This window comes from Schistocerca cancellata, chromosome 10 (assembly GCF_023864275.1).
Source record: "Schistocerca cancellata isolate TAMUIC-IGC-003103 chromosome 10, iqSchCanc2.1, whole genome shotgun sequence".
NCBI classification, from domain to species: domain Eukaryota; kingdom Metazoa; phylum Arthropoda; class Insecta; order Orthoptera; family Acrididae; genus Schistocerca; species Schistocerca cancellata.
Genome location: NC_064635.1, coordinates 35725350 through 35971929, shown reverse-complemented (window position 1 = coordinate 35971929; position 246580 = coordinate 35725350). Strand labels below are relative to the sequence as shown.

Below are 246580 nucleotides of genomic sequence, written 5' to 3'. Positions count from 1 at the left end.
TTTCAGGTGTCTCCGTTGATGTATATCAACGCCCGTCGGCAGCTTAATTATCATTTCATTCTAGAGAGCTGCACAGTCACATGTCCGAAAAAACAGATACCATCTTCATATGTATAACTACATTCCTCCCCCCCCCCTCTCCCCTCGTGCTTCAATCTGAGTCTTGTGTGACAGGAAGTGACAGCGCCTGCTGCCACTCTCTCTAACACACTATTTAATGGGATTTTCGCTCCCTCATCTAGCTCTTTCGACATAAATGTTTGGCGTTTGACATAATCTCTCGTGTCTTACTACGAAACACTTTTCCTCCATCTATGGTACACGAAAACTGCAATGCAATGCTGTGTACAACAGAGACAGCAAAGAGAAGTTAAGAACACTCAAAGTACGCAGGTTGGCATGCAACAGACATCTGACTGAGATAGCCACCACTTCAGAACTAAGAAATTCACGCACCCAGCATTCAAGGCGAGGATGCGTTTCTGCACAGGGGCCACATTATGTTGCATGAAAGGTAGGGCCACTGTTGTTCTCAGTATATACACACAAGATGTCTCAAACCTTTTGTTCAATCTACTGAAAATGGGCTCTCGGCAAATATCTACTGAAAATGGGCTCTCGGCAAATGATAGTACACGGAGAGGCACATAATTTTCTTGCATGGACAATGCTCCCAACACTCGTGTAAAATGAGATATTAAAGTGAGTATGATTTTTTAAAAAGGGAATGTTCAACGCCATTCGAAAGCGCCTGGTAAAATGAGAGACCTGATGTAATACTTGTTAATGTTAGTATTAAAATGTTTCACAAGAATATCCGAGAAACGTGCTAAAATAGAAAGACATGACAGCCAGAATTACTATTGGTGTTTAAAAAACGTTAACTGGAGCTTTCGTGATAGGCTCCATCGTTATATACAGCAAGAGGATAGGTCTTCGCTATCAAAGTAAAACGCTTTTCCTCACAATGCTCAGTGATGCTCCTTTGTGTGACAGATACAGTGTCAGTTACAACTTTCGTAAATGGCTCTTTATGCTAAATTCTAGGTTATCAGTAGGCGATTACAAAAACTATTCCAAAACTGTTCTCATTTTTAAGTGAATTGGTTCTGTAGAATCAAGTAAACAGTCGGAAGGCTCAGTACAATGACAGAGACTGGCCTGCAAACCCTGTGAGTGTGACATGCCATTGCCATTATAACTTATTAGCAATTACAGCGAAACATAGTTTCCCATCATGCCCATAGAGAGAGCAAGCTGCAGTTTATATATATTAACTTACTGGTAGAGAAGAGTATGGACTGAATTTCTTCATAGTATTCTCCAGAGTAGTTACAGAAAACACCATAACACTTGTGTAATATGCTGTTATTATCAGGTCAAGCAGACACTAAATGCCTACCAACAATAACATTGTGGACACAGGTCACATATGAAAAATGTTCATACATTTACATATTTACTTATATAAGATGCTCTCTCATGAATGATGTAACTCAAACAAATGAACATGAATTGCACTGACAACTGGGAATATAATGTGTGTAGTAGGTGCATATACCTGGCCAATTATGATCAAAGTGGCCTTTTACGTACCAGATAACACTGTGATAAGGGAACTGTTGATAAATATGGCCACAGGCACATAGAGACCATAGTTACACACTTCTGTGCATTATGACAACTGCGCCTAAATAAATAAAGGCTGATGTAAAGCAAATGTAGTTACATATATCTGAAATGGAGAAAAACTAAAAATAAAACTAGATAAGAATTTAAAGGAGTACTGTTGCATTTGCATTTGGAATGCTTTACATTTTTATCAAACTTCTCTTTTTAATTTTAACAGTTTCATTATATGTTAATGTTATTTCTTTTTAATAATTTTCCACATGTTAAGAAATTTTTGTTATGAGAACAGGTGTAACAAATACTCTCCTAATTTATCTATATTATGAATAACAATTTACTGTTTTATTTAAGAACTGTTGTGCACATAGAGAAAATAGTTGTTACATGATATCTTTATTTTCTAGGTATGAATATTTCATATCAGTGTTGATTTTATTGTTATTGTCACTGTTTGTTGATTTTTTATTGATTCAAGTAATATATATGCTAGCTCTGTTGTCCTGTTTTGCTATTTCATAGAAGTGTGCAGATTATGCTCAGCAGTTATTAATAATATGTGGACATAACTTACTAGTTTTGTTAACCTATACGCAACCAATGTAATATTTAGGATTTGCCCCTCCACAGGGCATAAACGATTTAGATGAGAGACATTTTAATGAAATAATAGAGTGAAAAATGATGCACTAATCCAGTATATTTCAAATTTGTTGACTTTTTATTACCATTATCAGTGAACGACTTTTAGATTACTATCACTCACAATATTGTAGACCTTAATATTTTGTCTAAGCTTGGGCTTAATGCAATGCTATCATCCCAGGATATACCATATTACAAGCACTGAAAGCAGTAAATTTCTTGTTTTGTGTCAATCTTTAATCTGTTGATTTTATCTAGGTTTTAGACTTGTGCTATTGTATGTTATTCTAATCTAATAATTGCTGTGTTTGATTGCTATATTTACAATTGTGCAGTTTGCCCATGTTTAGTCATTGCACAAAAAAGAGGGTACCTGAGCAGATATTGCTGTTTTTGTGTGATTGCGTTAAGTTTTGCTGCCATTTTGTATTTCTCTTTTTGCATTATTTTGTTACAATAAAATCAATTTAAAAATGTTACATACTTTAATTTCTTTAAAGCAACATTTCTGTTGTTAATGATGTTGTGTTAATTATAAATGCATGTAAGTCACAAACTTTTGATCCAAAGATTCTAATAAAAATCTGTGTATTTTTATACTATCATATTTTAAAAGATATTAAATTTGACAAATAACCTACAAAATATAAACAGTGTGTTTCAAACATTGGCATTTGTCATATGTCTGATTTCTTAAATAAATAATTTTTTATCTATGAATTTTTGTAATTCTTTCACTCCTATATTACTAGCTATTATGAAAATATCATTCCTCTGAGAAAATATGAATGTGTATATATACCTACAGTACTTTATCTTAACTGTGTCGTATCTCCAAAGTGATAACACAATATAAACAAAACAAACTACATCCACATCTAATAGAAACACACATCATATATGGTTAGCAGATACAGTACATATTATGAACTTAAACAAAGCATAAATAGCCATGACACAAAACAAACATGAACTAAGTAATTGTTTACTTTTTTGACATTCTGCATATATATATATATATATATATATATATATATATATATATATATATACACACTCCTGGAAATGGAAAAACGAACACATTGACACCCGTGTGTCAGACCCACCATACTTGCTCCGGACACTGCGAGAGGGCTGTACAAGCAATGATCACACGCACGGCACAGCGGACACACCAGGAACCGCGGTGTTGGCCGTCGAATGGCGCTAGCTGCGCAGCATTTGTGCACCGCCGCCGTCAGTGTCAGCCAGTTTGCCGTGGCATACGGAGCTCCATCGCAGTCTTTAACACTGGTAGCATGCTGCGACAGCGTGGACGTGAACCGTATGTGCAGTTGACGGACTTTGAGCGAGGGCGTATAGTGGGCATGCGGGAGGCCGGGTGGACATACCGCCGAATTGCTCAACACGTGGGGCGTGAGGTCTCCACAGTACATCGATGTTGTCGCCAGTGGTCGGCGGAAGGTGCACGTGCCCGTCGACCTGGGACCGGACCGCAGCGACGCACGGATGCACGCCAAGACCGTAGGATGCTATGCAGTGCCGTAGGGGACCGCACCGCCACTTCCCAGCAAATTAGGGACACTGTTGCTCCTGGGGTACCGTCTCCATGAAGCTGGGCTACGGTCCCGCACACCGTTAGGCCGTCTTCCGCTCACGCCCCAACATCGTGCAGCCCGCCTCCAGTGGTGTCGCGACAGGCGTGAATGGAGGGACGAATGGAGACGTGTCGTCTTCAGCGATGAGAGTCGCTTCTGCCTTGGTGCCAATGATGGTCGTATGCGTGTTTGGCGCCGTGCAGGTGAGCGCCACAATCAGGACTGCATACGACCGAGACACACAGGGCCAACACCCGGCATCATGGTGTGGGGAGCGATCTCCTACACTGGCCGTACACCACTGGTGATCGTCGAGGGGACACTGAATAGTGCACGGTACATCCAAACCGTCATCGAACCCACTGTTCTACCATTCCTAGACCGGCAAGGGAACTTGCTGTTCCAACAGGACAATGCACGTCCGCATGTATCCCGTGCCACCCAACGTGCTCTAGAAGGTGTAAGTCAACTACCCTGGCCAGCAAGATCTCCGGATCTGTCCCCCATTGAGCATGTTTGGGACTGGATGAAGCGTCGTCTCACGCGGTCTGCACGTCCAGCACGAACGCTGGTCCAACTGAGGCGCCAGGTGGAAATGGCATGGCAAGCCGTTCCACAGGACTACATCCAGCATCTCTACGATCGTCTCCATGGGAGAATAGCAGCCTGCATTGCTGCGAAAGGTGGATATACACTGTACTAGTGCCGACATTGTGCATGCTCTGTTGCCTGTGTCTATGTGCCTGTGGTTCTGTCAGTGTGATCATGTGATGTATCTGACCCCAGGAATGTGTCAATAAAGTTTCCCCTTCCTGGGACAATGAATTCACGGTGTTCTTATTTCAATTTCCAGGAGTGTAGCTATTTTCATTAATTCAAATGTACTTCACAGGAATAGCCAGCAAGTAACAATCGCAGCATGATACATCGTATCGGGACATCTAGGTTCTAAGTAAATCTGTCCTCAACACAAATGTTGGTTTGAACATCAGGCAGATTAGACATTTGATTGCCACTCCAATTCAAGTATTATGTCTGTGGCACTCTCTCGTCTATTTCGCGATAGTACAAAACGAGCTGCCCTTCTTTGTACTTTTTTGATGTCATCCGTCACTTCCACCTGACGCAGATCACACACCGCACAGCAGTACTCCATAACAGGGTGGACAAGCCTGGTGTAGGCAGTCTCTTTAGTAGACCTGTTGCACCTTCTGAGTATTCTGCCAATGAATCGCAGTCTTTGGTTTGCTCTACCCACAATATTATGTATGTGATCGTTCCAATTTACGTTATTTGTAATTGCAATCCCTAAGTATTTAGTTGAACTTACAGCCTTCAGATTTATGTGAATAATGATGAGATTCTCAAGGACATAAAAATAAAAATCTATAATGCATGGTATAGTATAATAACTGCTACCAGCCGCAATACAAGACAATTTTATTTTACACACAACGAGTTACACGCCTGTGACCTTCCTCAGATTGTTTACATTCAATTACATGTTTCCATACTGTTCGTATAAAAACCAAATAATGTGATGATGGCTAAATAGACATAAGTGAAACTGGAAGTGGCTAACTGACATGTGTTGAAAAATATTCAACACAAAAAGATTGTTCCAGTTGTTTCCATTGGGTCTATTTAGTCGTCATCACATTATTTGTTTTTCATTTAAACAGTGATCTCAAATATAGAGTACGGAAATATGTAACTAAATGTAAACCACCTGGAGATGGGCAAAAGGTGAAAACCAACCTTGTGTTAATTAAATTCATGTTCCATTGTGACTGACACCTGTTATTATTCTACACCCTATAACAGAACACTCACAATGTTTGGCTGCATTCATTATGGATAAAATTCACCCTTCCATATATCTTACGTCGAATGATCCTCTTGGGTTTGGGCTTTGTATTAAGTCAAAAAAATCTTTGATATATTTTTACTTCGAAGGTAAAAACAATCTTGTGACGTTGGATAGAACTGCAGCTTACCAAGTTGATATCGGCGGAATATAAACACACAGATTCATACATAGGAAGCACAGACTCGTACCTCTGAAGTGCATATGGTAAACTGTAGGTGAGGCAGATGGCTCACCAGTGCCACATCGCGCAGTTTACGTCGAGGGATGGAGACCACTGCCACAAATCTCAGACAGTTACACCACAGTCTAACATAACAGTCACGACACTCACTGCTGTAAAAGTTGTTACAGTTTGATAGCTGGAACGACACTAGCGCTCCAAGCGGCAAGAAAGAATAACCTTAGATGCGTCGTAAGCACAATGTTTGTTTTGCATTGCTTTTCTAAGTGGTTTACGAAATATTTGAATTATTTTCTTGCCTCCAAGACTTTTTGTAGTATCAGAAGACATACATGTTTCTAAAAATGATTCCAAAATAAGCACATGTAGGGATAAAAATCATGAAACCAGTGGCAAGTTACAATACATTCGTGGAAAAGCACTTGTGACATTGGACAGAACTGCAGCTTACCAAGTTGATATCGACGGAATATAAACACAGATTCGCACATAAGAAGCATAGACTTGTACCTCTACATTCAAAAGGGATCAAGGCCGCATTTGTCGTTCCGTAGGCGTACTGTGTTTCAGTCATTGTCGCATCTTGCCACAAGTACAACCTTCATCTATATACTATTCTAAGTGGGACAAGCAACTGCCAAATAAGGGGAGAAACATACTGTGAGTGTAAATCCGAAGTGGTAAGTTCTTATGGGACCAAACTGCTGAGGTCATCGGTGAATCTCAAGTCCTCAAACCAATAACACTGTCAGAAGTGCTGTCACATGTTAAATTTCATCCAATGACATATGCACTAGTTTATCAGTATTGGGGAAATGCTCTACCTTCTGCTTTAGGAGGTGGAACATATTGCCACTTATTCCACATTTTATTTGTATACCTTTCACATACCTCTATCATTTATGCACTGATGGAAACATAAAACATTTTGTCAAAACATGTACGCCTGAGTGCTGTAACATAATAAATTTAGAGCAAACAGCTTATTTTTGTCTTTCCATCTTGCAGATGCCATGCTAATCTGGCTTATTCAACAAGTCAAGAGCATCTTTTATTTAAATATCGGATTCCTATAGCATTCAAAATTTATTTATTCTTCTTCACTTGATCCTTCTGATACAGTTTCCTTTGCTGTCTGTACTTACAATGATACAGTTTTGCATGAAGTCTAGCGATCTGCACATTCTGATATTCCACATGCTTTTCCTAGACACGAATAATTGCACTTAATTTTACCACTCCATCGTCAAAGCAGGTCTGTGTTGGCGATTCAAATGAATCTGGCCCTGATATATGGGGAGTTGAACTGGCTGCTTCAGTGCCATAGGAGTGTTTTACAGCTTTAGACGGATTGGGGAACCTTTGTGGCATTTTTCCCTTCAGCGTCAGTTGAGGTGGCTTATCTGGAATATCAAACAATGTGGTTAACTGCATTCCACAGGAGTTTATTAGTATCTGCATTCATTAACTGGTTTTGTTCGGCTTGTAGCGGACGAAACTTAACATTATTATAGAGGTAAACAGGGTCTTTTTTCATAAGACGTTGTCGTCTGCTATTCTATATCCATTTCCTGCTCCTAGAACGAAACATTAATCATCAGTATACCTGCAGTTTGCAAGCGAATCCTGGCGATACAAATTAGAAATATGATGTTATATACCTCTCAGGGTCCTTAGGAAACCTAAAAAAAGACAGATGTGGTATCCTCTTCTTGTTGTCGCAGCAATTTATTGCGCTACGCTACGTTCCCATTTGTAAAAACCATTGCACAAACCAAAATAAACAACTGCTATTCGCTTTCGCTTTCACGATCGCTTCGTACTCAGCAGTTTAATATACTGGTCGCTTGGCGTGATGCTGGCGCGGAAGTTACCAAAAGCGAGGCGAAGTGTCGCAACTGTTCTGTTCATGGAGGTAAAAGTAAGAGGAGGAGTTATGACGTCAAAAACTTGAAGCCGACCGAAGTGAAGATCCGCCATGTTAGGTACCCCAAAGCATTCGCTTGTGGTAGTTTGATTCCGTGTAGTCATGATGTTTTTGATGAAAAATGCTGGCTTTTGTCTCTTACTGGTGTACTAATCATTCTGATTGCAGTCTAAAATTGAAACAAATCACATTTCATTCGTAAGTGACCTTATTTAAGCGCTATTTTCTTATATATACACTCCTGGAAATTGAAATAAGAACACCGTGAATTCATTGTCCCAGGAAGGGGAAACTTTATTGACACATTCCTGGGGTCAGATACATCACATGATCACACTGACAGAACCACAGGCACATAGACACAGGCAACAGACCATGCACAATGTCGGCACTAATACAGTGTATATCCACCTTTCGCAGCAATGCAGGCTGCTATTCTCCCATGGAGACGATCGTAGAGATGCTGGATGTAGTCCTGTGGAACGGCTTGCCATGCCATTTCCACCTGGCGCCTCAGTTGGACCAGCGTTCGTGCTGGACGTGCAGACCGCGTGAGACGACGCTTCATCCAGTCCCAAACATGCTCAATGGGGGACAGATCCGGAGATCTTGCTGGCCAGGGTAGTTGACTTACACCTTCTAGAGCACGTTGGGTGGCACGGGATACATGCGGACGTGCATTGTCCTGTTGGAACAGCAAGATCCCTTGCCGGTCTAGGAATGGTAGAACGATGGGTTCGATGACGGTTTGGATGTACCGTGCACTATTCAGTGTCCCCTCGACGATCACCAGTGGTGTACGGCCAGTGTAGGAGATCGCTCCCCACACCATGATGCCGGGTGTTGGCCCTGTGTGCCTCGGTCGTATGCAGTCCTGATTGTGGCGCTCACCTGCACGGCGCCAAACACGCATACGACCATCATTGGCACCAAGGCAGAAGCGACTCTCATCGCTGAAGACGACACGTCTCCATTCGTCCCTCCATTCACGCCTGTCGCGACACCACTGGAGGCGGGCTGCACGATGTTGGGGCGTGAGCGGAAGACGGCCTAACGGTGTGCGGGACCGTAGCCCAGCTTCATGGAGACGGTTGCGAATGGTCCTCGCCGATACCTCAGGAGCAACAGTGTCCCTAATTTGCTGTGAAGTGGCGGTGCGGTCCCCTACGGCACTGCGTAGGATCCTACGGTCTTGGCGTGCATCCGTGCGTCGCTGCGGTCCGGTCCCAGGTCGACGGGCACGTGCACCTTCCGCCGACCACTGGCGACAACATCGATGTACTGTGGAGACCTCACGCCCCACGTGTTGAGCAATTCGGCGGTACGTCCACCCGGCCTCCCGCATGCCCACTATACGTCCTCGCTCAAAGTCCGTCAACTGCACATACGGTTCACGTCCACGCTGTCGCGGCATGCTACCAGTGTTAAAGACTGCGTATGCCACGGCAAACTGGCTGACACTGACGGCGGCGGTGCACAAATGCTGCGCAGCTAGCGCCATTCGACGGCCAACACCGCGGTTCCTGGTGTGTCCGCTGTGCCGTGCGTGTGATCATTGCTTGTACAGCCCTCTCGCAGTGTCCGGAGCAAGTATGGTGGGTCTGACACACCGGTGTCAATGTGTTCTTTTTTCCATTTCCAGGAGTGTACTTGAAATTCTGATGCACTGTAAAGTTTTACAGTATGGTTTTATTTCTGTGATTTGACTTTAGATTTCCTATCAATCCAAAGCGAAGAGCTCTCTGGAGGTGAGCAATACACTTGGTTTTCATTGTTTGGTTATTCCCAAGTACCTAAAAAGTCCTGGCAAGAAATATCTAGGAAATGGGGACTAATGTTTTAAAATGCGTTAATGCAATAGGAAAGTAATGTAACTATATGTAGTTAATTAAATCTTCAGTAACCTGTTACAGTGGTTGAACTATGAGTACTTAAAGGGTTACATACTTGTTAAAGCAAAGTTCCCTATTTATGTCCACGCTATTTAGATCATTACAGTAATCCCTGTGTTGTCGTGTTACCCTGTAAATTACTGTTATTTGCCACTCTGACTGCCACTTGGTAGGTACAATTTAAAAACAAAGCAGACGGGTAAACTACAATGGGCCTGACAATCTTAAATTCCGTTCTTTTCCTTCATAATTTAACGAATCTTTCACTTTGTTGGCATGACAGCTGGCTTGTTTATATCGTCCTACCATACATCTTTGGGATGCCAAAGGAAATAAAGCAAGTTTCTTGCAAACTTGAACATTTAAAATTTGCAATTGACTTGAAAATGCAAAGAATACAAATCAGTGCCTCTGAAATATCAATCATTGCTTTTGGAGTTCTGGCTTTATCAATTATCGACACAAAAACAGTGAATGTGAATCGAAATGGTTTACGAAAGCACGCTTTTCATACCACATACTTCTCTTCCCGGTTATTCGAAGTGTATAAAAAATAAGGTATTACAGTACTGAGGTCAGAAGCGTCATATTTTCGTGTCGTATTACTGTATCGAATACGCATTTAAGAGCAGAAAAACGTTTGAAGTTGCGTTCCTTACGCTGTGTTGTTCACTAAAACAGTGTAACATTTACTACATAAAATAAATATCGCGTGCACAAGACAGAAATAACGAACAAGAAGGAATTGTAAATACTCTTCTGCTAACGTTTTGGGGGATCCAAGATGGCGGCAAGCCCCGCCCACTGGCTTCAAAATAGAGATGGGCAAACTGAAACACGTAAATGTTTCGAAACAAATGAAACACTACAATGTAGTGTTTCGATACGGTGTTTCGAAACAGTGAAACAGTTTGTGTTTTGTAATCTAATAAACCTACACATTTTATCATCTTGAATGTCTACTGTATAAGTATGTCCATATAAACACAAATGAGGTGCGAGAGCGCTAATCATAACGCAGAAAGTATGAAACTATCACTTAGGCGTCTTGGCAGTTTCGTATTTCCTGCAGCAAATGCGCTGCATTTGTGTCATGTGACTTTCATACTTTTCAATTGGCTGAGGAAAGCCTTAGTTGAAGACAGAAGAACCACCACGAACGGAACTGGAGGTGGGAGCAAACTGCAGAAACAACAGATTCCCACATTCCATTAGTATGGCTAATATACCCATCCTGCTAATTTCCATGCACACTAAGGGAATCATCGTGGATAATAGACACAGTGACTATAGACTCACAAATAACGCCAAATAATTCGAATAAATAACAAAATATAACAGAAAAAAATTTTGTGTTTCAAGGTGTTTCGAACCGTTACTATAAATTTACGATGCTTCCCGTTCACCATTACACTATCAGTGATATGTCAAACAGATTGCTTGCAATTATACCTACATCAAATTTATGTACGTGTCTAATAACTGTCACTCTACGCCTTTTTTTATTTAAAATGTTGTAGTCTTACTTGCGTTTCTTAATATGATTACTGTACATGAACAGAGAAGCGTATGTTATAAAAAAAGTGTAATTTAATTGAATGATTTTCACATATTTATTATTTTGAATGCGAATAGTATGCGTTGTTTTATTGTTTGGTTAGTGTTTATAAAGCAGATGTTACGCCATTTCGGAATAGGGCAGTCAGCTAGAAACGAAGCTTTATTTTCGGATATCTTAAGCTTCATGCTATTGCTTATCAAAAGATTTCGACACTCTTGAAAGTGTTTCATGAAGTGGTATGTTGTGTTTCACTACCTGTGCCGTTCCCGAATCTCGTCCGACACAGAGCGGAATGAAACATCACTGTTTCGATACAATTAGTCCGTTCCAGGCGCAGGTGGACTGAAACAGTCTTATTTTGAAACAACGATACAGTTTCTGTGTCTGGCTCGAGATCCGAGACAGGGGCGGAATGAAACACCACTGTTTCGAGACAGTGAACCATAGCCGTTCCGAAACACTGAAACAGTTCCAGGTATCGATACACTGTAGTTCAAATGGCTCTGAGCACTATGGGACTCAACATCTTAGGTCATAAGTCCCCTAGAACTTAGAACTACTTAAACCTAACTAACCTAAGGACATCACACACATCCATGCCCGAGGCAGGATTCGAACCTGCGACCGTAGCAGTCCCGCGGTTCCGGACTGCAGCGCCAGAACCGCTAGACCACCTCGGCCGGCCTCGATACACTGTATCGAAACATAGAAACAGTGGCCAAGTCTACTTCAAAACAACAGCGTTAAGTCTGTAGCGCCATCTCCCCTTATTCTACCCCCATGGTTATGTTAGACTGTGGTTACATTGCACGTGTCAGCTGATTGTTAGATGCTCCAGTAGATCATGGTCTTGTGTGCCCGCCCACTTGCAACACCCCAGAAGGAGTCGAGACCAGCACTGTCCACATCATACAGTGAGGAACACAAACGGACGTCTCTCTCCTTTCGCACGATACAGACTGTGTGCCCTGCCGCAATCGATGCTCTCTAGATGGCTGATCAGGGCATACTGGTGCAGCTCTATCATGTCAGATTCCGAGACCAGTGATACTGTAACTCACAAGGGGCTTATAACTAAATGCGTGCTTATCGAATGTCGTCTCAGTTGTACTAATGGATTCGTGACTTCCTGTCAGAGAGTTCACAATTTGTAATAACTGACGGAAAGTCATCGAGTAAAACAGAAGTGCTTCTTGGCGTTCCCCAAGGTAGTGTTATAGGCCTGCTACTGTTCCTTATCTATTTAAATGCTTTAAGAGACAATTTGAGCAGCTGGCTTAGGTTGTTTGCAAATGATTGTGTCGTTTAACGTCTAGTCAACTTATCACTAGAACAAAACAAATTGCAAGACGGTCTAGAAAAGATATCTGTATAGTGCAAAAATTGGCAATTGACCCTAAATGATGAAAGTGTGAGGTCATCCACATGAGTGCTAAAAGGACTCTGTTAAATTTCAATTACCCAATAAACAGAAGTCAACAAGTCATTTGTGGGTCGGAAAAGTCATCATGGAAAAACGTGCGCTCTGGAGTTCCCCAAGGCTCCGTCCTTGGTCCATTACTCTTCTCACTGTACATTAATGATATTTCTTCAGTGATTCACTCCTGCAACTACCATCTATATGCCGACGACATCCAACTGTACATAAGTGCAAGCCCCAAGAACATTGCTGACGCAGTAGCGAGTATGAACGCAGATCTTTGCTCTGTTTCTCGATGGGCACAGAACCTAGGTCTGAAACTAAACCCCAAGAAATCCCAGGTCATACTTATATCTCATCCAAAGTTAATCAGTCGGTACTTTCGCGAAACAGTCCCTCAAATACTCCTCAATGGTACCCAACTACCATACCAAAAAACAGTAAAAGACCTTGGAATAATCTTGGATGAACACCTAAACTGGGAAGAACAAACAGTCACAGCTTGCCGGAAATCGCTCTCCTCCCTACATGCAATTCAAAAATTTAGAAAAATATTTCCAACCCATGTTAAACAAAAATTAGTCCAAACACTAGTCTTGCCTAATCTTTACTACTGTGATGTAGTTCAACACGGCACAAATAGTGAAAATTCGAGATGCCTCGAGCTAGTGATGAATGCTTGCGTTAGATACGTATGCAATATACGGTTGTATGATCATATCAGTCCTTCATACTCCCAGCTAGGTTGGATACGCCCACATAAGGCACGCGATCTCCACACGATGTGCTTACTTCAACGATTTCTTAGCCACTGGTGCCCCCAATACTTATCTTCTCACATTAAACACCTATCATCATTCCACAACCGCAATACCAGATCGGATACATCTAGCATCTTGGCTGTACCTTTACATAACACAAAATCTTTCTCTGTGTCATTCTCCATCTCAGCCATACGACTATGGAACGCGCTCCCTTGTGATCTGCGTCTTATCCAGAACCACTTAACATTCAAGAGGGAACTCAAGACTTACATATTAGGGACGGTATAGCCACCATTGTCGTGCCCCTCTCATCTTTTTCTTTCTCCTCTCCATCATAGCTTCGAATTTTACCATTCTATTTCTCCTCCTCTAACTTATCTACCTTTTCTATATCTCTTTCACCCCATTCTATCGTCTTATGTCTCTGCTTGATGAGACTAACTCACAAGCTGCAAGAATATAACGAGAAAATTCCCAACTAGAAATAGGACTGACATTAATAAAAGAAAAAAATATGTTCACTTTCCTATACATAGTCATTACTATTATTATTATTCTTGATTATTATAATTACTTTTTGATTGTTATAATTATCATTGTAGTACTTTTATAATCTCTAATTTTTTCTGTAACATTAATACTGTATAACATGTTATATGTCCTTAATGTTCTGTAGAAACTGAAATTTGTTGAATCTGAGTATGCCTGGTTAGGTGTAAGAGAGGGCCTGAAGGCCCTAATCTTGCCAGGTAAAATAAATGCATAAATAAATAAATAAATAAATAAATAAATCAGTGGTAACGCCGATGATCTTCAGGTCACCGAAATTAAGCGCTGCCGGCTCAGTTAGCACTTGGATGGGTGACCGTTCGGATCTGCCGAGCGCTGTTGGAAAACAGGCTGCACTCAATACTTTTGAGGCAAATTGAGGAGCCACATTATTGCGAAATAGCCTCTCCGGTCACGCAACTGACAACGGCCAGGAGAAAGGGTGTACTGATCACATGGTGCTCAGTATCTGCTTACAGTGACATTTGTCGGCTTACGATTGCACTTCAATCGTGTTGTGGCTTGGCAAGACTTCCAATCCACTATGAAGGAAGCCGAAAGGCACGCGTTTAAGCTCACGCAGGCTGGCGTTGAGGTCTGGAACAGGACACGGAAATTAGAATTTAGAAAAACGTACGTAGCTGCTGGAATACTTAACTTTAATCCATAATAGATTAACATCGCTCTTGACGGTACATGTTTTACAGCATCAATAGTAAGTGGTAATGGCGCCTTGCTAGGTCGTAGCAAATGACGTAGCTGAAGGCTATACTAACTATCGTCTCGACAAATGAGAGCGTAATTTGTCAGTGAACCATCGCTAGCAAAGTCGGCTGTACAACTGGGGCGAGTGCTAGGAAGACTCTCTAGACCTGCCGTGTGGCGGCGCTCGGTCTGCAATCACTGATAGTGGCGACACGCGGGTCCGACGTATACTAACGGACCGCGGCCGATTTAAAGGCTACCACCTAGCAAGTGTGGTGTCTGGGGGTGACACCACAAATCGGTCGGTGCCACTGGAGCTCCCGAGGTCTGTTCGGATGGAGTAAAGTTCATGAAAAATATTATGTGGTCGGTAGAAATAAAAATCGATTATTTTCTTTCTGCAGGTATATTCCTCTTCTCCATCACCTAACCGAGTTAAACAAGTACTGACAGTTGCAAGTGGTTTCGTACTTGAGTAGTTCCTCCCCCCACCACCCTCTCCCCACTACCCCAAAAAAATAATCAAATTTATGATACTAAATTTTCGTTTACTGGTTTCCGAATAGAATGTTTGGAACTGCTGCCTCTATAAACTAACAGTCCATCTGATGTTTTTCATGTTAGCCGTTTCTGGGAATTGAGTCGACTGGTAAACACTTTCTGTGCGTTTAACTGGGCAGTAAGGTATTGCGGTAGCAATGAAAGAACAGAAACCTTCTTGCTGATGAACAGGTTGAAAAAGAGGAGTGAATAAGCTTGAGAACTGAATGCATGTCTGTACGTATTGTCTATCAGAGACCTTCCTATGACACCAGGATAGGTATTTTCACTAAATATGACCTGAGTGTGTGAACAATGTGTCATTAAGTTATAACAAATGCATCCTCTTTACACTTCCTGAGCAAAGCTGCACTGTTCTTATACATAGCAAAGTGGTCTCCTCCACAATGTCAGCACTGTTGGTTGGGTGGTTGGTTTGGGGAAGACCAGACAGCGTGGTCATCGGTCTCATCGGATTAGGGAAGGGTGGGGAAGGAAGTCGGCCGTGCCCTTTCAGAGGAACCATCCCGGCATTTGCCTGGAGTGATTTAGGGAAATCACGGAAAACCTAAATCAGGATGGCCGGATGCGGGACTGAACCGTCGTCCTCCCGAATGCGAGTCCATCAGCACTGTAAATTAGTGGCTATGCAGTTAACTGGCAGGTGTCCTCCTCCACATTTACTACAGCACTCTAGTCTACGACATTGGCTGTTGCTGTACCAGTGTAGTGCGTGCAGAACAACGTGGCCAGTAGATGCGTAGGCGGTATAGCAGGCATGGTGAGAGTGGTAGTGGTGGGGGCTACGGGCGGTCGCTGTAGGGGAAATGCCGAGCGCTGGAGGGGAAGGCCTATTCTTATCTGAAGCCTACACTTTTTTTTTTTTTTTTTTGTAAATACGCTACTGGCCATTAAAATTGCTACACCAAAAAGAAATGCAGATGACACACGGGTATTCATTGGACAAATACATTATACTAGAACTGACACGTGATTACATTTTCGCGCAATTTGGGTGCATAGTTCCTGAGAAATCAGTACCCAGAACAACCACCTCTGGCCGTAATAACGGCCTTGATACGCCTGGGCATTGAGACAAACAGAGCTTTGATGGCGTGTACAGGTACAGCTGCCCATGCAGCTTCAATATGATACCACAGTTCATCAAGGGTAGTGACTGGAGTATCGTGACGAGCGAGTTGCTCGGCCACCATTGACCACACGTTTTCAATTGGTGAGAGATCTGGAGAATGTGCAGGGTTTCGCAGGAATCGAATGAAGGGTAGAGCCACGGATCATAACACATCTGTTCAAAGTACCGTCAATGCGAACAAGAGGTGACCGAGACGTGTAACCAATGGCACCCCATACCATCACGCCAGGTGATACACCAGTATTGCGATGACTAATACACGCTTCCAATGTGCGTTCACCGCGATGTCGCCAAAAACGGATGCGACCATTATGTTGCTGTAAACAGAACCTTGATTCATCCGACAAAATAACGTTTTACCATTCGTGCACCTAGGTTCGTCGTTGAGTACACCAACGCAGGCACTCCTGCCTGTGAAGCAGCGTCAAGAGTAACCGCAGCCATGGTCTCCGAGCTGATATTCCATGCTGCTGCAAACGTCGTCGAACTGTTCGTGCAGATGGTTGTTGTCTTGCAAACGTCCCCATCTGTTGACTCAGGGATCGAGACGTGGCTGCACGATCCGTTACAGCCATGCGGATAAGATGGCTGTCATCTCGACTGCTAGTGATAAGAGGCCCTTGGGATCCAGCTCGGCGTTCCGTATTACCCTCCTGAACCCACCGATCCCATATTCTGCTAACAGTCATTGGATCTCGACCAACGCGAGTGGCATTGTCGCTATACGATAAACCACAACAGCGATAGGTTACAATCCGACCTTCATCAGAGTCGGAAACGTGATGGTACGCATTTCTCCTCCTTACGCGAAGCATCACAACAACGTTTCACCAGGCAACGCCGGTCGACTGCTGTTTGTGTATGAGAAATCGGTTGGAAACTTTCCTCATGCCAGCACGTTGTAGGTGTCGCCACCGGCGCCAACCTTGTGTGAATGCTCTGAAAAGCTAATCATTTGCATATCACAGCATCTTCTTCCTGTCGGTTAAATTTCGCGTCTGTTGCACGTCATCTTCGTGGTGCAGCAATTTTAATGGCCAGTAGTGTGTTAACTGAAGCCTATCATACCCACCCTTGCATAGTCACCATTCAGAAAGATTTACTGTGGCCTCCGCTATGACGAGGATTTGAAAAGAATTCTGCTGAAAATTGCAACAATAGCAGCAATTTATTTTCGCCAGGCTCAACAACTATTTGTAAATTTCAGAGAAGCACCATGAGTGGCGAGTTTCGAATAAAACTTACATTTCTCATATTGCTGTGCTAAAATTTACATTTTTTCCCAAAATACAGCAGAGTTTACACAATGTTACGTCACTAATATGCTGTGCACAGACAATTGCGAGAGAATTCTTAAACAGTGGTTTATTAAGTGAGAAACTGAGGGAAAGTAAGGTAAATAGCTCTTGAAAAAGCTCATCCTCATTACAAACGAAACGTGTAATATCTTCAGTTATGTTGTTCCGAATCACCCAACATTTCTTGTTTCACCAGCAACTGCTGGCCCTTAAAAATTTCATCGAAAAAGCCTGTAGTTAGGAGAACGCCACCATAGATAATGAAGTCTTGCATAATAACCATATGCAAAAATACTCTCCTCTTTGTGTGCTATCATTTACAAAAATCGATTTCAATAGCTGACACTCTTTATGAAATATGAAGAATGTTATGGATAGTTCATTCTGGCTTAATCACAAATAAGTGAGCTGCATCAGATCAATTATCTCAAGATCAGTGAGAGATAGAGACCTCAATTCAAGTCTAAGGGAAACTTCAACATGTTCGCTAAATTTCACATATTACGTAATATGCGCCAAACGCAAAATCACAGTGAAATCTATTTTTATTGCAAACTATTTTCATATCTCATCTCAAAATTATCACCATCAACAAAATGATAGGCACGTCATCATGAAGCTTACACGTTGTGTTGTATTGTATTGTATTGTATTGTATGTTAACCGGGGGCCGAGAAACTACGGAGAGGTTCCAACCCCGCCGCAGCCGCAGTGGTCCACTTCACCCCTCCGCCGCCCCACACAGAACCACTCTTTCGGGGTTATTGTGTGGTTCAGTCCCCGGTGGATCCCCCCAGGGAACGTCTCACACCAGACGAGTGTAGCCCCTATGTTTGCGTGGTAGAGCAATGGTGGTGTACGCGTACGTGGAGAACTTGTTTGCGCAGAAATGGCCGACATAGTGTAGCTGAGGCGGAATAAGGGGAACCAGCCCGCATTCACCGAGGCAGATGGAAAACCACCTAAAAACCATCCACAGACCGGCCGGCTCACCGGACCTCGACACAAGTCCACCGGGCAAATTCGTGCCGGGGCCAGGCGCTCCTTCCCATCCGGAAATCCGTGCGTTAGACCGCAACGCTAACTAGACGGGCAAGGTTACATATAACGCTGTACGTAATGGAAAAACGAACGTTTTTTACTCATCATCAACATGCGTGGGAAGCATATGAGAGTCGAAAGTTAGACAATCTACTGGGTGCTTAAAAGTTGTTGGTTTGGTTTCCCTTCACCGATTACTTTCTTGGAAAATCTATTCACGCTAATGACTTTAACACCTAATTCGATTTCGGAAACTATTTCCCGGTATAATTGGTTGCAGGATACCACCCGTCTACTTCGATCATGTACTTGCGCTGCACCGCGATGTGTTGTATGACGTCATCGAGCCGTGGTGTGAGTGTTTTGGAATGGAAGTGAAATTGGTAGCTGACGTGGTGTATGAAAAGGTGGCGTGTTCTAGCAGTTTAACTGTGTAGTGGCAATGTGTTTGTGAAGTATGTTATTGTGTCATTTAGCATACTGCAGTCGTCATGATGTGGAGTGTACGAAATTACGTCGTGGCACACTGGAATAAATATATCGTCCAGAATGTTCTCACATAAAACAGAATATGTCCTAAAATTTAAACTGTACTCTTAAGTGCCTGCATAACGACTGAGTAAATGGATGAATGTTTTTAATTGAATCACAGGAGAAGGTTGGTGGCTCAGTGTTTATTAGTTTATCTACATCTACATCTACATGACTACTCTGCAATTCACATTTAAGTGCTTGGCAGAGGGTTCGTCGAACCACAATCATACTATCTCTCTACCATTCCACTCCCGAACAGCGCGCGGGAAAAACGAACACCTAAACCTTTCTGTCCGAGCTCTGATTTCTCTTATTTTATTTTGATGATCATTCCTACCTATGTAGGTTGGGCTCAACAAAATATTTTCGCATTCGGAAGAGAAAGTTGGTGACTGAAATTTCGTAAATAGATCTCGCCGCGACGAAAAACGTCTTTGCTGTAGTGACTTCCATCCCAATTCGCGTATCATATCTGCCACACTCTCTCTCCTACTACGTGATAACACAAAACGAGCTGCCCTTTTTTGCACCCTTTCGATGTCCTCCGTCAATTCCACCTGGTAAGGATCCCACACCGCGCAGCAATATTCTAACAGAGGACGAACGAGTGTAGTGTAAACCGTCTCTTTCGTGGACTTGTTGCATCTTCTAAGTGTCCTGCCAATGAAACGCAACCTTTGGCTCGCCTTCCCCACAATATTATCTACGTATGTGGTCTTTCCAACTGAAGTTGTTCGTAATTTTAACACCCAGGTACTTAGTTGAATTGACAGCCTTGAGAATTGTACTATTTATCGAGTAATCGAATTCCAACGGATTTCTTTTGGAACTCATGTGGATCACCTCACACTTTTCGTTATTTAGCGTCAACTGCCACCTGCCACACCATACAGCAATCTTTTCTAAATCGCTTCGCAACTGATACTGGATTAGATTAGATTAGATCAGATTTACTTTCATTCCAATTGATCCGTAGTGAGGAGGTCCTCCAGGATGTAGAACATGTCAGAAAAACAACAATACATGACAAATATTTACAACTAAAACAAATAAGCTAACGTACCATTCCACAGGTCCCAAGTGGAATGATCGTCATTTTTTAATGAACACTAAGAGTCATTTTACAAATACTAATGCACTGAATTTAAAATCCTTGTGAAGATTATTCTTATTTCTAGTATTGATTCCATGAATTGAGCTGTTGGTTTGAAAAAGTGATATATTTTTAATGACGAATTTCATTAAGGAATAAATATATTGGGAAGCAGTAGTTAGTATTCCTAGTTCCCTAAACAGGCTTCTGCAGGATGTTCTTGAGTTCACACCACATATAATTCTTACTGCGCGTTTTTGTGCCCGGTAAACTTTAGCTTGGCTTGATGAATTACCCCAAAAAATAATCCCATATGACATTATAGAATGAAACTAAGCATAGTATGCCAGCTTTTTCATTTTTATATCCCCTATGTCTGACAAAATTGGCATTGCAAACAGAGATTTGTTAAGACGCTTCAGCAGTTCTGTGGTGTGCTCCTCCCGGTTGAATTTATTATCAAGCTGTAATCCCAAGAATTTAACACTGTCCACTTCTTCTATCTTCTTGTCATCGTATGTTAGACATATACTCTTGGGACACCCCTTACAAGTTCTGAACTGCATGTAGTTTGTTTTTTCAAAGTTTAGTGACAAAGAATTGGCTAGGAACCAGTGATTAATGTCCACAAATATTTTATTGGCTGATCTTTCTAAGACTACACTTGATTTGCTATTTATTGCAATGTTTGTATCATCGGCAAACAAAACAAACTTGGCATCTGGTAATGTTACTGATGAAAGGTCATTGATATACACAAGAAAAAGTAAGGGCCCCAAAATGGAACCTTGTGGGACCCCACATGTAATTAGTTCCCAGTTGGATGATGCCTGATAGCTGGATACATGTCTCTTTCCTAATAACACCCTTTGTTTCCTGCCAGAGATATAAGATTTGAACCATTTTGCAGCATTTCCTGTTACACTATAATATTCTAGTTTACTTAAAAGGATATTGTGATTTACACAGTCAAATGCCTTTGACAGATCACAAAATATACCAGTTGCCTGCAATTTTTTGTCTTCGGATGACCTTACTAGACGGTAAATTACAGCATCATCTGCGAACAACCTAAGAGAACTGGTCACCCAGGTCATTTATATAGATCAGGAACAGCAGAGGTCCCAGGACGCTTCCCTGGTGAACACATCACTTCAGTTTTACTCGATGATTTGCCGTCTATTACTACGAACTGCGACCTTCCTGACAGGAAATCACGAATCCAGTCGCACAACTGAGACGATACCACATAGGCCCGCAGCTTGATTAGAAGTCGCTTGTGAGGAACGGTGTCAAAAGCTTTCCGGAAATCTAGAAATACGGAATCAACTTGAGATCCCCTGTCGATAGCGGCCTTACTTCGTGCGAATAAAGAGCTAGCTGCGTTGCACAAGAACGATGTTTTCTGAAACCATGCTGATTACGTATCAATAGATCGTTCCCTTTGAGGTGATTCATAATGTTTGAATACAGTATATGCTCCAAAACCCTACTGCAAACCGACGTCAATGATATAGGTCTGTAGTTCGATGGATTACTCCTACTACCCTTCTTAAACACTGGTGCGACCTGCGCAATTTTCCAATCTGTAGGTACAGATCTATCGGTGAGCGAGCGGTTGTATATGAGTGCTAAGTAGGGAGCTATTGTATCAGCGTAATCTGAAAGGAACCTAATCGGTACACAATCTGGACCTGAAGACTTGCCCGTATCAAGCGATTTGAGTTGCTTCGCAACCCCTAAGGTATCTACTTCTAAGAAACTCATGCTAGCAGCTGTACGTGTTTCAAATTCTGGAATATTCCATTCATCTTCCCTGGTGAAGGAATTTCGGAAAACTGCGTTCAATAACTCCGCTTTAGCGGCACAGTCGTCTGTAACAGTACCATCGGCACTGCGCAGCGAAGGTATTGACTGCGTCTTGCCGCTTGTGTACTTTACATATGACCAGAATTTCTTTGGATTTTCTACCAAATTTCGAGACAATGTTTCGTTGTGGAACCTATTAAAGGCATCTCGCATTGAAGTCCGTGCCAAATTTCGCGCGTCTGTAAATTTTAGCCAATCTTCGGAATTTCGCGTTCTTCTGAACATCGCATGCTTTTTCCGTTGCCTCTGGAACAGAGTTCGGACCTGTTTTGTGTACCACGGGGGATCAGTTCCATCTCTTACCAATTTATGAGGTATGAATCTCTCAATTGCTGTTGCTACTATATCTTTGAATTTGAGCCACATCTCGTCTACATTTGCATAGTCAGTTAAGAAGGAATGGAGATTGTCTCTTAGGAAGGCTACTAGTGACACTTTATCCATCCGCTTTTTTAAATAAAATTATTATGCGTTTGTTTCTGGTGGATTTGGAAGAAACGGTATTGAGCCTAGCTACAACGACCTTGTGATCACTAATCCCTGTATCAGTCATGATGCTCTCTATCAGCTCTGGATTGTTTGTGGCTAAGAGGTCAAGTGTGTTTTCGTAACCATTTACAATTCGCGTGGGTTCGTGGACTAACTGCTCGAAATAATTTTCGGAGAAAGCATTTAGGACAATGTCGGAAGATGTTTTCTGTCTACCACCGGTTTTGAACAAGTATTTTTGCCAACATATCGAGGGAAGGTTGAATTCCCCAACTATAACCGTATGAGCGGGGTATTTATTTGTTACGAGACTCAAATTTTCTCTGAACTGTTCCGCAACTATATCATCGGAGTCTGGGGGTCGGTAGAAGGAGCCAATTATTAACTTAGTTCGGCTGTTAAGTATAACCTCCACCCATACCAATTCGCACGGAGTATCTACTTCGACTTCACTACAAGATAAACCACTACTGACAGACACAAACACTCCACCGCCAATTCTACCTAATCTATGTTTCCTGAACACCGTCTGAGACTTCGTAAAAATTTCTGCAGAACTTATTTCAGGCTTTAGCCAGCTTTCTGTACCTATAACGACTTCAGCTTCTGTGCTTTCTATTAGCGCTTGAAGCTCAGGGACTTTCCCAGCACAACTACAACAAATTACAACTACAATTCCGACTGTTCCTTGATCCAAGCACGTCCTGTATTTGCCATGCACCCTTTGAGATTGCAGCCCACCCCGTACTTTTTCGAGGCCTTCTAACCTGAAAAACCGCCCAGTCCACGCCACACAGCCTCCGCTACCCGTGTAGCCGCCAGCTGAGTGTATTCTGAATAAGCTCTGATCCACCTACCGTCTCCTATGATTTAATTCAAAAGCATTGATGACTTACGACGTGCACAGAAAACTATTTTCTCATGGATTCCATCAAGAGTTCTATTCGATTCACGATTCGTCATGTTCACCTTCCATCATTCAGTGCGCATGCTGTTACCAACTGCGGCACGAAACAGAAAAGCCACTGAACTGTATGTGCACTTTTCTGCTAAGGTTGAGCTATATAGGTGTACTCGAGAATAGGATACCAGCTTTTGTAGTTGTGGGAAGGGGTTATTGGTAACCTGGTCTAGGGTTGAGGTGTATACACTGATGAACTAAAACATTATGACGACCTGCTTAATAGCGTGTTTGTCTGCCTTTGCAACGAGATACAATACTGATTCTGCGTATCAGGGATCGGACAGTTTGTTGGTACGTTTATGGAGCTATGTGAGGTCCATTGTCTACTCCAATGTCATGTAAGTCATGTGAAAAAAGGGCTGCTGATCTGCATGCGCAGTGATGGCGCCTCGAAGCGACCCATATGGGAGCCATAGGATTTACATCATGCTAATTCGATCGCCGAGTTTACTGTAAAGCTCCTCAAATCACTGTAACATGGTACTGGCTCTGAGACCCTAGTCTCGAAAGCTTCTATTCTCTTCTTGTCTAAACTATTTATCGTCCCCGTTTCACGTCCATACATGGCTACACTCCATACAAGTACTTTCAGAAACGACTTCCTGACACTTAAATCTATACTCGATGTTAACAAATTTCTCTTCTTCAGAAACGCTTTCCTTGCCATTACCAGTCTACATTTTATATCCTCTCTACTTCGACCATCATCAGTCATTTTGCTCCCCAAATACCAAAAGTCGTTTACTACTTTAAGCGTCTCATTTCCTAATCCAATTCCCTCAGCATCACCCGGTTTAATTCGGCTACATTCCATTATCCTCCCTTCAAGACACTGTCCATTCCGTTCAGCTGCTCTTCCAGGTCCTTTGCTGTCTCTGACAAAATTGCAGTGTCATCGTCGAACCTCAAAGTTTTTATTTCTTCTCCGTGGATTTTAATTCCTACTCCGAATTTTTCTCTTGTTTCGTTTACTGATTGCTCAATATACAGATTGAATAACATCGGGGATAGGCTACAACCCTGTCTCACTCCCTTCCCAACCACTGTTTCCCTTTCATGTCCCTCGGCTCTTGTAACTGCCATCTGCTTTCTGTACAAATTGTAAATAGCCTTTCGCTCCCTGTATTTTACCCCTGCTACCTTCACAATTTGAAAGAGAGTATTCCAGTCAACATTGTAAAAAGCTTTCTCTAAGTCTGAAAATGCTAGAAACGGAGGTTTGCTTTTCCTTAATCTATTTTCTAAGATAAGTCGCAGGGTCAGTATTGCCTCACACGTTCCAACATTTCTACGAAATCCAAACTGATCTTCCCCGAGGTCGGCTTCTAGCAGTTTTTCCATTCGTCTGTAAAGAATTCGTGTTTTTTGTGGACGTGGCTTATTAAGCTGATAGTTCGTGATCTTATGCCGTGTTTTATATTATTTTGTCGGGTATTATTTTTTGGAAGTTCCGAGAGTTTTGTTTTTTGCAGTATGTCACGTCTTGAGCGGTGTTGTGATTAGTGTTGAATTTTTACGTTGTAGCCACCCAAAACCCTTTTCTCGCGATTGTCCCACTAATTTCATTGCGTTTAGTCAGTGTATTGGTTTGCGTCGTATTTGTATTTTTGCAGGTGTTATGATTGATGTTTAAGTCGCCATGTTGGATACGCTCGAAATAGAAGTTTTCGGCATGGTGGTGGTGGTGATATTGACCAAAGCAGACGGGTGGTATCCCTGTCTCCGGTAACTCCGTCTTTTCTGTACACCAGATTCTAAATTTACTCCTCGAGTACCAACCTGCTTACGCAACATGTTAATAGGTATGAATGACACTAAATTACGCTTTACAAATGATTAAACTGCACTAATTGGTTGGCTGTGAGTACATTCATTACAGCACTTCTCTGACCCTGCTTCTACCGACGGAGGTGATACATTATTTCATTTTGCCTTTAGTAGCAGGATGAATCAAGCGTATTCCGCAATGTTGCAGTGCCTGTTTTACTACGAATTACGATGTAGTGTCCCTTTGAACATGTATGCACGTCCGAAGGAACGGGTACGGCTGCAACTACAGCAGTCAGCAAGTATACTGGGTGATCAAAAAGTCAGTATAAATTTGAAAACTTAATAAACCACGGAATAATGTAGACAGAGAGGTACAAAAAAGTGTAATGTGCTGCGAATACACAGAAAGATAGATCCTTTATCATTTAGCTACAAAATAGCAGGTCAGCAACTGGAAGCAGTTAATACCATAAATTATCTGGGAGTACGCATTAGGAGTGATTTAAAATGGAATGATCATATAATGTTGATCGTCGGTAAAGCAGATGCCAGACTGAGATTCATTGGAAGAATCCTAAGGAAATGCAATCCGAAAACAAACGAAGTAGGTTACAGTACGCTTGTTCGCCCACTGCTTGAATACTGCTCAGCAGTGTGGGATCCGTACCAGATAGGGTTGATAGAAGAGATAGAGAAGATCCAACGGAGAGCAGCGCGCTTCGTTACAGGATCATTTAGTAATCGCGAAAGCGTTACGGAGGTGATAGATAAACTCCAGTGGAAGACTCTGCAGATGGCTCTGAGCACTATGGGACGTAACATCTATGGTCATCAGTCCCCTAGAACTTAGAACTACTTAAACCTAACTAGCCTAAGGACAGCACACAACACCCAGCCATCACGAGGCAGAGAAAATCCCTGACCCCGCCGGGAATCGAACCCGGGAACCCGGGCGTGGGAAGCGAGAACGCTACCGCACGACCACGAGATGCGGGCAAGACTCTGCAGGAGAGACGCTCAGTAGCTCGGTACGGGCTTTTGTCAAAGTTTCGAGAACATACCTTCACCGAAGAGTCAAGCAGTATATTGCTCCCTCCTACGTATATCTCGCGAAGAGACCATGAGGATAAAATCAGAGAGATTAGAGCCCACACAGAGGCATACCGACAATCCTTCTTTCCACGAACAATACGTGACTGGAATAGAAGGGAGAACCGATAGAGGTACTGAAGGTACCCTCCGCCACACACCGTCAGGTGGCTTGCGGAGTATGGATGTAAATGTAGATGTAGACACACATGCTTGGAATGACATGGAGTTTTACTAGAACAAAAAAAAAAAAAAAAAAAAAAAAAACGAAGTTCACAAAATGTCCTACAGATGGCACTGGACAGCAAAACGTCAGTGACTGCGCATGACAATCGTGTACAAAAGGAGCTGTAATGAGAGAAAGAATCAGATGCGCCAGGAGTCGCAGCATGTTGATGTTACCCGAAAAGGCGCTTTTAAGTGGAGCTGTATTACCAGAATGGGGAATGTGCTAGTTCAGCGTTACAATCCTATCGTCATAGGAAGGGGATTCTAACGGGTAAAGGTCCGTTGACAAATGCAGCTGTGGCGAGAAGGATTTCGAAGTTCGAAGCCACAGGTTGTTGAGACGATAGACCCCGTAGTGGCCGACCGAGCACAAGGCGTAATGCTGCTGAGACAGTGCAGAAAGAAATGGCGACTGTAGCGGGTTCGTCTATGCACGGGGAAGTCAGCGTTCGTGCAGTCTCACGTCGCACCGGCATTCCATACACTACGGTTTGGTTGACACTTAGGCGTACCCTCCGATGCTATCCGTACAGAATCCATCGGCATCATGAACTGTTACCTGGCGATTTAGTGAAGCGGAGGGCATTTGCGGTGTGGGCGTTTCAAAAGATGGCGGAAGATGACGATTGGTTGAGTAACGTGATGTGGACCGACGAAGCCCATTTCAGGCTCCGAGGGTCTGTCAACGCCCACAACTGCAGAATTTGGGCTACCGAAAGTCCTAGAACTGTCGTGTAAACTCCACTGCAGGACGAGAAAGTCACGGTGTGGGTTAGATTTACCACATCTACCGTTATCGGGCCTTTTTTCTTCGAGGAAATGCGTGATTCTGGTTTTGTAACTGCTACCGTGACGGGTGAGAGGTACGCCGATATGTTACAAAATCGCATCATCCGCAGCTTGGCAGATAAACACCTGCCGGAACGTACGATGTTTATGCAGGATGGCGCTCCACCCCATATTGCTAGACGCGTGAATGATCTCTTGTGCGCGTCGTTTCGTGCTGATCGTGTGCTCAGCCGCCACTTTCGTCATGCTTGGCCTCCCAGGTCCCCAGACCTCAGTCCGTGCTATTATTGGCTTTGAGGTTACCTGAAGTCGCAAGTGTATCGTGATCGACCGACATCTCTAGGGATGCTGAAAGACAACATCCGACGCCAATGCCTCACCATAACTCCGGACATGCTTTACAGTGCTGTTCACAACATTATTCCTCGACTACAGCCGTTGTTGAGGAATCATGGTGGATATATTGAGCATTTCCTGTAAAGAACAACATCTTTGCTTTGTCTTACTTTGTTATGCTAATTATTGCTATTCTGATCAGATGAAGCGCCATCTGTCGGACATTTTTTTAACTTTTGTATTTTTTTGGTTCTAATAAAACCCCGTGCCATTCCAAGCATGTGTGTCAATTTGTACCTCTCTATCTACATTATTCCGCGATTTATTCAGTTTTCAAATTTATACTGACTTTTTGATCGTCCGGTACATTAAGTGTGTCTCAGTTGCGAATATGGATAACCATAAGCTGTATAATCGAATGACGAGGTAGGGCAAGCGACTTTCACGTAAAATGCCTCCCCTGCACGGGGATGTACGGTTACAGGTCGAAACACCCCACATACTCAGATCTCAAATGGCTAGAGGCAGTCAAGTCAACCTCTGAAAAAAAAATGCAATGCCTCTCAAAGTACAGAATAAGCTACGTACTTACGACACTATCTTCTTCGTGGATTCTGGATCTGGCCTTGAAAGGTGCTCGGATAACTTAGTGGTAAGGCGACCGTCCACGATAAGCAGGAAATCCGGGTTCGAGACCAGGTCCGGCACATTTCATCTGTCGTCATTCCACTATACAGCTGATGGTTGTCCGTATTCTCAACTGCGAATACATCTAATGTACAAGCGTATTTAATTACCAAAGTACGTTGAAGACTGAGTAGTACGAGCGATGAAGGCTACTACTGAGGTTAAGAAACTGCGTCTGTTCTCTCCAAGAATGGCCGTGAGACTATTCAACGCAAATGTATCACCGACTGCATCACATGGCATACAGCTTATGTCGAGACACCCCACATACTCAGATCTCAAATGTCAAGAGGCAGTCAAGTCAACCTCTGAAAAAAATGCAATGCCTCTCAAAGTACATGCAAAATAGAATAAGCTACGTACTTACGACACTAGCTTCTTTATTTGGGACCGAACGGCAGCTTGTAGCCTGACATCAACCCCTCAGTGCACCCACTACTGGAAACAGGCAGCAAGGAGAAAGATACAAAAATCACGGACTGCGGACTCTTCAACACCCCCAGCGATCACAAACAACTAATGGAAGCTGCGCCACCTGTACACGATGGTGGTAGCCCAGGGCTGTACCCAAAGACCTTGTAAAAAATAACTAGACCCACTGATGGCGCTGCAGTCGCGGGATAATTTGAACCTTCGGCTGGACGCCATTATAGTGGTTGTAGTCTGACGTGTTGTGTTGTATTGTTGTTTATGAAGACCCAGATTCAACGCTGTATATTTGTTGGGGCGTACATACAGTATTTGTTACTCGTAATTCTACTGTCTGTACGTTCCAATCAAAAGAAGTACAATGGTGAAGTGTTGTGCAGCGATTAATTGTACAAATAAATTCGAGAAAATATTACATTTCACAGATATGTGAATATTTTAAGTTGTTTTGTATGTCAGTGCACTTGCTTAATAAATGTTTTTGTAACACGGTATTAGCATATTGTCTGTGCATCTATTTGCAGGTTTCCTTTCTCAAAACCGCAGCTGTTACAAAAATGGTTTACACGCTGTCAGGAGGCAAGATTTCCGACCGACAGAATACTATTTTATACGTTCTGATCATTTTGAAGAAAGTTGGCTGATCGGTAGTGTTTTCATGGTCTAGATTAGGTTGAAACTTGATAATTTTGTCGTGAGTGGCCAAAGCACTATGCCATATAAAACGCACTTCTCGTCATAAAATCTAAAGCAAGGTAGAGTTAGAAAATATCTATTAATATAGTGGGCAAATCTTCGAGTATTTTTATGCATTTTGCGTACATCTATCGTAAATGAACTACGAAAAATGCTAGGGGTCCAGTACATAACTTTTAGCTACGGCAGATTCCATGTAGTACGTAAGATAAATTCATAAACAGTGACTAGTTACTGTTTGTTCATAAATTAAAAAGTATATTGTAGTAAAGTATTTAAATGAGGCATTATGTTTGTGACCTAACTCAAGGGAAGGCATTTTATAAACAAAAGCGATGTATAACATTCGAACTCCGCGCGTCAGTTTACCACTCTAATGGCCGCCGCCCAGCTATTCAATTTGTCCGCGCTTCACAGTCGACTACTCGTGCGGTTGTGGGGGCATGGCTGTACCACAGAATATGCTCAACCGATGCCATCACAACCCCACCGACAGTTCCCAGTGCACCTTATGCATACTCATATTGCAATACGCATCACAACACCGAGTTCGACGCAGAGTATAACAAAATAACTGAAAGCAGAGTTCTCACGGAAAGATTTAAGTGTTCGTTTTTTCCGTGCACTGTTCGAGAGCGGAACGGTGAAGACGTCGTTTGAACGACGTTTCATGAATCCTCTGCCAGGCGCATAATTCTGAACTGCAGCATATTCGTCTGCATATAGATGAACTTTGTCACTATCTCACTACGCAAATGATGATAATTTTATCCATGTGTCTTCAACAATGATTCTACAACCCGAATCCGTACATCCATTATGCATATTCTTGTGCAGGGAGAGAAGAGGTCGGCGCGTCTGTCTAGTAAACAGGGGACCTGAGTTACGGCGACTTGCCGCTCCCTCTTCCTAGCGTCGCGGGTTTCCTGGTATTCTCGATGATATTAAAATAATTTTAAAAAATACAACAAGAAAAGGAAAATAATAAATAAATAAATAAATCTCTCTATATAAAAGGCAATGTCCTTGAAATTTGGATGAGGTGTGGATTTTATTCTGTAAGTGTCGTTTAAGAAGGGACTTTTCGAAATTCCAACCCTAAGGGGGTGAAATAGGGGATTAAAGGGTTTTTTGAAAAATGTCGCTATCAAAGCAATTTTGGAGCTAAACTTTCGAAAATTGGTATTTGGTGTCACGGTCAGAAATTACAAAATTCGTGTTTCAGCATTCTTGGAAATTCAACCACTAAGGGGGTAAAATAGTGGATGAAACTTTTTTGAAAATAAATAATTGCTAAAGAACTACTAAAGAATTTGTAAGGCTATACCTCTGACAACTGGTATTTGATTTCTTGGTTGAAATATTAAATTACTTGAATGAGATTTTTACTCTGCAGCGGAGTGCGCGCTGATCTGAAACTTCTTGGCAGATTGAAACTGTGTCCAGACCGAAACTCGAACTCGGGACCTTTGCCTTTCGCGGGCAAGTGCTGTATCATCTGAGCTACCCAAGCACGACTCACGTTCTCTCTTCACAGCTTTACTTCTACCAGTACCTTGTCTCCTACCTTCCAAACTTTACAGAAGCTCTCCTGCAAACCTTGCAGAACTAGCACTCGTGAAAGAAAGGTAGAGCACTTGCCCGCGAAAGGCAAAGATCCCGAGTTCGAGTCTCGGTCCGGCACACAGTTTTAATCTGCCAGGAAGTTTCATTAAATTACCTGTTTCTCTGTTTCTGGAAATTCAACTCTTAAGGAAGTGAAACAGCAGATGAAAATTTTTAAGAAAATGTATCGCTACAATAAAAATATTTTAAAGCTATATCTATGAAAATTGGTCTTTCACTTCACAGAAAGATATAAAGAAATATTTGCTAGGGGATGAAATTTGCCATGGAAATATCTTCACAAGAATTCAAAAGGCATGGTAACAAAAACTTTGGACTCTAGCTTCCATAACAGCTTTTTGGTCATAAGTACATTCTGCAATGACCCTGCTTATATGGCCTCAATTGGCCGGAAAAGCTTAGAAGGTGTTGCAGTTTGTTAACAACGTAACAATTCGATTATATAGGCCATACTCGAGCAGATCATCTACCGCTAACCTAATAAATAAATAAATGATTGCTGTGCTTTGTACCTCTACTCCACGTTCCCTACACTTTCCTTGGTTCCTGGAATGGGGGAGGGGAGGAGAGAACAGGATAGAGTGGTCACGTCTCGGGTTGCGACGCCTGTACATTTTTTTCCCCCTCCCTTGGACACCAGGAAGGTTCCTTTGGAAAAAAGAAAGTTCGAATAGCGATCGGGCAGAAATTTTCAACTTTCTCCACTGATTTAAATCAATGCCCGCTCTCAGCCAATGTGTGTAATTCCTTAGTACCTCAAAATCTTTAATAGTTCCTAAAAGGCGTTGGATACATATTGCTACCTGTTCTACCTTCTATATAACCATAACAGGGACCGGTCATTCGGTTTGTACTTGCTATTTCTAACTGAGACACATCTTTCACTAGCGTCTTCAGTAACAGCAGCACTGTCATATTTTCCCATCAGACTGTACTGATTTCTTTTGTGGTACATACACCTCCTGTCATGATACTTGTGAGAGTATTTTCTGTAGCTACCTTTTTCTCAACAACGGGTTGATGGTCTGCCTCACTGCTCGTTTCATATTATCAACTAATCGCTGGACTACCGTAGTGGCGACATCGTCAAACTGGCTGTTCACAGCGTAACGCGCACTGGCAGCTGCCGCAGTAATATATATATATATATATATATATATATGTGTGTGTGTGTGTGTGTGTGTGTGTGAGGAAGACCTCCTTCTCCGCATCAGCAGTTACTCATGGCACCCCACAGAGAGCAGTCGTAAAACGATAATCAGCTGCTGAAAAGCCGGACCGCAGCACGAGGCGTACACAAACACTGAAGCACTACCTCAGCTCACGGTGCGACCGACACTGCGAACAGTGTTGCCAACTCTAAAAAACCCGAGTCGCTAGATTCAATATCAAAAGTCGCTAGAAAGTCGCTAAAACTGATTTTACTAGTAGTATACTGAAAATTTCGTGGTGTGAATGGTGCAATAAGCCAGTGGGGGGTTACTAAAATATTAATAAAAATTGTCTCATACGTAATTGCTATATTGTCTTAATTAAATGACGCATCGCTTGCAACAACATACATATAAAATACGTTAACGTTTAATTAAACATGTTATCATAATTGACGCAACACATAAATTGTTATTTCAATCACAGTAGTCAAATATACCAGAAATATACAACTATATTTGCAACAAAAGAAAGCAAGAACTCAAATTAGGCTACAAAATATATACACATACCAGTATGTGAGCTATTCATCGCAGTCACTCAGAAGATCGAATAACTCTTCTGTTTCATGCTCTGACAGAACTGTAGTTGATGTAGAGGGCTGAACGACGCTCAAAAGATGATGTTGCAGTTCGGCTGGTTTTGTAGCAAAAGAGTAACTTTTGTTCGTTCCAAAAAGCTCCAATACGTCTGACGGTATGTCAAAAGATGCACAATCTTTATTTTGTTTCTTCAGCTGGTCTCTCAATATGATCAAAGCATTAATTGTCTTTAACGATAATCTGTTACGTTGTTTAGTTTTTATAATGTTCATAGAACTGAATATTCTTTCCACTTCTGTATTTGAATGCGGTAGGCATAGAACAGTCATTGCTAGCTGTGAAATCAAAGAAAAAGGATTTTCCCCTGCGGCATTTTTATACTGCAAAACCTCACTCCAAAATCGAACAGTGTTAGTAATGTTATTCCACCTAATGAAGTTTATATTATGCCATTCTTGCAGCATACCGTCTATGAAATCGCCACTAAAACCCAATTCTTTGGCTACATACGCTACAGCATTATTTTTATTCACTTTTAGTGTTTCTTCAACATTCAGCATTGACATTTTTTTCAGGTAGGGTGGTTTGTATTTTTTTAAATCAATTTTTTGTTCATGCTTAATAGTTTTCGAATGCTTTCTAATATCACACAATTTAGCATAAAACTCTGTTGCACATACTTGACATCTTGCCTTGGATAAGTCTGGTTTCAGCCACCCATTGAATTCAGGTTCTGCTTCCCACGCATCCCGATATTTTTGAGCGTACTGCTTCTTCTTCTGCGGTAAATCCATTATGTAAGCCATCACAACATAAGTTTCACTAATTTATAATCACTGAAAATACATTCAAACTCTGGCGAACTAGAGGTCATGAAACAATCTACTCATTCGGTGACTCGATATCAGTCCTGTTGTTCATTGTTTAAAACGTAATAATGTCTGAGAGACCCCCACCGAATTGTTCTTGTGTTACCACTGTGCATGTGGTAATAATTTGACTGCGAGTTAACATTTCGAAAAGTTAGAGGTTGCTAGACAGAAATGTATTTTATTATACTTAATATTACGTTTGTTTTTTGTCGATTCGAAAAATAAAGGGAGTTCAAAAGTTGAAGAATTATAGAGCGATACGCTATCGACAACAGGCTAGTGGGTAATGAATAATGAATTGTTCTATAGTCAAGGTTTTCTTACTCTGTAAGCAATTCCCACATTCAGGTTTACTAAATGCTGAACAATGCTACATGATCTGCTAACAACTTAATTTAACTTAGTAAATCTAGAACAAAGTCAGTGTAGTACCCATTCTATAGTTAAAATCTTAGTGTTGTTAATGAAAATACTGGCCCAAAATACACTCCTGGAAATGGAAAAAAGAACACATTGACACCGGTGTGTCAGACCCACCATACTTGCTCCGGACACTGCGAGAGGGCTGTACAAGCAATGATCACACGCACGGCACAGCGGACACACCACGAACCGCGGTGTTGGCCGTCGAATGGCGCTAGCTGCGCAGCATTTGGCACCGCCGCCGTCAGTGTCAGCCAGTTTGCCGTGGCGTACGGAGCTCCATCGCAGTCTTTAACACTGGTAGCATGCCGCGACAGCGTGGACGTGAACCGTATGTGCAGTTGACGGACTTTGAGCGAGGGCGTATAGTGGGCATGCGGGAGGCCGGGTGGACGTACCGCCGAATTGCTCAACACGTGGGGCGTCAGGTCTCCACAGTACATCGATGTTGTCGCCAGTGGTCGGCGGAAGGTGCACGTGCCCGTCGACCTGGGACCGGACCGCAGCGACGCACGGATGCACGCCAAGACCGTAGGATCCTACGCAGTGCCGTAGGGGACCGCACTGCCACTTCCCAGCAAATTAGGGACACTGTTGCTCCTGGGGTATCGGCGAGGACCATTCGCAACCGTCTCCATGAAGCTGGGCTACGGTCCCGCACACCGTTAGGCCGTCTTCCGCTCACGCCCCAACATCGTGCAGCCCGCCTCCAGTGGTGTCGCGACAGGCGTGAATGGAGGGACGAATGGAGACGTGTCGTCTTCAGCGATGAGAGTCGCTTCTGCCTTGGTGCCAGTAATGGTCGTATGCGTGTTTGGCGCCGTGCAGGTGAGCGCCAGAATCAGGACTGCATACGACCGAGGCACACAGGGCCAACACCCGGCATCATGGTGTGGGGAGCGATCTCCTACACTGGCCGTACACCACTGGTGATCGTCGAGGGGACACTGAATAGTGCACGGTACATCCAAACCGTCATCGAACCCATCGTTCTACCATTCCTAGACCGGCAAGGGAACTTGCTGTTCCAACAGGACAATGCACGTCCGCATGTATCCCGTGCCACCCAACGTGCTCTAGAAGGTGTAAGTCAACTACCCTGGCCAGCAAGATCTCCGGATCTGTCCCCCATTGAGCATGTTTGGGACTGGATGAAGCGTCGTCTCACGCGGTCTGCACGTCCAGCACGAACGCTGGTCCAACTGAGGCGCCAGGTGGAAATGGCATGGCAAGCCGTTCCACAGGACTACATCCAGCATCTCTACGATCGTCTCCATGGGAGGATAGCAACCTGCATTGCTGCGAAAGGTGGATATACACTGTACTAGTGCCGACATTGTGCATGCTCTGTTGCCTGTGTCTATGTGCCTGTGGTTCTGTCAGTGTGATCATGTGATGTATCTGACCCCAGGAATGTGTCAATAAAGTTTCCCCTTCCTGGGACAATGAAGTCACGGTGTTCTTATTTCAATTTCCAGGAGTGTAGTTTTGATTTGTACTTCAAAAGTCGTCAGTACTCCAAAAGTCGCCAGATAAGTCGCTAAATAATTTTTGTCGCTAAAAAGTTTTTTTTTGTCGCTAAGACGAAGGCAAAAGTCGCCATTTCTAACGACAAAGTCGCTAAATTGGCAACACTGACTGCGAAACAGCGAGTAAACAAGGAGGGCTGACTTCAGACCAAAGACCTTGTAAAAAATAACTAGACCCACTGATGGCGCTGCAGTCGCGGGATAATTTGAACCTTCGGCTGGACGCCATTATAGTGGTTGTAGTCTGATGTGTTGTGTAGTATTGTTGTTTATGAAGACCCTGATTCAACGTTGTATATTTGTTGGGGCGTACATACAGTATTTGTTACTCGTAATTCTACTGTCTGTACGTTCCAATCAAAAGAAGTACAATGGTGAAGAGCTGTACAGCGATTAATTGTACAAATAAATTCGAGAAAGGAACGACTATTACATTTCACAGATATGTGAATATTTTAAGTTGTTTTGTATGTCGGTGCAGTTGCTTAATAAATGTTTTTGTAACACGGTATTAGCATAATGTCTGTGCAACTATTTGCAGGTTTCCTTTCTCGAAACCACAGCTCTTACAAAAATGGTTACACGCTGTCAGCAGGCAAGATTTCCGACCGACAGAATACCATTTTATACGTTCTGATCATTTTGAAGAAAGTTGGCTGATCGGTAGTGTTTTCATGGTTTAGATTAGGTTGAAACTTGATAATTTTGTCGTGAGTGGCCAAAGCACTATGCCATATATAACGCACTTCTCGTCATAAAATCTAAAGCAAGGTAGAGTCAGAAAATATCTATTAATATAGTGGGCAAATCTTCGAGTATTTTGATGCATTTTGCATACATCTATCGTTAATGAACTACGAAAAATGCTAGGGGTCCAGTACATAACTTTTAGCTACGGCAGATTCCATGTAGTACGTAAGATAAATTCATAAACAGTGACTAGTTGCTTTTTGTTCATAAATTAAAAAGTATATTGTAGTAACGTATTTAAATGAGGCATTATGTTTGTGACCTAACTCAAGGGAAGGCATTTTATAACCAAAAGTGATGTATAAACATTCGAACTCCGCGCGTCAGTTTACCGCTCTAATGGCCGCCGCCCAGCTATTCAATTTGTCCGCTCTTCACAGTCGACCACTCGTGCGGTTGTGGGAGCCAGCTTCAGACTGAGTAGCGCGAGACATGGGCCGTCCGGACAGGATGCAATGTGGGGGATGGAAGAATACAGATGAATGCCGGACATTTGCCGCGCCGGACATTGCCACACTTGCCCCTTCGCGGAGGATGCCAAGTTCACCCAATTTGGATATGATGTGACGTCATTATGACGTAACACGCTTTAGTCGATTAACACACCTATCGACTTTTACGAACGTTCGAGATTCTAAACTGTCGTCAGCTAGTGGTTTGTTTTGACACGTGCGATTCCGATAACAGCTCAGTGTGGCAGCGTATATGTATTTACCCAAAATAAAAGTAAAAGAGCTGGATATTAATAGAAATATTGCTGACCGTGGCCTTGAAAACACCACGGACAACACGTTTCGTAAAAAAAGTGAAGTCTTCTTATGTCCTGACCAGATTAGATTGTGTGATTGTTGTATTGAACGCTTACGCCGAAAATAATATTTATTTATTATACATATTTTAGTATGGTTTCATACAATTGGTCTTGTCAGTACATATTAGATTGTAGCAGCATACTCTTGCTGACTTTTTTTTTCTTAATTTATATAGCTGAAAGAGAACTCGTGCAAGTTTGTTAGCTAAGTAATTTATATGTCCATCCCAAGATAGTCTTTTATCAACCATGATACCAAGTAATTTTACACTCGGACCGCAGAGACAGGTACCTTAGTGTCCAGTAATGACTGGTGTGTAGAATGATTGAATTTCGAACTTAAGAAGAAAAATATGAGGCATTGTTGAAGAAAAATCGTCGACCGGAGATGAAATACGAGGGGAAGTGGATTTCTCAATGTAATCTTAACGAAAGGTTAGTGTCTTGACGCATCTAAAGATTTTGGCTGCTGAGTGCTTCTTCTCACCAAGTACGAATAACCGACGCACTTCAGCTGGGTCAGAAGTACATCAATTTCTGCTTGAGATTCACAATAACCACGCAATTGCCCGTATTCATCGATGCTGAACTCTTTTAGATTTTCTCTCATTAGTCTCTCGAATGCTGAACATATAATTAGAGACGAGCAAACTAAAAACAACACACAGGACACAAACACAGTACAATACACGATTTAAACGCAAGGAACGCAAAACACATTTCAACGAATGGTGCAGGGCACAGCGCTACCCTGTCACAACCTCTCGAAAGTTCACAAAAGTCGAATAGTCGATATACGGTTTCTATCGTTTTCGCTGTAGCGTGTATACGTCATAATGACGTCACATCGTATCCAAGTCCGGTGAACTTAGCATCCTCCCCCCTTCGCCAGGTAGCGATCCCTCAGGTAAGGGACGCCCTTCTTCGTACTACTTCTGTCCGCTTTCAAACCGCCGTCTCCACATCTCACTCGATACAGCCAGTACGTAAGGGACGTTCTTCTTCGACATCTTGGCCAAATACAGAGCTTCTTTTCCGAAATCGAAATATTTATAAGTTTTGGGAAACGAAAGCAATACTGACGATTATGTCAGTATGTAAATAGTTCTGCCAAGTGTAGATTCCTCTGTCTGTACGATAGCTTCCTTTCACGCTTACTGATTGCGATAGAAACAGTCCATCGCCATGGGAGCAACAAGAAAGGAACGATGTAACGAGAATGCGAATGTACGCTAATCATTTCTTTTTGATCACTGCATTTGTGCCTACTTTAATTACTACAACTGCATGCCTAAAAGACAACAAGGAAAGAAGAAATGGGTATGCGAATGTTTGAAAAGAAGAACGACATACTCCATATTAATTTACTCTCTAAAATCCCTTGCGGCGAAACGTTAGTTAATAAAATGTAGCAGGACAATGTTCAAAACACGACAAAGTACGTTCACTAAATAGAGATAAGACATCAATGATTGACATGTCATCTAAAGTCGACGCACAATTTTAAAATGTTAGAAATACGGAAATGAAGTAATACAGAATACTATGCTCGTAACGCACGTTGTTGTTCTACATTGTTTAGCTCTGGTGTTTACAGGGTCACAGAGAAAGCATCCTAAGTTTCGGAGGGAAAAGCTATCATTGTAATGATCTGCACTACAACAGAAACAAGAAGCGCAACTTAGGGAAAAATAATGTGATGTGTGGTCCAGCTCACAAGCGACATTGAAGCAGATAGTTTCTGTGACTTAGTATGGGCAGAGGTTATATTCGACAAGCGGAATAAATTAATAACTGGCCCCTTTTACCAACCCCCGGTCTCAGATGAAACAGTTGCTGGACAGTTCAAAGAAAACTTGAGTCTCATCACAAACAGGTACCCTACTCATACAATTATAGTTGGCAGTGGCTTCAATCTACCTTCCGTATGTTGACAAAATACAATTTCAGACCGTATTATAGATATAAAACAACTTCCGTAATTGTTCCAAATGCTTTTTTAAACATTATTTTGAACAATTCGTTCACGAGGCTATTCAGATTGTAAATGGTTACGAAAACACACTTGACCTCTTAGCCACAAATAATCCTGAGCATCACGACCGATACAGGGATTAGTGAACACACATTCGTAGCGATGCTCAATTCCGTAATAAAGAAATTCACCAAAACTAAACGCGAAATATATCTATTTATAAAAGCAACTAAAAATTCGGTCGACGTCTTTCTAAGAGACAGTCTCCAATCCTTCCAAACTTTGTAAGTGAAGACTATATGTGGCTTAAGTTCAAAGAAATAGTATCAGCAGCACTCGAGAGATTCATACCAAATAAATTAATAAGAGACGGAACTGATCCCCCACGACAGAAAGCTGCTGCAGGAGCACCGAAAAAGGCAAGTATAATTTAGACGAACGCAAAATCTCCAACATTGGCGAGGTTTTACTGAGGCTCGAAATTTGGTGTGGATTTCAATGCGAGATGCATTTAATAGTTTCCACAACGAAACTCTCTCTAGATATGTGGCGGAAAATCCAAAGAGATTCTGGTTCTATGTTAAGTAAACAGTAAGCAATGGGGTGGAGGAGGAGGAGGAGGGGGGGGGACAAGGGATCCAACCCTTCGGAGAAGGTAAAATCGTGGCAAATGTCCGCACACCATACAGATACCATAGGCGCTTCTGGTGTCCAAGAGAACCACAATTCATGCCACTGACACTGAAGGAAAATACTATTATTGGCAGAAAATTGCCGAAGCGCTCTAAGATCCAAATGGGGACGTGAGAAAGACGAAGGCGATTATTTCATTAGATGCTTGCATCTGGCGGGAACGGAGTGCGTAAGCGCAAGTTTTTATTAGAGAAAAAGATAAAAGCGCAATAAATTTCCTTGAAAGTAAACAGATGCGAACATAACGAGTTTGTTTGCAAGGCCAACCTCCGCCGCAAGCACAGAAATATTTGTTTTGTAAATAAAAACCGCCTTTTCTTGCTGCACTGTATCTCTTTTTCGCCCAAACGTGTTTCGCCGTTTTCACTTTGAAGTATCATCAGTGGGATCTAGAAGGATACAGTTTTGTTTTGACATATATTATATGTAGATTATAAAACAGTTCACATCCCGTTTTTTATGTAAGAAAGTCCGCCCCAGTAGCTGAGCGGTCAGCATGCCGGTCTGTCACGCCAAGAGGCTTGGGTCAGAGATTTTCTCCCTTCAGGATCGGGGAGTTGTGTTGTCCTTATTATCATTTCATCTTTTATCAGTGGAAGGCAACGGGAAGCCACCACTGGAATCACTTCCCTAGACCATGGAGGTAAGAATAGAGGGAGATGCCGTGACGTCACAGCTGTGAAGCCGAGGGTAGCCATCTCAATCAGACCGAAACATTGCTGCTGTAAGCTTGTGTGCATAGGCTTGTCGCTCGCTTTTGGAAGGATTTAGCGCTATTATGGTGACTTGTGTGGTGTTCGGATGTACGAATCTTTCTGATTGTGATGCGAAATCGAAGGGAATAACATTTCATGTGTAAGTTGTCTCGTTAAGTGTGATTTTACAACTTCATTGTGAATGAACGTGTGCTACATCGGTATTTGTACTATAGCGTGTTTTTCTCCTGTATGATTTTAGATTTTCTAAAAATGAAAGTCGGAAAGCTCTGTGGGAGAATGCCGTGAGGAGGAAGAATTGGCGTGCGTCTAAATGGAGCGCTATATGTTCTCAGCATTTCCGAGAAGAGGACATAGACCGAACTTCCCTTTCAACAGTAAGGCTCCGAGAAAATGCTGTACCATCAGTTTTCCCTACACACCCAAAACATTTGCAAAAGGTATGTTAATTCAAATAATTAAATTCTTAGTTTTCAAGTTCACGTTTCAGTATAATACGTACGTATCGTCGATAATCGAAGTGTTGAGTAACTCACTTTGTCTTCATCATGTACCAAATTAAAAGCTAACACTACATTAACTGGCGTAAAGTATAGGCCTAAACAGGACACTGTGTAGATTTGCCATTCTATGTACCGTATTTCAGTAAATATTGGTGGTAATGAACAGTGTTTCCCAGTAGTGTAACGTAACTGAAATGTCCCAGTACGTATTACAAACAAGATGTATTTTTGGGGTTTGGGGGGAGGGTATAGCTAACTTAGTTTTCAGTTTCTATTATTTAGTTTGTGCTACACGTTTATTTCTGAATTAACAAAATTGTATCGTTTACATTGAAGGCTAGCTATTCGTAATATTACATTAAAAACTATTTTTAATCAGAAGAAACGCGGAATTTCGCCTTTACGAGATTTTATTTTAAACAAAAACTCTGAAACAACCAATCTGATGACGTTACATGCGTACATGGTGCAATTAGCGACTGTAATACACGCAGCGCTATAGCACACTGGCAATGTTTCGGTCAGAGTGTCATGGCAGCGAGCCACGCCCCCATGGCTTCAAAACGTAGTACGGCTGGGATACGTAGCGCCATCTCCCCTCATTCTTACCTCCATGCCCTAGACACTCAGGCGGTGGACCTCTCTGACGAGGCTTCCCCCATGACAAGACCTGCCGTAAGACAGAACACAAAGTTTTTTTTTTTTTAATTTTGTAAGAAATCACTTATTTACATAAAAAACGAGACGTGAAGTGTTTTATAAGCCACAAGTGGTACACATCAAAACAAAACTGTTTCGTTCTAGACCCCACTGGTGATACATTAACATGAATCTGGAAGAAATAAAATACAGTGCAGCAAGAAAAGGCGGTCTTTATTTACAAAACAAATACTCGTATATAAGTGCGGACAAGTTTCACTTTTGTTTCACCATACTTTGGGGTACTTAAAAAATCTGTCAGTTTTTAACGTTCTGTGGCTCTCTATTAGCCCAGTATTATTTCATTCTTCCTGGTCTTGCTGTCCTTTCTTCTCCAGAGATTTGAAGTGTTTTTATTTTGACTTGGAACCTTTCTCTTTTGTCTCTGGCTATTTTTTTTTCATTTTTATATATGACCATATTTTCTGTGATTTGCAGTTCTCATAAATCCTTCTCCGTTTCCTTAAACTGATTTGGTTGGAATTTTTATAGTATTGACATAAATGTGCTCTGATTTGGAATGTATATACAGTGTGCCCTAGGTCAAAACATAAGTTGTAGGTTGGAGTACTTATATAAACAAAAACTGTGTATCCAGTGGATCTGTATGTGCACCATCATGCCTTACATAGGGATCTGTACATCTCCATGTCGTCCTTGACATCTCACAGAGCATATCAGGTGTTACACTTTGAAAGACTTCATCAACACTTTTACACTGGTCTTCCTGTGCCGTGTAGTGACAATGAGCTATGTAGGACATAATTCATCATTCATTCATTCAGTCAGTCATTCATTCACACATCATGTTCTGTCAGTTTCACCACGAAGGAGAACTTCAGGGATGTGGGACGAGTCAAGTTATGCACTAACAGCAGAAGCAAACTACTATTTGATATATGATATACAGGGTGAGTCACCTAACGTTACCGCTGGATATATTTCGTAAACCACATCAAATACTGACGAACCGATTCCACAGACCGAACGTGAGGAGAGGGGCTAGTGTAATTGGTTAATACAAACCATACAAAAATGCACGGAAGTACGTTTTTTAACACAAACCTACGTTTTTTTAAATGGAACCCCGTTAGTTTTGTTAGCACATCTGAACATATAAACAAATACGTAATCAGTGCCGTTTGTTGCATTGTAAAATGTTAATTACATCCGGAGATATTGTAACCTAAAGTTGACGCTTGAGTACCACTCCTCCGCTGTTCGATCGTGTGTATCGGAGAGCACCGAATTACGTAGGGATCCAAAGGGAACGATGATGGACCTTAGGTACAGCACATTACGTCCACATGCTAACACCTTTTTATTGGTCGTTTTCACTGACGCACATGTACATTACCATGAGGGGTGAGGTACACGTACACACGTGGTTTCCGTTTTCAATTGCGGAGTGGAATAGAGTGTGTCCCGACATGTCAGGCCAATAGATGTTCAATGTGGTGGCCACCATTAACTACACACAATTGCAATCTCTGGCGTAATGAATGTCGTACACGCCGCAGTACATCTGGTGTAATGTCGCCGCAGGCTGCCACAATACGTTGTTTCATATCCTCTGGGGTTGTAGACACATCACAGTACACCTTCTCCTTTAACGTACCCCACAGAAAGAAGTCCAGAGGTGTAAGATCAGGGGAACGGGCTGGCCAATTTATGCGTCCTCCACGTCCTATGAAACGCCCGTCGAACATCCTGTCAAGGGTCAGCCTAGTGTTAATTGCGGAATGTGCAGGTGCACCATCATGCTGATACCACATACGTCGACGCGTTTCCAGTGGGACATTTTCGAGCAACGTTGGCAGATCATTCTGTAGAAACGCGATGTATGTTGCAGTGCTCTCCGATACACACGATCGAATAGTGGAGGAGTGGTACTCAAGCGTCAACTTTAGGTTACAATATCTTCGGATGTAATTAACATTTTCAAAAATGGCTCTGAGCACTATGGGACTCAACTGCTGTGGTCATAAGTCCCCTAGAACTTAGAACTACTTAAACCTAACTAACCTAAGGACATCACACACATCCATGCCCGAGGCAGGATTCGAACCTGCGACCGTAGCGGTCGTGCGGTTCCAGACTGTAGCGCCTTTAACCGCTCGGCCACGCCGGCCGGCCAATTAACATTTTACAATGCAACAAACGGCACTGATTACGTATTTGTTTATATGTTCAGATGTGCTAACAAAACTAACGGGGTTCTATTTAAAAAAACGTAGGTTTGTGTTAAAAAACATACTTCCGTGCATTTTTGTATGGTTTGTATTAACCAATTACATTAGCCCCTCTCCTCACGTTCGGTCTGTGGAATCGGTTCGTCAGTATTTGATGTGGTTTACGAAATATATCCAGCGGTGACGTTAGGTGACTCACCCTATATAGGTAAGGCTTACCGGCCAATGATCTTCTTCAGTCCGGATGCACTCACATTGCCAGAACTCTTACAGGATTTGGTAGATTGACTGCTACGAGTAATGAGTATAGTGAGGAGGGCCACTAACAATGTAGTGTGTGGACAGGAAGTTGGAAGTGTGGGTCTCACGGGGAGCGTGCCAGAGATAAGTCCCCACAGTCGCAATATCCTCTGTACCCTTATTGGCTCAGTCGGATATAGCGTCTGCCGTGTAAGCGGGAGATCCCAGGTTCGAGTCTCGGTCGGGGCACACGTTTTCAACTGGCCCTGTTGATATCTGTCAATGACTGTCAGCAGCTAAAGGTCTGGGTTTCATTGTAGTTTCATTCAAACTACTATTGGTTATTTCTCTAAAGTGTGCTAACAACAATCTAAGCAATCAAAGTGCTCAAGAAAGTATTGCATTCCATAAATGGGATGCACCTTGAAACTTTTGAAATGGTCAGTGTAAGCTTTGTTTCTAGAAAGGTATGTCCACAACTGAAACTGTATTTTCTTTTGTGAATGATACACTGTGTAATGCTTCACTCCAGGTTTTGGAAAATATGCTTAGCAATTGGGTCTGTCGTCATGCACATTGTCAGAGGTTGCTGATTATCATTATTTCTGATTGACACTTTTATACTCTGTTTTAATCAAAATCACTTATTATTGACACAATAACGTTCTGCATACTATCCATGAAACCCATACTTACTTAATAAAAGGGCTGATTTATTTTCTCCCAATAAGCAACTTTTATTTATGTGCCATAATTACTACCGTGTTTGAAAATAAACAAAGCTGATAAATTTCAGTGCAGTCTAAACCACAATAGCACTCAGTCTAGTCTGATATTGACCACAACTTGTAAATGACAATTTAAATTACTTCAAAACGAAAGCAGCTACATTGATAAAGTACATAATTTTCCAGGTTACTAGTTACAAAATGTAATTACCTTTTAAGAATTTATGTCTCATCAGGAAGCTTAAGTGATGAAGAATCTGGAATACATTCCATGTTTTGTCAAACATAGTGGACTGAGGTTTCATTCCTTTGTAATTTACAACTTCAAAACGCAATTAATTTGCCTTTTTATTAACAACAAAATTCTGTGTACATTGTTACACTATGTAACTAATGAACAACAATTAAAAAGTTTCATTATGTAGTAAACCAATTTAAAAAGTGTATTTGTTGAACGTGTTTTCAAAATAATTAATAACCACTGCAACAATACTTCATTCATCCAAGAAAAATGTTAACGTCTGATTTGTTTTCAGTACTATAATCGTTTCTGTTAATCCCCTATGTAAAGAGGTCATATTGTAATTGATAATTTGACACTAGGAGTAATTCTATGACCTTAGATACTTCGAGACATATGCACTTCTTAGTTTGGATGTGCTACTAAACAGATGTGATTTTCAACTATTCTGTGTATAGAATAATTGTGCAACACTGTTATGGACTGTGTGGTGTATACACGGGAAGATTAGATTAGATTGGTACTTGTTCCATAGATCATGAATATGACACTTCGTAATGATGTGGAATGTGTCAGGTTAATAAAAGGTGTCTATACAAGATATTACATTAGACAAAATATTACATGGCACTCTCAATATTTTTTTTACTTTTATTTTGTTTATTTATTTATTTTTTGTGGAGGTTGGGAAATAACCCACTTACTATATCCAAAAATTCATCTAATGAGTAGAAGGAGTTGCCATTCAGAAATTCTTTTAATTTCCTTTTAAATGCCATATGGCTATCTGTCAGACTTTTGATGCTGTTAGGTAAGTGACCAAAGACTTTTGTGGCAGCATAATTTACCCCCTTCTGGGCCAAAGTCAGACTTAACCTTGAGTAGTGAAGATCATCCTTTCTCCTAGTGTTGTAGCCATGTACATTGCTATTACTTTTGAATTCGTTTGGATTGTTAATAACAAATTTCATAAGTGAATATATATATATATATATATTGTGAGGCTACAGTGAAGATTTCTAGCTCTTTAAATAAGTGTCTGCAGGATGATCTTGGATGAGCTCGAGCAATTATTCTGATTTCACGCTTTTGTGCAATGAACACTCTTTTACTTAATGATGAGTTACCCCAGAATATGATGCCATACAAAAGCAGAGAATGAAAATAGGCATGCTAAGCTAATTTACTCAGATATACATCGCCAAAATTTGTAGTGACCCTAATAGCCTAAGTAGCTGAACTCAAACGTTTCAGCAGATCCTCAGTGTGTTTTTTCCAGTTCAACCCCTCATCAATCCATACACCTAGAAATTCTGAATATTCTACCTTAGCTGCTAATTTCTGATCGAAGTCTATATTTATTAATGGGGTCATTCCATTTACTGTGTGGAACTGTATATACTATGTTTTGTCAAAGTTCAGTGAGAGCCCATTTGCAGAGAAACACTTAATGATTTTCTGAAAAACATTGTTTACAATTTCACCAGTTAATTCTTGTCTGTCAGGTGTGATGGCTATACTTGTATCATTGGCAAAAAGTACCAGCTTTGCATCTTCGTGAATATAGAGTGGCAAGTCATTAATATATATTAAGAACAGCAGAGGACCCAAGACCGAACCTTGCGGCACCCCATCCTTGATTGTTCCCCAGTTTGAGAAATCACCAGTTTTTTGCATATTATGTGAACTGTTTATTTCAACTTTCTGCACTCTTCCAGTCAGATATGATTTAAACCATTTGAGCACTGTCCCATTCATACCACAGTACTTGAGCTTATCTAGAAGTATTCCATGATTTACACAATCAAAAGCCTTTGATAGATCACAAAAAATCCCAACGAGTGACTTCCAGTTACTCAGAGCATTTAATATTTCATTATTGAAAGTATATATAGCATTTTTCATTGAAAACCCCTTCTGGAAACCAAACTGACATTTTCTTAAAACTTTATTTTTACAAAGGTGTGAAGCTACTCTACAATACATTACTTTTCAAGAATTTTGGATAAGGCAGTCAGAAGAGAGATTGGGTGATAGTTGTTGACATCAGACGTATCCCCTTTTCTATGCAGTGGTAAAACAATGGCATACTTCAGTCTATCTGGGAAAATACCCTGCTTCAGAGAGCTATTACATATGTGACTAAGAATCCCACTTATTTCTTGGGAACAAGCTTTTATTATCCTGCTGGAAATGCCATCAATTCCATGTGAGCTTTTATTCTTGAGAGAGTTTATTATCTTCCTAATTTCATATGGAGAGGTGGGTGGAATTTCAATTGTATCAGATAGTGTGGGTAAGGCCTCTTCCATTAACTGCCTTGCTTCTTCTAATGAACATTTAGATCCTATTTTCTCTACAACATTTAAAAAATGATTATTCACAATGTTTTCGACTTCCTGCTTGTTGTTTATCAAGTTTCCATTCGCTTTGATGGTGATGCCATCATTCTGTACTCTTGGTTGTCCTGTCTCCCTTGTAATAATATTCCAAATTGTTTCAATTTTGTTATCAGAGGTATTAATCGCAGACATGATGCACATGCTTCTGGACTTTTTAATAACCTTTCTTAGTGTAGCACAATAGTTTTTATAATATTTGGCTGTTTCTGGGTCATTACTCTTTCTTGTTGTTAGATACAGTTCCCTTTTGTGGTTAATCTACCAGTGAATAAAGGAATATCTGCAACAGATTTATGGCCAGGGTTTTTATTTAAAAGGCAGTAGAGAATATTAAACAAATTTCAAATTGTCTACACAATATTTCAGAGGATCTTGGAAAACACCCAGTGCGTTTTTAGCTTGGAGAAGACCAGCATTGCTCATGTTAAGTAAGGTCTTCTTGAATCATTTATTCTTTCTTGCTGCCTTAGAGTTTGTCTTCAGATCTCATATCATGTGAGTGCACTTGCAAATTCTAGACAAGAATTCTAAGTGACAGTTTCAACTGGAGTCTCTAAACAAATAAAATGAAGTCACCTGGGATATTTTATCATTTTTCTAAGACTTTTGACTATGTTGACCATAAAATATTTCTCACCAAAGTGAATCAGAGATACAGTGGTGAACTGGCTAAAATTCTTCCTCCTAGACATGATGCATGAGGTAGTTTAGGATGAGAGCAACGAAACAGATGAGGAGATACAGTCTGTTTAGGGCACTGCTCTCTGTAGAGTCCCCCAGGGATCTGTTCTTGGTCAGGTGTTGTCTCTTAGATATGCAAGTAACCTTCTTTTTTCATATGAAACATGTTCATTGACAACTTTGTAACAAACAACAAGCACACCAGTGATCTAGAAGCTGATGCCAACCAATTACTTTCACAGCTTCTAACCTGTTTCAAAGTAAATTCGCTGTCAGTAAAGTTAAGCAAAACTTATATCCAGCTCAGCTCTGATCACAAATTCCCACAGGAGGCCCCTATTGTATATGGAAATCAGCAAATGCAAAGGGTACACTGCACCAAAATTCTTAGGCCTCCACAAAATTCAGGAGGACGACGGTTCAATCCCGTGTCCGGCCATCCTGATTTAGGTTTTCTGTGATTTCCTTAAATCGCTCCAGGCATGGCTGACTTCCTTCACCATCCTCCCCTAATCTGATGAGTCCGATGATCTCGCTCCCTCATAACAACCTCCCAACCCCTCCACAGAGACAGCAGGGTTAGCCGAGAACATCATGTCAGCAGACATCACTGTAACAAAGTCCTCTCACTTTGGACAACTCCACTCTGTTATGCAGTATGGAATTGTCTTCTGACAGAAATCACTCACATTAAAGAAAACTTTATTTCTGCAGAAAAAGGTTGTCCAAATTATGTGCAGAGTATCCCTGAGAACGTGCCATTGTAATCTCTTTATGAAACTTCGGATATTTACTACAACTTCTGTATATATTTATTCAGTTATGAGCTACATGGCTGAAAATTCTATGCACTATGAAAGCAATGGAATGTACCATGACCACAATGCAAGAAGGAAGTCTGACATCCAGTGTGACCTCATAAATTTAGCTCAGGTACAGAAAGTTATTCCAATATTAAAATTTTTGACTCATTGTCAGATAACACCACAGGCATACATAGCAGAAATGCATATTAAAGATAAAATAAAGATTTATTTACTTGGTGAAACTTTTTATTCATTAGATACGTTTTCAGAAAAGATGTATAGAATTTTATGCATGTATTTCTCACTGTTTTTTTTTCACTTTGTTTCTGTTTTTTCTTTTTTTTTCAGTTTTATGTTTTTATTTACCCTGCAATATGTGTAATGTATACTTATATATTTTTAGATTGGTCCACTTCCTAGTGTCCCATAGGTGTAACTGGATCTACAGAATATGTATATAAATAAAAAATAAATAATTCACCATAATGAATTGTCTGGTTTGGTGGTCAGTTCAATGGTCAGGAGAAGTTTCTGAACTAAATCCAGTATGGCATACTTGATTCATCTAAATAGTAAAGTGTGTTGGAGATCCATCCTGCTGTAACCACACATGATTTGTGATTCCCTTTTCTTCAAACTGAGGTGTCTTTTAATTGTGCTTGTCTGCAACTTTGTGTGTCTTCTTTATGGCAAGTAGCAATCTGTCTTTTTCTGTATTGATGATATTCCTACATGGAGTTTCTGTTGCCTGAAGTATTAACTACATTTGCAACACATCCAAAGAAGAATTTACATTTACATACCTTTCAAAAAATATACTCCAATCTGGTATTGTCACAACCATCCTGTCCCATATTACAATATGAGGTAGGTTCCTCTGCAAGTCTTGCACGTAAAGTAGATTTTCCATAAACCAGAAAGCCACATTCCTACTATTTGAACTGTGATATGCCATAGGTTCATGATCAAATAACACTCTTCAGCAGTACAATGAATTTGTAAATTGTACCATCAAAGCAATTAAGGCTTCCACTTGTTGATCTATATCAGTGACAGATAATTTGTTAACAAACATTGGCCCAAATGCCATTATTTTCAAACCCCCTTTTAATGTGATGACTCATTGCTTGTTGACTGCAGTACTTGAAGTTCGGCTGCTTTTTTACAAATTCATTTCATCCAAAACTGGTTGATTAATTGAGCAATGGCAGCACATACTTCCTCCGGTGTTTACTTATGTCCAATGGACTGTCTTTGACACTACCAGAAACATTTTTCTGCCAACCAAGCACTGTTGTTTTAACAACTAAAACAAATACAGTACCGACAATGATGCTTTTCATCAGGTTCAAAGTAGGGACCAATAAACCAACACCTTATTTCCCCAGCTGTTCAAATTCAACAGGAGTATAATGACATCTCAAACATCCTGTATAACTGTGAAATGCGTTTGAGTATTCCTGCTATACAGGATCATTGTACTGTTAAGGGCAACAAGTAATGATCTATAAGTAAATATCATGTTGTGTTTGGGCTATGAATAGCAGTACCTAGGGAACTGTAATTAATTATGAGTTAGGACAAGCCTTTGTTATGTCTCTATCCAGAATTCTATGTAGTAACCACATACCAGCAAACAAATATGATTATATGAATTGCAGCTGTTTCATCATGTTCGATTTCAGAAAATTCTATACCAATGAGTTTGTTAATCAATAAATATCAGTAAAAGAAAAAAGTTGTTGAATTGTACTTGTATTATTTATGTACTGTATATTGTGAAATTTATTGAAGTGATAAAACTCCAAAAAAACTGAGTAATGAACTTTAAACAGTATTGTCATAATATTACTAGCTATTATTATTATGCAAGTTTTGTTCTGCTGTATACAGTGTGAAAATAAATTGCGAATACTTCATTTAATAGATAAAATAGAGTATCTGATGATAACTGGGAGACATCTGAAACTAGAAGGGCTTGTTTTCTGCAATTGCACTGATGAGCATGAAAACAATGTTTTAGGGTGCTAAACAGGGATGCCATCAGTGAACTTCACAGACAATAAGCAAGTGCCAGATGGAATAAAAGCTTTATTTTGCCATCAGATTTCAAATTGGTTATGAAAATAAATTTGCCAGATCCTGAGTACAGCAGGGCCTGTGTCAGACAGGACAAACACTGACAAAAAGGAGAAGAAGAATATGCCTATTAGTACTGCACACAGTGTGATTTTTCTGCAGGTGGTGGTTTCTCCAGCATCCTCCAATTCATGCAAGAGATAGGGAATTCCAAACAGCTGGTCCCCATTGTCTTGAAATGGCTTCATTAACTTTATGAAGTCATTGTAAATATTTTAGAAGGTGGTAATGTACACTATTTTGAATAAAACATGCCATATAGCACATGCCTAGTTTTTATTGGCTACAATGTTATGGCTGGTAGAATGTAGCTCAAACAAATAGTTATAGAAGGTGTTAAGCAGAGGCAACTCATTAAGTTCAATGTTGACTTTAATACATACCACCTCCAAAATCAGTGCACTACACCATGTGTAGCTCTTCTGAGGTCATCTTGGGAGTCTTACGTGAGTGCAGCACCATTCATAATCTGAAAGATCAATTCACAGCTCACGTTTACTTTCTTCTTTGTAGGTGTCACCTTTCAGCCATTCCCACAGATACAAATCTCAAGGGATAAGGTCCAGAGACCTAGGTGGCCAACAGATGTGACCATCTCTGCCAATCCAGCTTCTGGACAATGTTAGGTTTGGATGATGTGTTACCTGACAGCTAGAATGCGCAGGAGCCCCATCTTGCTGAAAGAACATACTCACCCTTGTAGCCGAAGGAACAACATCATTAATGCTGGAAGCTCATTTCCAAGAAAGTCTACATTATGGGTCTTTGGAAAATGATGCAGTAACAGAACAGATTCAATCAACAGATTGTCTACTGTACTACACTACACCATACAGTTATGTTCTCAGAAATGTGTCTGTATGAAGACACATGGATATTTCTCAGACCAATAGTGTGAGTTAAGAGTGTTACTGATACCATCATGAGTGAAAATTGCTTTATCAGTAAACAGCATTAATGTGATTGCATTACAATTTACAATAAGCAAATGACAAAATTCTAATTGTTTACATTCATCTCTGCCTCTAAAATTGAATTCACCGTGAATGGAAGACATGGGTACACAATTTATTTTATCCACTCACTTATTGCTGATCCAGCCTGACCAGATTAGTGCCTTAAGGCCCTCTCTTACATGCGGCCAGGAACAGCATGTACCATAAATATTAAAGGTCACACAGAATGGTATTGACTAGTTTTGTAGTGTCCTGCCTTGTTTTAAGAGGAACTTGTAGGTTGTAAGAAAGCTGCATTGAAGCAGAGAGTGCAGTGTGTTGACAAGCAGGTTATAACAACCTGTGCACAAAAATAGTAGGTAAAAAAAATAATACGGCCACAAATGGACCCCAGAGCCATATACAGGGTGTTTCAAAAATGACCGGTATATTTGAAATGGCAATAAAAACTAAACAAGCAGCGATAGAAATACACCATTTGTTGCAATATGCTTGGGACAACAGTACATTTTCAGGCAGACAAACTTTCGAAATTACAGTAGTTACAATTTTCAACAACAGATGGCGCTGTGGTCTGGGAAACTCTATAGTATGATATTTTCCACATATCCATCATGCGTAGCAATAATATGGTGTAGTCTCTGAATGAAATTACCCGAAACCTTTGACAACGTGTCTGGCGGAATGGCTTCACATGCAGATGAGATGTACTGCTTCAGCTGTTCAATTGTTTCTGGATTCTGGCGGTACACCTGGTCTTTCAAGTGTCCCCACAGAAAGAAGTCACAGGGGTTCATGTCTGGCGAATAGGGAGGCCAATCCACGCCGCCTCCTGTATGTTTCGGATAGCCCAAAGCAATCACACGATCATCGAAATATTCATTCAGGAAATTAAAGACGTCGGCCGTGCGATGTGGCCGGGCACCATCTTGCATAAAACACGAGGTGTTCGCAGTGTCGTCTAAGGCAGTTTGTACCGCCACAAATTCACGAAGAATGTCCAGATAGCGTGATGCAGTAATCGTTTCGGATCTGAAAAATGGGCCAATGATTCCTTTGGAAGAAATGGTGGCCCAGACCAGTACTTTTTGAAGATGCAGGGACGATGGGACTGCAACATGGGGCTTTTCGGTTCCCCATATGTGCCAGTTCTGTTTATTGACGAAGCCGTCCAGGTAAAAATAAGCTTCGTCAGTAAACCAAATGCTGCCCACATGCATATCGCCGTCATCAATCCTGTGCACTATATCGTTAGCGAATGTCTCTCGTGCAGCAATGGTAGCGGCGCTGAGGGGTTGCCGCGTTTGAATTTTGTACGGATAGAGGTGTAAACTCGGGCGCACGAGACGATACGTGGACGTTGGCGTCATTTGGACCGCAGCTGCAACATGGCGAACGGAAACCCGAGGCCGCTGTCGGATCACCTGCTGCACTAGCTGCGCGTTGCCCTCTGTGGTTGCCGTACACGGTCGCCCTACCTTTCCAGCACGTTCATCCGTCACGTTCCCAGTCCGTTGAAATTTTTCAAACAGATCCTTTATTGTATCGCTTTTCGGTCCTTTGGTTACATTAAACCTCCGTTGAAAACTTCGTCTTGTTGCAACAACACTGTGTTCTAGGCGGTGGAATTCCAACACCAGAAAAATCCTCTGTTCTAAGGAATAAACCATGTTATCTACAGCACACTTGCACGTCGTGAACAGCACACGCTTACAGCAGAAAGACGACGTACAGAATGGCGCACCCACAGACTGCGTTGTCTTCTATATCATTCACATCGCTTGCAGCGCCATCTGTTGTTGAAAATTGTAACTACTGTAATTTCGAAAGTTTGTCCGCCTGAAAATGTACTGTTGTCCCAAGCATATTGCAACAAACGGTGTATTTCTATCGCTGCTCGTTTAGTTTTTATTGCCGTTTCAAATATACCGGTCATTTTTGAAACACCCTGTAAATAGCTGTAAACTTTGAGGCAGACCAATTCAGAGCCCAGCAGCACCATCACAATGACAGGGCTATGCTAGACAATGAGACTAATGAACACCAATAGCTGCAACCAGACTACACTGGGCCAGCAACTTCGGGATGTGCTGAGTCCACACGGGGGCAGCAGTTCGTGTCCCTTGCACAGCAGGCTTCCCTCGGTGGTGTGGTGGATGTTAGCTGGGCCCGAGTTGTCTGAGTTGCAGGGATTCGACTGCAGAATATAGTCACAGCAAGAAGGAGAAATGCACTGCTGACATTAGGGCCTTGACCCACTGACGGACTGCAGCCTCACGTCAGCTATGTAGGGCGCCAGCACATGTACCTCTTTGCTGGTGTGGAGGCCAGCCATCCACTGACCGCTGCTGGCCTGTCACACCAGAGTGGGGCGTGTGTTCCCCACATTGTCAATGACGGGATGTACAACTGAAGTCTAATAGTGAATTGCTCTCAGCCACCACACAGAGCGGTATTAGAACTGATGTCAGCACCAGTGGACAGCAGGGGTGTACCATACCCCGCAGTGTGACGTCCAAACAGCAGATTACAACTCTATGAAGACAATGAATCGACTATTCCAGGGGTGCAGTTTCTTTTCTTTTTTTCTTTTTCCTGCAAGGTCATGGCAAGCCAATCGATTTTGGCAGGGGTTGAGCTGTGCCTGTAAGTTCAGTATGTGTCAGGTGAATACAGACAGTATTTTTGAGATGGTGTAAGTTCAAGTGTTAGTTTCCACCTCATTTATATGGGCAGTATGAGTGTCACAAGCAAGTGGTGTGGATCATTGTGCAGTGATACATACATTGTTAACCATTAAAAGTGATTCAAAAGGGCAAGATAGGTTTAGTTGTTGTTTCACTGTATAATAACAAGTAAAGCCAATGCAGTAGTGTGATGGTTAAATGCTCTTGTGATTTGACTTCGTTTTGTGCAAAGCAAGGAATATGGCTCAATATTTGAGCATGTAAAGCAACGAGAAGAGTTGGGCTAGTGGAATGTTTAAATGTTTTTTACTATCTGTGTTCGTGCTATAATTAATAATAGGTAATCATGTCGTGGTCAGTATCACAGGGACTAGGGTTGTCAGTACTGCAAGGAGCTACCACGGAGGAAGTGTTTCAAATTTTAAGAGACCAAGCAGATAAGTTGCAAGTGGAGGAGCTTAGAAGCACATGATGCTAAGGAGAAAGAAATACATTATCACGAAACTCCAGAGCATAGAGAGAATTTGGCAGAGAGAGCACAACTGGTTGATCAAAAACAGGCCTCGGAATCTGAGGAAAATGTTGATTATGGATATAATGAAAAGAAGGGAGAGAGAGAAAGCAGAGAGGAGGAAGAAGGATGGAGTTGAAAGGAAGAGGAGAAGCAGGCTTCTGAACAGTTTACCTGTTCCTGCAGAAAATCTGCCTACCATTAATGTAGTTAAACCTGTTGATCATATGAAGAGTAGGGCAGGATGTCACAGACTGGTGGTCAATTTTTTGAGTGGGAAGATTAAGTTAATGGTAAATAGTGTCATAATACAAGTCCTGGAGTATATCAGCAAGACACCGAGTAATAATGTTGTTGACGTTAAGGTGAGTAGTGTAGAATTACTACCTCAGACATCAAGTGGAATTGTGGAGTCTGAGGTAGAAAGAATGAGTGTGGGCCATACTAGAGTGATTAAGTGCGGGTATAGCAACATGGTTGACTTAAGTGCTGTAGTATCTGTCCCACTGTATGATAAGGAGTGTTGTGTTGAGGCCAGAGAGCCTGGGCCAGATGCACAGGGAAGTGCATGTTTAAATGATTTTTGCATTGTGCAGAGTGGAATGGCAGAAGATGTTGTTTTAGATACTTCAGGTAATGCACAAAAAGTTGTTGATTGTTGTGTTGCAGATGTTGTGGAAGAAGGGTAGAGGCATGTATATTTCCATGGAAGCAGGGTGAGTGGAGGAAAAGAGGGAAGGAATTTGTAGAATGGATGATCAAATCTACAGGGCGAATCAGCAGAAGAGTGTACGCCAGAGGCTTGGAATGTAACACGAGCACAAGTGTTGTGTCACAGCCTTGCAACGAAAGTAGCTGACATGTACAGTGAGCTATTTACAGCACAACCACAGTCTGATCTATACAATGAGTATGAAGTGGGGGAAGGATACAACATGAGCCTTAAAGTAAGTGTTCTGACTGCCCTCATGCTAAAGTTGACCTTCAACAACAAAAAGCTATTTCCAGTGTAGAGCTGTCACAAGGAGTGTCTATTGTACAAATCAAACCAGTTAAACAATGTAAAAATACACTGAGGTGTAATTAGGATGGCATAATGCTACCAGGCACCAGGAAGTTGTTTTGGGTGAGCAGGTGTACTGGAAAATCAAGCATTTAAGGGAAATTCAGTCTGTAATAAGCACTACAGTGGGAGGAATAAGAGGAAGTAATTGTAAGAGTGTCGTGAATGGTGGTGCTGTTTGTTGTATTCTTGTGAGGATAGTTCTGGGAGTATGTTTGCTGGGAAAGCACATGGGGAACTGCTGTTGCAAGGACACAATTCTAAAGGTTGTTCCACAACAAAGGGTTAAAAAACTACTGGATAGACAAATAGGATGCCAAGTGTAAGAGTTCAATGGAACCAGACAATGTATTGTTAAAACTGATATGTTGAGGATAATTTACTAAGACTGGAGGAGTGTCACTTTAGTTTGTACATGTGAAATGGGGAGTTAGAAGTTGCTTGTGCATAAGCATGGGAAGAGGCCTGGCAGTGAAATATGTTTTTCAGTATTTGAGTTAATCAGCAGGGCAAGGGGCCCTTGATAGATGTTGTGACAAGTGATACGAGCAGAGATTCCGAAGTGATGACAGCCATAAAGTTTAACGTAATGTAGGAAATGTATAGTCATTCTAGTATAATCTTGGGTGTGTCTCACTTATGTTTTAGGTCAACAGTTAGTTATGGTGGGGAACTGAGGGACCAGTCTTCCCTGTGGAAGGTGGACAATGTAGTGTTGTTACCTAGTTTTAAATGAAACTTGTAGGAATTTGTACTAAACCCGTTATGAAGCATTATGTTAGCTACTGCTGTCCAGCAAGCACATTGAGGTGACATGAAGCTTATGGCAACATGTATGCCAAAGGATTGCAAAATCAGCTAGCTGTGTTCAGTAAAACCTGCACCATGAAGCAGTAATAGCTAGAGCAGGCAGATGGTGTCAGCACACCAGAGCAAGACCCATGTTGTACTCAGTGTGTCAGAGGCCTGCGTAATATTGCAATAAATGCACCCTGGAGCCATATAAATACCTGTGAATTTTGAGGTTGATTCATTTGGAGGCTCACGGCACCACCATCATGCCGGGACTATGCTAGATGACAAGGTGACTGGGCCAGCACTAGGAGCAGCCATGGATTAAAGATGGGTGAGGTCAGCCACCTCCTGTGGAAATCTGTGCCACCATTTTGCCGAACTGCTGTCTGTGTCTGCCATAGTCAGGCTCCTGCCAGAGGACAGCAGGTCAGGTCCCATGCATGGCAGTCTTTCCTCGCTGCCAAAGTGTATGCGAGCCAGGCCTAAATTGCCAGTGTGCAGGCATTCAATAGCAGAACACAGTCATATCAAGAAGAAGAAACATGCCACTGACATTGGGACCGTGACCCACTAACAGACTGCAGCTGGCCACTGCTTGGGGTGGGGTGTGTCTGCCTTGCATTGTCAATGATGAGATACGTAACTGAAGTCTAGCAAAGCACGTCCTTCAACCACCAGTCTGAAATCAGCATCACTCCGGCAAAGTGATGACAACAGTCAGCCACACTCTTCAGTTTAGCACATTTGATGTCATTTTTAATATTACCAGAAGTAGGAAGGATAATGAAGGAGGATAAGATTGAAACAAAAATGACAATTACTGTAAAGAAAGAACAAAATTCCAATAAAGAAACCTGTAGATAATGAGGAGAGAAAAGGTTGGTGAGAGTGAGCTGCAGATAACTATATGGAAGAGAGAGCTGTTGTGGTAAAAGGTGGAGCATTGGCTGTGTTTTGAACTATGAAAGGAATCTAATTTTTCTGATATTTCAAAGAAGATTATTTCAGCATCAGGTTCTTGACAGAGAAAACTATTTAGAGAACACGGCAGTGTTACGTAGCGATACAGGGAGGATTTTAGTTTACTGAGAATGAGTCTTCTTGGTGTGTTGTTTGGATGGTAGTGTAACAGATGAAATAATGTCTTCTATATTCTTGTATGTTGAATGTTGATATATTTAGAAATTTCTGCATGTTCTTGTTGAAAGATTGTATTGGACCAACTGAATAAATTTCTTCTACTTCATCCACATTCTGTTCATTTTTATGTTCAGATGAGGTATGACTGCTGTGTACAGCATCAGCCTCATGCAGTTTAGTGCAAACATGAGTAAACACTTTAGAATCTGGCGCTCTACAATTAGGAAATCTTTTACCATATCCTCTACAAGCTGCAACAATATTTACATCACAAAAACTGTACACAAATACCATATCAGAATGTCAATTACATGCATTATGGATTATGTGTTTGAGGGCAGTGGCTGTCAGTTAACTGAAAAAAATATGATTCTGCTTCAGTGATGAAAATTTATTTTATCTGCTACACCGTCCACCATCAGATGGAAGACGGCTGGTTGTCGTAAACTTCAATCCATAATATTTCGACTGGACATCTGCCAGTCATCTTCATGTGAGCCATCGAACACCAATGAATATATTCTCTGCTGAGCTGTATATAGTGCACTGAGAGTACTTCTGTGCTTGTGACAGAGTCACAGTGACACAGTGACAGATGGACCACACTGCCCATAAGCAGCACCCTTGCTGGTGGAACTGCGAAGATCAGTCGTCTTTGGCATTGCCGCTTGCTGCAGCCATCAGAGTATCCTGGCATCATTGTCTGGAGCAAATCTCAGATATGATGGGATTCCGACCATTATCCAACTAGTGGCTACTGTCACGGTTATTAGATTTTCCATGATGCATATTTGAATGGGTTCTTTTCTTGTGATGCATATTTCAATGGGTTCTTTTAATATGGAATCCTGGAAAAATGTTGCTGTGGCCAATATTAATGTTTCATCATACTCCATTGACTGACAATTGGAGATACAATGTTCTGCAATTGCAGACTTGCCAGGCTGCAAAAGGTGAGTGCAACATTTATGTTATGTGCAGCATTCTTCCACTTTATGTGCCGTTTGTCCTATATGGTACAGTATCCATTTTCTCTGGACTTTGTCTTTAAATGTGCAAGCTCTTTAGGCCAACTATCTGCATCTGACATTGTATGGTCACTATATACAAGGGTTTTAAGCACTCTCATGGTTTGGGATGGGTGATGGCAACTTGAAGAGTGTAAGTAGAAATCAGTGCGAGTGGGCTTATGATAAAACAGAACGTCCCAGAGAGCCATCACTCTCCTGTCTTACCAAAGCATCCAGGAATGGGAGATAAACATCTTTCTTGAGTCCCACAGTAAATCAAATGTCCTCATGAATGGAGTTAAGATGATGTAAAAACTCCATTAACTTATCTTCTCTGTGGAGCCACTTTATGAAACTGTCATCCACATATCTTCAAAAAACAGTGGTTTAAGAACAAGTGATTCAAGTGGTCTTTCCTCACAATGTTCCATTGATAGTGTGGCTTTTACATTATCTTAACTCCATTCATGAGAACATTCAGTTTACTATGGAATTAGAGAAAGATCATCTCTCTCATTCCTGAACGTTTTGGCTAGACAGAAGAATGACAGTTCTCTGGGACATTCTGTTTATTTTAAGCCCACTCACACTGATTTGTACTTATGCTCTTCAAGTTGTCACACCCATTCCAAACCATGAGTGTGCTTAAAACCCTTGTACACAGAGCCCATTTAGTGTTGGATGCAAATAGTTTGCCTAAAGAGCTTGCACATTTAAAGATAGTGTTAGTGTTCAGAGACAATTGATACTCTACATGGCAAATTAACAGGGCATTCTTAGCTGAAATCAAGAACCAGGAAGTGGATAAAGAGGAGAATGCACCAGCAGAGTCCCTAGCTTTTCTCCCTTCATTGGGAATATTTCCTTCAAAATTGCAAGAATCCTTAGTAATTTTCACGTGAATGTGATTTTCCACCCACTATCTAATATTTTGGACCTGCTGGGATCAGAAGGTTATTGCAGAAGGTGGGAATTTACAAAATACCTTGCCAATATGGTATGGCCTATTTAGGACAAACAACACGCACGGTGGAAGGACTCTGCAAGGAACATAAATGTTGCACTCACCTTTTGCAACCCAGAAAGTCTGCAATCATGGAACATTGTATCTCCTATGGACATACAATGGAGTGTGATAAAACATTAATTTTGGCCATAGCAACATCATTTTAGGATTTTATTATAAAAGAATCCATGAAATATGCATCGTGGCAAGTCTAATGAACAATGACAGCAGCTAAAAGCTGGATAATGTGTGGAATCCTGCCATCTTTGAGATTTGCTCCAGATGAAGACACGAGAATACTCTGATGACTGCTGCGAGCAGCATCATTGAAGACAGCTGATATTCACAGTTCCACCAGCAAGGGCTCTGTTGCTGGATGGTGTGGTTCATCTGTCACCATGACTCTGACATTTGCACAGCAATACTCTCAATGCACTATACAGGGCAGATTGGAGAATGTCTTCATCAGTTTTCAATGTCTCACCTGAAAATCAATGGCAGGCAACCAGTCAAAATATCATGGAGTGAAGTTTACGACGACTGGCTGGTATTTCAAAATCTCTTTGAGCATTTAATTCATTGGGAAAATTTTAAATTTCACATTAGATGGAAGACATCTTTACATTGTACAGTCACATTTTTCTTCTACACTGTCTAGCCACATCAATGTGACCATATGTCAAAAGCCTGAATATGGTCCCCAAGGACAGAGTTGTGTTGAGATATTGTGTCTTCCAAATGACAATACCATCCAGGGAATGTCACAAAAATATTCCCCAGGTCATAACACTCCCTTCTCTGGCCAGGACCCTTCCAATAAATGTAGCAGGGTGTTTGCTTTCAGAAATTTCACCCCATAAATGCCAACAGCCATCTGTATGCTGAAGCATAAAATGTGATTCATCTAAAAAAGGCCACCTGTCACCATTCCATGGACAGCCAGTTCCAGTATTGCTGTTCAAAATGCAGTCTTCGTTGTCAATGAGCAGCAGCTAGCATGGGTGCATGAACCAGGCACCTGCTAAGCAACAGCATTTGCTGAACAGATGTTAAGGACACACTATCGGTAGCCCCTTGTTTCATCTGGGTGGTCAGTTGCTCAGTAGTTGCACATCTGTTTGCCTATACACATCTCTACTACTGTCATCTATGGCCTGTGGCGCACCACAGTTGTTTCAGCACCAGTTTTGGATAGTACCATTTTTCCAGGTGCTATATACTTTAAGATGGCAGCACACAAACAGTTCACAAAACTGGCACTCTCAGAAATGTTTCCATCCTTGGCCCAAAAGCCAATGATCATGCTCTTTTTGACATCAGATAGATCACTCCCTTTCCACATTAGGACAATGACTGCATTGTTTCCCACGTCCTCCTGACATGCTTTACATATCCTCCACTTAATATTGAGTGTCACTAAGTTTTATTTGCAGATGACACATCTTTAATCGCTGAAAGTAACATTACAGATCAAATTCCACAAACTGTATTAAATAGTTTAGAAAATTTAGATACCTGATTTGATTTAAATGGGTTAAAATTAACGATGGAAAAGACTCAGTTAATGCTATTTAAAACAAAACAAGCAAAATTAAATCATATTCAGGTCAGTCACAGAAATGAGGATTTGCACGAAGCTAGGTATGTGAAATTCCTAGGAATGCAACCAGATAAACACCCATCATAGGGGTCACACATACAATACCTTGCAAATAAATTAAATAGCCTGGCATATGCAATGAGAATATTGTACAATGCTACCAGTATGGCCATAAGAAAAGTAGTATTCACAGCTATTTTGAGTCAGTAATAAGGTACGGAATTGTATTTTGGGGTAACTCAAACCATATGTGTCAAATACTAAAACTTCAGAAAACCATCATTAGAAATACGCACCATGTAGGGCGAGGAAAATCATATCACCCACTCCTAAAAAATCTGAGTATACTAAGTGTTCCCTCACTATACATATATGAGCTTATTATCTTTGTACAAAGTAGCCCTGATTTGTTTGTAACAAATTATTTTCAATATGATTACAACACCAGAAATCAAAATAATTTATGCTGCCCACCCACTGTTTAGAACTTTATGCTCAAACTCCACATTATATGGGTATGAAAATTTATAATAAAGTGAAAGGAAGAGAATTGCTCAGCATAAATTTAGAAGCACTGAAAAAAATCCTTATATGAGAAACTAGTGCAGAAATGTTACTATTCAGTAGAATAATTCATAAATGACAACCTGAAAATTTGAGCAGGAGAGAGCAAGTACCTAGGACTGTTAATCTTAAAAGTTTGTTACTTTTGAAGAAAAATTATTAATTGCTTAATTAAGTAATTATTCGGTACTGTATATTATATTACTGGTATTACAAGGAAAATTGTAAACCAGTTTTTGTGTTTTGATGACTCTCCTGTACTTTTAAGTCAATGGCTTGAAATTGTATGTTATGAGACAATAAACTTCTACTTCAACTTCTGCTTCTACTGCTGGTGCTCTCACCTGCTGTCTGTGAGTGGTTACTGCTAATTGACATTGGATATAGTTGGTGGTCACATTAATGAGATGGGACTGTATATCTGATTAATGTTACTGTAAACCATTGGCAATTTTATGGAGCAGCACGTAAGGCAGCCAAGAGGTTATTACTTTGTGATTTGCACTGTTGATAATGAGGCTGAATTGGGCCATCAAAATTTCTTGCACTGTAAGTACTTTCAGTTTCTTTAAACCATTTGTTACACTACATCTGTAAGTTCTGTGGTTAAGTCGCTCATATATCAACAGTGCAATTCTTAACATAACCTCTTGGCTGCCTCACATACAGCTGCACAAATTTATCAGTCCTTTAGAATAACAACATCTGTGTAGAAGCCACCTTCCACCTGATAATGATGGTTAACCATGAAAATGTGTAATAGTTAAAATAAATATCCATGACGTGCAGAATTATTTGTTTTTCATCATTTCAGCATACTCATCATTTGTAAATTCATGTGGCATTTTCAAACAATACAGCAGAATTGACCAGCAAATTGCAATCATAGTTGATTAATTCAGGTATGTAAACTCAACCACAACTTGAACTTCAAAACAAAAATGACCATTGACAAATAAACCCATAGCAACTGGCATACCCACACGTGAAATGGAAACTTATCTCTGCGACCAGCTGTATCTCTGTAACCGATAAAAAGTTCTCAGTTTTGACAACAGCTCCTGTTCTGAGAAGAAGTCAGAAATAATCTGTTCATATTTGGGAACAAGAAGAAATTGCAGTGAGTCAGGTCAGGTGAATATGAATGGTGCAGCAGTAGCTGATGTGATTTCTGCTGGAAAGTGCCAGATGAATGTGGTGACTCATTGTCATGGTGATACAGCACTTTCTTCTTCATCAAATGAGATCAGTTTTCTTTCCGGTTCTTGTCAAAGCTACCACGTATTTCACTATAGTGTTGTCCAGTGATTTTTTCTTCCCTTTTGTAAAAAGTTTAAGACTACTTAGCTCTTCACACTGTACAATATTGGTAGCATCACTTTTCCTATGAATGGAGCCATCTTCAGTTTTTGTAAAAGATTGACAGGAAATAACCAACTGTTTTAATTTTTACATGGCTTCTGGGATATCATCAGGAATCTAAGACTCACTGATGGTGACAACTTGATGTCAAATTACTTTCACATCCTGCCTAAAAAAATTGCTCCAAACATAGTTGAAAGCTTTTCATCTGTCATCTGATGCCAGCAATTGCACCACTATTGGGCTGACAATTTTTATAAAATCTTCTTATCAAGCAAAATATTGGCAATCCCACTAGTGCTCTAACATTTACCATTAATTGGCCTGGTACAAAATGTAATGTTGTGCAATTTAGCTTAAATGCTACTATTGCATAGCCTGTTGACTTGTGATCACAAAGTAAGGCACGGTGTTCACACGAAGACTCTTGTTTCGTGTCTAATTGGTTGGTCAGAGCATGGCCTTATATGGTAGCATTGTTTTTCCTGTCCTCTGACTGACCAGAACTAAGAGACAGAACTTTACTGCAGCTTGGCAACAGTTCAGTAGTGTAAGCCACTGCAAGCAATCTTTACTGATAAGTCACTGAAGAGTCACTGAGAGAAAGTTCATGGCCTGGGCAGAAGGATTGCTCAGGATTTCTGCTTTTAATACGGTGATATTAATTTTTAATTGCCTTTCAGTGAGTTTGTGGTTTGTTTTCAGATTTTATTTATTTGTGTGAGCAAAGAACATTAATATACAATATAATAAAAACTACAATCTAATATTAATTACAGATAATTTCATACTTTAGGAGTCCAACATTGAGCGACTAGAGTGGCACCATTATTTGCTGCAAACAAGTCTTCTATGTCGTAGGGTTTGCTCAGGTTACTGCAGACCTACAAGTGTTCAGAGTACTGCCTTTCCCCACATTCACAACATCCACCATCACTGATACCCTACATCTTCAAATAAGTCTTGCATCTCGTCACCCCTGTTCTCAAAGTGTTGAGGGTCTTGAAAGGTCTCGTATTGGAGATGGCAGCCTGATGGCAGCTCCTCCTTTGCTGTCCGTAACCCCCCAGGACACTTTGTTCTCCAGAGCTCAGTTCAGCAGGCTTCTGCTGAACTTGGAATTGGTGCAGTTGCATTTCACCCATAATGGATATGTGTGAGTTCCAAACAATGGATGCACTCAGATGAAAAATGAAATGATCATGTGGCACTGATGGCCAGGAGGCCCCTTCTGGGGGAGTTTGGCCACTGCACTGCAAGACTTATTTCAGGTGATGCCACACTGGGCGACTTGCGTGTCAGTGATTAAGAAATGATTTCAGGTGATGCCACACTGGGCGACTTGCGTGTCAGTGATTAAGAAATGATGATGAGGACAACACAACACCCAGTCCACGAGTGATGAAAATCTCCAACCCAGCCAGGAACTAAACCCAGGCCCACTGCATGGGAGCCAAACACATTACCACTCAGCTAAGCAGACGTACTGTACTCGGATGAAAGTCAAACAAAGCACTAAAATATAAGAATATGCAGCATTGTGCAATAGTGCATATGACACTGTAGAATGTGTCAGTACTGTTAATTTGTAAGTGTCTAGCAGGATATAATTTTGGTTTTATCAGTGATTGTGTTTAGTTTTTTTAAACGATGTCATCTTGCTTTCAGTTGTTGGTGTTTAAGCCATTTTCAAGCACCTATAAAATGTAACACAACATAATGAGCTCAATGGAAAGTGGGATCAACAGTACATACAACCATGTTTGCAGTTAACAGTTTTTAATGTTTCTGAGCAACAGTCATACAATAATTTTTAAATGAACACACTGCCATTTCACTGTATTGTTGTTTATTTAATTATGACTCAGGTTTCAACCATTTATGCCATTTTCACATGTTAATGACATAAACTCAGTCACTTGTAAATGGCATAAAAGGACAAAACATGGGTCATAATTAAATAAACAACCAGTATTGTCACATTATATTATGTTTTTTAGACTACATAAGTGTAAGTATATGAATGTCAACAAACTACAAAATAGGTTGTGCATACTGTTAATCTCACTTTACATTGTTCTCATTACATTGTATTATGTTTTGCAGATGCTTGAAAATAGCACCAATGCCAAAATTACAATTGTAAAATAAAACGCTAACAGCTAAAAGCAAGATGACGTCACTATAAAAAATTTACAGGAGTTGTGGACTCATATTACTAGAAAGTATTTGTGTTCAGTATTGTATCAAACACTACAATGTGGATTACATTTATGACATCCCTTAAAAAACTACATACTCATTAATGGAAAGTAAACCTGCACATCCAGACCCATAGAGTGGTATGATTAATGGCATCATGACAATGCAACATCATCTGTGAGAGGAACATAAATGTAAACAGCATAAGATGACCAAACAGAACTTTGGTGATGCTTGTGTGGTGTGTAAATGTCCAACTGCAACTCCCCAGTGAGCTGTTAGCTTGTCACTAACAGCCACACTCTCACGATCTTCAAATGTTGAATCATCTCTGATCACTGTGGCTTCTGGTACTTCACATCCTTTCATTTGACAATCATTGAAAACCATAATGAATCTCTCACTCTGCAGATGTTTGTGCACTGATTTGAAACTTCCTGGCAGTTTAAAAATGTGTGCTGGGCCAGGTCTCATATCCAGAATCTTGACTTTTAGAGGTAATGTCCTTATTGACTGACATATCCAGGCATGCCTCTCCTTACACCTTTACTTCCTCCAGAACATCTCTCTTTCACTTTCCGAACTTCACAGCAGCTCTCCTGCATAGTCTTGCTGGACTTAGCATTCCTGGAAGAAGGGATATTATGGAGAAACAGCTCAGCCATTGCCTAGAGAGTAGTTTCCAGAATAAATCTTCCACTCTGAGGTGCAATAGTGGGCCACAAGTGAGCAGAACCTTGAGCCAGTTCCACTGATATTTTTGACAGATCTGTCCTGACCATTTGAAGCCAGTTATTTTCATCTAACATGGAGGCTCCACTCACCAGAATTAGTCTCTCAGATATGCTGGGATCTGGGTCTTTTTGTGCATTTTGTAAATTGGCAGATTTTTCTTGATTTATCCATTGACCCCGGACTGCAGTGCAACTGCATCAGGCCAGAGGCAGCAGGAGATGGATTCCTGACTGTGTCTCGCTTAAAGTGAATGTGCTGTGTTTAGGCATTGTATTTGTGCCATGTGGTCCTGCCCTCCAATGTTACACAAATAACACCACCTGCTGTGTATGGCTTCGCTGTCAAACTGATGCTCTCTGGCAGCTGTTTTCATGACATGAGGCATCCAGCAGCCAGAGACCTGGTCTTCTCGGGAGTAACAGGGAGTAGTATGGAACTAGATAGCAGCATGGGTCACCTCTTGCAGTTGTGGCTCTAGCTTTCCCTCATTGTATGACCATTTACACTAACTTATGCTAAGAACAACACACACACACCCAATGCCTGAGGCAAGAGTTGAACCTCTGGTGGGGGGGGCCGTGCAGTCCATGACATGATGCCTCAAACCGCACGGCCACTCCACACGACCAATTATTTAGAGGTGGTTGCAACTGGCTTTCAGTCAGGCCCTCATGGGCAGTACAGTGGAATTGCAAACTGTTTAGTATGCTTCTGTCTAGTTAAAGTGCATCAAGTAATTTGTCTTGTTGTTTGGCTGTGGTTACTCATTTGTTGAATGTTGGAAGCATCACACTGAATTTGTATCTCCTGCTACCTGTAGTAACAGTGGTTTCGTGCAGGGACCAGCAAGCCGATGTCCCCATTGTTATATATATTCCACATGGGAAAAATATATTAAAAAAAGATTCTGTGACTTACCAAACGGGAAAGTGCTGGTAGATAGACACAATAAAAAACACACACACAAATATCAAGCTTTCGCAACCCACGGTTGCTTCATCAGGAAAGAGGGAAGGAGAGGGAAAGACGAAAGGATGTGGGTTTTAAGGGAGAGGGTAAGGAGTCATTCCAATCCCGGGAGCGGAAAGACTTACCTTAGGGGGAAAAAGGGACAGGTATACACTAGCGCGCGCGCACACACACACACACACACACACACACACACATACACACGTATCCATCCGCACATTTAGACACAAGCAGACATATGTAAAGGCAAAGAGTTTGGTCAGAGATGTCAGTTGAGGCGGCAGTACTTTTTATTTTTAATGTCAAAGTACTGGCTAGCCTGAGTCATGTTCTGTTAGCAACAGACTAGAATTTGTTTCCTGTGGCAGACACTGACAAACTGTTGTCAGAATGGGTTTGTAGAGAGTTTGCTAGGCACGTGTGTTCCTGATCTGTTATGTGTCACATGTTCAGGTGAGTTGTTCCATTATGACATGCAACTGGTGATTAGGCACACATGGGTTGTGTGTGTTTTGGTAGTCCAGTACATGAAAGTTCAGTGGCTTTTAATTCATTTATCTGGTGTCTTGTATTGGCTGTTTTTTGAGCTCATTTTGGCATGTGTTTGAAATCTGATTCTGTATCTCAGTAGTATGATATTAGTTCTGTTTATTGACGAGGAAATGAGTTTTACATGTCATTTGAGAGCAACTACTAGGATGTCTCATGTTTTGCATCAAGCTAGGAGCAACTAAATTAAGACTGGAGGCACTACTGTGCATCAGATGATCATTCAGTGGCGGTGTTCGATGAAATGGGATTGCTTGGGGTATTAAAATTAACTGGCTGCAGTTCATTAATGTGTCATGAGCTTGTTGACTGTGGGTCAAACACAGGCATGCTTAGTTGTGATATTACTTGTGTGTTGAACATGTGTCCACTCATTTATGACAATGTGTCCCGATCAGCATGTGGTTTGAGGACTGCCATTGCGTGTTGTAGCTGGTTCTAAGGAAAGAGGTCCTAGTTGGTTTTGTTATATGAACATTTCATATACTTTCAATTTAGGAGCGAGAAAGAGAGATCGAGAGAGAGAGAGAGAGAAGAGAGAGAGAGAGAAGAGAGAGAGAGAAGAGAGAGTGGTGGGGGCGGTGCGGTGAGTGCACGCATGTCAGCATGTGCACGTGTAGGAGCATGCACAGACAGGGAAAACAATGACAGAGAAAATTAATGCCTTTAATGATGTCTTTGGCTAGGTTCTACCTTAAAGCAACATTGCTTGCTCGACACATACATGCTTCTGTTTTTGGCATTGTCTAAAACAGTCCATTGGGAATAAGTACACACTACAACGACCGTGAAGAAATGGTGTACTGATCATAAGCATCACACATGCTTACAACTGCTGAGAAAATCTGCTACTGCAGAACACTGCCTTGGCACGTCATTCTAAGGAATATAACAACACAGAAATTCTGGTGCGCAATTCCAGTTATTGGGAAGCAGTTGAGATTAAATTAGCAAGTGACCTTACAAATAGAGACTTTTGCCTAAATTGCATGTAGAATACTGCTCTCTCACTGCCAGAGGGACAAAGTTAATGCTATGTCACCCATCAGTCATTAATTTTCACTGCGATAACTCCTGATATTGGTCATCTTTGGTGTCAAAATATTGTTGGAATTTGAAGACATCACCCAGCTACATTCCTCTTGCTTGACCTCTAGAATTGTTAAGCATTGTGGGATTCATGCATCACTATTTATTTATTTGCAATTCATAGAGAAGTTTACTGATAAAATACTATACAATTCCTTTTATGTTATCATTGTATTTCACTATGCATGGCTGCCCCATAGTTTTTAAAAATAAAACAAAACAACAGTTGTTTTTAGGTTCTTCTACCTTTCATAAAATTACTAGTATAGATACTACCCAACTTTTTCTGCCACTTTTTACAATTACATTCCCATGCCGCCTTCTGTTGCATATGTTCTTACATGCATGTGCCTGTTTTCCTTATTGTCACTGGCACTGTGTCAGCACAGTTCATCTAGGCAATTACTGTGGACCTCACATTGTCGTAATGATGTTTAAGCCGTAGGTATGTCTGCACAAGATTTTATGTTTTCCTTTATTCAGTCCTTTTATTTATATGACAAGTCTATTTTTTTATGCAGCAGTTTATCTAAACTTGACTTTTATCTGTATCATGTAAGTTCTCCTTTGAGATTTATTTCATCTTGCCAGTGAGAACATGGCTTTCACCACCTACACATATCATTTGTTTTATCTACAACATCCATTTGGTTTACCACTTTATTCTTATTCTAGGTTTCCTGTATTACGATGATGTTCCCTAACTTCTGCTTCATTTTAAATTGGCACTACTGACCTCTTGATAGTTAAACAGTTTTATCACAATGGGACAAAGAATGTTGGATCATTTACTGCTTAATGTTTGAAATAAATTATAAATGTGAGTACATAATACTTCCCATACATCTTTGGGTAGATCTTCATTCGTTTTTACTATTGTTTACATACAGCTGCAACCCTAAAGGCGTGGTTCTAATGTTGTGAAACTAGTTGGATCAGAAATAAGGATTTATCATACAGCTGAAGTGGTTTTATTCACCATGGTTCAGTTCTGAAAATGTGGATACCCACAACACAAAATTTTCTTGACGTCATTGTTGTTTTAGCATTATCCAACAGATGCAGTACATGATGGATAATACCAGATTCTATCAGCCTCGACATCTGTCTTCAAACATGGGTACTTACTGATTATAATTTTTACATTTTATTTGTTCAACTGTCTGTTGAAATTTTATTCCCTCCCTTTCATGTAAGAGCAGGTGGTATAGGGGAAAGAGCTAGGAAAAACCACATATTACTTAGCGTCTTTATTTATTTCTTAATCAAATTTACAATGGCCACAGAATACACAAAATATTACAAGGAAAGAAAGAAGAAAGTAATTATAGTTATAGTCTAACTTTATAAAACTTATTTTAAATGCCAAATTTGAAAGTTTTAAATTTATTTTTTGACAAACATGTAGTTCTTCTTTGTGCACTGTGCTTTTGAAATTTCCTCTATTTGTGTGGTGTTGAAAAGATGTAAAGTCTTATACTTATTAATGACACCTCTGATGAAAAAAAAAGAATAAAAGCTTTTTAACTTTGCCCAATCCATATTGACCAGAGAAGCCAGTGCAAAGGTATAATGTTTGTACATGTTGTTCCTGATTTTTGTTTCCATATTTATCTAACATTGGCCAACAGGATCCTTCTGTGGCCATTGTAAAACTTTTCTGGTACAGAAAAATACTCCTCAAGACTGGGTCTCCACAAGTAGCTCTCTAGAAAAGAAAGGGGGGAGAGAGAAAACATTTTAGTTGGATACATGTGGCTTCTTGGTCTCTGCTGAATAATGTGAATCCGTATGTCAAAATTACCCTTTCCCTAATCATATGCTCAATTTTTTTCTTTTAACCACAAATATTTAGAAACTGACACTGATGTTACCAAATGGTCTCCTGTTAATGGAGAAAAAAATTCAACTGTTGCATTTTTATCAGAAAAATCAGTAAATAAATTACCAACAACAGTCTCTTTGGGTTTCTTATGCTTAGCTGGAAAAATGGACCTATTTAAATCCACCTGCACCAAACATTAAAGTATTGTGGGCAGTAGTTCAGATTAAGAGAGTAATATGCTGGGTGGAAAAACACCATATATATAGGCAATTCCCTTATTTGAAACATGGTAGCAATAGTGACACACAAGGCTTTGAACAAAATTTCATGATTATCCATTTAATTTTTTTACAGTAAAAAGAGTTTTTGCACTCTTTATCTTATACCATGAGTTCAGTTAAGTTTCTGCTATAGCCTCACAGATGAGGTGAGTGCAGTTCATTGTCAGTTTTTAATAGAACAAGAGGAGACACTCTGGATGACTTTTCATATCAATCTCCATATACAGCATGGACAAAAAACTACTATTCCTATTCCATCTTAAGTTGAAAATCAGAGACCTCTGTAACATAGAGAAAGCTTCTTAGGATTTAAAAACAAACGCTGCTTCTGAAGTTTCTTCAGTATCTCATAAATACACAAAAATAAATAACAGTATTGCTCAAACTGAGCATCTGAATGAGACAAAACCTTTAGCTTCAAAAATGATCAAACAGTGGAATCTTTAAGTGATACAAAACACACAAAGTTTTCAATTTGGGTATTGTTGTAGTGAAAGGAAAATGGCAACCAGTTTTCTGTATAACCATGTTGCCTCTTAGCAATGTTGAATCCTTCGAGGCCACATAATCAGAATTACTTAAAACTGTTTCAATATTCCAAGTGTATTTTCAATAGGTATTATGGTCAGGATTGCCCCACATGAAAGATGGAAAGTGAGGGCTAAAGTTTCCTGTTTATTCCCAGGAAATAATGTCACAGCATGTTGTAACACAACACTTGTAGGGTACACATCTTTATTCAATTTTACTATGAAAGTGATACACAAGATTGAACAAAAATTCTTAATCAGAGGTGCCAACTATATTTAATTATGAGATGCCACACTTATCAAAACAATATGTATGATGAAATGATTTTCAAAATATTCTTGTAATTTACAATTTTCTCCATCTTATTATCATCTAGGTGAACAAGTTTGATGGGTAAATGTCCAAAAGTAGTACAGAGTACTACAAGCAAACTGCTAAGAGTGAACCATACGGGCATTCTGTGGAGTGTGTAGTAACATGCTGTATATTTGACATTTTGAGGACTAAAGAAGTTCCTCGAACATTTACAAGTTTAAGTATGCAGGAGCTAGATGGAACTGTACCTCTTCATAAAACATTTACCCATCAAGTGAGCGCTGTTACATTATTAAATGCATATATTATTAGTATTCTAGTTTATACTTGCAAAGCTTGTGTAATAATCTAGTTTTTTTTAATCATTTATATTAGCTTTAATACAATTAAAAAAGTAAAATACTATATATGGAGGGAGCCTTATTATTTTAATATTATTTTAAGTGTACTTCCTAATCCCACCGCACAGAAAGAAAAACACCCACATCCAAAAATAACACCACACTATACTTTTTTATCATGTTTCAAAAAGCTAACACCACAATTGTACATTTGCTCACCCATCTTTATAATATTATGTAGGAATGACATCAAATATTGTAGCCATCTCTATGTGACTGAAACAGTTTGCTATCTCGAACAATAAATCAAAGGGGGAGGAAAAAAGATGTAGATTACTGTAGCCTATAATGGATGTTCAGGCTCTCATTTAGATGTCAAAAGGATGACAACTTTTAGAACGTAATTGACATCTGAACACCAAAGTTCATACAGCACTCCCGTACTGCCTCCGATCTGCTGTCTTCGGGATAGTACGTGCCAAATCATTTAAGATTAGAAGAAGAAACCAGGATGGTCAGAGGGAGAAACATACAGTGGATATGGAGAAGTGTGCTCAAAGTGAATACTCTGTTAGCTCACAGTGCAAGCACCACGGATCACCTACAGTTGCCTCACTGCCTTGCTCAAGTAGTGAAGCCGTGCAAATATTTATCTTACAGCGGTACTGGTAACGAAAGTCAATGATGGCAATGAAAGTTTCCACACATATAGACAGCAACTCCCTACAAATACTTACCCTTTTTATTAGACATAGTATTATTATTATCAATATAACAAACATAGACGAGCAGTAGGTATTATTACAAACGAAAAAATATACAGACACCATTACATATTTTGCTTTATACACACCGGTACTGTGTTACATCAAATTGTCTTAACAGTGTACAGTAGCTATTATTAATATAATAGTAGTAGTAGTGTTAATACATTGAGGTGGTTAGCAGACACACACTGTACATATAGCTTCTGCTGTTAAGGTATTGTATATTCTGCTTCTTAAAATCTTACTTCTTTGCCACATATTACAAACTAAAAAAGGATACCATCCATATAGATAAATATCTGCATTCGGGACAGGGCAAGGGATATCTGGGTGACACGAGGAAATGCCAGACGAGCGGCGCCGGCAGACTACGGCCTCCCACTCGTACCTTACTCCTTCACCTCGAAGTACTTGTAGGTGGGGTTCTCGTAGCCGTTGATCTGCATGTTGGCCACATGCCGCTCCTCTGGGGTCGCCGCCTGGTCTACCTCGACAAAACCCTGTGGGCATGCCAGTATGTGTTTGTGCTGCTTCTTACAAAAGTAGTGGAAGAGTATGTAAAAAAATCAGAAGATACTAGAGTTGGACAAAATAATACGAATGTTATTTTATTTGTCATGGATCTCTTTTGACACATATGTGTCAATAAAAGCTTGTTGTATAAATTTTCTTTTATCATTACAATACTAGCCTTTCACCTGCCGCTTCACCGAGGCATGCGTATACCGCATGTATTGCCAACATCTCTTCATCCCCCCCCCCCCCCCCCTGTCCATCTCTACTTTCTCCCTCCTGCTGACCAGACCATCTGCCCCCCCCCCCCCCCCCCTCTGTCCATCTCTGCCTCCACCTTCTGTCTGTATCCATCACCTCCTTCCCCTGCATTCCATGTGCAACTTCCATGTCACCTCTGGCTCTATGGGAGATAAGTGGTTCTTAGTCCTCTACTACTTCTTTCCACACAATAAACGTTACGCTTATCAAGTTTGGTTGAAATTGATCCAAGGGTTTAGGAGGAGGAGATATGGAACATACATACACAGGATGCTTGAAAAATACTTTTACTGACTTTGAGGGCAGACCCCCTACACCAAAACAAGAAACGATGTCTAGTAATACAGACTCTAAAATTCATACCTCAAGAGCTATGAGCACTTGTTTATCTTCACTACTGTAGAACACATCTCTTCTTCTAAACAAGTGCTCCTAGCTTTTAATATGACAGATAAAAGAAAATTAAAGAAAACACAATGATCCAACAAGTTAAAAAAGACCTTGAGAAAGTTCAGAGAGAAGTAGTGGAGGTAGTAGACAGGAATCTGTTCAGGCATAAGGCAAGCTATTGGGTAGTACAGCCAGAGATTCCTGAAAGACGAGGAACGAAACGCACTGAGGACAGCAAACTTGCCCATCAGCATGAGAGCCATCTGGAAAATGTATCTAAAAGCTCTGTTTGATTCAATAAGTTACATATGCAAAAAAAAAATTATATTATGTTCAAGTTCACATTTGATCAATCCTTAATTCTAGCATGTCCCCCCCCCCCCCCCCCCACACACACACACGCACACATACACACAAAATCCCACTTTTTTTATGCACTGTGACAACAACTGATAAGGTTCTGATGAGCATTCTGTACTGATCTCTGTCATGAATGTCATTGTGGTCCACTTCTGGCTGCTCCAGGTCTTTCCCAACTAGCCTTGCCCACTTGACATCAGTCACTTTCCCCTGGAAGACAATGCTGAAGATTCTCTATGTGAGTCTCCAATTGTACATTGTGACTATACAATTGTAGAAGTTTAGCATCCCTCTTATCACTGCTGTTGTAAAATGCTCTAGACGTCGGCAGGGTTCCTTGTTGTGTATACACAATATTGATAGTCCCCATCACTTTTCCCAAAATCTTTCTGCCCTATAGTTCTAGTTTCCAGTGTTGTCCCTTTCTGAAGATGTTCAGGCATTCTGAAGCCTCCAGCACTGAAGGTCTTATTATGGCACTGTAGGTTTAGTGCTTTAGACTGAGGGAAAGGAAATTAGATCTGTAAATTTTCTTACAGAAATACTTGGTTGTCTCCATTCTGGTGCCCCTATAGTTCATGGCCACATCCTCACTAATATGGGCTTATCTGCTCTCCAAGGTATTTGAAGGAGTCCATCTTCTCTCTTAATGATCATGCTGGGTGCAGCTCTGACATTTATGATGTACTCTGCCTTGCTAATGGCACTCTGCAACTCCACTTCAGCTGCAATGAGGATAACCAGCTTCTTCTGCACTGGATGCTAAATGTGTGAGGTCATTTGTGAAGCAGGCCAGTTGACTACTAACTTGTCCTTTTTGTAACTGATTACCAGCCCTGTAACATCTGTGAGTGTCTTACCCATTCACATAAAACTTTCTCCAGCAGGCAATTGAAGAGTACTGGGGATAGTCCATCTCACTGCCTAACACCAGTTCCAAACTATAAGTTCTTTGACAGTTCTCTTCTGATCTTCTATTATTTAGTCAAATATTTTTGCTGGGTTAGTTTCAGGCATTAACACCCACTGTCACTGGCTAGAGCATACATAGCCAGTGGGTATCATAGTACATCATCAATGTACTCTTACACCCCACACCAATCCAAAGTGGCTTGAATGATTCAATTATGCAGATAGCCAGTAGCATAGGTGCTACCACAATGGAGGGGTATATGTGTAGAGGCTAGATGAATATGTGATTCCTGGAGAGTGGCAGCAGCATTTAAAGTAGTTACAGTGGCAACAGTCGAGATGACTGATTGATCTGATCTTGTAACATTGGCCAACAATGCCTTCCTACACTGGTTTTGTAAATACAAAGATAAACTGAAGTTATTATTTTTCCAGAGAGCTTGCTGATCTTCTGCATGGCTTAATGATGATGGCATCCTGCTGGGCGCAATATTTTGGATGTAAAATAGTCCCCCACTCAGATCTCCAGGCAGGGACTACTCTGGAGGGTACTGTCATCTGTAGAAATAAAACCGGGGTTCTGCAGGTAGGAGTGTGGAATGTGTGATTCCTTAACTGGTAGGTGAGAGAGAGAATTTAAAAATGGAAACTGATAAGTTGAAGTTAGATATAGTGGGAATTAGTGAATGACAAACAGGACTTACTGTCGAGTGAGTACTGAGTTATAAACAGAAACTGAAGCAGGAGTAAGTATACTAATGCATAAGAACTAAGACTGCAGGTAAGCTACTACAAACCACACGCTGAACACACTATCGTAGCCAAGGTAGACATGATGCAAACAACCACCACAATAGATTTGTATCCCTAACAGCTCTGCAGATGATGATGAGACTGAAACAGTGTTTAATGAGACAAAAGAAATTATTCAGATAGTTATGGAAGACACAAATCTAATTTTGATGGGAGACCAGATTTCTATAGTGGAAAAGGAAGAGAAGGAAAAATAGTAGGAGAATCTGTCATTGCAATCAACACAGTACTTCTCATATCATGTGTCACCATTTCTGTTATTGTTTCTGCCACTATCAGCTGCAGACAGATTTCTAACTCTCTACAAACACAGAAAATAACCATGCTCAGAATGAAAAAAAGAAAAAAAAGGGAGTCTTCAAACTTCAGCATAAGCAACAACAGCCAAATATACTCTTTTTGATGAATTTGTAAAGTGAAAGATGATTTCTAATTTAGAAGCCATGAACTTTTTAAAAATCTGTTAAAATGGCAAAGATATACTACCTGAAAATTGGAAGCATAAAAACTTTTTTCCTTGGCTGTAACCTTGAAAATTTGTTTTGAAGAACTTCAGTTATCTTTCACAATTCCTGTTCCTTTCCTCAAACATTATTCTGCTGGTCAGCATTATTAAGAATCTTTCATTTTTTAAATTAGAAATTAATGAATTGTTCAGACACACCAAAAAACTCCCCTGACAAAAGAATTTCAGTTTTGATTTGGGACCTCTGTTCAACTACATTACTTTTATTCCATCTCCCCATCTGATATTCTGAATCTTTTTAAATAAAGTTTCAGATATGGAATCTTGAAGAAAAACATCCATGTAAAAGCTTTGGGTAGCATGTCTCCTATACAGAGTGCGTTCCGTAAGTAATGCAACCAATTTTTTTCTGATGCAACGGTACACCACAGCGTGTTGTAACTGGCTGGGATAAGTGGAAGGGGGGGGGGGGGGGTGTTAGCTTCAAAACACTCTTTGTCTCATTCGGCTGCAAGCTGCCAGAGAGTCAGGATGTACATTTCCGTCAACCCTGTTTTGAGTTTATGTAGCACTACACAATGGATCATTCTTTAGATCAACAGTGCACTATCAAATTTTGTGTTAAACTTGGGAAGTCTGCCACCAAAACGTTTCCATTACTTCAGCATGCCTTTGGGACTGATTGCTTGTCCACATCACAAGTTTTCAGATGGCACAAGTCGTTCATGGAGGGCCGAGAGGAGATCACTGACGAACCTCGCAGAGGACGGCCATCAACCACACGAGTCAATGAAAATGTGACGCGTGTGTGCGATTGTTTGAACTCTGACAGATGGCTGAGCCTTCAATTGATAGCACAAACTCTAAACTTGTCAAAAACAACCATTTTCCGCATTGTTACCGAAGATTTGAACATGAGAAAGGTGTGTGCCAAACTCATTCCAAAGACTGAAGAACACAAGCACATGCAAGTTGTTTGGTGCTGAGAAATGTTGGAAATGTGTGAAAATGAGCCTCATTTTTTAAACTCAGTTATCACTGAGTTGCGGACTTTTGAGTATGACCCTGAGACAAAAAGGCAGAGTTCAGAGTGGCACACCCCATCGTCGTCCCGTCCCAAGAAGGCACACATGAGTAAGTCCAGGATCAAAACCACGCTCACTGTCTTCTTTGATGTCAGAGGCAGTGTCCACCATGAATTTATACCTACTGGGACTACAGTGAACTCAGCTTTCTACTTGGAAGTGCTCAAAAGACTGAAAAGGAGGGTCTTACGCTGCCGAAGCAACATCAAGGACATGTGGAAAGTTCACCATGACAACGCACCGAGTCACAGCGCCTTCATTGTCAACGACTTCCTGGCCAGGACTAAGACCCCACTGGTTCCCCAGCCTCCCTACAGTCCTGACCTGGCTCCTGCTGACTTTTTTTGTTTCCTCGGTTAAAAGGAGTCATGAAAGGAAAACACTGGGACACGATTGGAAGCATCCAGGCGCATGTTACATCAGCTCTAAAGGACATTCCGGAAAAGGCATTCCAGGATATCTTCCAGGCATGGAAACATCACCTCCAGAAGTGTATCGACGCAAGAGGGTGCTATTTTGAAAATTTTTGATTGTTTGTACGAGTATATTCAGTAAATGATTTTTTATGAATTTGGTCGCATTACTTATGGAACGCACCTCGTATATTTAAAGAAATTTTCAATTTTCTTTTTGTGACGTTGTCCCACACAAAGGTATCAACAGAAAAATATAGGTTTGTTCTTATTATAAGCTCAATAAAGTAACCTAAAATTATTCAGTCAAGAATAGGTATTGACAGTGCTGACAAAACACGGAAGATAGTCAGTGTCTCTGCAGCAACTCAGAACAGTCTTTGTGTGAAGAACCCAAGAGTAGGGTACATTGTGAGACTCATCTTACTCAGTTGCTGCTGGGAACACTGATTATTCTCTGTGTTTTACTGTCACCACCAATTAACAATCATGAAAATAATATAGCAGTGAATTAATTTGAGGTTTCTCTGTAAGATGAGAAACATAGAATTGCAGTTCAGACAACATAATGAGAAACAAGAAACTAATTCTATGGACACTAGGTGTCAAACTAAACATTCTAAGAGCAGATTTCATGTGTGTTTTTACACTGAGCCTTCCACTCGATCAGATCCGAGGTTCCTGTAATGCAAAGTGAGACGCCCCTTACCTGGTTTTGCGGTGACCGAGCGCTCCTTCTCCGCAGCACGGCTATGCCAACGATCACAGCTGCCATGAGTGTGATGCCGGCAAAAGCCAGAGTGAAGTAGATGCTCTTGTTCTCCCGATGGTACACCTCACGTCGTACTGAGAAAGTCTGCCAAAGTACAGTTTCTATTAGTCCCAGTTTTCTGAGTTTGCACAACTGATTTAGAGCAAGTTAAATGAAATGATATTAGCAATAAACTTATCATGAAAACTGGAGACAACAACATAAATGTAGTACAGGATTTCTGTTACCTCAGAACCAAAATTGCACCTGACAAACAAAGTAAGGGGGACAGGCTGGCAAAGGCTAAAAGGGCTTTCCTTGACAAGAGAAGTCTACTAGTATGAAACATGGACCTTAATCTCTGGAAGAAATTTCTGAGAATGTATGTTTGGAACACAGCATTGTATGGTAGTTAAACATGGACTGTGGGAAAAGCCAGAACAGAAGAGAATTAAAGTGTCTGAGATGTGGTGTTACAGATGAACTTTGAAAATTAGAGGGACTGATAAGATAAAGAATGAGCAGGTTCTCTGCAGAATCAATGAAGAGAGAAACATACAGAAAACACCAACAGGAATAAAGGACAGGATGATATGGTGTGTTAAGACATCAGGAAATAACTTACATGTAGTGGATAAAAAACTGTAGGGGAAGATAGATTGGACATATGGTACAAGTGTTACTATGAGTTGAACAAATTGGCACAAGAGAAGAACTTGGGGTGGGTCAGAAGACAGGTGACTACAAATAATTGTGTACACATACATCCCAAAACAAAAATAGTGGCCTATACATACAAATCCAAATAACCAAAATGAGGATAAAATACACCTACATTCTAAAACTTCCATGTTCAAATTAATTTTTGTTATAGAGTGGTGTTAAAAAAGTAATCACTGCTGTGTGCAGTCTGACAACCTGCCCAGATAAAGCTTAGTACAATACAAATACAATCAGGCAAATACTGACAGTATTTAACACCTGAAAATCTCTCAATGTAACAATCTAGTAAATGATTCATTGAGTTTAAAACCTGCTGCCACCAAATGACACCCACATCAGTTCTGTGTCCAAATATACAGTCTAAAGCAGAATTAAGCACAAATTAAGGAAGATTAAAGGGAAAATTATGATGTCAGTTGACTAACTGCTGACCAAAATTTGGCAATATCAAGAGCACTGACAGGAACTGACATTCGATAGTCAGCTGTATTCAAGACTGAAAATAAGCAGTATTGTGTGAACTGTGCTGAGATCAGCTAAGTGTGAAGTAATTAGCCTGGGCTCCTAGTTAACTGGATGCGGTTAACCACTTGTATTTTCTTTTTGCCTGTTGTTCATCAGAAAAAGGTGTGTATTTTGATGCCAATATAAGTGGGAGTATACGGAGCTTGCAAGTATAAGGAGCAAACAAAAAGAAATGAGCCGGAGGCATAATTACAGAAAACAAGACCTGTATGTTAGAAGTATTGACCCTGGCTGTAGAGACCCTTGTCCCACTGGGACACAAGTTGGTGAATGGCTGTCTCATAAAATTCCCGGGGCTGTGATGTGAACCAGTTCTGCATGTACAGCTGGAGGTGAATCTGAAAGGTTATACTGATGTTCTTCTTTGACCAAGATGGCCCCCTTCGGTTCACTTTCTGCAGCATGGGACAACAGTGAATGCCCAGAATTACTTGCAAACCTTGACCATGACCACCCTTCGCCCAGCGATCAAATCAAAACTACCAGGCAATCTCACATGTGGGGTCATTCTGCTCTATGATAATGCAAAGTCTGATACGGCCAATATAGTCACAACACTCCTACAGAAATTCAAATTGGAGGTTTTCAGCCACCCTCCATACAGTCCAGACCTATCTCCCTGTGATTACACCATTTTTGGCCCCCTTAAAAAGGCTCTGAAGGCCAAATGATGCACTTCAGATGACGATGTCCAGCCATACGTGCGGAACTGGTTAACATTGGTGCCCTGAGAATTTTATGAGACAGCCATTCACCACCTTGTGTCATAGTGGGACAAGTGTCTCAATATCCAGGGTCAATACTTCTAACATACAGGTGCTGGTTCCTTTAATTATGCCTCTGGCTTGTTTCTTTTTGAACACCTCTTATATGATCATTGATAAAAATATTTGTAAATTGTATACGATAAATAATATTATAAATAAACAGAGCTTGGTGCAAAGTACCTGGATCATGCCTAAGGGACCTGCAATGGAGTACCAGAAACACAACAGCCCTGAGAACATATATTTTTTTCAAATGGCGCTTAAAATTAGAACATATTCCATTGGCACTCGTCATACATTTTTGCAAGGAACTGCTATTTACTGTATCTGCAAAACATGTACACACAACATTTGAATGCCCACTGCATTACTCATACCTTACTCACCAAAAATTGACAACTTATTTACAAAATTACGCTTCAAAAAACACCATACTTTCTAGCACTTGCTTTCAGATTGGGAAACAATATTCCAGTTCTTTCAGTTCCTGTTTTTTATTCTCTTTCTGCCCTCTACGATGGTTCTCATTTTCTGGAGAGCTAAAACTTTGGTATCGTCAAACAAATTTGGCCCAGCATACATACCAGATTGACACATTTCTGTGTCTCATTGTGAGTGATAATGGGTTCCTTGAACACTTAATCTTTGCTGTTTCCCTTCAACTGAACACCCTTTGTTCATTATATCTGCATCACTTAGCTGCTCAAACCCTCATTCACTATCATTGTTAGTTAACCACCCATTGATATTTTCCACATCTGTATCTTCACAAGCAGAGATTACCGTAATATTCTAGTTGAAAATATTCATTCTGATTAAAACCAAATCCTTCAGCCATCACTTTTTATTTTAAGAATCACTCAACTACGCACCGAAAATCCACAAGCTAATTAATATAAAAGGGGTAAATTTTTTGAGAGCCAGTTGGTTTTATCAGGGTTCCAATACACCATATTGTTTCCCACTCTTTTAGCTACAAAACCCTATTTTTCAATATAATCTCTGTGCAATGTGATGGCTTTAAGCCATCTTACTGGGAAGGACTGTATGCTTGCATGGCATCACTCTACTGCTTGATATTGGGGCCAATGTCTTGCTGCATCAATAACCTCCCTATCATCCTGCATCATCATGTACTGCTTCCTCCAGAGTGCATCCTTCAGTGGGCCAAACAGATGGAAGTCGAAAGGTGTTAGATCCCGGGTCTAGGGAGGTTGAGGAAAGAACAGTCCAGTGAAGCTTTGGGAGATGCTTTGAGGTGGACAGACTTGTGTGAAGACTTGGGTTGTCATGCAGAAGAAGAAGTTCATTTGCATTTTTGTGGAAACAAACATGCTGAAGTCAATTCTTCAGTTTCCTGAGGGTAGCACAAAATGCTTCCGAGTTGACTGTTGCACCATGAGGAAGGTCATCAAACAGAATAACCCCTTCAGAGTCACAGAAGACCATTGTCATGTCTTTACCAGCTGATGGTGCAGATTTGAACTATTTTTTTTTTCCCTGCCACCACTCCATGGATTGCTGTTTAGCTTCCAGTTCAAAGTGATGAAAACACATTTCATCAGCTGTGATAATTTCAACAAAATATTGTCACTATCAGCCTAGTAACATGCAAGCGATTTCACACATATGGTCCTTCATTGCTCTTTATGCTCTTCTATTAGGCACTGAAAACCCCAGTGGGCACATACTTTTGAGTATCCAATGGTTGATGCGCGTGACAGCACTACCAACAGAGGCATCCAATTACGCAGGAAGGTGTTTGTTTGTGTTCTGTCAGTCACTTTGAATGAGAGTGTCTGTACATTCCAACACTGCAGGAGTCACTGCAGTTTGTGGTGGGAAAAGCGATGTCATTGACTGTTTCAAGGATTTTTAAGCTGCAGCAACCGTTCTCGACAACTGAACCACTGGCAGCCAGTTCGACAAGCACGTAGTGCCCTCACCCGCTAATAGTGGGTGACGGTAGTGCTAAACGGATATGCATACGCTCAAACGCCGAGCTACCAATAGATGTCTCTACGGTCCCACTACCATGATCCTTCTCGATTCATTGCTATCTTTGTTTTGTTGTTCTTTATTCATTTCCGTTTGCTGTTTCCATTCTTGCCGGTTGTGCAAAGTTTTACAATGTGTTGTGTCTTTTGTTGCAACTTGTAAGTTAAGTTGGAGGTGAGCGATGAGCAGAAAACTAACAAACTATTTTACTTGTTCTCCTGCATCTAAAAAACCAAAAACTGTCAATAATTCGTGTCCGAGTGAAAAGCCAGGAAGTTCAACATCAGCGGATGATGAAAGTGAAGCTGTAGACCTGAGCAATGATCGATTGGACTCTCCCGTTTCATTTGAGTTTTATTATAGGTTAATTGAAGTATATGATACCATTTTCTTTTATTGTTCAGGGACTGATGGGAATCGAATGCTTCATTTGAGGTGATGTAAACTGAAGTGTTCGATACCACATTCTCTCGTATGTTCGGGTGTTTCTCGGTATCGCCTGCTTCATTTGAGCTGTAGTAAAGTCAACTGAAGAGTCCAATACCATTTTTTTGGTAGTTCGACTTGTTGATGACGCCACGGCTAAAAGCAGACGGATGGTATCCCGTGCTTCAGTTATAAGTAATTTTTGCTGCATTATATCCAATGTCAGAGTACCCTTAAACCTTTTTTTAGAAAAAAAGCACTGGGTTTAGCAGTATAATAATTAATCTGAGTCAACCAATAAATGTTTGCCAAGTTAATCTACGTAGAAATGCATAATGTAATTTGTCTCCTGTACCACGTGTGAGTAAGACTGTGTAGATTCTGGCTGTGGCTACGAACGGGTATTTGTGTGATGCCACCGAAGCTCCCGAGGACAGACGAAAGTGCCGTTCCACGTTTAGGACATCGCACTCACCGCTTCACCGTGGCTCACATCGTGGGTCTGCGCGTGTGCGACCCTGGCGGGCGGCTCCTCCTGGTGGTGCACGGCTGCGGTCTCCGACTCGGGTGGGGCGGCCGAGCTGTAGGCGGCTGGCTGCACGGGTGGAGCCTGCTGTCCTGCCTGCGCCTGCACTGCGGGCTGCGGGGCCACCGCCGCCACCGCCGCGTCCTCCTCTGCCGGTATCACGGCCGCCTCTGCCGGAGCGTCCTGCTGCTGCTGTTGCTGCTGCTGGCGCGACAGTTCCGCCCTCTCCTTCTTACGCTGCTCCTTGCGTTGTTTCTCTAGCTGGCGCTGGCGTTCCTTCTCTGTCGGCCGGATAACAGTAACGAGTGAGAAACGAGAATGGAAGTGTTCATTAATGTGGATCTACATCTTTGAGGTGTGTCCAGAAAGCAAGTATTATTTTGGAAAAAGCTCATAAAAACACTTTTCCATTTAAAACAAAAATTTATTTTTACTAGAAAGAACATCTCGAACTATTTTTCTATATAGTTGCCAACATTGTCCAGACATTTGTAACAGAGGGAAACCAACTTTTCTATGCCCTCTCCACAGAAAGATTTCGAACATCAATTATTGTGTGTTTTCTGCTGACTCAGTTGCTTCCCAGAGGTGAAACAGCAAGTGTGGCACTATACTGAGAAACATTGAGATATACTGTGAAACACTGAGAAAACTTTGGCAAGGGTCTCAAAACAAAAGGCCTGGAATGCTCATTTCAGGCATTGTGTTACTTCAAGATAATTCACACCCCCATTCTGCTTCTGTCACCCAAACCCTTATTCAAAAATTCGCTTATGAGCAGTTCGGTCACCTGCCATACAGCCCTGACCTTGCAACTTCTATCACTTGTCCTCGAACTTAAAGTGTGATGCTGGAGGAAGATGCTCGATCGTGGAGGAAGATGCTTTGACGGCAATTATGATGCAAAAAACAGAGTTCAGCAGTGGCTGCCTTCACTGGTGGCATCTTTCTACAAAGGGAGCATAGAAAACTTGGTTTCCTGCTGTGATAAATGTCTGAACAATGGTGGCTACTATGTAATAAAAAAGCTTAAGAAAAGCTCTTCCTTGTAAACATACATTTTGAGTTGAAAAAATATTTTAATGAGTTTTTTCCCAAAAAGATACTTACTTTCCAGACATGTCTCTCACATCTATACTTGCAAGTTGCCTGATGATATGTGGCAGAGGGCACTTTATGTACCTCTGTCACTCCACCACTTTTCTATTCCAGTCATGAATAGTGTGCATAACAAAACAGTTGTGACTAAGCTGCTGGAGTATCTTCCGGGTTGTATGTACAAGGTTCATGAAACTTTTCCACTCCTAACATTTTGTCCAAAGCTGCACTGGACATCTGGGCTGGGCATCTTCAGAAGCCTTTCTTAGATACCTTCTTCGACTTTGCCTTCGCAACAGGTGGGACCCTCTAACCCCCCACCCCCCTGCCTTCCTCTCTCTCAAAACTATATCCACAAATCCCTCTTTCCTAGTACTGGATACCACATCTACTACATACTATGTTGCACACCATTGTTTTTCACATATTGTACAATTTTATTATAACATCCCGCATAATACCAACTTTTACCTATTCAGAAGCATATAACCTCAGAGAACGACTATGTTTTATGTTTAAAACGTGCCCATCTTGCTTTTAACAGTAAAAGGCTTCAGCCCTTATGAACACACCTGATGTAATTTTTCCCAATATTCCAGTCATTATGAAGGTGGTTGAAATACTTGAACGTTTTACACAATGAAAGTTGTCCTACAGCCAGATGATATCCAATGAGGAATGATATGCCCTTTCAGTAATGTTCATCATAACATGGGACTTCATTTTTCTGCAGAGATGTGAGCCTTAAAAACATGGTCACTAGATCATGAGACAGTCAATAAACTCTCTTTTCATTTGCATTTTAAACTGCAAAAGAGTTGTCAAACAGTACAATAAATTTCACAAGGAAAGGAAAGACAGCACTAAAAGCATCAAAATTGTTACATTCACAGAACTGGAAACTGGGAACATTAGCTGTGATGCTTTTTTGTTATGGTGAACAAAGACTACTCTTTCACTATTTTTCTCCCATTCAAGTGTGTTGTTTGTTGTTTTAATTTATTTTTTGTCAATCTCAAAAGCAACTAAAGCTCCACCTTCAGCAACTTTAGCAATGTTAGAGAATCTTCCTTTTTGTCATGCCTTTTCCGGCTTCTCTATAGAGTCGGTATTCTTGTATGGGTTGTGGCAGTTAGTGACAACTGGTGGCCGGATGCCCTTCATGATGCCCCCCCCCCCCCCCAAAGAAGGAATCTGTGCGACCCATCCGTGTGTGTGTGTGTGTGTGTGTGTGTGTGTGTAGCGACCCAGTATTTATCTACTTGGATGTGGAGAAGTGCCTAAAAACAACATCCACAGTGAACGGGTCACCAGCCCTCATCATGAAACCACATAGAAAATTTGATCTGGGGCAGGTTTGCCTTGCTTGACGCCAGAAGTAACATGTGAAGCTTGACAGTCTGGCTGGATCTATGAAAGTTAGAGGACAATGGGTTACATTAGCAGGATACACTTGCGTGGGTGTAACACATTGACAACACTAGTGTGTCTCATGATAAAGCCATTAATAAACTAGAATATTAAATATAGCTAAATGGAAGGGAGTTGGTAAAAGAATAGCCTTTCTTCTCCATAGTAAAACAACAAGGTTAACAGGCAGTTAAAAGTACACCTCTTAAATAATACATACTGTACATCAAAGGTTTACTTACAGAGGGTAATCAAAATGTTACACAAGTCAAAACAAAAAGTAATCCAGCGTGTGTCGTGTGCGCGCATGTGCGTATGGTAATATTTTATTACCTCACATGCACTGTTTGTAACAGTTCAAAATGGTCTGCCCTGTCCAGTACAGCAAGCACAAACTTGTTTAACCATGTTTAAAGCCACTTTTCAGAGAAAGTTGACACCAGTGTTGTTAATCTGTATTGTTAAGTTAATCTTTAGTGCTGTCAGTGGGTGTAGCCTGTTTTTATAGATCCTTCCCTTAAGGTAGCCCCACTGAAAAAACAGGCTAATGTTTGAGACACAATCCTCTACAGATGATTTTTATCACCAAAAAATTCACTTAAGAAATGAATTGTTTTGTTACATGTGTGGCAAGTGGCACAATGCTGCTGCAACCAGCAGTAACAACTATCTGCCTCAAGAAGTGAAATAACATTAGTACACAACACAATTCACTGTAGATTAAAAGGATGAAGGACCCACTGTTCAATGATACAGCACACCTCATTCTAATTTTCTGACAGTGCAAGGTACTTTAATGACAGACACAAGGAGTTTTGGCTCCAAAGTTCCTGCATTTTGGCTAATGAGTATGCACTAAGGTGAAACTAAACCACATCAGTGAAGAAAACGCAATCCAGTTCTGCAATTCCATGGCTGTTAACAAGTGACTAATACCATGTACGGTATGCTAAATGCTTTTCTTTATCCACCACCTTGAATTCCTGCATACTATGAAAATGTTCTGGAAGTACTGTGGCATCTGGGTATTTCTCATTAAATGTGTCCACTACACACGCATGGGAACAGCCGAAAAAAATACTGTTTAACAACAAAAATGCATTGCTATTGGGAAAATGACAGGTTTAGCCAGCAGTGAACTGCACAGTACTACAAATGTCGTGTGACCTGTAAATGTTACATTGGCATTTTCATTTGTTCCTGATAATTCCTGTGGTGCTATGTGGTGGTGGCTAATCCACAGATATGGTAACTCCTATTTACAGGCACACATATTTTTATGTGCACAGCTCTTTTTTAAAATAAAAAAATCTCTGACTTACTTCAAAATACATCTACATCTATATCTACATTACTACTCTGTAATTCACAATTAAGTGCCTGGCAGAGGGTTCTTCAAACCACCTTCATTCTATTTCTGTATTATTCCATACACTAACAATGTGTGGAAGAAATGAACACGTAAATCTTTATGTACAAGCTCTGATTTCTCTTTTTTTATTATGATGATCATTTCCACCTGTATAGTTTGGTGACAATAAAATATTTTCACATTCAGAGGAGAAATTTGTTGGTTGAAATACTGTGAAAAGCTTCCACCACAATGAGAAATGAATTTGTTATAATGAATGCCATCCAGACTCTCTTATCATATCTGTGATACTCTCTCCCCTATTTCATAGTAATACACAAGCTGCCCTTCTTTGAGTTTTTTTGATGTCCTCTGTCGATGGTATCTGGTAAGGCTCCCACACTGCACAGCAGTGCTTTATCAGAAGACAAACAAGTATAGTGTAGGCAGTCTCTTTAGTAGATCTGTTTTATTTTCTGAGTGTTCTGCTGGTAAAATGCAGTCTTTAGTTTGCCTTCCCCGCAACATTATCTATGTAATAATTTCTATTTAAGTTGTTTGTAATTTTAATTCCTAGGTATTTAGCTGAATTGACAGCATTTAAATTTGTGTGATTTCTCATGTTACCAAAATATAACAGATTTCTTTTCATACTCATGTGGATGACCTCAAACTTTTCTTTATTCAGAGACAGTCAACAGTTTTTGCACCATACAGATATTATGTCTAAATTATTTTGCAATTGTTTTGATCTTCTGATCTAAGAAGGCTGCTCAGATTATCTTCTAAATCGTTCATATAGGTTACGAACAGCAGAGGGCCTATAACATTTCCTTGAGCAATGATGGAATTACTTGTGTTTTACTCAATGATTTTCCATTGATTACTACGTACTGTGACCTTTCTGAGGGGAAATCATGGATCCAGTCACAAAGCTGAAGCAGTTCTCCACAGGGTCACAACTGCGAGGAATTGTTCAAAAGCTTTCCGGAAATCTAGAATAATGGAATAAATCTGAGATGCCCTGTTGACAGCACTCTTTACTTCATGTAGTGCTTCACAAGAGTGATATTTTCAGAAGCCACGCTGACTGTGTGTCGACAGACCATAACCTTTGAGGTAATTCATTATGTTCAAGAACAGTATCGGTTCCAAAATCCTACTGCAAATCAGCTTTAGTGATATGTGTCTGTAATCCAGTGGATTACCAGATGGCAGTTATAAGAGTCGAGGGGTATGAAAGGGAAGCAGTGGTTGGGAATGGAGTGAGACAGGGTTGTAGCCTCTCCCCAATGCTATTCAATCTGTATATTGAGGAAGCAGTAAAGGAAACAAAAGAAAAGTTCGGAGTAGGTATTAAAATCCATGGAGAAGAAATAAAAACTTTGAGGTTCACCGATGACATTGTAATTCTGTCAGAGACAGCAAATGACTTGGAAGAGCAGCTGAACGGAATGGACAGTGTCTTGGAAGAAGGGTATAAGATGAACATCAACAAAAGCAAAACGAGGATAATGGAATGTAGTTGAATTAAATCGAGTGATGCTGAGGGAATTAGATTAGGAAATGAGACGCTTAAAGTAGTAAAGGAGTTTTGCTATTTGGGGAGCAAAATAACTGATGATGGTCGAAGTAGAGAGGATATAAAATATAGACTGGCAATGGCAAGGAAAGCGTTTCTGAAGAAGAAAAATTTGTTAACTTCGAGTATAAATTTAAGTGTCAGGAAGTCGTTTCTGAAAGTATTTGTATGGAGTGTAGCCATGTATGGAAGCGAAGCATGGACGATAAATAGTTTAGACAAGAAGAGAATAGAAGCTTTCGAAATGTGGTGCTACAGAAGAATGCTGAAGATTAGATGGGTAGATCACATAACTAATGAGGAGGTATTGAAGAGGATTGGGGAGAAGAGGAGTTTGTGGCACAACTTGACTAGAAGAAGGGATCGGTTGGTAGGCCACGTTCTGAGGCATCAAAGGATCACCAATTTAGTATTGGAGGGCAGCTTGGAGGGTAAAAATCGTAGAGGGAGACCAAGAGATGAATACACTAAGCAGATTCAGAAGGATGTAGGCTGCAGTAGGTACTGGGAGATGAAGAAACTTGCACAGGATAGAGTAGCTTGGAGAGCTGCATCAAACCAGTCTCAGGACTGAAGACCACAACAACAACAACTCTTATTGCCTTCAGAGTATATAACCCATACTGCTGGAAAACTGTATGCCAACGACCTCTGATCCAAAATGCTCTGCTTTTGTCTCCCTGAGACTATCTTCCCCTCTATAATGGAAGCAGGCAGACAAATTAAAACACATCAACAACATTATGGAGAGGCAGGAGAATCATCATGATCATGATGTTAGGCAAACTGGCATGTGTATATGTGCATGTGACCGTGTGGGCGCATGCATGTGTGCAATGTGTACAGTGACTAGTACTGAGATTTTAATAAATAGTGTAGCATGAGTTCTGGAATTAACCAAGTTTGCAGGTAACTACACTCTTGGATTAGTTCATTTTTATTGCTTTATTTGTGAATTAAGCTGATGTTTTCTTTTTCCTGATCTTATCTCACTTCTTCACTAGGTTGGCAAATTAATCAGAATTTGGCAATTTTAGTGACAGAGGTTTTTCATGTTGTCACTCCTTCCCCCTGGGATGGGATTTGTGTACCCCATCTGTCTGGGTCTAGCATTGTTCCACACAAAAATGTGAGGCCACTTTTGAAATGTTTTAAAATTGTGTAACTGAGAAGGGATTTGGCTACCAGCCTGGAATTCATCTTATCAGCTGTGGGAATCTGCCTAAATAGAAACAAACAACCAAGCTGGCTGGCACACTGGTCCTCATCATTAATGTGCCAGGTGGATTCAATTCAGGATGGGGGGACCTCCCTGAAGCCCAGAAACAGGGTACTAGTGTGTGTGTGTGTGTGTGTGTGTGTGTGTGTGTGTGTGTAGGTGGGCACCTTGAATTAAGCTGACACATCTAATAAATCGTAAAATGATCTGTGGATGAATAAATAGTTAAATAAGTGACTGTACCTTCCTGTTTGGCTGCAACATCTGCACGGTACTTCTCCAGAATAGCTGCCTCCGCATCCCGCGTCATGGCCAAGAGAGAGCCCGGAGTCTCGTCCTTGCTACGTAGGGCCTGGATGTAGTCCTCCATCAGCTGGCCAATCTTGGTGCGCAGCTCCGGATACCTGCACATTGTGTGTTGTCACAGGAGACTTCTGGGAGATACATTGTCATGTTGACTAAGCTGGTGTTTACTGATGTATAACATCTGATCGTAAGACAAATCACAGACTAACAAAAGTGGAACTTGAATTCTTGAGTGAAGTTGGTGATGAGAAAAGACCACCAGTCATAATGGAAGAAATAAAGATGTTAACTGCATCGAAGGAAAATTCTACCTATAAAATTTAGCAAATTGTGAGACAAAACTGCTGGTCAGTACTTACTTCAAGGGATGAAATGTTTAGTAATGGCAATAGGCACAGATAAATGTGAAAGTAATTACATTCACAATACCATTATTTTCTAACAACTGTCCAATGCTATTCAGAGCTGCAGAACCATTTTCACGGACTGTAGAGACTTGATAGGCATTACATCTGCTACAATTTTTCACCTAACAGCAACAAGATGACACAATTGGTAGTTCTAATGACAAAACTGTCTCATGCAGAATTACGAGAGAAATAAAATACTGTAACGTATTATCTCCATTTAACTGCATAGCAATTGTCTTCTGCATTAGTGAAGAAATTCCACATTTGCACTTACATTTTGAGCAATTTAGCATGTTTGTGACAGTACTGCACAAATCAAATGACACATATTTAACCTGTGTTACAGTGATGTGATAGGAGTATTGAATTTTGCATTATTTTCGTTCACGTAGATTGATGACATAAAATAAAAAGTCACTTAGAAGAGAGACATTTAACAATTTTTGTTTTACATTCTACATATATTTTTTATTTTATTTAGCCAATCTAAGTAAATGGATGCAAAATTGAATACATCATCACATCACTGGAATGTAGGTTAAATATGTGTCATTTGAGTCAAGTAATACAATTGTAAACATGCTAAATAATTCAAAATGTTAGTAGAAATGTAGAAATTTTTCCACCAATGTAGAAGACAAATGTTACACAGTGAAATGTAGGTAATATGTTACAATACTTTATTTATCTAATTCATCCTATGTTTTGGACCTGTTACGTCCTTACTCAGGGAGAAGAGAGTAATAGTGTAAGGAAGGTTACAAAGGAAAGGTATGTCACTCAGACCCCAGGATGAAAGGAATCCACCTATAGTAGGAATGGGAGTAGAAAATGATGTAGGGGGAGGAGTTAGGAAGCTTAAGTCAGTGATGGTACACTGGTAAGCACTAAGCCGGCTTCAATCAAGAGATGGTAAAGGCAGAGTGAGTAGGAACAACAGATTAGGATGAAGAGAGATGATTAGTACAACTGAGAACTAGGACAGCAAGGGCAGAAGAGGGTGGTGGTGAAAAACATGGAGAAAACAGAAAGAGGAGAGATAGGGAAATGAAGATGGGGAAAGGACAGGAAAAATGGGTATACCTTTTTTTCTTCTTCCTTTTGCTCCCCTCTTTCTACCCCCTGCCCCCAGGCCCAACACTACGCATAATGACTAGGTGGGTCCTTGTCACTCTGGGAAATGAGTGACATGCACTTCACTTTTAACCTAGTCCTCTCCCCTTCCCAAGGAACAGACTAACAGTTCCAAAAGCTTTTGCTTTTATGCCTGACAACTGGGAGAAATAAAGACCACAATAGTTGCAATGAAAGGTGGGAGAAAGAGGTATGTGCAATATCTTACCATGAGAAATACTCAAGTGTTTCATCATCATCATCATCATCATCATCATTTAAGACTGATTATGCCTTTCAGCGTTCAGTCTGGAGCATAGCCCCCCTTATACAGTTCCTCCATGATCCCCTATTCAGTGCTAACTTTGGTGCCTCTTCTGATGTTAAACCTATTACTTCAAAATCATTCTTAACCGAATCCAGGTACCTTCTCCTCGGTCTGCCCTGACTCCTCCTACCCTCTACTGCTGAATCCATGAGTCTCTTGGGTAACCTTGCTTCTCCCATGCGTGTAACATGACCCCACCATCTAAGCCTGTTCGCCCTGACTGCAACATCTGTAGAGTTCATTCCCAGTTTTTCTTTGATTTCCTCATTGTGGACACCCTCCTGCCATTGTTCCCATCTACTAGTACCTGCAATCATCCTAGCTACTTTCATATCCGTAACCTCAACCTTGTTGATAAGGTAACCTGAATCCACCCAGCTTTCGCTCCCATACAACAAAGTTGGTCGAAAGATTGAACGGTGCACAGATAACTTAGTCTTGGTACTGACTTCCTTCTTGCAGAAGAGAGTAGATCGTAGCTGAGCGCTCACTGCATTAGCCTTGCTACACCTCGCTTACAGTTCTTTCACTATGTTGCCATCCTGTGAGAATATGCATCCTAAGTACTTGAAACCGTCCACCTGTTCTAACTTTGTTCCTCCTATTTGGCATTCAATCCGTTTATATTTCTTTCCCACTGACATTACTTTCGTTTTGGAGATGCTAATCTTCATACCATAGTCCTTACATTTCTGATCTAGCTCTGAAATATTACTTTGCAAACTTTCAATCGAATCTGCCATCACAACTAAGTCATCCGCATATGCGAGACTGCTTATTTTGTGTTCACATATCTTAATCTCACCCAGCCAGTCTATTGTTTTCAACATATGATCCATAAACAATATGAACAACAGTGGAGACAGGTTGAAGCCTTGTCTTACCCCTGAAATTACTCTGAACCATGAACTCAATTTACCGTCAACTCTAACTGCTGCCTGACTATCCATGCAAAGACCTTTAATTGCTTGCAAAAGTTTGCCTCCTATTCCATAATCTTGTAGAACAGACAATAACTTCCTCCTAGGAACCCGGTCATATGCCTTTTCTAGATCTATAAAGCATAGATACAATTCCCTGTTCCACTCATACCACTTCTCCATTATTTGCCGTAAGCTAAAGATCTGGTCCTGACAACCTCTAAGAGGCCTAAACCCACACTGATTTTCATCCAATTGGTCCTCAACTAATACTCGCACTTTCCTTTCAACAATACCTGAGAAGATTTTACCCACAACGCTGATTAAAGAGATACGTCTGTAGTTGTTACAATCTTTTCTGTTTCCATGTTTAAAGATTGGTGTGATTACTGCTTTTGTCCAGTCTGATGGAACCTGTCCCGACTCCCAGGCCATTTCAATTATCCTATGTAGCCACTCAAGTGTTTGGACCAAGAAAAAATATAAGAAATATTGAGGCTTTGCAACAAAATATATGCCAGTGACAAATGACCAGATGAATTTCTGTCAATGGTAATGATTCCAGTAGAAGAGAAACAGGAAACAAGAAATGCAGTGAGCACAAGGCATTTATCTTCTTTTCATGTGAAGACAAAGTTGCGTTAAGGATCACAAATAAAAGGCTGGAATGGGTAATGGAGGAAAATTTGGCTGAGAAACACTTTAGTTTGAGAAGAAATACAGCCACAGGAGATGCAACAAGACTTCTGCAAATTATTGTACAAGAAAGGTGACTATCCATGTATACACGGTGTTCATTGTACACTAATACATTTGTTTTAAATGGTTAACTAGTTTGAAGATGTTTTATTTTAAATGGTTGAGTAGTCATAAAATCATCGTGAGAGATCACATTTCAAGTAAGTGAACACCCACAATAAATACAGAAAGGAAATGAAAGATTCCAATGTGCTGGAATGGTGACGAAACTTGCATATAGAGTGCACTCTTTTCTTTATAGAAATAGACCTGACACATGGCTTGTCCTTAATGTCAATCCTTTGACACTCCTGTATGGATAATGAGATGCTGAGAAATGAAAGCAAATAGTGGGATTCTTTTGTTTCTTTGATGTTGCTTCATAATGCCCAAGAATTTCAAATGATCAATCAACTAAAAATTGTTTATTTCAAATAAAAAACAACTTCCTGCAGAAAAAATTCTGTTTTCAAACATTTCAATTTAGCTATGGACCCAAGCATTAAAAAATGCTACTGAAATACTTTTAAAACATCGTGAGAGCCAGTGAACGGTACCTCTCGAGCATCTGCAGTGACTGATTGACAGTACGGTCAATCTCGGTGAGGTGCTCGAGTGTCGCGGCCTTCTCGCGCTCGGCCTGCTCGAAGCTGGAGACAAGGAGGTGGCGGTAGTGGGAGATGGTGTGGTGGCGGTCCTTGTGCAGTGCACGCAGCAGCTTCTGCAGGCACTTCTGCACACGGTGTGTCTGGAACAGGAAAAGTTAGTACGATTAGGTCAATGTAGTGGGCAGCCACTCATTCTGAAAGATGTTTTGCATAACCACAAATTTCATGTGGTTCTACCAGCTATTAGAAGAGACCCACTCTGGAAATACACCAGGAGTAACAGATGAAAACATTATCAGTGCACCTTGTAGTACCTGACAAAGTAAACTACAACGAGGTGACAAAAGTCACGGGATACCTCCTAATGTTGTGTTGGATCACTTTTTTGCCCAGTGTAGTGCAGCAACTTGTCACGAGGCAAGATGGGATATTTTTACTTCCCTCTTCTGCCTCTTTAAAATTCATTTTTTCCATGTCTGACTAATTAGCATGAACATAAGTGATTATAGTCAGCATTTTCATAAAAGAGAAAGGTTGGCCCTCGGTTTTAAAGAATATAACACCAGGTCTAATTTTGTGCTTAGTTTTATGTATGTAATTGATTTTCTAATTTATTTTGACTATTACTAGCTAGTATCTTTCATTATAGAGTGAAATCAGTGATTGTTCGTAACTTAAATTCTATTGTTGACTTATAAACAAATATAAATATGAAATCAGAAATAGTTTTGTAACTTAAATTCTATTATTGACTTATAAACAAATATAAATTCTATGCTAATTATAAACATTTGGAGGAACAACTAATAGTATTCTTAAAGGATCTATTTGGCTCTATTAGAAAACATGTTAGCAAAGCCAGCTCTTATTAATTCCCAAGTAATTAACAGTTTTGTCAAAAATATTGTTTGCATAACAATATTTGTTAATTTCATGATTTAAACAAATAATTTGGCCTAACTCTTGTAGTAGAACTGTTAAAAAGAAACAATTTTTCGATGTATTCAGTTAATTTAGTGAGTGAAGTTTTAACTGTAATTTTTGTAAATTAAACATCAAACAATGTGTAGTTTCAGCACCTATTATTGTGAAGATATATAAGGGCCTGATTTTTGGTCCCGAGACAGTCAGTCCACAGTCGAGTTTCAGATGAGCAACACAATTAGGCCACATGTTAAAACAATGACAGTATCTGTTCCATATGTGCCTTGTTATTCTTCTAGAACTGTGTGGTCGGGTTTTTACTGGTCATAGTCGTTCAATAGTAAACTACTGGATGTTCGCCTGCAAACTATTAATAAGGCTTATTGAACGTTAAACAATAGTGCACTGGCCATATTAAATGTGTATATCTGGGGTTGGGGGTGTTAACAGTGAAAGAAAACTCTGCGAAACGCAAATGTGCACCTGTCTGCTACATCATTTAAAGTGGTCCGTGTTTGACTTCCACCCCCCACCCCCATTTATCAGCCAGTAAGGACAAACAAAGAAAAAAAAGGTGGGTGAACCATTACAAACTCAACATGACATGGACTCGTTCCCTGAAGAAAATGAGCCATGCTGCCTCTTCAGCTGTACATAATTGTGCAAGTGTTGCCAACGCAGAATTTTGTTCGTGAACTGACCTCTCTATTATGTCCCACAAATATTCAATGGGATTCATGTCGGGCAGTCTGGGTGGCCAAACCATTCACTCGAATGTCCAGAATGTTCTATATACCAATCATGAGCAACTGTGGCTCAGTGACATGGCACACTGCCACCCATAAAAATTCCATTGTTCTTTGAGGATGTGTCCTCCATGGATGGCTGCAAATGGTCTCCAAATAGCTTAAAGTCTGGAAGACCAGTCCATTCCATGTAAACACAGCCCACACCATTATGGTGCCACCACCAGCTTGCACAATGCCTTGTTGACAACTTGGGTCCATGGTCTCGTGGGGTCTACACCACACTCAAAACCTACAATCAGCTCCTACCAACTGAAATCAGGACTTATATGATGAGGCTATGACTTTTCAGTCATCTAAGGTCCAACCAAAATGGTCATGAGCCCAGGAGAGCCACTACAGGCAATGTCTTGCAGGTAGCAAAGGCTCTTGCACCAGTTGTCTGCTGCTATAGCCCATAAATACCCAATTTCACTGCACTGAGCTAGTGGTTATGTTCATTGTATGTCCTACATTGATTTTTGGGTTTATTTCAAATAGTGTTGCTTGCCTGTTAGCACTGACAACTCTATGCAAAACGCCGCAGCTCTTGGTCTTTTAAGTGAAGGTCGTCGGCCACTGCATTATCCACGATGAGAGATAACGCCTGAAATGTGGTATTCTCAGCACATCCTTGACACTGTCAACTGTGGAATATTGAATTCCGTATCAATTTCTGAAATGGAATGTCCCATGCATCTAGCTCCAACTCCCATTCCACGTTCAAAGTCTGTTAGTTCCCATTGTGCAGCCATAACCATGTCAGAAACTTTTTCAAATGGATCACCAAATACAAATGACAGCTTCGCCAATGCACTGCCCTTTTTATACGTTGTGTAAACGATAAACGATACTGTCCACAGCTCGTGGTCTTGCGGTAGCATTCTTGCTTCCCGTGCAAGGGGTCCCGGGTTCGATTACTGGCGGGGTCAGGGTTTTTTCCTGCCTCGAGATGACTGGGTGTTGTTATGTCATCATCATCATCATCATCATCATCATCATCATCTTCATCATCATTCATCCCCATTACAGTCAGAGGAAGGCTGGACCTTGCCTAGTACGGAGGTGTGGGTCTCCCGCATCGTTCCCTAAGCTCCTCGGAGTATGGGACCTCATCATCATCATCATCATCACGATACCACCACATCTGTTGGTTGGTTTAAAGGACAGGGAAAGGGACCACACTACAAGGTCATCGGTCCCTTGTTCCTAATAAAACAATGCTACAAGTGTGAGAATGAAACAGACAAGATGTATAACACAAAACAGGAAGAAAGGAAAGACCACAAGAACAAAGGAAAGGCAACAAACACTAAAAGGAACAAAAGAGGACAAGAGAGCAACAGAGAGATGCAAGAAACAATTAGAAGAAAGTAAAACAAGGAAGCAGATTACAGTGGCTGGCTGACCATGAAAATAAAAAGGAAAAGCCAGTCACCCTGCAATACATTAAAACCTTCACCCTAAAAGCACTAGAGTGGAGGACACAGAGGGACAAAGGACGGGTGCTAAAACTCAGACTGAATGATAAAACCCACCCTCACGGACGAAATGTAAAACCAGATCAGCCGATGAGGCACTGTCTGCTAAAATCAATGATAACGAGTCCAGCAACCGGAGATGAAGTAACAGGGCAGCCAAAGAAGGACATAGCAGAAGAATATGGACCACCGTCAACCGGGTGCCGCACCTACACTGAGGTGGGCCTTCACGGCGCACGAGGTAGCCGTGGGTCGCCCATCCGTGGCCAGTGCCGAGACTGCAGAGAACCACAGAGTCCCTGCGAGACGTCCTCATCGAGGACTTCCACACGTTCGTGGTCCCCTCAATGGCTCACAGTTTGTTGTGCGTACTGAGATTTTGCCATTCCGTTTCCCAAAGCTGAAAAACCTTGCAGCGTAATAACGAACACAGGTGAGGTGCGGGGATGCCCGTCACCAGAAGTGGTTTCCACGTAGTCTGTTTGGCCAGCCTGTCAGAAAGTTCATTTCCTGCGATTCCGACGTGAGCAGGGGTCCAGATGAACACAACTGAATGACTGTACTGTTCCAGAGCATAGATGGACTCCTGGATGGACACTACCACGAGGCTAGCACTGATCGATAGTTTTCAGGCTGTTCAAGGAATCAGTACATAAAAGAAACGACTCCCCAGGGCATGAACGGAGATACTGAAGTGCACAAGAAATGGCTACCAGCTCTGCAGTTCAATACGGCTGCCGTGCACGTAGGCAAAGCCGACGTGACCGTCAGCCATAGAGCCGTCAGTGTAAACCACTTCAGAACCCCGAAACACATCGAGAACCGAGAGGAAGTGACAGCGGAGAGCCGCAGGGTTAACTGAGTCCTTAGGGCGACGTGAAAGGTCCAGGAAAAGCTGCGGCTGAGGCGTACACCGTGGAGGCGTACATGAACGGACCGCAAGTAGAAGTGGTAAAGGGAAGGACTCCAGTTCAGAGGGAAGGGACCGCATGCGAACCACAATCGTTAGCCTCGACCTGGGCCACTGATGCTGGAGGTGGACTGTCATGGGCGGGAAAAGGAGACGGTAATTCGGATGCTCATGGGAACTACGAATGTGTGCTGCATAACTGGTGAGCAGTTGTGCAAGGCTGATCTGCAATGGAGGGACACCAGCCTCCACCAGTACACTGGTCACCGGACTCGTCCTAAAAGCTCCTGTTGCTAGTTGAAGGTGCTGCCAAACCATAAACCACACTCTTATCATCAATTCGGGGTTGGACAAGGGCTCTGTACAGCTGCAGCAGGGTAGAGCGATCTGCACCCCAATTGGTGTTGTTCATGCAATGGAGGGCATTGAGGTGCTGCCAGCACTTCTGCTTAAGCTGACAAAGATGAGGGAGCCAAGTCAATCGAGTGTCGACAACCAGTATTGATATCACTCCACCACAGTGAGTGGATCGTTATTAAGGTAAAGTGCTGGTTCCAGATGAACGGTACAACACCGACAGAAGTGCATGACACACAACTTCACAGCTGAAAACTGGAAGCCATTGGCTAGAGCCCATGACTGCACCTTGGGGATGGCTCCCTGTAAGCACCACTCAGCAACACCAGTACTGGAGCAGCAGTATGAAACGCAGAAGTCCTCTGCAAGAAGGTGAGAGGAGGGCCCGACAGCTGCTGCTAGACCATTAATGGCCACTAAAAATAAAGAGACACTCAAAACAGAGCCTTGCAGCACGCCATTATCCTGGATATGGATGGACACAGAAAGTACGGAGCGACAGGAAGTTTTGGATAAAAATCAGGAGCAGGCCCCAGAGACCCCACTCATACAATGTGGTAAGGATATGATGTCACCAGGTAGTGTTGTATGCTTTGCGTAAGTCAATAAAGACGGCAACCGTGTGTTGGCATCTGGAAAAGCCTGTTCAGATGGCAGACTCAATCAACACAAGATTATCAGTGGTATAGTGACCCTGGCGGAAGCTGCCCTGACATGAAGCCAGCAGGCCACGTGACTCCAAGACCCAACCCAACCGCCGACAAACCATACATTCCAGCAGCTTACAAAGAACATTGGTGAGACTGATAGGCCAATAGCTATCCACATCAAGCAGGTTTTTACCGGGTTTGAGCACCAGAATGATGGTGCTCTCCTGCCATTGCGATGGAAAGACACCATCACACCCAATCCGGTTGAAGATGATGAGGCGATCTCGCTTGTAGTCAGATGAGAGATGTTTAATCATCTGGCTGTGGATCCGATCAGGCCCAGGAGTTCTGTTGGGGCAATGTGCAAGGGCACTGAGGAGCTCCCACTCTGTAAATGGAGCATTACAGGATTCACTGCAGCATGTAGTGAACGAGAGGATGTTCCGTTCCAGCTGCTGGTTGAGAGTGCGAAAGGCTGGGGGGTAGTTCTCCGACGTAGAGGCTCGACCAAAGTGCTTGGCAATCGCATTTGCGTCCGTAGATAACACACCATTTATGGTAACACCGGGGACACCTGTTGGGGGCCCGGTGCTCGAAAAGACGTTTGATCTTTGCCCAGACTTGGGAAGGTGACGTATGGCACCCAATGGTCGAGACATATCTCTCCCAACACTCCTGCTTCCGTCGTTTGATAAGGTAACGAATGCAGGCACGGAGCCGTTTAAAGGCTATGAGGTGCTCCAGGGAAGGGTGCCACTTATGCCGCAGTAGAGCTCGCCGACACTCCTCAATTGCTTTAGCGACCGAGGGCCTGCATTACGCCTCAGTCACCCTAAAGAGTGAGGAATTGCATTTTCTGACGCAGAAACGATTGTTGTAGTCATGTGCTCGACCATCACATCAATGTTACCATGTGGGGGAGATTCAACGGTGACAGCAGAGGTGAAAGTTCCCCAGTCCGCTTTGTTTAAAGCCCATATGGGCAGGCATCTGTGGGCCTGATGCTGGGGCAGCGACAGGAAGGTGGGGAAGTGGTCACTATCACACAGATCGTCATGTGCTCTCCAGTGGATAGATGGGAGAAGTCCTGGGCTTCAAATTGATAAATCAATGGCCAAGTAACTACCATGAGCCACTCTGAAATGTGTGGCGGCCCCATTGTTTAAGAGGAAGAGGTTGAACTGAAACAGTAAAGTTTCGACATCTCTGCCTCGGCCAGTAAGCATGGTGCCACCCCACAAAGGGTTATGGGCATTAAAATCTCCCAAAAGTAGGAAAGGTTTAGGGAGTTGATCAATCAAAGCAGCTAGTACATTCAGGGGTACTGCAACATCTGGAGGAAGATATACATTGCAGACAGTTATTTCCTGTGTCATTCTTATTCTGACAGCCACAGCTTCAAGAGGGGTTTGAAGGGGCACAGGTTCACTACAGACTGAGTTTAGGACATAAACGCAAACTCCACCTGACACTCAATTATAGTCGCTACGGTTCCTGTAATGTCCCTTATAGCTGTGGAGGGCAGGGGTCCGCATTGCTGGGAACCAGGTTTACTGGAGAGCAATGCAGATAGCAGGTGTAAAGCTTAACAGTTGTCGTAGCTCAGCGAGGCGGTGGAAAAAACCACCACAATTCCACTGGAGAATGACATCGTGTGACTGGGAAGGCATGGAACATTGAATGAGGAGTCACCTGCTGCCACTGACTTTTTGCCTCAGCAGTCTATATCCATTGTGTCTGAGGGTCTGGCCAGATCTAGGACCTCAGTGGACACCAAAATCTCCACCCTATCAGGCGCAGAGCTTGTAGGTAGCAGTGGTCATGGTGCCACCACAATTTCCTTCATCTTAGGGGTTTTCTTTTTGGATTTCTCTCACTGCTCCTTGGGTTTCCCTGGCTGGGAGGACTTCACTGGCTCAGTCTCTGGGTCTGAGGATGAGAGTGAAGCTGTACGACCGGCTGCTTTTGGGCTCTTCAGCCACTGTTGGGTGTAGTCTTTCCCACTAACAGAAACCTGAGAAGGGAGTGACTCAAGGGACCCTTTCCTAGCGAGACTTACGCTTCTCCGGCTTAGAAGTGGGGACGGACGTCCTCGATGGTTGGGGGGGGGGGGGGGGTGTTGCTCCCAAAGTAGGTGGTGCAGGAACAACAGGGAGGGAAATGTCCCCCACCATCAAGGGGGCAGGTGTAGTCTTCCGGCTCTGAGAGGTCACTTAGATTGGCGGAGCTGATGGTGCCAGAACTGTTCTAGCTGGGGCGTAAGACGATGTCATACGCACAGGATTCAGACGTTCAAATTTTCTCTTAGCCTCAGTGTAGGTCAGTCGGTCCAGGGTCTTGTACTCCATGATTTTCATTTCTTTCTGGAGAATCCTGCAATCTGGTGAGTAAGGCAGCTGGGAGGCTGGGAACATGGAGTATTGGGATGTGATGGGTGTCCGCAATCTTGGCATGTGACGCTGGAAGCACAGCGGGAAGACATATGGCCGAACTTCCAGCACTTAAAGCACTGCATTGGGGAAGGGATATAGGGCTTTACATCACGTGGTAGACCATCACCTTGACCTTCTTGGACAATGCATCACCCTCAAAGGCCAAGATGAAGGCACCGGTGGCAACCTGATTATCCCTCGGACCCCAGTGGACATGCCGGACGAAATGTACACATTACTGCTCTAAATTGGCATGCAGCTCATTGTCGGACTGCAAAAGTAGGTCCGTGTGGAATATGACACCCTGGACCATATTTAAACTCTTATGGGGAGTAATGGTTAGAGAAACATCCCCCAGCTTGTCACAAATGAGTAACTCCTGTGACTGGACAGAGGACGCTGTTTTGATCAAGAATCACCCAAATTTCATTTTGGTCAAGGCGTCCACCTCTCAAAACTTGACCTCTAAATGCTCAACAAAAAACTGAGGCTTCATCGTCATGAAAGACTCCCCATCAGCCCTTGAACATACAAGGTACTGGGGCGAATAAGATCTGCTGGCATCCTTAGCCTGACATTCCTCCCATGGTGTGGCCAGGGAGGGGAAGGATTTGGGGTCATACTTCTGTGTGTTGAATTGAGCTCATGATCGCTTAGAGACTGCTGGTGTTTCATCACCAACAAGAGATGATGGACTACGCTTCATCATGTGTCATCCGCCCTGATGCCACCCACTCCGACCAGCGGTCCTCCCCACGGGCGCCACCCAGCCGCAGCAAAGGCCACCTGGCAGGACGGCCATTGCTGGGAGTCCTAATGCCCCAGGGGGACGGGAATCCACCCCTTGGTATATGTGGGGAGTTAACGGCACAGGCATCAGCAGAGCAATCCCTGTGTGGTCAGGGGGCTACAACCAACAGGGTACATGGCGGCCCCACCACAACGGACTGGCTACCATGCTGGATATCAGGTGCAAAGAAGTTTATGGTCATCATCGACACAGAAAGCGACACTGCATAGTGCATGGTGGAAAATGCACCTAGGAGGGTGTCCTCGCCCAAGAGGTGGAGAATGGATGGGACTGCAATGCGACGACAAAGTGGGCTAAAGATCTCAATGCACGATGGACACGTTGCATCATGTAAGGCACCCTTCGCCAATTGGCTTGCTCTTCAGGAAAATTTTGAAGACTGGGGGTCAAACCCTACAGGGGACCATCACATAAAGGCTGAAACGTGTGAAACTCCTGTTAGTCGCCTCTTACGACAGGCAGGAATATCTCGGGCCTATTCTAATCCCAGACCCACAGAGGGTACCACATCTGTAATGTGCATATCGCTATCCCAGCACTTTTGTCACTTCAGTGTGTGTAGACCCGCCCTTAGTGGAAACTAATTTGGTCATGTGGTTACCTACAGCGACGTTCCAGTTCAGATTACTGCAAGGAGTTACTTCATAGAGCAGTTGCGAAAAGTGATCAATAAAAAATGTCTTTGCAGGTAGCAGTGGTGACTTGCTGCTAATATCATTAAACATACTGATGATGAGAAAAACAAGGCTGTGATATTTCTGAGAAGAAAGCAAAATGTTGCAAAATGTTGAAATTAAGAAAGTCAATGGTGTGCAAATTACAATAGTAAGGAACTATGCTTAACAGAGATGAACTCCAGTATCTATCCCAAAGAAGAAGAAACAAAGTGTATACACTATGCCTTTGATGTATGGATAAGTTTTTTATTAATCAGCAGCTTCTGCAATATTATGAACAATTCAAAGAAATACCAATGTCACAAAAACTCAGCTTCTCTTGCTCAGAACTGGATTTCAAGGCTAACACAAAAATGCTGGGAACAATTATTCTGTCTGTGCAATTGATTTGAAAAGGTGCCAGAATAAATTAGTCCACATATTGATAAATGATACTTTTTATTGATGTGGAAGGACAAGGCTGTTTGCTTTTTGTATTTTTTGATTTACTGGGCAGGTATTGAGCACATGTTTATCACCACTGGTCTTTTATTATATTTTTAAGCCTTCATATAAGTTTTTGTAGATGTTCTATTACTTTTACATAGTGTCTAGCACATCCTCCTATTAGTATCAGTTACTTTTATATCTTCAAATTTAACACATAATTCGGACAACACAACAACACATATAAGTCACTGAGTAAGTTGACCTGTGTACAAGTCGGCATTCGATCAAACACTGAGTCTCAGTCTAGCGGCCGCTGCTCGGCTGGCCGCTTAGGTGGCGCAGCTGCTGCCTGGCTGGCAGACAGCGCCGCACGTAGAGGACGTGCGTAATTGCGCGGCGGCACTTTGAATAATCGGCGAGTCACAACAGTTACGCTAACTGTGCTTTATAAGACCAGTTACATAAATAAAAAAGGCATACTAAATTAAATTTTTATAAAAAAATGGGACTTCAGAACTATGGTGGCTAGTGGTTTATTCAGACAGGATTCATATATATTACACTGTGAAATAATACCACTGTGATAGTGTACTAGCAGTATTGTCAAACAATTTTTATTTTCTGTGCTATGTAAGGCTTTGGCATATGGCCACGTAGCGTGTGACAGTGCTCGACCTGTGAAGGTACTGCAGCAGACGCTGTTGCTACCTCCCCTTCCTGATTCTCAGGTGTAAACACAACAGTACTGTCACATTGGCCACGTCTTCAGTTGGCCTCACTGGATAATACATTCTGATCACTTTTCATAAGCTGTGCTTTCAAGTTCAGTATACATTATTGGCAGATTATGCAAAGGTTCTCATTGTGATATTACTACTATTAATAAAAAAATGATGAATGAATTATATTCCATTGGTGCTGTCTCAATTCTAATGTGCTTCCAAATGATGCCCAGGACACAGCTGAAAATAGATGCTAAGTCTGTAACATTTCCTCTACCTTCAAGTACAAATAAATGCTCTTGAACCAATCTACAAGATACAGGATGTGCAGTGACAGATTTCCCAATTTCAAAATTAAGTATCTCAAAAACTAAAACTGATAGATAAGTGCAACAAACAGTGTGTCTTTGTGAAAGCTGTAAGAATGTTATATAGTAGTTTTGAAATTGTTCAAAAAGCTGCTAACAATTGGTGCTGTAATCACAACAGATAGTGCATGTAAATAGTGCACCGCAACTCAGAGCAAACATTTCCACTGCTGAAATGTAAAAGTTGGTTAGCATACTGATGGAGGAGGTAGAAATCATATATTCCATTGAGAAATGTACTTTTTTCTGATACTGGAATACCAAGGGTTAGATTACAGTCAATAGGCAACAAGATGTAGTTTGCAAACATGATTTAATGTTCCAAAAGTACTCATTATGAAAACCATCCACAAACTCTTCATGAAGTTCCAACAGACAGGCAGTGTGGCTGATGATCTAGTGAGGAATGTTGGCCCCAGACAAATTGCAGTTACTTCTGAAAACGTCACCACAGTTCCTCGTATTCAGCAAAAAGCAAGCTTTCATTTGACTGGTTGTTAGTATTTTCACATCTTTTGCCTTTATTGTCCATGCCTCACTGCCATATCACAGCACAGATCTTGCTAAGGTCTTATAGTGACATATTCTGGTGTGCTTCTGGAGTACAGTATTAATGACAGTACAGTATTAATGACTCCTATTGTTTATTTATACAGGGTGTTTATAAATGAATATCGAGGTTTTAACGCTTTATAATATTTATTATATTAAACTTACAGTTATAAATGATATGTCAAATGAAAGAGCAACTCAAACAGTTTTACCAAGAGCCTTATAAATGTTCAATGTGAGCACCACGTCACACGGTACACATCAAGTCTATAGCAGAGTTCTTCCCAAACGTTGATAAGTGTGTCTTCAGTGATTGTAGCAACAGCTGCTTCAATCTGGTTTTTGATTCAGGGAGGTCTGCTGGTAGCAGAGGCACATACACACGATTCTTGATGAAGCCCCAAAGGAAAAAATTGCATGGCGTTAGGTCAGGTGAACGTGGAGGCCATGCGAAGCAAGCACTGTCATTGGGCCCCTTGCGGCCTATCCAGCACTTGGGTACAGTGAAGTTCAACCAACCGCGTACTTCGCTATGCTAGTGAGGTGCCGCATCATCTTGCTGGAAAATGAAGTTCTCTGGCTTCTTCCAACTGAGGGAAAAGCCATTGCTCTAGTGTATCATGGTAAGAAGTGCCAGTTACAGTAGGTTCACCAAAAAAAGAAAGGCCCATAAACTTTCCACATATAAGGCATAAAAAACACTTGCACCTGATGGGTGCCGTGTGATAAAGGATGCTCACATTGAACATTTATAAGGTTCTTGGTAAAACTGTTTGAGTTTCTCTTTCATTTTACTTATAGCTGTACGTTAAATGCAATAAATATTATAAAGTATTAAAGCCCCGATATTCATTTATAAACACCCTGTATATGTGGTGGCTTTCTCAGCTATGCCTGTTTCTTCCAGGAAGGATAGTTTACAGCCTAAATATGTGAATGTATTCACTGTTTCTGAACTTTTATTTTCAAACAAATATTCCTTCGTAATGGGTATTTCCTGCAGAATGCATAGTCTTTGTTTTTTCACTGTTGATGTCCATACAGTATATCTCGGATATGTCAAAATATCAAAAATACTGGGTAGCTGGTCTCCTGCCCTGAACATCCATTGTGTAACACTTCATCTTATGCAGGAGCACAACTCTTCCCAACTGGCACTTACATTTGGTGGGCTGTCGCTGAGAGCACGAGTGTAGCAGGTCATGGCGTCCTTCTTGCGCTCCTTGATGTGTGCAGCGACCCGCTGTTGGTGCATGGCGACCAGCTGGTGCTTCTCTGCATCCCCCTCTTCCTCCAGGGCTTGCACTGTCATCTGGAACCGCTGTGTCATGCGGCGCTTGAAGTCGTCGGCAGCTCGAGGGTCGCTGGCACGCATATCCTGGTAGCGTTCCTCTAAGTCTGACCAGTCCTTCATCACCTGCAAATATATTTACAACAAACATCTTACAAACACAGTAATTTATCTTCTAATAATAGAAAATACTTTTCTGCTCCTCCCCCCCTCCCCTTTCAAACTACCCGACTGCATCTAGCTGCCCTGCTCTGTCCCCACCACGTCACTGCCTACTTCCACAAGCAGCACTTCATCTTCCTCCTCCCCAACCTGCTATCCCTTCCCCTTCCAGTTCCAAGCCTCCTCTTTAGCACCACCACCCAGATCGCTTCTCCCATCATGTGCAGTTGCTCAATGTCTGGCCTCAGCGATCGCGAGTGTGTAAGTTGTGTTTGTGTGAATGTGTGTGTTGCCTACTTTAGGAAAAGGCATTTTGGCTAAAAACCCAACATGTATGGCAATCTTTTTGTTGTGTATGTCTGTGACTCAGCATCTACTCTATAAAGTGAGCACCAATGTTTCTTTTTCAATACTGCCATAATTTAACTTCTTTCTTAGTAAACTGAAACGTTATGGGGCTCTGTTACTTGCAAATCAGGGTATTGTGGATGTTATGTCTACAAATACCAAATTATGTAACATTAATGCCAGCAACAAATGCTTTTTATTATGTTTCATGCAAAAATTTCAGCCACACCTACAAGGTTGTGAATAGCCTATGTCATACATCATTCATATAACCCTGAACACACGGAAATCTTAAGAGACTATACACACCCATATACAGACTTGTGATGATGGGGTCACCTCTTCCAAAGGCAATTTGAAACTACTCCCAGCTCCCTCCTCCCTCCCTTCCCTTCCGGTGAGGAATCTATGTACCCCTCCTGTTTGCATCTAGTGCACGGTCAAAGCATTTGTGCGTTGTGTGATGTAATAATTTAATTTTTGTCGTTTAATTAAGTACTATGTAGAGATATATGTACAGTCTTCATCACAATGTATTAAAGTTAATGGATTAATTTCATTCTGGTTTTATATGATACAAAGGAATTTCCTTAGAGTCCTACCAATCCCTTCTGTCCAGATGCATGTAAGAATGCCATATTTGTATCTTTAAGCTAATTGTGAATAATAATCTTACTACTGAGTTAAAATGACTTACTATTTATTGAACATGTACCTTCAATATCACTAATTGCCTGTAGAAATATATGTTTCGGCAGCTTAATTCCGCTGGGAAGCGAAGGTTTGGTGATACAACCATTACACACTATCGGTGTACTATCACATCCATATTAGCATTACACTGCTTAGAACCAGCAGTCTAAATTGTCTGTTATATGTAGTCAGATTGCTCTTGTTGTGCACTGTGATGTATTTCATCATACTGTACTACATTTGAACATGGTCAACCATCAGCCAACTTATTGCTCTCCTACTGTGATCGGTGTGCATGGTTTCATCACAGTCGGAAAACTAATGGCAATGCACACAGAATCATGCGCAGTGAGAGTTTTTTTTGCCAAGTTGTATGTTACCTGAAAAATTAACAAAATCATTTTCGTCTCGCCCTAGCATTTGTGATTTTCCCATCTCAGGGCAATTAGTATTCAGAGGCACAATGCAACATAGCATTCCATCTTTATTCTGACTTCATTTTTGTGGGAAATATTATAGTCTCTGCAGCAGAACATGAGAACCAGCCGAGTATTTGCCTCAGTGGATGTGGGAAACTGCTTAAAAACAACAACAGGCTGGCCAGCACACCACTGCCCATGGTTAATCCGTGAGGCAGATTTGATCTGGGTTGGTGTATGTCCTCATGTTCAGAAGCAGGCGTTAACATGCTCATCCTCCTCCCTTCTGGGTGTGTGTGTGTGTGTGTGTGTGTGGGAGGGGGGGGGGGGGGGGGTGTATGAGTAAGACGCAAACTTCTAGAAACTGTATGTACAAAATATTGGAGGATTTCTCAACTCATGAAGCTGTTCTAAAAGAGCATTTATGGAATTCAGTGCTACAAACTGGGAACAGACTTCAAACTTACATCAAAACTACATTTCAAAATACACAATAATGAGGCACTCAACAGGTTCATCAAACTGCAGTATCTTTACAGGACTGGCATATTCGTTTATGACAGAAGGAGAGAGAATGAAGAAATGAGAGCATGAAAACTACTGAGGAAAACTTTAGGTAGAACATACGCCCCAAAAGGAATGCATAGACTAACAGAAAATAAGGAAATTCAAATGTACACACACACTTATTCAGATATTAAAAATTAAAGGCTAAAATTCTATGGGCACATTAATGCAATCAAATCAAACAGATAAACAAACCAAGTTATGGAGTTTTATGAAACTTTTAGTTAAGCTAAAATAAGACAATAAAGAGGACTGCAGCTGTAAAAGAAGATCTGAAAGAAACAGGGATAACAACAGGAAATACACCCGTCAGTAGTAGAAATCATTGGCTGACTATCTCATGGTGAGTATAATATCCAACAGCCCTGTATCCCACATTAATTCATTCATCATGTTCCAAATATGTCATTAGGAAAGAGCATTTTCAGGTTTACAGAGTGAGTCAAGGCACGCATTCTGAACTAGCAGACACTTTTAAGACGCAAACTACCCCAAGAAAGCCTATTTACAAAGTAAACTTATAAGTTGAATCTAGGAACTACAACCCCTATTTATCACTTGCATAGGGATCATTAGATTAGTTACAGCATGCACAGATACATTTAAACATTCTTCCCATGCTTCAATGTGAATGGAACGGGAAGCGGCCCAATAATTGGTACACTGGAGGTACTATCTACTGTGCACTCCACAGTGGTTTGGAGAACAGGGAGCAGAAGTAGGTTAAGAAAAGAGAAGCGGCTATTAGAGAATAACCTATATTCACCAGATTTGCAATAAACTATCACTATACTTCTAGAGGCCCCAGCACTTACACTAGCTAAATTTAACACACTAAGATCAGGAAACACTTGGCGGCTTCCTCAGCTATATTAAAAAGTCTCTGTTTATATTACCCATTTAGTTTAATATATCTTTGATCATGTTGGTACTCCTAATTCTGTCACACAGCTAAGCACAGTCTCTAATTTCTAAATTATAATTTATCCTAAACTCATATTTAGGTTGGCATGGGGGGGGGGGGGGGGGGCGGGGGGGAAGAAGAGACCAATCTGTGAGGTCATTGGTCTCATCGGATTAGGGAAGTAAGTCAGCCGTGCCCTTGCAAGGGAACCATCCTGGCATTTGCCTGGAATGATTTAGGGAAATCACGGAAAACCTAAATCAGGATGGTCGGACGTAGGACTGAACCGTCGACCTCCCGAATGCGAGTCCAGTGTGCTAACCACGACGCCACCTCGCTCGGTAATAGGGCATGCTGAAAAGTAATTCCCCAAATTTTTTATGTGAAAAACTCAAAGCTTTTTAAATAAAACGAAAGTTGAAACTTCGTTGCAGAATAAAACTGAGTGCCAGACCGAGACTTGAGCTCGGAACCTTAGACTTTTGCAGGCAATTGTTCTACTGAGCTACCCAAGCATGACGCATGACCTGCCCTCGCAGCTTTACTTCTGCCAGTACATCATCTCCTACCTCTCAAACTTCAAAGAACAGAATGAGATTTTCAATCTGCAGCAGAGAGTGCACTGATATAAGAATTCCTAGTAGGTAAAGTTTGGAAGGTAGGAGGGGTTATGGTGGAAGTAAAGCTCTGTGGACAGGTTGTGAGTCATGCTTGTTTAGCTCAGTTGGTAGACCACTTGCTCATGAAAGGCAAAGGTTCCAAGTTTGATTCTTGGTCTGGCAAACAATTTTAATCTGCCAGGAAGTTTCGTATCAGTGCAGACTCCACTGCAGAGTGAAAATCTCATTCTAAAAACATGTGCTGTTAACATTCTATATATTTATTCTTCATGTCAACATATTTGTTTCTCAACGTAGCGACGCTGGCAACTAACACATTTCTCCCAACAAGAGATCAGTTGGTTGATACTGTCACTAGAATATTTGAGTTTGCTGACAGAGCCACAACCTCACATCTGCTTGCAGCACTTCTTCACCAAGTGAAGTCTTCGAAGGTGTTCTTTAAGTTTTGTAAACAGATGGAAACTGGATGGGGCCAAGTCAGGATGATCAATGAAAGTGAACCCAAGGAATTGTGTCAGATTGTTCTGCATGTCGTAGCACTTCTGTGTGGTCTGGCACTGCCGTGCTGGGAGAGGGCACACTACGTGTGACGAACTCTTCAAATTCAAAACCTGATTATAGGACATCATTTCTGATGTACCTATTTTGTTACATTACACACCACCATGTTACATCTCAGAATACAGAGCTCTTTCGTGGTAAAAGGCAGCATGAAGAATAAAGATGTAGAATGTTGCCGATTTTCAAACAAAATTTGATTTGCAGTTTAGAAGAACTGTTTTCTCCCTGCTCTCTCAGTTAATGTAACCTGTTAGTTATGTACATTTTCTTTCATTTCGGAGTAACAAAAATGTCAAAATACTTTTCTTCATTAAATTAATTTCTTTACAGATCTTGTGTGTAAATCAACAATGACAGACTTCTCATACGACAAATTTAGAAAACTCCCCTTGGTATTTGACTTTGGCTCTTGTCTCCACTGTGCGTATCTATTAACTCTATACAGGGTGTTACAAAAAGGTACAGCCAAACTTTCAGGAAACAATCCTCACACACAAAGAAAGAAAATATGTTATGTGGACATGGGTCTGAAAACGCTTACTTTCCATGTTAGAGCTCATTTTATTCATTTCTCTTCAAATCACATTAATCATGGAATGGAAACACACAGCAACAGAACGTACCAGCGTGACTTCAAACACTTTGTTACAGGAAATGTTCAAAATGTCCTCCGTTAGTGAGGATACATGCATCCACCCTCCGTCGCATGGAATCCCTGATGCGCTGACGCAGCCCTGGAGAATGGCGTATTGTATCACAGCCGTCCACAATACGAGCACGAAGAGTCTCTACATTTGGTACCGGGGTTGCGTAGATAAGAGCTTTCAGATGCCCCCATAAATGAAAGTCAAGAGGGTTGAGGACAGGATAGCATGGAGGCCACGGAACTGGTCCGCCTCTACCAATCCATCGGTCACTGAATCTGTTGTTGAGAAGCATATGAACACTTCGACTGAAATGTGCAGGAGATCCATCGTGCATGAACCATATGTTGTGTCGTACTTGTAAAGGCACATGTTCTAGCAGCACAGGTAGAGTATTCCATATGAAATCATGATAATGTGCTCCATTGAGCGTAGGTGGAAGAACATGGGGCCCAATCAAGACATAACCAACAATGCCTGCCCAAACGTTCACAGAAAATCTGTGTAGATAACGTGATTGCACAATTGCGTGCGGATTCTCGTCAGCCCACACATGTTGATTGTGAAAATTTACAATTTGATCACGTTGGAATGAAGCCTCATTCGTAAAGAGAACATCTGCACTGAAATGAGGATTGACACATTGTTGGATGAAGCATTCGCAGAAGTGTACCCGTGAAGGCCAATCAGCTGCTGATAGTGCCTGCACACGCTGTACATGGTACAGAAACAACTGGTTTTCCCTGGTACAGAAACAACTGGTTTTCCCATTGCACTCTCCATACAGTGATGTGGTCAACGTTACCTTGTACAGCAGCAACTTCTCTGATGCTGACAGGGTTATCGTCAACTGCATGAAGAATTGCCTCGTCCATTGCAGGTGTCCTCGTCGTCCTAGGTCTTCCCCAGTTGCGAGTTATGGGCTGGAATGTTCCATGCTCCCTAATACGCAGATCAATTGCTTCGAACATCTTCCTGTCGGGACACCTTCATTCTGGAAATCTGTCTTGATACAAATGTACGGCGCCACGGCTATTGCCCCGTGCTAATCCATACATCAAATGGGCATCTGCCAACTCCGCATTTGTAAACATTGCACTGACTGCATAACCATGTTCGTGATGAACACTAAACTGTTGATGCTATGTACTGATGTGCTTGATGCTAGTACTGTAGAGCAATGAGTCACATGTCAACACAAGCACCGAAGTCAACATTACCTTCCTTCAATAGGACCAACTGGCGGTGAATCGAGGAAGTACAGTACATACTGATGAAACTAAAATGAGCTCTAACATGGAAATTAAGCATTTCCAGACACATGTCCACATTACATCTTTTCTTTATCTGTGTGTGAGGAATGTTTCCTGAAAGTTTGGCCATACCTTTTTGTAACACCCTGTATAAAGAGCAATAATTAATTTAAAAAATCGTGTATGTTTATATATTCTGGTAAAGGTAACAGAACAATGCAGCACATCACACCTTGGAAAACCCGTAAATAAATGAAATAACACACACAAAACGCACTTGAAAATGGGAATCATGTCATGCGAAAGATAAATAAAAAGAATATTATGACTGGTATCAGAAAGTTTCTAGAATGAAATTTTCACTCTACAGCGGAGTGTGCGCTGATATGAAACGTCCTGGCAGATTAAAACTGTGTGCCGGACCGAGACACGAACTCGGGACCTCTGCCTTTGCCTTTCGCGGGCGTGAGTCCCGCAAAAGGCAAAGGTCCCGAGTTCGAGTCTCAGTCTGGCACACAGATTTAATCTGCCAGGAAGTTTCATATCAGCGCACACTCTGCCGTAGAGTGGATATTTCAGTCTAGAAACATCCGCCAGACTGTGGCTAAGCCATGTCTCCGCAAAATCCTTTCTTCCAGGAGTGCGAGTTCTGCAAGGTTTACAGGAGAGCTTCTGTGAAGTTTGGAAGGTAGGAGACGAGGTACTGGCAGAATTAAAGCTGTGAGGGTGGGGTGTGAGTCATGCTTGAGTAGCTCAGTCGGTAAAGCACTTGCCCGCGAAAGGCAAAGGTCCCGAGTTCGAGTCTCGATCTGGCACACAGTTTTAATCTGCCAGGAAGTTTCATATTAGAAAGTTATTTTATAATGAAACCCACTTTTTTCGAAGATGCAGGCTTACACCAATCATTTCGAATGGATAAAATCACATTACTAAATTTGTTGGGGTGGCAATGCTAAAACAGGAAGTTAGCTTGTTCATGTTTCTACAGTATGAGTCTCAAGCTGTCTGTTGTACACGTACTGCTGCCACACAGTGTGTCAGCCCACCTTAGTGACCTTCTCCCGGTGCTGCTCCTCGAGTCGCTGCTGCGCGTCCTTGTAGGCCTGGTGCTCGATGCGTGGGTCGAAGTGCGTGAAGTAGGGGTCGGGCGTGGGCACGGGGGTGGCCGCCTGCGAGCCGACTCCGGAGGCGGTGGCGGGTGCAGCCGTGGGGCTGGGCAGAGCGGCTGCAGCTGGGGCCCTGTCAGAGGGACAGTCGTTATACTGATGGAAAACCAGTTTCTAACACATTCTCTGAATGCGAATATGTAAACCTGTGCTTATACACGATACTTCATTCATTCCTCCACAACTCATGTTCTGTCAATTCTATCATGCAGGAGAGCTTTCAGCACGAATCAGGTTATATATTAACAGGCAACAGCAAGTGCTGCTAGTTACTCCTGTAAAACATCCTAACAACAAATTATGATTCACACTAATCTACTCAAACTGATAATTATGGTATTTACTTCTAACTTACTTAATAGATGTATTTCAGGAGAAAAACAGCTACAGTACTTTGAAAAACAGCCACAACTCCTTGTCCTAAACTACTCAGCTGCTCTTATTGTAGTATAACTAGCTGGGAAAACCAGAAATGCCCAGGCATTTTTTTGCCACAATTTCTTCCATTAGTGCATATTCTCTTCCCTCCTTGCTCTGTCCATCTCCTCCTACACCTGTAATTCTATCTCATCCTCACCCTCTCTTTCTTAATCTTCTGCTCCCGCTCTCTCTGTCCATTTCCTCCTCTTTCTCTTTCCACTTCCTCCTCCCCTGTCTGTTTATCTCCTCCTCCTCCTCCATCTCTCTGCCTCTTATCCATCTCCTCCCCTTTCCTATAGCTGTCCATCTCCACCTCTCCTCTCTCTGTGTGCACTTTCCCCACCTTTATCTTTGCCCATCTCTTTCACCTCATCCTCCTCCTCCTATCTGTGCCCCTCTCTTCCTCTCCCCCTCACTGTCTGTCCATCTCCTCATCCTCCCTCCTCTCTCATCAGTATCACACTCGCCCCAATAGGAAGTTTGTGACTCCTACAGTATTTACTTCCAGATTGTAACTAATATGTCAACCAGGTTTGATTGAAATCGTTCCAGGGGTTCAGGATGAACTTTTTATCTGTGGCTTTGTTCACATACGCACATGTCAAATGTTTCACACATATTTAACATATCTCATGCACGTTTGTACACGTATTTCACCTGAATGTCTAGTGAATTTCGCCCCACAGTTTCATTTTCATACAGCTTAATTTTTATGACGTCGTATCTCCTGAACGTTTTGTTGCACAATGATATTTTTTTCTATGTACATTTAACAGCATATGTAGATACAGTGTGTGAAATGTGTTGCAAATAGAGTTAGCAACAAACAAGTAATAAAATGAAACTTCATGCATCACGAGCTAGTTTTTTCTTACATCTTAGTATTTAACATCATATCTCCTGAACTGTAAGTCGTACAGCGCTTGCCGCGCAGTCTAATGAGCTGCTTCCTGAGCAGGAAGGCATGCAGGTCCCGGCACAAATCCGCCTAGCGGATAAGCATCTAGGTCCAGTGTGACGGCCAGCATGTGGATAGTTTTTCAGGTGGTTTTCCATCTACCTTGGCAAATGCGGGCTAGTTCCCCTTATTCCACCTCAGCTAAACTGCGTTGATGATTGCTGTGCGAACACTGTTTCCACGTATGCGTGCACCATAATTATTCTACCATGCATACATTTGGGGTTACAGTTGTCTGCTATGAGACGGTACCAGGGGAGGGGTCCACTGAGGGCCGATCCGCACAATAACCCTGGGTTCGGTGTGGGGCGGCGGTGGAGTGGGTGGACTGCTGGGGCCTGCTGTGGGGTTGTGAACCACTGAGGGCTACGGCGGGACGAAGCCTCTCCATCGTTTCTAGGTCCCCGGTTTAAGCATGCATACATACATAAGTCGTACAATGTTACATTTTTGAAGGTACATTCGGCGGCAAATGTGGATACTGTTTGCTGAAAGTGTTGCAGATAGAGTTAGTAATAAATTTAAACGTCTCGTATCATGTGATAGTTTTTCACGCATTCAGTGTTATGTCATAGCTGCTGGGCTAAGTGTCGTACAATGTTATTTTTCTGCTTCATTCAGTGGAATATATGAATACAGTACGCACAATTTCATGGAAACAGTTAAAAACGTCATGCTTCGTGTGGCAGTTTTACTGCTTGAACAGCGAGAATGATGTGAGTGGCAAACTTCTTTCCTTTCATCATTTTGTGGGGTTCGTGAGTAAGAAAATGTTTTGTAAACATTCGAAATTATGTGTGAAGTTTGTTGCAGGTCTCTAAGCACTTTCATTCTCAAATACCGGACAACCAGATTAAAGGTTTCCTCGCGGCCGGGCTACTTTTTCATATACACTGACACCTCTTTGATAGGTAGGTGGTTTTAATCCCAAAGTGATTCTCTCCAGAGAATAAATGACACGTTTACAAAGTTTGGTTGAAATCGGTCCAGTGGTTTAGGATAAGATGTGAAACATCCATACATATTTATAATTTGTATAGATTACATTTTCACTCTTCACATCAGCGTCAGGCGTGACTTTTTAATTTATTTCTTCATTACTGGTACTTCTATTCGCAACACAGTTTGCACACAGTATACACATACGAGGTCTGTTCAAAAAATTCCGAAACTCCGTCCACAAAATTTTTCTACGCTTACCTTTTACATATGGATTATCGTTCCACGATTGAAACACCGCTTCCAACACAGTTTCCACTTCCTGAAACAGTCTACCCCCGCCTCTTGCTGGATCGCACGTAGCATCATCAGTGAATTTTCTTTTATCTCGGCTATTGTTTCAAATCGTCTTTTCAACGGGGTTTTCAACTTTGGAAATGAAAAACGGACCACGTCTGAAGAGTACGGAAAGTGAGGCAGCACAGTGATTTCGTTTTCTGTGCAATAGTCACGCAACAACGGGAATGAATGTGATGATGATGATGATGTTTGGTTTGTGGGGCGCTCAACTGCGTGGTTATCAGCGCCCGTACATGAAAAACGGACCACGTCTGAAGAGTACGGAAAGTGAGGCAGCACAGTGATTTCGTTTTCTGTGCAATAGTCACGCAACAACGGGAATGAATGTGATGATGATGATGTTTGGTTTGTGGGGCGCTCAACTGCGTGGTTATCAGCGCCCGTACAATTACCCAATCTTTGCTCAGTCCAATTTCGCCACTTTCCTGGATGATGATGAAATGATGAGGACAACACAAACACCCAGTCATCTCGAGGCAGGTGAAAATCCCTGATCCCGCCGGGAATCGAACCCGGGACCCCGTGCTCGGGAAGCGAGAACGCTACCGCGAGACCACGAGCGGCGGACAGGAATGAATGTGCGAGTGTGTTATCGTGATGCGAGAGATATGAATTGTCTCGCCACATTTCAAGCCCTTTCCTTCTCAAATTTTCTCGCTGGCGTCGCGACACGTTACGATGGTAGAATCGATTAACAGTTTCTCCCTGCGACACGAATTCGTGATGAACTAATCCTTCAAAGTCGGTCGGTAGACGTCGAAGGACTTTCTGAACGAGAGCCATCTTAACTTCCGTCCGGTGATTTTTGAACCGTGTGAACAATTCATAACATCGAGTACGCCTTCAGCACTCATTACCATAGGCTTTCTGCATTATTTAGCGTGTCTCTGTAAAGGTCTTCACGAGTTTCACGCAAAATTTAATGCAGATGCGTTGCTTCTCTAACTCTTGACATCCCGAAATTCATAAACTGTGCGACACAAGATTCTACTCAATGCAGCGTTGCACAATAATTAACAGAAATACAACAATGAAACTTCCGGCAGTTAAACAGAGGCGTGTGCATGGATGCCAACCGCACTTCGTTCCAACACACCACTGACGCAAAATTACGAATGTTCCGGAATTTTTTGAACAGACCTCGTATACTACCGAATATACCTGCAAAAAAACGCACGCAATTCAGAAGACACGACGTTATAAACGTTGAGATACGTAATAAGTAGGTTTTCTTCAAACAGAGCAAAAAATTACCGAACCTACACTCATTCAGTCTTCTCTTGACTTTCTCACACACTATTGGTGAATAATACTAACGTAATTACATCTATATAATTAAGGTTTTGCGTCTTCAACCATTTAGGTTTTCATGCTTATTGTCAAAAAAAAAAATTTTTTTTTTTTGCTATCGTTTTGGCCTGCTATGGACCACGAAGATTTTTATCTCTCCCCTGAGAGTAGATTTTCATTTTGGCTAACTGTGCTTCTTTTCTCTGTTTTGGCCATTTGCATAGTAAGCGAAATAACGTTTTTAGTAATTTTGACTTTTTCTCTGAAAACTTCTCGATCCTGAATGTCATCAAATGAAATTTCAGCGTCCTGTAAATCCTTTTTAACTTGGCTTGCCCATTTTGAATACGATTTTGTTTTTGAAATTGATGAATGTATGCGATGAGTAAGTCTTTGCGGGTTCATTCTTTCCAGATAACCAAAAAGCATCAATCTCCACTTCCTCATGCTGGTAACAATGTCTTCTGCATGTTCGTATAATTCACAGTTGTGTCTTCGGCGGAATTCACCGTTTTCATTGATAGGATTTTCCTCAAAATTTTCCAGTCTTATTTCAAGTTTTCGATGTGGTCCTTTCTTCGTCATGTTTAAACATTCTGATGCGTACAAAGCTGACGGTCTAATTACGCTCTTATAATGACAACGTTTTAGGTTTAAAGACAGGCTTTTGATTTTGTATAAGTCTTTGTACAGATGAAAAGCACTTCTAGTTTAGAACACCTACTTTCTACAGCTGCATTTTCTGAACCATCAGGTGTAATTATTTCTCCGAAATATTTAAGTTTCTTCGACTGCTTGATTTTCTCTCGTTGTATTTCAGTATGAGGAGGAGCGTGTTTGATGTTTGTGACGAATTCAGTTTTGTTAAATGCTATGTTTAGACCAGTCTTAGCAGCAATTGGTTGTAGGCTGGACACTTGAACCTTAGCTTCGTCAATATTATTTGCAATGAGTGCCAGATCATCAGTAAAAGCCAAACAGTTTCCACTGAGGCCATTTCTTTTGTGTCCAATTTGAATCCCATAATCTGGCGGTACGGTTGTTTTCCAGGACACAGTTGAAAAGCAATGGAGAGAGCAGGTCACCTTGTCTCACCCCTGTACAGATTTCAAATGGTTCTGATACTTCCGTCTCTGAACTTGATCTTTGACACTGTATTACTTAAAGTGGCGCCTATCTAGACAAAATTCGGCAAGGGTGTTCTTTATTGTTTACTGAATTGTGACGTAATTAGACGTCTGAAGCTTTTTTATTCTTTAAAAAATCGGGGGTGGGGTAGGATCATTGGTTTGTACCAACTGAGACAATATTTCATACAGAAGTCAGTGGACGGCACGTAGCCACACATTTGCAGTTACTTGGCAAACGCCTTATTTTTTGCTCCATGTCTACCGTAACAGTTTTGTTTCTACGAAGTATTATCGTGTACTTTCTCGCCCCTGTCAGTGATTCCTACTAATCGTGAAATACGCTAATAAAAATGCAGTTGGCACGTCTCTAGCTGCTTTGTGCCCCCTCTATGACAGAGCCACCGCGGGATACTCGCGCAACGCGACGTGTGGAAAGGCTGAGGAAATCCAGCGGTGAGGTCACATCCAGGAGCGACAACAGCTGCAGGAAGCAGCATTCACTTTGTTCGTACGTCAAACAACTCGTGACTGCGGTTCACGGGAAGCGGTTGCTAGCGGAAAGGACGTTAACTGGGAGCGAGCGCCAGTCGAAACAAGTCATTAGTGTTCATCTAGTGTTTGTTTAAAATGGAGTGACTCAGACACGCCGACAGCAAGTTCACTGAAGTTATTCTATTTTCGGATGCTCGGAGGTTGAAATCTCATGAAATTTGCCGCAAATTTAAATTACGAGGGTCATTTCAAAAGTCCTGCACAGTGCCCATGCGCGACCGTTTCTGTGATGTGATCAAATTGAAAATCATTTAAGTTGTGTGTGAGACTTAAGACGTGTCGGTCGTATATGTGTTTGCTGGTTCGCGTAGCTGTGTCGTGAGTAATTCAATTTTAAAATGGAAGATCAAACCGAGTCAGGTCGGATTACACGCGGCGACCAGCGTTCCTACACTCAAAGTCGAATGCTTACGTGGAAAGAAGCCAAAGAAAAAATTTCCGTTGGTGTAGGCCTACACATTCTATTTTGCTAATAACGGCATCTCAATAAGGCTTAGAGTTCCCCACGTTGTTGTATGCCTTACTGTCACCACCGCCCAAGTATTTGGTGTACCGTACGCCTCTTGTTTCTACGGAGCGATGAAATATTTGTTGTACTCCATGAACTTCCATACCCCCACTTGATCCACTAAAATTAGCCACACAGTTGTGTTTTTATGTTCATTGACTTTACAACATTTGCAGTACTTCGACATTATCTCCACATCTAACACTTTTCCAGTGTCTACACTCGTGGCAGTCACTACTCCATTCAGAGAAGTATGTCCACGTTTCTACCAACTTCCATCAAGTGTAACTGCAGTATCCGAACATCCATCATTTTCTTCCACTACTTCCCCAGCAGCCAGTTTCATGCTTTCCTCACTGACCTCACAGACAGCTTTCTCTAATACTGCAGTCAGTTTTTCAAATTTATTTGGTGGCTGATGTAAGTTCATCACTGAACAAAATGTTCTCCCTGCAGCCATGCCCTTGCCAATGGATCGTAAGGCATGCACTAATCTAGTATTGATTTCATAAGGGCCACTTGCATCTGGTTTTGAAGAACTCATAAATGAAATCACAGCTGAGCATTTAGTGCAAATTAAATCCAGAGCAATTGCTAAGCCTTTTCTCCCACTGGCACACTCACAAATTTTCACAGTCTATATTGTACAAATATAGAAATTACATCTGATAATATTCTCAAATTTATAATAATGTTACTGCACACCTTGTCACTTACAGCAAAGTCGGTGTAACACTCTTGAAATGTTGAGAGCTTCTTTGATGACGCACTTGTTGAAGAATTACAATTAGAAACATCGTTGCCAGGCGACATAACCTTTTGCACAGAAAGCTTTCTAAATTTTTTTCCTCTAAATTGTCGTTTCTTGAAAATGCCTTTACGTTTCGTCATCTTCAATAAACACAACAAAACACACGTAAACAAGCACTGCAGACGTAAGTATAACAATTACTCGCAATCACACTTGAACAAAACTAACCGCGTGTTTGAAAGCGTGTTTTTTACAAACAGCAGAAACAAAAGAATACCGACCGTTGCATTTCAAGGATAGCCAACACACTCGGGAGTAAAAAAAAAATCCCTAAAGTGAAATGTAGGGGATATAAATATCTAAAATATATGCACGTGGTAGGAAAGTGCTCTTTAAATGCTCGAAAAAAATTTTTTTTCGGCAAAATCCTTTACAGAGTACTTAATAAAAACCGTACTCTATCGAAATATGATGAAAAGCGAAAATAGATTTTTTTCGACCTGAACCACGGTGTGGTCCCCTTAATGGCGTTATCGTTAAAAGTATACATTAACCTGCGTACTGCATTGGTCAAATAAATGAAGGAAGTTATTATACACTTTAAGGTAGCGGATTGCCAGCTTCTCTGGAAATGCTTCTACTTTACATTCCTGCTCCACAAGCCGTGGCTTTTTTTTTTTTTTTTTCATTTGCTAATGATATAGTAAAAATTACTGTCGGTTCACAGACCCCTAACACCGCCCAATCCAAGGACTTTTATCTGCGGCTTTTTAACGTGTTTCACCACTCGAATTGTTGGTTGGAGTGAAAAATGTCGAGATGCACCTTAGTTCCGAGGGCACGTTAAGCCATAGGTCCCCCTATAACTTCCTGGAACTCAGCTCAATGGTTGGAGAAAGGCAATGGCATACCACCTCCAACAGGATCACGCCCAGCAAAACACTACGGTATACCAGTCAGCCTTCGAGTTGTTGAGAGCTTTTTATCCCTTCTTCTCCTCTCCCCCTCCCCCCCCCCTCTCTCTCTCTCTCTCTCACCTGTCCCCCCCCCCCCTTCTCCCTCTCTCGGCTTTCATTGCACCAAGTAGAAATTCTGTCCAAATCATCCTAAGTCCCTATAAGGGATTGCGAAAAACTGACGCAACGTGGTAGGAGAATCGCTGATGACCACGGCTCCTTGGAAGTAGTGATGGGGAGCTCGTGAATGAGTCGTTCAAATGAACGCTTCACTTCAGTGAAGTGTGAACTAACCACTCAATTTCAATGAACTGGTACTTCAAACTCTTCACAGATAGCACACTCCACACTTTTTTCTAGTTCACTCACTCTCTTCTCCTCTCCCTCTCCACTACATCGGCGCTACGTCACTCATTCTCCCTTCACTTCAGTCCTCCCTCTGCTGCCTGTTGGGGAGGTGAGGGGAAGGCAGCGTCAGCTGCTAAGTGCAGTGCTGACATTACTCGTGACTATTTGTGTGTTTATACTTCGCGTCTACGGGTAGCCTACCGTTGGCGGCGCTTGCAGACAAATGAATATTAAAGATATAAACGAAGGGGCTGGCTGTGTGAGCACGCACAGCCAACATGAAAATAAAAGGTTTGTTAATAACACTGAAAGAGGAATTTTACATGAAATCGTACCAATGACTACAGGTGACAGTTTACGTTTTGAATCTGGAGAGTCATTATTCTCAACAAAAATAAAATCTACAGGAAAACTTGTGAATAATTACTTAACGTAGGTATATAGACTGTGACAGTTGTAAACATACTCATTCTATTTTGGATTAAATTTTACAAGGAACTTAAAATTGGACTGCATTTCGTTGGTAGCCCTATTTTTTAGTTCATGAATACAACAAATAATATTTCATTTGGCAGATAGACTTTTTTGGACGCTTCATGAGAAAATTTCGAGCAAGATTAAATATAATGCCTTCTTTATATGTGACAGGCTTCTCTGTTTATCTTTCCTTTGTCCCCTTCGACCATGCTCTATTTAAGTTAACTCAGACGCTGTAAGATCGTAAAACGTTGCGTGCACGTTACTGCATAGTTCGGCCATCTGTTGGTAAAATTATGAAGTATTACGAAGCTTCATTGTACGAGCGAGGCGAAGCGAGCGCAGCAGCGGCTGAGCGGCGAACTGGGCAACTTCGACAGGCTTCCATACTTCACGAATGAACTACTTCATTTGAACGCTTCACGGCAAAGAGTGAAATGAATGAAGTAGTTCACGGGAATGAACGAGTTCGACCCATCTCTACTTGGAAGTCACAGGACCATTGGTCACACATGCGACATGGGAGGGGAGTCCCCAGAACTCTCAAGACCTGACGGGGGAATCCCCAGTACTCACGCGCTGCTCGCATCCTGCTCCTTGTCCACAGCACCCTCATCTTCCTCGTCATCATCATCGTAGTCATCACCGGCGCCCTCCTCCGTCTCGTCCTCTTCGTCTGTCACGGCGTCGTCCTGTTCCTGTTGCTCCTGATCCTGTTCCTGGTCCTGAAACAAAAGCACTTGCGTTAACTATCAGCCTTGTCTGGCATTCACCTAATCCGAGATAGCGAGGAAAATGAACGCTCACAGATAAAAAGTGCTGCTCTAATACATGAGTGTAATTGGATTACTTGAGAGGGAAATACAGAAGCGTCCGATTCCACTCGTCTACTTTGACCCATGACGTCACAAATGTGGCGGAAACGACCATACACTACAACTCCAATATGGCGCCTATGACGTCATTACGTAAACATGACCACAAATGCGAAAATACATTGATACACCAACACACACACGTTCCACAAAAACCCTAATGAAACTAACGAGACATGCGTGGGAAATTGGGGGTTTTTGGGTGGGGACAAAGTAAATATAAAAAAAATTTAGACACACGTCACCATACCATACCAAACAACAGAAAACGACGAAAAAAACCGACAACACAAAACTCCCCAAATTCCACTAAACACAATATCCTCTGGACACTTCCCTTGACCTAAATAGCTCAACAGCAGCTCCTGAACCCACAAATAACACTTCCCTTGGCCTATATAGCTTAACAGCAGCTCCCGAACACACAAATTGGAATCGAACACTTCCCTTGACCTATATAGCTCAACAGCAACTCCCGATACCGGAACACTCAAAATCACACATTGGAATCGAACACTTCCCTTGACCTATATAGGTCAACAGAAACTACCGATACCAAATCTTAAAACCCAAAACTACAACCACATCCACAATCATCACTACCTCAAAAAACAAAACAAACCAACAAAATTGACCTGTTATCCTTACGACATCTCCACATACAGCCGTCCCTGGTCCGAGACGCCGGAACTTTAGTAAGCCTCATTTCTTCACGACGTACTGAACACTTCACGACATCCAAAAATCCGAATAGTTGAAGAAATTTTATTAGAGACAACGCATTGTTCCCCCATCATCGCCGACAACCGAAAACTGTTGACCTAGTCAGTCATATCCATACCTACCAAAGACATTAAAAAGCAATTTACCAAAATTCACACACGACGAACAATAAAAAACTACAATAACGTCGAAATAACAAAACTAAATTCCTTGACACACTGAAAAATATTTCGCTGAAAGCACAGTCCCGATACCACACACGTTCAATGCTATTACGCAAATGAACCCCATGACCACCGACCGCAACAATATGCCACACACGCACACTAAACCAGAAACATCACCTAACACACCACCAGTGAGCACCAACGATTACATCAAAACGGCACTTACGAACACGCCACTCTCACAAACTGAATTCCGCGCCGTCGTTACGTCACACACCACAACAGCCTTACGTCACGGGTCAAAGCCGACGGATAGGATCGGACGCTTCGGTCGACCCCTTGAGAGACATGGGGAAGACACAGTAAAGATTATCTATCCAGACAGAAGGGTAGGCATACGAGGATGGTTTGATGAGTCTGGTAAAAACTTACATGGTTACTACGTTGACCACACAAACCGCAGTCGGTCTTCGGCCTCACCAATCAGCCTCCTCCAGCGTCCTCGGTCCACGTATTCTTCTTGAGACAGCCCCAGTGTACTCATATCGTCTCTGACCTGATCAACCCACGGGAGACGTGGTCTTCCCCGTGATCTTTTGCCTCTAATATCTTCCTCCACTACCTGCCTGATGATCTGGCCTTCTCGACGCGTTACGTGTCCATACCACTTCAGTCTTCTTTCTTTGATCACTGCCACGAGGTCCATCGACTTGTATAACTCCTGCAATTCACAGTTCTTTCTTTTCCTTCATTCATATCCATCATTCACTGGCCCAAAACTCTGTCTGAGGATGGCATTCTCAAATGTTAGGCGTTTCCTTTCCATCTTTTGGGTGATGGTCCAGGTCTCTGCTCCATATTAGCCTACAGGTTGTATTATTGTCTTGTACATCTTTGTCTTTGAGGATCTCGATAGAAGCCGGGACTATAACAGATTTCCCAGAGCAAACCTTGAACTGTTTCCAGTTTGTATTCGTGCTGCAGTTTCCTGGTATATCTCGTTCCTTTCATTGAGTGTAGCCCCAAGATATTTAAACTCTTTTATCCTTTCAGTGACTTTGTCCTCCACCTTCAGGGGTCTGTTATCATTTTCTCTGCTACGAGGTATTTTGTCTTATCCATATTCACCTTCAGGCCTGCTCTCACTACTTCTTCCATTAGTCAGGTTATCCTCCATTCAGAAGGCTGTTGCAAGCAGCAACTATTATATCGACCTGTAAATAACAGATTTCAGCTATCAGTCGTTCTTTTGAAATTTTATTGGCAGGTCTAGATTTCAGCTAGATACTAGACATTCTCAATGCTAAGAATACAACAGGTACATAGTTAGATGATGTCATATAAAAGTTGCAATTAATGGCTTAACTCATATGGTTTGTATATTACATACCACTATCATTTTTGGCCAATGCATGTAATGCCTGTTGGTCGAGCTTCATCCACAGTTCATTGAATACTAATGTTTGCGGAAGGCGGGCAGTGTGGAGAACACATCGGTTGGTTACATGGCGCCATCTATGTGAACTACGTATAAACCTCAAGGGAAGTAAACCACTTCAAATTTAATTACGTAAAATGGAACGTAAGTAAAATTCCTACATTGTCGTCCGACTTATTTCATAGTTATCATCATATTTATTACTTGATGATAAATCATCATATTTATTACTTGATGATAAATATAATATAAGTCGGACGACAATGTAGGAATTTTACTTACGTTCCATTTTACGTAATTAAATTTGAAGTGGTTTACTTCCCTTGAGGTTTATACGTAGTTCACATAGATGGCGCCGTGTAACCAACCGATGTGTTCTCCACACTGCCCGCCTTCCACAAACATTAGTATTCAATGAACTGTGGATGAAGCCCGACCAACAGCCATTACATGCATTGATCAAAAATGATAGTGGTGTGTAATATACAAACCATTTGAGTAAAGCCATTAATTGCAACTTTTTTTATGACGTCATCTATGTACCTGTTGTAGTCTTAGCATTGAGAATGGCTAGTTTTTAGCTGAAATCTAGATCTGCCAATAAAATTTGAAAAGGACGACTGATAGCCGAAATCTATTATTTACAAGTCTTCCGTTAGTGTTCTCGTCATCTGAACCAGGTCTTGCTCTTTCTCTGCTATTAAAATTACATCACCCGCATAGGCCAGGGTGTTGATCCTTCTTCCTAGCTGTATTCCTGTCTCCAGGCTTGCTACCTTCTCTCCAGTACCAGGTTAAACAGAAGAGCGGAGAGGCACTTTCCTTGTCGCACTCCAGTCCTCACCTTGAAGTTCTTTTATATGTTTCCATTTACTTTCACCATGCATGTTGTCTCCTAGGTGCATATCTGTGTCAGTTTTATGAGTTTTCTGGCAACTAGAGCCCTTTTGAGTCTTGCCATATTGATTGTCTATTCACACTATCATACGATTTTGGAAGTCCACAAAAAGACAGTGAACATTTTTGCGAATTCCCAGCTCTTTGCTAGCACTTGCCGTATTCTATGTAAATGGTCTACAGACAAAGTCTGGTAAGAAAGCAAGAAAAAATGTTTGTACCGAAAACAATTTATCTTACTTCTCGCCATAGATTCCTTTGAGAGATATACACTTGGTTCATCAATGCTCCAGCTTTTTCATCCCATCGGGGAAATAGGTTCTGTCAAACTCTGCAAAATACTCGTTGACTGCAACCATCACTTACTCACTTGATAATTTTTTTCCCCCATCAAGCCAAAGCTTCAAATTAGGGAACAGGAAGCAGTCACTTGCGGCTAAATCTAGTGAACAGGGTGAATGAGGAACCAGTTCAAAGCTCAATTCCGGTAGTTTCTCCATTGTAATAGTGTGTGTGTGTGTCTGGGATGGTGCACTTTCCTGGTGAAAGAGCATATTTTTGCGTGCCAACCTTCATCTATCTTCAGCCAACGCAAGTTTAAAACGATTCGACAATGAAGCATAACAGGGTCCAGTTACGGTTCTGTCTTTTTCCAAGTAATCTATGAAGATTATTCCTTGGGAATCCCAAAAAACAACGGCCATCACCTCACCAGCTGACAAAATGGTCTTCGCCTTCTTCGGTGCACTTTCAGCAGCCTTTGTCCATTGTTCTGACTGCCGTTTCGGCTCTGTGTGATGATGCATCCAGGCTTCATCAGCAGTTACAAGCCGGCGCAAAATGTCTTGCGGATTGCGATCAGACATAGCAGACATTGTGTCGAAAAGTTGTGCCGAATGTGCTTTTGATCCTCAGTGAGCAGTAGCGGCATCCACGTCGCACACAGCTCATGCATAGCCAATTCTACGTGCAGGATATTATACACTCCACTTGAGATGCATACAGTCTCAGCAACCTCGCAAATTGTTATTCGGTGGCCTTGCATTCCTCATGACGGATTCTGTCAATGGTTTCCTTTGTGGTGACCTCAACAGGACACCTGGAACGCGCTTCGTCTTCAGTGATTGTCCAACCACGTTTAAATTAATTATTCCAGAAATAAAAGGTCTTCAATGATGGTGCAGAGACCGCATGAACTTCATCCAGTTCTGTTTTTATTTTTACAGAGTCCAACCCTTCAAATGAAGTTGTTTAATAACAGCACAAAACTTGCTTGTCTTCATTTCCGGTCGCAGTCGACACACTGACCAATTCAGGTGACTGTCAACAATGAATTGTACGCTGTACTTCTTTGAAATTTTATTATGATTCTTGGAATAATCAAGCTTACCAACCACGAAGGCGCAATAAAGAAGTTTCATTATTTCATGGAAATTTACCAGACTTACCAAACCATCCTCGTAAGAAGGAGACAAAGGGAAAAGTGGTGCCATAGTATATGTGTAAGACAGCAGGCTTGGTGTACTCCCAGATATGCACGTAGAAAGCAAAACTGCAAAAGCAAGAAGGAGAATTGAAAAATCACTCCGAAAGACGAAAAATACACAAACAACACATTCTAGAAGGTGCCTGAATAAAACACAAGAATGAAAAGTATGCATCACATTTATCAAATGTCCGCCCCCGGTAGCTGAGTGGTCAGCGCGACAGAATGTCAAACCTAAGGGCCCTGGTTCGTTTCCCGGCTGGGTCGGAGATTTTCTCCGCTCAGGGACTGAGTGTTGTGTTGTCCTAATCATCATTATTTCATCCCCATCGACGCGCAAGTCATCGAAGTGGCGTCAAATCGAAAGACTTGCACCTGGCGAACGGTCTACCCGACAGAAGGCCCTAGTCACACGACATTTACATTTTTATTTACCAAACAATTTTCCTATATGGAGGTTTGGATTTTTATCTCCATCACTTGCGAAAAGTCTGATGATCAGTAAGACCAGAATTGGATAATAGAAGATGGAGGAGGAGCAGAAATTGGAAGTAAATGAGAAAGAAGATGAGAATCAGGAGAAGAAGAAAGTGAAAGTAATAAAAATACAGTGGAACATGAGATAAATAAAGAGGAGAAAGCAGTATGAGAACAGGGTATGGGAGGAAGAGAATGAAGAACAAAAAAATTGGTCAGGTGCAGGTACGACTCACGTACTGAGTGTTCCGTTACAAACTTAATAATGTATATAGGCAGTTCACCCGTACTGGAATTTGAGGATCTCCACGATTTTTGCCTGTTATCGACATTGATACTAGCAAGATATTGGTCCCAGGGATTCCCAGACTTACGAAAACGTTTTAATTTCAAGTTTAAAGTCATATAACGAATGACAAAAGAAATATTTTTTCTGTGATATAATTACATATTAACAATTTTCTGCTTCTTATCCTTTACTTGCACTGCGAATTCTTCCCTCCTGCTAGCTTTAAAGATTCTACCTCAAGGGGGGAGCACCCTACAGATTTTGATGAGTGAGTTTCCGAGTATCAAAACACGTGACATAGATGGCCTCACCTTATGATTCCATTGACTTACAAACTTCACTTTTTTACGTAGCCAAGGAACCATTGACCATAATACGTGACATAAATTTCAACTTGATATGTCTACCCGTTCAGGAGTAAAAAGGGTTTTGGACAGTTAGGCAGACTGATATCAAAATGATCCTGTAAGTGTTCCATTTTTATAGATTCCAGTATGGTGCCCTAAAAAGTAACAGAATAAAATGGAAAGGTAAAGGAGGAGCAGGAGGAGGAGGAGGAGAAGGACGCACCATACAAGCGGATGTGTGAAGGGGAAGGTAAAAAAATTTATAAGAGAAAAAGTGCACAGATGTGAGGAATATTAGAAGTAACTGAGGAGAAGAAAAGACAGTAGCAAAAGAAAAACGGTAGGTAGGTGAAGATGTGCAAAGGAAAGATGGAAGAAGAAGAAAGAAGAATGTAGCAAGGAAATTTGAGGAGAAAGCAGAAGAAGAGATTGAGAATGAATAGAGAATAGTATGAAGTGAAGAGGCTGGTGATGAGAAGAAAGCTGTAAGAGTAGAGAAGAGGAGGAGAGAACGTGTTTAAGGAAGCAAAAGTGGTATAAAATTAAGAGGATGGACATGAGGAGGAAGAGATATAGATGTACAAGGAAGGCTTAGCAGCATTAAATTAAGTGGGTGGTGTGATGAAGATGTAAGGGTGGAGGAGGCTGAGAGGTGAAAGAGATGGTAAAGGAAGAGCAAGAAGTACAAGACTGAGAGGAGGAATACATAAGATTAGAGTGGAGAAGAGGAGATTATGAAGGAAGAGGAAGTATTTCATAATTAGGAGGATAGGGATGATGAGAAAGTTACAACAGTAGAAGAGAGATGACGGGAAGGAGATGGAGAAGGAAGGTAAAGTATTACGAAATTACGAGTATGGGGATGAGAAGAAAGCTGTAAGAGGAGGAGACGGAGATGTAGATTTAAGAGAAAGTAGCATAACATTACGAGTGTTCGGATGAGGTGAGAAGTTCTAAGAACAGTGAAAAAGTTACGAGAAGTACGAGGACGAAAAAGTATTATGAAATGAGGAGGATGGAGATGAGGAGATTAGTCATAAGAGTAAAGAAGGGACACGGAGAAGGATGAGAAAGTAGTATGAAATAAAGAGTACGGCGATGAGGAGGAAGGTGTTCGAGTCGAAAGCTCGAGCACTGACCGCATCTTCGTCCTCGTCGTCCTCGCTGAGTTCGTCCTCGGGCAGCTCGTCCTCCTCCTCCTCGTCGTCATCCTCGTCGTCGTCTTCCTCTGGCAGCTGTGGTGGCTGCTGCTGGACCATCTGCTGCTGCTGCGCCGCCTCCAGGATCTTCTGCTCTTTGCCCTTCAGCGCTGCCGCCGCAACAGCCAGCTCCAGTGGCTTCTTCATCTTGCCGTTATCTGCAAACGAAACACCAGTACGTCACGCGACGGTACCAACAGAGGACACTGCTATGTTTGGACAGCCATTTCCATCAAGCACATTGGAAATAAGTTATTGCTATGGCATACTCAAAATATGTGTATATACACTACTGGCCATTAAAATTGCTACACCACGAAATTTAATCGACAGGAAGAAGATCCTGTGATATGCAAATGATTAGCTTTTCAGAGCATTCACACACGGTTGGCGCCGGTGGCGACCAAAAAAAAAATGGCTCTGAGCACTATGGGACTTAAAATCTGTGGTCATCAGTCCCCTAGAACTTAGAACTACTTAAACCTAACGAACCTAAGGACATCACACACATCCATGCCCGAGGCAGGATTCAGACCTGCGACCGTAGCAGACGCGCGGTTCCGGACTGAGCGCCTAGAACCGCTAGACCACCGCGGCCGGCTCCGGTGGCTACACCTACAACGTGCTGACATGGGGGAAGTTTCCAACGGATTTCTCATACACAAATAGCAGTTGACCGGCGTTGCTTGGTGGAACATTGTTGTGATGTCTCGTGTAAGGAGGAGAAATGCGTACCATCACGTTTCCGACTTTGATAAAGGTCGGATTGTAGCCTATCGCGATTGCGGTTTATCGTATCGCCACATTGCTGCTTGCGTTGGTCGAGATCCCATGACTGTTAGCAGAATATGAAATCGGTGGGTTCAGGAGCGTAATACGGAACACCGTGCTGGATCCCAACGGCCTCGTATCACTAGCAGTCGAGATGACAGGCATCTTATCCGCATGGCTGTAACGGATCGTGCAGCCACGTCTCGATCCCTGAGTCAACATATGGGAACGTTTGCAAGACAACAACCATCTGCACGAACAGTTCGGCGACGTTTGCAGCAGCATGGACTATCAGGTCGGAGACCATGGCTGCGGTTACCCATGACGCTGCATCACAGGCAGGAGCGCCTGCGGTGGTGTACTCAACGGCGAACCTGGATGCACGAATGGCAAAATGTCATTTTTTCGGATGAATCCAGGTTCTGTTTACAGCATCATGATTGTCGCATCCGTGTTTGGAGACATCGCGGTGAACGCACATTGGAAGCGTGTATTCGTCATCACTATACTGGCGTATCACCCGGCATGATGCCATTGGTTACACGTCTCGGTCACCTCTTGTTCGCATTGACGGCTCTTCGAACAGTGGACGTTACATTTCAGATGTGTTACGACTCGTGGCTCTACCCTTCATTCGATCCCTGCGAAACCCTACATTTCAACAGGATAATGCACGACCGCATGTTGCAGGTCCTTTAAGGGCCTTTCTGGATACAGAAAATGTTCGACTGCTGCCCTGACCAGCACATTCTCCAGATCTCTCACCAACTGAAAACGTCTGGTCAATGGTGGCCGAGCAACTGGCTCGTCACAATACGCCAGTCACTACTGTAGATGAACTGTGGTATCGTGTTGAAGCTGCCTGGGCAGCTGTACCTGTACACGCCATCCAAGCTCTGTTTGACTCAATGCCCAGGCGTATCAAGGCCGTGATTACGGCCAGAGGTGGTTGTTCTAGGTACTGATTTCTCAGGATCTATGCACCCAAATTGCGTGAAAATGTAATCACATGTCGGTTCGAGTATAATATATTTGTCCAATGAATACCCGTTTATCATCTGCATTTCTTCTTGTTGTAGCAATTTTAATGGCCAGTAGTGGAATATAGGTAGCAGAAAACCTATGCCTACTATTCGGTATTCGGAACCGCTGTCCCAGTTTGTCAGTTCGCTGGTATGTGGCTGATAAAATCAAAACACTATAATTAGCCGTGACTTCAAAAAGTGAACGAATGAGATGTAAAAAATTATTTAAACAAACTACAGAAATGTGCGACAGTCTTCATGCCTATTCTAGCTTTATTCAGCCGAAAAAACGACACTGAAACAGAAGAACTGTTTCGAAGCTGTTTTAAGCATCGGATCTCGGGACGTTACCAGCGCACAGCCATCAAAATAGCTCTGAGACTGACGGACGGGTGTTTTGTCGAATAGCAAACAGTTCGCCAAAACTTCTGTGTTTTCAAGGCTTGCACATCTCTACACAAGAGGAACCGCAGTAAGAGTGTACATTGGTTGGAAGAGTGGCGATTCCGATTGACGTTACAGTGGGGAGAGCAGTGAAAGCAAACCTTCAGCTATTTAAACGAAGTCCGCTCTTCCTCTGGAGGCATGACAGTTTTCTTTACAAAAAGTGGCGCTGTGAGCCGATTGCTTTCTTCACGACATCCTGGAAGCCATGGATCAAGGCAGTCAGGTAGAGGAGGCTATTATCGCTGAAACAACCGGCATTTGCGTACACCGTTCTTTTCTGCAGTTTAACTTGGCTATTAAACCCGAAAAAATTACCACTTTGAGAAATAACCGCTTTTGGTTGTTTATTTCTACACTGTCTAAAAAAATTAGTACGCCCATTTAGAAGTTTCCAACCATTCAAGATTTATTGTTGCTACAGTGAATATGGAGTACATGAAAAGATTTCATTCACAGATCAATAGCGCAAGCGGTTCTGATGTACCAGTAATTGACCCGTGCTGAAACACCAGTAAGAGGTGTAGCCTCCATGGGTGGCAATGCAGGTGCTGACTCTGGCAACCAGTCGATCGTACAGATGGTGAATACTGCACTGGGATACATTACAGCACACCTACAGGCAGGAGAATGTTCTCTCATCGCTGAAGACCACGGCGCGGCATTCCAAGTGATCCCCTAATGACACCAGTGGAGCCGCGCACGTTGATGCTGCGGCGTGAGTGGCCGAAGGGCTAGAGGCGTGCGTGCCAGTAATCCCACTGCTAATAACGGGTTCGAAACTTTACAGATCGCGTTGACACATCTGTGCTATGGTAGCTGTACGATCTGCCATTGCCGTCCTTACAATAGGACATTACTGGCAGGTAGTAGGAGTTGTTGTTGTTGTTGTTGTTGTTGTGGTCTTTGGTCCTGAGACTGGTTTGATGCAGCTCTCCATGCTACTCTATCCTGTGCAAGCTTCTTCATCTCCCAGTACCTACTGCAGCCTACATCCTTCTGAAACTGCTTAGTGTATTCATCTCTTGGTCTTCCTCTACGATTTTTACCCTCCACACTGCCCTCCAATGTTAAATTTGTGATACCTTGATGCCGCAGAATATGCCCTACCAACCGGTCCCTTCTTCTTGTCAAGTTGTGCCACAAGCTTCTCTTCTCCCCAATTCTATTCAATACCTCCTCATTAGTTATGCGATCTACCCATCTAATCTTCAGCATTCTTCTATAGCACCACATTTCGAAAGCTTCTATTCTCTTCTTGTCTAAACTATTTATCGTCCATGTTTCACTTCCATACATGGCTACACTCCATACAAATACTTTCAGAAACGACTTCCTGACACTTAAATTTATACTCGAAGTTAACAAATTTTTCTTCTTCAGAAACGCTTTCCTTGCCATTGCCAGTCTACATTTTATATCCTCTCTACTTCGACCATCATCAGTTATTTTGCTCCCCAAATAGCAAAACTCCTTTACTACTTTCAGTGTCTCATTTCCTAATCTAATTCCCTCAGCAGAAGCTGATTTACTTCGACTGCATTCCATTATCCTCGGTTTGCTTTTGTTGATGTTCATCTTATATCCTCCTTCCAAGACACTGTCCATTCCGTTCAGCTGCTCTTCCAAGTCCTTTGCTGTCTCTGACAGAATTACAATGTCATCGGCGAACCTTAAAGTTTTTATTTCTTCTTCATGGATTTTAATACCTACTCCAAATTTTTCTTTTCTTTCCTTTACTGCTTGCTCAATATACAGATTGAATAACATCGGGGATAGGCTACAACCCTGTCTCACTCCCTTCCCAACCACTGCTTCCCTTTCATACCCCTCGACTCTTATAACTGCCATCTGCTTTCTGTACAAATTGTAAATAGCCTTCCGCTCCCTGTATTTTACCCCTGCCACCTTCAGAAGGTGGCACTGCTGTCCCTACAATACGACAGTACTGGCTGGTGTATGCGCTGCATGGGCGTCCAAAACCTCATCTGCTGGTGCAAGAATGTTCACATGACCACTGATATCAGATGACTTTCACACTGGTAGAGTAACTTAACAACATCGAATACATGACGGTTAGCGCTGGAGCCCCTTTGCTGCTTTTCCAGATTTTCCAGTGCACATCTCGAATCCGTGACAATAAGGATGTCGTTGAACTGATTTGCCATATATTGAAGCGCCTTTAATCGCAAGGACTTCAGCAGTGAAGATGCTGGCTTCTACAACAGACTCTATTCGCAACGCATTTTGCAGACGGTGTCCACATACACCACTGAATGTACCTGCCAAATTACATCATTGTACGACACACAGTTCAGGACATATGACGGCAGAAAGATTGAGATACCTCCAAAACTAGCTTATGCTTAAAATGGAGATCAGATTACCCAAACAATCGTCGTCGTCGTCGGCTGATACTCGTATCCGAGTTTTCATTTCCCTCCTGAGATTTCCTTTGTCACGGTTCAGGCGTGGAAGTGTCGTTGATGGCTTAGCAATCCAATCCTAGCGTGGAACACGCGGCCACAGACATTACAGCTGATGGAAGGTGGAGGACGTGGCTGAGCCTGGAGGAGTTTACGTCTCCGGCGTTTGCCATCCTCCATTCTTCGACGTTCCAGCTCAAAGTTTTGAAGAGCATTTGAGGTAACTAAGCGCCAGCGACTTCGGTCTTCTGCTATTGTGGACCAGTTACTCGGATCGATGTTCAAGTTTTTCAGATTTTTCTTGTACTGATCCTTATAACGTTTGAGAGGGGCACCTCGTGGCCTTTTACCTGTGCTCACTTCGCTGTACAGCATTTGGCGTGGAAGTCTGTCATTTTTCATCCGCTGGACATGTCCGACCCATCTGAGTTGATGGCCAATGATAAGAGCTTCCATGCTATACATTTTTGCTTTCTCAAGAACAGCCGTGTTGGATATGAAGTCATCCCATTTCAGGTTCATGATATATCTTAGCTCCTGTTGGTTGAAGCGTTCTAGTTTCTTCAGATCACAGCGATATAACGTCCAGGTTTCGCAACCATATAGCAGGGTGGAAATGACTACAGCTTTGTACACCATCAGTTTGGTGTACAGTGTTTGGTCTTTATTCAGGAAGACACGCTTTGTAAGACGTCCAAATGCTACATGGGCAGCACGTAATCTATTCTCCACATATTTTACATATGAGCAGTTAGATGACAGTATGCTTCCCAGGTAGAGGAAATGGTCCACTTGTTCCAAGAGTGTATCATAAATGGATATGCTGAAATCAGGAACGGTGGAGCCCGGAGTTGGCTGCGCCATCACCTTTGTCTTTGGAATATTGATGGAGAGAGCAAATCTTTCGTACGCCCTGCTGAAGGAATCAACTGACAGCTGCAACTCTACAGGTGAATGAGCTGGAGAAGCATTGTCATCAGCATACTGCATCTCTGTCACACGAGTGGGACAATATTCATCCGGTAGTTCGTAATGATAGCACTTAGCGATTTACAATAAATTTTAAGCATGATTTCAAACATTTCCTGAAAATTTTCTGCCTTGCATGCTTAATGTCAAACATTTGACTCCTCGCGGTTTGAGGAGTCATGTTATGGACTGTGCGGCCCCTTCCGCCGGGGGTTCGGTCCTTCCTCGGGCACGGGTGTGTGTGTTGTCCTTAGCGTTAAGTTAGTTTAAGTACTGTGTAAGTCTATGTACCGATGACTTCAGCAGTTTGGTCGCTCAGGAATTCACACACACACACTCACACACACACACACACACACACACACACACACACACACACACACACACACACAGATATATATATATATATATATTTGACACATTAACTTTTTTCTCAAGTTATCAGCCGTTTCAAGCTCTTTTGTACAAGATAGTTGGCTTCTTAGAAGATTGTCTGTTTACTAGTATCATCCAGTATGGTATAACAAGATATAGTAAATGGTTCGCAGGCGGTAGCAAAGTACTTTGGAACTAGTAACCTATCAAAGATTGCACACCCTGTTGCTTATACATGCAAGGAATATATCAATGCCAACCAATGATACAGTTTTCGACTCAACGACCTTTTAACATCTCTATATCCATGTTGTAGCAATACCTGAAAAATAACTTACATCTATGTTACCATCTCTTGAGACTTGAGGGAGTATTATAATATTTTCTGACCTATCGTCCTACATACGTAATCGTTGCTAACTAACTGATCCCTGAGTTCAGCTCTTGACTCATGTTCCAAGATGTGCTCAGTACATGCTCGTACGTTATAAATTACAAACTAGGATCATCAAAAATCTTATTACTACTAAAGGACATCAGGTATGGCGGCCTCTTTAGAACATCGCTAAAGTGGGCCCACAACTGCCCATTGCACACTTCTGTCTTTTCGTTTAATACACTGACTCGTTCATCTCTGACAGTACGAAGTATTTTTACTTCTTATATAAATTTAATAGCAACCATCTTTTTCCTCAGTGCAGTATATTCAAGCTGTCTCTGACGCTTTTTAACGAGCGCTTGTCATCCTAAAGTACTTTGCTACCGCCTGCGAACCATTTAGTTAGTTACCAAGCGTGACGTATGCACAATACACCAGTTAATATTATAATACTCCGTCAAGTGTCAGTAGATGGAAAGCATTGTAACATAGGCGTCAGAACGTTCTTAGGAATTGCTATAACACAGGAATTCGGCTGCTGTATAGCGGTTGGCGTCGATGTGTACGAAACAGGATGTTACAATCTTTGGCAGGCATTTGGCACTCGATTTTCGTTAATGAACAGAGTTCTTTGAAAGTGTTAACCATCAACAGTAATCGACGATCTTTAGACGATCTTACACGTAAAATGACGAGTCTTGTGTACAATGTATGGCTATAACATAACGGGACTGATATGCCAGAGTAAGTACGCCCGCGCCAAAGATAAAGGACCAACAGCTTATGTGGTCACTGTGAACTACATGGAGGCATCTAAGAGCTCTTATTATATTAATGGGTTCAGTAATGTAGTACTTATTCCTGCTGCATATATTTTTAGGTTGGTTGGTTGGTTTGGGGAAGGAGACCAGACAGCGTGGTCATCGGTCTCATCGGATTAGGGAATGATGGGGAAGGAAGTCGGCCGTGCCCTTTCAAAGGAACCATCCCGGCATTTGCCTGGAGTGATTTAGGGAAATCACGGAAAACCTAAATCAGGATGGCCGGACGCGGGATTGAACCGTCGTCCTTCCGAATGCGAGTCCAATGTCTAACCACTGCGCCACCTCGCTCGGTATATATTTTTAGGACCATGGCGTTTTGCTGTATGCACTTTATTACTGAAATGCGCAAGATAGCGCGAAATAAGTGTCCAACGAATAGAAAAGCAACTGGAATCACTCAACAGAGGAAAGTCCACTGGACCTAACGGGATACCAATTCGATTCTACACAGAGTACGCGAAAGAACTCGCCCCCCTTCTAACAGCCGTGTACCGCAAGTCTCTAGAGGAACGGAAAGTTCCAAATGATTGGAAAAGAGCACAGGTAGTCCCAGTCTTCAAGATGGGTCGTCGAGCAGATGCGCAAAACTATAGACCTATATCTCTGACGTCGATCTGTTGTAGAATTTTAGAACATGTTTTTTGCTCGAGTATTATGTCGTTTTTGGAAACCCAGAATCTACTATGTAGGAATCAACATGGATTCCGGAAACAGCGATCGTGTGAGACCCAACTCACTTTATTTGTTCATGAGACCCAGAAAATATTAGATACAGGCTCCCAGGAAGATGCTATTTTCCTTGACTTCCGGAAGGCGTTCGATACAGTTCCGCACTGTCGCCTGATAAACAAAGTAAGAGCCTACGGAATATCAGACCAGCTGTGTGGCTGGATTGAAGAGTTTTTAGCAAACAGAACACAGCATGTTGTTATCAATGGAGAGACGTCTACAGACGTTAAAGTAACCTCTGGCGTGCCACAGGGGAGTGTTATGGGACCATTGCTTTTCACAATATATATAAATGACCTAGTAGATAGTGTCGGAAGTTCCATGCGGCTTTTCGCGGATGATGCTGTAATATACAGAGAAGTTGCAGCATTAGAAAATTGCAGCGAAATGCAGGAAGATCTGCAGCGGATAGGCACTTGGTGCAGGGAGTGGCAACTGACCCTTAACATAGACAAATGTAATGTATTGCGAATACATAGAAAGAAGGATCCTTTATTGTCTGATTATATGATAGCAGAACAAACACTGGTAGCAGTTACTTCTGTAAAATATCTGGGAGTATGCGTGCGGAACTATTTGAAGTGGAATGATCATATAAAATTAATTGTTGGTAAGGCGGGTACCAGGTTGAGATTCATTGGGAGAGTCCTTAGAAAATGTAGTCCATCAACAAAGGAGGTGGCTTACAAAACACTCGTTCGACCTATACTTGAGTATTGCGCATCAGTGTGGGATCCGTACCAGATCGGGTTGACGGAGGAGATAGAGAAGATCCAAAGAAGAGCGGCGCGTTTCGTCACAGGGTTGTTTGGTAACCGTGATAGCGTTACGGAGATGTTTAACAAACTCTAGTGGCAGACTCTGCAAGAGAGGAGCTCTGCATCGCGGTGTAGCTTGCTCGCCAGGTTTTGAGAGGGTGCGTTTCTGGACGAGGTATCGAATATATTGCTTCCCCCTACTTATACCTCCCGAGGAGATCACGAATGTAAAATTAGAGAGATTACAGCGCGCACGGAGGCTTTCAGACAGTCGTTCTTCCCGCGAACCATACGCGACTGGAACAGAAAAGGGAGGTAATGACAGTGGCACGTAAAGTGCCCTCCGCCACACACCGTTGGGTGGCTTGCGGAGTATAAATGTAGATGTAGATGTAGGTAGAAATAATGCGATAGGCATAACCTTCTGAAGCAGGCACCAAATGCCCGAAACCGGTACATAAATTTCTTATATGCAGCCGGTTGCTTATTATTTCCTTATATACGACTACAGTTGCTGAAGATGAATAAAATAATAGACCAATAGCTGTGAATCGTGAAACCTTCTCAGTCGAATGAGCGTCTGGCCTTCGATGGTGTAAAAGCTGTTATTTTGTATTGCCGAGAAAGTAAGTGTAATAATAAAGCAACGAATTGTCGTGAAGTTTCACATGAACCTTGCAAAAACTGCTACTGAAACCTATCTTTTACTAAAAGAAGTGTATGGCGAACACTGCTTTTCACGTACGCCAGTTTTTGAGTGGTTCAAGCGTTTCCAAGACGGCTGAGTAAACGTTCAGGATGACTCATGCTTGGGACGCCCTTCAACGTCAAAAACGGATGAAAATAACGAAGAAGTAAGTAATATGATTGGATTGACCGTTAGTTGAGACTGGATTGATTGCTAAAACTGTAGGAATTGACAAAGAAGGCATAAGGCAAATTTTACACAGCAAACGAAGCATGAGAAAAGTATGTGCGAAACTGGTACTGAAAATCCTCTCGAAAAAACCTCGTGAAAATGAAACTAAGCGCCAATCCATGCAATGAGGGCCCACCATCACCGAGACCGAAAAAACTCAAACGAGCACACAAATCAAGGATCCAAAGCACGGATGATTGTTTTTTTCCCATATTCGTCGAATCGTGTGTCTTCAATGAGTTCTTGAAGGTCAGACTATCTTCAGGTTCTTGCTCACCTCCGCAAGAAAATAAGGGAAAAAAACAACGTTCGAAGAACAAGTCAATCTGCGTTACAAGGAAAAAGATTTCAGTCCGCTGAAGCAGTGAAAGAAAATGCGGCACGCGTCATCAAGCAGATCACAGAGGAAGACATCCAGCACTGTTTCAAAAAAAAAAGGTTCAAATGGCTCTGAGCGCTATGGGACTTAACATCTGAGGTCATCAGTCCCATAGAACTTAGAACTACTTAAACCTAACTAACCTAAGGACATCACACACATCCATGCCCGAGGCAGGATTCGAACCTGCGACCATAGCGGTAGCGCGGTTCCAGACTGAAGCGCCTAGAACCGCTCGGCCACACTGGCAGGCCAGACTGTTTCGATCAATGGAAAATTCTCATCGCATTGTAGGGACAGAGGAGGGGCGTATGTTGAGGGTGACAATAACTAAATATGTATGTTTTTGATATAAAATGCTTTACAGCCATAGTCCCGTTGTTTCATAGCCGCATCTCTTATGTCTGACGATGCAGTTTGGCAGTATGCATGTTTCTAACTGTGCATAATGGTGTAATAGTGAAGTACGTAATACTAAATACACACCATAAATGTACACTAGTGTCCATTAAAGTTGCTACACCAAGAAGAAATGCAGATGATAAATGGGTATTCATTGGACAAATATATTATACTAGAACTGACATGTGATTAAATTTTCACGCAATTTGGGTGCATAGATAATGAGAAATCAGTACCCAGAACAACCACCTCTGGCCGTAAAAACGCCTTGATACGCCTGGGCATTGAGTCAAAAAGAGCTTGGATGGGGTGTACAGGTACAGCTGTCCATGCAGCTTCAACATGATACCACAGTTCATCAAGAGTAGTGACTGGCGTATTGTGACGAGCCAGTTGCGCGGCCACCATTGACCAATTGGCCAGACGGTTTCAATTGGTGAGACATCTGGAGAACGTGCTGGTCAGGGCAGCAGTCGAACATTTTCTGTATCCAGAAAGGCCCGTACAGGACCTGCAACATGCGGTCGTGCATTATCCTGCTGAAATGTAGGGTTTCGCAGGGATCGAATAAACGGTAGAGCCACGGGTCGTAACACATCTGGAATGTGACGTCCACTGTTCAAAGTGCCGTCAATGCGAACAAGAGGTGACCGAGACGTGTAACCAGTGGCACCCCATACCATCACGCCGGGTGATACGCCAATATGGCGGTGACGAATACACGCTTCCAATATGCGTTCACCGCGATGTCGCCAAACACGGATGCGACCATCATGATGCTGTAAACAGAACCTGGATTCATCCGAAAAAATGACATTTTGCCATTCGTGCATCCAGGTTGCCGTTGAGTACACCACCGCAGGCGCTCCTGTCTGTGATGCAGCGTCAAGGGAAACCGCAGCCATGGTCTCCGACCTGATAGTCCATGCTGCTGCAAACGTAGCCGAACTGTTCGTGCAGATGGTTGTTGTCTTGCAAACGTCCCCATCTGTTGACTCAGGGATCGAGACGTGGCTGCACGATCCGTTACAGCCATGCGGAAAAGATGCCTGTCATCTCGACTGCTAGTGATACGAGGCCGTTGGGATCCAGCATGGCGTTCCGTATTACCCTCCTGAACCCACCGATTCCATATTCTGCTAACAGTCACTGGATATCGACCAACGCGAGCAGCAATGTAGCGATACGATAAACCGCAATCGCGATGGGCTACAATCCGGCCTTTATCAAAGTCGGAAACGTGATGGTACGCATTTCTCCTCCTTACACGAGGCATCACAACAACGTTTCACCAGGCAACGCCGGTCAACTGCTGTTTGTGTATGAGAAATCGGTTGGAAATTTTCCTCATGTCAGCACGTTGTAGGTGTCGCCACCGCTCTGAAAAGCTGATCATTTGCATATCACAGCATCTTATTCCTGTCGGTTAAATTTCGCGTGTGTAGCACGTCATCTTCAAGGTGTAGCAATTTTAATGGCCAGTAGTGTAAATCACAAATTAGGACAAATGATGCTTCATAGCGTCTTTACCGACTCCATGGCTACATAACTAGCTGTCTGGAGATGGTGTAGCCATAATATTAAGAGTGCGTACAAGATTTCCTGCCACCTAACTCTCCTGCAGTAACAGCATTCTACCGCTAGTCTCTACAGCACGGCGGACGGAATTCGTACTTACCGGCCTTGGTGTTTCTGACGCGATGCGGCAACCTTCAAGAGTGACGGATACAGACGTTGCGTAAGAAGGAAGTAAGCTTTAGGTTTCGCGAAGCGTCATCGACGATAGTTAACTGGAATTGGGTAACAAAGGTTCGGGAAGTCTTCGAAGAAACAATAGCGCCTTTCCGATCAAGTAATTTTGGGACGCAGTGGCAAAGCCTAGATGAACCGCGCACTCCTGAATTTGAATGCAGTGCGTTAACGAATACGGCACCCACCTCTGCAGCAGACGTCGCCAACGGAAAGCCGTGCAGTGGCACCCGACGGCGGAAGTGCCCGGTTCGCATCCTGGTGGTGGAAGAAAGTTCAGTATTTGGGCGTAGGCAGGATGTGATGTGGTGGTGTACAGTTCCTGATCACCAGACTTTGCATCATCAGAGTTCAAGAGTGTATCCGAGCTCTGATCTAGGGGGAGGGATGGGGGGGGGTGGAGGAGGGGAATTCATAATAGTTTCACGGTGAATGGTGAAATAGTTTAACGAGCTGTGTGACGGAAGTAATGTGACTGATTTTTTACATACCAAAGTTTTTATCTTTTCAAACAACAATATTGTCCTCTTGAAAGTAGTGCCATTCGGCAGCTAAACACCACCGGAATAGTTGTTCCCAGTGTTAGCAGCAGCGCTGAAAGATTTCAGCTGGTAGAGACTTGAACCTGTCGGTCACATTCTTTTGAATCTCCTCCACAATCCCCAAAATAACGCCCTTTTAAGACATATTTCAGTTTCGGGAAACCCAAAATGTCACAAGGGCTCAGATCAGGTAAATAGAGGGCTGTGGAACGACAGGATTGCTTTTTAGATAAAAAAATTCCTTGACAGAAGTGGCCGTGCGACATGGGATAATGGTGTCATAATGCAGCATCCTCAAGTGTTTCCGTCGGTGTTTTAGGCTAGAGGTCTCGCCATCCACAGAGGCAACAGAGCATCACACTCGTGAGAGACAAGCCTTTCCACTCACTCATCTTCTCCGATGGTGGCAATCAGTCGCGATCACTGAATAATAAACATGCGCGATGTTCCGTCTACAATCTGTCCGTGTACAAAGTCACGCTTGCTGCTACAGGGGTTTGTAACAGAACTGAAATGATGGTGGGCTGACAGTAATTTGGAGCCCGCGCGTCGGAAACGGGTGCGCTTGTGTGAGACTGCCAGGGAGTGCACCCTGATGCCATCTATTGGCGAAACTGGGAATTAGCGCTACCTGTCAGACAATGCACTAAGCTCTCGGAGTCAAATGTATTCTTTTTCTTGGTAATTATAAGTTATTACTGTATAATTTAATGTTGCAAAGCGCTAGTAGTAAATCATTATGACTGGTATGAACTCCAGGGTAATAAATATAAATATTCTTAAATACTAAATGATTTCGGTAAAAAGGTGGTTGGGGAACGCCCCCACTCTTGGTGATATGAGTGTAGCTAGGGGTAGCTGGAGACACAGGGACTGAACAATGGAATGGCCTGGGGAGTGTTGACGTGATCGGACGTGCGTAACTGTGCTCACGCAAAAGTGCTTGTGCAACAGAGAAGAGGCGAATATCGTCGCTGTTTTTGGAGTAAAACGCGAAGAATGGTTGTTGAAGCCGCCTCTATGCCACTGGGGCTGATTGTAAGAGTTCCTGCGCCCAGATTTTATGGCGGACGTGCAGTAGCTTATACGAGTGCTACAGCTCGTAGTTCCAGCCGCCATTAAGGGCATGAGGCGTGAAGAGCAGCGTTAGCCACATGCATCTCACCACCAGCACCGACACGTCTACCTAAGGCAAGACTGCTTGCAATTGTTAAATCGAACTTTGTATACATGTAAAAGGAGAATACCAGTTTTCTTTTATGCAAGTGCAGAGGACAGAATATAGTAATGAGTAAAATTACGACGCATGTTGTTCATTGTAAAGTGTAGTAACCTCAAACATAGTATAGTGAAATCAGACTGAGGCCATCATCGCCTCTTTCATTTACAATTCTTTTGGTTGTAGAATACTTTAGCGTATAAGAATGTTGAAAAGAGCAATGGTCACACCAGAATGAGTCGCCTATTTATAGTTACTTAAATTTTTCTGAGTAACCTTTCAAGTAAAGTCACTTAACTAATTCTGTATCAATTGTCCAAAGAGTAATATCCAAAATCATTAAATAAGTTGAAGGATAGAATTTTGTTAACCCAAGTTGCATAAACTGTCTTGGTAGTAATTACCAAGCCAACTCACAGAAATTGAGAGAGTATTTGCTTTGTAGAATCATCTAGAATGATCAGAAGTAGTAATATTCAGAATTAAGTTTGAATTCAACTCAAGCCATTTCATTTTGAAACGAGCCAAAAATTGATTTATTCTTTTGCTCCTTCAGAGCTGGCGACCGTAGTTATAAGTATTTTCAGGAGGATTCGACGGTAAGTCTGCTGCTCTCGTCGTGCTGATAGGATTATCCACTGCTGCTAGCAGTGGTGATTGGATACATAAGCTCACTACCAAGTTAAGTGGGTCAGGTAGGCAGTGTTACCGTGTGAACTGTAGGGCACTGTAGGCCGTGGATCGAACCCGTTCAATCAACACAGCTCTTAGGGAAATAGTCCGGTTAGGAGTGTACTAATCATTAGGTAAATACTGGCGAGTAACGGTCAAAAATGTATACGCAAGTGAATTTAGCAAGGTCCACGTAGCACCTAGTTAATGTGGTGCAATGGCGAGGGTAGGAGTGGAGTAAAAGTGAGCTGAACTTGTGGCAGCTGTGCTGTATTCAAATATTAACAACGTGAATTCACTACTATCTCTTACCATTAGGACTGAGCTATTTACAGTTAAAATACGTAGCAGTAAGCGCAAAGGCGTGACAGCTACAAGTCCGTATTGGTTTTATACACTCCTGGAAATTGAAATAAGAACACCGTGAATTCATTGTCCCAGGAAGGGGAAACTTCATTGACACATTCCGGGTGTCAGATACATCACATGATCACACTGACAGAACCACAGGCACATAGACACAGGCAACAGAGCATGCACAATGTCGGCACTAGTACAGTGTATATCCACCTTTCGCAGCAATGCAGGCTGCTATTCTCCCATGGAGACGATCGTAGAGATGCTGGATGTAGTCCTGTGGAACGGCTTGCCGTGCCATTTCCACCTGGCGCCTCAGTTGGACCAGCGTTCGTGCTGGACGTGCAGACCGCGTGAGACGACGCTTCATCCAGTCCCAAACATGCTCAATGGGGGACAGATCCGGAGATCTTGCTGGCCAGGGTAGTTGACTTACACCTTCTAGAGCACGTTGGGTGGCACGGGATACATGCGGACGTGCATTTTCCTGTTGGAACAGCAAGTTCCCTTGCCGGTCTAGGAATAGTAGAACGATGGGTTCGATGACGGTTTGGATGTACCGTGCACTATTCAGTGTCCCCTCGACGATCACCAGTGGTGTACGGCCAGTGTAGGAGATCGCTCCCCACCCCATGATGCCGGGTGTTGGCCCTGTGTGCCTCGGTCGTATGCAGTCCTGATTGTGGCGCTCACCTGCACGGCGCCAAACACGCATACGACCATCATTGGCACCAAGGCAGAAGCGACTCTCATCGCTGAAGACGACACGTCTCCATTCGTCCCTCCATTCACGCCTGTCGCGACACCACTGGAGGCGGGCTGCACGATGTTGGGGCGTGAGCGGAAGACGGCCTAACGGTGTGCGGGACCGTAGCCCAGCTTCATGGAGACGGTTGCGAATGGTCCTCGCCGATACCCCAGGAGCAACAGTGTCCCTAATTTGCTGGGAAGTGGCGGTGCGGTCCCCTACGGCACTGCGTAGGATCCTACGGTCTTGGCGTGCATCCGTGCGTCGCTGCGGTCCGGTCCCAGGTCGACGGGCACGTGCACCTTCCGCCGACCACTGGCGACAACATCGATGTACTGTGGAGACCTCACGCCCCACGTGTTGAGCAATTCGGCGGTACGTCCACCCGGCCTCCCGCATGCCCACTATACGCCCTCGCTCAAAGTCCGTCAACTGCACATACGGTTCACGTCCACGCTGTCGCGGCATGCTACCAGTGTTAAAGACTGCGATGGAGCTCCGTATGCCACGGCAAACTGGCTGACACTGACGGCGGCGGTGCACAAATGCTGCGCAGCTAGCGCCATTCGACGGCCAACACCGCGGTTCCTGGTGTGTCCGCTGTGCCGTGCGTGTGATCATTGCTTGTACAGCCCTCTCGCAGTGTCCGGAGCAAGTATGGTGGGTCTGACACACCGGTGTCAATGTGTTCTATTTTCCATTTCCAGGAGTGTACATACGGAATTAGGAAGCGGGTCATTCCGTCAGTGGAGGGGGTTAAAACAACCGAGTCAGTTGAGAACATACCCCATTTACTGATGGAAAGATTCGGCGGTTCGGTGGCAGGTTGCCTAGTGGCAGGTGCCGGCACCTGTAACTTAGACGCTCTGTAGCGTCGTTGGGTGGTGTTTCCAGACAGGGGTTCCTATCCTCCTATCCTACAACTCCGCGAAGTTTGTCGCTACATTTCTGCGTCACCCTGTACTCTGATTGACAGTAAAACTGAAGCACCCGGAAGATACGGTGAGATGCGAATGTACCATCCTACGTGCACACACACCACCGGCAGATATGTAAGTGGTAGGAGTTGTCATTTTCTGTGATAGGCAGAATGGCCACCAGAGTGCATTAGTGCTGATCGTGTTAAGTGTTGCTGCGAGACCTGATAGGGTATATAACAGGCGCGAGCAGCATCTTACGTTGAGTGATCACTGAAGGACATGGAGGCGCTGCGTATATGTGTGAGACTGAGTTATCAGCACCTGAAAAGTTTGAAATTATGGCACGCCATTTGGCCTACTGGGCGGATCATGTACTATCGAGAGTTGTGGGGCATTTGGATGTGACAGTGGCTCGCTGTTAGGCTGCATGGGAATGTGAGGCCAGGCATATTCGTCATCAAGGTTCTGAACCACCCCATGGCCACCACAATGGAGGATTGCCCTATTGTGCACAAGCACATAGTAATCCCCTTAGCACCTCTGTCTCCCATCCTAGAACAAGTAATCGACTCGCTGGAACATTGTGTGTCATGCAGCACCATTTGTCAGAGACTGGCAGCAGCTAGACTAGGAAATTACCATCCTATGCTTAGGCTGCTGTTAACACTAAAACACAAACAACTGCATTTGGAGTCGTGCATGACCTGTTGCTTTCGGATATATCAGGGAGGGCATTAGTAGCAGCTAAAATACTACTCTCAACAAGACTTCTATTCGTGATGTGATTTGTTTATGATACACTCTGAAAGCACCTGATTATCTCGCGGCTGCGTGTCATTTCGCTTGTTCTTGATACGAAGGAAACCGCGAGTGCCTGAAAATGGCAAACAAGTTTATTTATACGTATACGGATAGAAAAGTAATCTCAATCGTGCAAAAAAAAAAAAAAAACAAAAAAAAAAAACGCTTCGATTAGTAAGCACAAGCCAGTTAATCAACATAATTTCGTCAAAATGTGTTGCGACATCGGCGAAAAAAAGGTCAACCGTACGGTACTGGCATTCCCGATTAAAGGTTTGTTCAAGTACAACACTAAAATATACAAGTAGAAATTTTGAACGTCTGTTTTGGAAAAACAACATTTTTCGAGTTGGCGGAACTTATGAAATATACACGCAGTTACATTACACTTTTTTGTATCTTGTGAGTCGACATTTTTTTCTGTTGTAGTACGTAGAATTTTTGGGATATATTTTAATTTCGATTTTTGGTGCACATTTTATAAAGACTTTTTTGTCTTAAGTTTCGACTTTTATTTCAGAGTGCCGCCATTTTGCTAAAAACCATTTTTTTAACATCCTTACGTACTACGTTATACAATGTCATTAGCTTCAAAGCAGTTTTTGAAATAGGTCGACAACCGTGGCGTTCAGAGCCGCCACTAACTGCCCTCGCACTTCGCGAAGGCCTGTGGTCGATGTCGTGTAGTGTCCTCTATGTGCAAGTTTTTTACTTAAGGATGTCTTCGACAAAAAATGGAAGCTGAAGTACTGAATTAAAATTCGTACCAAAGCTGGGACTTGAACCTGAGGTTTTCCGTTTACTAGGCAGATGTGCTGACCACTACACGGTGCTGACATTGTGCCTAACACCGCTGCATGGACTACTCGAGACCAATGCCCTCGCTGCCACAAACTTCAATTCACACCTCGGATTATCTTCATTTTCTCCTTCTTAAATCATCAGTACAGCCGAGGCTCTCCGGTACTGGTATGACACACCAGCTCTTGAACTTAATGGGGAAATCCTGGCTGTACTCCAGGTACAGGTGATTTACTGATCTAATGGAATCACATTTCAAGTCCCAGCCTTTGCACAAAGTCAATACTTCAGCTTCTATCCTTATCGCAGATAAAGTTCAGACTCCGGTTGTCTCCAGGAAAATGTAATTCTAGCACATCAATACTTAAAGATACATAATACAATCTTAAGGGTGTACAGAGGGGGCTAAAGTTGTTTGTTATTTTATTGAAAACTGAAGAGCCAAAGAGACTGCTACACCTGCCTAATGTCATGTAGGGCCCCGCGAGCACGCAGAAGTGTCGAAACACGACATGGTATGTGTGGTGTCACCGCCAGACACCACACTTGCTAGGTGGTAGCTTTTAAATCGGCCGCGGTCCGCTAGTATACGACGGACCCGCGTGTCGCCACTGTCAGTAATTGCAGACCGAGCGCCACCACACGGCAGGTCTAGAGAGACGTACTAGCACTCGACCCAGTTGTACAACCGACGTTGCTAGCCATGGTTCACTGAGAATTACGCTCTCATTTGCCGAGACGATAGTTAGCATAGCCTTCAGCTACAGTTGCTACGACCTAGCAAGGCGCCGTATTCAATTGCTATAATACTTCCGTATCATCAAGAGCAATGTTCTACAAATGTGGATTAAAGTTAAGTATTCCAGAAGCTACGTACTTTTCTTTATAGCATTCATTACGTATCCTGTTTCAGACCTCACGCCAGCCTGCGTGAGCTTATAGCGTGCATTTCGGCCTCCTCTAAAAACAGTGTTGGCAATTCTGCCGACACTTCAGTATGGACTCGACTAATGTCTGAAGCGATGCTGGCGGGAATTGACACAATGAATCCTGCACGCCTGTCCATAAATTCGAAAGGGGTGGAGACCTCCTCTGAACAGCACGTTGTAAGGCATCCCAGATACGCTCAATAATGTTCATGTCTGCGGAGTTTGATGGGCAGTGGAAGTGTTTAAACTAAGAAGAGTATTCCTGCAGGCACTCTGTACCAATTCTGGACGTGTGTGGTGTCGCTTTGTCCTGCTGGAATTGCCCAAGTCCGTCGGAATATACGATGGACATGAATGGACGCAGGGGATCAGACAGGATGCTTGCGTATGTGTCACCTGTCCGGGTCGTATCTACACGTATCAGGGGTCCCGTATCACTCCAACTGCACACGCCCCACGCCATTAGATAGCTTCCACCAGCTTGAACAGTCCCCTGCTGGCACGCAGGGTTCATGGATTCATGAGGTTATCTGCATACCCGTACACGTCCATCCACTCGCTACAGTTTGAAAGTGGCCGAGCGGTTCTAGGCGCTTCAGTCTGGAACCGTGCGACCGCTACGGTCGCAGGTTCGAATCCTGCCTCGGGAATGGATGTGTGTGATGTCCTTAGGTTAGTTAGGTTTAAGTAGTTCTAAGTCTAAGGACTGATGACCTCAGATGTTAAGTTCCATAGTGCTCAGAGCCATTTGAGCCATTCTGAACAGTTTGAAGCGAGACTCGTCTGACCAGGCAACATGTTTCCGGTCATCAACAGTCCGATGTCGGTGTTGACGGGCCCGAGCGAGGCGTAAAATATTGTGTCGTGCAGGGATGAAGGATACACGGGTGGGCCTTCGGTTTCGGCTGTTTCGTTGAATGTTTCGCACGCTGAAACATGCTGGTGGCCCAGCACAGAAATCGGCAGCAATTTACACTTCTGTCACGTCGAACGATCCTCTTTAGTCGTCGCTGGTCTCGCTCTTGCAGGATCTTTTTTCGAACGCAGCGACGTCGGAGATTTGGTGTTTTACCAGACTGCTGACAATCACGGTACAGGGAAAATCCCCACTTCATCGCTACCCCGGAGATGCTGTCCCCCATCGCTCGTGCACCGGCTGTATCACCGTGTTCAAACTGACTTAAATCCTGATAACCTGCCATTGTAGCAGCAGGAACTGATCTAGCAACTGCGTCAGACACTTGCTGTCTTATATAGGGTGAAAAGTATTTAATCCGACAAACTCTGGAGGTTGTAGGGGACATCAAAACAAATATTTTCCCCTAATGTCATTTTTTCCTATGAGGAGTATTTAAACCGGTGTTGTTGTTGTTGTTGTGGTCTTCAGTCCTGAGACTGGTTTGATGCAGCTCTCCAACCGGTAGAGGAAGATTTCTCTGGTCGAAAATTAGTTTTCCGTAGTTTCCCTCCCAAAACGCCATTTTTAATTTGCTTTTACATTTTTATGACCATAGACAACATATTAACACAACCCAATTTCAGTTACATTAGATTTTCAAAAATGCCTCCATTGACACGTAAACAAAGGTTACACCGTCGGATCATGTTCTGTCTGACACGGGCAAAAACCCCAGGAGTATCCTCAATTGTTCCTCCTGCTGCTACTATCCGGGCAACCAGATCCTCTTCTGATGCAACAGGAGTTGCGTGAACAGGGTTGCGCATCTAGCCCCACACAAAAAAGTCCAGAGGGGACATATCTGGGGATCGAGCAGGCCATGGTACAGGACCACCTCTTCCAATCCACGTTTCTGGGAACCGTCGGTCCAGGAAAGACGCACACGACGACCGAAATGTGCCGGCGCCCCGTCATGTTGGAACCACATCCGTTGTCTTGTAGGAAGCGGGACGTCTTCCAGCAATTCTGGCAATGCTCTGGCGAGAAAATTGTAATAGTGCCAGCCATTTAATGGCCTAGGTAGCAGATACGGCCCAATTAAACACCGACCCACACATTAACGAAGAACCGCACTGATTGAAGGGTCCCACTCCACATGCTGGTGTGGCCGAGCGGTTCTAGGCGCTTCAGTCCGGAACCGCGCGACCGCCACGGTCGCAGGTTCGAATCCTGCCTCGGGCATGGATGTGTGTGATGTCCTTAGATTAGTTAGGTTTACGTAGTTTTAAGTTCTAGGGGACTGATGACCTCAGATGTTAAGTCCCATTGTGCTCAGAGCCATTTGAATCATTTTTCCGCATGCTGCAAGACAGCTTCCTCAAATTGCAGCGTTCTTACCGCGCGACGGCGTCCCTGAACAGGTAATCTGCTAAATGACCCTGTCTCACGCAGACGTTGGTACACAACACCAAAGGTCGTACGATGCGGGATACGGCGATTAGGATATTGTTGTTGATAAACCCGCTGTGCAGCTCGTCCGTTGTGGTGCGCTACGTAGTACGCACCAACCATATCAGTGTACTCACTCCAGGTGTATCGCTCCATTAGTAAACAAAGACAATGCACTACTACACTGGTGGACTGCAGTTGCCTACAATTGAAGAGCGTAACACGCCCTCTAACAACTGAAGATCGTAATACGGCGTCTAACAACTGACGAGCGTAATACGGCCTCCACCTGTTTAAATAATCCTCATAGGAAAAAATGACATTAGAGAAAAATATTTGTTTTGATGTCCATTGCCGGCCGGAGTGGCCTTGCGGTTCTAGGCGCTACAGTCTGGAACCGAGCGACCGCTACGGTGGCAGGTTCGAATCCTACCTCGGGCATGGATGTGTGTGATGTCCTTAGGTTAGTTAGGTTCAATTAGTTCCAAGTTCTAGGCGACTAATGACCTCAGAAGTTAAGTCGCATAGTGCTCAGAGCCACTTGAACCATTTTTGATGTCCCCTACCACCTCCCAGAGTTTGTCGGTTTAAATACCTTTCACCCTGTATAGGCTTTGCCGACCGCAGCGCCGAATTCTGCCTCTTTACATACCTCTGTATTTGAATACATATGCCTATACCAGTTTCCTTGACGCTTTGGTGTATTGTTTTAAAAATACTCTCTGATCCGTGTAATTAAATCAGCTAGTTCTCGTTCACAAGCGACTCACTGGTACGCGCTGGGTGGCCAGAAACGTTACGGCCTGCCCTTTAGCTCTGGCCAGTGTCGGCTCTGCTAGCGATCGGCCAGACAGACAACAGGCGTGCAACCCACCGGGGCCCCCAAGTTCTGAGTGGAACAGACTGCGCACGGGCTGAAAGAGGAAGCGGCAGCTGCCACAGAAAGCGCGCACTGCTCCCAGCCCAGCCACACAGCCGGGGCCTTCGTCTCACTGCTTTAGCCGACAACTACTCTTGGCCTAGCCTTAGGCCGGTATTACGCTGTCAAATATCTTTGTCCAATATCTTTGTCAAAGATATTTGATGGTGTAATAGGGAACTTTGTCAAATGTCCAATATTTGATCAAATCTAGGGCCTCGCTGTAGATTTGGTCAAAGAAGTCGCTTGTCTTCTGTTCACTGCAACGTGACATGTTACCGCATGGAGCGCTAGCATCGCTGCAGCATTCTGTCGTCTGTAGTGTTTTTATAAACATTGCCGGTAAATACAATTGGTGTGTGCCGACAACTACAAAATTAATAGCGATGTATGAAGCTGATGAGTCGCTTTACAACGTGAGGCACCCTGAATACAGAAACAGATTAAGAAAATTGGAGACCTAACCATCTCCTGTAGCAAGGAATCGGAATGTTACAGTGAGCCTGTCTTCTGCAGATGTAGCAGTTCTTAAGTGAATATTGTGCTTTGTGATATGAGGATACACTTCACTGAGCACATACAAAAATGTATGCTCATCCATTCTTAAATAATTCTTAAATAATTGATGTACGACTCATGTAACAAGTTTTGTTGAATGCTTTTATCGTGTCGTCGTAAACGCCACGGCTTCACCCAGATTAGATTAGTTTTTCGTTCCATTGACCCGTGCTGAGGAGATCCTCGTGGATGTGAAACTTGTCAATTTTTTTAAGCTGAAATAACAATACTAATAGTATGAATATATACAATACATCATTTGTTTCTATTAAAAAATTCGTCAATGGAGTAGAAGTTGGCCACTAGTAAGTCTTTCACGCTCCTTTTAAAGTGATCTTTATTTGTAACTAAATTTTTTATGTTTGCTGGCAAATTATTGAAGATGAGTGTTCCTGAGTGGTGGACCCCTTTTTGAACTAAAGTAAGTGCTTTTAAGTCCTTGTGCAGATCATTTTTGTTCCTGTTATTGTATGTATGAACTGAGTTATTTGTTGCAAAAAGAGGTATATTATTTAGAACAAATTTCATTAAGGAGTAAATATACTGAGAGGCAGTAGTTAGTATACCCAGTTCTTTGAAGAGGTTTCTACAGGACGTCCGTGAATTTACTCCACAAATAATACGTATTACACGCTTTTTGACTCTGAAAACTTTTGTTTGACTTTAAGAGTTACCCCAAAATATTATACCATATGACATTATGGAAAGAAAGTAGGCAAAGTTTGCAAGCTCTTTCATTTTTATGTCGCCTATGTCTGCTAACACTCTAATTGCAAATACAGATTTGTTAAGGCGTTTCTGCAGTTCTGTGGTGTGCTCCTCCCAACTGAGTTTATTATCAAGTTGCAGTTCCAGGAATTTAAGACTGTCAACCTCGTATGTATGGTTCCTTCCCCCCCCCCCCCCCCCCACTTCTCTTCCGCATGTCCACACAATGCAATTGTGGTACATGCAACTGCTGCGGTTAATAACAGTGTAATACCCCTTCTAGCGCTACGTCAAAGAACTTTGTCAAATATATTTGACGGAATATTTGATCACATCTTTGGTCAAATCTTTGACAAAGAAATCTGATAGTGTAATACTGGCCTTAGCCATTTACAGACGTAGTCCTTTCGCAATTCTCCTAACAAACGCATGTCTCCAGTCTCTCTGATATTTCTTGTCACAAAGGGCACAGTTCACAATAACTTACGATAAGTCATCGAGTGAAAAGCAAGTGCTACCCGGCGCTCCCGAAGGAAATATTGTAGACCTTCTGCTGTTCTTAATCTAAGCGGCGTGATTCAGCTGTCCCTGCCTTTGAGTTTTATGCAACTCACAACGCCTGCAAATACCATGAGCAAAAACTTCATATTCTCTCACTCAGTACACGCTAAACGGTCCATCACACAGATAGAATGAACAGGGCCTTTTTGTGGGAAATATAATGTAATTAAATTTTGTACTGGGGTATGTTTGCCCTAGAGGCTTTAGTTTTCGACTTAATCAAGAAAAATGTGCAGAAAGTTACCTTCAGATGCATATTTCTTGCATAAATCGAAAACCGTGGCCTCCATTGACAACGTATCCTAGTACAAAACATAACTACATTAAATTTTCTACAAAAATGTCCTGCTCATTTTTTCTGTAGAAGTAACAGATGGTCCATAGCGAACGAGGGAATACGAAAATCTCCTGCCTGGTTTTTGAAGGTCTTGCGGGTTGTATAAAATCCATAGACAGGGGCAGCAGGTGATATCACTCGGTATAAACGAGCCACCACCATCGCACCTGAGTCCTCAAAGAATCAAACTCTCGCGTGTCACACAATGATATAATTATGCAGGGATATTTAGTGGTATTTGTGGATACTGTCTACAAAACGGGCAGCGAACAGAGCTAGCAGTTAACAAGTTATAAATTAATACATCATGTCTGATGCTGAAGTTTTACTGCATCAACAATGAAAATGCAGTAAGCGATAAACTTCTTTTCGTTTCATGATTTTGTGACGGATGTCAGCGAGAAAATGTCTCCAAAAGATTTGAAATCAGGTAATAAGTCCGTTGGAAGTCGCCAAGTTCTCGCATTCCCAAGTTTTGGATGAATATAGTTGGGGTAATTTGCGCGCCTTGAGTTATGCTGCCTGAAGACACATACACGAACTGTAACACGTGGCTGATTGTGTTAAACCTTTAACGTAAGACTATATCTCTTAACGAGTAGATTACGAAAGAATTTTAAGACTTTCAATTCGGTCTATAATGATAAACCAACCGAAAAATGCTCCTGTCGGAGCACAAAATATCTTCCTTTTTAAAAGACCGTGGCAGAAAAGTGGAGGAACCAGTTACGTCAATCGTCATTCCGCATTCCTCACAGAAAAATTTTGGCATGCGAACATACTCACGCTCTTTTAACACACAACATTCTAAACCCTTTTACCCAGCCTCTGTTTGTGGTTAAGCCTTCAACCTTTTCCTCCCATTGATTTACAGTCTACCCCAATGCCACTGCCTCTCCTATCACTTACAGTCTATCCTTTCGTCTTTATTCCCCACTCTATCTGCACAAAACCTCGGCAGGTGTAAAATTCTGGGGGTTCAACTTATTTTTCCCCCTCTACTCACGTGTTTAAAATTTCGGCGCAAAATGCGCCCTCTCCTACACCTGCGTGTTAAAGTTCGCCGTTCTGGAAGAGTCCAGACCTCCCAAGCGTATGTATGATCTCCACTCATCTGTATTTTTCATTTCCACTGTTTCCTCTCTCATTTGCTACCACTTCTTCTATCTCCATCCATCTCCCTTCCTCTCTTGCTGTCACTGTATCACTGATCATCAATACCTCCTCTCTATTTGGCTCCCACAGCTACTACCTTCATCCAGCTTTCTCTTTCACGCCCATTCTCTCCCGACGCCGCTGTCTCCTCTCCTCTCTCTTTCTCTTCCAGTGGCACTGTCTCCTTTCTCATTCACCGTCACCTTCTCTCTGCTACCCTTTTTCAGCAAAAAAATTGCGAACATGCTCGCTTGCCAAAATTTTTGTTGAGGAAGCCGGGATGAGTATTGAGACAGCAGGCTCCCCACTTTTCTGTCAGACCCTTTAAAAAAGAAACGTATTCGCCACTTTTGTGTTCCTGGGGGAGTACTTTCCCGCTAGTTCACTTCTTTTCAATGTTACGACTGGGTGTGCTGCATATATAAACGAATTCCATTGGGTCAGCAACGTTTTCACAGTTTCTTTACACACTATGTGATCAAAAATATCCGGACACCCCCAAAAACATACGTTTTTCATATGAGGTACACTGTGCTGCCACCTACAGCCAGGTACTCCATATCAGCGACCTCAGCAGTCATTAGACATCATGAGAGAGCAAAATGGGGCGTTCCGTGGAACTCACGGACTTCGAACGTGGTCAGGTGATTGGGTGTCACTTGTGTCATACGTCTGTACGCGACATTTCCACACTCCTAAACATCCCTAGGTCCACTGTTTCCGATGTGATAGTGAAGTGGAAACGTGAAGGGACACGTACAGCACAAAGGCGTATAGGCTGAACTCGTCTGCTGACTGACAGAGACCGCCGACAGTTGAAGAGGGTCGTAATGTGTAACAGGCCATCACACAGGTATTCCAAACTGCATCACGATCCACTGCAAGTACTATGACAGTTAGGCTGGAGGTGAGAAAACTTGGACTTCATGGTCGAGCGGATGCTCGTAAGCCACACATCACGCTGGTAAATGCCAAACGACGCCTCGCTTGGTGTAAGGAGTGTAAACATTGGACGATTGAATAGTGGAAAAAACATTGTGTGGAGTGACGAATCACGATACACAATGTGGCAATCAGATGGCATGGTGTGGGTATGGCGAATGCCCGGTGAACATCTGCCATCGTGTGTAGTGCCAACATTAAAATTCTGAGGCGGTGGTGTTATGATTGATTGTGTTTTTCATGGAGGGGGCTTGCACCCCTTGTTGTTTTGCGTGGTACTATCACAGCACAGGCCTATGTTTTAAGCACCTTCTTGCTTCCCACTACTGATGAGCAATTCGGGGATGGCGATTGCATCTTTCAACACGATCGATCACCTGTTCATAATGCACAGCCAGTGACGGAGTGGTTACACGACGAAAACATCCCTGTAATGGACTGGCCTGCACAGAGTTCTGACCTGAATCCTATAGAACACCTTCGAGATGCTTCGGAACGCCGACTTCGTACCAGGCCACACTGACCGACATCGATACCTGTCCTCAGTGCAGCACTCCGTGAAGAATGTGCTGCCATTCCGCAGGAAACCTTCCAGCACGGATGCTTGCTAAGGGTGGGTTAACACCATATTAAATTCCAGCATTACCGATGGGGTACGCCACGAACTTGTAAATCATTTTCAGCCAGGTGTCCGTATACTTTTGATCACATAGTGTATATGCCTTACATCCTTACATTTGTCCTCTAGCCTTTCCCGCTTAGCCATTTTGCAGTTCCTGTCGATTTCATCTTTGAGTCGTTTGTATTCCCTTTTGCCAGCTTCATTTATTGCATTTTTATATTTTCTCCTTTAATCAATTCAGTTGAGTGTTACGCCTGGATATTTACTCGAAATGACTGTGTCGAGCTGCACATTACCGTTTTTCCTGCTGACCTGCATTAACTTACATTTTTATATGTTTAGAACAAGCTCCCATTCATCACACCCAGAAATTTTGTCTATATCAGCCTGTATCCTCCAACATTCGCTCAACCGACACGTCGTACACCACGGCATCATCAGCAGACTGCTACTCACGCTGTCCATCAGATCATTTATGTATTCAGATAAGAAGAGTGGTCCTATCGCACTTCCCCAGGGCACTCCTGACGATAATCTAGTCCCTTATGAACACTCGTCGTCGAGGACAATATATTTGGTTTTACTACACTCCTGGAAATTGAAATAAGAACACCGTGAATTCATTGTCCCAGGAAGGGGAAACTTTATTGACACATTCCTGGGGTCAGATACATCACATGATCACACTGACAGAACCACACGCACATAGACACAGGCAACAGAGCATGCACAATGTCGGCACTAGTACAGTGTATATCCACCTTTCGCAGCAATGCAGGCTGCTATTCTCCCATGGAGACGATCGTAGAGATGCTGGATGTAGTCCTGTGGAACGGCTTGCCATGCCATTTCCACCTGGCGCCTCAGTTGGACCAGCCTTCGTGCTGGACGTGCAGACCGCGTGAGACGACGCTTCATCCAGTCCCAAACATGCTCAATGGGGGACAGATCCGGAGATCTTGCTGGCCAGGGTAGTTGACTTACACCTTCTAGAGCACGTTGGGTGGCACGGGATACATGCGGACGTGCATTGTCCTGTTGGAACAGCAAGTTCCGTTGCCGGTCTAGGAATGGTAGAACGATGGGTTCGATGACAGTTTGGATGTACCGTGCACTATTCAGTGTCCCCTCGACGATCACCAGTGGTGTACGGCCAGTGTAGGAGATCGCTCCCCACACCATGATGCCGGGTGTTGGCCCTGTGTGCCTCGGTCGTATGCAGTCCTGATTGTGGCGCTCACCTGCACGGCGCCAAACACGCATACGACCATCATTGGCACCAAGGCAGAAGCGACTCTCATCGCTGAAGACGACACGTCTCCATTCGTCCCTCCATTCACGCCTGTCGCGACACCACTGGAGGCGGGCTGCACGATGTTGGGGCGTGAGCGGAAGACGACCTAACGGTGTGCGGGACCGTAGCCCAGCTTCATGGAGACGGTTGCGAATGGTCCTCGCCGATACCCCAGGATCAACAGTGTCCCTAATTTGCTGGGAAGTGGCGGTGCGGTCCCCTACGGCACTGCGTAGGATCCTACGGTCTTGGAGTGCATCCGTGCGTCGCAGCGGTCCGGTCCCAGGTCGACGGGCACGTGCACCTTCCGCCGACCACTGGCGACAACATCGATGTACTGTGGAGACCTCACGCCCCACGTGTTGAGCAATTCGGCGGTACGTCCACCCGGCCTCCCGCATGCCCACTAAACGCCCTCGCTCAAAGTCCGTCAACTGCACATACGGTTCACGTCCACGCTGTCGCGGCATGCTACCAGTGTTAAAGACTGCGATGGAGCTCCGTATGCCACGGCAAACTGGCTGACACTGACGGCGGCGGTGCACAAATGCTGCGCAGCTAGCGCCATTCGACGGCCAACACCGCGGTTCCTGGTGTGTCCGCTGTGCCGTGCGTGTGATCATTGCTTGTACAGCCCTCTCGCAGTGTCCGGAGCAAGTATGGTGGGTCTGACACACTGGTGTCAATGTGTTCTTTTTTCCATTTCCAGGAGTGTATTTAAAAAATATTCGAGCTGCTCACTATGTCTGAGAAACTATTCCGTATGCTCGTACCTTTGTTACCTGTCTGCACTGGGGCGCCGAGTCGAACGCTTTGCGGAAATTTAGCAAAATGAAATCTGTCAAAAATGGCTCTGAGCACTATGGGACTTAACATCTGAGGTCATCAGTCCCCTAGAACTTAGAACCACTTAAACCTAACTAACCTAAGGACATCACACACATCCATGCCCGAGGCAGGATTCGAACCTGCGACCGTAGCGGTCGCGCGGTTCCAGACTGAAGCGCCTAGAACCGCTCGGCCACACCAGCCGGCAGTGGAATCTGCCTGTTGCCCTTCATCTATGGTTCGTAGGCTATCGTGAGCAAAGGGCAAGTTGCGTCTCGCATGAGCGATGCTTCCTAAATCCGTGGTGATTCGTAGTCAGAGCCTTCTCAAGGAAACTTGTTATATTAGAACTTGGAATACGCTCAATAATTCTGCAGCACACAGATGTTGAGAATATGGGTCTGTAACATTGCGGGTCCACTCTTTTATCTTTCTTTTATACAGGGGTCACATGAGCCTTTTTCCAGTCGCTTGGGACTTGGCACCGAGCGAGAGATTCACGATAATTGCAAGCCAAGTAAGGGGACACTGTCGCGAAGTACTCATTTAAAACGAAATTGGGTTTCCGTCCGGACCGGGCGACTTTTTGTTTTAACCTCTTTCAGTTGTTTCTCTACGCCGAGGATGCCTGTTTCTGTTTCCTCCATACGGGAGTCTGTGCGACAGACGGCATACTTGTACGATTCATTTAACTGTTCCTTAAACGTGATATTCAAAACTTCAGCCTTTCTCCACATCACCTTTTTGTGCTCGTTATCGTCTCAGGGACGGTTCCGTGCAGTTTGACCCCATTTAGCAAAATCGCACTGCAGAGGGTATGTGGAATGGAATCTCGTTTCCTGGGCTCCACCTGCTAGAGCGCTAGTTCCCAGCCTTTCCGACCCATAAGTGTAATCTGAAATTGACTGGTACCACCAACCCCTGCCCCCAAAAGAACGAACATAAGCACCCAACTGAACTTTAGAATAAAAAAAATTTCTTTGAACTTTTTGTTTTTAAAGCGATGGAAGGTAAGTGACATTTAGTTTTTGTAGGAGCTTTTTTTTCTTTCTGCAGCACTCCTCTCCCTATGTTGTTTTTGTTGTTGTTGCAAGCCTCTTCATCTCCGAGTAAATACTACAACCTGCAACCCTGTGAACTTGCTTACTGTATTCATCTCTTGGTCTACCTCTACGATTTTTACTCCCCCCCCACAAACACACACACACTTCCCACCAGTTCTAAATTGGTGATCCCTTGATGCCTCTCCCTAATGATGCTGCACTTTCTGTTTCTGAACCACTTGGCTGCTGGACTTCTTGTTTCTAAAGTGTGAGACGTTGAAAGACTTCAGGCTGGAAACCCTGTTTGTCTAAGCACTACCACCAGTAATAATAATAATAATAATAATAATAATAATACTGTGTAGGCAATACAGCAATTAAATAGCCCTTACATAGTTACTATTACGTTGTGCTGCCAATTACTTCGTTTATCTGTTGCAAAGTGTATAATGAAGCAACTTCTGATCGACTGCGGGAACTACCTACGACTCGAAGAAGGCATTTTCATGAGTATATATGATGTGTGTGTTTCAGTTTTACTGTCATGGATGGTTGGTACAAAGTGCATAGTGTATATGTAGTAGCTGGATTATGTGAGGGAGATGATGTTCATATATTCGTTTCACAAGTTTTAACCTCCATCACAGTTTGTCACACACACACACACACACACACACACACACACACACACAGAAGTGCTGACACTTTCTGCACGACCTGACCATCATTTTGCAGGGCAATGCTCAAGCACGTACAGTGCAAGCTGTTACTGATTTGTCTGACTGATGGGCCTGCTAAGTGCTATACCACCTGCTGCGTTCCCCTGACTTACGCCCTCGTGAGTTCAACTTGATTTCTAAACTGAAGCAAACACTTCCCAGAATTCGCTTGAGAATTGCTACAAATTCGTTGGGCAAACAGACCGCGCCACTCCAACTGTCAACATAACTGGCACTGCTAAGAGTATCCTACGACTTCCACATCGCCGGCAACGGGCTATACAGAATTCTGGTGACTACTTTGAAGGTCATTAAAACTTTGAAACTAGTATCTACTTTGTACGAGCTGTAAATAAATTAAAAAAGTTCCAACCCTCGTATCTCTGTAGTTGAATACGCATGCCTGTACCAGTTTCTTTGGCGCTTCAGTGTGTTTTAAACCAACGTAAATTTTACGAATATAAATTACTCCTTTTGTAAGGTGGCAATATTTTGCACCTTACAAGGAGCCTTTCCATCGAATATTACTTGATTAAGCGACTTCAAGGAGATGTCAAATATGTTCTAATTCGTTACTGAACCATCTGTGTGACTCCTATTGTCACGTACACTTAGTTTAATTGATATTGTTGGTGCATGTTGGGTGATTGAGTAGAAGTAATGTTGCACTAAAGTGCGCGTCATTTATGTTGGCGGCCGAGTTTAGGTTCGTTCTGCGCATCTGACGTCACAAAATACAGTCAGCCAATGAACAGAGAACGACGTTGCCAGATCTTGACTGCAGTGCAGAGCACGGACGAGTGTCTTCAGTTTTAGAAACGTTCAGTCATAAATAAAGTAATAGAACAAAAGCAATGTCTTGATAGCAGACTTTGTTTTATAGAAAGTTTGAAAAAACCATTCTTTATACCAATTGCTTCATATTCTGTTAATTAATTAAACACAACAAGCAGTAAGACTCCTAATTCAGGCGATAGCAAGGAAAGGTGTTCGTATCAATTTCACGAACCGCTTTTTCGCAATAAAGAACAGCGGTTATTGTTTATTTCCTATTGTACTTCGACGAAGTGCGAGTAAGTCATAGGCATACCAACAGTGTTTGTCAGAATTTTGTTACAGTCCTTATGGAGGTACGTTGCAGAACGAGCTGCATTAGCGTAATGGTGAAGGCGTTGGGATAGCAAGCGATGGGTACAGAGTTCAAACCTTGTGCGATGCTAAATATTTTCTTTATTTAAAAACAATATCGAAGTGTCTTACTTCACGAATTTTATTCGTTTGAATGCAATTTTTTGAAATTTCTAGTGCTTTGTCTCTTCATTAACCCTTTCGCTGCTGCAGTTACGTGCTCCCTGCAATCCGCGCTGCGCCAAACGTGCCAGGTGTAAATAAAACTTTTGTTACAGTCGCGAAAGAAGGAATATTTCTCAATATTACATACGACACCTATGTGGTACTTAAATTAAATGAGATATTGTTATACAGTAAATTTTATATGAAATTTAGGTATCTCGTCCACATTTCATTCTCAACATTGTGGCAACTAAAATCGACCATAAGGAAAGTATACTCTACGAACTTTTACCTCTGGAAACTCTTCAAAATTTAATGCTGCATAATAACTGCGTTGAACATCGAAACAAAATTAAGTCATTTATGGGGGGAAGCTATCAGTCAAGAACATGTGTAAAAATCTAATTTCTGGGCCAAATAGTTTTTGTGGAATCGAATGATAAGAGTGTCAAAGCAGTCGGAACACAATGTGTCAGCACAGGCGAGCAGTGCAGTGAATGCAGGGAGCACGTCTCTGTAGCGGCGAAAGGGTTAATGCGGCCGTGGTGGCTTTACTTCATAAACTGCGCGCTCCCCCACCTAAACGTAAGCTTGCGAACTATGCTATACTATGGCGCTGCTTCTATTGGCGCGTGCGTCGTGTGCAACTGGCAACGCAGCAATCTCCCGCGTCTGGGCGGGCATGCGCGAGCCGCCAAGATAAAAGAATTGAACTATAGCTCAGTATAAGAAGGAACGGGTGCGTATGCTTACACCAAGCCGTTTTCCTTCTCGGGAACTCTTCAGACGCGTAGCCGTGGGAAAGACGATAATCCGTTCATCATTAAGAATGTTTTTTTTATTGCAGAGGGCAGCTAACCCTCTGACCGCATACGCTGAGCTACCGTGCCGGCACGTTACCGGCTGCTCTACATGTTCAATGTGTATTTGTTTATCAACTGCATTACACACAACGCTGGGAAAACTTCAAAGCCGATTACCTCCGTAGATTTATGAGAAACATCAAGAAGAACCCATTTCTCGGCACTTTTTAACCGTGTTCCACGCGCTTGTCTCACTACGGAACAGAAATCAGCCTCAGCCATTTTCCTACTATGCATTGACAGCGCGACAATCAGAGCACGACGCTGCAGAGGCCGTGACTGTACACGATTTTTGAAACAAAAACTACGTGGCTAAAGAGTGATAAAGAAAAACGTTGATGGCTGTCAATAAATTTGAATATCTTAAAGTTTCATTTAACGTAACTTAGTAATAAGATATCTAATACATAAGTAGGACCTACTTCCAAGCGCGTAACAACACCAGCGCACGTGTGCTACGGCTTCTGACCAATCATCGCGTTTGTGTTTGTTTACATCAGGTTTATTCTTACGATGAACTGATTATAGTAGTCCGCGGCGGCCGTCTTCGTAAGAGTTCGGCGGTGAATGGGGGGACCAGCTTAAGAGTCGCGAACCCGGAGACACGGCGGCGTGCAGCGCCTGGCTGTCCCGACCCTAGGCAATACAATGGATTCCACACGTCTCGAGAGCCGCCACGACGGCGCAGTTAACCGTTAACTTGTCCGACACGCGAGTTCCCGCGGAAAATGTAACCGACTTGACGTGGATTGGTAGGTTCACATTTCGTCGAAGTACGGTGATTTTTTAAAAATTCTTTATTCAAAATTATTATAATTATACATATTAACCCACTACCGAAGTACATTAGTGGGTCCTAATTTCACATTCCAGAAGCTTCGATGCCAAAACCAAAATCGAAGTCGGAGACTCGTCGGCGCGCCGAAAGAATGCGACTTCCAGAAATATGATTTAAAAAAATGTTCAAATGTGTGTGAAATCTTATGGGACTTAACTGCTAAGGTCATCAGTCCCTAAGCTTACACACAACCTAAATTATCCTAAGAACAAACACACACGCCCATGCCCGAGGGAGGCATATCCTGAATAATTAATTATCTGCAGGATAATTCTGGGAAACGGATAGGCAATGTTGTTGTTGTTGTCCTGAGACTGGTTTGATGCAGCTCTCCATGCTACTCTATCCTGTGCAAGTTTCTTCATCTCCCAGTACCTACTGCAACCTACATCGTTCTGAATCTGCTTAGTGTATTCATCTCTTGGTCTCCCTCTACAATTTTTACCCTCCACGCTTCTTTCCAATACTAAATTGGTGATCCCTTGATGCCTCGGAACATGTCCTACCAACCGATCCCTTCTTCTAGTCAAGGTACGCCTCAAACTCCTCTTCTCCCCAATTCTGTTCAATACCTCCTTATTAATTATGTGATCTACCCATCTAATCTTCAGCATTCTTCTGTAGCACCACATTTCGAAAGCTTCTATTCTCTTCTTGTCCAAACTATTTATCGTCCATGTTTCACTTCCATACATGGCTACACTCCATACAAATGCTTTCAGAAATGACTTCTGACACTTACATCTACACTCGATGTTAACAAATTTCTCTTCTTCAGAAACGCTTTCCTTGCCATTGCTAATCTACATTTTATATCCTCTCTACTTCGACCATCATCAGTTATTTTGCTCCCCAAATAGCAAAACTCCTTTACTACTTTAAGTGTGTCATTTCCTAATCTAATTCTCTCAGCATCACCCGACTTCATTCGACTACATTCCATTATCCTCGTTTTACTTTTGTTGATGTTCATCTGATATTCTCCTTTCAAGACACCATCCATTCCGTTCAACTGCTCTTCCAAGTCCTTTGCTGTCACTGTCAGAATTACAATGTCATGGGCGAACATCAAAGTTTTTATTTCTTCTCCATGGATTTTAATACCTACTCCGAATTTTTCTTTTGTTTCCTTCACTGCTTGCTCAATATACAGATTGAACAACATCGTGGAGAGGCTACAGCCCTGTCTCACTCCCTTCCCAACCACTGCTTCCCTTTCATATCCCCCGACTCTTATAACTGCCATCTGGTTTCTGTACATATTGTAAATAGCCTTTCGCTCCCTGTATTTTATCCCTGCCACCTTCAGATAGGATAGGCAAACCTTAGGCATTTTGTGAGAGTAATATAAATAGATTAACGAGCTCTTACTGGGGGGTACAAAAATGGTTCAAATGGCTCTGAGCACTATGGGACTTAACAGCTATGGTCATCAGTCCCCTAGAACTTAGAACTACTTAAACCTAACTAGCCTAAGGACATCACACAACACCCAGTCATCACGAGGCAGAGAAAATCTCTGACTCCGCCGGGAATCGAACCCGGGAGCCCGGGCGCGGGAAGCGAGGACGCTACCGCACTACCACGAGCTGTGGACTTGGGGAGGGGGGGGGGTACAAGTAAGTGTCACAGCACCCATAACATTGCACTATAAAATCCAATACGTTAAATAAATCACTTGTACGTACTTATGCCCAGTCCCCGCCATCACTACCCGGAAGGATGAATGTTACAGTTCTTAAAAAAAAAAAAAAAACGATCCAATGAAACTGAAAAATTTTAGCCCTTTTGCTATGGCTAACTGATATTTTGGTTTATTTACTTGGAGATAGTAAAAAATATGAAAAATCTCTTATAATCGTACCGTACCGAAAAATACCGGTTATTCAAAACTAAAATACCGGTATCGGTTGTAACCGGTCGGTTTTTCGCATCCCTACTCAGTGACTCAGCCAGTTGGATTGCCTAGCTCCGTCGGCGTACAAGTGTGTGCTGACAAAGGACGATCAGTGCAGAAGACTGATATTACGAGCGCGTGTTTCTGGAGCAAGGTTGTTGTACTGGGCCGAGTGCCAGTCGTGCGTTCGGCTTTGGTTTGGGCTGTAAAAACAGTTGCCAGCTGCCGCAGAACCGAGCGTTAGCGGTCTGGTACGGCGCTCAAAAAAGTTCGCTGATGCGGGGACCCGAGGATAGCATCCACACTGACGAGCCGAAACGCTAGGACCATCTGATCACTACTTTCAAGGTCGACTTCTGGAACGGAATACAGCAGCCATTGTCGTATGGTAGGTATCCGGAGGTATCTGACACCATAGGTTTGTGCGAGCGAAGTTGGCGTCCGACGCCGTCCCAGATTTGTTCCGTAGGGATCACAACAGGCGTGTCTAGTGTATTCCTGCAACAGGGAGAATGACACAACCATGAATCGAGACCAATGTTGTTATCGTTGTGTGCCCACCTACGTTTGTAAAACGTCTAAAAAGGACGATGAACTGAATGGATACGTGATAAGGATGTAGACAGTGTGACATATAGAAATTTGGGTCTGTCCGGAGGGCGTGACAGCCAAAGTGTTTAAGGCGACCGCTCGCGATAAGTGGGGAATCCGGGTTCGAATCCCGGCCTGCCACAAATTTTCATGTGTCACTAATGGCTAATATATCTATACCTAACAAGGTTGATGTCACGGAACTCGCAGTCAGCGTATGAATTCCGAACTCTGTGTGACTTGTTTACTGCATCACCTATTTGTAATCCCCAGTGTAATTTCTCACAAGGGAACCTCCCCATCGCACCCCCCTCAGATTTAGTTATAAGTTGGCACAGTGGATAGGCTTTGAAAAACTAAACACAGATCAATCGAGGAAACAGGAAGAAGTTGTGTGGAATTATGAAAAAAGTAAGCAAAATATACGAACTGAGTAGTCCATGTGCAAGATAGGCAACATCAAGGACCGTGTGACGTTAGGAGAGCCGTGGTCCCGTGGTTAGCGTGAGCCGCTGTGAAACAAGAGGTCCTTGGTTCAAGTCTTCCCTCGAGTGAAAATTTTACTTTCTTTATTTTCGCAAAGTTATGATTTGTCCGTTCGTTCACTGACGTCGCTGTTCACTGTAATAAGCTTAGCGCCTGTGTTTTGCGACCGCACCGCAAAACCGTGCGATTGTTATTGAAGTCGCGAGCTATATTTGCTGGATTCATATTGCCCACGGAACACATCTCACGTATTTAATGCACTCTCGTCCAAAGTAGTGAACAGTCAACTGACAGCCAGGGAGCCTCGTTAGCAGGAATACTCTCTCTTCCGTGGGCTGTAGTCGACTGACGTCGTGTGTTTCGATGTTTGTTTAGGTGTGGCGTCCCCATACTACGGCGCAGTTACCTCGCATCGGACGGACGGACGGACGGACGTACAGATAATAATTGTCTGAAAATAAAAACTTAAACTTTTCAGTCGATGGACGACTTGAACCAAGGACCTCTCGTTCCGCAGCCGTTCACGCTAACCACGGGACCACGGCGCTCTAGAACTCACATTGTCCTTGATGTTGCCTATGTTTCGCATTGACTACTCAGTCTGTATATTTTGCTTATTTTTTCATAGCTCCACACAAGTTCTTCCTGTTTTCTGGATTGATCTGGATTCAGTTTTTCAAGGCTTATCCACTGCCACTGTGCCAACTTATAACTAAATCTGAGGGGGGTGCGATGGGGAGGTTCCCTTGTCAGCACTGACAAGGAAACCTCGAGTGCGAGTTCGCAAAAGGCCAATGATCTTTACGGCATTTCACGCCCAACGTTCTGTCTGCCTCGCAACCACAATAGTGTCTGCTAATGGCAACAGAGGGCGGGACTGGAGGTATCCTATGCTGGGCACAGCATGAGGCTACGGAGCGCAGCTGTTCTGCTTAGTTGACGAGTAACTCACAACAGTGGTAGTGGTGTTGACGTGGTGTCCACAAGACACCACACTGGCTGGGTGGTAGGCTTCAAATCGGCCGCGGTCCGTCAGTACACATAGGACGCGCGAGTCGCCACTGTCGACGCTAGCAGACCGAGTGCCGCCACTCGGCTGGTCTTACGAGACGAGCTGGCGCACTGGCCAGTTCTACAGCCGACTTTAATAGCAATGGTTCACTCATTATAGCTTCAGAGATCTCATTTTCAGAGACGCTAGTCAGCATAGCCTTCAGCTAAGTCAGTAGCTACGACCTAGCCAGGCGCGGTATACAGTTTGGGCATTGACAATTGATCTACGAGGGCCGTTCAGAAAGTAACCTCCGGTTGATTTAAAAAAATACACCAAGTTAAATAAAAATATTTTAATATATACATCTTACAACTACATCTTTGCACTATTTTTCTACATAGTCTCCATAGCGATTGAGGCACTTATCATATCTCTTCACAAGCTTTGAAATTCCTTCTGCATAAAAATCACCCGCTTCTGCCTGGAGCCAGCCTGTGACCGCATCTTTGAGCTCTTCGTCGTCATCAAACCGCTGTGACCCCAGCCATTTCTTCAAATGCATGAAGAGGTGATAATCACTTGGCGCCAGGTCTGGGCTGTAAGGTGGATGGTTGATAACGTCCCACTTGAAGGACTCAAGAAGGGCCGTTGTTCTGCGAGCAGAGTGAGAACGGGCATTATCGTGCAAAAAAACGATACCGGAAGTCAGCATACCACGGCGTTTGTTCTGTATAGCCCGTCGTAACTTTTTTATTGTTTCACAGTACACGTCTTGATTAATGGTCGTACCACGTTCCATGAATTCAACCAACAACACCCCTTTGGCATACCAAAACACCGTTGCCATCAGTTTTCTGGCAGAAAAATCTTGCGAGGCTTTTCTTGGTTTGGTAGGCGAATTTGAATGTGCCCACATCTTTGATTGTTCTTTTGTCTCAGGGTTCACGTACTTAATCCAGGTTTCGTCACCGGTCACGATTCTGTTTAACAATGGTTCTCCTTCGTCCTCATAACGTGACAGAAAGTCTAATGCAGAGGCCATTCTTTGAGTTTTGTGGTGGTCGGTAAGAATTTTGGGCACCCATCGTGCACAGAACTTACGGTAACCCAATCTTGCTGTCACCATCTCGTACAAGAGAGTCTTAGAAATCTGTGGAAAACCAGTAGACAACTCCGACATTGAGAAACGTCGATTTTCACGAACTTTTGCATCAACTGTCTGAACGAGTTCGTCAGTCACCAATGATGGTCTACCACTCCTCTCTTCATCACGAACGTTTTCTCGTCCACTTTTAAATAAACGTACCCATTCACGGACAACTCCTTCACTCATAACTCTTGGTCCGTACACGGCACAAAGCTCACGATGAATAGCTGCTGCAGAATATCCTTTGGCTGTAAAAAACCTTATGACAGCACGCACTTCACATTTGGCGGTGTTTTCTATTGCAGCACACATTTAAAACTGCGACAAAAACTAAACTAGCGCAGGTACGACGTTCACTCGACCACGGCTTGATGCCGACTGACCTGTTGAGTGCGTGAACGCACAGATGGCGTCGCTACTCCCCCCACAACCCGCACTGTGACCGATCGGAGGTTACTTTCTGAACCGCCCTCGTACATGTGTGAAGCAATCAGAATCGTATTTGCAGTTCAGTCTATAACTGCACTTGTAAATATTATTGTACAAAGTCAAGATCGACGTTCACCGCTGATGCTGAATTAAAGCTAAGTATGTAATTGTATTTGCCAAGTCGTACCTTAGGAGTCCCTGGTTTGTCAGTTAGAGGTGGGACTCCGTCACCTCCAAAGGTCCGAGGCATTTTGCTCTGATTGTTGCCAGCATCATATTTAAAGTACCAGGGAAGCAGGTTGCTAGCCTTACTTGCCCCGAGTCCCATTGGGTTTTACCCCTAACAGCTGAGGGACTAACCGGTGGATTTGGTAGTCTTTGCCGTATGAGCACAAAGGTGATCACGACTCAGAATATGTCCGAGATGCCCAGCCTTATTCCGAAGTAACTGGTATCCCGACTGTCGGGACCACTTACTTGGCCACTCATACGTTGCCCGTGGTTCATGAACTAGGACATGACTACAGGAAGGGGTAAGACAAAGCTGCAACCTGTCTCCACTGTTGTTCATATTATTTATGGATCATATGTTGAAAACAATAGACTGGCTGGGTGAGATTAAATGTGAACACAAAATAAGCAGTCTTGCATATGCGGATGACTTAGTTGTGATGGCAGATTCGATTGAAAGTTTGCAAAGTAATATTTCAGAGCTAGATCAGAAATGTAAGGACTACGGTATGAAGATTAGCATCTCCAAAACGAAAGTAATGTCAGTGGGAAAGAAATATAAACGGATTGAGTGCCAAATAGGAGGAACAGAGTTAGAACAGGTGGACGGTTTCAAGTACTTAGGATGCATATTCTCACAGGACGGCAACATAGTGAAAGAACTGGAAGCGAGGTGTAGCAAAGCTAATGCAGTGAGCGCTCAGCTACGATCTACTCTCTTCTGCAAGAAGGAAGTCAGTACCAAGACTAAGTTATCTGTGCACCGTTCAATCCTTCGACCAACTTTGTTGTAAGAGAGCGAAAGCTGGGTGGATTCAGGCTACCTTGTCAACAAGGTTGAGGTTACGGATATGAAAGTAGCTAGGATGATTGCAGGTACTAGTAGATGGGAACAATGGCAGGAGGGTGTCCACAATGAGGAAATCAAAGAAAAACTGGGAATGAACTCTATAGATGTAGCAGTCAGGGCGAACAGGCTTAGATGGTGGGGTCATGTTACACGCATGGGAGAAGCAAGGTTACCCAAGAGACTCATGGGTTCAGCAGTAGAGGGTAGGAGGAGTCGGGGCAGACCGAGGGGAAGGTACCTGGATTCGGTTAAGAATGATTTTGAAGTAATAGGTTTAACATTAGAAGAGGCACCAAAGTTAGCACTGAATAGGGGATCATGGAGGAACTATATAAAGGGGGCTATGCTCCAGACTGAACGCTGAAAGGCATAATCAGTCTTAATTGATGATGATGATGATGATGTAATTGTATTCCTGTCTGCTAACTTTCTTATCACCTAAGATGTTCCAGATACGTCTCGTCAAGTATAGTTCATTGATCCTCACATCAGCCTACGTGATCAACGCGTGGAATTAATGGCCACACCTCGTGATCAGACTAAGAGTCAAATTGCGTGACTCAGCCGGGTCACCCTTTTTCCGTGAGGCCCATAGTTCCGTCTCACAACAGTTGATACATAGCAAAAAAAAAAGTCTCTGAGCACTATGGGACTCAACATCTTAGGTCATAAGTCCCCTAGAACTTAGAACTACTTAAACCTAACTAACCGAAGAACATCACACACACCCATGCCCGAGGCAGGATTCGAACCTGCGACCGTAGCAGCGCCAGAACCGCACGGCCACCGCGGCCGGCGATACATAGCAGAGCGATGGCAAAGATAAAGAGAGAAAACACTGCGTTTTATCTACAACAACAGTTGCTGAAATTGACGTTCAGTAGAAAGGCACACAAGGAATTTCGCAGAGTGAGAAAGAAGTGGCAGTTTCACGGTTTCTGCAAGATGAGTCAGCGGCATCTGTGGTGTCGTATAAGCTGCACTGTGCGGACAATGTAAATGAGGCCTGTAATGACGGCGATACGTGCTTAGTAAATGCAAATGATATTGAAACAGGTGTCGAGCTACGTCGTTCATCACCCTTGTCGGACAGGGAGTCACAAATCCCGTCTCCAGTGACACGTAGTAAAGCACAATCGTTGTCCAAGGAGTGGATATTGAACAGATGGTCCGCAGAAATATGAGCGTGTAGTGTATAAGAAAAGCTATGCATATTCAAGGGAGGACACGGCGCACTTCTTACAAAAGCTGGTGTTTGCGCGTTTCAAGGATGCTCGATACAATTTACAGTATGTGCATCATAGAGACCTACAAAGTTACACACATCAGACTGTTCGCGACATAGATTAACGTATTCCAAGGAAATCAGTGGATGGCTGTATACGTTCAAACAGTGCTACAGAATTGGAAGACGAAAGATAACGAAATTTCAAACAAAGCGTCAACTTGACTAAAGCAAACTAAATACAAGGGAACTCACAGGCTGAAAACTTACAAACACACTCAACAAACACACACGATGACAACACCACAAATGGTACACAATGACCTACACGCATAAACTGCCGGCCGCGGTGGTCTTGCGGTTCTAGGCGCTCAGTCCGGAACCGCGCGACTGGTACGGTCGCAGGTTCGAATCCTGCCTCGGGCATGGATGTGTGTGATGTCCTTAGGTTAGTTAGGTTTAAGTAGTTCTAAGTTCTAGGGAACTGATGACCACAGATGTTAAGTCCCATAGTGCTCAGAGCCATTTGATTTTTGAACGCATAAACTAACACACAGAGTTGCAAACATCCTAAAGCGACAGGGCTTCCAAATCGCATATACGTCTGGGCAAACCCTCCAATCACACCTAAGGCAACCAGTTACCAAGAGGGACAAATTCCAACAATCAGGAATATATAAACTTTAATGTAAAAGTTGTGATCCAGTATACATAGACATGACATGCAGGAATTTTAAAACACGATACAAAGAACACATCAGGTGTTGGAAGTACGAAACAAACTATTCCACATTATTTGCAGTGCATACACCATAACCACCATCCTACAAACATGGAACAGGAAACGGAAATAATGAGAATAAGCAACCATGACAAACATCTTATACAAACGCAAGAAAACTTCCACATTCAGAAAGCCATCGCTGAAAACGAACAAACACACATCAGCACAGGCTTCTTACTACACTTTATAAAAGAAGTAAGATAAAAAAAAAGAAAAAAAGATAGAAACCAATCGTTCCTCTCACACAACCAGGAAACAAAATCTCTCTCTCTCTCACACACACACACACACACACACACACACACACACACGCGAACAGATCACAGATACTTCAATAATTACACTCGAAAGTTTGGCAATAACATTCGATCTTTGGCAATAACATCTGACAGTTTGGCAACAGAAACCAAAACATTGCACCGACACAGGTGTTCAGTGCATAGTGCTGTGAAATGTGGGGAAAAAACCGCAAATTGGAATTTATAAGAAGAAGAACAACACCAAAAACGCAGCGGGAGCGTAATATGTAGGAAATCGTCCACGTAACCTATAAGTACTGTTCAAAACATTACTACTTAATAGGAAATACCAACCTCCGGAACTGTTTATAACCTATAGTTACAGTGACCAAAATGTAGATTAAACAGCGAACATACGTACATTTTCCAGGCCACTGATGATACCTTGCAGAAAATAAAAGCGTATGGCACTAAAATTGTGTTTTATTCAGTTGCTGTCAGACGGTCCATAAGTAAAAATTATCAATATACCGTAACACAGCAAACTGCTTTAGCGGCCAGAAAATGTATGGATGAGGTACACAAACTTATCCAATCGTTCAGTAAAATATTTGTTTTCAATTCCGACCAATTGGGATCTGAAGAGGAAATACATATGGAAAGAACCATGGAAATTAGAGATGCCAAGGGAATTGTATCAACATCAACTGCACTAGTTGCATGCCATCACTTCTCATCACCCCGATACACCACAGTGATACTACACTACTGGCCATTAAAATTGCTACACCAAGAAGAAATGCAGATGATAAACGGGTATTCATTGGACAAATATATTATACTAGAACTTACATGTGATAACATTTTCACGCAATTTGGGTGTATAGATCCTGAGAAATCAGTACCCAGAACAACCACCTCTGGCCGTAATAACGGCCTTGATACGCCTGGGCATTGAGTAAAACAGAGCTTGGATGGCGTGTACAGGTACAGCTGCCCATGTAGCTTCAACACGATACCACAGGTCATCAAGAGTAGTGACTGGCGTATTGTGACGAGCCAGTTGCTCGGCCACCACTGACCACACTTTTTCAGTTGGTGAGAGATCTGGAGAATGTTCTGGCCAGGGCAGCAGTCGAACATTTTCTGTATCCAGAAAGGACCGTACAGGACCTGCAAAATGCGGTCGAGCATTGTCCTGCTGAAATGTAGGGTTTCGCAGGGTAGAGCCACGGGTCGTAACACATCTGAAATGTAACGTCCACTGTTCAAAGTGCCGTCAATGCGAACAAGAGAAGAGGTGACCGAGACGTGTAACCAATGGCACCCCATACCATCACGCCGGGTCATACGCCAGTATGGCGATGACGAATACACGCTTCCAATGGCCGTTCACCGCGATGTCGCCAAACACGGATGCGACCACCATGATGCTGTAAACAGAACCTGGATTCATCCGAAAAAATGGCGTTTTGCCATACGTGCACCCAGGTTCGTCGATGAGTACACCATCGCAGGCGCTCCTGTCTGTGATGCAGCGTCAAGGGTAACCGCAGTCATGGTCTCCGAGCTGTTAGTCCATGCCGCTGCATATCATAGCTTCTTCTTCCTGTCGGTTAAATTTCGCCTCTGTAGCACGTCATCTTGGTGGTGTAGCAATTTTAATGGCCAGTAGTGTATATCTATGATATCGTTTATCTTTTAACCACAAATTAATTAGTATTGTGGACGTATACTGATGTCCCCAAGGACATCCGCATCGACAGTATTTCTATGCGCAACCTAATTACTGCAGCGGGTGTCCGTATCCGCGCAAACCTCTGACTGTAGCAGAGACCTCAACTGTGGCTCTGATCTGAGAAACAGGCCCAACCCAGATCTCTCGTTTCCCAGAGCCTGGTCGGGTGACGTCAACTCGTGAAGAAATCAGCGGCTGGAGAACCGGTTTCCGGGCAAGGTGACCTCTCCTTAGACGAACCGTGGCGCGCTTCGGTTATGTTCGCCGACATCCAAATGCCGATCCGCCGTTTGCCGCGAATTCCGTCACGTGCGGCGCAGGTAAGCCACGAGTCACGTGTTGTCCGTAAGCAAGGAAAGAATGGAAGTCCTGTGGTAGCAGGTAAAAAAAAAGACAAGTGCGGGTAGGACACACGCTGTGAGTTCCGTACGAACTTAACTATGTATACAAATAGCTCATCTATAGGTTTTGATGAATGAGTTTGCGAGTATCAAAATCTGTTTCATAAATCGTTGTACTATTTGATTGCAACGAGTTAGAAGCTTAAATTTGTTATACCGAAAAGGGACCATAGACCTTAGTACGCTTACACTATAAAGATGGATATGGATATGTGCGCGCGCGCGCCCGTCTGTGTGTGTGTGTGTGTGTGTGTGTGTGTGTGTGTGTGTGTGTGTGTATGTGTGTGTGTGTGTGTCTTTGGATGTGTGTGTGTGTCTTTGGGTGTTTGTGTGTGTCTTTGGGTGTTTGTGTGTGTCTTTGGGTGTTTGTGTGTGTGTTTGGGTGTTTTTTCACATCCACATCTCCTAAACCACTAAATCGATTCCAACCAAACTTGGTAAACATATACCTTACTGTTAGGCAATGATCGCAGGGGCAGTAAGAATCACCTACCTATCAAAGGAGTGGGGTGGGGGTGAAAAGGCAAGGTAGGCTGTGAGGCGTGAATTGCTAGACTTTGTTAATTCACTATTTGAGAATGACGTGATCTAGCACCTTGCAACAGACTTTACACGCAATTTCAAATCTTAACGAAATTTCTTCTTGCTGGCAATCTCTAAAAAAAAAAAAAAAAAAAAAAAAAGAAAGGGAAATTGTTTCTCGACACTATTTTTCCGCTGTTCAGGCGGTAGAAGTACCGCTTAAGGCATGACGTTATAATTTATTACTTCATCTTAATTGAATCAACTGTGGGTTGCCCGCATCTCGTGGTCGTGCGGTAGCGTTCTCGCTTCCCACGCCCGGGTTCCCGGGTTCGATTCCCGGCGGGGCCAGGGATTTTCTCTGCCTCGTGATGGCTGGGTGTTGTGTGCTGTCCTTAGGTTAGTTAGGTTTAAGTAGTTCTAAGTTCTAGGGGACTTATGACCACAGCAGTTGAGTCCCATAGTGCTCAGAGCCATTTGAACTGTGGGTTCTTGATGAAGCATTGTAAATTAACTAAACAAACACTGTTTTTAGCCTTGTTTCACAATTTATCATTAATGTTATTGCACAGCCTAGGTTTCGGGTTGTAAGCCCATTTTCCAGTACATTACTGATTCCCAAAGATGATAACGCATATATAAACACGATGACCAGGCAAAGATAATTATCTCAACTTCTTAAGGTATAGATCCATAGCTTAATGTCCAATTGAAGACGAAGGGTTTTTCTGTGTGTTTCTATGTCCCTCAGACAATAGGTAGTTTCTTGTTCAATGTAAAAGACAAACAACCAGCTATCACAAAAAAGTGGGGTTTATAAAATCACATGTCGTGAGGGTCAGTCTTGCTGCATTGGATCGACGGTCGCCGGGGAGGGGGAGGGGCGGGGGGTTCAATCTGTACCAGGCTTAAGGAACACCACAGAAGCTGGAGATTGAAGAAGCCTGATTCAACCTTTGCAGAAAATTGCCTGAACAATAACCACAAATACACAATAGATGTACAGGTCCTACACACAGAGGAAAAGGCGACCAAACCCAACCAATGAGAAATTTTAGAAATTAAAATAACAGATATGTATATCCCCAAACCTATTATTAAACGAGCAAAACCAATCAAGTATTGACCTCTTTAAAATGAGATCACAACCCCACGATAGAAACAAGACTTCGGGCCCCAGTCCAACGTACTTAAAAAGCTCTTGGCTGATGCATTACTTTAGTCCGATCATTGCAGTGTAATTGCTGACTGTGTCGTAATGTATGTAATTTGTTAAAAAATGGTCATTGACGTAATTGTACAAAATAAACTATGGATCGATACCTTAAGAAGTTGAGATGATTATCTTTGCCTGGTCATCATGTTTATCTGTGCATTATCATCTTTGGGAATCAGTAATGTACATGAAAATGGACTTATAGCCGGAAACCTAGGTTGTGCAATAACATTAATAATAAATTGTGAAACAAGGCTAAAAACAATGTTTGTTTAGTTAATTTATTACTTCGTTGCCACTGTCTATATTCGTGACACATTCTACAGACAGTATGCACACATACCAGTGAATGTAAGTGCAAAATTATATCATTGTACGACACTTGGTTCAGGCGATATGATGTGATAAACATTAATCACAAGGTCAGACGCTGTGTGGTACGGGCGTGGTCGCACAGCTGTAAATAAACACCTGTGAAACGTCAGTCTATCCGCCAGACTGACATAAACATCACCGTCTACACGCCCCTGACAAGTAGGAATATTGACAGACGGACAACAAAGTCATCCTATGCGGGTTCCATTTTTACTGACTGACGCACAAAACCCTACAAAGAGAAACAAATAAAAGAAATCCTACATCTGCATTCGGTAGGATCGTGGCCCACATCACAATCCAGCCAAAATGACATAACTCCATCAGCTACTTCACTATTCCACGTATGCGTTGAAAACTATCTAGCCTTTCGAATATGTGGCTGGGACCGAAAAAGTAGGAAGATATGATACAAAACAACAAAGAAAAGAAGAGAGAAAAGTAATCAGCTCTAAAAGTGGTGGTGATGGATGCGAAGACCTAAAGAAGAACTGTACTACAGGATAAGGACAAAACCACGAAAAGAAAGACTGAAATTGGTGAAATGTGCGGGACATTTGACCAGGACAGAGTGACGAAAAGAGCGTGGGAAACAAAAGAGGAGGATAAGAGGAAAGACAGTAAGCAAGCGGATTGTTGAACTTAGGAATGATCATTCGGAATTGGGGTCAAAGAGGACGGGAAGGAATATTAAATAATCAAGTACACACCGACCAATGTGCCAGAGACCGACGACTGAGAACAAAACAGGAGAGGGATAGGGTGTCACCAGTGGAGCAGACAAGAGGAAAAGATACTAAAAATCTCACAACAGCAACGTGAAAGAAGAAGAGAGAGGATGAAGAGTTTCTGGAGTAGGAAAATGCAACACTCGAAGGGCCATCCGTGATCCTACAGAGGCCGTAATAGAAGAAGAAGAAGAAGAAGAAGAAGAAACATATGTCTTCATATAAAGGGTGTAACGGATATAAGTGCAGATATTTTTATTGCTGGCTGACGTCAGTGCATTACATCAGTACTTACGCCATTTGCAAACTAAGGAGTACAGCTATTGTGAGTAGTACATTTTTAGGTTAGTTAGCACCTCCAAGAACATGTGGCAAGAACAAGCCATTAATGCTTATTTTCCCCTGGCAGCAAGTTGTTACAGTAATAAAATGCAATAAAGTTAAACTATTGTTGTGTTTTAACTTATTGCATTTTATTACTGCAATGACTTACAAACCTGGTAAGCCCGCTTCAGACATTACCGATTGTATTCTTTTTTTATTTTATATCGTACAATTATATCATTGAAGAATGTGTGTACGCCTACAGAAGCGACATCTGTTGATCTTGCGACATAAACATTTTATGGCCAGGGTACGGCAGTTTGTTTTGAACAATAGCGCAGTTAAGAGTATGACTGTGATATACACCGTAGTTTGTATATGTCTGACTATGCTGGCGCTGATTTTGTGTTTATCAGTGGACGATGTCACTATGGCTCCATTATATTAGAACGTGTTTTTAAAACAGGTATGTCTCATCATACTTGGTTGGTTAAAATGGCTCTGAGCACTATGGGACTTAACATCTATGGTCATTAGTCCCCTAGAACTTAGAACTACATAAACCTAACTAACCTAAGGACAGCACACAACACCCAGTCATCACGAGGCAGAGAAAATCCCTGACCCCGCCGGGAATCGAACCCGGGCGAGGGAAGAGAGAACGCTACCGCACGACCACGAGCTGCGGACTCCATCATACTTAAAGCGCATAATTTACACATGTATGTTAGTAATACTTTTCATCATGACCTATTCTATTGTTTTAAACTTAAGACAACCCACTAGTTGCATTTGTATTATGTTCTGCTGCAGATCTGAAGATGGTCATTGCTGACAAACTGGTATGTATATCTTTAAGCGTCAAACGAAAAACTACAAAGAACGAAACTTGTCTGGTCTAGCTTGAAGGGGGAAACATTCATATTTCTTTACGTACTACACGAATATGTAATAAAAAATGGGGGTTCCTATTTTAAAAAACGCACTTGATATCCGTTTGACCTATGTCAGTGCCATCTAGCGGGCCAACCACGCCATCTGTTTTCCCTCTTCAAGCTAGACGAGTTCCGTTCTTTGTAGTTTTTTCGTTTGATGCTTATTTCGTGAGATATTTGGCCTGGTCACTATCAATGGGCCACCCTGTATATCGGAGACAACTGGTTAGTATAATCTTATATGTATTTTTCCACGATGAATTGTGTTTCACATCAGTCGGTTGATTTACGGTGTTGTAACACTTGCACATTTAATAATGGCATAAGGCCGAAGTCTAGACAGTGGAATAAACACGTTATATATATATACTTCCAGGATAATGACTAACTTGAATGTTACACGATTTTCATTCTTTGTTTGTGTTCCTGTCAACTTTGCTCTGCCCTACTTTTTCCTGTTTTCTTCCTTTCTTTTACTTCAAATTTCATGTTCATAATTTTGTTTCTGAATTTGTCTCTTTCATTTATCATTTCAGTACCGATCCCTGCTTGTTTTACGGCTTCTTCTATTTCTTGGAACCAACTGGTTTTTACGATTGAACTGGTTTATTACATCAAAAATCCTCTTTGTGAGTCTGTTGTTCATTCTACGATGTGTCCATAGAACGTTAGTCGGCGTGTGTGATCATGTTTGTAAGCCTATCTGCGTGTTTATATCATTCTTTGGTTGGTCTCTTGATCCATATACGATCTCTGTGTACTGCTCCAAAAATTTTTCTGAGGATTTTACATTCCACTACTTTCTGCCTCTGTGATGCCTGATGCTTCAATCTGATGGGTAGAGTGCTTCTGGTAGTACAACTGTACAGTAGTGTCTGAGTTTAGGCTGTCCTGAAATATTTCTTTTGTTATAGTGCGTCCATGTCAGTTTGTATGATTTCTGAAGTTTTTCTTTTCCTTGTACGTTGGATGCCTTGCTTGATCCTTCTATTTGTATACTGTATATCCCGAAGATATTTGAATTTTTCCTGTCTGTTAACCTTTCCGTGTTGTTGTTTTTTCTTTCCATGTATTGCGTCTTCTCATACGATATCTGTAGACCTGTTTTCGCAGAGATTTCATGTAAGTATTCCAGTGCTTCTTGCGCTTTTTGTTAATTGTTGCTGAGTACTGCCCGGTCATCTGCAAATACCAGGCATTACATGATCGTCTTGTTTGCATACATTCTTCTTGACTGAATTCCTTTTACTTTTCCTTTCCATTGTTTGATAATTTTATACAAGACAACGCTGAATAAAAGCTATGAGAGACCATTTCCTTGTCTGGCACCTGTGTGTATCTCGAATGGGTCTGTGACGTCTCCCATAAATTTTATTTTAGATGTGGTGTCTGTATGTGTCTGTAGTATGAGTGTCCTACTTTTTCTGTCCATTCCATATTTTTTTTATCTGTCAAAGAGACTGTCTGTCTCTCTATGGAGTCGTAGGCCATCTTAAAGTCCACCAATTTGACTACAGTGATGCTCGTGTCTGCCCTTCAGCAGCACTGGCAGGTTCCATATTTGTTCAATATAGGACCTTCTTTTCTGAAGCGTCCTTGGAATTCTATCTTTGTATCGGCTTGTGGTTCTGGTCTGTTGAGTAATGCCTTGGTGAGAATGTTGTAGGTGACAGGCAATAGTGAGATACCTCTGTACTTATTAAGGTCTGACTTATCGCCCTTTTTGTGCAGTGGGTAAATCAACGCACATTTTCATTCCTGTGGCATTTTCTGTGTTCCATATTCCTGTAAGAATGTCATAGATTTTCTTTATGATTGTTTAGCTTTTGAGTCTCCAGACTCGGTGATAATGCCGCCTTCTCCTGGGGCTCTACTGTCATTTTATAGTATCTTCCATCTCTTTTATTGAAGGTGGCTTTGATTCTGGATTTGGTACTTTAATTTTTATTTTGGCTTCTCGAAGTTGAGGAGTTTATCAACATAATTTTTAAGATTTTTGCAGTTTTCCGTAATATTTTTTCCATAGATCCGTCCGTTCTTTTGAAGCAAGTATTTGGAAGCTGATAACCCTTCATATTTTCTCGGAAAACTGTAGAAATTTTTCGTGTTACTTGTCTCGAAGTCTTCCTCGATTACATTTAGTCTATTTATGTCGTACGTCCTTTTTACTCTTCTAACATCTTTCGAGGATTGTTTCTGGGTTTTATGGAAATCTTGCGATGTCTCTTTTGCTCTGTTGCTGCTAAACTTCTTCCAGATCTGGATTCTACGTTCATTATACGTAATATATTATAGACGAGCGTTGGAACTTAAATAGCAAAAAAAAAAAATGGTTCTCAGCACTATGGGACTCAACTTCTGAGGTCATTAGTCCCCTAGAACTTAGAACTAGTTAAACCTAACTAACCTAAGGACATCACAAACATCCATGCCCGCGGCAGGATTCGAACCTGCGACCGTAGCAGTCTTGCGGTTCCAGACTGCAGCGCCTTTAACCGCACGGCCACTTCGGCCGGCACTTAAATAGCGGCAACTATTTATTCACAAACGATACAAAATAGTTACATGTTTTCACCTGTTGCTGTCCTTCAGAGTAGTCACCAGCGTTGTGTAGAACCCGTTGCCAGCGATGTGGAAGGCGTAGTATACCGATAGCAGAGCCTGTTCTGTTGATGGTACGCATGGAGCAGTCTACTGCCTGTCGAATCTCTGGAACAGTGGTTCCTTCATCTTCGGGATCAAATCAAAGTCACAAGGACTTAAGTCGTATTACTGTTCGTTTTTGGAGCATCACCTGCGAGCGGCTTTGTGAAAGAAGCGACGACAGTTTCTGCGCAACCCATCCATCATTTTGCAAGACAATGCGCGGGCGCATTGTGCGCAAGCTGTGGCTGCTCTGTTCTGTCAATGGGACTGGGAAGTACTGTACCATCCAAAAATACTCCCCGGACGTAAGTCCTTGTGACTTTGATTTGATTCCGAAGACGAAGGAACCACTTCGTGGCATTCGCTTCAGAACTGTTCCAGAGATTCGACAGGCAGTAGACCACTCCATTCGCACCATAAACAGAACAGGCTCTGCTTACGGTATACTACGCCTTCCACATCGCTGGCAACGTGTCCTACACAACGTTGGTGACTACTTTGAAGGACAGTAACATGTGCAAAATGTAACTCTTTTGTATCGGTTGTGAATAAATAGTTGCCACTATTTAAGTTCCAACACTCGTAATATACATAACAAATTTCTTTATTTCACGTCTATGAGAACGGTCCGAAGGACAAGGACCTTTAGGCAGACCGAAAATAAGATGGAGGGACGAGGTGGTCAATGATCTTCAGGTAGTGGGAGAAAGGAAAGAAGACCCTGAGGATAGAATGCTGTGGAGGTGGTTACATAATGAGCCCAAAAGCCCGCAGTGGTTTGTGGGGCCAGGAGAGCAAGTAAGTATAATATTTTTATAAATTAGCTGTGACAGTAGCTTTGAGATACGAAACAATGCAGGCAGCAGAAGACTGAATAGGCAAAACGACGAGGCCCAGCAGGCATAATTGGATTATGCACGAGATCTACAAATGCGTGGTGAAAAGTAACGCCTCAGAAGTTTTATGTGAAAACTATTAAAGCTGTTTAAGTAGAACAAACATTATAAAGCGTCACCTTTATTCTTTATGGCAACGGCCTTGCCGCAGTGGATACACCGGTTCCCGTGAGATCACCGAAGTTAAGCGCTGTCGGGCGTGGCCGGCACTTGGATGGGTGACCATCCAGCCGCCATGCGCTGTCGCCATTTTTCGGGGTGCACTCAGCTTCGTGATGCCAAGTGAGGAGCTACTCGACCGAATAGTAGCGGCTCCGGTCAAAGAAAACCATCATACCGACCGGGAGAGCGGTGTGCTGACCACATGCCCCTCCTATCTGCATCCTCAACTGAGGATGACACGGCGGTCGGATGGTCCCAATGGGCCACTTGTGGCCTGAAGACGGAGTGCTGTGCTGTGTGCTGCTGTGTCTATTCTGTATGTCTACATATTTATTACTCAACATAACCACCTTGGTGATGAACGCGTTTCTCCCAACAAGAGACAAGTTTCTTGATACAGTCATTGTAGAATGGTTGACTTCATCGACAGGGCCACAGCTTCACCTTTCCTTGAACTGCTTCATTAATATCAAAGTGAAGTCCTCGAAGGAGTTCTTCAAGTCTTGGAAACAGATGAAAATCGGGTTGTGTCCACATCAGGACTATAATGAGGATGATCAATGACAGTTAAACCCGAGGTGTCGGATTGTTGCATATGCCACAGCACTCATATGTGATACAGCATTGTAATGCTTAAGGAGAGTTGCATCACGAATGGTCCAACTCCTCGAATCTGTGCTTTCATTTTTATGAGGTGTCTTCATTTCAGGCTTATCAATGAAATTCCACCGAGGCCCGCAAGAAAGACAGGCAGCGCATACTTCACAGCACATGACACTGCAGGTTGTACGAGTGCCAGCACCTCTCCAGTGGGGAAAAAATGGTTCAAATGGCTCTGAGCACTATGGGACTTAACTTCTGAGGTCATCAGTCCCCTTGAACTTAGAACTACTTAAACCTAACTAACCTAAGGACATCACACACATCCATGCCCGAGGCAGGATTCGAACCTGCGACCGTAGCGATCGCGCGGTTCCAGACTGTAGCGCCTAGAACCGCTCGGCCACCCGGGCCGGCTCCAGTGGGAAGCGAATAGCTATTTCAGAGAAGTTTAAAATTACTAACTGGGCATTTAAATGAATGCAAACTGTAGATAGCGCAAGACACAGTGAAGATCTTTAGTGGGTATTATTTTGTCGAAAACTGCACACTGAGTCCGTGCCAGCATACAAAATACAGATTGATTCTTGCTGAGAAGATAACAGCAGCCAGCCACTTTTTCCAGCGCTATTTATTTACAGTGAGTAGCGTTTCAGCGACATATTGATTTCCAGTGGGACCTGCATTGAGCCGAGCGTTCGCCAAGTATGCCAGTAAGGCAACTAGTGTGACGTCACCGTCGCGGGGCCTGCCATCCTCGTAGGCTTCGAATTACACGCTATGACGTTACCAACTCCTCGTCCACGTACTTGTCATGTCCCGTGAGAGGACAGTTTAAGCGTGCGTCACCCACAATGAAAACCACGTCTGGTGTGCTTTACACTGAGACACACGTCCCGTGTGGAGACGGCACAACCAGTTGGAAATCACGTTCACGTTAGCGTTGCAGCATGAGAGAGAGAGAGAGAGTGGGGGAGGCAGACTGACTGACTGACCAGAGAGAGACTGACTGACTGACCTTTGAAGTGTTTGGGACAGCAGACGAACTCGACGCCCGAGAACAGCGAGATGCCGCAGGGCAGCAGCATGGCGAACGACCGCAGCGCCAGACCGCGCTCGCGGCAAGAATCCGCAGCTGTGGCGTTCCATCGGTCGAACTGCCAGCACTTGGTCTGGTTGTGGATGTGGTCGAACAGGCAGTTCTCCGGCACCAGCAGCGCATCGCTCTGGAACGGGCCTTCTGCAACACAAAACAAAACACATCGAGTCAGCATACTAAAACTGGGTCCACACGGTAATCAAGCACATGAACGTCTGGCAACCATCATATTCACTAACCAAATTTTACAAGTATTCAATAACATCGTTTGGTAACTAAGAAATCTCACTGTTTGAATCACAATATTCTCCTAGATAAACTTAGGTTGGATGGGATTGATAGTACAGCCAACTAATGGCTGACGTCAGATCACCCAAAATAATGCGGAAAGTTGTATCAATAGTTCAACCAACGTAAGTGGGGGAGATTCTAGTGAATGGGGCGAAATCGCTTATGGTGTTCCACAAGGCGCATTGTTAGCTCCATGATTGTTTATCGTACACAGTGGAGGAAAAAAAGAATGCAACACCCTTTAAGGACTGTGTGCAATGGCACCAGGGTGTGATACGTGAATACTGCCGGGTTGTACTGTCACTGCATCATTCGTCACGACCATCGGCTATAGACTGTATACGGGAGGCTCGTCTCTGCATCCTCTGCTTTGACTGCAGGCAGTAACTATGTTCTGTGTTAAGGGGCTCCGGAAAGGCTCAAAATCATGAAAAGTTTAATTTTTTTTTGAAATGTGTTCTACATGGGCGTGACCCACTGTGGCGCTGTTAAACTGCTGTCAAATGGTGTTATTATTAACGTCCGTGTTCATCAGGTACATTTTAGTGATGTGAGATAAAGTATGTGTTGTGGCTAACCTGTGATGGTTCAATATACGTCGCTAGTGTGATTGTCGATTGTTTCATGTTTATTTACTCTGTCGTTATCTCCAAAATATCCGTAATTAATTCTGTTTCTTGAGTGTCTGTTTTGTTGAAGTATAATAATGAATAAAAGTAAACTTGCTGTTGCGACTTTCAATGATGTCAACATTGTAAGGTACAAGGTATTTAGAAATATGGGAATGAAGATAGGTTCTAACATGGTACGAGCGATGCTTGCTTTAGACAAGGAACGCCTTCGGGCTGCAGACAGGGCTGTAAAGAGTCTAGAAATACAAGGAAGAGTAAACAGGAGGAGGAACAAGAGGAAGCTGGAGGAGGAGTTTGCAGAGGATGGAGATAATCCATCCTATGGACCTGGAATGCACTAAAAAGTTAATCCAATCTTTGTCGCTCGATTCCCAAAACTTTTATTGTCTCATACTAATTACATGTTTTCTAAGGATCTTCCAAACATATTTGTTTCAAACTTTCAGTAAATGTTACACAGTACCTTCTGCATAATTTAACACAGCCTTTTTACAAAAAACTGTATATTTTTGAATATATAAATAAAAAATTGCAAAAAAATGTTGTGAATTTTCATTACAATTGATAAAAAATCATCTTTAATAACTGAACAAAATTTTGTAAAATCCCTGTGTTAAGTTGTAGCCCATATTCCAATAAATATTCTGTAAAAAGTTCAACTTCCTACCTCAAATACTTTGTGAGGAAAGATGTAATTTATAAGCGTTATTTTAACATTGCAAGTATAGGGCGTTCCGGAGCCCCTTAAGTTTAGAGTTTAACGGTGTTGGCAACATGCGTTTTGGGAAACAATCATGCACCGCAACGAGTTCATACTCGTGTTGCACCGTTTCAGCGATTTGAATGGAGGTCGCATTGTGTGTCTTCAGGAAGCTGGATGGACGTATCGACGGATTGCTGCACATGTCGGATACAATGCATCATTAGTGTGTTGCGGCTTTGAAAAGAGGTCTGTGAAACTTCCCACGCACCTGCAGACCACGTTCCAGACGTCTGTGTAGTACAGAGACACTTCAAGATCGACATATTGTTCGAGTAGTGACGTCTGACCAAACGTCATCCAAGGATGAAATCCGGACACGTGTCGCACACTCTGTGTTGTAAGAGGCCATTGGGAAACGTCTGCCTGCAGCAGGATTAAAACCACGTGTGCCTCTGGCTAGGAAGTCACTGACACCATGGAACTGCTGACCATGGCTGCTCTGGTTTCGTGAACGAGTACACTGGAGTGTGGAATGGCATTCTGTCGTCTTCAGCAAAGAGAAAAGGTTCTGTCTACAGGCGAGTGATGGACGTAAACACGTACGGGGTATACTCTGCAAGCTGCCTATTGCAGAGAGCATTCACCCATGACAAGCAGGTACGATCCCAAGTTTCATGATGTGGGAGGTCCTAAGTTACAACTCGCGGTCATATTTTACGTTTGTGCTGAGAGTCCTCGTTACATTGCATAGGTTAGAATCCCCTTGCTCCTGCCATTTCTTCACCAGGAACTTGATGTGCTATTCCAGCAGGACACTGCACAGTCAGATAGAGCTACTGCGACGCAACATGCTCTTCATAGTGTACAACTGTCCTGGCCAGCGAGGTCACAAATACTCTCGCCATTTCAACACGTATGAGAAATGACGAAGAAGTGGTAAGCTACTCGTTCTCCATGGCCTGTAACAAGCATTGCCAAACTACAACAAAAGGCACAGGAAGCTTCGGACTGTCTGTGAGCAGGTTCCATTCGGCACCTTCATGGTCGTCTGCATGCGAGAATACACGAGTGCATACGAGGGAGAGGGGGTACACGTCTGCATTACTGTACGATGCATGTTCATTTGTCTGAATTATTTATCATGTACTCCTACGATGATGAACTACCTCTCAGCTCACTTGTCAATAAAATGATCTTGTCCTTGAGACTGCTGCGTTTTTGTCCACCCCCTGTACATAGACGACCTCTCTATCTAACATACAGTCTTCCCTGCCGTCCCTCCTCCCCCGTCCCCTTTGGGGCAGGATTTGCTGGACCCCGTCTATCTGCTCTAATGTTATCGTGTGTTCAAGTACAAGAACGTGTTCCAATGTGTATATCTGAGTCGTAATGCGGGTACCTGCCCGGTACTCACCAAGTGGGATGTGGAAAACCGCCTAAAACCCACATCCAGGCAGGTTAGCTCATCCCATATCGTTAATACGCTGGGTGGATTCAAACTGCGGCCAGGGACGACGCTCTGTGTCCCAGAAGCAGGCGCTTTAATGCTTGTGGCTATCAGGCTAGGTTCTTCCATCTAATATACACGAGGGTGATAAAAGTCACGGTACACTTTCTAATATCGTGTCAGACCCCCTTTTGCCTGCCCTAATGCAGCAACTAGACGTGGCGTGGACACAAGTCTTTGGAAGTCCTCTGCGGAAATATTGAGCCATGCTGCCTCTACAGCAGTTCATGATTGCGAAAGAATTGGCAGTGCAGGATTTTGTGCACGATCTGACCTCTCGATTATGTCTCATATATTTTCGATGGTATTCATGTCGGGCGATCTGGCTAGCCAAATCACTCGCTCGAATCGTCCAGAATGTTCTCCACACCAAACAACTGTAGTACATGGTGTCATGGCACATCGTCAACCATGAAAATTGTTTGGAAACATGAAATCCATAAATGGTTGGAAATGGTCTCCATGTAGGCGACCATAACTACACTCCTGGAAATTGAAATAAGAACACGGTGAATTCATTGTCCCAGGAAGGGGAAACTTTATTGACACATTCCTGGGGTCAGATACATCACATGATCACACTGACAGAACCACAGGCACATAGACACAGGCAACAGAGCATGCACAATGTCGGCACTAGTACAGTGTATATCCACCTTTCGCAGCAATGCAGGCTGCTATTCTCCCATGGAGACGATCGTAGAGATGCTGGATGTAGTCCTGTGGAACGGCTTGCCATGCCATTTCCACCTGGCGCCTCAGTTGGACCAGCGTTCGTGCTGGACGTGCAGACCGCGTGAGACGACGCTTCATCCAGTCCCAAACATGCTCAATGGGGGACAGATCCGGAGATCTTGCTGGCCAGGGTAGTTGACTTACACCTTCTAGAGCACGTTGGGTGGCACGGGATACAAATGGTTCAAATGGCTCTGAGCACTATGGGACTCAACTGCTGTGGTCATCAGTCCCCTAGAACTTAGAACTAATTAAACCTAACTAACCTAAGGACATCACACACATCCATGCCCGAGGCAGGATTCGAACCTGCGACCGTAGCAGCAGCGCGGCTCCGGACTGGAGCGCCCAGAACCGCACGACCACCGCGGCCGGCACGGGATACATGCGGACGTGCATTGTCCTGTTGGAACAGCAAGTTCCCTTGCCGGTCTAGGAATGGTAGAACGATGGGTTCGATGACGGTTTGGATGTACCGTGCACTATTCAGTGTCCCCTCGACGATCACCAGTGGTGTACGGCCAGTGTAGGAGATCGCTCCCCACACCATGATGCCGGGTGTTGGCCCTGTGTGCCTCGGTCGTATGCAGTCCTGATTGTGGCGCTCACCTGCACGGCGCCAAACACGCATACGACCATCATTGGCACCAAGGCAGAAGCGACTCTCATCGCTGAAGACGACACGTCTCCATTCGTCCCTCCATTCACGCCTGTCGCAACACCACTGGAGGCGGGCTGCACGATGTTGGGGCGTGAGCGGAAGACGGCCTAACGGTGTGCGGGACCGTAGCCCAGCTTCATGGAGACGGTTGCGAATGGTCCTCGCCGATACCCCAGGAGCAACAGTGTCCCTAATTTGCTGGGAAGTGGCGGTGCGGTCCCCTATGGCACTGTGTAGGATCCTACGGTCTTGGCGTGCATCCGTGCGTCGCTGCGGTCCGGTCCCAGGTCGACGGGCACGTGCACCTTCCGCCGACCACTGGCGACAACATCGATGTACTGTGGAGACCTCACGCCCCACGTGTTGAGCAATTCGGCGGTACGTCCACCCGGCCTCCCGCATGCCCACTATACGCCCTCGCTCAAAGTCCGTCAACTGCACATACGGTTCACGTCCACGCTGTCGCGGCATGCTACCAGTGTTAAAGACTGCGATGGAGCTCCGTATGCCACGGCAAACTGGCTGACACTGACGGCGGCGGTGCACAAATGCTGCGCAGCTAGCGCCATTCGACGGGCAACACCGCGGTTCCTGGTGTGTCCGCTGTGCCGTGCGTGTGATCATTGCTTGTACAGCCCTCTCGCAGTGTCCGGAGCAAGTATGGTGGGTCTGACACACCGGTGTCAATGTGTTCTTTTTTCCATTTCCAGGAGTGTATTTCCAGTCAATAATCGGTTCAGTTAGACCAGAGGATCCAATCCATTCCAAGTAAACACAACCAACACCAGCTTTCACAGTGCCCTGTTCACAACTTGGGCCCATGGCTTCGTGGGGTGTGCTTCACACTCGAACCCTACCATCAGCGCCTATCAACTAAAATCGGGACTCATCTGACCAGACCACGGTTTTCCAGTGGTCTATGATCCAACTGATACGATACGATCACAGCCTAGAAGACGCAGAGCAGGCGATGTCGTGGTTTAGCAAATGCACTCGCGTCTGTCGTCTGCTGTCATAGTCCAGTAACACCAAATTTCGCCGCACTGTCTTAATGGATATGTTCGTCGTACGTCCCACACAGATTTTTGCTGTTGTTTCACGCAGTGCTGCTTGTCTGTTTTGTCTGTTAGCACTGATAACTCTACGCGAGACCAAGCGAGGTGGCGCAGTGGTTAGCACACTGGGCTCGCATTCGGGAGAACGAAGGTTCAATCCCGCGTCCGGGCATTCTGATTTAGGTTTCCCGTGATTTCCCTAAGTCGCTCCAGGCAAATGCCGGGATGGTTCCTTTGAAAGGGCACGGCCGACTTCCTTCCCCGTCCTTCCCTAATCCGATGAGACCGATGATCTCGCTGTTTGAGCAGATGCGCAAAACTATAGACCTATCTCTCTGACGTCGATCTGTTGTAGAATTTTAGAACATGTCTTTTGCTCGAGTATCATGTCGTTTTTGGAAACTCAGAATCTACTATGTAGGAATCAACATGGCGGGTAACAGGTTGAGATTCATTGGGAGAGTCCTTAGAAAATGTAGTCCATCAACAAAGGAGGTGGCTTACAAAACACTCGTTCGACCTATACTTGAGTATTGCTCATCAGTGTGGGATCCGTACCAGATCGGGTTGACGGAGGAGATAGAGAAGATCCAAAGAAGAGCGGCGCGTTTCGTCACAGGGTTATTTGGTAACCGTGATAGCGTTACGGAGATGTTTAACAAACTCAAGTGGCAGACTCTGCAAGAGAGGCGCTCTGCATCGCGGTGTATCTTGCTGGCCAAGTTTCGAGACGGTGGGTTTCTGGATGAGGTATCGAATATATTGCTTCCCCCTACTTATACCTCCCGAGGAGACCACGAGTGTAAAATTAGAGAGATTGGAGCGCGCACGGAGGCTTTCCGGCAGTCGTTCTTCCCGCGAACCATACGCGACTGGAACAGGAAAGGGAGATAATGACAGTGGCACGTAAAGTGCCCTCCGCCACACACCGTTGGGTGGCTTGCGGAGTATAAATGTAGATGTAGATGTACATCTCTTCCCCCAAATCAGTCAAGTCCAGTCAGTCATATCTAGACGTATCAGGTGTCCCACATCACTCCAACTGCACACGCCCCACGCCATTACAGAGCCTCCATCAGCTTGCACAGTCCCCTGTTGACATGCAGGGTCCACGGATTCGTGAGGTTATCTCCATACCCGTACACGTCCATCCGCTCGATACAATTTGAAATGTGCGCGCGACAGCGCGCGCGCGCGCGCCTGTGTGTGTGTGTGTGTGTGTGTGTGTGTGTATTAATGCAGATGAGTAGGGAAACAATCCAATATACAGAATTAGTTGTGTGCTGCCTGACAAATTAGTTGTGTGCTGCCTGACAGTCACGTCGATTAAATGTATTGGCATAATGTTGCAAGGCGACATGAAATGAAAGGAAATGAACGCGCCAGGTTGGTAGTAGCAAAGGGAAATGCTCGACTTCGTTTTATTTGGAGAATTTTGGGGAAGTGTAGTTCATCCATAATGAAGACAGCCTATAGAATTGTACGGAGACCCATTCTTCAGTACAGTCGGAGTGTTTGGCATCCCCACCACGTCTGTTAAAGGAAGACATCGAAGCAATATGGAGCCCTGTTTGTACATTTGTTGCTGGTACGTTCGATCAGCACGCAAGTATTACGGAGATGCTTCGGAAACTCAGATGAGCATCCCTGGATGGAAGATGACGCTCTTTTCACAAAGGTGCTGCTGCGAAAATTTAGAGAACCGGCATTTGAGAAGGACCACGGAGCAGGTGTCGACAAATGTGAAAATTACCGAACTATCTGTTTAATAAGTCACGGCTGCAAAATACTAACCCGAATTCTTTACAGACGAATGGAAAAACTGGTAGAAGCCGACCTCGGGGAAGATCTGGATTGCGTAGAAATGTTGGAACACGTGAGGCAATACTGACTTTCGACTTATCTTAGAAGAAAGATTAAGGAAAGGCAAACCTACGTTCTATCATTTGTAGACAGGGGTAAAGTACAGGGAGCGAAAGGCTATTTACAATTTGTACAGAAACCAGATGGCAGTTATAACAGTCGAGGGGTATGAAACGGAAGCAGTGGTTGGAAAGGGAGTGAGACAGGGTTGTAGCCTATCCCCGATGTTATTCAATCTGTATATTGAGCAAGCAGTAAAGGAAACAAAAGAAAAATTTGGTGTAGCAATTAAAATCCATGGCGAAGAAATAAAAACTTTGAGGTTCGCCGATGACACTGTAATTCTGTCAGAGACAGCAAAGGACTTGGAAGAGCAGTTGAACGGAATTGACAGTGTCTCGAAAGGAGGATATAAGATGAACATCAACAAAAGCAAAACGAGGATAATGGAATGTCGTCGAATTAACTCAGATGAAGCTGAGGGAATTAGATTAAGAAAGGACACACTTAAACTAGTAGATGAGTTATGCTATTTGGGGAGCAAAATAACAGCTGATGGTCGAAGTAGAGAGGATATAAAATGTAGACTGGCAATGGCAAGGAAAGCGTTTTCTGAAGAAAAGAAATTTGTAAACACGGAGTACAGATTTAAGTGTCAGGAAGTCGTTTCTGAAAGTATATGTATGGAGTGTAACCATGTATGGAAGTGAAACATGGACGATAAATAGTTTGGACAAGATGAGAATAAAAGCTTTCGAAATGTGATGCTACAGAAGAATGCTGAAGATTAGATGGGTACATCACATGACTAATAATGAGGTATTGAATAGAATTGGGGAGAAGAGGAGTTTGTGGCACAACTTGACAAGAAGAAGGGATCGGTTGGTAGGACATGTTTTTAGGCATCAGGGGATCACAAATTTAGCATTGGAGGGCAGCGTGGAGGGTAAAAATCGTAGAGGGAGACCAAGAGATGAATACACTAAGCAGATTCAGAAGGATGTAGGTTGTAGTAAGTACTGGGAGATGAAGAAGCTTGCACAGGATAGAGTAGCACGGAGAGCTGCATCAAACCAGTCTGAGGACTGAAGACCACATCCAAACCAACAACGGAGCGATTCTACTGCCATAAACATACATTTCGCATAATGACCACGAAGAAAGACGCGAGAAATTAGAACTCGTGCGTAAGCTTTTAGACGTTTTTGCTTCGCTCTGTTTTTGAATGGAAAAGGAAAGGAAATGGCTGAAAGTGGTACGTGATACCCTGTGCCATGTACCGCAGGGTGTCTTGTGTACGTATGTAGGTGTAGGTGCAGAAGTGCACAGCAGACATCTGTCAAAACGCATGCGATTTTGGCACGGACGGCCAAACGGAAACAACCACTGCAAACACGCGAGACTCAAACTGCACAGGCACTGCAGTCGATTCACTTTGCGCGAGTAAATGACTGAGACGAAGAACTCGTGTAAAGGCCGCTTAATGCCTATCCGCCCGCCGCCGCTATGGCTCGGTCGTTGTTGCGTCTGTTGGCAGCGAACAGCTAGTCTACTCGTCACGTCACGGGGAGCGCCGTTCCTTTGTTCTGTTCCACCGGGTCACGGCCGACACCAAGGCTGGGCGTGCTGGCGCGGAAAAGTGACCACCTCATCTCATCCCAGTTGTCTGTAACTGCCTCTATTTATATACGAGGGTCACTTCAAAAGAAGTGCATATTATTTTTTTTTAAAATCCATCTTTTATTCTACATGTTTGAAAGTTTTACAGTGTATAGGTACATCCTTTAGGAACAATATTTTCATTTCTCCACATAATTTCCATCCATCTCAACTTCCTTACGCCATCTTCGACCAGCGCCTGTATACTCGCACGGCAAAATTCTGGACCAACCTGTTGGAGCCACTGTTTGGCAGCGTGCACAAGGGAGTCATCATCTTCAAATCTTGCTCCACGAAGAGTCTTTCAGTTTCCCAAAGAGTCAATAGTCGTCTGGAGCCAGGTCAGGACTGAAAGGCGGGGGTTTCAATATTGTCCATCCGAGTTTTGTGGTCGCTTCCATGGTTTTTTGAGCGGGCATGTGGCCGTGCATTGTCGTGCAATAGCGAAACATCCTGCTTTTGCCGATGTTGACGAACACGACTCAGTCGAGCTTGAAGTTTCTTCAGTGTCGTCACACATGCATCAGAATTTATGGTGGTTCCACTTGGCATGATGTCCTCAAGTAAGAGTCCTTTGAAATCGAAAATCACCGTAGCCATAACTTTTCCAGCAGAAGGTGTGGTTTTGAATTATTTTTTCTTGAGTGAACTTGTATGATGCCACTCCATTGATTGCCTCTTCGTCTCTGGTGAAAAATGATGGAGCCATGTTTCATCATCTGTCACAATTCTTCAAAGAAATTCATCTCCACCATTCTCGTACTGTTCCAAAAGTTCGCTGCATACCGTTTTTCTTGTTTCTTTGTGAGCCACTGTCAACATCCTGGGAACCCACCTGGCACCAAACCTTTTTTAACGCCAACACTTTCAGTATTCTCCAGCCACTTCCTTCCCCTATCCCAACGTAGTGTGATAATTCGTTCACTGTGATGCGTCTGTCAGCAGTCACCAATTCGTTAACTCTCTGCAAATTGTCTGGAGTGTGTGCAGTACGAGGCCTGCCACTGCGAGGACAATCCTCAATATTGCCGTGCCCACTTTCATCACGTAAACTGGTTGTCCACCGACTAACTGTACTGCGATCGACAACAGCATCTCCGTACACCTTTTTCAACCTCTTGTCGATGTTTCCCACTGTCTCGTTTTCACAGCACAGGAATTCTATGACAGCACGTTGCTTCTGACGAACGTCAAGTGTAGCATTCATCTTGAAGACATGCTGTGACGGCGCCACTCATGGGAACAGGTTGAACTAAGTTTGAAAACAAGCGGGAAGGATGTATCTACACACTGTAAAACTTTCACACATGCCGAATGAAAACTGTTTTTACAAAAATAGTGTGCATTTCTTTTGGAGTGAGCCTCGTACATGTTGCGAGGGGTACTGTGACTCCGCTCCTTTCGAAGATACACTTTGGCTGAAGAATCAGGCATAAGCCGTATTGGATTAGGTAATGACTTATCAGCATTTGAAGCTTTCAGGTGCTCTATGACCAACCAACCAAATACCAGGATGATTCGTTTGAAAGGGCACGGCCGACTTCCTTTCCCATCCATCCCTAATCCGATGGGACCGATGACCTCGCTGTTTAGTCTCCTCCCCCAAATCAACCATCCAACAAACAACCAATTTTGTCAGGATTACTGTGGTGTAGTGGGACCTGCCAGGTTAGGCGAGAGCGCTAATGCGCTGCTTCCTGGACTTGGTTAGGCGCGCCAGCCCCGGATCGAATCCGCCTGCCGGATTAACGACGAGGGCCGGTGTGCTGGCCAGCCTAGATGTGGTTTTTCGGCGGTTTTCCACATCCTTCTAGGTGAATACCGGGCTGGTACCCACGTCCTGCCTCAGTTACACGACTCACAGACATTTGAAACACATCTGCACTGGATGCAGCCAGATGGGGTACGCTGATTCCGTCCGGGTTGGGTGGGGGGGGGGGGGGGTAGCGGCAGGAAGGGCATCCAGCCACCCTTTCACATTAACATGCCAAATCCGATTTAACCACTCCGACCCCGCGCAAAATGCGGGGCAAAGGCGCAAGCGATAGAATACTGTTGTGTAGTGGGTACACAAGTGGAGTTACAAAATCGAAAGCTCTCTTATGCGTCCAGCAAACTACAAAATTTTTGTTTTCACCTCCACATTTCTGAAAACTAACACTCACAATAAAAAATGTAGAAACAGTAGAATGAAATTTTCACCCTGCAGCGGAGTGTGCGCGCTGATATGAAACTTCCTGGCATATTAAAACAGTGTGACGGTCTCAACTCGAACTCGGCACCTTTGCCTTTTGCTGGTAAGTGCACTTTCCCGCCAAAACCAAAGGTCCCGATTTCGAATCTCAGTCCAGCACACAATTTTAATCTGCCAGGAAGTTTCATATCAGTGCACACTCCGCTCCAGAGTGAAAGTTTCATTCTGGAAACATACCCCAGGCTGTGGCTAAGCCATGTCTCCGCAATATCGTTTCTTCCAGAAGTGCTAGTTCTGCAAGTTTCGCAGAAGTGCTTCTGCGAGGTTAGGAAGGTAGGAACCGAGGTACTGGTCGAAGTGCAGGTGTGAGGATGGGTGACGAGTCGTGGTTGGGTAGTTCAGTCGGTAGAGCACTTGCCCATGATAGGCAAAGGACCCGAGTTCGAGTCTCGTTCTGGCACACAGTTTCAATCCGCCGAGAAGTCTCATGCAAAAGACTGATAAATATGACAAAGAATCAGAAAGCGATGGTCTCAGTCACCTACTAAGTGAAGAAGGAAATTTACAAAATAGTTATTTTAGGAGACTTCTTTTCCAAACAAGAACATCTTCAATTAAAGTACACATTCAAATGAAATATATTCCACTACTTGTACGCTAATGTTCATGCTGATGATTTTTCTCGTTGTTCCACTTACTTTCAAGTGTAAAAGAAGATGCTTAATTTTCTGGCAGTGAATTTTAATTTTTTGCACAAATTACAACATACTTCCCACAACCAGCGAATTTATTTACTACTGAGAGAGCTTCTCCTTAAATACTTTTTTGTTACAGATACAGATATACAAATAGTCAGTATGAAGCCGGCAGATACACAGAAAGAAAAGAAATCAACGGTTTCCAAAATGTGCAATAAATGCATCACGAATAGGAGAGCCTGTTTTGTCATCGCTGGGTCATTCTGCAAACAGAGAAGTGGCAGCATAAACGCACCCAAATTCAGACTGCACACGCTACCCAGACTGTATTCATTCATTATTTGAAGATGAGAAGCAATCAGCGACGTCCATCAAATATCATACACCAATATAAACCTTTACGAAGCTTTCTATTCCCGACACATACCCATAAAATTGTGATAAGGAAACCACTTATCGCTTAATATATTTGTCGCTGTTCATATAGTAAAACTACAGCATCAGGCATAACGCTTTATATTACTGATTTTTACTTCACTCTGTTCGCAACACCTTTTGCGGACAGTCTCCACATATACCCCTACTTATACGTGGAAAATCAGATCGTTGTACGACACACAATTCAGGACGTTGTAGTGTTTTTTTTCAGTCCGAAGACTGGTTTGATGCAGTTCTCCATGCTACTCTATCCTGTGCAACGCTCGCCATCTCCAAATAACTACTGCAACTTACATCCTTCTGAATATGCTTATTGTATTCATCTCTTGGTGTACCTTTACAGTTTTGAAACACACACACACACACACACACACACACACACACACACACACACACACACACACACACACACTTCCCTCCACTATTAAACTGGTGAGTCCTTGATGACGCATGGTGTGTCCTATCAACCGATACATTCTTCTAGTCACGTTGGACCACAAATTTCCCTTCTCCACAATTTTGTTTAGTGCCCCTCATTAGTTACGTGATCGGTGCAACTAATCTTCAGCAATTTATGTAGAACTGCATTTCAAAAGCTTCTATTCTCCTCTTGTCTACACCATGTTTCAGTTACGTACACTCCATACAGATACTTTCAGGAAAGACTTCCTAAAACTTAAAATCTGTATTCGATGTTAACAAATTTCTTCTCTTCAGAAACGCTTTTCTTGACATTGCCAGTCTATACTTATATCCTATCTACTTAGACCATCATCAGTTGTTTCGCTGCCCAAATACCAATTCTCATCTGCTAGTTTAAGTGTCTCATTTCCTAATCTAATTCCCTCATCATCACCTGATTTTGTTTCAACTATCCTTGTTTTGTTGTTGGTTTTGTTCATCTTATTTCCTCCTTTCAAGACACCGTCCGTTCTGTTGAACTGCTCTTCCAAGTGCTGTGTTGCTGCTATGTGGCTGGCAAATCTCAAAATTTTTATTTCTTCTCCCTGAACTTTAATTCATTCTCCAAATTCTCCTTTGGTTTTATTGGCATTAAGCTCCAACCCTCACTCCCTTCTCAAGGACTGCTTCCCATGCATGTCCCTCGACTCAGAGAGCTGCCGTCTGGTTTCTGTGCAAGTTGTAAACAGCCTTCGCCTCTGTATTCTATTACCAAAAGGTTTCTCTAAGTCTACAAGTGCTATAAACGCAGGTTTGCTTTTCTTAACGTATCTTCTAAGATGGGGTCAGTATTGCCTCGCAAGTTCCTAGGTTTCTCCGGTACTCAAATCGACCTTACCCGAGGTCGGCTTCTACCAGTTTTGCAATTCTTCTGCAAAGAATTTTGCAACATTTCATGAGATATGATATCATAAACATTGAAATGCCAGAGAAACTAGATTTACGAAAAACGGACTCATTTTATACATGGGAGTGAGTGGGAGTTGGGTTACTGTTGTCTACTTATTGCTTTATTTTTTGAATTTGGAAGACACCGTCTAGTCATAACACAATCACGCAATATGTCTTCGCAACAAATAATTGTGATTTACCCTCCCATACTTCTCTCAGTATTGTAAAGGAATTTTCTTTATTGCTCGTTACAATTACGTGTTGCTATGAGCTACTTAGAGCTGCTACGTGCTCTGCATACCTTACACACATTTGTTTTAATCATAAGAAGTACCACTTACGACGTATGGTGTCGGATGCGTGGTTTAACCGCCATATGCTGACAGCATAAAATTTCAGCTCCCCCGCAACGAAAAATTAAGCCATTCTAGCAGCTGAGGCTAAATGGCACATTCGACAAATTCCGCAGGCGAGTGACGCCTTGTCTGGACATGTGCCAGCAGCCGAAAACCAAGAGTCGACGTCACCGCCATGTGTGCTGAAAAAAGTTACCGCAGAAGCCACGCTAACCTGTCCGTACTTTCCTGGAAGGCGAGTCACCGCGCGGCCATGCTAACGTCAACAAGCTGCTGCTACGAATGGAAACTTCGCGTGAGTCACCATCTTGAGCATCATGTCTGCCTCCCCATTTCTCTGCTCGTGATGAATATTCATCCGGGCTTCTCCTTTCCCCTCTTACAATACACTGCCGGTCATTATACGCTGAAGCGCCAAAGAAACTTATATACGCATGCGTATTCAAATACACAGATACACAAACAGGCAGAATAAGGCGCTGCGGTCGGCAACTCCTATATAACACCAGTGTCTGGCGCAGTTGTTAGATCGCTTACTGCTGCTACAATGGCAGGTTATCAAGAGTTAAGTGAGTTTGAACGTGGTGTTATAGTCGGCGCACGAGCGATGGGACACAGTACCTCCGAGGTAGTGATGAAGTGCGGATTTTCCCGTACGACCACTTCACGAGTGTTCCGTGAATATCAGGAATCCGGTAAAACATCAAATCTCCGACATCGCTGCGGCCGGAAAAAGATCCTGCAAGAGCTGGACCAATGACGACTGAAGGGGTCGTTCAACGTGACAAGTGCAACCTTTCCGCAAATTGTTGCAGATTTCATGCTGAGACATTAACAAGTGTCAACGTGAGAACAATTCAACGAAACATCATCGATATGCGCTTTCGAAGCCGAAGGCCCACTCGTCTACCCTTGATGACTGTACTAAACAAAGCTTTACGCCTCGCCTGGGCTCGTCAACATCAACATTGGACTGTTGATGACTGGAAACATGTTGCCTGATCGGACGAGTCCCGTTTCAAATTGTATCGAGCGGATGGACATTTACGGGTTTGAAGACAACTTCATGAATCCATGGACCTTGCATGTCAGCAGAGGACTGTTCAAGCTGGTGGAGGCTCAGTAATGGTGTAGAGCGTGTGCAGTTGGACTGATATGAGACCCCTGATACGTCTATATACGACTCTGACAGGTGACACCTACGTAAGCAACCTGTCTGATCACCTGCACCATTCACGTCCATTGTGCATTTCGACGGACATGAGCAATTCCAGCAGGACAATGCGACACCCCACATGCCCTGAATTGCTACAGAGTGGATCCAGGAGCACTCTTCTGAGTTTAAACACTTCCACCAAAGTCCCCAGACATGAACATTATTGAGCATAGCTAGGATGCCTTTCAACTTGCTGTCTCGTACTCTTACGGATTTATTGAAGCCCTGCAGGATTCATTGTGTCAAAAAAACTGAGCTAACAGCTACTTATTGGCAGAGCAAATAACGGAACGGCAGTAAGAGTAATGTCAGCCAGTAATAGAGAAAAATAAAAAATAATGATTAGACAATGGGGAAACGATCGAATGTTTCCGCTCTAAATAATTAGAGCCCGACCGCATCGACTGTTTTAATTCGGTTGTTCCAGTCGCTATTTTTAACGTCAATATTCTAATAAAATGTTCATTCTAGTTGTAGTTGACTTGGCGAAAACGTAGTAAGTTCGGCGCTAAGTTCGAGACCATAGTGACAAATTAAAATATATTCGCCCAACGTGGGGCTCGAACCCACGACCCTGAGATTAAGAGTCTCATGCTCTACCGACTGAGCTAGCCGGGCGCCTTGATGTGGTAACCTTACACAATATTCAAAGCAAAGTTGTTCTAGCAGAAATACGTCACACATGAGCATGACAAATTGGTGCGAACGCATACCGCATGAGCGTGATTTCGGTGCGGTGAAAATGACGAGGCCACGCGCGAAGTGATCTCATCATGCGCCACGGGTTACGCAACAGGAAAGACAGCGCGCCGCGCTCAGAGAGATGCAGCTACATACAATGGCCGGGAACTACTGAACACCGCGTGCTTAATGGGACTCCACCACGGCACAATTACAGGCTTAACTTTTTCATCAGTTTACGTAACACAAGAGTGCAAATTATGTCGTAGATAGTTTGTAGTACAGAAAACATCCTGTAGATTGTAGTAGCTGGGAGACGCTAGGATCATCTCTGAACACTTCCCTGTGACGTCACTAACCCGTGTACATGCGTAATTTTGACCTACGGCTCCCCTCTCATTATTCGTACTTTATGTACGGTATACACGCACAATATGCATCATTTGTTGGCTTCACTGATTTATCTTCCGGTAAACAACTGTTGTATTGTATATGGCATCTTCAGTACAAAAGAGATTAAACAAATGTCTATACAAATAATTATACAAATGGTTAAGATACACAAAGATTGCAGTAGTTCAAAATCAAACGCCTTTTGCATGCTGCACAACGTGTTTTTTTTTATTCAGTTTTATTCTCAGAAACCAGTTTCGCCAGGATCGCTTATAAATATTTTTACTGATTACCGGTTTTGACAGATCTGTGCTGTCATCATCAGATCATGTAATATTTTAACAGTAGTTCATAATCTTTACAAACTTGCAAGCCACATAGTGATGGAAAATGACGCAACGTCACTATGTGCCTTGCAACGTCGTAAAGTTTATGAACTTCTGTTAATATGTTACAAGAATCCATGATGACAGCACAGATCTGTCGAATCCACTAATCAATAAAAAGAAAGCGGCCCTGGCGAACCTGGTTTTTTTAGAATAGTGCCACAACTCAGATCGCTCCCAATAGTTGACACAATGTCGATCATATATAATTTTTTTATTTAACGAAATGTGCAGAATCCAAAAGGCGTTTTTCTTTTAAATTGCTCCAATTTAAATATAACTACTGCAGAAATGGCAACCACAAGGAAATTGGTGCACAAATATTTCTAGCTGGTAAACGTGGCAGAGTAATACCGAAAAAATTTGATTTCCATGTATCCGTGAAAACACCTTTGAAATTGTGAAACAGTCGTATAAAGAAATACGAGTAACGTACAAATGCTTAATTACAGCACCCAAATTGCGAATCATAATATTTAAAATAAAAATTCTGTGCAACGTTTATCTAACTCAGAATTTGATTATAAACAACAGTTCTAGTTACATGACGAATAAATAGTTGAGCAAGTGACATAAAGCTACCCCTGTGACTCGTTAATTGTAATGGGAAACTGATGTCTCACTGGAAACTGCAATCTCTTGAAGTGGAAGGATAGATCTGTCACAGTAAGGGGGATCTCTTGAACTAATGTCTAGCACAGTCGTATATTTGTGTACGTAAATTCCCACAGCGTGTGTGGATACCGTCAGCGAAATGTTTAGCGAATATGCGAGAGTCGTTCAGTAAGTAATGCCAAACATTTTTTTAAGCCATTAATATACATAGACAAACGTCCTTTTTGGTGCTTCACATTTGATGTTTGTTCTGTGCGCCGGTGGAATTTCGAACCGTTATGGCAGATGCCAGAGCCGTAGGACAGCGTCGAAATGGCCTCTACATACGACTCACGTTACAAGCAGCGTGCTGTTATTGAATTCTTGTGTGCAGAACAAGAAACCGTGATGAACATCCATAAACGTTTGTGTGCAGTGTATGGCGATGCTGCAGTTGATAGGAGTACAGTTGGGCGGTGGGTAAAGAGAGTTACAGCTTCAGGAAATGCAGAAAGAGAGCTCCATGATCAGCCACGCTCGAGTCATCATTGCCTCATCCACCCTACGGTTCGAACCTGGCACCCTCGGTCTTCCATCTCTTTGGGCCGCTTAAAGATTCTCTATGGGGACGGGAGTGTCAGTCATGCAGTGAAAACGTGGCTACGCCTACAGGACAAGAGCTTTTACCAGCAGGAAATAATGCTCTTCCACAACGTTGGCGTACGGCCATACAATGTGATTTATTTATTTATTTATTTATTTATTTATTTAACCTGGCAAGAAATGGAGACTATGTAGAAGAATAGAGCATGGACAAGGCATGTTTATGTGTACTGTCACTAAATTCTGACTCTTAGCAATAAATACGCTCTGAGAAAATAGTTAATAGCAACGTCATGCATGATACAGCAGTTTTCCCCGCATCTCACTGTTTACAACTATAACATCCACGATATATATATATATTTTTATTACGAGTGGAATGTGAACGTTTGGAAAATACCGTAACTCAATAATATTCATTCAATTAGGTAATTATTTCTTAAAAAGATGATAATTATGTAAAGCAGAGACAATACTTGTCTCACATTCTTTGTTAATCTATGTCATTCTTTTCTTTTGTTTTGTACCCTTTTGTCGTCTTCTTCTGATGTACGTCGTCGACGCAAGACGCGAATCGATTTGAGGTCTGTTGAATGAAAAACATTTAATGTAAAATTATTGTACTTTTATGGTCATTTGCTGGTAAAAAAAAACCAAATAGAGACAAATGCGTTAAAACTGTTTACGATTAATTATTGAAAAATCACTTCCTCTTTTAATTATAATTTTGTATTAATTGTTTTATCATAGCTGCAAGAAGCGCAGCCATTGTTAGTTGCGATTATATAGCAACTTCGTCTGTACTTCTAGTTGAAAATAGCATGGGTTTGTGTTAAACTAATTTGCAAAACAATTTAATAATTTTTTTATTGGAGACATCAATTTAAATTATTAATTATTTATTGAGCAAAGGAAAATCTTAACTAAAAAAGAAATCCTGTATCTTTTGTTGGCCGCCATCTTAACTTTTATCTCAGCGGCAAATTTAAATTACTTGAAGCTGCAAACAATATTCCGATGTGTAAGAAATAAATGTGCACCGGTGGTACTGAACTCTATCTATAAAAGAAAAAATTAATCGAATCAGACTGCATCTTCTAAGAACAGTGCTGATGGTATTTATTGTTGAACAAGATTTCATTGCTGATGTATGAGGCCAAAATTAAACTACGCACGAATCACGGAGAAAAATATTTCTGGTAGCATACATCAGTGTTGTGTGCGGGTGGTATTCTGTGGTTCCTCTTCAAGATCAATTTGCTAAGAATAATTAAATCTATCGAAGACCATCGAAGACAAAATTTATAAAAGCTCTGATGTACGATCTGCAATTTTAGTGATATGAACACAGCTTACAGTCAACATTATTACACTACGTCAGGTGGAATTCTTGTGCAATTTGAACAAAATAATTATCCGGGAGAAGTTGTAGTATGAGTAACGCATTATACATGTGTATAATATTGTCAGTATCATTTACAACATCAGATCAATGCAACTGCTAAATAACAGAGTGAATTCAAACCGCAGAATACCATAGAGTATCGTATCATCCATATTCATTGCATTTGTTCATGTTGATGATACACAAAAACCGCCATACGACGTTATACCACCTGAAATATGATAGCCATTTGGTTCCTACCCCCACAATGATGGCTGCCTGACAGTAAGAGATATGTGCACCAAGTTTGGTTAAAATCGTTGCTGTGGTTTACTCGGTAACTGGATGGACCTGGGTTCCGTTAACGATGACAGTACCGGTTTAAACTGAGATGGTGTCAGATAAAATGTTTGCACTATGCTATCAGTTTCACGAGATTCATTATTCGTTTACCTAAAACATACAAAATTATATCACTGTATGCAGCGCCGGCTTCAGGGTGGGGCGACCCGGGCGGTCGCCCAGGGCGCCGGGGCCCAAGGGGCGCCACGTACTAAACGCATGTAAAAAAAAAAATTACAATTTACAATCACCCATTTCGCGAAACTAAAATATTATTCAGTCTCATTCAACATACGTCACTAATCTCACGAATGCGCCATGAATTCGGGGTAGCAGAAGGGAAATCATGCTGAATGCAATCTTCGTATTGTCTGCAACCATCCATGTTTGACGCGGGCTAGCACGGGCTCTACCAAAGCGCCTCTCTTATTTGTTTCAAGAACTGCAACAAGGAAGAGCCCATGCAGCCGCACCATCTCTCGTTCACAACAGAAACTACCGGTCGCTCCAAATAAAAGAAAATACAGACTGTGAAATATACATTACATTACGCAGTATTTTTAGACAATTTCCCAAAACGTGAATGCCCAAACAATATATCACTGCTATACTGACTCTTACGGCAGCGACAGCAGCATGCTGGGCTGACGTCACAGGCTACACAAGACTCACATGGAGCGTCTTAGCGGGCTTTCAGATTATTTGGATTTCATTTCCATTTAAAAAAATAAAATACTCAAATTTACGATGGAAAAAACCATGTTATGATCATAAGATGACGCCATTAACCACTTAAGACGATTTCTAGAAAACAGTCAAATACCGTGTTGCAAAGCACTGCCAGGTTCGCTATTTATACAATAAAGGGCGCCAACTGGACGACACGCCCGGGGCACCTGGATGGCTAAGGCCGGCCCTGACTGTATGGGACATATACCAGGAAATATACACATCTAAAAAGTTTTGCATCACCGTAGTTCCCAGAACTCCTGGAATGACGTTTATGGAGACGACCATTGACCTAGTGAAGTCAAAATGTGATTCCCCCGAAGAGCCGAAACGTTTCCATTAATCGACGGTGGCATCCCGATGGTCCCGTACCCATTGCAATGGTAACTGACGATGTCGTTGGGCCAGCATGTGAACACGTAGGGATGGTCTGTTGCGGAGCTCCTTGTTCAACAACGTACGATGAACGGTGTTCTCCGTGACACTTGTGCGTGCATCAGCATTGTGCCCTTTCGGCAGAGATGCCACAGATCGCCATCTCCGCTACTTTACGGAGATGGTAAGACTCCGAACCTCACGTTCTGAGCAGAATCGTGGACGTCCAACCATTTTGCGCCTAGCGGAAGTTTCACTGTCCTATATGTTCACGACAGTAGCACATGAACAGTCTACCAGTTTCGCCGATTTCGAGTTACTCGTTCACGCTCTCTGCGTAATCATAATATGCCCTTTGTGAAAGTCCATGGATTTCCCCATTAGGAGCCCATATCTTCGCTAGGGTAGTCCCCCGTCCGTGTCGGTTTTTTTTTTTTTTTTTTTTTACCGCGTCACGGCCTCGCGACGCCGCCAAGCGGCATCCAACGTAGCGGTGGGCAGTCGTCATAATTTTTAGGCTTATGAGTGCATTTCACATAATAAGGAAAAAATTACTAACAACAATAACAAAGAAACTTCCTGTCAGGTTAAGACTGCCACGAAGTTTCGTATCAGCTGTTGTGGATTGGCAAGACAGCCAACCCACTATGACAGGAAGCCGGAAGGCACGCGTTTAAGCTCACGCAGGCTGGCGTGAGGTCTGGAACAGGACACGGATTTTAGACTTCAGAAAAAAGGAGGTAACTGGTAGAATACTTAACTTTAATCCATAATTGGTGAACATCGCTCTTGACGGTACATGTTTTACAGCATCATTAGCAACTGGTAATGGCGCCTTGCTAGGTCGTAGCAAATGACGTAGCTGAAGGCTATCCTAACTATCGTCTCGGCAAATGAGAGCGTAATTCGTCAGTGAACCATCGCTAGCAAAGTCGGCTGTACAACTGGGCCGAGTGCTAGGAAGTGTCTCTAGACCTGCCGTGTGGCGGCGCTCGGTCTGCAATCACTGATAGCGGCGACACGCGGGTCCGACGTATACTAACGGACCGCGGCCGATTTAAAGGTTACCACCTAGCAAGTGTGGTGTCTGCCGGTGACACCACATTAGCGCACACACCGCTGCAGTGTGGAAATTTCATACTGGAAACATCCCCCAGGCTGTCGCTAAGCCATGTCTCCGCCATATCTTTTTTTCCAGGAGTGCTAGTTCTGCAAAGTCTGCAGGACAGCTTCTGTGAAGTTTGGAAGGTAGGAGAAGAGGTACTGGCAGAACTGAAGCTGAGGGGAAGGGTCGTGAGTCGTGCTTGGGTAGCTCAGTTGGCAGCCGGCACGGTAGCTCAACCTGAACGGGTGTCATCGGACGTCCGCCCTCAACAAATTCAACGAACAATATAGAACAAAATGAGAAAAAAAAAATGGTAGAGCACGTGCCCACCAAAGGCAAAGGTCCCGAGTTCGAGTCTCGGTCCGATACATAGTTTTAATCTGCAAGGAAGTTTCATATCAGCGCACACTCCGCTGCAGAGTGAAAATCTCATTCTGGGAACAATAACAAAATTTATACAAAGTGAGTCAGCTGCCCCAACCTATAGGTTTTAGGCAACCCGCAATGCCTTCAAAAACCACATACGAGATTTTCATATTGTCTCGCTCGCTACGCGCAGACCGTTAGTCCTACAGAAAAAATTATCAGGGCCTTTTTGTAGGAAATTTAGTGTAGTTCAATTCTGTACTGGGATACACATTCGCTGGGATTCTCGAGTTATTCAAGAAAAATGCGTTTGAAAGTCACTTTGTGACGTTGTTCTTGCATAATTCGAAAATATCTGTTCATTATATGACCTGTCATTGTAAACTACGAGTGTTTCGTTACACTATCGTGGTCATTTGGTGGTAGCTTCTTTTCTGCCTTTGTTTTGTACGTGTGATAATTTTCTATTAAAGTCATGAGTCGTCTTTTATTTTTTATCCGAACGAATTTCGTGTCTTTGTCTCTTGTAATGAAAAAAATAACATAACTACAGCGCGCTGTTTACACTGTTCGATCACACACTGAAGAACCAAAGGAACTGGCACACCTGCCTAATATCGTGTAGGGCCCCCGCGAGCACGCAGAAGTGCCGCAACACGACGTGGCTTGGACTCGACTAATGTCTGAAGTAGCGCTGGAGGGAACTGACACCATGAATCCTGCAGGGCTGTCTATAAATCCGTAAGAGTACGAGGGGCTCGAGATCTCCTCTGAACAGCACGTTGCAAGACATCTCAGGTATGCTCAATAATGTTCGTGACTGGGGAGTCCGGTGGTCCGCGGAAGTGTTTAAACTGAGATGAGTGCTCCTGGAGCCACTATGTAGCAATTATGAATGTGTGGGGTGTCGCATTGTCCTGCTGGAATTGCTCATGTCCGTCAGAATGCACAATGGACATGAATGGATGCAGGTGATCAGACAGGATGCTTACGTACGTGTCACCTGTCAGAGTCGTATCTAGACGTATAAGGGGTCCCATATCACTCCAACTGTACACGCCAAACACCATTACAGAACCTCCACCAGGTTCTGCAGTCCTCTCCTACATTACATTTCCTACAAAAAGGTCCTGTTCATTTTTGCTGTAGGACTGACACTTTGTGCGTGTGAAAATTTTGTGTGTGGTATTTGAAGGTGGTGTCGGTTGCATAAAACGATATGTAGGGGAAGCTGAAACACCCTAGATGTCTGAGTCGTTAGAACGTACTATAAACACGTTGCTGACGTCTTCAGTCTGGTAACTGGTTTCATGCAACTCTCTACGCTACTCTATCCTACGCAAGTCTCTTCACCTCTGCGTAACTACTGCAACCTACTTTCATCTGAACCTGCTAAACTGTATTCGTCTGTCTTCCTCTAAGATTTTTAGTTCTCCCCCTGACACACACACACTGCTCTCCATTATTAACAAATTCCTGATGTCCCTAGGTATGTTCTATTAATTGATCCTTTCTTTTCTCCCATTCTCCCCAGTTCAATTCAGTCGAAAGAGTCTCATTTAGTCAATGCAATTTTGTCATATGATGACATGGCTGGAGACTGTGGCTGTTATTTGAAGAAAAATGTTGATGGTATTGAGACATCAACCAACCATAAATTTATTTTAAGTTCCTTTATTCAAAAGGCACTGTTACCGGTTTCGAATCATTACAATTCATCGTCAGACGGCTATCATGCTTTCATCAGGACATGTTCTAATGAAAGCATGTTATCGGTTTCGAATCACTACAATCCATCGTAGACTGCTTTCATGCTTCCGTTAAAACATGTTCTAATGAAAGCATGAAAGCCGTCTGATGATGAATTGTAATGATTCGAAATCGGTGGCGGTACCTTTTGAATAAAGGAACTTAAAATAAATTTGTGGCTGGTCGCTGTCTCAACACCAACAACATTAGTCTCTTTAACTATTTTCTATACGTTACCTTCAACATTTTTCCATAGCAAAACATTTGAAAAGCTTCTATCCCTGTCTGAATTGCTTATTGTACGGTACACACTTCACGTCCGTAGAAGACTACACTCCAGATGATTACCTTCAGTTAAGACTTCGTAACACTGCACTCCAAATAATATTCCATGGCAACAAATTACTCTGTTTCTAAAATGATTTCCTTGCTATTGACAAGTCTGCATTTTACATCCTCTTTACTTCCGCCATCATCAGTTATTTTGCTGCCCAAGTAGCACAAATTGTCGTCCAATGTTAGTGCCCCATTTCCTACTCTTAATTCCCTCAATACCGCCTGATTTAGTTCCCACTACATCCCATTACTATTGTCTTATTTTTGTAGACGTTATCCTTACAACGAGACACCATCCATTCCTTTAAACTGCTCAGATCACGCAACTGCGCGGGATTACCCGAGCGGTCTGGGGCGCTGCAGTTATGGACTGTGCGGCTGGTCCCAGCGGAGTTTCGAGTCCTCCCTCGGGCATGGGTGTGTGTGTTTGTTCTTAGGATAATTTAGGTTAAGTAGTGTGTAAGCTTAGGGACTGATGACCTTAGCAGTTAAGTCCCATAAGATTTCACACACATTTGAATATTTTTGAAGTCACGCAGTAGTGTCTCACCACTACCCTTGTTAGCAAAGAGGATGTAATTAACTGTCAAACCCATTACCAGAGTATGGGATACAGACTTACGTCGTCTCTCCTCCTGCTCGCTTCCTCGTTGGAGGAAACTTACTCCGACCAGACAAACACACACACACACGCACACACACACACACACACACATCGCAAGCGTCAAGAAGGCTTCAAATCCGCGTGCCACATCCCAGATAAACATGCCACAAAACAAATGAACAACACACGGCCACAACAGCACGTAATGGTGGGAAAAACACGGTACTAGGCGAACAAATCACAGAAAATGCATGTGAAACGACAAGAGCAAAAGGAATAAGCGTGTTACCTCGACACAAAGGAGAAAATACTAGAACATCAAAAACTGTTAAGTAACACCGCAAACAAAACTGTACGTAGTACAGGTTGACTCTTACAGAGAGGACAACAGCAAGCAGTCACTTTTTACAATGCTACTTAGTTATTTAAATAGCGCAGTTACTGGTTTCGAGCTGAAAGGTTCATCTCCAGATCGCTAATTCACGTTACGATGCATTTTACATTAGCTTTCGCTTTTTGATTTCCCAAGTGATTAGATTTCAAAATGTTCAAATGGCTCTAAACACTAAGGGACTTAACATCTGAGGTCATCAGTCCCCTAGACTTAGAACTACTTAAACCTAAGGACATTACACACATCCATGCCCGAGGCAGGATTAGAACCTGCGACCGCAGCAGCAGCGCGGTTCCGCACTAAAGAGCCTAGAACCGCTCGGCCACAGCGGCCGGCTGATGAAATTTCCTTGGGATGGTGGTGTCCTACAACCAAAACAAGATGTGACACAATGTCTTTTTAGCTGTGTAATTGTGTCTCTCAACGATTTTGGACGATGTAAACAAATTATTCTATACATAGTGATTCTCAATCGGACATGGATAATAAACAGAAAAATAAAATAACATTTTGCTGTTTGCAGATGACAAGCTGAAGATTGCAATGTAGATCTAAAGCTACTAGCATAAACATCCAGTAGCTTCATGTGAGCTTTGTAAACAAACGCACACATCCAAAGCAAACAACGTCCATCACCTTGTCAGATCTAGCGTCAAACAAAAATTCTCTCAACCGTGTCAAATATGTTTGACAAACACGTCAAATAGCGTTCCACGTTGTGAAATATTTCGAACAACTTGTAAAGTTTGACAAACTGTGTGATCGTTAACAAGCGCCTTGCGGCCGGTGCGGAAGGACGCCGTCAACGGCGGTGGGACTTCCGTACACAGAGGGAAGAGGCGGACGTCTGGCAACGGTGGCGCACGGGCGCTCGAGGTCAGAGAAGCGGGCGGCCGCTTGCAAACTTGGCAGAGGGGGCCGCACTGTGCGACGTAGGGGCGCGAGTCGGCGCGACGCAATACGGGCGCTGGCAGAAGGCATGCGGGCCGCGGGCGTGCGCCAGCCCGCCAACGCATTCCGTGACGCACCCTGCCTCCTAATACGTCACTACCGAGCGCGTCGTGCAATGTACGCTTACTCCGCTGCCGTTAGAAGGTGGTTCGAGAATTCGTAAAAAAAGAAAGTACAATATGTTTATACAGGGTGATTCAAAAAGAATACCACAACTTTAAAAATGTGTATTTAATGAAAGAAACATAATATAACCTTCTGTTATACATCATTACAAAGAGTATTTAAAAAGGTTTTTTTTTCACTCAAAAACAAGTTCAGAGATGTTCAATATGGCCCCCTCCAGACACTCGAGCAATATCAACCCGATACTCCAACTCGTTCCACACTCTCTGTAGCATATCAGGCGTAACGGTTTGGATAGCTGCTGTTATTTCTCGTTTCAAATCATCAATGGTGGCTGGGAGAGGTGGCCGAAACACCATATCCTTAACATACCCCCATAAGAAAAAATCGCAGGGGGTAAGATCTGAGCTTCTTGGAGGCCAGTGATGAAGTGCTCTGTCACGGGCTGCCTGGCGGCCGATCCATCGCCTCGGGTAGTTGACGTTCAGGTAGTTATGGACAGATAAGGTTTCATAACCAACCTTTTTCGTAGGACTCTCCATACAGTTGATTGTGGAATTTGCAGCTCTCTGATAGCTCTGCGAGTCGATTTTCCCGGGCTGCGAACAAATGCTTGCTGGATGCGTGCTACATTTTCATCACTCGTTCTCGGCCGTCCAGAACTTTTCCCTTTGCACAAACACCCATTCTCTGTAAACTGTTTATACCAACGTTTAATACACCACCTATCAGGAGGTTTAACACCATACTTCGTTCGAAATGCACGCTGAACAACTGTCGTCGATTCACTTCTGCCGTACTCAATAACACAAAAAGCTTTCTGTTGAGCGGTCGCCATCTTAGCATCAACTGACGCTGACGCCTAGTCAACGGCGCCTCACGCGAACAAATGTGCAACTAAATGAAACTTTATAGCTCCCTTAATTCGCCGACAGATAGTGCAGAGCTCTGCCTTTTGTCGTTGCAGAGTTTTAAATTCCTAAAGTTGTGGTATTCTTTTTGAATCACCCTGTATTAGAACAAATAAGCCCTCGGTCACAAATATTAAGTCAAATTGACCAGGTTTCGACGCTACTATGAGCGTCGTCTTCAGAATTTAACGGTTCTAAAACATATTAAGCATATAATACATTAATAAAATTAAAGTTTGTACTGACTGGAAAAGATGCAGTACTTACAAGTCACATATTAAAAAAGATCTAAACCGGAAAGGCGACGTCATGAATAGTTGTGAGATGGCGAGCCGCTAAGGGCTGCTCGTACTGTGAACAAAGGTTGCAACCCTTGTTCACAGTACGAGCAGCCCTTAGCGGCTCGCCATCTAACAACTACTCATGACACACTTGGTCCAGGGATCCCCCAGCTTTTTCATCCGATCGGGAAAACGGTTTCTTTCAAACTCTGCAATGTACTCGTTGACTGCAACTTATCACTGCCTCATTTGATGTGAAGTTCTTCCAGCAAGCCAAAGTCTGAAGTCAGAGAATAGGAGGAAGTCACTTGGGTTCAAAATGGTTCAAATGGCTCTGAGCACTATGGGACTTAACATCTGTGGTCATCAGTCCCCTAGATCTTAGAACTACTTAAACCTAACTAACCTAAGGACATCACACAAGATGGCGCTTCAGTATGCACTACTGGCCATTAAAATTGCTACACCTAGAAGAAATGCAGATGATAAACGGGTATTCATTGGACAAATATATTATACTAGAACTTCCATGTGATTACATTTTCACGCAATTTGGGTGCATAGATCCTGAGAAATCAGTACCCAGAACAACCACCTCTGGCCGTTATAACGGCCCTGATACGCCTGGGCATTGAGTCAAACAGAGCTTGCATGGCGTGTACAGGTACAGCTGCCCATGCAGCTTCAACACGATACCACAGTTGATCAAGAGTAGTGACTGGCGTATTGTGGCGAGCCAGTTGCTCGGCCACCAATGACCATACGTTTTGAATTGGTGAGAGATCTGGAGAATGTGCTGGCCAGGGCAGCAGTCGAACATTTTCTGTATCCACAACACAAAGACCCGTACAGGACTTGCAAAATGCGGTCGTGCATTATCCTGCCGAAATGCAGGGTTTCGCAGGGATCGAATGAAGGGTAGAGCCACGGGTCGTAACACATGTAAAATGTAACGTCCACTGTTCAAAGTGCCGTCAACGCGAACAAGAGGTGACCGAGACGTGTAACCAATGGCACCCCATAGCATCACGCTGGGTGATACGCCAGTATGGCGATGACGAATACCCGCTCCCAATGTGCGTTCACCGCGATGTCGCCAAACACGGATGCGAACATCATGATGCTGTAAACAGAACCTGGATTCATCCGAAAAAATGACGTTTTGCCATTCGTGCACCCAGGTTCGTCGTCGAGTACACCACCGCAGGCGGCCCTGTCTGTGATGCAGCGTCAAGGGTAACCGCAGCCATGGTCTCCGAGCTGATAGTCCATGCTGCTGCAAACGTCGCCGAACTGTTCGTGCAGATGGTTGTTGTCTTGCAAACGTCCCATCTGTTGACTCAGGGATCGAGATGTGGCTGCTCGATCCGTTACAGCCATGCAGATAAGATGCCTGTCATTTCGACTGCTAGTGATACGAGGCCGTTGGGATCCAGCACGGTGTTCCGTATTACTCTCCTGAACCCACCGATTCCATATTCTGCTAATAGTCATTGGATCTCGACCAACGCTAGCAGCAATGTCGCGATGCGATAAACCACAATCGAGATAGGCTACAATACGACCTTTATCAATGTCGGAATCGTGATGATACGCACTTCTCCTCATTAGACGAGGCATCACAACAACGTTTCACCAGGCAACGTCGGTCGACTGCTGTTTGTGTATGAGAAATCGGTTGGAAACTTTCCTCATGTCAGCACGTTGTAGGTGTCGCCACCGGCGCCAACCTTGTGTGAATGCTCTGAAAAGCTAATCATTTGCATATCTCAGCATCTTCTTCCTGTCGGTTAAATTTCGCGTCTGTAGCACGTCATCTTCGTGGTGTAGCAATTTTAATGTCCAGTAGTGTATTTTGTTTGCGTCTGAGCGGGGTGTGTGTTACACGTCAACCTCCCCTCTACCTTTTTCAATCGCGTCTATGTAGCTGGTGGAATGTAGGGCGCTGTCTGCATCCGAGAAGTGCGCCGCTGTCTGTGAGACTCGGCATCCCGCGGCCGCCAGAGGCTGCTGGCTGTTCCCAGAAGTCTGCAAGCCCGCGCCCGCCGTGACCTCGTGCGCCAGCGGTCCGACTGCGTCACAAGCCTTTCATCCTCCCGCCCGGTTCCTCCTCGCTTCTCGCGCCGGTGAGGGGCAGCCGGAATCGCATCTGGCCTTCACTCCGCGCGACGCAGCGACCCTAATTCACTCAGCTCGCCTGCCTCGCGCTTAACATCCGATCCCTTACATCACTTGCCAAATTACACTGTAGGCCATTTAAATAGCAACTCCACGAAGGATACCAAAACAAGAACTTCTATATACTTTAATGTCGTGGGAACAAGATACATCTACAAGACTACGCTGCAATTCAGACTAAAGTGGCCGGGAGTGGGTTCTTCGAACGACCTGTAAAATGAGATGATGAAGGTCATGGAACAGCGATATGCACATATACAGATGGCGATAGTACCGCGTACAGTGAGAGGTGGCATAAGCCCTCTATCATATTTCTATCTTACTCTGAGTAATTCGATTTTCCTATCTAATTGCATGCCGTGAAAAGTTGTTCTTCCTTCACACGCTATTCATTCTTCTCACGCAGCGTCTCTCGTCACCCGGGGGTCCGGTGACAGGCGGGTTATGCTGATCTTGACAGGGTTAAGCCGACGGTTGTGAGTGAGTCGAGTGGATGCTTTCCAGACGCCGACATTGTCGTAAGAGCGGGGGCGACACGCCCACAGGGGCCTGAAGGAGCGGTTCCGCTAGAGATTCCGTTGCTTCGCAGAAACTTAGTGAAAACACTTTCTGGCGGGCTAGCAGCGAGGTTCGCAGATGACATTGTAATTCTGTCAGAGACAGCAAAGGACTTGGAAGAGCACTTGAACGGAATGGACAGTGTCTCGAAAGGAGGGTATAACATGAACATCAACAAAAGCAAAACGAGGATAATGGAATGTAGTCGAATGAAATCGGATGATGCTGAGGGAATTACATTAAGAAATGAAACACTTAAAGTAGTGAAGGAGTTTTGCTATTTGAGGAGCAAAATAACTGTTGATGGTCGAAGTAGAGAGGATATAAAATGTACACTGCCAATGGCAAGGAAAGCATTTCTGAAGAAGAGAAATTTGTTAACATCGAGTATCGATTTAAGTGTCAAGAAGTCGTTTCTGAAAGTATTTCTATGGAGTGTAGCCATGTATGGAAGTGAAACATGGACGATAAATAGTTCGGACAAGAAGGGAATAGAAGCTTTCGAAATGTGGTGCTACAGAAGAATGCTGAAGATTAGATGGGTAGATCACATAACTAATGATGAGATATTGAACAGAATAGGGGAGAATAGAAATTTGTAACACAACTTGACCAGAAGAAGGGATCGGTTGGTAGGGCATATTCTGAGGCATCAAGGGAACACCAATTTAGCATTGGAAGGCGGTGTGGAGGGTAAAAATCGTAGAGGGAGAACAAGAGATGAATACACTAAGCAGATTCAGAAGGATGTAGGCTGCAGTAAGTACTGGGAGATGAAGAAGCTTGCACAGGATAGAGTAGCATGGAGAGCTGCATCAAACCAGTCTCAGGACTGAAGACCACAACAACAGCAATCACCAGCGAAGCGTGGGAATGACTTGTGTTCCCAGGCAGTCTTGGCGGGCAAATTTCCGCGTTTTCTGCAAAATCATATCAGTGATTGGCTTCCTCAGGAGATAGCTCCGTGAAGTAGCAAAATCGGCGCAGAAATTGGCGCCAAGTATCTCCATTGGTGGAATAGTAAAACTTCGGCAATAGAGTGGAATTTTCCGCCGGTTTTCGAGTTGCTGATTGGCACGTATTAACCACGGCCACTGTCGTGAGGGTGGGAATGTTCTGTATTCGGCTTGTACGGGTGCTCTTGGTAGAGTCGAGTCTCGCTTTTCGGTCGGAGTAGGTTACAAGACTGAGCTCTCGCTGCTCTGGACAGCCTGCCTTCCATTGGCTGTCTAATATACTTTCATTTAATTGTAACTGTTTGACGAATTTGCCGAAGTTTCGACTTCAACATAACTTTCCGAGTACAGGTGGCAATTGTGTGTTCTGCGTACAAGCGGCCTATGTTGTCCGTCTCTAGCAGTTTTGGCTGAAGTTGACTGTACCGGAGTTACTGTGTGACTTCGCTTGTTAATCAATCACTGTACCGTCAGAGATTGTGTAGCGAGCCTTCTTCGTCTCCCTCAGAGGCGTATTTGTGTTGCTAGGAAGTCTTTAGACCAGGAGAATTTGTTTCGGGCTATACTCACGACATTATCATCACCACGACGGGACGTCGAAGCAACCAGCCATCGCCTCCGGTATGCCACATCGTGTCCTTGTAGTTAAGAAGACAGCTTGGTAATGTACGTCCGCAGCACCGGCAAATGAGGGAATTTTCCTAGGTGATAATCAGAGCTCAGCAGAGCGCGCCTGTTTGTCTTTTCTAACTTTGATCTGTCTTGGGTGTTCATTGTCTGAGTTCTCACTAATGTAGCAGCAATTAATGCTGGGTTGGCTGTGTGTCTCTCTTAAGACTTGAGTTGCAAGGAATTGGCTCCACATACCACTTCATCATAAATGTCACAATCTAGTTTAGGGACAACTTCACCTTCACAGCATTTATTTGAGTATCCAGTTTGATGTATTGTAAATGTTTCATGTGTTTTGTTTATTATTTTGAGTTTAGTCATAATAAATCAAATTGTTATTTTGGACAGAACTTTCATTCTGTTAATAGGTAGAGCAACCCTTTCATTTCTCACTACGTTAATGAAACTTTCCTTTATGTAATTAATTCCTATCCAATTAAATTATTGCAGGTGCCAAACTCTTTTCTACTCTACTTGCAGGGTCGATTACAGTCAGTTCGCGTTTCTTCTTAATCTATGTGCGACGGCAAAAGTCGGAGGTAGAAAAGGGGGGGGCTTAGAGCATCATTTCCATATGAAAATTCGAGAAGAATTTAGTGTTAAATAGACTGCTAGCCCCGGCACCTCGCAACAGTATGTATAAAAGGGCAATGCGTTGGTGGAGCTGTCATTTATACTCAGGTGATCCATACGGAAAGGTTTCCCGGCGTGATTACGGCCGCACGGCGGGAATTAACAGATTATGAACGCGGAATGGTAGTTGGACATAGAGGCAAGGGGATATTGTATTTGGAAAATCGTTAGGGAATTCAATATTCCGAGATCCACTGTGTCAAGAGTGAGCCGAGAATCCCAAACTTCAGGCATTACCTCTCACCATGGACAACGCTGTAGCCGACAGCCTTGACTTAACGACCGAGAGCAGCAGTGCTTGAGTACAGTTATCACTCCTAACAGGCAACAACACAGCGTGAAATAACGACAGAAATGAATATGGGACGTATGTATTCGTTAGGACACTGTGGCGAAATCTGGCGTTAATGGGCTATGACAGCAGACGACCGATGCTAGCGCCTTTGCTAACAGCACATCAGGTGCAGCACCTTCCCCGGGTTCGTGACCATATCGGTTGGACACGTCTGAAAACCGTGGAGTAGTCGGATGAGCCATGATTTCACTTGCTGAGAGCCGATGGTAGGGTGCGAGTGTGGTGCAGACCCCACGAGGACATGGACCCAAGTTGTTCAGATGGTTCTGAGCACTATGGGACTTTACATCTGAGGTCATCAGTCCCCTAGAACTTAGAACTACTTAAACCTAACTAACCTAAGGACATCACACACCCATGCCCGAGGCAGGATTCAAACCTGCGACCGTAGCGGTCGCGCGGTTCCAGACTGTAGCGCCTAGAACCGCTCGGCCACACTGGCCGGCGACCCAAGTTGTCAACAAGGCACTTTGCAAAGGGGTTGTTTGGGGAAGGAAACCAGACAGCGAGGTCATCGGTCTCATCGGATTAGGGGAGGACGGGGAAGGAAGTCGGCCGTGCCCTTTCAAAGGAACCATCCCGGCATTAGCCTGGAGCGATTTAGGGAAATCACGCAAAACCTAAATCAGGATGGCCGGACGCGGGACTGAACCGTCGTCCTCCAGAACGCGAGTCCAGGGCACTGTGCAAGCTGGTGGGGGTTCCATAATGGCGTGAACTGTGTTTGCCTGAAATGGACCAGTCCTTTGGTCCAGCCGGACCGATCATTGACTGGAAATGGTTATGTTCGGCTACTTCGAGACCATTTGCAGCTATCACAGACTTCACGATGGAATTATTATGGATGACAATGCGGCATGTCACCGGGCTACAACTGTTCACAACTGGTTCGATGAACGTTCTGGTCTATTCGAGCTAGTGATTTAACCACCCAGATCGCCCGACATGAATCCCATTAGAACATGATCTTGAAATCATTTCGTGCTTAAAATCCTGCACCGACAGTACATTCGCAATCATGGATGGCTCTAGAGGTAACATGGCTCAGTATTTCTCGAGGGAACTTCCAGCGTCATGCAATGACTGGCTGCTGCACGAGCCCGGCGAAAGCAGGTCCGACACAATAGTCAGAGATATCCCATGGCATCTGTCACCTCAATTTATTTCGTTACCGTTTCATACTCTAACGGCGCATGGGAAAATTGAGCTCTTAAATCTTTCTGTACGAAGTCTGATTTCGCTTGTTTTATTGGTTCAAATGTCTCTGAGCAGTATCGGACTTAACATCCGAGGTCATCAGTCCCCTTGACTTAGAACTACTTAAACCGTACTAACCTAAGGATATCACACACATCCATGCCCGAGGCAGGATTCGATCCTGCGACCGTAGCAGTCGCACGGTTCCGGACTAAAGCGCCTAGAACCGCTCAGCCACAGAGGCCGGCGCTTATTTTATTACAGTAGTCGTTTTTCCTTTTGTACGTGGGAGCCAACAAAATACTGTCGCATTTGGAGGAGAACGTTTTTAATTGAAATTTCGTGAAAAGATCTCGACGTAAAAAAACTCCTTTATTTTAATGACTGCGACCCCCAACTCGCTTATAGTATCGTATACATCAGGGTACATACGTGGACAAGAAAACAAATCCCGGATTTCCCGGTTAAAAATAGTTTTTTCTGGGTGAAAATGTATCTTTTTCCGGGTGAAAAGACACTATACCCCGTGTTAATTGACAACACACTTCCCCACCTATCAGTCCTTTCAATGGTAAACCGGCGCAGAACATGGCGACACTCCCAGCAAAAAACAACACGTTTTGGAAAGACCCTTAATACGCGGCAACATTTACAGTGCAGATTTTGGTATCACGAAAGGATAAATACGAGTTCACCTAAAACAGTACAGTAGTTTCCGAACACAGGACACCGACATATAATAACTGAACTACTAATTCGAAAAATATGACGCGATAAAATGTATTCTTGCTTCGCGAAATATGACTACTAGATGATATTTTTCGTCAAGTATAATACTACTCCTCAATAATTTTTTGCTGTTTTTTTTTCCGAACGTGCTTTTAAAGAAGCCTTTTGCAAGTCATGGACACGAATTTTTTTGCACTAGATTCCAAACCTGTTTTCCGTGTACTTTCGCCCAATGGTTCCATCGACTGGAGCCAACTATTATTCTCCCCACCTTCTGGAATATTACAATTTATAAGTACCTTACGTCACCAGTAGGGTTAACAAGGTTCTCTGCAAATAATTTCCAATTTCGGCTGCTATTCGTATGTATTATCACCATGGAACCACTAACTGTGCCTTTCAGCGCTGAGTCTGATCAGCGCATGCTGTTTAGTAACTATCTGCATGCGCTGCTGCTGCTGCTACTACTACTTTTATTATTATTATTATTATTATTATTATTATCAATGGGAATGTGGAAATATCACGTCCATTACCACTAGGGAGACATCTACATCTACATCTACATTTATACTCCGCAAGCCACCCAACGGTGTGTGGCGGAGGGCACTTTACGTGCCACTGTCATTATCTCCCTTTCCTGTTCCAGTCGCGTATGGTTCGCGGGAAGAACGACTGTCTGAAAGCCTCTGTGCGCGCTCTAATCTCTCTAATTTTACATTCGTGATCTCCTCGGGAGGTATAAGTAGGGGGAAGCAATATATTCGATACCTCATCCAGAAACGCACCCTCTCGAAACTTGGCGAGCAAGCTACACCGCGATGCAGAGCGCCTCTCTTGCAGAGTCTGCCACTTGAGTTTGTTAAACATCTCCGTAACGCTATCACGGTTACCAAATAACCCTGTGACGAAACGCGCCGCTCTCCTTTGGATGTTCTCTATCTCCTCCGTCAACCCGATCTGGTACGGATCCCACACTGATGAGCAATACTCAAGTATAGGTCGAACGAGTGTTTTGTAAGCCACCTCCTTTGTTGATGGACTACATTTTCTAAGGACTCTCCCAATGAACCTCAACCTGGTACCTGCCTTACCAACAATTAATTTTATATGATCATTCCACTTCAAATCGTTCCGCACGCACACTCCCAGATATTTTACAGAAGTAACTGCTACCAGTGTTTGTTCCGCTGTCATATAATCGTACAATAAAGGATCCTTGTTTCTATGTATTCTCAATACATTACATTTGTCTATGTTAAGGGTCAGTTGCCACTCCCTGCACCAAGTGCCTATCCGCTGCAGATCTTCCTGCATTTCGCTACAATTTTCTAATGCTGCAACTTCTCTGTATACTACAGCATCATCCGCGAAAAGCCGCATGGAACTTCCGACACTATCTACTAGGTCATTTATATATATTGTGAAAAGCAATGGTCCCATAACACTCCCCTGTGGCACGCCAGAGGTTACTTTAATGTCTGTAGACGTCTCTCCGTTGATAACAACATGCTGTGTTCTGTTTGCTAAAAACTCTTCAATCCAGCCACACAGCTGGTCTGATATTCCGTAGGCTCTTACTTTGTTTATCAGGCGACAGTGTGGAACTGTATCGAACGCCTTCCGGAAGTCAAGAAAAATAGCATCTACCTGGGAGCCTGTATCTAATATTTTCTGGGTCTCATGAACAAATAAAGCGAGTTGGGTTTCACACGATCGCTGTTTCCGGAATCCATGTTGATTCCTACATAGTAGATTCTGAGTTTCCAAAAACGACATGATACTCGAGCAAAACACATGTTCTAAAATTCTACAACAGATCGACGTCAGAGATATAGGTCTATAGTTTTGCGCATCTGCTCGACGACCCTTCTTGAAGACTGGGACTACCTGTGCTCTTTTCCAATCATTTGGAACCTTCTGTTCCTCCAGAGACTTGCGGTACACGGCTGTTAGAAGGGGGGCAAGTTCTGTGTACAGTGTGAATGTCGGATACACGTGGCTTACGAAACGTATATTACTGAATTATATGCAGGAATGAAATTGGCAAATAAAAATGATTACGCTTCGCCCCAGAATCGAACACTCGACGTCCTGCATTGCATCCCAAGACGCTATCTCCTGTACTAACACCACAGAACTACCGCTATTTGATGACGGAGATAGTTACTGTACATGTGATTACAATTTTGTCAGATTGCCAATTTATAATGTTCACTTACTGCAGGAAATACGCGAAGGACAAAATTTTGTGATAGGCATTTTTGACATTACTATAGTTGGAGTCATGAACGATGGCGGTCGAATTTAATCTTACTCTGCGCATCTACGTCACGCATTCTCCGACGGCCAATGCGCGTTCGGAAGTGTTATGAGCATCTGTCGTGAATGCCGTAGCTAATGCGAGCATTAAACACGATCGTAGCAAGTCGTTTGGTGAATTTATATTTCATTTGTTGCGAGTTGTCGTCACTGAGAGTAAATTATGCATAAGCAAGCGAGAGACATAATTTGCAGGACATATGGTTTTTCCAAGCGTAAAACACGGACGTACGCGTACCACCACTGCCGCTTGCAATCGCCAACAATGCAATCCCCGTCCGTGCCTCGACATACGGCCGCGCGGGATAGCCGCGCGGTCTCAGGCGCCTTGTCACGGTCCGCGCGGCTCCCCCTGTCGGAGGTTCGAGTCCTCCCTCGGGCATGGGTGTGTTGTCCTTAGCGTAAATTAGTTTAAGTTAGATTAAGTAGTGCGTAAACCGAGGGACCGATGACCTCAGCAGTTTGGTCCCACAAGAGCTTACCACCGATTTACTCGACATGCACGAACCGCCATCGTTCGTGGCTCGGACTGTAGTATGTGAGGAATCGCGTTGCGCAGCCCGAGTGTGCGAATTTTTCTTCAACCTGTGTACACTTGACAACCGTCAGCAATATTAGTAACCTGCAATTCCAGAGAAAGAGAAAATTTTAGGGTTAAAAAAGATATTTAACGATATACGAGGCGTGTTTTTGAAGTAAGTGCCGTTTTGAAATTAAAGAAAGACGTGGTTCAAATGGCTCTGAGCACTATGGGACTTAACTTCTGTGGTCATCAGTCCCCTAGAACTTAGAACTACTTAAACCTAACTAACCTAAGGACATCACACACATCCATGCCCGAGGCAGGATTCGAACCTGCGACCGTAGCAGTCGCGCGGTTCCGGACTGAGCGCCATAACCGCGAGACCACCGCGGCCGGCTAAGAAAGACGTGCTAATATATCTAAATACTTTTAGTTTTACATGAAAAAAATGGTCCAAAATGCTCTGAGCACTATGCGACTTAACTTCTGAGGTCATCAGTCGCCTAGAACTAAGAACTAATTAAACCTAACTAACCGAAGGACATCACACACATCCATGCCCGAGGCAGGATTCGAACCTGCGGCCGTAGCGGTCGCTCGGTTCCAGACTGTAGCGCCTAGAACCGCACGGCCACTCCGGCCGGCTTTTACATGAAAGCCTGTACCTTAATCTACTTTGCTACATAATTTCCGTCAATATTGAGGCACTTGTCATAATGTTGTACCAGTTTTTGAATACCCTCCTCATAGAAGTTTGCCGCCTGACTTGTTAACCACTGCATCACCATTGTTTTGACTTCGTCATCGTCTTGAAGACGCTGACCGCCCAGGTGTTTCTTCAAGTGCAGGAACAGATGGTAGTCACTGGGCGCAAGATCGGGGCTGTACGGAGGATGATCTAGAGAAAAGATATGGTAAGATCTTTGGTCTGATTCGCCACATGCGGACGGGCATTGTCTTGCAGCAAAACGATGCCCTTGCTCAACTTCCATGGGCTGTTGCTTTGATTCTGGTGTGACGTAGGCCACCAATGTTTCAACGGCCGTACCAGTTTGGCTTAAGAAATCACCACCGTCGTTGTGGAACCGCTCAAGGAAAGACAATGCACGTTTGGTTTCGTGCACATCCGTCAACATTTTCGGTACCCAACGAGCGCACAATTTTCGGTAATTCAAGTGCTCGGTCACAATGCCATACAAAAAAACTACGAGAAACATTAGGAAAGTCATCCCGCAAGAAGGAAATCGTAAAGCGTCTGTTTTCTCTCCCCTTATTGTCCACTTCCTGTACCAATCTTTCATTAACGACCGAAGGCCGCTCACTCCGTTGTTCATCATGCACATTTGTGCGGCCATGAGAGCATTTACTCACCCACTTTCTTACCATTCCATCACTCATAATGTTTTCTCCGAAAACTGCACAGATCTCACGATGAATATCGATCGCTTTTAAGCCTTTAGTACTAAGAAATCTTACAAGAGGCCGTACTTCACAGTCGGCGGGACTCACGATTATCGGAGGCATCTTAAACACTCAGTACACAACGTAAACAAGGAAGAATCAGACTGTAATGGCGTCAGTGCGTACATGAAGGTACAGGCTTTCATGTAAAAATAAAGTTATTGAGATATCTTAGCACGTCTTTTTTTAGTTTCAAAACGGTACTTACTTAAAAAAAACACACCTCGTATAAAAGATTGTCCCACTTGGGGGCCAAGACAAGGTATGAAAAATGCCACTCCTGTCTGAAGAAACTATGGTCACCCACACGGACCCCAGTAAGGAAATAAATAAGCTGCCGTTCTCTCTTATACACAACCCTCCGGACGATAAGCACTGACAAGGCACTTTCTGTCGAGTTTCGTGAGACATTCCACACTTCCGATAGCTATTTTCGTCCTCGCTGCATCACATTAGACGGCCGTTAAGGCTGAATCACACTCGATGCCACGACGATGTGACGCGGGCAGCTTTTCCCTCCCATTTGTCTGGCGGCGCACATTACGGAAACGGACGTCATCACCATGCCGTGGCTCACCTTGTCTGGGAGAAGGTTGGAGCAGCGACTGCTGTGCAGTGCCCTACGTCACGGCCTGATGCTAACTTGTTTTCGCCACTATTGTATCTGTTGCCAGTTTTTCGGCTTTTGACCACCTGAGTCACGCTATATATTCAGTCCTTGTACTTTCCACGTATCCATAACTCTCTCTTTCCATTGAATGTATTCGCAATTGCGAATATGGCCAACCGTCAGCTGCAGAATGGAATAACGGCAGTGATAATTTGTGCCGGACCGGGACTACTTTCAAGTAAAATATCTCACCTGTACGGGAATGTACACTATGTGATCAAAAGTATCCGGACACCTCCAAAAACATTCATTTTTCATATTAGGTGCATTTTGCTGCCACCTACTGCCAGCTACTCCGTATCAGCGACCTCAGTAGTCATTAGATATCGCGAGGAGCAGAATGGGGTGCTCCGCGAAACTCACGGACTTCGAACGTGGTCAGGTGATTGGGTGTCCTTGTGTCTTACGTTTGTACGCGAGATTTCTACACTCCTGAACATCCCTAGGTCCACAGTTTCCCATCTTATAGTGAAGTGGAAACGTGAAGGGACACGTACAGCACAAAAGCGTAAAGGCCGACCTCGTCTGTTGACTGACAGTGACCGCAGACAGTTGAAGAGGGTCGTAATGTGAAATAGGCAGACATGTATCCAGACCATCACACAGGAATTCCAAACTGCACCAGGATCCGCTGCAAGTACTACGACAGTTACGCGGGAGGTGAGAAAACTTGGATTTCACGGTCGAGCGGCCGCTAATAAGCCACACATCACGCCAGTAAATGTCAAACGACGCCTCGCTTGGTGCAAGGAGCGTTACCTTTGGACGATTGACCAGTGGAAATACACTCCTGGAAATTGAAATAAGAACACCGTGAATTCATTGTCCCAGGAAGGGGAAACTTTATTGACACATTCCTGGGGTCAGATACATCACATGATCACACTGACAGAACCACAGGCACATAGACACAGGCAACAGAGCATGCACAATGTCGGCACTAGTACAGTGTATATCCACCTTTCGCAGCAATGCAGGCTGCTATTCTCCCATGGAGAAGATCGTAGAGATGCTCGATGTAGTCCTGTGGAACGGCTTGCCATGCCATTTCCACCTGGCGCCTCAGTTGGACCAGCGTTCGTGCTGGACGTGCAGACCGCGTAAGACGACGCTTCATCCAGTCCCAAACATGCTCAATGGGGGACAGATCCGGAGATCTTGCTGGCCAGGGTAGTTGACTTACACCTTCTAGAGCACGTTGGGTGGCACGGGATACATGCGGACGTGCATTGTCCTGTTGGAACAGCAAGTTCCCTTGCCGGTCTAGGAATGGTAGAACGATGGGTTCGATGACGGTTTGGATGTACCGTGCACTATTCAGTGTCCCCTCGACGATCACTAGTGGTGAACGGCCAGTGTAGGAGATCGCTCCCCACACCATGATGCCGGGTGTTGGCCCTGTGTGCCTCGGTCGTATGCAGTCCTGATTGTGGCGCTCACCTGCACGGCGCCAAACACGCATACGACCATCATTGGCACCAAGGCAGAAGCGACTCTCATCGCTGAAGACGACACGTCTCCATTCGTCCCTCCATTCACGCCTGTCGCGACACCACTGGAGGCGGGCTGCACGATGTTGGGGCGTGAGCGGAAGACGGCCTAACGGTGTGCGGGACCGTAGCCCAGCTTCATGGAGACGGTTGCGAATGGTCCTCGCCGATACCCCAGGAGCAACAGTGTCCCTAATTTGCTGGGAAGTGGCGGTGCGGTCCCCTACGGCACTGCGTAGGATCCTACGGTCTTGGCGTGCATCCGTGCGTCGCTGCGGTCCGGTCCCAGGTCGACGGGCACGTGCACCTTCCGCCGACCACTGGCGACAACATCGATGTACTGTGGAGACCTCACGCCCCACGTGTTGAGCAATTCGGCGGTACGTCCACCCGGCCTCCCGCATGCCCACTATACGCCCTCGCTCAAAGTCCGTCAACTGCACATACGGTTCACATCCACGCTGTCGTGGCATGCTACCAGTGTTAAAGACTGCGATGGAGCTCCGTATGCCACGGCAAACTGGCTGACACTGACGGCGGCGGTGCACAAATGCTGCGCAGCTAGCGCCATTCGACGGCCAACACCGCGGTTCCTGGTGTGTCCGCTGTGCCGTGCGTGTGATCATTGCTTGTACAGCCCTCTCGCAGTGTCCGGAACAAGTATGGTGGGTCTGACACACCGGTGTCAATGTGTTCTTTTTTCCATTTCCAGGAGTGTATGTTGTGTGGAGTGAGGAATCATGGTACACAGTGTAGCGACCCGATGGCAGGGTGTGCGTATGGCGAATGCCGGTGAACGTCATTTGCCACTGTGTGTAGTGCCAATAGTAAAATTCGGGGCGGTGGTGTTATGGCGTGGTCGTGTTTTTCCATGGAGGGCGCTAGCACCCCTTGTTGTTTTGCTTGGCAGCACAGGCCTACATTGCTGTTTTAAGCACCTTCTTGCTTCCCACTGTTGTAGAGCAATTCGGGGATGGCGATTGCATCTTTCACCACGATTGAGCACCTTTTCATAATGCACGGCCTGTGGCAGAGTGGTTACACAACAATAACATCCCTGGAATGGACTGGCCTGCACAGAGCCCTGAACTGAATCCTTGAGATGTTTTGGAACGCCGACTTCGTGCCGGGCCTCACCGACCGACATCGATACCTCTGCTCACTGCAGCACTCCCTGAAGAATGGGCTGCTAATCCCCAAGAAACCTTCCAGCACCCGATAGAACGTATGCCTGCGAGAGTGGAAGCTGCCATCAAGGCTAAGGGTGGGCCAACACCATACTGAATTCCAGCATTACCGCGGAGGGCGCCACGAACTTTTAATTCATTTTGAGCCAGGTGTCCGGATACGTTTGATCACATAGTGTATATAATGGATGTACGAGTACAGGTTGTAGACGCATGGTTGACGACATATGGAAGTTTGGGTATGGCTGTGATATTCAAATGGTAAGGCGACCACCCGCGATAAACGGGTAATCCGGGTTCGAGTCCTGGTACGACACAAAGTTTTCACTGTTATCATTCCATTCTACAGCCGATGGTTGTCCACATTCGCAATTGTGAATACATTTAATGCATTTCATGACGCTGTAGTCGTCGCAGTGCCTGTGTGGATGCATGTCCAGAAGGACTTTGCATCGTAATTGGGAATAACACCGGCACTGAAATATCGTATCTTTCTTCCCATGTTGACTTTTCGTTCTCTGCAGATTCTTCCTGTTTTTAGAGTTCCGTGCCTCAATCATACGATCACTTTGTTCTCCGTCTGTCTGTCTTTCTGTCCGACTGTTCTGTTTCTGAGGAATGGATAGGCGTATCAAGTTAAGATTTATGTCGCATATTAAGCTCTCTTGTCCCTTCGCAGTGCAAAATTTTGATCTTCTAAGTCAGTTCAATCAAAAGATACGGCCGTTTATGTCATATGTTTTGATAATCGAAAACTCACTCATCAAAACCTATATGGTGCTACCGGTTGACCTAGAATCAAGAAAATTGGTAAGAAGCAAGGTTTCACAGTACAATAGACGAAAAAAATCCGAAAATACACACACACACACACACACACACACACACACACACACACACACACACACACACACGCCCGAGGGAGGAGTCGAACCCCGGACGGCAGGAGGAAAAAACCCGAACACTGTTAATTTGTAATTACATAACGCGAAAAAATATTTTTCGTCACTTTTCATCTGTCTGTCTGTCCCTCCGTCTGTTACAATTCCTTCTTCTCCTGAAAAGATTGCCGTATGAAGTTTAAATTGTTATCACGTCTATAGTCACTTGGCGGTGTAAAAATTTTAAGGTTGCTCGTAAACTGAATCAGAAGATAAGTTCATTTATGTAACATATTTTGATACTCGAAAACTCAATCAAAACCTATGGCGTAGTTCCCGTTGACCTAAAATAATGAAATTTTGCGAGGAGTAAGCTTTCACTGTACAATTAATGGGAAAAAAATCCGAAAACTGTTAATCTGCAATTAAATAAGATGAACTAATTTTTTTGCCCTTCTGTCTGTTAGAACTCCTTTATCTCGTGAGTAGGTTGGCGTATCAAATTCAAATTTATGCCGCATGCTAAGATCTATGGTCCTTTGACGGTGTAAAAATTTTAAGCTTCTGAGTCAATGCGATGAAGAGGTTCAGCCATTTAAGTTGCATATTTTGAAGCTCGCAGACTCACTCATCGAAACCTACAAGAAACTTTCCCTTGACCTAGAATCTTGGAATTTTGCAAGAAGCAAGGATTCGCAGTACACTTGAAAGAAAAAAAAATTAGAAAATTGTTAAATTGTAATTACGTCATACAATATTTTTTGCCACTTTGACATACATTGCACCATCCGTAAAAAGGAAATCAGAGGAATATTACCGCATGCAAACAAAAAAATGTAAGTTGTACTAAGTAGATTCAGAAGGATGAAGGTTGCAGTAGGTACTGGGAGATGAAGAAGCTTGCACAGGATAGAGTAGCATGGAGAACTGCATTAGAGCAGTGACTGGACTGAAGACCACAACACAACACAGTCACGTTTTAGTAAACAGACAAAAATATTTTGTTAAATTTTCCCTCTTTATATACACTCCTGGAAATGGAAAAAAGAACACATTGACACCGGTGTGTCAGACCCACCATACTTGCTCCGGACACTGCGAGAGGGCTGTACAAGCAATGATCACACGCACGGCACAGCGGACACACCAGGAACCGTGGTGTTGGCCGTCGAATGGCGCTAGCTGCGCAGCATTTGTGCACCGCCGCCGTCAGTGTCAGCCACTTTGCCGTGGCATACGGAGCTCCATCGCAGTCTTTAACACTGGTAGCATGCCGCGACAGCGTGGACGTGAACCGTATGTGCAGTTGACGGACTTTGAGCGAGGGCGTATAGTGGGCATGCGGGAGGCCGGGTGGACGTACCGCCGAATTGCTCAACACGTGGGGCGTGAGGTCTCCACAGTACATCGATGTTGTCGCCAGTGGTCGGCGGAAGGTGCACGTGCCCGTCGACCTGGGACCGGACCGCAGCGACGCACGGATACACGCCAAGCCCGTAGGCTCCTACGCAGTGCCGTAGGGGACCGCACCGCCACTTCCCAGCAAATTAGGGACACTGTTGCTCCTGGAGTATCGGCGAGGACCATTCGCAACCGTCTCCATGAAGCTGGGCTACGGTCCCGCACACCGTTAGGCCGTCTTCCGCTCACGCCCCAACATCGTGCAGCCCGCCTCCAGTGGTGTCGCGACAGGCGTGAATGGAGGGACGAATGGAGACGTGTCGTCTTCAGCGATGAGAGTCGCTTCTGCCTTGGTGCCAATGATGGTCGTATGCGTGTTTGGCGCCGTGCAGGTGAGCGCCACAATCAGGACTGCATACGACCGAGGCACACAGGGCCAACACCCGGCATCATGGTGTGGGGAGCGATCTCCTACACTGGCCGTACACCAATGGTGATCGTCGAGGGGACACTGAATAGTGCACGGTACATCCAAACCGTCATCGAACCCATCGTTCTACCATTCCTAGACCGGCAAGGGAACTTGCTGTTCCAACAGGACAATGCACGTCCGCATGTATCCCGTGCCACACAACGTGCTCTAGAAGGTGTAAGTCAACTACCCTGGCCAGCAAGATCTCCGGATCTGTCCCCCATTGAGCATGTTTGGGACTGGATGAAGCGTCGTCTCACGCGGTCTGCACGTCCAGCACGAACGCTGGTCCAACTGAGGCGCCAGGTGGAAATGGCATGGCAAGCCGTTCCACAGGACTACATCCAGCATCTCTACGATCGTCTCCATGGGAGAATAGCAGCCTGCATTGCTGCGAAAGGTGGATATACACTGTACTAGTGCCGACATTGTGCATGCTCTGTTGCCTGTGTCTATGTGCCTGTGGTTCTGTCAGTGTGATCATGTGATGTATCTGACCCCAGGAATGTGTCAATAAAGTTTCCCCTTCCTGGGACAATGAATTCACGGTGTTCTTATTTCAATTTCCAGGAGTGTAGGTATCCAGATGCTGGAGGAGTAAGTCATGTGTGCATAAGGTATGTATGCTTGTGTATATGAATGATGTGTATTCCTCTTTTGCTGGTGAAGGCTGTGGGCGAAAGTTTTATGCAAGTCTCTTTTAATTAGGTATGTCTGCAACTTAACGTGTCTTCTTCGCGGCCGGCCGGTGTGGCCCTGCGGTTCTAGGCGCTTCAGTCTGGAACCGCGTGACCGCCACGGTCGCGGTTTCGAATCCTGCCTCGGACATGGATGTGTATGATGTCCTTAGGTTAGTTAGGTTTAAGTAGTTCTAAGTTCTAGGCGACTGATGACCTCAGAAGTTAAGTTGCATAGTGCTCAGAGCCACTTGAACCATCTTCTTTGCGGTAGATAGCAATCTGTGTATTCCTACGTTGTCAATATACTAACTTTTTATTTTGAAACTGGTCTAAGTCAATTCTTTTGAAAACACTAAGGATCACAGACTAATTATACACTAGACTGATCACAAATTATGTGAGATCTGATTTGTTCAGAAAACACTCTCGTTGAATGATCACATTGTATTCACAGTTGTTCGTTGCCCCTGGCTGGCTGGTAACGCGTCATACGGAAGTGTAATGCTGGTAGCATAATTAGTACAGTTAAGTGAGAGCCAGACTTCCGACGCGTCGTCGAATGGGAGGATCTAGCGCGAGCCACCCGTGATGAACTCCGTCCAGTGGGAGGATGTAGTGCGAGCCACCCGTGATAAACAGCGTCCATTGGGAAGAAACCGCGTCGACCGCCGTTGGTAAACGCCGGCATGAACGTATTAACTCGCTCTCGTAACCATACAGTAATGGCTGTTTCTGCCTGTTTATGCGCGATACGTTACAATTGTTTCTGTTGAGGGTCAGTTACCGGCACAGTAGTAAAACTACCTTAGGCTCGGTAGACTGTCTTAAGTAATCGTAGCTCTGGTCTGTTAAAATCGCAACTATGGTACTGGTACGCATATAGGGTGTTACGTCATTGCGATCGCTTTGTTCGGATGTGCTATCATTGTTTTAGTATATTTGTCTACAAATTGAGTGAGGATAAATAAACGGCCACATAACCTACGGAACATTTCTGTTCTCCATAGTTATCCTCCTGTTTGCTACCTAAAAAGAAACTGTATTTATAGCGAAATAGAAATGGTCAATGTTCAAGTTTAATCAGAAAATTGTTGATTCGTAATGTGAAACATACAGATGTTGTTGTTGTTGTTGTCTTCAGTCCTGAGACTGGTTTGATGCAGCTCTCCATGCTAATCTATCCTGTGCAAGCTTCATCATCTCCCAGTACCTACTGCAACCTTCATCCTTCTGAATCTACTGAGTACAACTCACATTTTTTGTTTGCATGCGGTAATATTCCTCGAATTTCCTTTTTACGGATGGTGCAATGTATGTCAAAGTGAATCTGCTTAGTGTACTCATCTCTTCGTCTGCCTCTACGATTTTTACCCTCCACGCTGCCCTCCAATGCTACATTTGTGATCTCTTGATGCCTCAGGACATGTCCTACCAACCGATCCCTTCTTCTAGTCAAGTTGTGGCACAAACTTCTCCCCAATCCTATTCAATACCTCGTCATTAGTTACGTGATCTACCCACCTAATCTTCAACATTCTTCTGTAGCAGCACATTTCGAAAGCTTCTATTCTCTTCTTGTCCAAACTATTTATTGTCCATGTTTCACTTCCATACATGGCCACGCTCCATACAAATACTTTCAGAAACGACTTCCTGACACTTAAACCTCTACTCGATGTTAACAAATTTCTCTTCTTCAGAAACGCTTTCCTTGCCATTGCCAGTCTACATTTTATATCCTCTCTACTTCGACCATCATCAGTTATTTTGCTCCCCAAATAGCAAAACTCCTTTACTACTTGAAGTGTCTCATTTCCTAATCTAATTCCCTCAGCATCACCCGACTTAATTCGACTACATTCCATTATCCTCGTTTTGCTTTTGTTGATGTTCATCGCATACCCACCTTTCACGACACTGTCCATTCCGTTCAACTGCTCTTCCAAGTCCTTTGCTGTCTGTGACAGAATTACAATGTCATCGGCGAACCTCGAAGTTTTTATTTCTTCTCCCTGGATTTTAATTCCTACTCCGAATTTTTCTTTTGTTTCCTTTACTGCTTGCTCAATATACAGACTGAATAGCATCGAGGATAGGCTACAACCTACAACCCTGTCTTACTCCCTTCCCAATCATTGCTTCCCTTTCATGTCCCTCGACTCTTATAACTGAGCCGGCCGAAGTGGCCGTACGGTTCAAGGCGCTGCAGTCTGGAACCGCAAGACCGCTACGGTCGCAGGTTCGAATCCTGCCTCGGGCATGGATGTTTGTGATGTCCTTAGGTTAGTTAGGTTTAACTAGTTCTAAGTTCTAGGGGACTAATGACCTCTGCAGTTGAGTCCCATAGTGCTCAGAGCCATTTGAACCATCTTATAACTGCAATCTGGTTTCTGTACAAATTGTAAATAGCCTTTCGCTCCCTGTATTTTACCCCTGCCACCTTCAGAATTTGAAAGAGAGTATTCCAGTCAACATTGTCAAAAGCTTTCTCTAAGTCTACAAATGCTAGAAACGTAGGTTTGCCTTTCCTTAATCTTTCTTCTAAGATAAGTCGTAAGGTCAGTATTGCCTCACGTGTTCCAACATTTCTACGGAACCCAAACTGATCTTCACCGAGGTCGGCTTCTAGTAGTTTTTCCATTCGTCTGTAAAGAATTTGCGTTAGTATTTTACAGCCGTGGCTTATTAAACTGATAGTTCGGTAATTTTCACATTTGTCTACACCTGCTTTCTTTGGGATTGGAATTATTATATTCTTCTTGAAGTCTGAGGGTATTTCGCCTGTCTCATACATCTTGCTCACCAGATGGTAAAGTTTTGTCAGGACTGGCTCTCCCAAGGCTGTCAGCAGTTCTAGTGGAATGTTGTTTACTCCCGGGGCCTTGTTTCGACTGAGGTCTTTCAGTGCTCTGTCAAACTCTTCACGCAGTATCGTATCTCCCATTTCATCTTCATCTACATCATCTTCCATTTCCATAATATTGTCCTCAAGTACATCGCCCTTGTATAGACCCTCTATATACTCCTTCCACCTTTCTGCTTTCCCCTCTTTGCTTAGAACTGGGTTTCCATCTGAGCTCTTGATATTCATACAAGTGGCTCTCTTTTCTCCAAAGGTCTCTTTAATTTTCCTGTAGGCTGTATCCATCTTACCCTTAGCGAGATAAGCCTCTACATCCTTACATTTGTCCTCTAGCCATGCCTGCTTAGCCATTTTGCATTTCCTGTCGATCTCATTTTTGAAACGTTTGTATTCCTTTTTGCCTGCTTCATTTTTATATTTTCTCCTTTCATCAATTAAATTCAATATTTCTCCTGTTACCCAAGGATTTCTAATAGCCCTCGTCTTTTTGCCTACTTGATCCTCTGCTGCCTTCACTACTTCATCCCTCAGGGCTACCCATTCGTCTTCTACTGTATTTCTTTCCCCCATTCCTGTCAATTGTTCCCTTATGCTGTCCCTGAAACTCTGTACAACCTCTGGTTTAGTCAGTTTATCCAGGTCCCATCTCCTTAAATTCCCACCTTTTTGCAATTTCTTCAGTTTTAATCTACAGTTCATAAGCAATAGATTGTGGTCAGAGTCCACATCTGCCCCTGGAAATGTCTTACAATTTAAAACCTGGTTGCTAAATGTCTGTCTTACCATTATATAATCTATGTCATACCTTTTAGTATCTCCAGGATTCTTCCATGTATACAACCTTCTATTATGATTCTTGAACCAACATACAGATATTGCAAGAAATTTTAAAAAACGAAATATACGGATTATCATGCAGTGTTAAAAAAACGCAGTTCCTTCGAAAAAAGGCGAAGTTAAAAAATAGCATAAAAATGTATCATACATCTCTTCAACACTTCGTCGAACTGATGTAAAACAAGTTTATGGTGCTGTTAAACAACTTTCGCACTTATTAATGATAAGAGGAAACTGTTGTCTACATCTACATCCATACTCTGCAAGCAGCCTGATGGTGTGTGGCGGAGGGTAGCTTGAGTACCTCTATCTGTTCTCCCTTCTATTCCAGTCTGGTATTGTTCGTTGAAAGAAAGATTGTCGGTATGCCTCAGTGTGGGCTCTAATCTCTCTGATTATATCATCATGGTCTCTTCGCGAGATGCACGTAGGCGGGAGCAATATACTGCTTGACTCCTCGGTGAAGATATGTTCTCTAAACTTCAACAGAAGCCCGTACCGAGCTACTGAGCGTCTCTTTTGCAGAGTCTTCCACTGTACTTTATCTATCATCTTCGTAACGCTCTCGTGATTACTAAATGAACCTGCAACAAAGCGCGCTGCTCTCCGTTGGATCTTCTGTACCTCTTCTATCGACCCTATGTGCCGGCCGGTGTGGCCGTGTGGTTCTAGGCGCTTCAGTCTGGAACCGCGTGACCGCTACGGTCGCAGGTTCGAATCCTGCCTCGGACATGGATGTGTGTGATACCCTTAGGTTAGTTAGGTTTAAGTAGTTCTAAATTCTAGGGGACTGATGGCCACAGATGTTACGTCCCATAGTGCTCAGAGCCATTTGAACCATTTTGACCCTATCTGGTACGGATCCCATACCGGTGAGCAGTATTCAAGCAGTGGGCCAACAAGAGCAATGTAACCTACTTCCTTTGTTTTCGGTCTGCATTTCCTTAGGATTCTTCCAATGAATCTCAATCTGGCATCTTCTTTACCGACGGTTAATTTTATATGGTCATTCCATTTTAAATCACTCCTAATGCCTACTCCCAGATAATTTATGGAATTAAGTGCTTGCAGTTGCTCACCTGCTATATTGTAGTTAAATGATAAAGGATCTTTCTTTTTATGTATTTGCAGCACATTACGCTTGTGTACATTGAGATTCAATTGCCATTCCCTGCACCATGCGTCAATTCGTTACAGATCCTCCTGCATTTCAGTACAGTTTTCCATTGTTACAACTTCTCGATATACCGCAGCATCACCCGCAAAAGCCTCAGTGAACTTCCGCTGTTATCCACAAGGTCATTGATGTATACTGTGAATAGCAACGGTCCTACGACACTCCCCTGCGGCACAGCAGAAATCACTCTTACTTCGGTAGACTTCCCTCCATTGAGAATGACATACTGCGTTCCGTTATCTAGGAACTCTTCAATCCAATCACACAATTGGTCTGATAGTCCATATGTTCTTACATTGTTCATTAAACAACTGTGGGGAAATGTATCAAACGCCTTGCGGAAGTCAAGAAACACGGCATCTACCTGGGAACCCGTGTCTATGGCCCTCTGAGTCTTGTGGACGAATAGCTAGAGTTGGGTTTCACACTATCGTCTTTTTCGAAACCCATGCTGATTCCTACAGAGTAGATTTCTAGTCTCCAGAAAAGTCAAAATCTTTGATCATTAGGTAGAACGTTCTGTTGAGTACAAAATAACAATAACTATATAGATTTTTTTGGGTTTACCAGGTAAACTATACTTACATCAAAAGTATTATCGTGGTATGAGGGCGCAGAAGGGACGCGAGCTGCTAATTTTTGTTACTTGTAAAATGCAGTTCATATTTTGCAAGGATAAAATTCGCAATGGACTAACACTGAACTGTGTGTACTCCTAATTACGCGCAAGGAAAAAAAAATAAAAAATAAAAAAAATAAGGAGAAGTCGACGGCGCTCTGTTCCTGTCACACACTATCATTTGTGTTCCTTTCCCTACCAATGCTACAAATACTACCGCTAAACCTACAGTTTACAACGTCATTTGTGTACTGTACCCTAACTACTGAACCGCAGCTTCCTCATTTTGATACGATTTTCTAGCGTTGTGACTTCTCTGTGTACAATAGTATCATTCACGAAAAGCCTCAAGGAACTTCCCACATGCCCGGTGTCCTTATAAAAGTGACCCTCGGATGAATAAAGCTGCTGCAACCACAACAATTACTACTACTAGTACTACTACTACTGTGTGAGGTGAGAGCCTCAGTAACTCAGTTTTATTCCCGCAGCGTGTCGTGGCGGCGTGCGGTTTGCAAACAGTGCGACGCCCCGCTCTGCCCCCACCACGTTGCCGCTGCCGATGACGTCAGGGTCACCTTGGAGGTATCCGCGCGTCCATCTGGCTGGCCCCCTCCCAACAGCGTTCCGTTAAGGCAAGGCAGCTATCCGCTTCGGCTACAAAACTCTCTCTTCGCAGTCTCGGGCCGTTGCGATCCCGTCACCACCTAGCGTTAGAGCTGCACAACGTATACACTCAGTCGCAAAAGTATTCGGACAGTGGGAAGTTTCACAATGTGTACTCGACAAACACTGACTTTGAAACCCAAACATATTTATTAGCAATATATATGCGTAACAACATATATTACAAAAGAATTATTGTATTATTTCGTTTCCAAAACATAAATAACAGAAAAATTAACAACAAAAATGAAACACCCTGCTGCTACAAAAGTATTCGGACACTGTCCAATAAATGTTCATAAGTTGTCCGACGAAAATGTCAATACCTTGTGAGTCCACCTTTCATTTTCAATACCTCCTCCAATCTACTAGGCATAGTTTCCACCAGTTTTTTCGTGAAATCTGGGCCTATATTTGCCCATTCTTGGCGCTGTTTGTCTTACAAGGTCTCCTTCGTATAGATGATGTCCGCGCGGAGGGTCCGTTTCAATGTATCCCACAAATGTTCGATTGGGTTAAGGTCTGGTGATTGGGGAGGGGGTGCAATACTTTCGGGCAATTGAAGAGCAACCACATTTGTACAATATGCGCGGTATGCTTGGAATCATTATCCTGATAAAAATGAAAGTTGTTCGCAATACCTAGATGTCGTGCACTCTGCTTCAAATGTCCTCGCAGTATATTCAAATACGTTTCCTTGTTCATCGTATCATCAATGAACGCTAAATCACCCACACCATTGCCAGACACCATGATGCTCCCACCTGCAAACTTTACTGTTGGTTTGAGGTTGGTTTGAGGTTCCTGGGATTCAGCTCTCCATTGGTCTTTCGCCACACGTTTGCCTTTCCGTCGCTTTGCCATAATGTAAATTTACATTCGTCGCAAAATATCACCCGATTCCACCAAGCCTGATCGTATTCGGCATATTCCATCGCAAACTGCATACGTTTCTTCTGGTTCCCTGCATTTATGAATCTCTTTCGCCGTGCCACTCGACCACGGTACTGCGATCATCGTAGTATTCCCGCACGGTTTCGGGATGAACTTTTATACCGAGGTCTCCCTCCACCTCACTTGCAATTCGTGTGGCAGATATTTTCGGATTCTGTTGTACCTTTCGCACAATCACACGTTCATCTGTCTGTGAAAATGTCCGTGGCCGTCCTGTACTGCAACGGAATTCCAATAGGTCTTCTTTCTCGAACCGTTTAATAATGTCGTGAACTGTACTTTTCCTCATGTTCACTATTGCGGCAATTTCCCTGCAGGTTTTCCCCTTCGCGTGATGCTAAACGACAAGTCGCCTTTCCTCGAACGTAGGACACTTCCCTCTGCGACCCATCGTCGACCTGCACAGGCTCGCGCTACGTGTTCGCTAATCATCGCTACCGTCTCGCGGAAATGTCGGACACACTGCCGTCGCTTCACCCTCTGTGCTTCTCGGAATGAACTATTCTCTCACGTTGTCCGCCTTTGTCCGAATACTGTTGTTGCACCTTCCCGTGCCGTTTTCAGGAAATATTACGTAACAGACACACGTCCGACAACAATTCTTCGTATTTGACGCGTGTTTCACGTTGCGACATCGTACCCAGAGTCCCAAATACATTACAAAGTGCAATTTCTGTATTTGTTCATGCGGCAAACTGCAAAATTATGCGCCGTTACGTGCTGTCCGAATACTTTTGCGACTGAGTGTAATATGACTTTCTCAGTGAACTACGTTTGACTGTGCGCCGCCTGAAAATTGTACGAAACGCAGTCAGTACCAGCTGACCCTCAGATTAGCTGTAACATTTTGTGCACACAGGGTGGCGACTTTGTTTCTCTCTACGAGATTTCCCAGTCTTTATCAGGTTGAAAGGGTACTAATGCCTAAATGCACTGGTTCTTATGACGTCTATCCTAACGGGGCAAAATTATACTGACAAGTACTGCAGTGAAAGATATACTACAGAAAAGGATAGAATTGCAGTTACAAACGGCGGGAAATATACTGAAATTTCACCAACTGCGACATAATCGCGTATACAAACAGTGATGCAATACTGTAAAATGCTTTTTTTCTTCCAGTCACTGATCACAATATGAATTCTTTAGGCGCTGACCGGTTTCGGTCTGTAATGACCATCCTCAGATCTAAAATAAATAAATATATACATCTAGTGAGCAGTGTGTCTTTTAACATAAAACAGCAATTGTATCACAATATACTGCCATGCAACCAGGGAAATGTACAGATAAAATATGGTATAACGTACCTTTTTTACACCATGTCCTAAAGTGATACGGCCATAATGGCATCATCAAAACACATAATCAGCATAGCATCTTAAATCTGTACATTTCCCTGGTTGCATGACAGTATTTTTTTTTATTCCGATTTTGGCCATCTAGGGACCGCGTTAAACAACTATTTTTCAATGTACATTTCTCCTATTGCGCTCCTCCTCTTTTCTCTTCTGCCAATATGTCTTCATCCTCTCTCTGTGCTGCTCCCTTCGGTCTTCTGTCCACACTGTTCCTCCAGTTCTTCTCTTCTTCACTTCAAATCCTTCAAAATGTTGAATTTTGTCTCTCATTAAGTCTCTGTTGGTTATATCATCTTCTCCTATACCCATCTCCTCTAAGTCTGCTTTGACTTCTTTGAACCAGGTAATTTGGGTTCTGGGGTTCTTGTCAAAAAACATGAATATTTTCTTTGTCAGCCTTTCATCATTCATTCTTTTCAAATGGGCGTAAAAGCTTACTCTTCTCTTCCTCATAGTATCTTCCACTTTCTCAATTTTGTCATACACTTCTCTATTACTTATAAGCTTCCAAGTCCCATTCTCAAACCTCGGCCCAAGTACTCTTCTAATGATTTTTCGTTCCTTTTTTGCTATAGCTTCCATTTCCTTGTTAGTGTTCGTTGCTAAACATTCAGATGCATACAGACACTCTGGCTTAATCACAGTGTTGTAGTGCCTTATTTTTGCGTTAATTAATGACAGTATATTGTAATACATATTGCTGTTTTATGTTAAAAGACACACTGCTCACTAGATGTACATATTTATTTATTTTAGATCTGAGGATGGTCATTACAGACTGAAACCGGTCATCGTCTAAAGAATTCATATGGTGATTAGTGACTGGAATGAAAAAGCATTATACTGAAATCTGCTCTGATTCTTTAAATTAAAGTAACTTTTGCTTTACGTAACGGCGCACAGTCTTGCTAAGGATGGGTGGCGTCAGGCGCCTTAAAATGTTACACGTGAAATACTTGTCGTCTATCGAAAAGCTAAACATCTCAGGGCATCCAAAGCATGATAAAATATTATTATTCGTGGGTGTCGCGTAGCGAAATATTGTTGTTTCTACGTAAGGGAACGTGAATTATCATTTTTTTATCTCAAAATATTGCCTTCGAAATGATATTCGATCGCCGTGAAGCGGCCTGTTTGAATCACTGAACTGATAGTCCACAAATGACGAGAAATACTGCAAATGCCTTAAGTTGCTGATATATTCGTATAAGTCGTGTGAAAGAGAAATTGTTAAACGTCTGAGAGAAGCTGTGAAAATATTAAAAGAAATGTTACGGCCGGTAACGGTGGCCAACGACGACTATTACTCGTGCGAGCCTTCCGCGCTGGTGCAGTCAACCAAAATTAGAAAAGTTACTTCTTCCCGCACGGGAAAGACTGTGTACTTGAATGAAACAGTAATAACTCTTTCTATTATATATTTTAACAATTATTAAATTATTACGGACTCGTAATGTTCAATGGCCGACCGTTGCTTGCATTCCAGAACGAGAGAAAACTAATAGTGAAGCCGGCCGGTGTGGCCGTGCGGTTAAAGGCACTTCAGTCTGGAACCGCGTGACCGCTACGGTCGCAGGTTCGAATCCTGCCTCTGGCATGGATGTGTGTGATGTCCTTAGGTTAGTTAGGTTTAATTAGTTCTAAGTTCTAGGGGACTGATGACCACAGATGTTAAGTCCCATAGTGCTCAGAGCCATTTGAACTACATGACACGTCAAAAATACACCCAAAGAAAAAAAAAATGACGCACCATGAAAGAATTAGCAGAATGGGACGCATATCGGTAGATGTGAAGAATTGATTTATTCAAGAGAAGCTTCACAAACTGAGCAATTCAGTAACGAGTTGGCCCAACTCTAGCCCCTACACAACCAGTTACTCATCTTGGTATTGACTGATAAGAGTTGTCGGATGCACTTCTGAGGGATTCGTGCCAAATTCTGTCCGATTGATGCGATAGATCGCAAAAATCCCAAGCCTGTAGGAGGGGCATGCCCATAACGCTCCAGACGTTCTCAATTACGGATCCGGCGATCTTGCTGTGGCCACGGTACGGTTTGACAATCACGAAGAGAAGCAGTAGATACTCTAACCGTGTGCGGGAGGGCATTATCTTGCTGAAACATAAGCCCAGGACGGTTTGCCACGAAGGGTAACTAAACAGACTGTAGAATAGAGTCCTGCATGACCGAGTAAGCGAGCACAAAATACGAGGTGGGGCGAGCACACCCTAACTGGATAGACTACCCGCACTAATTCTTGTGACCGAGCATAGAAGCCGTGACCGAATACGTAGCACATAACTTCAAACACATTACACGTGCTATTATCCGTGTGACACTGCAGCCAGTGCGGGCTTCTCATTTGTGGTGTGTCTCTCTCTCTGTAATCATGCAGCGCGAGGAAGCCAGTGTAGTAAGACGTAAGATTGAAACCAATGTTTACACATTAAAGAAACGGGAAGGTCTAAAAAGCCAAGTACGGAGCATATTTATGGTGGTTGTAGACGAAAACATTGCGTCTACTGGGTACGTATCGTGCATAAACTATTCCACTTTATTGTTTTTCCAGTCGGGAACCACTCATTTAAAGAAACACAGTAGCAAGAAACCTCACAAAGATCGTTTCTTTGGCCGTCCTTCCGTTATCTTAATATGCTTGAAATAAGTGAAAAGCCGGAAATTGTTAACAATGTGTGCTACGTACGCAGGTACAACATTCAATCATTAACATAATCGTTTTTGCATAGTTAGTGGAAAGTGTATTATAGAGAAACCTGAATGTTGTACTCGTATAATATTTCATTAACGTAAAACATCTCGTTTTTATGGGAACGGGGGTCGGGTTGTTTGGGGGGAGAGACCAAACAGCGAGGTCATTGGTCTCTTACGGGAATGTTTCGATGATTTCCATATCAGTTCTGTATTACTTGTCTCTTTTGTTTATTATCATAGATCCTTCAAGTACTGTGTCATCACCACCCAGAAAGAGAGCTCGTTTCAAGGAATGGAGGAACAACAGATCATCCGAAGCAGATGAAGTAGATCTGTACATTTTAATGCGCCCCGGAGATGATGATGATGATGATGATGATGATGATGATGATGATGATATCTTAAAGTGGTGGAGCAGACACGAAACAGATCTGCCAGGTTTGGCTGCAGTAGCAAGACGTATTTTATGTATCCCAGCAACAAGCGCACCTAGTGAAAGGTGCTTCAGTAAAGCCGGAATGTTACTAAAAAACTGCCGCAGCCAATTAAATCCGGAACGCGTTAGTGATTTCCTGCTGATCAACAATAACTATAATTTTGTTTATGTTGCAAGCAATTGAAACGTATGACAAGTTACATCTGTAAATGTTTAATGTTCTTTGTGTGCTTTCTTTATGAAGATGGTTGTCTTCTAGATTACAGGGAAAGCACTTATTTAATGTTTCCTATAAATGAAAGGAAAAATATCTCTTTTTGTTTGGAAATGAGACTCGCCTTCTATCCGCGATTGAATTGAAATATCATTTTACTTTCCAGGTGCTTTATGAATTTAGCTGTGTCACGTACCCGTTCTTGGAAATGTTACTTTTGTGTTAGAGAGAGAGAGAGAGAGAGACGTTGGATTTGTACAGTAAAGTACAGAACAGCGAGCCGCGGCGAGGGTAGGTGAGACGTCAGCGGTGCCCGGTCATGCTCGGTTATCCGCGTGTCCGGAATCCGGACATCAGACATGGGGCGAGTACGCGACCGAGCCGAGTGGTATGGGGCCGGACACGAGCGGCTCGGTCCCCCCGTCAACAGGCGAGCCGTGACCGGTCAAACACTGAGCGTTGCAGCACTCTACTGTAGAATATCGTCGACCGCCGCTGTGCTGTAATGATGCCGCGGATGACAACCAAAGGGGTCCTACTATAAAATGAAATGGCACCGCAGAACATCACCCTTCGCTGTCGGCCGGTTTGGCGGGCCATAATCAGGTTGGTATCCCACCGATGCCTGGGGCGTCTCTAGACGCTGGTCATCGGGGCTCAGCTTCGAAGCGGGACTCATCAGTGAAGATAATTCCACTCCAGCCATCCAGCCAATGAGATTCCAGGCCCGCACACGGTAATATTTTAGACAGCTTGTCATCGTGCTTGCCAAATCATACTTCGGCCAGCAAGCTCAATGGATCCCTCCCCAACTGAGAACGTTAACAGCATTGTGGGCAGAGCGCTCCAACTATCTGGAGTACGTTGGCGGTCTAATGCGCCAAATGGACAGAATTTGGCACGATATCCCTCAGGAGAGAAGTTGGGAAGCAGAATTAGGACAAATTACACGGGAAGAAATGGAAAAAGCTGTGAAGAAGATGAATGGGGGTAAAGCCCCAGGACCTGATGAAGTATCAGTGGACATGATAAGAGCAGCAGGTCCAGTGGGAATGCAGTGGCTGTATAGAGTACTATCAAGCGTGTGGAGAAATAGTAAAATACCTGACGACTGGAGAACAGGAGATATTGTTCCCATCTTCAAGAAAGGCAATAAAAGACTTTGTAAAAACTACAGAGGAATAAAGCTCATGAGTCATACAGCCAAGATTTTTTAAAGAATTTTACTAAATCGAATCAGTGAAAAGATAGAAAAGGAGCTGAGTGAAGAACAGCATGGGTTTAGGAAAGGAAGGAGCACGATCGACCTGATATTTTCTATCCGTCAACTGATGGAAAAAAGTTGGGAGTATAACAAAAGGGTGATACTGGTTTTTATAGACATAGAAAAGGCATATGACTCAGTTGACAGGGAAAGACTCTGGGAAGAACTGAAGAAGATAGATATAGACGATGGATACATTAATGTTATAAAGACAACGTACAGAGGCCACAATTGTAGAATTAGAACACCATTGGGGAACTCTGAATACTTCGAAATAAGACAAGGACTTAAGCAAGGAAGTAGTCTATCTCCTGCGCTTTTTAATGTTGTGATGGAGGGAATGAATAGGGCAGTTAAAGATATAGTAAAAGAAAAAGACAAAAAGATGATTTTTGCAGATGATATGGTAATATGGGGTGATAAAGAGGTAGATGTACAGTTACAGCTTGATGCGTGGAAGGAAATAATGAAAAGGTATGGATTAAAAATAAATAAAAATAAGAGTGAAGTAATGGTATTTGGAAGGGAGAAAGGAATCAACGGAAATATTTCCTGGAATGGAGAACCCCTCAAAGTGGTAGAAAGTTTCACTTATTTAGGGAGTGAA

General features: G+C 43.2%; 1 protein-coding gene and 1 non-coding gene across 2 annotated transcripts; both read right to left on the bottom strand.

The window, feature by feature from the left end:
- Positions 1–70999: 70999 nt before the first annotated feature.
- Positions 71000–213215, bottom strand: LOC126106743 (amyloid-beta-like protein). The gene is made up of 11 exons (XM_049913117.1): positions 213011–213215; positions 186752–186973; positions 132093–132310; positions 124831–124979; positions 115446–115638; positions 108097–108351; positions 95786–95976; positions 91657–91817; positions 84703–85034; positions 79747–79893; positions 71000–74324 (listed from the first exon to the last, which is right to left on the bottom strand). The coding sequence occupies exons 1-11, from the start codon at positions 213213–213215 to the stop codon at positions 74214–74216; spliced, it is 2184 nt and encodes a 727-aa protein (XP_049769074.1). The 3' UTR covers positions 71000–74213.
- Trnak-cuu (transfer RNA lysine (anticodon CUU)) lies at positions 202739–202811 on the bottom strand. The gene has a single exon. It is a non-coding gene; the product is annotated as a tRNA-Lys (tRNA).
- Positions 213216–246580: the final 33365 nt, after the last annotated feature.

What these genes read in the sequence shown, in the direction of transcription:
- LOC126106743 (XM_049913117.1), bottom strand. Translation starts at nt 213,215, where the DNA reads ATGCCTTCTGCCAGCGCCCGTATTGCGTCGCGCCGACTCGCGCCCCTA. An exon ending in GAGCAGGATGCGAGCAGCGC is followed by an intron (nt 115,639 to 124,830) that starts GTGAGTACTGGG and finishes TCCCTCTGACAG; the next exon opens with GGCCCCAGCTGCAGCCGCTC. An exon ending in TCAGCGACAGCCCACCAAAT is followed by an intron (nt 95,977 to 108,096) that starts GTAAGTGCCAGT and finishes TTCCTGTTCCAG; the next exon opens with ACACACCGTGTGCAGAAGTG.